Source organism: Schistocerca americana, chromosome 7 (assembly GCF_021461395.2).
Source record: "Schistocerca americana isolate TAMUIC-IGC-003095 chromosome 7, iqSchAmer2.1, whole genome shotgun sequence".
In the NCBI taxonomy this organism is placed as follows: domain Eukaryota; kingdom Metazoa; phylum Arthropoda; class Insecta; order Orthoptera; family Acrididae; genus Schistocerca; species Schistocerca americana.
This window is the reverse complement of record NC_060125.1, coordinates 341293086-341510762: the sequence shown is the minus strand read 5'-3', so window position 1 is coordinate 341510762 and position 217677 is coordinate 341293086. Positions and strand designations below refer to the sequence as shown.

The window sequence follows — 217677 nt, the reverse complement described above, 5'->3', positions numbered from 1 at the left end:
ACAGCTTAAGTTACAGTTGCAGGAAAAGACTGTAACTTACCTTCTTATTACACCCTGTGACAGAAATGTTATGTCTAGATTCTTCCTGTCACCGAACCCTGAAGGAATTGATTTTATTTTAATTAATTCTGAAATTTACTGTGGATTTAAAAGCAAAGTTGCTAACTGTGCTTTCTACTCAAAACTCTAAGATGCTAGCAAGCCAAACTGATTGTAATGTCATTTTCTGGCAGACATCTTTAAACTGTTTTACTTAACTATTATTGAAAATTATTAACTTCATTATGAAATTTCAGTTAGCAAAATTTATTTATGGAAATGGAGCGGCAAAGGTGACCAATACATGATTCTTAAATTGTGGATTAAATGATCTGCATTGTTAACACAGTGTTCTGAAATGCTATAATCTTTGAAAATATTTTTTGGATTCTAAATATCGTAATCCTCACACAAGTTATTGTCTGTAATAAATGACAAATGACTGATGTGCCCCACGACAACGCACGTCCCACACGCGTCCCCAGGTTCACGCAAAGTCTAATGGCCACGTTCAAGAAGTGGGATCAGCTTCAGCGTCCGACCTACAGCCCGGACATGTCGCCCTGATACTGACATGTATTTGGTCCGCTAACAGCCACATAAATTCTGGGAAGAGGGAATCCTTCGGCTCGTGATGTGGTAGGATAGCTGTGCTCGGGCTTCTGGTGATTGCTTTTGAATAAAGACTTCAGCTATACCCACACTGTTGTTTCGTACAACTTTGTCTGAACAGCCCTTATATTACACTACTGACCATTAAAATTGCTACACCACAAAGATGACGCGCTACAGACGCGAAATTTAACCTACAGGAAGAAGATGCTGTGACATGCAAATGATTAGCTTTTGAGAGCATTCACACAAGGTTGGCGCCGGTGGCGACACCTACAACGTGCTGACATGAGGAAAGTTTCCAACCGATTTCTCATACACCAACAGTAGTTGACCGGCGTTGCCTGGTGAAACGTTGTTGTGATGCCTCGTGTGAGGAGGAGAAATGCGTACCAACGGCCTAGTATGACTAGCAGTCGAGATGACAGGTATCTTATCTGCATGGCTGTAACGAATCGTGGAGCCAGATCTCTATCCCTGAGTCAACAGATGGGGACGTTTGCAAGACAATAACCATCTGCACGAACAGTTTGACGACGTTTACAGCAGCATGGACTGTCAGCTCGGAGACCATGGCGGCGGTTACCCTTGACGGTGCATCACAGGCAGGAGCGCCTGCGATGGTGTACTCAACGACGAACCTGGGTGCACGAATGGCAAAACGTCATTTTTCCGGATGAATCCAGGTTCTGTTTACAGCATCATGATGGTCGCATCCGTGTATGGCGACATCACGGTGAACGCACATTGGAAACGTGTATTCGTTATCACCATACTAGTATATCACCCGGCGTGATGGTATGGGGCGCCATTTGTTACACGTCTCGGTCACCTCTTGTTCGCATTGACGGGACTTTGAACAGTGGACATTACATTTCAGATATGTTACGACCAGTGGCTCTACCCATCATTCGATCCCTGCGAAACCCTACATTTCAGCAGGATAGTGCACGACCGCATGTTGAAGGTCCTGTACGGGCCTTTCTGGATACAGGAAACGTTCGACTGCTGCCCTGGCCACATTCTCCAGCTCTCTCACCAACTGAAAACGTCTGTTCATTGGTGCCGGGCAACTGGCTCGTCACAATACGCCAGTCACTGCTCTTGATGAACTGTGGTATCGTGTTGAAGCTTCATGGACAGCTGTACCTGTACAAGCCATCCAAGCTCTGTTTGACTCAATGCCCAGGCGTATCAAGGCCGTAATTACGGCCAGAGGTGGTTGTTCTGGATACTGATTTCTCAGGATCTATGCACCCAAACTGCGTGAAAATGTAATCACATGTGAGTTCTAGTATAATATATTTGTCCAATGACTACCCGTTTGTCATCTGCATTGTTTCTTGGTGTTGCAATGTTAATGGCCAGTAGTGTATTGACAATATTACGAAAAGAATAGTGTGCTACTCGCCATATAGTGCAGACGTTGAGTAGCAGACATACACAACAAACAGACTGCTAAACAAGTGAGCTTTCGGTGAAACCGTCTTCTTCTAAAGTATGCAACACACAGACGTTCGTGCAAGCACAAATCACACGCCTCGGCGGTCAGACACAGTGGTCATGTGCTTGTGTGAGTTGTACTCGCATGATCGTTTGTGTGTTGTCTGCTTTAGAAGAAGAGCTTTCGGCCGAAAGCTCGCTTGTTTAGCAGTCTTTTTGTTGTGCCTGTCTGCGACTGAACATCTCCACTATATGGCGAGAAGCAATCTACCCTTTCCGTAATATCTTCCTATTATTAATGATATTAAGTAATGTCAGTATTACATGAAATCTTACTTCTGCACATCTTCGGCGTGGTAATGAGGCCTATGTAAATAAGCCTTGTAAAATTATCTAACGAACTTCAGCGTGTATACATTTACACCTCTATGAGAAACTCAGCGTTAATTTTTAAACGAAAGTATGTTTCTGATTTTGACAAACGCAAAATCCCCAAGATTGGCAATGAAACTTGGTGTGAATTTTTAAACGAAAGTATGTTTCTGATTTTGACAAACGCAAAATCTCCTAGATTAGAGACCTTTTGCAGAAGCTCGAAATTCAGCGCGGACTTCAACGCGAGATGCTTATAACAGTTTCCACAACGAAACTTTGTCTCGAAACCTGGCAGAAAATCCAAAGAGATTCTAGTCGTACGTGAAGTATGTTAGCTGCAACAAATAATCAATGCGATCTCTGAGCGATAACAATGGAGATACTATCGAAGACAGTGCTGCCAAAGCAGAGTTACTAAACACAGCCTTCCGAAATGCCTTCACGAAAGAAGTCGAAGCAAATATTCCAGAATTCGAATCAAGAACATCTGCCAACGTGAGTAACGTAGAAGTAAATATCCTCGGAGTAGTGAAGCAACTTAAAATGACTTAATAAAAGCAAGTCTTCTGGTCCAGACTGTATACCAGTTAGGTTCCTTTCAGAGTATGCTGATGAATTAGCTCCATACTTGACAATCATATACAACCGTTCGCTCGACCTAAGAACCGTACCCCAAGACTGGAAAGTTGCACAGGTCACACCAATATTCAAGAAAGGTAGTAGGAGTAATCTGCTTAATTACAGACCCAAATCATTAACGTCGATAAGCAGCAGGATTCTGGAACATATATTGTGTTCGAACATTATGAATTACCTCGAAGAAAACGATCTATTGACACACAGTCAGGTTCAGAAAACATCGTTCTTGTGGAACACAACTAGCTCTTTATTCACATGAAGTGTTTAGTGCTATTGACAAGGGATTTCAGATCGATTGCGTATTTCAGGATTTCCAGGAGCAGAAGGCTTTTGACACTGTACCACACAAGCGGCTTATAGTGAAACTGCGTGCTTATGGGATATCGTCTCAGTTATGTGCCTGGATTTGTGACTTCCTGTCAGAATGGTCACTGTTCGTAGTAACTGACAGAAAGTCATCGAGTAAAACAGAAGTGATTTCTGGTGTTCCCCAAGGTAGTGTTACGGGCCCTTTCCTGGTCTTTATCTATATAAATGATTTGACAGACAATCTGAGCAGCTGTCTTAGGTTGTTTGCAGATCGCTCTGTCGTTTGTCGACTAATAAAGTCATCATAAGATCAAAACAAACTGCAAAACGTAGAAACGATATCTGAATGGTGCAAAAATTGGCAGTTGACCCTAAATCCGTTTACACGATAAATCAGTCAAAAATAAAAGCCGTAAATTCACCTAAGTACCTACGAATTACAATTACGAACAACTAAAATTGGAAGGAACACACAGAAAATGTTATGGGAAAGGCTAAGCAAAGACTGCGTTTCATTGGCAGGACACTTAGAAAATGTAGCAGATCTACTAAGGAGACCGCCTACATTACGCTTGTCCGTCCTCTTTTAGAGTACTGCTGCGTGGTGTAGGATCCTTACCAGATAGGACTGACGGAGTACATCTAAAAAGTTCAAAGAAGGGCGTCACGTTTTGTATTATCGCGAAATATGCAAGAGGGTGTCACTGAAATGATACTGGATTTGGGGTGGACATCATTAAAAGAAGGCGTTTTTTGTTGCGACGGAATCTTCTCACGAAATTCCAATCACCAACATTCTTCTCCGAATGTGAAAATATTTTGTTGACACCGACCTACATGGAGAAACGATCACCACGATAAAATAAGGGAAATCAGACTCGTACGGAAAGATATAGGTGTTCGTTCATTCAGCGCGCTATACGAGATTGGAATAATAGAGAATTGTGAAGGTGGTTCGATGAACCCTCTGCCAGGCACTTAAATGTTATTTGCAGAGTATCCATGTAAATGTAGATGTAGACTTGTTCTCCTTCCTTGAGGGCCATACCACTTAGGATCTGTGGAAGGACCGTTAGCCTACCTCGTTTTTGGATGTAAGTGCTTTTTTCGTCTAGATCCTTGTTGTTAACTACGTAAAGTAGCCTTCATTACTGAAACAAAACCTCCTCGAATTTTTTGTATGTTATGCAGTCACCATCCACTTAGCACCTCTCCTGATCTGGGAGGCTATTATGTACTCGTTCACGAACGACTGGTTCAGAAGAACAAAATACTGAATAGAGTTGTCACATTATAATTGTTTACCACTACGCAATACGCGTGGAGAAACAGCCAAGGCCAAACGCATGATGGCCATTTTTCCTGATGTGACGAGGTATCTGATTTCTGTCAAATGCGAACGTAGAAATGTAATCTGCTACTGTTCAGATTAGGTACTTTCAAACAAATGGCACTTACAGCGTCATGTCGTGATGGAGTTTAAAGATAATGTGCTACGACAGAAATATCTATGGAATGATGCGACTGCTTTTTCCTAATTGCGTTTATATCATCTTCGGAAATAAATCGTAGTTACAAGGTTTAATATGAGGCGAGTGTTATAGTTCTCAGCGATTCACATTACGTTCGTCACGTTCCGTTGTCCTCCGGGAATGATGGCAGTAATTTTCAGTGTCAGATGTCGTTACTTTTACCCAACAACTGACGCTATGTGGTGCGCCACGTTTGTGGGTAGTAAGTATCACGTACGGCTATCTCCTGTTGACCTGCTACAGAAAGATGGCCTTCCCTATCGCTCTGTTTACTTGGTGTAGTTATACAAGGACTACTTGCTTCTTGACAAGTTTCATAATTCTAGATCAACTGCAAGTACCCTATAGATTCTGACAAGTGAGTTTGCGAGTATCAAAATAAGTGGCACTGACTTTGAAGCTTAAATGTTTTACATCGCCAAGAGACTGTAGACTTTGGTATGTGACATAAATTCCGACTTGATACATCTAACTGATCCTGAGAAAAAGGGGTCTTAACGGCGGACGGACAGATAGACAGACGGACGACGAAGGGTTCCTTGTTGTACCGATTCTTGTACTCAGCTCTAAACGCGAATAATTTCATTCGTTATGGAATCGGCTGCTACGATAGGCCCATCCAGTCTTACAGCTTCCTTTTCTTTCTCATATTTGTGAGTACAACACATGGGTTTCAGTGGCTGATCAACACAGACAATGTACCATGCGCAACTCGTAAAACCACCTTCTTTTTTTTTTTTTGCACGAAACCATTTTTTCACTAATGACGGTAGCTTAGAGATTGTTTGTCAATTAGGTCTGTCACAGAGGAAAACCATATTGCATTCTTAGTTCCTTTAATGTGTTTCTGTGAGTTTGTCAATAATTAAGCCGTGTTAGTGAATAAGAAGTAGGTAAAGTAATTTCGTAATAGCAGTCTTAGTAATAGCAGTTCTATTCATTCTAGGATCACTTTTAGAAGGATACTGAACCTCTCGTCGCATTATAGTTTAAGAACAAAAACAATAATTCATGTATGAGTATTATGAGAAGAAAAATTGATACTCACCATGTAGCGGAGGTGCTGAATCGCAAATAGGCACAACAGAAAGACGTTCACAATTAAAGCTTTCAGTCTTCGTCAACAATAGACACATACACGCGCGCACACACATACACTCACGCGAACGAAACTCACACACACGACTGCAGTCTCAGGCAACTGAAACCAGTTGGTCTGTTGTGGTTTAAGTTTCTTGAGACTGCAGTCGTGTGTGTGAGCTGCGTTTGCGTGAGTGTGCATGTGTGCGCGAATGTTTGTCTATTGTTGACGAAGGCCCTCGGCCGAAAGCTTTAATTGTGAGAGTCTTTTTGTTGTGCCTATCTGCAACTCAGCAACTCCGCTATACGGTGAGTAGCAACTTTTCTTCTCATATGGTTTACGTCTGCGACTCCATTAGAATAACCGATAACCTTGGGAGAAAAAAAATGGTTCAAATGGCTCCCTGAGCGCTATGGGACTTAACTTCTCAGGTCATCAGTCCGCTAGAACTTAGAACTACTTAAACCTAACTAACCTAAGGACATCACACCCATCCGTGCCCGAGGCAGGATTAGAACCTGCGACCGTAGCAGTCCTACGGTTCCGGACTGCAGCGCCTAGAACAGCACAGCCACCGCGGCTGGCCCTTGGGAGAGCCAGCACTGACAAAACTCTACCATCTGATGAGCAAGATGTGTGAGACAGGTGAAATACCCTCAGACTTCAAGAAGAATATAATAATTCCAATGCCAAAGAAAGCAGCTGTTGACAAGTGTGAAAATTACCTAACTATCAGTTTAATAAGTCACGGCTGCAAAATACTAACACGAACTATCTACAGAAACTGACTTTGGGGAAGATCTGTTTGGATTCCGTAGAAATGTTGGAATACGTGAGGCAATACTGACCCTATGAATTATCTTGGAAGATAGATTAAGGAAAGGCAAACCTACGTTTCTAGCATTTGTAGACAATGTTGACTCTTTCAAATTCTGAAGGTGGCAGAGGTCAAATACAGGGAGTGAAAGGCTATTTACAATCTGTACAGAAACCAGATCACAGTCATAAAAGTCGAGGGGCATGAAAGAGAATCAGTGGTTGGGGAGGGAGTGAGACAGGGTTGTAGGCTATCCCCGATGTTATCGAGGATAATGGAATGTAGTCTAATTAATTGAGGTGATGCTGAGGGAATTAGATTAGGAAATGAGACACTTAAAGTAGTAAATGAGGTTTTGCTAATTGGTAAGAAAAATAACTGATGATGGGCGAAGTAGAGAGGATATAAAAAGTATACTGGCAATGGCAAGGATAGCGTTTCTGAATAAGAGAAATTTGTTAACATCGAGTATAGATGTGTCAGAAAGTCTTTTCTGAAAGTACTTGTATAGAGTGTAGTGAAATATCAACGATAAATAGTTTAGACAAGAAGAGAATAGAAGCTTTCGAAATGTGGTGCTACAGAAAATGCTGAAAATTAGATGGGTAGATCACATAACTAATGAGGAGGTACTGAACAGAACTGGCGAGAAGAGGAATTTGTGGCACAACTTGACTAGAAGAAGGGATCGGCTGGTAGAACATGTTCTGAAGCATCAAGGTTCAAATGGTTCAAATGGCTCTGAGCACTATGGGACTTAACTACTGAGGTCATCAGTCCCCGAGAACTTAGAACTACTTAAACCTAACTACCCTAAGGACATCACACACATCCATGCCCGAGGCAGGATTCGAACCTGCGACCGTAGCGGTCACGCGGTTCCAAACTGACGCGCTTAGAACCGCACGGCCACACCGGCCGGCTGAAGCATCAAGGGATCACCAATTAAGTATTGGAGGGCAGCGTGGAGGGTAAAGATCGTAGCGGGAGACGAAGAGATGAATATACTAAGCAGATTCAGAAGGATGTAGGTTGCAGTCGTTACTTGGAGATGAAGAAGTTCGCACAGGATAGCGTAGCAGGGAGAGCTTCATCAACTTTCCTTTTCATAAAATTGTTAAATTCCATCCTGGATTTTCCATTGTTTAATTCATGTATGAAGGGATTTACATAGTGACAGGCCTAGTTTGACAATGGTGAGACAGGTAATCGGTCCTACAGTGAAACCATCTCGGCCCCTGCCTGAAGTAATTTAGCGAAAACACGAAAAACTTTAATGAGGGTGGCTGGATGGTGATTAGAGCTTCCGTATCCCCGAATAAAAAGTTTCATTAAACAGTGCTACCTCATTCTATACATTCTTAGTGAATAATACTGTTTTGTTTAGACATTCACACCAAGAAGTTACATCGCAATATAAAAATATAATGTTATACTGTTCGTTTATTTCTCAATACTAGCCACTGTACCCACAATACAGAGTGGTCCACTGATCGTGACCGGGCCAAATATCTCACGAAATAAGCGTCAAACGAAAAACTACAAACAACGAAACTTGTCTAACTTGAAGGGGGAAACCAGATGGCGCTATGGTTGGCCCGCTAGAAGGCGCTGCCATAGGTCAAACGGATATCAACTGCGTTTTTTAAAATAGGAATCCCCATTTTTATTACATATTTGTGTAGCACGTAAAGAAATATGAATGTTTTAGATGGACCACTTTTTTCGCTTTGTGATAGATGACGCTGTAATAGTCACAAACATATGGCTCACAGTTTTAGAGAACAGTTGGTAACAGGTAGGTTTTTTAAATTAAAATACAGAACGTAGGTACGTCTGAACATTTTATTTCGGTTGTTCCATTGCGACACATGAACCTTTGTGAACTTATCATTTCTGAGAACGCAGGCTGTTACAGCGTGATTACCTGTAAATACCACATTAATGCAATAAATGCTCAAAATGATGTCCGTCAACCTCAATGCATTTTGCAATACGTGTAACGACATTTCTCTCAACAGCGAGTAGTTCGCCTTCCGTAATGTCCGCACATGCATTGACAATGCGCTGACGCATGTTGTCAGGCGTTGTCGGTGGATCACGATAGCAAATATCCTTCAACGTTCCCCACAGAAGGAAATCCGGGGACGTCAGATTCGGTGAATGTGCGGGCCATGGTAAGGTGTTTCGACTACCAAGTCACCTGTCATGAAATAATTCAATACCGCTTCAACCGCACGCGAGCTATGTGCCGGACATCCTTCATGTTGGAAGTACATCGCCATCCTGTAATGCAGTTAAACATCTTGTGGTAACATCGGTAGAATATTAAGTAGAAAATCAGCATACATTGCACCATTTAGATTGCCATCGATAAAATGGGGGCCAATTATCCTTCCTCCCATAATGCCACACCATATATTAACCCGCCAAGGTCGCTGATGTTCCACTTGTCGCAGCCATCGTGGATTTTCAGTTGCACAATAGTGCATATTATGCCGGTTTACGTTACCGCTGTCGGTGAATGATGCTTCGTCGCTAAATAGAACGCGTGCAAACAATCTGTCATCGTCCAGTAATTTCTCTTGTGCCCAGTGGCAGAACTGTACACGACGTTCAGAGTCGACGCCATGCAATTCCTGGTGCATAGAAATATGGTACGGGTGCAATCGATGTTGATGTAGCATTCTCAACACAGACGTTTTTGAGATTCCCGATTCTCGCGCAATTTGTCTGCTACTGATGTGCGGATTAGCCGTGACAGCAGCTAAAATACCTACTTGAGCATCATCATTTGTTGCAAGTAGTGGCTGACGTTTCACATGTGGCTGAACACTTCCTGTTTCCTTAAATAACGTAACTATTCGGCGAACGGTCCGGACACTTGGATGATGTCGTCCAGGATACCGAGCAGCATACATAGCACACGCCCGTTGGGCATTTTGATCACAATAGTCATACATCAACACGATATCGACCTTTTCGGCAATTGGTAAATGGTCCATTTTAACACGGGTAATGTATCAAGAAGCAAATACCGGCGGAATGTTACATGATACCACGTGCTTATACGTTTGTGACTATTACAGCGCCATCTATCACAAAGCGAAAAAAACTGGTCCAACCAAAACATTCATATTTCTTAACGTACTACACGAATATGTAGTAAAAATGGGGGTTCCTATTAAAAAAAACGCTGTTGATATCCGTTTCACCTATGGCAGCGCCATCTAGCTGGCCAACCATAGCGCCATCTGGTTTCCCCCTTCAAGCTAGACGAGTTTCGTTTCTTATAGTTTTTTCGTTTGACGCTTACTTCATGAGATATTTGGCCTGGTCACGATCAATGGACCACCCTGTATATACTTAATCGGCTGACTTCAATACCACGTCTGTGAGGTTTGATTTCCATTTTGTGTGTTATTTAATCGTTGCAGAAGCAATAACTGGTGGTAACAGTGTGTGTGTATTAAATTCGCATTTCAGCGGGAGATTGTGTGTCTCCAGTTCACAAGAGAATGCAGGAGATTTGTGGTGACGCACCAGTTCTGTACTGCACCGTTGTCAGGGCCACATGCATTTGAAGACATTTATAAAGCCGAGCTGTATGGAGTCCAGCAGGCATCAATACTGCGTCTCTATCAGTTGTTGGTTGGTTGTTGGTTGGCTGGTTGGGGAAGGAGACCAGACAGCGAGGTCATCGGTCTATTCGAATTAGGGAAGGACGGGGAAGGAAGTCGGCCGTGCCCTTTGAAAGGAACCATCCCGACATTTGCCTGGAGCGATTTAGGGAAATCACGGAAAACCTAAATCAGGATGGCCGGACGCGGGATTGAACCGTCGTCCTCCCGAATGCGAGTCCAGTGTCTTACCACTGCGCCACCTCGCTCGGTCTCTCTCTATCAGTTATAAAGACGCCTACCTTGTCTTTTATCCTGTTCCAGTGACTAACAGATAAGCAGAGACTATTTTACTGCTTGATCTGTTTTCAGCTTGTCGCAGTATCCTTCACTCCACATGTCCATCTTTCGCCATTGTACATACAACAGCAATTCACAAAAAGAGCCATATTCCTTCCACTTACGCTGTCTTTTGTGCTGTTTCTAAGACCAGAGTGTGACTAGTTGTCAGGGTTAAATCACTACCTCAATACGATTTTGTATTAGTTAATATGATGAACAGAAGATCTTAATTTCTAATTCTGGGAGTTGATATACACTCAAAACAGGAACACCTTGGCCGCACGCTATTGAACTGATACTCTACTCCAGGGGCGGCCACGGCGTGCCAAACTTCACGCATGCACGGGATGCACGCCGCAGGCGGACGCGGTGCAAGGCTCGGCCTGTTTCGTCTTTGTTCGTTCTATCCCGGAAGTGTGCGGAGCACTGAGCAGTGGTGCATTTCTTTTTAGTTTTGTGTGTGTGGGGGGGAGGGGGGGAGACGTTTTTCAGACGGCACTTCTCTCTTCAGTTGTATGTGAGTGTCTCGGAAGACTTCTTAAATAATAGGACCCAGTATGTTGTCATCGATCACGAGAGTTCATCAAACTAAAGGGTATCGTCAGGAGTGCCCCAGGGAAGAGTGGCAGGACCGCTGTTGTTCTCTGTATACATAAATTGTTTGGCGGTCAGGGCGGGCAGCAATCTGCGGTTATTTGCTGATGATGCCATAGTGTACAGTAAGGTGGCTGTAGGAAGATACAAGACGACTTAGACAAAATTTCTAGTTGGTGTGATGAGTGGCAGCTAGCTCTAAATGTGGAAAAATGTGACTTAATGCGGATGAGTAGGAAGATCAACCCTGTAATATTCGGGCACAGTATTACTAGTGTCCTGCTTGACACAGTCAAGTCGTTTAAATATCTGGGTGTAACGTTGCAAAGCGATATGAAGTGGACCGAGCATGTGAAAACTGTTTAGGGAAGGCAAATAGTCGACCGTACGGTGGCTTGCGGAGTGTCTATGTAGATGTAGATGTTCAGTTCGGCAGAATCGTGGAGTCAGTGCTATTTACCCTTGCTATTTACCTTTAACTATTTGTTCGTGACACGAACGACGTTCACAGGTCCACTGGCTGTTTGCACAAAAAGAGGCAGCGTAGTGATCTGTTGTCACAAGCCTCTAGAAATGAGGTGGAATGACTCAAGAGAGGGATGAGAATTCTCGATATATATTATGCAACCGCATAAGTCACAGGTACTCCATAATTTAAAGATTTAGTTGAGAGTGAAAGAACAAAAAATTACGACGCTTGACAGACGGGATTCATTGTTCCGTACAGAAAGAAGTACTTTGTGCTAAATTTGCAGGCGTGGAGCATGTTAAGATATTGGTGGTACGAGTAGTAAAATTCCTGAAGTCTCAGGCATTATTCCACAGTCAGTCGCAGCAGTTTTCGATGGAGCTGAAGGAAGAGTATTCAGCGGCTATGTGATACTGGAAAGTAAATTGGTTAAGTGAAGAGGAATGCATAGAACGATTTTTTGATTCAAAAGTAGGCATTGTTGATTTTATGTATGAAACTGGAGTGCAGCAACGAACATTAGAACATTCAGGATGGAGTGCAGGCCTTGCGTTTGAAGTGGACTTAATTACACATTAGCTAGGTGAGAAACAACTTTTTGCTGCTTTGCTGTGGATGGATTTAGGAACAAAATCACATTGCAGAAGGAACACATTCTGTCAAACGCTGGCCAGTTGCCTAAGCTGCCTGGTGAGGCCTGAAGAGTTCACTGTGGCCTTCAGAGAATTACAAGGATAATTTCATAAACATTTTGAGGACATTGCTAGTCTTAAATCTGTTTTAGAGACAGCTTGCCATTTAGTTGAAAGCGCCCCTGTGCATGTGCAAATGTAACTTACTGCTCTGTAAGTTAATTCCCGTTTTAAAGACAAATCCCTTTAATGTCAAAACTATGGAAACGTCTACAGTGCTTTACTCAGGTAGTTTTTACGTCTCCAAAATGATGATGCAAATGTGGTGTGTCACACATTTTTTTCGACAGTGAAACTAAATAAGTCACGATTACGTGACAATCTGAGAGTGAAATCTGAGAAAGTCTTTGCATCTGTGCATTTGCCGACGGTTTGTACCAGATAAAAATTATAAACATTACTGAATAATACTGAAAATTTCTTTTTTGTAACATGTATTGTTGAGAAATATGAAATATATAAACGAGTCATATGCATTGCCATTTAAATGTATTCATTTATGGAACAGAACCTACAACCAGCTTACAGACAGAAGTGACGACACTTTCTGCAGGAACTGACCATCATTTCGCATGACAATGCTCAAGCACGTACAGTGCAAGCTGTTACTGATTTGTTTGACTGATGGGGCTGATAAATGCTATACCATCTACTGCACTCCCCTGACTTTAGCCCTCGTAAGTTCAACTCGATTTCTAAAATGAAGGAAACAGTACACGGTATTTGCTTCAGAACTGCTACAAATTCGTCGGGGAATAGACCGCGCCGCTCGAACTGTCAACGCAACTGGCACTGCTAAGAGTATCCTACGACATCCACATCGCTGGTAACTGGTTATATATAATGCTGGTGACTACTTTGAAGACCAGTAAAACTTTGAAAAACGTATCTATTTTGTACGAGCTGTAAACAAGTAGTTGCCACTATTAAAGTTCCAACCCTCGTATACAGGGTGTTACAATAAGGTACGACCAAACTTTCAGGAAACATTCCTCACACACAGAGACAGAAAATATGTTATGTGGACATATGTCCGGAAACGCTTACTTTCCATGTTAGAGCTCATTTTATTACTTCTCTTCAAATCACATTAATCATGGAATGGAAACACACAGCAACAGAACGTACCAGCGTGACTTCAAACACTTTGTTACAGAAAATGTTCAAAATGTCCTCCGTTAGCGAGGATACATGCATCCACCCTCCGTCCCATTGAATCCCTGATGCGCTGATGCAGCCCTGGAGAATGGCGTATTGTATCACAGCCGTCCACAATACGAGCACGAAGAGTCTCTACATTTGGTACCGGGGTTGCGTAGACAAGAGCTTTCAAATGCCCCCATAAATGAAAGTCAAGAGGGTTGAGGTCAGGAGTGCGTGGAGGCCATGAAATTGGTCCGCCTCTACCAATAAATCGGTCACCGAATCTGTTGTTGAGAAGCGTACGAACACTTCGACTGAAATGTGTAGGAAATCCATCGTGCATGAACCACATGTTGTGTCGTACTTGTAAAGGCACATGTTCTAGCAGCACAGGTAGAGTATCCCGTATGAAATCATGATAACGTGCTCCATTGAGCGTAGGTGGAAGAACATGGGGCCCGATCAAGACATCACCAACAATGCCTGCCCAAACGTCCACAGAAAATCTGTGTTGATGACGTGTCAACATTACCTTCCTCCAATTGGGCCAACTGGCGGTGAGTCGATCAAGTACAGTACATACTGACGAAACTAAAATGAGCTCTAACATGGAAATTAAGTGTTTCCGGACACATGTCCACATAACATCTTTTCTTTATTTGTGGGTGAGGAATGTTTCCTGAAAGATTGGCCGTACCTTTTTGTAACACACTGTATAAGGACCGCTACGTTTGAGGGCGTTGCTACAGCCTACATACAACGTAGCGCGGCTATGATGCGGTTATATATGCACTGATATGTAGCCAAGGCAGTAGTGTGACATTCGTGTCTTTCCGTCCTATGTGCGGTAAATGTGGAAACGTGAACAATGCCGATATTATCACGAAATTCGTCCAAGCAGGACCAACGTGCTGTCACTAGTCCCTCGGGTACCAAAGTATAAACACCAGCAGACATGCCTCGGAGAATGAAGAATATGTATGGTGCAGCATGTTTGTCGCAAAACCAACGTTGTGGAATGGTGCCAAGGTCCGTGCTGGTTGCGATTCTACGCAAGACGCTGGTCGATCTGGGAGGCCAGTCTCATCAAATGGGAGACTCTTGAGCGCCGCCCCCCCCCCCCCACCCATTTATAATCCTGATCTCTCTCAATGCGATCACCACGCCTTCGGTACCTTACAAAATACAATGAAGGTGTGACGATTCCTGTCGGACGTGGATGTCCGACCTGAACCTTACCAGCTTTAGAGAAAACGGAATACGTTTTTCCACTTTAAGTTCTCATCAATATGTACGCCAAAACGTATAGAACACTCATCTTCCGTTACTAGGTTACGGAGATATGCCACAGTTTCAGATGTATTTTTTTGCAGATGGTCTGCCTAAAAATAGTCTGTCTGTAATCAGTATCCCTGATTGTAAAAAATCTCTTAACAACTTACTCTAATAATTCTTATAAAATTCTCTCTCTTCTCATTCTTTCATAATTTTTTATCACCAGCAGGAAAGGAACTTGCTGTACCTGTCGTTTCAGTTTGCATCGTTTTAAATAAATGGATACAAGCAAAAAAAAGGTGGTGGGGAAGTTACATAATCATATTCCTCGAAATGGATGTTGCACAATCTATTTACATACAGTCATGTGTCTTTCATTTTTCACATTGAATTGATTATCCCCCTTCGCATTAGTACACGCATCAAAAAAAGTTTTGCATCACTTCGGTTCCAAGAGTTCCGCCGTTTTTATTGCTCATGGAAACCACACGTTGCATGTTGTACCACCGTACAGCGAGACCTTCAGAGGTGGTGGTCCAGATTGCTGTACACACCGGTACCTCTTAATACCCAGTAGCATGTCCTCTTGCATTGATGCATGCCTGTATTCGTCGTGGCATACTATCCACAAGTTCATCAAGGCACTGTTGGTCCAATTTGTCCCACTCCTCAACGGCGATTCGGCGTAGATCCCTTAGTGTGTTTGGTGGGTCACGTCATCTATAATAGCCCTTTTCATTCCATCCCAGGCATGTTCGATAGGGTTTATGTCTAGAGAACATGGCCCTGTAGTCGAGAGATGTCGTCAGCCTGAAGGAAATCATTCACAAGATGTACACGATGGAGGCGCGAACTGCCGTCCATGAAGAATGGCTCGCCAATATTCTGCCAATACAGTTGCATCATCGGTCGGAGGATGGCATTCACGTATCGTACAGCCGTTACGGCGCCTTCCATGACCACCAGCGGCGTACGTCAGCCCCACATAATGTCACCCTAAAACACCAGGGAACCTCCACCTTGGTGCACTCGCTGGACAGTGTGTCTAAGGCGTTCAGTCTGACCGGGTTGCCTCCAGACATGTCTCCGTCGATTGTCTGGTTGAAGGTATATGCGACACTGATCGGTGAAGAGAACGTGAGCGGTCCATTCGGCATTTTGTTGGGCCCATCTGTACCGCGCTGCATTGTGTCGTGGTTGCAAAGATGGACTTCACTATGGACGTTGGGAGTGAAGTTGCGCATCATGCAGCCTATTGCGCGAAGTTTGAGTCGTAACACTCCTGTGGCTGCACAAAAAGCATTATTCAACATGGTAGCGTTGCTTCCAGGGTTCCTCCGAGCCTTAATCGGTAATTAGCTGTCATCCACTGCAGTAGTAGCCCTTGGGCGGCCTGAGAGAGGCATGTCATCGACTGTTCCTGTCTCTCTGCATCTCCTCCATGTCCGAACAACATCGCTTTGGTTCACTCTGAGACGTCTGGACACTTCCCTTGTTGAGAACCCTTCCTGGCACAAAGTAACAATGCGGACGCGATCGAACCGCGGTATTGGCCGTCTAGGCATGGTTGAACTACAGACAACACGAGCCGTGTACCTCCCTCCTGGTGAAATGACAGGAACTGATCGGCTGTCGGACCCCCTCCGTCTAATAGGCGCTGCTCATGCATGTTTACATCTTTGAGCGGGTTTACTGGCATCTCTGAACAGTCAAAGGGACTGTTCTGTGATGCAATATCCACAGTCGACGTCTATCTTCAGGAGTTGTGCGAAATGGGGTGACGCAAAACATTTTTTGATGTGTTTATGTTAGTGAGGCAGTAGATTAGAGGTGCTTATTTTGCTCTCTTATTTTGTGGCACATATTGAAGTTAGTAGTCTTGTTCGATTACTCTAGAACACGTATGAATTATCACTCGCATTTCCAAAGGATCGTAAGACGGTTTCAGTTGCCTGTGCTGATATCGAGGAAGTGTAGCTCAGTAAACATTGGCAAAAAAGATAGCTCGCGTCATTAAGGAGCTGTTTCTCATATCGTATTATTACACGCCGGTTTTTCGACATGTTGGGCGGAGTAACCGAACTTAGGTGCCAGTACATGGTACTAAATCTCTTTCGAGAACCTTGCCAATTTACCTGTTAGTTACAGTTGTGTCTACAAAGACAAGATACGGAGGTATGGAGTGTACCCTTACACTGTGATAGATTTGATCAAAATCGATGTGATCAATTGCAGTGGACGAGAAGGCTCGTATAAACTGTTTTGTACCGGGTCTCATACAGAAACAAGTACACTAACGCCCGTAAACAACTTTGCAGTAAACTGCTCCTCCTCGGTCAATCGGTTGTTCGATTTTGATGAAACGTGTCATAGCGTAACGACATAATTTAAGATTGAAAGTCAGTCGTGCGCTAATACATCAAGGCAACAAGTTCCTTAATAAAGCACAAAATCTCCTTTCTTTCTTTTGTAATGATTGGTGTATTCATTTGTACTGACCATAGCCAGGCTCACTCTTTTACAATGAAGAGCCAAAGAAACTTGTACATCGTCCTAATATCGTGTAGGGCCCGCGCGAGCACGCTGAAGTGCGGCAACACGAGTGGCGTGGACTCAACCGGTCTGAAATAGTGATGGAGGGAACTGACACCATGAATCCTGCAAAGCAGTCCATAAATCCGTAAGAGCACAAGGTGATGGTGATCTCTTCGGAACAGCATGTTGCAAAGTGCTTCAGATATGCACATTAATGTTCATGTCTGGGGCGTTTGGTGGCCAGCAGAAGTGTTTAAACTCAGAAGGGTGTTCCTGAAGCACCTCTGTAACAATTATGGACGTGTGGGGTGTCGCTCTGTGCTGCTGTAATTACCCAAGTCCGTCGGAATGCACAATGGACATGAGTGGATGCAGGTGATCAGACAGGATTCTTAATTACGTGTCACCTGTGAGAGTCGTGTCTAGACGTATAAGGGGTCCCATATCACTCCAACTGCACACGCCCCGCACCATTACAGAGCCTCCGCCAACTTGAACAGTCCCCTGCTGACATGCAGGATTCATGGATTCATGAGGTTGTCTCCATGCCCGTACTCGTCCATCCGCTCGATACAATCTGAAACGAGACTCGTCCGACCAGACAACATGTTTCCAGTCATCAACAGTCCAATGTCGGTGCTGACGCAACCAGGCTAGGCGTAAATCATTGTACTGTGCAGTCATCAAGGGTGCACGAGTGAACCTCCGGCTCCGAAAGCCCTTATCGATGATGTGTCGTTGAATGGTTCGCAAGCTGACATTTATTGATGACTCAGCATTGAAATCTGCAGCAATTTACGGAAGGGTTGCACTTCTTTCAAGCTGACCGATTCCCTTGAGTCGTCGTTGGTCCCGTTCTTGCAGGATCTTTTTCCGGCCGCAGCGATGTCGGAGAACTGATGTTTTACCTAATTACTGATATTCACGATACACTCTTGAAATGGTCGTACGGGAAAATCCCCACCTCATAGCCACCTCGCAGATGCTGTGTCCTATCACTTGTGCGGCCACTGTAACATCACCTTTAAACTCACTTAAATCTTGATAACCTGCCCTTGTAGCAGCAGTAACCGGTCTATCAACTTGTTGTCTTACAAAGGCGTTGCCGACCGCAGCTCCGTATTCTGCCCGTTTACATATCTATGTATTAGAATACGCATGCCTACACCAGTTTCTTTGGCGCTTCAGTGTAGTTCATGCAATGGATAAAACAATAGTGGTATATTAGGACATAAAGGTCATAAAGTAGGTACTACGAATGACAATCACTATAGGCTGGTATTAGGTGTTACAACTGCAAGCCGATCTACTGCAGCAGTCTATCTACGAGGCCTGTTCAGAAAGTAAGCTCCGATTGATTGCCAAATTGAAACCACAGTGAACATCAGAAATGTTTTACTTGTAACAATTAGCTACACCTTTCAGCTACTTCTCTACGTAGTCGCCGCTCTGACTTAGACTTTTGTCATAGCGTTGTACCAACTTTTCAATAGCCTCATCATAGAAGGCAGCCGCCAGTGCTTTCCGCCAATTCTCCACGCTGGCCTACACCTCGTTGTCTGTGACAAAATGTTGTCTTCAAAGACAGCGGTTCATGTGACCAGAGATGAAACTCAGGGGGAGACAATTGCGGACTGTATTGTGGGTAATCTCACATTTCCATTTGAAAACGATGCAGGAGCATCTTCATTGCCCCTGCAGAATGCGGCTGAGAATTGTCTTGAAGAAGAAACAGCACGACAGTTATGTAATGTTAGCTGCATAGCTTCAGGCGAAATTTCTCACCAGGCCCTCGTACTTGGCGGCAGACACTATTTTCTAGACATCTTTACGCACTCACTGCGAGCTCAGAAATGAGAAGAGCGACGTGATGCTAACTGGGGTTATACTAGAGACACTACCCAACACATCTGTGCAAAGCTTTATCGGATTTTCATAGTCGTTTCCATCTCGCGACCGATCGGAGCTTACTTTCTGAGCGCCCCTCGTATATACGTAAAATACAATGTCCTAACTGACTCATCAGCGCCCAGGACAAATCGCTAAGGACAGAAACCTGAAATTAGGAGTGGATGTTAATTTTATACTGTAGGCGTGGATTAAGAAAGATTTTTCGAAAATTTTATCCCTGAGAACGTAAAATAGGGAAGGATGGTTTTTTTAATATGTCGCTGTTAATGCAATTTTGAAGCTAAACCCACGAAAATTGGTATTTGATTTCTCCCTCAAAAATAAAGAAATACCTTGTTTCAACATTTTTGGAAATTTAATCGCTATGGCGGGTGAAATAGTGGATGAAAAGTTGTTTTGAAAATAAATCGTTATTAAAGAACTTTCAAGTATTTTTAAAGCTACACCTATGAAAACTGGTATTTGACTTCTCGGCTAGAAATAAAAAATACTTGTTTCAATGTTTTTGGAAATTCAACCCACTAAGGGAGTGAAATAGGAGATGAAAAGTCATATGAAATTTTTTCATTATGAAAGCATTTTCTTATGTCCGTTAAAAATAAAAAATAGGTGTTTCACTGTTTTTGGAAATTCGACCCCCGAGAGGGTGAAAAACGGGAAGCAAATTTTTAAGAAAGTATTTCATTACGTTAAAAAAATTGAAAACTAAATCTGAAAAAACTAGTATTTTACTTCTCTGTTTTAGGGGATCAACTTTTCTATGGGAATACCACCACAAGAACGCAAAATGCATGATTAACAAAAACATTGGTCTCCAGCTATCAGAACTGCTTTTTCGTGAGAAGTGCATTCGGAAAATATCATCCTACTATGGCCTTAATTAGCGTGAAAAGTTTAGAAGATGTCGAAGTAGGTGAACAACACAAAAATTTGATCTAAGGAAAAAAAACGTGTGCGGACTGTACAGTCTACGAGAGCGAAGTAGCAGACGCTAAGCTATTAATAAATAAGCTAATGGTGGAGTAATGGAGTGTAAGTATCAGCCACATGATGTTATTGTCTTCAAACTGGAGCACAGAGTAGTTAAGTCCGTACGATCGAAGAAGTAGGCTGGAAAAATCAAGTCAGTATTATGAATTGAAACATTACAATAGTTCGCTAATTCGTTGTAGTGAATGTTTCCACACAACAAGAATTAAAACGCTGCACTTACATCTTTGTCTCCGGGAGACACACAAAACACTCATTTTTCACAATATAGTATGTTTGAAAACAAGATGAAAAAAATCTGCTAAGGGCAAGGTCATATGGTAGCGAGCGCTTTGTGTTACTACTGATAACTGCAGATAAGCGACACGTGAGTTGGAGGATAAGGGTAACGCAATATTCAGCTCTGGTTTTCACACAGGTCTGCTCTGTGTACGTCATCCTATAGTAACACACGATTTTCATATGAAATTCATAACTCACAAGCAGCACTCAGTATGTTACGCTTTCCGGAAAGGTTTTGTCGTCGTTGATGCCATCAAGAAAGAATTGCATGATTCGCTTTCATCTGCAGTTCCAATGTGCGACACGAACTTTGAACAAATATTTTACCGATTGATATCGTATTTTGGTAGTAACTTCATATTTTTGTCACTCACGCTTAGGTATGATGTTTCTGAATGATCATATGAGCTCTGTCAATGGTATCACAGTTTCTGAAGGGAAACGATATCCGTATTAGCTCTCAAGTTCTTCGAGCAGTGTTTCAAACGTTCCTGCAAGAGCTTCACTGAAAGTAAATCAGAACACGCTAAGCCTTTCTTCAATATTCTCACATTGTTTTGATGAAAGAGTTTCACTTGGTCCAGCTACATTACTTTTACTACCGCCAACGCACGATAACCACTCACGGATGGAAGGTGGCAGCACTAGCAGTAAAGGCTATATAAGGCGTGACGGGAGAACGCGGACAACAGTGCAGTCGTTATCATAATGCGGAAACGGAGCGCTTTGTTCAAATAACTTAGGGGTTTGCCGGGTGACATCGTCGAACACCGCCGATATTTCGACAGGAGCACACCCTGCCATTCTCAAGGCACAAATGCAAGGAGGAAGAAATGTGCAAGGAAATTTCGACGGCGTCACCCGGCAGCAAACCCTTAAATTATTTGAACATTCAATTCGCCGCGAAAAGTTAAGGTCTCACGGAGCGTTTTGTCTGACTTACAAAAGGGGATCAAGAGTGGAAGTATTTCCGAAACGACTAAGTTTGTAAAGTTTTTCATGTCGCTGTGGTTAAAGTATACCGTGCTTCGCAAATCCTAAATCGGCACCGAGGCAACCGTGTTGCGCCACGGGCCATAGTAGGTGACAGTGGTAAATGACGATGACGGCAGCGAGTGTCTCTGCGTATGGTCCTCCGCCGACTGCTGTTCATCGGCGAAGAAGTCTGGAATTTGCTCGCCAGTAACGGAACTGAAAGTCCACTGAATGGCGACAGCTGGCCTTTCCTGAAGAGCCACGTTTAATGCTTAATGCTCCACGAGACAGATGGCCGTTCGCAGGCATTATGTGAAACGTCTGAAAGCAAAGGGTCCATTCAGGAGGAGGAATGTTCTCGTGGCATGCCCTTGGTGATCTCGTCATTCTTGTAGCCACAAAGGAGCAACACAACTATGAGTCTATCCTTAGGGATCATGTACACCCCTGCATGCAGTTTGTCTTTCCTCGGCTCGATGTCATCTACCTGCAGGACAATGCAACGTCTCACACAGCCCGCAGTGTATGTGGATGGTTCGAATAGCACCAGGATGCTCTGTATTCCTCTTGCCATCAGACTCATGGATTAGAACCCTGTGGAGAATCTGTGGGACCACCTCGATCGGACTGTTCGTACCGTGGATCCTCAGCCGAGAAACCTAGCGCCTAGCAGCCCTGGAGTCAGCTATGTGTTGAAAAGTATCCGGACACCTGGCTCAAAATGACTTACAAGTTCGCGGAGCCCTCCATCGGTGTGCTGAAATTCATTACGGTGTTGGCCCACCTTTAGTCTTGACGACAGCTTACACTCTCGCAGCCATATGTTCAATCAGATGCTGGAAGGTTTCTTGGGGAATGGCAGCCCATTCTTCACGGAGTGCTGCACTGAGGAGAGGTATGGATGTCGGTCGCAGAGGCCTGGTACGAGAAGTCGGCGTTTCCGAAACATTCCAAAGGTGTTCTATAGGATTCACGTCAGGACTCTGTGCAGGCCAGTCCATTACAGGGATGTTATTGTCGTGTAACCACACCGCCAGAGGCCGTGCATTATGAACAGGTGCTCGATCCTGTTGAAAGATGCAATCGCCATCCTCAAATTTCTCTTCAAAAGTGGGAAGCAAGAAGGCCCTTAAAACATCAATGTAGGCCTGTGCTGTGATAGTGCCACCTTAACACCACAACCTCCGAATTTTTCTGTTGGCACTAAACACGCTGGCAGATTACGTTCACCAGGCATTTAGGAGACACACACCCTGCCATCGGATGGCCACATTGTGTAGCGTGATTCCTCACTCCACACAACGTTTTTCCACTGTTCGATCGTCCAATGTTTGCTCTCGCCAAGCGAGGCCTCGTTTGCTATTTACCGGCGTGATGTGTGGCTTATGAGCAGCCGCTCGAGCATGAAATTCGCCTAACTGCCATAGTTGTTGCAGTGGATCCTGATGCAGTTTGGAATTCCTGTGTGATGGTCTGGATAGATGTCTGCCTATTACACATTACGAACCTCTTCAACTGTTGGCGGTCTCTGTCAGTCAACAGACGACGTCGGCCTGCACGCTTTTGTGCTGTACGTCTACTTTCACGTTACCACTTCACTATCACATCGGAAACATTGGACCTAGCGATGTTTAGGAGTGTTGACATCTCGCGTACAGACGGATGACACAAGTGACACCCAATCACCTGACCACGCTCGAAGTCCGTGAGTTCCGTGGAGCGCCCCATTCTGCTCTCTCACGATGTTTAATGACTTCTGAGGTCGCTGATATGGAGTACCTGCCAGTAGGTGGCACCAAAATACACCTAATATGAAAAACGTATGTTTTGGGGGGATATCCGGATACTTTTGATCACATAGTGTACCTTTCGATCCCTCCCGGAACTGACTGACTTCTCTTGCACGTCTCTCAGCGGTATTTACCCAGGCTTTTGACAGGTGGGCACAATGACGTGACTAGGCAGTGTATTGAAAGACCAAAACTGAAATACATCTATTTGTGATCCTGCAGGAATGGGTGATCCTATTTTATACCAACGCTTATTCTGATTCCTTGATCGTCCAGGAGTTTACCTTTTAAAATTACCAGGATTTAGTGTTATTTCACATGCTGTATTTAAATACAGTGGAAAAATCTATGCGTTTGGAGCTCAGTGCATGAGTGTATGTTGCCCTTGCTGCCGTTAACTATTCCGATGCAGAGGGTGTTCGACTGTTGCCTGGCCAGCATATTATCCAGATCTCTTACACACTGTAAACGTATGGTCATGATTTCGAGGGAAGAATGGCACGTCCGCCACTCGCAAGTTACTGTAATTCATGAACTCTGGCAAAGAACTGAAGAAAAATGAGATGACGTACCTGTATCTGCCATCAGTGGCGGCTCGTGGTAAAATTTTACAAATGTGCTACAATGTGGTAAGCTATAGTCTTTTTACATAACAAAGGGTAGTCATCGTAACTAAGCTGAATATTTTAATTTTATGCACATAAATTGAACTCTTTAAATATACTTAAATTTTTTAATTCATCGTTCATTATAGCGAGAAATAAAATAAAGTGTAAAAAAGAAAACAAAGTGGCATGCTGTCTGACACAGTCAAGTCGGTTAATTATCTAGGCACGTAAGGCGGTAGCAGGGAAGGTGAAGCTTTGGCTTCAGTTACCTGGGACAATTTTAGGTAAATCAAGTTGACCTACAAAAGGAGATCGCTTATAGCTCACTAGTTCGGCCTATTCTTGAGTACTTCTCGGGAGTCTGGGATGTACATCAGGTCGGATTAAAGGAAGACATCGAACAAAGTCGGAAGCGTGTTTAGATTTGTTACCGGTGGGTTTGATCGACACACAGGTATTACGGAGATGCTTCCTGAACTCAAATGGAAATCCCTGGAGGGTAGCCGACGTATAGAGTATGTCAGAAAATTAATAGATTGACAACACTGCCCTGTGTTAATCTACTAGTGTAGACCGGTGTGTTCATCCCTTCCAGGCGCTCAGTCCCAGTTTCAGCTCCGTACGGCTATCACGTGATTTTTGAGAGCGACATCAGTGATGAGTTTTTCTTGTGTGTTACGAAAACGGAACAGCGGAACTTAGGGCAACGTTATGCCGTCAAATTTTGTGTTAAACTTGCACAATCCCCGGGTGTGACCTTTGAAAAGTTGAAACAAGCCTATGGGGTAGATTCATTATCAAGAGCACAAGTTTTCACTGACTCAACTCATTTTTGGAAGGCCGAAAGACACTCTGAAGGTGACCCTCGCTCAGGGAGACCTCCAACTCCAAACACCGACGAAAACGCCGAACGTGTGTATGCTTTTGTGAAATCAGAACTGTTAATCGCATGAGACGGGACATTGCAGACAAGTGGATGCTGCATCACGACAACGCCCCATGTCGCACTACCACTTCCATCACGGAATTTTTGATTCAAAAGGAATTCCTGATGTTCCATAGCCGCTCTATTCACCTGATTTGAGTCATTGTGACTTTTTTCTTTTTCCGAAATACAAAAAGTTACTTAAAAGGACGTAATTTTGAGACTCTGGAGAGCAATCAAAAGAACGTGAGCGACATGTTAAAGGCCCTACCACTTGAAAACTTTCAGCGCTGCAGACTGGGAACAATGACTCCGCCGGCGTATAGTTGCCGAAGGGAACTACGTTGAAGCGGACAATATCGTTATTTGAAAAAATAAAAACGTAGGTAGTACCTCGTCTCCTACCTTCCAAACTTTACAGAAGCTCTCCTGCGAACATTGCAGAACTAGCACTCCTGAAAGAAAGGATATTCCGGAAACATGGCTTAGCCAAAGCCTGGAGGATGTTTCCAGAATGAGATTTTCACTCTGCAGCGGAGTGTGCACTGATATGAAACCTCGTGGCAGATTAGAACTGTGTGCCGGACCGAGACTGGAACTCGGGACCTTTGCCTTTCGCAGGCAAAGGCTCTACCGACTGAGCTACCCAAGCACGACTCACGCCCCGTCCTCTCAACTTTCCTTCTGCCTGTACTTCGTCTCCTTAATCTGCCATGAAGTTTCATATCAGCGCACACTCCGCTGCAGAGTGACAGAGTGAAAATCTCATTCCGGAAACATCCTCCAGGCTGTGGCTAAGCCATGTCTCCGCAGTATCCTTTCTTTCAGGCGTGATAGTTCTGCAAGGTTCGCAGGAGAGCTTCAGTAAACTTTGGAAGGTAGGAGACGAGGTACTGGCAGATGTAAAGCTGTGGGGACGGGGCGTGAGTCGTGCTTGGGTAGCTCAGTTGAACGCCGGCACGGTAGCTCAGCGTGTTCGGCCAGAGAGCTGCGTGCTCTCTGTAATAAAAAAACTGAGTCAAGGAACCAACGATCAATTTGAACGGATGTCTTTTGACGTCCGCCCCCCCCCCCCCAAAAAAAAAAGTTGGTAGACCACTTGCCCGCGAAAGGCAAAGGTCCCGAGTTCGAGTCTCGGTCCGGCACACATTTTTAATCTGTAAGGAAGTTTCATATCGGCGCATACTCCGCTGCAGAGTGAAAATCTCATTCTGGAAAAACGTAGGTACATAAAAAAACCAATCCCGTTAGTTGTCTCACACACCTTGTACTTTTCGTCAAACACTTCTGAGAAAGAGAACTATCATTTGGAGCTGGCTGCCCGAAAGAATCTACTGCCGCCAACGCACATTTCACAAAAGGACTGTAAGGACAAGATAAGAGAAATTGTCTCTCGTACAGAGACATACACGGAATCGCTTCCCTCGTTCTCTTTGCGAGTGGAACAGGAAAGAAAATGGCTGATAGTGGTGCATCTACATCCTACTCCGCAAGCCACCTAATGGTGTTTGGCGGAGGGTACTTTCGGTACCACTACCTGATCCCTCCAACCCTGTTCCACTCGCGAATAATGCGTGGAAAGAATGATTGTCGGTAAGCCTCTGTATTGGCTCTAATTTCTCGAATTTTCTCCTCGTGGTCAGCACGCGAGGTGTATGTGGGGGGAAGTAATGTGTCCCGGCTCGTCCTAAAAAGTGCTGTCCCGAAATTTCAATAGCAAATCTCCCCGTGATGCACAACGCCTTTCTTGTAGCGTCTGCCAGTGGAGTTTGGTTACCATTTCCGTGACGCTCTCACACCTGCTAAACGATCCCGTGACGAAACGCGCCGCTCTTCGTTGGATCTCCTCTATCTCCACTATCAGTCCTACGAGGGATCCCAGAGAAATGAACAATACTCAAGGATCGGGTGAACAAACGCCTTATAAGCCACTTCTTTCGTGGATGAGTTACATTTCCTTAAGATTCTTCCGATGAATCTGATTCTGAAGACTGCTTTTCCCACTATCTTTTTTATGTGGTCATTCCACATAAAGCTTTTCTGGATAGTTACCCCTAGATATTTTATGGCAGACGCTGTCTCCGCTGTTTGTCATCCATGGTGTAGCTGTACAGAAGCGGATTTCTTTTCCTAAGTATGCGCAATATGTAACATTTATTTACGTTCAGGGCCAACTGCCAGAGCCTGCTCCAGTCATCAATTCTCTACAGGTCATTCTGCAAATTCTTACTATCTTCTTGCGTTGCTACTTTGGTATAGACAACCGTAATAATGTGTCCTCGGCCACGCATCTTATGGTGGCTTGTGAATTATTTATGGAGTTGCAGATGAGGATGAAGATGTAGACCACGCACATTACGTTACTCAGCCGATCGCTAAGTTGATTTCATTTTGTTGTAGCTTATTAGTAACATCCAGTGTCTGTTGATACGTAATAATTATTCTTTTCTAACGAGCCACACTTATTCCACAAGTACTAAAGTCTTGAATATTCTGACTACAGAAATGTAAACTTAATGTTGCATTTCTCGTCATATAGGTAAAATATTTTACTTAATGTCATTTTTAAGATGTTTCTTTATTTTTTCTCTTTTTTTTGTTTAACGTTCATTTGTAGCACAACAAGTCACTCTTTTATTGCTGCAAAGAACTAAAAACGCAACAATGGCGCTGAAGAATGTAACTGCATGTATTGAAAATAAATTGATGATTCATCCGTCTATCTGCAATGTTGCTTAGCTTACTGCATGCGTATTGAAAAAAGAAGTTGATATTCTGTTTCAACACTGCATCAAATGTAATCTCCACTTCAAATATCGATATTCATGTGTCGAGTTTTTTATTTATTTTTAACTAAAGGGGAATATCAAAGTATGTACTTCATTTGTTTGACCAAATGTTGAAAGATTTTCTAACCATAAGCATTTGTTGCCCGTCAACAGATGTTCTCTCTTTTTTGAGAACCTCTGCACGTACAATAGCAGTAAGATGGTTGCACAACAGTTTTCGTGCATCTTCAAAGAATGAGATTTCTTAAAGGAAAAGATAGCGACGTTAGTCTCCTTTGAAGGTTTTAGTTACTTTTTATAACTCGTTTTACATAAGTCATTTCACTGATAATCTTCCAGGTATTTTAGTTCGTAAAAGTCCAGGTCCTGCAGTTAGTAGACTGAATTAATTCTCACTAGAGGCAAATGCCCCCAGTCACCCCCCTCCTCCTCCACCTATGGCTGCCTTTTCTCTGTGAGAAATAGCACCTGCCAGTTGGGAATAAACCTTACGCCTTGTACCAGCACCATTGTGTACTATTACAGACATAAGAAGGAGAGTTAATATGGAGGTAAAAGTCAAAAAATATTATTACTTATTTGAGGGAATGCTATACGTGTTACTCCAGTTACTAAAGGTACAAGTAAATTACCAAAGCTGCCAATTATAACAAGCATTAGAAATGTCTTAAAATTATATAAGCTGCAATTGGTACATTTTAAATCTGATCATCTGCAATTATACATCCAGGTTGCCCTAATTCATCCCAAATAAGTATTCTTCTTGATGTTTCTGCTATTGTACTTCATACTTAAAATAAGTATAAAGTACCAATTTTCTTATGCTTTGTTGAGAATAATAGTTTTTGCAGTAAGATGGCTGATTACTAGCTGGAACTCTGTAAATCTACCTACAAGAAATTTTCCCTCCTACCAAGACTTATGTGCTATATTCATATATGATTATAGACTGAAATTCTAGAGAGTAAACTTTTACTAAGTATAAATATTATTGGTTTATTTATAACATTGATGGTTTTCAGTTACTAACTTAAGTTTTTAGTACAAGGAAATTAAAGTTGACATTGAGATTAACCCTAGTGTTGGAATCAGAGCCATTATTGATAAGATAAAGTTTCACCTTTGAGATTTAATTCTTATTTATAATGTGTTTTCTGTATAAGATATAATAAGGGTTGAAAATACATATTGTGTACAATATTATAGTGTAATAACCGTTAATACTGATATAATTGTTATATTATAATATTTTTCTTTGTAAGTAATTGCATAACAGTTCGTTCTGGTAAAAATAACTGGAACAGTGTAGTCCACCAAATGATACTACCGTTAAAAATATTATAAAATTAATTTATGTTTATATTTCTTGCTAAAAAGAATTGATTAATTAAAAATAAATGTATTTGTTTGAATAACAGACTTATACTCAGTCTGAGGGCAGTGTAAAGGGTAAAAATAGTAGAGGGAGACAAAGAGATGAATACACTAAACAGATTCAGAAGGATGTAGGTTGCAGTAGGTACTGGGAGATGAAGAAGCTTGCACAGGATAGGGTAGCGTGGAGAACTGCATCAAACCAGTCTCTGGACTGAAGACCATAACAACAACAACAACTCAGTCTGAACAAGGTATAAGTAATGAAGTATAGTTCTTAAATGTTTTCTCTCTCTCTCTGATTATTCACACTAAATGTTATCATAATCACATTTGATTTATACCTCCTAAAGTGTCAGTATTAACCCATGAAATAATAATAATGAAAATGAATGTTCTTAACTGGATATACTATGAGAACACTGTTGTAGGTACAATTTTTTGTCATGTTATTAATGTTAAACAAATGATAACTACTGGGAATCAAAGTGCAATGGAGCAGCTCCAATTTTTACCTGAACCCCTGTAGGATCACTTTGTTATCCACCTGTCTGTATTTCTGACTCATAAGAACCTTCTTTCTTCGGTATGGATAGACATACCAAGTTGACATTTATGTCACATAGTAAGGTTTACAGCCCCTTCACTGTGACAAAGATTAAAGCTTGTAAGTCAATAGAATAAAAAGATAAGACTAATGGTGTCATATTTTGATACTCACAAACTCACTCATAAAAATCTCTAGGGTATTGTATGTATTGTATTGTATGTTAACCGGAGACCTAGAAATGACAGAGAGGCTCTGTCCCTGCCCCAGCCGCAGTGATCCAGAACCTCACAACAACTACCACAGTCCACTTCACCCCTCCGCCGCCCCACAACGAACCCAGGGTTATTGTGCGGTTCGGTCTCCAGTGGACCCCCAGGGTAAGTCTCATACCAGACGAGTGTAACCCCTATGTCTGCGTGGTAGAGTAATGGTGGTGTACGCGTACATGGACAACTTGTTTGCGCAGAAATTGCCGACATAGTGTAACTGAGGCGGAATAATGGGAATCTGCCCGCTTTCGCCGAGGCAGATGGAAAACCGCCTAAAAACCATCCACAGACTGGCCAGTTCACCAGACCTCGACACAAATCTGCCGGGTGGATTTGTGCTGGGGACCAGGCGCTCCTTCCCGCCTGGAAAGTGGTGCGTTAGAGCACACGGACAGCCGGGCAGGCAATCTCTAGGGTAATTCCGGTTGACTTAGATTCATGCTGTTTGGAAGGCAGCAAGTTTTCACGGTTCAAGTAAGGGAAAAAAATCCGAAAACTGTTAATTAGTAGTTGTTTCACATGAAAAAATATTTTATTTGGCATTTATTATCTGTCTGCCTGTATGTCCATCTATTAAGAACTCTTTTTCTCAGGAATTTGCTACAGCAAATACCAAATTACAGAAATAATTTTAACTTAAAATTTGAAATTAAAATATTCTCGGAAGTCTTGGAATTCCCTGGGCCAATATCTTGCAAGTATCGATATCGATGAAGATAACAGGCAAAAATTGTCGAAATTCCTGATTCCCAGAATGCAAGAGCCATCTATATAAACTATAAAGTTTGTAAGTAAATTCAGAGTGTGAGTCCTGTTCGCACTTGGTGAATTATTAACAATAATTTAGATCTAAGAACAGAAATAACTCCTTTTTTCACACAATTGGGTACATCACTTGAACCAATGAAATTGGAAATAAGTGTATTGTCAATTCTATTGCTTGAAGAATGAAATATTTGACTGATGATTCATTTATAATTATGTTGTTGTTGTTGTGGTCTTCAGTCCTGAGACAGGTTTGATGCAGCTGTCCATGCTACTCTATCCTGCTCAAGCTTCTTCATCTCCCAGTACCTACTGCAACCTACATCCTTCTGAATCTGCTTGGTATATTCATCTCTCGGTCTCCCTCTACGATTTTTACCCTCCACACTGCCCTCCAATACTAAATTGGTGATATCTTGATGCCTCAGAACATGTCCTACCAATTGATCGCTTGTTCTAGTCAAGTTGTGCCAAAAATTCCTCTTCTCCCCAATCCTATTCAGTACCTCCTCATTAGTTATGTGATCCACCCATCTAATCTTCAGCATTCCTCTGTAGCACCACATTTCGAAAGCTTCTATTCTCTTTTTGTCCAAACTATTTATCGTCCATGTTTCACTTCCATACATGGCTACACTCCATACAAATACTTTCAGAAACGACTTCCTGACACTTAAATCTAAACTCGATGTTAACAAATCTCTCTTCTTCAGAAACGCTTTCCTTGCCATTGCCAGTCTACATTTTATATCCTCTCTACTTCGACCACCATCAGTTATTTTGCTCCCCAAATAGCAAAACTCCTTTACTACTTTAAGTGTCTCATTTCCTAATCTAATTCCCTCAGCATGACCCGCCTTAATTCGACTACATTCCATTATCCTCATTTTGCTTTTGATGATGTTCATCTTATATCCTCCTTTCAAGACACTGTCCATTCCATTCAACTGCTCTTCCAAGTCCTTTGCTGTCTCTGACAGAATTACAATGTCATCGGCGAACCTCAAAGTTTTTATTTCTTCTCCCTGGATTTTAATACCTACTCCGAATTTTTCTTTTGTTTCCTTTACTGCTTGCTCAATATACAGATTGAATAACATCGGGGAGAGGCTACAACCCTGTCTGAATCCCTTCCCAACCACAGCTTCCCTTTCATGCCCCTCGACTCTTATAACTGCCATTTGGTTTCTATACAAATTGTGAATAGCTTTTCGCTCCCTGTACTTTACCCCTGTCACCTTTAAAATTTGAAAGAGAATATTCCAGTCAACATTGTCAAAAGCTTTCTCTAAGTCTACAAATGCTAGAAACGTAGGTTTGCCTTTCCTTAATCTTTCTTCTAAGATATGTCGTAAGGTCAGTATTGCCTCACGTGTTCCAACATTTCTACGGAATCCAAACTGATCTTCCCCAAGGTCGGCTTCTACCAGTTTTTCCATTCGTCTGAAAAGAATTCGCGTTAGTATTTTGCAGCTGTGACTTATTAAGCTGATAGTTCGGTAATTTTCACATTTGTCAACACCTGCTTTCTTTGGGATTGGTATTATATAATTATATTCCAATATTTTCTAATAGGTGGGATAAATGAAAGTGTGTTGATCTGTAGTTGCAGTCCAATTCGAATTCCAAATCAGGTGTCTGATGAGATGAAAAAAGTAATCCCATCATAAATTCTGATAGGAAGACAAGTTTTATAGGGTTGTTGGTATTTAAAAAGAAGAATTTTGAAGCCTCTGTAAAAGGGATATGAATTTATCAGTTAGCTTACATTTTAATAATATTACATTTAGATGTGTGATACATGGTAGTTTTTGATACTAAATGGGATAGTTTCATTCTGTCTTACATAATATTTAATGAAGGTAATTTGGCTTACTTTACTTAAATGTACAAAGTTATCCCCTTAATCAGGCATTTCATTATTTTATTCAGTTACTTAATATATAAATAAAATTTTTTAGTATTTGCTTATGTGTAGCTTTGTTTAAAATTATCTTCTTTTTGTACTTTTTCTGTTTTATATATTTAAAACATAATGTAAAATGTTTACATTTAATTGAATATAAAATTACGAGTTTTCTTTAATTAAACTTTTTAGGGGAAGATTAATTATGATGTAATTAAATTATTTATAACAGTAATTAAATTTTGTATTATATATATATATATATATATATATATATATATATATATATATATATATATATGCTGCAATCAATACAATTTTTCAATTAATGTACATATTATATACAAATAGTTAACTGTATTTATTATGATAATATAATTACAAATATATTTAAATAAATTTATTAATATAAAATATATCAGTATAATACATTTAATTATATATTATTACATAATATATTGAAGTACGAATTTTATTACTTTATAATATTTAATTTCTCTTCATTGTAATGACAAAAAAGGTGATGCATTAGACCTGTGCTATAATATGTTCCTTGGGATATTAGTAACACATTTACTTGTATTTGCTGTAATACCAGCATTCGCATTGGAATATGTTCCCATGATTACAGTTACCAGTCATGAACTTTTTTTGAGATACTATATTTTCGTTTTTGACTCTCAGTTTTTTTTATATCAACACTATTTCCGAGAGGAACATATTAAATCCCAAGCAGTTTGTAATGCTGATTACTCCTATGGGAAAAACAAACTTTGTGTGACATAATCCACATATTTTGCCTCCACCAATATTTCTGTAACATCTGTAAAAATTTCAGTGCACCAGAATGCTCCTGTATATACGTTCATAGTTTAACAACATTTGCTGGAATGGTGATCAGATGGAATATTTTCACTTAGTAACACTTTCAGAGAAGTAGGCTACAGTCAATCACTTTATTTCATCTTTGAGGTACTTTCATATCTATAACATCCACCTCAAAAGCACCAAAATTGCTCTGCAGATGCAAATATCATTCCCATATTATCCCAGAGTTACCGGCTGACAAGCTACACAAGCAAAGGGAGCCTCGAAGGAGGCTTACACCGATATTTCAAGATATCCGCCACCAGTAGTTGTCAGTTTAGTAGCAACAAATACGAGTGTAACGTATTTCACTGATCAGCCATTGCCTTTTTGGACACTGATTTCTAGAAAAGAAGTAATGTAGGAAGTCATATGAGCATTGTGCAACGAGAATGGTACATCGTCACAAGTGAGTACTTGCTTGAATTCAATGCTGACACAGTTCTGCTGTGGTATGGTTAACAGGTGCATCTCTGGTCGTCATCGTATCTGTATGCTGTTTCTTTTTTTTAAAGATTGTTAATATATTTATATGAGTTGCCCCAACTCACTACTGCAGTACATAGTCTACTGGACAACAACTAATAATGGCCACAAGACCAAAATTGCAATAGTTTAAATTAACGACTATTAGAGTCAAAGACGCGTAGCCGCGCGGGTAGCCGCGCAGGGTAGCCGCGCGGTGTAAGACGTCTTCGCGCGGCTTCCCCCGTCGGAGGTTCGAGTCCTCCCTCGGGCTTGGGTGTGTGTGTTGTCCTTAGTGTAAGTTAGTTTAAAGTTAGATTAAGTAGAGGGTAAGCTTAGGGACCGATGACCGCAGCAGTTTGGGCCAATAGAACTTACTATAAATTTCCAAAATTTCCAAAGGCGAGTATGTCTCGTCTTTTTCTGCGTCTATACTCAGCAAGTGAGTGTATGGTGTGTGGTGGAGGGGTCTGTATCGTTTGCCTCATTCCTATTGCACTTTAAAATGCTATTTAAACAGAAATACTGTTGATTCCTCTATGTACAATCCCGAATTTTACAATTTTTTGCATCCTGTTCATTAACGTCAGTTAGTTAGCTACATGTTCCATAGATCATTCGACGATTCTTTTAACGAAATGATTTGGAACGAATTAGTTTATGGGTTATATATACGTGATTAGTGTTAACATTAACGAACATAATTTTATTCCTACTCATGCAACTACACTTGAGATTTATATTGATGGAAGTAGTATATTTCTCGACCACTTTGGTAACATGGGCTCTTGGAAATATGTGTACCTCCTCCCGATGCACATCTTTTTTGTTCTAACACTACAATTTGTTGAGCATTTCTGTGATATTCTCAAACAGAGTAAGCGAACATTGACGAGTCGTTCAGCTCTTCTTTGATCTTATCGATTATCTTCCATTACTCTAACTCGATAATGGTCCCAGACTGATGAACAGTGCTGTGGAACTAACAAAATGGGAATTTTTTAAAGTGGTGTCTTTCGAGAGAGAATTACACTGCCTCAAGAACTACACTGATTCTGGGGTATGCCTACCTCCTGGCTACTTTCTCTCGCCTGGAATTATGTGGTCGCTCCATCTTAAATAGCTCTGCACAAATACTCTTAGATACTTGACGTTTGTGACTGATTCCAGCGAATGATTGACAATCGCGTAATCAGACAGTATCACGTTTTTTTCATGTGTTTAAGCACATTGCATTAGTTTTATTTGTCTGCTGCTAAACTTTGTAACAGTCTCTCAGGATTTATAACTCACTCGAATGTCCGAACAATTTACTAACGATATTATCTTAATTGTGCACAACCGCATGTCTTCTACCCAAACTCGTATCTGTTCGAATATTCTGTATGCTCCTGTTTCGTTTACTATTTCACGTTGCCAGAACTGTCCAAAGGTTTTCTGAATGTCAAGAAAATCGGAATTGACCTGTAATCCGCTATCTGCTGCCATCTGGATCTCATAAACGAACAGACCAAGGTTGATCTGACACGATAGGTGCTTGGAGGAACCATACGGTTTTCCCCTGTTAGTTATTTTAGCCAGTTACGTGTTCCTTAGACCATTTGAATTATTGTCTTATCGAAATGATAATGAATGAGTCAGTTTACAGAATATAATGTAGGATTAATGTTAACATTAATGAACAAATTTTTTGTTTTAGGCGTACTAAACAACAATTTTTTACAGGCTACCAGTTTTTAGACAGAAATTTGTCCATGAAATAGAAAGAGTTGCCTAGGAGAAATCCTTTTATGTTAGATTTAAAATTTGCTTTGCTACCTGTTTTACATTTTATGTTGGTGGACAAATGGTCGAACTTCTTCGTTACTACCGGTTGAGTCCTCTTCCGAGTCATTAATAGCTTTAATAATAGGTAATAAGGGTAGTTTTTGCCTCTAGTGTGATGTGAACCTTATTATTCTTCTCAAATGGATTATTTATGACTATTTCGTAGTGGAATATATGTATTGTGACAGCGCAGTTAAAATTCCTAGCTGTTTTTAACGGAGCTAAATGACTACTGTAGGCGAACGCCACATTTTCTTCTTACTACTCGTAGGTATTAAAATTCATGGAGAAGAAGTAAAAACTTTGAGGTTCGCTGATGACATTGTAATTCTGTCAGAGACAGCAAAGGACTTGGAAGAGCAGTTGAACGGAATGGACAGTGTCTTGAAAGGAGGATATAAGCTGAACATCAACAAAAGCAAAACGAGGATAATGGAATGTAGTCAAATTAAATCGGGTGATGCTGAGGGGATTAGATTAGGAAATAAGACAAAGAAGTAAAGGAGTTTTGCTATTTAGGGAGTAAAATAACTGATGATGGTCGAAGTAGAGAGGATATAAAATGTAGACTGGCAATGGCAAGGAAATCGTTTCTGAAGAAGAGAAATTGTTAACATCGAGTATAGGTTTAAGCGTCAGGAAGTCGTTTCTGAAAGTATTTGTATGGAGTGTAGCCATGTATGGAAGTGAAACATGGACGATAAATAGTTTGGACAAGAAGAGAATAGAAGCTTTCGGAATGTGGTGCTACAGAAGAATGCTGAAGATAAGGTGGGTAGATCACGTAACTAATGAGGAGGTATTGAATGGGATTGGGGAGAAGAGAAATTTGTGGCACAACTTGACTAGAAGAAGGGATCGGTTGGTAGGACATGTTTTGAGGCATCAAGGGATCACAAATTTAATATTGGAGGGCAGTGTGGAGGGTAAAAATCGTAGAGGGAGACCAAGAGATGAATACACTAAGCAGATTCAGAAGGATGTAGGTTGCGGTAGGTACTGGGAGATGAAGAAGCTTGCACAGGATAGAGTAGCATGGAGAGCTGCATCAAACCAGTCTCAGGACTGAAGACCACAACAACAACAACAACTCGTATTTTTACAATCAATACTTTCTTTCTTCAGTGGTGAGTTACTTCAGAAAATTATTCCGTAATACATGATTGGGCAGATATATGCAAAATATGTCAGGAGGTTAATTCGTTTGTTTTCAAGATTAACAATTAAACAAAGAGCAAAAGAAGCTGAACTTCACTTTTTGAGAGGCTCAGTAATATGCTTCTTCCGATTCAAAGTTTGATCAATACGTACACCCAAAAGTTTGGAGCATTCTACCCTGTTAACTGGATCTTGCTTATGCTATGTCAGTTGCTGGAATGACATTAGTTGTTTTACAAAACTGATTGTAATGTGTTCTTCCAGAATTTATGAAGAGTCTATTTTTTCAGAACCACTTAATAATTCTTTGGAAAAAGATGATTTATAATTTCTTCTGTTGCTTTCTCTGCAATGGAATTTCTTATAACGCTAGTATCATGTGCAAAAAGCACGAATTCACCTTTTGTAATATAAAGTGAAAGGTCTTTCACATATATACGGAATAGGAATGGACACAAAATTGAACCGTGGGAGTAGGCTGATTTTATATTCTGAATTGTTTCTTGTGTGTCCCATATGTGCATAAATACGAGAGAAAAAATATTTAAGTATTAAAGGACGCAGATTGTGTATTTTGCATCCGATGGATCTACAATGTATTGATTGCTGACTACCAAGACATGTTTCGTGTTTATGAAGTGTTACATCGTAGTAACGAACGTGTACGTAATCACATTATCGCCCGCACGAAGGCCTGTTTACGACGTCGTCACAACAGCGTTCCACAAGGCACTTACGTAACGGACTATGAAGTGTGTGAGAGGAGTGTTTGAAATGTACATGACTTATAGTGTATATTTATACATCCAGATCATTCGTCTGATCAAGTTGTCAACTATATCATAATTTTGCTTTTCATCAGACAATAGCCGCTCCAGATCATGTTGTAGAAAATAAGGTTGATGGTGACGGAAAATAGCGAAATCAAGTAGGACTAGGTTACTTGATTACAGAAAGTGATGTGTTAGGGAAAATGTGCAATCGTGAATATAATACTTTAAAAAAGTAAAAAAAAAACAGAATAGACTGGTACAACCTTAAATATTTATTTATACATACAACATGAAATAATGTATGAGATTCAGAACCAGCTACCTAGTAAACTAATTTGTAAACTGTCACGTACTTCTATTCCTTTCGAATGAAAAGTGGTATGACAGTTTCATTTCCCTCTTTTTTGTCGTTTTGTTTCGTTAAATCATCATTTCATTCTGTAATTTTTGTTCTTTCTTGGAGAGTCATTTATGTATTAAATACTTCCTTTCTTTCTCTGTTATTTCTTCGTTTCCATTGTTTGTTTCTACATCTTTTTTAACTTTGTAGAGCAACTTATACTTACCTTCTTTTCTCCTTAGTATCTGAAATCATGTACAGAAATGTCCAAAAAATGTTAATTTTTACTTTTTCAGAAGCAGGAAGGTCGGGGTTTAGTGCTGCGTAGATCACTAGAAAATTAGAAACGGAGAACCAGCTCGGATTGGGGGAAGCGTAGGGTAGGAAATCGACGTGTCCTTTCCAAAGCAATCACTGTGGCATTTTCCATAAGTTAGTAAGGAAAACTAAAGAAACTGGGTAAAGGATGGATAGACGGGGAGTTGAAGCGCCGTTCGCCAGAATTCGAGACCAGTGAACTAACTAATGCAACAGCCAGGTTTTTTCTTTTTTTAAGCAATAATAATACTGTATCAATCACAAATCGATAAATATGTGACGCATTGGATGAATTAACTTCTTATCATCAGAGGTAAGATACTTGTAGATTCATTAACATAAACTACGCATTCTCCCCATCTTGCTATAAATCGGCAGTTGTCTGCAGTTGACACAAATGGATTTCTACGACACTGGGTTGCATGTAGAATTTTTATGTAAGAGTGTTATAGTACCAACATAACGTTACTTGTTGAATGAGATTTTCACTCTGCAGCGGAGTGTGCGCTGATATTAAACTTCCTGGCAGATTAAAACTGTGTGCCCGACCGAGACTCGAACTCGGGACCTTTGCCTTTCGCGGGCACTGAGCTACCGAAGCACGACTCACGCCCGGTACTCACAGCTTTACTTCTGCCAGTACCTCGTCTCCTACCTTCCAAACTTTACAGAAGCTCTCCTGCGAACCTTGCGGAACAAGCACTCCTGAAAGAAAGGATATTGCGGAGACATGGCTTAGCCACAGCCTGGGGGATGTTTCCAGAATGAGATTTTCACTCTGCAGCGGAGTGTGCGCTGATATGAATCTTCCTGGCAGATTAAAACTGTGTGCCCGACCGAGACTCGAAGTCGGGACCTTTGCCTTTCGCGGGCACTGGCAGAAGTAAAGCTGTGAGTACCGGGCGTGAGTCGTGCTTCGGTAGCTCAGTGCCCGCAAAAGGCAAAGGTCCCGAGTTCGAGTCTCGGTCGGGCACACAGTTTTAATCTGCCAGGAAGTTTCATAACGTTACTTGTTGTTTACCCCGTTACCACTGCTTTTACTTTTTTCGCCAATGTGTGGAAATCAGGCTACAAATCACCTTTCTTCGTCATCCATTTGTGTTTTATTTCGTGGAATATAAATGTTTCCAGGTGGTAGTAAAGAATCCACGGCTTTCAGTTTCATGTGACACTAATTGATGTACCCATCATTTTCATTTTGACAGCGCTACTACATATTTCTATATCCATTGAAGCACGAATGTGGATGCGACCCGAATTCACCTCATCCGATGACAAAGTTATGGCTGTATGCTTCTGAGAACTGGCTTTGTTCTTTTAGTGTGTGTTAGTGTATGTGTGTGTGTGGGGGGGATAGGCTTTCGGATTCGTTGTCAACAGATGTTTCATGGGTATGATTGTTTCATGGGTGTGTTTTGTCCATTCAGATTTAAATCTAAATGCTTATGAGCCATGCGTGGCTCGTGTTCGTGCCATATCTCATTTCACATCCTGTTTTCACTGTACTACCACCTCGTTATGTTAATTCCAGTTACTGGTGTCACTGAGTTGCCGCCTTGCCTACCGGGTGAGCGGCAGCAGAGGCGCTTATCAATATAAGCCCTGCCGTTTTATCTATGCTGGACTGCTATCACTTCCCGGTCGTCCTGTGTTATGAGTTAGTTCGGACCTGGCAGTGTTTGAGTTGGCACGCGGCACAAGTTCAGTCGGGGCGTGGCAGCAGTGAGGTCCGGACTGCCAAGACTCGCCCGACGGTTGCCGACACACATGTTTGGAGTGGCGACGACTTTGGTTGGTCGTCTTGCCGGAAGACGTATATTTGGCCGGTGGTCCCTTGTGGGTTGGCTGTGTGTGCCGACTCGTGATTCGACCCTGTTATTGTACAGTCACTGCCGTTAGCATTGTCTGGTTCTTCGTGCAAGTGTTCGTGAAATTGTGTGTAGTTAGTGTGATTTTGATTGACGAGTTATTTTAAATGTTGTCGGCATACTGGCTCTGAGGAGTCTGTCGGGTGGTGTGGAGCAGCGAGGAATTCTCGGCGGGGCATAGTTGGACGGGGCCCGCTGGCGGTCTCTACGCGGTGTCGGATTGTGTGGCGCTGTTCCCACTGCTACGAGGTCCGTGGCTCACCGGTCCTGGACACGAAAGTTGAGTTTTGATTTAACCTACCAGCTAGTCAAGACTGTTCACATTGTGTCGTTTGGAGTTCGTTGTCGGCTGTAGGGATATTCCCGCGAGAAACAACGTGGTTTTCAAGTTGGAAAATTCTAGCCACCCTCCGGTGGAGTTTCACTGTATTTGGTTATTTGAATTGAAGTGCACCAGGGGAATCTTCTGCCATGTGGCCGTTAACGTTCCGGTTACCTGCCCTGACCGTTGACGTAAATTTCAGGCAACGTAGTTTCCCCATCGTGTTGTTGCTGTCCAGCATGGTGTGTAGTTTGACAGCTCCGTGTATGATTGGTTGTGGGCGCCAATATCTTCTACGTTATTCCGTTGAACTCCCTGTTGCGCCCTGATCGGGTGAAGTGGAAGTTATCTTGTCGGTAGGTCCGCTGACTGACTGTCGGTTGGGTTGTCGTCGGATCGTGAATGGTTGGCCCGACTGCCTGTCTCACCTAAGCGAGCATTAGTGTTTGAATCACAGGCCGACCCTCGAACATCTGGGCGCCCTAGTGTGTACTGCTCCATTTTTTAATTTGTTCTTGTTGTTAGTACTTGTATGGCTTCTAGCTGATTTTGGTTTTAGATTAGAGTTGTTTTCTTCTTAAGGCTTTCAGCCTAGTTTAAAGTACTGTTTCACGTAAACCCTTTGGGATTTTAAAAATTTTTAGGTTGTTGAATTTTTGAGTCTTCGGCCTTCAGCCGATTTTGAGTTTCAGCTGTTTGTTCTTAAAGCCTTTAGCCTAAATTAAAGAACTGTTTCACGTAAAGCCTTTGGTATTTTTTTTAAAAAAATTATTTTTTGGAGTTTCAAGTGTTAGGCCTCCAGCCGATTTGAATTTAACTTGTTTACTTCAGCCTAACTAAAGAACTGTTTTAAGATAAGGCTTGCCTTTTAAATTTCTGATTATGCTTGTATTTTAAGTTATTGGCCTTAAGGCGTTTTTAAATTAAAGTGCCTTTAAGCCGGTAATTAAGACCCAAAGATTAAAGCTCTGTGTTTAAAAAAATATATTTATTTTGCGGGGGGGGGGGCTCTTGTAATCTTTGATCAAATAATAAAGTTGTATTTTCGAGTGTAACTGGCAGCCCCTTATTTGGGCCCTTTTCCACAATTTATACTATCTGTCCTGTGCTGCGGGATTAGCAGGGCGCCTCAGCTTAGTTTCTTACCTCTATAGTTACCTGTTGTGTACATAGTTCCGCGTAGTCAGCGCGTACACGACTTTCCCACTAGAGCGCGCCCCACTAAGCACAACAGCGCAGGCGCAGCGCTCGTCCGTCTCCGCACTACGAGATGGCACTGTCTTAGAGACGGACCAAATTCTGCTTCCGCCGATCCGCGTATTAATATGTAACGCAGCCAATGAGATTGCTGCTAACGTAGAACTTTTTCTCCTCGCGGATCACACTCGCGCAGCTCGAGGTATTATAGCGAGTGTACAGACCTCCGATTAGTCATTCTGCATTAGTCTGCATTTGTCTGCACCAGTCTGCATTAGTCTGTATCAGTCTATAGTCAAGTTTCAGTCTGCACCTAATAAGATTACCATATTCCTGTACATAGCCATGAAGATAAATGAATAGACACTTTGTCAAGTATCAGAGATATGCGAGAATAAGATTAACGTACCAAGACCAAAGGAACTTCAGATTGTCAATTGTAAACAGCATCCAGAATCAAGTTACGTAATGTCTGTCCTTTTTATTATTTTAATAAATGTGTGTGAAAATTAATCAAGTTCTGTTTAAACTTGGTCACCGTCAATCTGCTACTCTAAGCGTGCAAGTGGCATTTCTATCGTCTGACCTAATGGCAGAAGATAAACACGCCACGATAAGACCACGAGACATATTGCTGACACTCGCCTACTTCGTTAGAACGACCAGTCAAATAATCTGATGGTGTGTGTATCGAAGGTCTTACAGTACGCACACCACATTACCCATCAACCGCACAACGTCGTTTTGAATATAAATAGATTTTGCAATTTACATAGCATTAGAGAAGTCTTTCCTTGATTAGAAACGTCACCTTTGTTTGCTGTATTTAAGAGACGCAAAGGTGAAACTGGTCTCACATTGTCGGGAACTTGATTAGCTTTTTTGTAGACTGTGTTAACGTGACCATAGTACTGTGATGACTAGTGTAATATCGGATAATAAAGATAATAATGCCAAAACGACTGGAACAATATCAAGAGTACGTTCCCTGATCATGCTATTGTAATAGGGAGAAACTTCTACTTGACATCTATAGAATGGGTCAGTCACGCAATGAAAACAGGTGCCTGAGAAAGGGATTTGTGTAAGACTGCTCTGAATGCCTTGCCTGAAAATTACTTCGAGCATAGACACTGCGCGACACAATGATAGGATCACTTCCCTGAAATCCTGTAATTACCAACGATTGCATCACGTGAACCTGAAATTTGGCTCAAAGGTGTGTGCAACCTCCCTCTGTATTGGTGGAAAAGCGTGGCACCCTGTGACGTTACCCTCGGCCTCGACGACGCTTCGAACAGCAAAGGTGCCGACACAAGCGAAGAAAAGGCCACTGCTCAGAAGTTCATTCGACCGGTAAAGGTGGTTAATGACGCCACATTGGTACCAAACTTCGCCACAATTCTGCCCAATGGTACCGTGAACGTATCACACGATGGGAAAGTCGCCTCAGCCCCTTTTACCCAAATTTAACTCCTTATGACGCCTATGCAATGGAGGTTAGGACGGCGACGCAGAGAGTTGAAATCATGCTGTTTTTTCATGAGTGGTCGCGGAAAATATTCCACACACCGCTGCTCAGAATCGCAACGAAAAGGCCTGAGTGGGTTGCATAAAGGACCTCAATGAAACCACCTCTTTCCTTGGGGCGTTGATTACCACACATTCCGCTATCGAAAACGACAGTTCGCAGAGCCTTGAGCAACGGGAAGACGTCTTCCAAAACTTTTGACGCAACCTTTGAAACTGCTGACGCCCTCCGACATTCCAATCCTTCTCTAAGGATAGTGTGAGGCTGTGAGTGCAGCGCGACTACAGTTTTTGCTCTCGTGTACAGTTTGAAACCACTAGCGACCGTTCAACATCATTCTCCGAAATTCGAACGTGATAAGAAGTAGCAAAGGGTGCTTATGCTTTTTCATCCCTCCTTTTTCGCGTCATCCTGTGGCTTGATTACTGGGGGTTTTGTCTTTAACTCACTCGTGAATGAAACGGCAGAGTATCCTGCTAAGACCCCTCAGTTCGGCAAAACTCTCGATGCCACGAACCCGCCTTTGTTGACCACCATAAAAACATACCTGTGCAGACAGCACCCACGACGAGAGTCCCAGGAGTCTGCAAGCAGGCTACTAGGCCTCTCTTCGGAAGCTATACTCTTGCAGCGGACGATACTGCTACCTGTATGAAGGTTTCATAGCCAAAACACAGTAGTGAAACGCAGGAAGATCTTTAGAGTATCTATTATTTGTGCAGGGACTGCCATTTGGCTCTCAAAGTGAATAAATGAAACTTATTGAGAATAGTAGGTGATGAGACTGTCAGACTGCAATATTGGCGACAAAACACTTTTTTTTGTTGATCTCATTTTGTTTTTGATATGACGGGCGTCCCATGACGCTTGTTCAAGTTTATCATCGTTCCATTAACTCAGCTTTTTGTTACAGAGGGCGGGTAACCATCTGACCGAACACGCTGAGCTATCGTGCCGGCAACAGTGGAAATAGTAATTACCGTAAAATATCTGCGAGTAATGATCGGGAGCTCCCTAAACTGGAATGACCACATAAAACGAATTGTAGGAGAAACAGTGCCAGACTGAAATTTAGTGGCAGAATGTAGAGGAAACGTAATTCATCCACGAAATAAACAGTTTATAGGACACTTTTTCCACAGATTCTTGGGCGATGGTTAATCAGCGAGGAACACTTACCATCTAGAATTAACAGGAGAGGGAGAGAAGTTTCAACACCAATACCTCTTTATTCTCACGAAGTAATGAGTGCTATGACAAGGGATCTCCTATTGATTTCATATTTCTAGATTTCCAGAAGGCTTTAGACACAGTTCCTCACGAACGACTTCTAATCAAGTTAAGTGCCAGCGGACTAGTGTCTCGGTTGAGAAACTGGAGTCTTGATTTCCTGTCGGAAAGATCACAGTTCGCTGTAACTGGCGGGAAGTAATCGAATAAAACAGAAGTGATATCTGACGTTCCCCAAGGAAGTGTTATAGGCACTCTTCTGTTTGTACTCTACATAAACGATTTAGGAGAGAATCTGGGCAGCCATTCCGGCCGGGGTGGCCGAGCGGTTCTAGGCGCTACAGTCTGGAACCGCGCGACCGCTACGGTCGCAGGTTCGAATCCTGCCTCGGGCATGGGTGTGTGTGATGTCCTTAGGTTAGTTAGGTTGAAGTAGTTCTAAGTTCTAGGGGACTGATGACCTCAGAAGTTAAGTCCCATAGTACTCAGAGCCATTTTTTTTTGAGCAGCCATCTTAGATTGCCTACAGATGACGCTGTCATTTATCGCCTTGTAAAGTCATTAAATTATCAAAACCAATAGCAAAATAGATTAGACAAGATACCTGTCTGGTACGAAAAGTGACGATTGACCATAAATAACGAATACTGTGCCGTCATCCACATGAGTAATAAATGGAATCCGTTAAAGTTAGGTTACGTAATACATCACACAAGTCTAAACCTGTCAATTCAACCAAATACCTAGGAATTACAATTGCGAACAACTGCAATTGACACGATGACATAGATAATGTTGTGAGGAAGGCAAATTAAAAACTTGGAAGATGCAACGGGTCTACTAAAGAAGTATGCTTGTCCTTCCTCTGCTAGAGTACTACTGTGCAGTACGGGCTCCTTACCCGATTGGACTGAGAGAGGACGTCGCCAAAGTTCAAAGAAGGGCAGCTCGTTTTGTCTTATCACAAAATAGGGGAGAGAATGTCGCGGACATGGTACGTGAATTCGGCTGCCAATCATTAAAACTAAGGTGTGTTTCGTTGTGGAGAGTTCTTTTCGGGTAATTTCAGTCTCCAAAGTTCTACTCCAAACATGGCACCCATCTACATATCGAGTGTGGAACGGCAAAGAAATAGTGCGAAAGTGGTTCGAAGAATCCTCCGCCAGGCACTTAAGTGGGAACCGTAGAGTTGTCATGTAGACGTAGAGGAGCGGCACGATTCGTCACGGGGTCGTTTAGTCAGCGCGATCGCGCTACGTGGAAGCTCAACACACTCCAGTGCCAGACGCTTCCAGAAATTCAAAGAGAAGAAGAGTCGGGATGCATATTACTTCGCCCCCTCCCCCCCCCCCCCTCCTGCACCCACACAAATATGTCTTGTGAAATTATCATGAGAAAATATTATTGCTGTCACCTACTTCCAGGTACTCCATATCAGCGATCTCAGTAGTCATTAGACATCGTGAGAGAGCAGAATGGGGCGCTCCGCGAAACTCGCGGACTTCGAACGTTGTCAGGTGGTCGGGTGTCACTTGTGTCACATGCCTGTACGCGAAATTTCCATTCTCCTGAACATCCCTAGGTCAACCGTTCCCGATTTCATAGTGAAGTGTTAACGTGAAGGGACACGTACAGCACAAAAACATACAGGCCGACTCCGTCTGTTGACTGACAGAGACCGCCGACAGTTGAAGAGGGTTGTAGTGTGTATCCAGACCATCACACAGAAATTCCAAACTGCATCAGGATGCACTGCAAGTACTATGACAGTTAGTCGGGAGGTGAGAAAACTTGGATTTCATGGTCGAGCAGCTGCTCATAAGCCAAACGACGCCTCACCTGGTGTAAGGAGCGTAAACACTGGACGATTGAAAAATGGAAAAACGTTGTGTGGAGTGACAAATCACTGTACACAATGTGGCGATCCGATGGCAGGGTATGGATATGGCGAATGCCCGGTGAAAGTCATCTGCCAGCGTGTGTAGTGCCAACAGTAAAACACGGAGGCGGTGGTGTTATGGTGTGGTCGTGTTTTTCATGGAGGGGGCTTGCACCGCTTGTTGTTTTGCGTGGCACTATCACAGCACAGGCCTACAATGATGTTTTTAGCACCTTCTTGCTTCTAACTTTTGAAGAGCAATTGGGGGTTGGCGATTGCATCTTTCAAGATCGAGCACCTGTTATAATGGACGGCCAGAGGCGCAGTGGTTACACAACAATAACATCCCTGTAATGGTCTGGCCTGCATAGTGTCCTGACCTGAATCCTATACGGCACGTTTAGGATGTTTTGGAACGCCGACTTCGTGCCAGGCCTCACCGCCTGACATTGATACCACTCCTCAGTGTACCACTTCGTGAAGTATGGGCTGCCATTCCCCAAGAAACCTTCCAGCACCTGATTGAACGTATGCCTGCGAGAGTGAAAGCTGTCATCAAGGCCAACACCACATTGAATTCCAGCATTACCGATGGAGGGCGCCACGAGCTTGTAAGTCAGTTTCAGCCTGGTGTCCGGATACTTTTGATCACATAGTGTATCGATTTCGTCTCGGTTAATTGCCGGCCGAGTACAATCCACCAATGACCGGACGACAAAGGACAGAAGCATACTCAGAAGATAGAGGAGCAGCTCTCGCCCACTTGGTTAAAGAACGTCGTCCAGGGCTGACTTAGACAGGGCACGTCGTTTAGTGAACTCTTTGATGTGAACAGACAGTTGTAAATTGCATTAGCTATGTAGTGTGAAGTTTACCTTTTTTGCGTTATATTACATGGAGTGCTGCAGACTTCCTTATTCTACAACTCACAAAGACAAGTAAACCTTTTTCACTCATTTGTGTGACTTTGCTACTAAATTGTTGGAGTGTTGTAGAACCTTCGTTCTCCTATCCTGTTACTTTTACCCTGGGGCATAGCTTCGTAATAGACGAGGGAGATATTGTCTCAGCGGTGTACTGCAACAGAAGCCGTTTCGCGAAATCACAACCTCGGCCTACCGTAACAACAGTGAAAACTCGGCCGCCACGGCAGTAGGGACGAGGCCTTTACAAAACTGGCCAGGAGGGTTTACAAAAGAAACTGGATGTCACACGGAGCGTTATCGACAGCCATCCTTGCCAAGCGCCGTTCATTAATAGAGGAGCAGCTTACGGACGCCCAACGTCGTGGTTATCTGCATTCGTAATTAGAAGATGAAAGTAAATAACACGAGTGGTACTAGAAGTAACCACCGCCACACACCGTACGGTGACTCGCGGAGTATAAATGTAGAGGTAGAGGAGAAATAATTGTTGAGCAGCAAATTCCAGCATGTACTCTGGTATTACAAAATTCGATCTCTAATATCAGAGAAGAAAAAAATTCTGGTAACGCCATATGCATACTGCCCAACGTCTAGAAAGTTTGGTAGGAGTGAAACAGATTCGTAAGTAGAGCACTTATAACTTACTAACCGAAATAGTTTGACCTTTAAGGGTGTAAGCAGTAAGAAAGTATTTTGTTGTAAGTCTCATTATAACGATGAAAATAAGATATATTTGTGATACATTACACAAACTCTTTTTGTGCTTTCTTTTTGCTTGTATAAATCGCAGAGTCCTTCAGACTTAGATACCCAAGAACGACAACCTTAAGAGGGACTTAGTAGCTGGTAGTTCATCACGTGTATTTTTTTTCTTTGACGAGGGCAGCATCACCAGTGCTGTAATTAAGTAGCTAAGTTATGAATTTGAGATTTAAAGTAGTCTTGTGACAAGAAATTTGTACAATAATCCGATCAAACATCACCGTTTTGTTTGCGAATTCGCAATTCTCGAACCATTCGGTTTGACTGACGACTGTATCAGACCTCCAATGTTTTCTAGAGAAGAAAATACTTCAGTTTCTTACCATTTCAAAAATTATTTTATACTCTGGGCATCCGCAGCTGTTGAAGGGCATGATGTTAAGAAGGATTCCGCGGACAGCTTATTGGTGCACAACCCGTTTTGCGGCCCAGAAACAAATCATCAGGTGCAACCTACGTGTTAAAGAACAATATACAATGTCTCAACTTTGTGGAGTATTAAAATTAATAAAGGTAATACATACAATGTTAAACGGTCATATGTACCCATCGCTCCTGGTCAAGATATATTATTCAGTGACTGTTATCTACATTAAATTGGCGAACGAAGGGTGGCAACCTTGTGATCAATTAATTTCGTTAAAATTGCTACTGGATGGATCATGTAGTTAAGGACCCTTGTTTTCCGATTTGACTGCATCTAAATGAAGAAAAAATATTTTATGCTAAGAAGACGCTAATGCAATTTTTAGAAAAGCTATAAATTAGCCATTAATAATGTGAGTTGTCAGGATACAATGTAAATTACCATGTAGAACGATATAAGGTGGTACTTTCTTACCTGTGTGACGGCAGGATAATTCTGTCTGTGCTGAGAATAGAAGAAGCGACTAAGACGGGCTAACAGACTGGCAGAACGGAAACTATCTTGTGAACGGTGTGACGTCATGTAGTCATGACTAGGAGCGCTCTCCCTTTACAAGTAAGTTTAATACAGAATTTTGCTACGTATTAACACTTATTATATAAACAACGACAATTAGCTGGAATTTTATATTTTTTTAATTCTGATTATTCAAAGTGAACTGTACATTATCTTTTTTACATCAAAAAATCTCTGTTTCCTGTAATATATTCACAATACGGCTTTTTTTTTCTTTTTGTGAAGTATTTTTAAGTTTTCTGAAGGGCTTGTGATGCTGTGCCCCCTATTTAAGCTGCGGTGTCCTTAAAATCTTGTGAAATGACCATCCGTTTGCCCTACAATTGCATACAATGGAGTATACACCCAGGTCATTACATTTATTTACCACATTTTTTCCTTACGTTTGAATTTTCTACCTAGGTCGGAGGAAGTAAAATACGCTGGAACGATGTTTGTTACGTCTCGTGCCTATTTTTTCGGATAGTGCACCTAAATATGGTACACTACTAAAATTAGTGTGTTCTTTTGTCTGATCGTCTGGTCTAAGGGTTAGAAGATCCGTCTCTGTGACTGTTGTGACCGTTAGGTACGAGATTTGGAACCCTGTTTCAACCGTTCGCATGTTTTGAAAAATTATTTTTTATACTCTTTTTACCGTCCTGTTTGTCCGGTCTTGTTGTTTTCTTCTGGAATAGTTTATTTTTATCATTATTGCTGTAAATTTCAACTTCTTGTATGATTAATATCTCCGCATTTTGCCTGGTATTTGATTTTACAGAGAAACTCAGCTGCTTGTCTCGACATACTACTTCAAACGATTGTCAGAAGTGTTTATTTCAATCACCAAAGAAGTTGTTCTTGCATCAAGCCGCTTTTTATTTGTAACAAATACTTTATTTCATTGGGAATTAGCTAATCTGAATCCGTTGATATTATCATGGAACACCACAAAAAATACGTTGCAAGCTTCCGTTTGTCAGTATGTCATGAACCACACAAGAGCATGAGATTATCAACGTGCAAAGGCGTTACATATTTCTGTCCAATGGCGTATCATCGTACATTCACAGACCCAGTGTTCTGTATCCAACACATGCATCTCTCTAATCTGGATACAGAACTTGGTATCTGCGAACGTACAACATTACATCATTTAATGAGACATTAATTCTAGCTTATCCTTTAAAAGCCTGCAACGACAACTGTACCTATAATAATTTTTTTCTTTATGAATTTAGATAAATTAATATAAGCAAGGTTTTAAAAATTTTTTTTTCGGTTAGTATCGTTATGTTAAAGAGACTGTGAGCAACTTTTGAAATGAATATTATTATTTATGTTAGATTTCAAATAATGTGGTAATCAAAGGAAAGTGTGTTTAATGTTAAAACTATTGTAAGATGTGAAAATTGTAATTTATACACTTGGTCCATACGTAGGTAATGCATTAGGATATGTGTAGTAGAAAACCTGTGGTGAATACCCTACCTGTAGGGGAGCGGGAAAAGGTGGAGGCAGGCGAGGCGGGAAAACGCACACTGGCGCGGTTCGGCACAACGGGCACAGTATTACAGTCGGAGGCGAGCAACAGTCGGAAGTACACGTACTGTACCGAGGAGGCTACCCAGGAAAAGTGGATTCCATCGAGCCTCGGATGAACCGATTCCGATGACTACTTGCCATGGCTATATTCTGAGGCACGAAATTGGAAAGATTACGACGCTAAGAAGATGGAAAGTGCCGATGTTGTGTGAGCCTTAGCCGTGCTTGTATGTGTGCCGTGCTGCCCGCTATCTCGCTGCCCGCCAACCGCCGCACCGACTTGCACAGGTCAAACATTTATTTCATCTTTAGAAGTGTATCTGTGTGGACCAGTGTCGAAAATGTTTCTGACTGTTCAATAATAACGTGACTTTTACCAGAATTGCATTAGCCATGACTTATCCTGATCACTGACCTAGACAGGATCCTTACCTCGTATTGTGCAACCCGAGTATCCTAAACTGAAAGTTTAATGTTAGTGTTAATGAAAATTATCAGCAGATTAATCTATGCCATAAAGGAGCCTAAAATTTCTATGTGTCATTGCAAATGTTGAGAAAGAACAAAGCTGTGACTAAATTGGAAGAGAGTTTTTGTTGGATTGAGTTAGCGATGTTATTTAATTAATTTGAGACAGAAATAATGACAGTTAAATTATTCAGAAGTAAGACAAAAGAGTAGTTATCCATAGATTGATAATTCTGAGTGTTAATTTGCCTTCAGTACTTAACAGTTTCAGTATAACGACTATAACAGTTTCAGGCCCCCCCCCCCCTTCTCTTGTCCATTCTTGCAAACCTTGAAATGTGTTGATCAGATTTGACCAGTAAAGCTAAATTATATATTAATCCTAAGTGTATTAGTGTTTGTCCATCCTTAATAGTGACGTAGTGTGTGTACTTTCGAGATTGCTAATGCTAGGGCAATCTATGCCCGATTTCAGTCTGACCAAAATACAAAATGTAGTTCGTAGTAATCATTGCTGTGTGGTGTTGTGTATTTATAGCTCGTTCAAATTAGTACTAAAAGAGAAAACTTTAGTTCAGTGGATTTTTCTGGTTCCAAATTTTGCCGTATAACGCAACTTTACTACGTGTAGTTATGCTTGTACATGCACCCACTTGTACAAGGAAAAACTCACTCATTGCCTAAGTAGGCTGGCGACCGAATTGTTAATTACAGGTAGCATCTACTGTGTGTACTTCTTGTCCATGCGAAAGAGTAATTATACTTTACATTTGCTTGATGCATCACTGTAGTTATTGACTGAGTATAAGTCCGATCTTGCTTCTATTAGGTACACGCGGTCAACTTATGTACTAAAATCCTTGTTTATAAGGTGAAGCCCGTGAACTTATTGCAGTACAGGCTTTATAGAGATAACGTACGTCCGAGCAGGGCGGAAGCGTTACAAGCCTCTTCGATACCGTGGCGTTTGTTCCATTAGATGTTAGCCCGTATTGGGGAAGTAACACTGCAAATTGTAAGCAATCAGAAAATATCTTCAACAGCACGACACGATATTCATGGAATCAAAAACTATAATCACAAATGACGATGCAGTACATGTCGAACTCTTAAGGTCAGTCACTCATAATGTTTCATGTCCATAAGTTTTCCATAAAATTAGATTGTAGACTTTGAATGCTGAGATTTTGTCCTAATCTTTGTTGCAATGGATCATGATTTTGATAGGATTTCCTTCCCCAGAAACAGCAGTTGAGAAGGCTTTCAAGGTGTCCTTCATGTTGAAGTTATGTGTAATCAGACCTTTGACATTTGTTTTCCCCGATGCGACAAGCTCTAAGGCCATGGGATATCTGCAAAAACACAAAAAAAAAATGTAAGTAATGGAAGAATTTAAGAACTGTATCGCAGAAATATATTTTTGCTCAGTCAACATTACATGTATTGATCTAGCGCGCACAAAAAATATTGTCGCCATTTCGCATTGATCTATAATAAATTCGTTGTTTACAAGCAGATTTATACTGAAGACTTGTTCTTCTTTTATTTCTAGTGATGAAGAAACTGTATGTTCTGTGCTTAAGTATAGTGAGCAAGAATTATTATTCTTTCTGTAATTACTCCGCGGAAACATGAAGAGTAGGCCGTTGCCACAGTGGGTAGGATAACAGAGATTGCAATTTTTAGAATGTTGCGTCGTTTTTTCCTCCCCTCACTGAGTCACTGTTTTCATCACTGTACGAACATGACCAAATTTTTCAAATCAAGTTCTGTTTCAGCTAAGAGGTATTTATAATTGCTGATTATAACATTAGTCTAAAAGACTTAACAAATGTGTCACTGTTAAGATACATTTGCTCGAAAATCATTTAGAAAAATGTGAAACAAATGAAGAAGGAATGTGAGCTTTGTTTTCCATGGTGTCCATTCCGTAAAAAATTGATATTATTCTTATGTAATTTTATACACCCATATAAGCACTACACATGTTTCACATAGTGTACTGAAAATATGCCTGAAATATTTAAGTATTTAATCCCACGAGAAGGCAGTTGAGTTACAGTATCACGCAAATGAATATTTCGAAGTTAGGTGACATATTTGTTGCAACATTAATCACAAAAATAGCCTATAACAGTTATGGAATATTTCGTCGGAACTTGGAGGAATACAGAGACATAAAAATCTGAAATAAACAGTATTTATTTCCCACGATAATACCTATTTTATAGTTCGTTATAAACTGCCACTCGTCTTTCAAGGCAGGCAGGACTAAACATAAAAAACGCACATGCATAATGATGTAAACAAAAAAAACCTATGAACAAATGAATTTCACATTATATTCGAAAATCAAAAGTATGAAAGTGTCCAGTCAAAAACAGTACACAAGTGAGCACTGGCGCAGACCAATACGTTAACTAGATAAAATACTGACTGAGTAATAGTTCGTTTATTATTTTCTCATTGTAAGGCAATATACTTGTTGCGAACATTGCAGCTGTTCCACGCCCACATTCCATTGACTCTTTCCTCTCCTCTGCCCTCTCTGCTTTCTGCCTATTCTTCACATACAACAACATTACTTTGTCCATGTAAGGTAGTAGTCTGCGCCAGTACTTGGTTGTGCACTAGTTTGGCCAGCACATTCTCATACTTTCAGTCTTGGAACGTTATGTACAGTTTATTTGTTCGTAATTTTTGTGTATTTCAACAGTCTTTTATGTTTTTTTACGGATATGTAATCATAAAAGTCACATGTCTTTGGAAAAGTGATCTATGCATTCTATTCCGCTGATGTTCTGTGGGCTATCTTGTTAGTGTTAAGTTGCCTGAGGATGGCCTAAATACGGTTCGCAATTAATTACAAAATAAATATTAGTGTGCATCATCAATACTGTGTGGATCAGATTTTCATAAATAACCAGTAATTTAAGTATTTTACACGTAACAGCGAACATAACATTAAAATTTTAAAACATTCGGAAAATATGAAAACAGTACCACTAAAGAAAATACAGAGGAAGTAAGATTCTTACGTATTAAAACTACTGTTCCGTGGATGAATGATAAGCAATGAACGATGTTTATTCGACCGGTAAATTTTATAATAGAGCTCCATCATCATTTGTTGATAAATACTAGGTTACGTTAACTGAAGTGAATCTTTCATTCTTAGAACTTCAGACTAAGGGAACTGTGCCTTTTTGGGGATCCCATTACTTAGTTCAAAAATTGTTCAAATGGCTCAGAGCACTATGGGACTTAACATCTACGGTCATCACGAGGCAGAGAAAATCCCTGACCCCGCCGGGAATCGAACCCGGAACCCGGGCGCGGGAAGCGAGAACGCTACCGCACGACCACGAGCTGCGGACCATTAGTTAATATATGGCATCTCTGTCAGTCAATACCATTCTAAAAATACGTATAATTGATCAAAACTGGTTAAACAATCTTATAAAATCCATATACGTCAGGGTGTAGTCTGTCGTCCGCACTTTTTTTAGTATATAATATAATGGCTCTGAGAACTATGGGACTTAACTACTGTGGTCATCAGTCCCCTAGAACTTAGAACTACTTAAACTTAACTAACGTAAGGACATCACACACATCCATGCCCGAGGCAGGATTCGAACCTGCGACCGTAGCGGTCGTGCGGTTTTTTTTTTTTTTTTTTTTTAGTATACGTATATATTAAATATTTGTTCGTTCAAATTCAAATGGCTCTGAGCGCTATGGGAGTTAACATCTGAGGTTATCAGTCCCCTAGAACTTAGAACTACTTACACCTAACTAACCTAAGGACATCACACACATCCATTCCCGAGGCAGGATTTAAACCTGCGACCGTAGCGGTCTCGTGGTTCCAGACTGAAACACCTAGAACCGCTCGGCCACAGAGGCCGGCATTGGTTCGTTCGCTGACGATCAGTTAACTGTATATAATAATGACAATAAACTGCAAACTGCTGTCCACAAGCTGAACTTACTATGATACATGAGGCTACAAGAAAATAGGAGACCTTACTGATAACAGATATTACAAGGGTATTCAAAATGCTCTTGGCACTTTCAAGTAATTGGAAAACATATTTCCATTGAAGCAAGGTATTATATGATTATATGCATGGAAACAACAACTCAAGGATTTTTTTTGTCACAGTGATCTCCAGCAACAGGGCTGCTAGACCAACGGAAAAGGCATTTTGCGTGATCAAATCGTGCAAGAGTGAGCCCGCAACCGCTTATCAATGCAATGTTTCTCGCCATGTGTAATGACTTGGAGCAGCTGAATCCGATATGGTTTCATTCGCAGGCTTTTTCTCAGCACTCTTCAAAACAGTCGACTTCAGAATACCTGGGTCGCGACTGCCACTGGATACTGACGTTTGAAGATTGCTATGGAATGTTTTCTTCATTCGTTCAGACAGTTCCATCATGTTGACTGCAGCCTCCTGGTCTTGTCTTTGCAAAGACTTCTGCTCTCTTAAAGTGCTATTCCCACTCGTATATGGACTGTCTGCCAGGTGGAGCCTTGTTAAATGGGTCCCAAAATTTACGACGCACTGCGGTGACAGACTTGTTCTTGCGGAACTCGCATCACGCAAAACCCCTTCATCACTGGTCTAGCAACGATACTGATGGAAGTCAGTGTAATAAAAAAATCTTCCTGAGTTGCGTAATGTGCTAAGCAACAGAGTAGTGGAGCAGTGTGCTGCAAGTTTATTGCTGATATCTGTTTAAAGTAAGCCGGCTGGGGTGGCCGAACGGTTCTAGGTGCTACAGTCTGGAACCGCGCGACCGCTGCGGTCGCAGGTTCAAATCCTGCATCGGGCATGGGTGTGTGTGATGTCCTTAGGTTAGTTAGGTTTAAGTAGTTCTACGTTCTAGGGGACTAATGACCTCAGAAGTTAAGTCCCATAGCGCTCAGAGCCATTTGTTTAAACTAAGCTTTGGAACACCAGTTATGAAGTCAGAAAACCAAGTATGTGAGTCAAGATTACAAATTCGATGAATTTCAGTCACTTCAGTGATTCTATAAGCTACCAAATCATCCAGCAGATTTACGGATTATATAAGTTAGTGTTTTTAAAAGTTATTAACTAACCCTCATGTGCTCATAAGTTTACTTGAAATGTGAATAGCAGAAGAACCATAATGAGAAAATAAGTGTATGGGAACATATGAAGGAATCCTGCATCGTCGTAGAGGTGATTGCCGTTGCATTCCTCCGACCTGTTAGGAAGTATTAAGTATGTACGTTTTTTTGATGTTGCTGAGAAACAGTCATACAATAATTGTTAAATTGACACACCGCCATTTGACTATATTACGACCCAGGTTTCGGCTTTTTATGCCATTTTCAAGGGATAAACTCAATTTCATGAAAATGGCATAAAAGGCCGAAACCTGGGTCGTAATTAAATAAAGAACAATATAGTCAAATGAAGGTGTCTTAATGTAAATAAAAGTGTGTATCTGTGTCGTGTGGATGACTGTGATGAGGGATAAATTCTAGTGTCAGATTCCACGCGTCGGCTTTGAGCAATGACGTCATACCTAAGGCAAAGACGCTACGTACAGGCAATCTATGAAAGCAACGGATCATACTCGTGAACAAACGAATGTAGAATTCGATAAAATTACCATCACATTTCACGCAGTTATTTACTTAGTCGTGAATTACATCGAAATGAATTAAAGATAACGGAAATAATTAAGAACAAGAATTAAAAACAAATTTTCATGTCTAGTAAGCAGTATTCTCGTAACTTATGAGAGCAGAAAAGCACAGAGAACCTTTAAATTGATTTACAGCAAAGCGCGTAGCAATTACAAGTGCATAAATCCTATTATCCTACATTTTAGTGCACACACCTGCTGAAAATAGCGTTAATTTTATTATTAGGTACTGAATCTAACGGTAGACGTGCAGGAAAGTTGCAGTTTTTGCGGGGAGAAACTAAAATGTAAGAGAAAACTGGAGGATGAAATGAATGACAACAAATACGAAACAGTAGCATGAAATGTGGAGAAACCGACACAATAAATTCTAAAAGAAAAGCCAGTACACAACTAACGAATATCTACAAAAAAATGACGAATGTTGGAATCGACAACTAGAATTAATTTACGTAGGTAAATTCAGTTACCAACCGCTCCATGATTCATACGTAACTAATTTTTCCAGGGGTAGTTTGCAATGAAACTAATAGCATTTCTACTTTTGTAATTGCTCTCTAAAACTACTGTATAACAAAAACTGGAATCCGTAACTAGAACTGGTCTTCTATATAGGTGAGTTCTAGTTACCGATTCCAGTATTAGTGACAAATAGTTCAGAGAGCAATTACAAGTGCAGAAATCCTATTAGCCTACCGTTTAGTTCACACACGTACTGAAAAAAATCTATCTAGATAATGAATATCGAATGGCTGGAATCGGTAACTAGAACTGGCCTATATAGGACGTCAAGTCTAATTATCGATTCAAACTATTCGATGGTTCATAATTTTGGACGGATTTCTGTATTTCTTACTGATCTCAGAACTGCTACGAGAATGTAACGAATGTTGTAGGTACAGCTTGCAAATTTTTATCTTTTTCGTAGCAGTGAAGAGAGTGATATCATATATAGAAATTCTGTAACACTTCAGCGCACACACTTGTTGTTAAAACAAATTAAATAACGAACCGAGGAAAGGTTGGAATCGATAACTAGAATTAACTTGTACAGGTCAATTGTAGTTACCGATTCCATTGTTTGTGAGACTCAATTTTTTGTGAATTTTCGATACTAGTGTACTAATCCCGTTAGATTTAATAATGTTGTTGTTGTTGTGGTCTTCAGTCCTGAGACTGGTTTGATGCAGCTCTCCACGCTACTCTATCCTGTGCAAGCTTCTTCATCTCCCAGTACCTACTGCAACCTACATCCTTCTGCATCTGCTTAGTGTATTCATCTCTTGGTCTCCCTCTACGATTTTTACCCTCCACGCTGCCCTCCAGTACTAAATTGGTGATCCCTTGATGCCTCAGAACATGTCCTACCAACCGATCCCTTCTTCTGGTCAAGTTGTGCCACAAACTTCTCCCCAATCCTATTCAATACTTCCTCATTAGTTATGTGATCTACCCATCTAATCTTCAGCATTCTTCTGTAGCACCACATTTCGAAAGTTTCTATTCTCTTCTTGTCCAAACTATTTATCGTCCATGTTTCACTTCCACACATGGCTACACTCCATACAAATACTTTCAGAAATGACTTCCTGACACTTAAATCTATACTCGATGTTAACAAATTTCTCTTCTTCAGAAACGCTTTCCTTGCCATTGCCAGTCTACATTTTATATGCTCTCTACTTCGACCATCATCAGTTATTTTGCTCCCCAAATAACAAAACTCCTTTACTACTTTAAGTGTCTCATTTCCTCATCTAATTCCCTCAGCATCACCCGACTTAATTCGAATACATTCCATTATCCTCATTTTGCTTTTGTTGATGTTCATCTTATATCCTCCTTTCAAGACACTGTCCATTCCATTCAACTGCTCTTCCAAGTCCTTTGCTGTCTCTGACAGTATTGCAATGTCATCGGCGAACCTCAAAGTTTTTATTTCTTCTCCATGGATTTTAATACCTACTCCGAATTTTTTTTTGTTTCCTTTACTGCTTGCTCAATATACAGATTGAACATCGGGAAGAGGCTACAACCCTGTCTTACTCCCTTCCCAACCACAGCTTCCCTTTCATGTCCCTCGACTCTTATAACTGCCATCTGGTTTCTGTACAAATTGTAAATAGCCTTTCGCTCCCTGTATTTTACACCCGCCACCTTTAGATTGTGAAAGAGAGTATTCCAGTCAACACTGTCAAAAGCTTTCTCTAAGTCTACAAATGCTAGAACCGTAGGTTTGCCTTTCCTTAATCTTTCTTCTAAGATAAGTCGTAAGGTCAATATTGCCTCACGTGTTCCAGTATTTCTTCGGAATCCAAACTGATCTTCCCCGAGGTCGGCTTCTACTAGTTTTTCCATTCGTCTGTAAAGAATTCGTGTTAGTATTTTGCAGCTGTGACTTATTAAACTGATAGTTCGGCAATTTTCACATCTGTCAACACCTGCTTTCTTTGGGATTGGAATTATTATATTCTTCTTGAATTCTGAGGGTACTTCGCCTGTCTCGTACATCTTGCTCACCAGATGGTAGAGTTTTGTCAGAACTGGCTCTCCCAAGGCCGTCAGTAGTTCTAATGGAATGTTGTCTACTCCCGGGGCCTTTTTTCGACTCAGGTCTTTCAGTGCTCTGTCAAACTCTTCACGCAGTATCGTATCTCCCATTTCATCTTCATCTACATCCTCTTCCATTTCCATAATATTGTCCTCAAGTACATCGCCCTTGTATAGACCCTCTATATACTCCTTCCACCTTTCTGCTTTCCCTTCTTTGCTTAGAACTGGGTTTCCATCTGAGCTCTTGATATTCATACAAGTCGGTCTCTTATCTCCAAAGGTCTCTTTAATTTTCCTGTAGGGAGTATCTATCTTACCCCTGGTGAGATAAGCCTCTACATCCTTACATTTGTCCTCTAGCCATCCCTGCTTAGCCATTTTGCACTTCCTGTCGATCTCATTTTTGAGACGTTTGTATTCCTTTTTGCCTCCTTCATTTACTGCATTTTTATATTTTCTCCTTTCATCAATAAAATACTGTATTTCTTCTGTTACCCAAGGATTTCTACTAGCCCTCGTCTTTTTACCTACTTGATCCTCTGCTGCCTTCACTACTTCATCCCTCAAAGCTACCCATTCTTCTTCTACTGTATTTCTTTCCCCCATTCCTGTCAATTGTTCCCTTATGCTCTCCCTGAAACTCTGTACAACCTCTGGTTCTTTCAGTTTATCCACGTCCCATTAATAATAATTAATAATCATTAAATAATTACATGTGTCGTATTACAAGTTAACAATATTTCACTGTGTTGTGACTTCATCAAGAGCCTATACTGTAATGGATTTAAAAGTTATCTGTGCTTTTTCTTACTGGTACAAATTACGATACTAATTTATTTCAGACATGTTAACTTTTCATGTTATTATTTATTTTTGTTACTTTTAATTCTTGGCAACATGTTTTGTGGCAAAGTAATTTTATCGTATGCTACATTCTTGTTTACGAAGATGATCAGTTGCTTTCAAAGATTGTCTCTATGTAGCCTCTCTGCCTTAGGTATAACGTCACTCGTCAAAGACGACGAGTGGAATCGGGCACTAGAGCTGACCCGTGATGAGTGCTTGTACAGTGTAGTGTTGGGTTTGTGTTGTTATGTACGTGGGCAAGAAAGAGGGCGATTCCCGATAACAGCGCATAGCCTACTACTCCTACACAAAGGGGGCCGCTGAGCTTAACGTCCCCATCCGACGGACGGCTTACCACCAACAGTGCCACATGCCCTCACTTTATGAGACACTGCGGAGAGGTTTAGAAAATAATCTGGGACATTGCCGGCCAAAGACTGGCGATCAGGAACATTACGTCACCACGTCTCCTCCTCTTGCCGGCCAAAGGCTGACACTGAAAGTTTTACACCAGTAGGATTTCATACGCCACCGCACAGGCGTGGGTTAGTGACCCCAGCTATGGAGGCGTTTAAGCTGCGCGTATATTTCTACCATTTTAGTTAAATTTAACAGTTGTTGTTTTCCACCTTCTATTTGCTTGGTCGCATGGAAAACCAATTAGAATACGAAAAGAGAGAGTGCCCTCATGGCTATCTGTGTATTCTATCTGTTAAATATCATGCGTCGATTTTTGTGTGAATTGCAGTAACATGCTATGACTGCATGTTAGCTACTGAATATTGTGACATAAATGTTACGTAGAAGTGTCGGAAAACAAACTGGTAGCGAAGATCTTCCTGTAACATGGGTATGTTGATGTATACTTGTGCTCGTTTCCATATTCCGAAAATGGTTTTGAATTGTTTGGAGAGAAAGAAAAATAGTTACCTGAATGGGCTGGAAACGACTTAGAAGTTTAACCCTCCGAAAGATTTGCAAGCGATTGTATAAAACACATATCCCAAGAGCAAGATCCATTAATCCGCTCTCGAAAGAGACCGTTGCAACTCCTTATTCTGAGAGACATCTGGTCCCTCAACTACCTTAGCTGTCTGAAACGTTGCCTGCTCCCCACCAGTAGGATGTGTAGTTTCGGTTTTCCCCTTCATTAATTGGCTATCCCTGGAGATGGCTGAGCCACCATTGCTAACGGCATAGAGATGTGAAATGCAACGGGAAACTACTACATTAAAGGTCCATCTGGATATCCCATGTGTAGCAGCCACGGCAGAATCTAATAATGTATGTATTCTTACTGATCGTGGGCTTTGGATCCCAAGATACGGCTGGAGGACAGCTGTGGCTTCTCAAGTCGTCTTTCAACGAAATCCTCACATAGAAGAAGAAGAAAAAGATAAATTTGACATTATCACATGGAATGTGCGAGCACTGTTAAATCCTGGTAAACTGGATGAAGTCAATAAGGTTGTGACGAAGTGTCAACGGCATATTTAGGTCTACATGAAACAAGATAGGATGGAAACGGTGACTCATTAGATGGTTTGAAAATATGTCGTACAGGAAACAAACATTAAGGAAGAATATAGTAACTATTAAATTAACAAAGAAATGCATGCGTAATGTAGTCAGCGCCTATCAGTAAGTGATAGGATATTAATGATAAACTTAAAAGCTAGCGCAGTTCACTTAACAGTAATCCAAGCACATTTACCAACAACAATAGTACCGATGAAGAAACAAAAAACGTTTATGACGCCATTGAACAATTAATGAAAATTATAAACAAAAGAAAATGCTATTCTCGTGGGAGATTGTAATGCATCGATAGACATACAAGAGAAACACAGTTTCACTAGTAAGTTCGCACTGGGAATAATTCAAGAGGTGAGAAATTATTAGAATTTCGTGAATAACATGAGATAGTTGTAAGAAATACATGTTATGAAACGTCAAAGAGAGGACACTGTATGTGGAAGACATCTGGTGACAACAGTAAATATATGACTGATTATATAATAGTAAAGCAGAGGTAAAGGAATCAAATGAAATGTAGTCACAGTTACCATATTGCTAATAGAGATTGTGATTATACACTTGTTTCAGCAAAGTGCAGTATCAGATTTAAGAAGCATCAGCTGAAATATCCAAATGAATGGGCAATGTATAAACTGAAGAATGTAGCGGTTGTGCAGGAACTGAAGCATGCAACGATGGATGTTATCAAGTCGAATATAACAAGTGCAGACGACAGACGTGTTAGGAATAAGGAAGTTAGAACCTAGAAGCCTTGAATGATCCAAGGAATATTGCAACTCAACTGGCAAAAGGAACAGCCTAAAAAAGAAAAGCCTTAATCAGTATAATGAAATAAAAATTAAGATAACATCAGTGTGCTATTTAAAAAAGAAAAGTGGCTATGAAAAATTAACAAAGAAATAGATGATTTTAAATGTGGAACACAGGACAAAGCTTGTTCAAAGATTAAATTATTGCAACGAAGACAGAGCACCAAGAATAACATAGTGAGAGATTAAAACGGGAAGCTGATATTTGACATAGAAGATGTAAGTGACAAATGGTAAGAGTATGTTGAAGATCTGTACAGTCTTTCTGAAAGTGGAAGTGTACATGAGTATACTGAAGATGAAAAACTAATTCATGAAAACAATAAGGGACCATAGATACGAAAGAAGACCTCTTCCTTGCACCAAACAGGTTAAAATCAAATTAAGCAATGCGTATAAATGACATCCCACCAGAGCTAAAAAAAATTCAAATGGCTCTGAGCACTATGGGACTCAACATCTGAGGTCATCAGTCCCCTAGAACTTAGAACTACTTAAACCTAACCAACCTAAGGACATCACAAACATCCATGCCCGAGGCAGGATTCGAACCTGCGACCGTAGCGGTCTTGCGGTTCCAGACTGCAGCGCCTTTAACCGCACGGCCACTTCGGCCAGCCCACCAGAGCTCTTACAGAATAGTTGTGACACCGTACAAAGTAAGTTATTTACTATGGTATCTAAATGTTATGAAGAGGTTATAACAACAGCCGACTTTAAAGAAAGAAGAGCTATTACCTAAGGACAAATGCAAAGGACTGCCCTTCTGTCACATGCATAAAAATATTGCTGTCAATAGTTAAAGAAAGGACGAAAAAGAAAATAGATTCCAACTTAGCCAATTATCAATGTGGCTTCAGACCAGGGAAAAGAACAGTAGAAGCAATATTAGCATTACGCCAGATTTTGTATGAAGATTAGAATTACAGAAATAAATGTATACAGGATTTTTGACCTAGAAGAAGTATCTGATATATATGGCTGGAAGTTGTTATTATTTAAAGCAATTCGCAAATTAAGGCTTGACTGGAAATACATGCCATTAATTTTGAGTACATACAAACGTTAACTGCATGTGAATGGTTGAAAGAAAGGAAACATAAATCAGAAGTTCAGTATGTTCATCGACGAGGCAACAGCGAAACAAAATTAGTGGTATTCACATGCACTGCATCAGATGTGACGATGATATTGCAGAAGTGATAAGAAAAAGAACTAAATAAATTGCTTAAGTTATTAAATCAGGAGACAACAGAAGTAAAACTAAAAATAAGTACCAAGAGACAAAAGTCATTGTTATAGACACGAAAGTAGGTGAATGTAAGTAGTGAGAAACTAGAGGAAATAACCGAATTTTGCTATTTCGGTAGTACTGTGAAGAAAAACAAAATGTGTCCTACGGAAATTAAGAGATGATTAGCACTGCCCAAGAGCGAATTCCAAAATAAGCTCTTTCACTGAACAAGCATACTAGCTTCCACACTGAGAAAAGATTTGTCAAGACTTTTGTGTGGAGCGTTCTGACAGAGAAGTCTGAAAGCTGGTCGTAAGCAAAGCAGGAAAAAGCTCACCTTGAAGGTGCGGAAATGTGGTTCTGGACTGAATGAGATCGTTCTACAAGAAACAGGAGAGAAAGAGGAACTGAAAATTATAGGCGAGCGTAAAGCAAAACTCACTGGCCACTTAATTTCACATGATATTTTCCTACAAAACATTTTCGAAGGCAAGAAAGAAAATGTGGGGGACGACGGAGAACACCCTTATCAGTGAGATGATGTGTTTCTCATGCGTTGAGATAATGACGACTGCCGAAAAGAGGCGGCTGTGTCTGCGAAGACAAAGCTCAGCTTTCATCACTTTCAGAGACCATACGTGACGTCTTTCCTTCTTTATGGCTCAATTTTATTCATGCCCTCTCTTCTTGTATTTTCTTTCGCCATGTGGAACACGTTTCATGGCGAGCAGCTGACATACCGCTCTAGCATTCTTTCCACACGGTCCTTCTATCTGTCTCTGTATTCGTCTATTATATATGTCATTGGTTCAAGTATTAACTCGTTTATAATTCTTGTATCTGTTATTATGTCTGATTTTGTACACCGTTTCCCATCTCGTAGTAAGCTCATTTCAGACGCTTGCATCTTACTTCTTTGTACTTTAGCAAGGATCAAGGTTCCACTGCTGCAGAGAAGTATAAGAACTGTCGTAGTTTTATACAATATAGTTTTTCTTACCTAATTTTTCAAAATTCTGTTTACAAAGTCAGATACATATTGAAATAATACAAGTCTTTTTACATACATTTTAATCGTCTAGATAATTTATTTGACTTGCAAGATAGTTAAAATGTGTTACATGTCCTGTTGTCTTGCCGTAAGAGTCAATTTTTCATCTTATATGTTCGACTACTCGCAAAACCATTCATTTTGCCTTACTGGTATTATTACGCTGTACGAAACACTGCAAGCAGCCACAACCTTTCTTGAAATAATTTTATTGTATCGTTTCGGGCGTGAGTCCATCGTCAGACGCTTGCATTGACCTCTTTGCAAGTTTTATATTTGTGTCCTAAAATATAACAAGGTTATTGTGATTGCAAATTTTTACACTTACATATGCACTATAAAAGCTCTCTTTTAAATATTATATGACAGAGATTTTATTTTATTTTACGATCCACGCTGATCAATGAACTGAACTAAATACGAGATGGCGGATACATTTGTCCACATCGGTTGCTGATTCGGTGGTCTAAAGAATGTGATATGTATACAGATATGGCACACTTCTGGAGTTACTGCAAAAGATGCTTCTTCGTAGTACAGATAATTTTATACGGTGTTATATTTAATTAATTAGGTTTGAAAGATGCTGGTAATGGTCAATAAAGAATTGTCTCTCTGTCAAGCAATTATTATTTCTGTCATTTCAAATTATAGGAGTTTTATGAACTTTCGCTGGTACAGTTGGTTCTTTAATTCTAGTTGATCATTTAATTCTAATATTTCTAATTCCTCAACAAATTCATTTGAAGTCCTTTTTCGGAAAAATGTAATACCTCTAAGTTTTCTTCGTTGCTTATCTCTGTGTTTCCGTGATGGACCAGTCAGAGAGCGAAAGTTGACTTACCTAAGTCATTGACCTTGAGAGCGCCCATGTGTTAACGGTATCGCACTTAAACTCGTACCAGTTCGGCCACTGTAAAATTTGTGGCACACAGAACAATTTCGTTTATAAGTGCCAGACCTGTGGTGTACCTAATTTTCCGAATTTAAGTGGTGAACCACTTTGGCTTCATTTCGTTGTCTGTGGAAAAACTAATTTTGATATTTTTGGCACAGAATAGTTTTCAGTCTGATCTGACACTTCAGTAATGAATAGTATGCAGGCATGTAAAACTTGCAAAGAAGTCAGTGCTACCGTCTGATGATGGGCTCAGGCCCGAAATTAGGAACGGTACAATAAAATCGTTTCGAGAAAACTTATGGCTCATCGCAGCATTTCCTACAGTGAAATTTACGAAAACAGCTGCGGTGTTCTATAACTATAATGAATCAAATAATCTTCATATTAGGTTCTTTGGACAGTGAGCTCAGCTTGAGGATAGTGGTACGCAGTTTGTTTTCATCAGCACATACAGTTAACTGATGAACTAAAGGTTTCCACTTTCTCAAGGAGTCATCAGTAAACTAATATGTGGAAAACCTCTGGAGAATGAATAAAGAACTTAAAAAGAAGCAATGGAGTTCATATATTCATACGGTAACTTTTATTTATTGCTTTTTTGTAGTTACAGGCACTTTTATGATTTTACATGTTTCCTTCGTTTCTGTCTTTTTGTAGCAAATTTCCAGCTTGGTTCTACAGGTACTTTTTCTTTTCAAATGTTGTCTTCTGATTACTAAATGAAAGGCTCAAAATGTCTACCATTAGCTCTAACGCAAGCTCATAAACGCTGCGTCATGGATTGTCTTACTCGCTCCAATATTTCAGGTGTCTGCTGTATCTGCTGAAATCCTTCTTGAACACATTGCCGAGGAATACCAACATTCACAGTAATTCCTGAATACACTATGTCCCTTAAATTCCCCCAAAAATAAAAAATCCAGAGGACTGAAATCAAGAGATCGAGCAGACCAAGAAGTTGCTGCCCTATGACCTATCCGTTTAGAATCTGGAAAACACTGATCTAAAATTGATTTTACTTGCAGAGTAAAATGAGGGGATACCCGATTGTGTGTGAACCCATGTTCTGACGCAACTTTAGTGTATGATGTTAGGAAGAACGCCGCTAACAGTTGGTAACAATATTTTTCATTAAAACACAACTAGTTTCGTGGCTTAAAGCCGCATCATCAGGTGCAACAACGTTAAAACGTCATCGCTCCTAGTCAAAATATATGCTATTCAGAGCCGGCTGCGGTGGCCGAGCGGTTCTAGGTGCGTCAGTCCGGAACCGCGCTGCTGCTACGTACGTAGGTTCGAATCCTACCTCGGGCATGGATGTGTGTGATGTCCTTAGGTTAGTTAGGTTTAAGTAGTTCTAAGTCTAGGGGACTGATGACCTCAGATGTTAAGTCCCATAGTGCTCAGGGCCATTTGAACCATTTTTTTTACTATTCAGACAATAGTACTGACGATTTTCCCTAAATAATAAATTTTTACTAAGAGCGGTGGGTATGCTTATGACCTTTTAACGTTGTTGCACATGATGATGCAGCTTTAAGCCGCGACACCGACTGTATTTTAATAAACAACAATTTTACCAGCTGTCAGCGTAGTTCTTCCAAACATCATGAGTTTTGACAGCTGCGGTTGTCCGGAATATAAAATAGTTTGTGGTAAGTTTAGTTGAACGTCTTCCAGTAAAACATTTAAATGTTCCGGTAAAAATTTACTGTATGATGCTCCAGCCAGTATTCCACGGCAAATGAAAAGTCTGATGAATCTTTCTCCAGTCATACCAGCCGATACATTAACGCCAAACTGTTGATGATGTCTTGTTTCCAAAGCAGGAAAACAAAAAAAGCACATCTAAGAAAATATTATATATATATATATATATATATATATATATATATATATGAATTTTTTTTTGTTTCTTTTTAAGTCTTCTGTGCATTGCCCAAAGGTTTCAAACATATTAGTTAACATCTTGTGTAGAAAAAGTACGGGAGACGTATTACACCCTTGTCCAACTTCCAATTTACTTGGATTTGATCAAATAATTTTCACGCCGTTTTGATCACCTGCACTTATCTGTAGAATGGGGCTCCCGATGTACTGGGTGAATCACCTAAAACTTACATGATATCTCGCAAACGACCTGCACTAGAATCCTACAACAAACACCACTGACATTCTAATTTACCCTACTTTTAGTTTGTTAATGTCAGTGGGCATTTAAAATAGTTTGTTTGCACAAAGCCCCTGATTACCAATCCATTCTGTGAAAACCGCTCTTCAGTAGCACTTTCGATTTCTGCAATATTTGCGGTGCACATTTTAAGTGATTCACTCCGTACATATAATGTCCTAATTAACAGGATGCCTAAACGGTGCAACTGATAGTGTAAAAATTTATAAAAATGAAAATTTCAAAGTCAGTTAACTCAAAAAATTATAATGATGCAACTTTATTACAAAATTGTACCCACGTTTCGTAAGTCGAATAAATTTCTTTGGTTGCTGCTTTTATAGTCCAAGGTGCAGTAATTTTCACAAACAATCTCCCGGTAGTGAACATGTTAAATGTTGCGTTGTCGGGTGTTTAGTTTCAATTATCGCCCCTGCTTTAGAACAAAGTAGACATTCCTAAAATGCTAATCTTAGAGTGTGATACCGCGTCGGGGTGACGAAAGTGCATACGTACTCGTTGCAGTAGCGGAAGATGCCACGTAAGTCTATCTCGTAGAAGAGAGGCCTGAGTGGTATGCGGGCGTGCGTCTCCGCCAACCCCACGACCACCACTACGCCATTTTGTCGCGTCGCCTGTCAACAGAGAAACACGCCACCGTTAGCAAACTCGTTTCCTTAAGTGCGACAAAAGAACTAGCTATATGTCAGCCGTACCTGCAGTCCAAGTACCACAGTGGACTCCATGCCGCAGCAATCAATGCTGACGTCAGGAGCCACTCCCAAAATAGCTCGTATTTCGTTGGCCACCTGCTTCTCGTCTACACCCTTAGACACCCGCAATGTGTAGTCAGCACCAAACTTCTTAGATACTTCCAGGCGATGAGAATTTATATCTGAAAAATGAACACATAAGATTCGTAGGCATATTTATCGTATCCAGACCTTTCTCTCCCCACTGCAATGATGTCTGTCTCTAGAGGAAAGTTATCACATCTACGAGGGAACAGAAACTCCCTTTCGAAGCAAGAAAATTCGCAAAGACGTTTTCACTGTCGTTACTGTCCGACCCCGTTAGCTGAGTGGTCAACGCGGCGGAATGCCATGCCAAGGGGCGCGGGTTCAATTCCCGGCTGCGGCAGATTTTCTCCGCTCAGGGACTGGGTGTTGTGTTGTCCTAATCATCATTTCAACCCCATCTCCGATGCGCAAGTCGCCCAATGTGGCGTCGAATGCAATAAGGACTTGCCCTCAGCGGCCGAACTTCGCCGAATGGGGGACTCCCGGCCCACAGTGCCATACGCTTATTTCCACTGTCGTTACTGTTATATGAAACCCATTACCAAGTACTTAAGACAAGACTGCCTATATTCGACGTTTTTACTGTCGTTACTGTTACATAAATCCCATCACCAAGTACGTAAGGCAAAACTGCCTATATTTGTGCTACATTTCTACACTGAAGAGCCGAAGAAACTAGTACACCTACCTAAAATCGCTTAGGGCCCCCGCCAGCACGCAGAAGTGCCGCAACACGACGTGGCATGGACTCGACTAATGCCTGAAGTAGTGCTGGTTCAAATGGCTCTGAGCACTATGGGACTTAACATCGGAGGTCATCAGTCCCCTAGAACTTAGAACTACTTAAACCTAACTAACCTAAGGACATCACACATATCCATGCCCGAGGCAGGATTCGAACCTACGACCGTAGCAGTCGCGCGGTTCTGGACTGAAGTGCCTAGGGCCACTCGGTCACCGCGGCCGGATGAAGTAGTGCCGACTGTCCATAAATCAGTACGAGTACGAAGGGGTGGATATCTCTTCTGAACAGCACGTTGCAAGGAATCTCAGATATGCTCAATAATGCTCTAGTCTGGGGAGTTTGGTGGCCAGCGGAAGGGTTTTAACTCAGAAGAGTGTTCCTGGAGCCACTCTGTAACAGTCCTGGACGTGGACGGTGTCGCATTGTCCTGCTGGAATTGCCCAAGCCCGTCGGAATGCACAATGGACATGAACGGATACAGGTGATCAGACAGGATACTTACATACGTGTCACTGTCAGAGTCGTATCTAGACGTATCAGAGGTCCCATATCACTCCAACTGCACACGCCTCACGCCTTATAGGTCATCCGACAGCTTGAACAGTCCCCTGCTCATATGTAGGGGCCGTGGATTCGTGGATTGCTGCATTGGATTTCTGATCATAGCATGGAGAGCTACTACAAGTCACTCTCACTACATTCTACTACCTAAACTGAATGAGCTCCATAATCAGTCCCTGTGGACAGCCAGATGCCAATCGGCCGCAGTGTCAGCCTCTGCCAATGGCGTCTTTTAGGCACTATATGGAGCGGATGCCAGGTTGCAGAACCTAGGAGCCGCTACTTGTCAGTCCAATCTTGTACTTCTGCAGATGACTTCGCGGGGCTCAGTGCACCACCTCCAAAAAGGAAAATTCCCTGGCAGTACTGGCCATCCATAACGAGTTTATTGCAAAGCAATGAGACACACTGACCGCTCAGCTATGGAGTAGGACCTTCAATAAATGTTGCTAAATTATCTACCCCAATAACTAACTAACAGTTTAAACTAATTACACAACCACCTATACAACAACAATATTTGAATTCCAAATGTATTTCTTTCTTTATTTCTTTGTTTCAGTTTCTTGGCTGGTGTAATAACAGATTTAACACCACTTGGAACATCGCTTCGCAATTCTCAGTTGCTCTCACTGAAAGTGGAAGGGAGTGACAACAGTTATGCTGGAGTGCGTGTTCCGTAACCTGAAGTTTTTCATTGGTTAAATTCCAGCTATCACCACTCTGTGTTTAGATTAATACTTCAAGGGGCGATCAAAGAGCTTCCGTCCGAAGATCTCACAGTCCACAATCGATATGATAATCAGGCAAAATCGCCATGAGGGTTGAGACAGTGATCCCAGTGACGCACCACGTTGAAGATACCCGTTTGATAATACACGTGGTATGGAATCTAGAAAATCTGAAAATGGAAATTCTAAGCCTTAATCTAGATATAGTGAGCGTCAGTGAAGGGCTAAGGAAATGTGACAGGAATTCCTAGGCAGATGAGTATAGCATAATATCAACAGCAGCAGAAAATGACATGACGTTAGTAGGATTCTTTATGAAATGGAAAGTAGGTCAGAGAGAGAGTTATTATAAACAGTCCAGACAGGGTTGTTCTCATTAGAATCAACAGCAAACCAACTTCGAGAACACTAGTTCAGTTATACATGTCGACGCCGCAAGCATAAGATGAAGAGACAGAGGAAGTACATTAGGACACTGAACGGGTAATTCAGTAAGTAAAGGGAGAGGAAAATCTAACAGTCATGAGGGACTGGAACGATGTAGGGGAAGGAGTAGAGTAGGAGGAGAGTGTGGGAAGAGTAGTAGGAACGAGAGAGGACAAAGACTAACTAAGTTCTGAACTAAATGTAGAATATAATAGTGAATGCTTTATTCAACAATCACAAGAGGATAAGATATACTTGGAAAAGGCCAGGAGATACTGGAAGATTTCAATTAGATTACATCATGGTCAAAAAAATGGTTCAAATGACTCTGAGTACTATGGGACTTAACATCTCAGGTCATCAGTCCCCTAGAACTTAGAACTACTTAAACCTAACTAACCTAAGGACATCACAAACATCCATGCCCGAGGCAGGATTCGAACCTGCGACCGTAGCGGTCGCGCGGTTCCAGACTGAAGCGCCTAGAACCGCTCGGCCACCAGCGGCCGGCCATCACGGTCAGGCAGAGATTCCGAAATCAAATATTAGATTGTAAGGGGCAGATATAAAGTCAGATCACAATTTATTAGTGATGAAGAGGAGATTGAAGTTTAAGAGACTAGTCAGGAAGAATCAATACGCAAAGAAGTGGGATTCGGAAATACTAAGGAATGATGAGGTACGCTTGATGTTCTCTGAGACTATAGGTACTCCGATAATGAATAGCTCAGTAGGCAGTTCACTTGTAGAGGAATGGACATCACTAAAAAGGGCACGTTACCGAAGTTGGAGAGGAACCGTAGGTACAAGGAAGGTTAAATGCGAAGAAATCATGGGTAACAGAAGAAATTCTTCAAGAAGGAAGCACATAAATATCCATGGAGATTCAGAAATGAGGGTCTCTGTAATGGAGAGGACTTACCTGATGTAACAGAAGAAGAAACAACACTCGATAGGGAAGAGATAGGGGATCCACTATTAGAATCAGAATTTAGAAGAGCTTTGGAAGACTTAAAATCAAATAAGGCAGAAAGGATAGATAATCATCCACCAAAATTTCTAAGACCATTGGAGGAAGTGGCAAGAAGACGATTATTCCCTTTTATGTGTAGAATGTATAAGACTGGCGACAAATACGAGGGTTGGAACTTAAATAGTGGCAACTATTTATTCACAACCGATACAAAAGAGTTACATGTTTGCACCTGTTACTTACCTTCAAAGTAGTCACCACCGTTGTGTAGAACCCGTTGCTAGAGATGTAGAAGGCGTAGTATATCGTTAGCAGAGCCTGTTCTGTTGATGGTGCGAACGGAGCGGTCTACTTGCCTGTCCAATCTCTGGAACAATTCTCAGGAGAATGCCATGAAGTGGTTCCTTCATCTTCGGAATCAAATCAAAGTCACAAGGACTTAAGTCCGGGGAGTATGGTGGATGGTACAGTACTTCCCAGTCCCATCGACCGAACAGAGCAGCCACAGCTTGCGCTGTGTGCGCCCGCGCATTGTCGTGCAAAATGATGGGTGGGTTGCGCAAAAAGTGTAGCCGCTTCTTTCGCAAAGCTGGTCGCAGGTGATGTTCCGAAAACGAACAGCAATACTGTGCACTGACGGTGGCATTCGATTCAGAACTGTTTCAGAGATTCGACAGGCAGTAGACCGCTCCATTCGCACAATCAACAGAACAGGCTCTGTTAATTGTATAGTACGCCTTCCACATGACTGGCAACTGGTTCTACATAACGCAGGTAACTACTTTGAAGGACAGTAAAAGGTGTAAATATGTAACTCTTTTGTATCGGTTATGAATAAATAGTTGCCATTATTTAAGTTCCAACCCTCGTAATCGGACTATCGGAAAAATATATCATCCATACAGTTGCCAAGATTGCAAGAGGTGACAAATGCGAAAATCACCACACACTCAGCTTAACAGTTCATGCATCCAAGTTGCTGGCAAGAATAGTATACAGAAGAATGGAAAAGAAAACTGAGAATGTGTTAGATGGCAATCAGTTCGGCTTTAGGAAACGCAAAGGCAGCAGAGAGGCAGTTCTGACATTGCGGTGGGTAATGAAAGTGAGACTGAAGAAAAGTCAAGACTTGTCCATGGGATTTGTCGACTTGGAAAAGCGGTCGACAGTGTAAAATGGTGCAAGATGTTCAAAATTCTGAGAAAAGTAGGAATAAGCTGTAGTGGAAGACCGGTAATGTAGAGTGTGTATAACAACATTGAGAAGAGGGAGACATAAGGATAGCATACCAAGAACGAAGTGCTAGAATTAAAAAGGATGTAAGAGTGGGATATAATCGTTCTACTGTCCAACATACATGTCGAAGAAGCAGTGACCAAAATAAAATAAAGGTTGATTAACATTCAAGATGAAACAATATCAATAATAAGATTCGCTAATGACATTGCTATCCTCAGTGAAAGTAAGTGCCGAATGGAATGAGCAATCTGAGTACAGAATATTGGTTAAGAGTAAATCGAAGAAAGACGAAAGTATCATACGTAGCAGAAATGAGAAGAGTGGATTGGTGATCACAAAGTAGAGGAAGTTACGGAATCCTGCTACCTAGGCAGTAAAATAACCCATGACGAGCGGAGCAAGAAGGACATAAAAAGCAGACTAGCACTGGAAAAATGGGCATTTCTGGACGGGAGAAGTCTACTAATATCTAACATAAGTCTTAATTTGAGAAGAAATTTATGAGAATGTACGCTTGGAGCACAGCATTGTATGGCAATGAAACATGGACTGTGGGAAAACAGGAAAAGAAGAAAAGAAAAGGATATGAGAAATATGAAAATTAGGTGGACTGATATGGAAAGGAAAGGAATATATGGAAAAAACTGACAAGAAGAAGGGACAGGATGATAGTACATCTGTTAAGACTTAAGTGCTACTCTGAGATGGAAAGGTTGGCACAGGAGAGGAATTCGTGAAGTGGCCGAATCAAACCACTGGAAGACTAACGATTCAAAGAATAAATAAATAAAAAAAAAATCCGCCACCGTATTCTGCTGCGTGAAAAAGTCCGTAACTGCCTGCTGCACATCCTCGTTTGACAAAAATTTTCACCCCTTAAAGCCGTTTATACCTTTTACAACGGACCGAAGGCGTAAAGTGGCATGGGGAGAGATAAGGATTACGAAGCGGGTGCTGGAGTATCTCCCACTTGAGTTGGCCTAACTTTTGCTTTGCGATATGGTATCGACTGGCGTTCTGTGTCGAATCACGACCAGCACCAAACTTGGCGCATCATTCCACGACAGTGGTTTATGACAGACATGCTGCACCATAAACATTCTTCATTCTCCAATGGATATCTATCGACGTTGGTCCTTTGGCATCCAAGAAAAGAGCAACAGCAAGATGGTCCTGATTGGATGCATTTGACAATAACGTAGCCATAGTTGACGTTTCCGCGTTTACTGTACACAGGTCGGAAAGACATGAATGCCACACTAATTCCTTGCCTACCTTTTGGCGCTTATATACCTGCAGAGGAGTCGCGCTACGTTGCATATACACTACAGCAACGTCCTCAAACATAAAATTTTTGATCGTTCAGTATATTTATGATTGATGTCACGTTTAAGAGGAATCAACACTAAATGTAGCTCCTCGACATGGCACAGAAGAACTAGTTTTTCAAACTCTTTTCTTTATGACCATATGATGTCCGCCCCGATAGCTGAGTGGTCAGCGTGACGGATTGCCGTCCTGTGGGCGCGGGGTTGTTGAGGTTGTTGTGGAGGAGGAGACCAGACTGCGAGGTCATCGGTCTAATCGGGTCAGGGAAGAACGGGGAAGGAAGTCGGTCGTGCCCTTTCAAAGGAACCATCCCGGCATTTGCCTGGAGCGATTTAGGGAAATCACGGAAAACCTAAATCAGGATCGCCGGACGCAGGATTGAACCGTCGTCCTCCCGAATCTGTTTCCGGCTGGGTCGGGGATTTTCTTTGCTCAGGGACGGGGTGTTGTGCTTTCTTCATCATCATTTCATCCCCATCCGGCGCGCAGGTCGCCCAATGTGGCGTCGAATGTAATAAGAGCTGCACCAAGGCGACCAGACCTGCCCCGCAAAGGGCCTCCCGGCCAACGACGCCAAACGCTCATTTCATTTCCATCAGCATATGATGCAATATGATCGGTGGTATAATTATCTTAGAAGAACAAAGACCAGGAGGCAAATATTTCCTTTCTTTTGAATCTAAAACAGTCATCCGAACAACTAGACAACTAGACGATGCAACTTGGTTGGCCGCGCGGTTTGAGGCGCCTTGTCATAGATTGCGCGGCCCCTCCCGCCGGAAGTTTGAGTCCTCCTTCGGACATGGGTGTGTGTGTTGTTCTTATCATAAGTTAGTTTAAGTAGTGTGTAAGTCTAGGGACCGATGATCTCTGTAGTTTGGTTCCTTAGGAATTCACACACATTTGAACATTTTTTGCAACTTGGTTAAATATCAGTTACATCGCGGGGACGGAGCGGCCGGTGCCATAGCAGCAGATTCTGGTGCTGGCTTTTGTGCTGACATATGCGCAAACGCCGCTCCGCCGATGTCCGGATCAGCAGGAGCACTGAGTATTCTTCGGCGGAAGAAAAGTCAATGTCAAACTTGTCTGTGTATCTCTGCACAAGTACGCGTGCTCCATCCCTCTCTCCCAAACCATATATCTCAGCCAGCCTGGGGATTTACACCTCCTGTGGCTAGGGAATCTTAACAGCATGTTAAAATGATTTACTTGGAGCGGTTTTTTAGTTCGCGGCAGCCCTCGTTTGTACACGACGCTCGTTTTGCGGACTCTGTGCGGAGGTAGTGTTGTAGGGCGTATTTTGGGAGATGGTAGTCAGTGATCACTCACGTGGTTTTCTCCGAGTGAAAAGTTTTGAAAGACTTCACCAGTGTGTTATATTAGACTAGCGTGGTACTACCTTACCTGTCTGCCCGTTTTCAAGACTGGTTGCACTGACTAGTGTGTGTACACGGACCAAGGAAAAGGATTCATAGCACAGCGTGGAGCCTCCTGAACACTTTTATCCACATTTTTGAATTTAAATATACTTCTTTCTTTGTCGCTGTTACAGTTTTCACATAGGTGAACATAGTTTCGTTAGCACTTTTCTGATTGTGGGACCGACGAGACGGTCATTTTCGCCAGCGGGCACACCTATAATCGTTGTAAGATCGATAGTTTCTCTACTCTAATCAACCAGTTGGAAAACCAGCAGCTGCCGGCACCTTGACAAGTCTACCTCGTTCTTACCTGTTATGAGTACCTTCGCCGCTCCCATTGCCTTGGCTGCTATGAGAGTGACGAGTCCAATGGGCCCCGCTCCCAGGATGAGGACCGTGGAGCCGAGTGTTATTCCAGCCCTGCGACAAGCGTGCACTCCCACCGACAGCGGCTCCAGCAGGGCGCCTTCCTCCAGAGACACGTGGTCTGGAAGCCTTCATAAAATACGCTCCATGACATACACTTGCTAAAAAAAAACACATGTGGTACGTGGGGTTAGTTGGCACATATACAGGAGTCTCAGAAATAATAGATTCTTCAAATGGGGCACTGTCAACTCCTGTCTTGTGAAAAATAATTTAATGATTAATAACAACTGTCTTAAACAAATCATCTGGAGAGAGTTACGTTGAATTTCAAAAAATGGTTCAAATGGCTCTAAGCACTATGGACTGAGGTCATCAGTCCCCTAGACTTTGTAAGGTAGCAGTATTTTGCACCTTACTGTAATATAATAATTGCTGCAAAGACGAGTTAGATATCGGTTATTATGTTATTTGTCAGGCAATCAGCCTATTGAAATTAATATAGGGATTATTAGGCGGCATAAGACGCGTATTAACTTTAAGAAATTCGCATGTTGCATGAAGTCGGGGTTCAGGTGATATTTCGACGGAGTTTGGCTGGAGCGGACGAGCGGCACTGCTCAATGGCAGTGCCGAGGGGTGTGGAAGTTTACAACCGACCATTACGAGTCGGTACGCGAAAGCGTCCCACTGGGGGAGACGCTCCGCCGGAGCAGGTAGGCACCCATTGCCCGGACAACACAGGCAGGCCTTCGAGGGACGGCGCCTCGTTGGCGCTGGGCGTTACGCCGACGCCACTATGTCGAGATGAGCTGGTGCCTAAGGGAGCCTTCGTTTTCTGGGGCTTTCTAAGAAACGCGGTTAAGCTAGTGCAATGACCTTTTCGAGCGCGAGGGCGAACAGAGAGACACGATTGGGGGGTTCAGTTTTGAACGGAGTTTCAGTATGTTCCAGAACATTCTAGGTGCAGTAAGGCGCGGAATGTTTTGATTGGCTGGAAGAAGGCAGGAAATAATAGTAGGAGCGAACTGTGCTGGTCTAGAGCCACGGGATTGGCCAGCTCGAAAAATAGCGTGGGGTTGCTGATTTTTTGCAGAGGGAAGCTTCTTGAGCTGTTATCGAGGAGAAGCGTTTTAGCTCTGTAGCGAGCGGACGTCGTGCTTTCGGCTCTCCTGTAGGAGAGTAAATTCTTTTCAGTGTGCTGTGCAGAAATTTGAATAAGTCTGCCAGCTGCAACTGAAACTAGTATTCAGTTAGGGCTACTGTCATGTTTTACTGTTAGAGACAGGCTGATTCCGCTAATTACGGTTGGGAAAACTGTCTCACAGGAAGCAGACAGGAGCAGAGCAATTTCCTTGAGCCACACTTTATTAAAGACGTTACTGGATTCCGCCTTTGGGCTGGTGAGTCCCATCGTAACGAGTGCGAGACGATTGGAAAGAAAGCAGAATTAGCTTTTGAATAGGAGTTTACGAACAGGAAGCCTGTTCGCGAAAATAAATTCATTTTGTTGCAATTGAGGCTCCTCGACGACGCAGACGCCATCGGCAGCTTGCTGACCTGTCCATGATGCTGCATTCGGTAACGTGATGCTCAGTTTCGGTATTTAATCCGATATTACGCACGCCTGTGATTACCAGAGCTCAGTTTTCCAGCCACGCTCTTATTGAGAATTTGTTAATTGCAGTAGGTTTGTCTGACGTATTTTATGCCGTCTGACAAGGGGAGAGAGTTGAAAACAACAAGTACAGATGCGTTATCCGACCTTAAGAGTTAGTTTTGAAATTTAATGGCCATTGCCATTACTAGCTTAATTTTATCACTTATAAATGTACGTCATTGTTCAGTTTGATGTTAGGAAGATTCGTACGCCGGCCGCGGTGGTCTAGCGGTTCTGGCGCTGCAGTCCGGAACCGCCGGACTGCTACGGTCGCAGGTTCGAATCTTCCCTCGGGCATGGGTGTGTGTGATGTCCTTAGGTTAGTTAGGTTTAAGTAGTTCTAAGTTCTAGGGGACTTATGACCTAAGATGTTGAGTCCCATAGCGCTCAGAGCCATTTGAACCATTTTTTTTTTTTTTTTTTTTTTTTTTTGAAGATTCGTAATCATAGGAAGATTGTTGTTCAATAAATGTGTTCAATGCTATCCTTGTTTGTTTAGTAGTGATGGTTCAAAATGGTTCAAATGGCTCTGAGCACTATGGGACTCAACTTCTGAGGTCATCAGTCCCCTAGAACTTAGAACTACTTAAACCTAACTAACCTAAGGACACCACACACATCCATGCCCGAGGCAGGATTCGAACCTGCGACCGTAACGGTCTCGCGGTTCCAGACTGTAGCGCCTAGAACCGCACGGCCACTCCGGCCGGCGTTTAGTAGTGATCAGTTAGTTATTAAATATTAATCAAAATTAGTGAAGGGGCAGTTTTAATTAACAGGTTGGGTCTCATAACATTCCTTCAGCCAGAGCCAACGGCCATAACATTCCTTCAGCCAGAGCCAACGGCCCGATCCAGTAGGCAAAGTGAACAAGTAAAAGCATTCTTGTTAACCCCCCACCCCCCTCCCCGACGTTTGGCTGACCCGCCTAGGGTCCCTAATCTTCATTTTATTGAAAGAAACCCCTTCCAACTTAGAACTACTTAAACTTAACTAACCTGAGGACATCACACACATCCACGCCCGAGGCAGGATTCGAACCTGTGACCGTAGCAGCAGCGCGGTTCCGGACTGAAGCGCCTAGAACGGCTCGGCTACAGCAGACGGCTTACGTTGAATTTGCTCAGGGGAACTACAGTGCCTAATGCAAAAAGAAAAACACCCAGATGACATGGTCGGACATCGATGCAACTTCTCTAACGTCGACACCATATGCGAGTTAGTAAGTGATAAGAGCTACAATTCTCCGTGACGGAGCGGCCACCAGAGTGCACTAGTATCTTTCGTGACCACGGCTGGTAGGGCGCCACGTTGTGGGTCTCCATTTGGCCAGCTGGTCGAAACGTGCAATATCTAGATTCGTGAGGCATTTGGATGTAACAGCGGCCCAACGTTGAACTGCGTGGGAACATGAGGGCAGGCATAATCATTGTCAAGGTTCCAGTCGAGCACGCCCGACCACCAGAAGGAAGGATCACCATATAGTGCACCAGCGGAACAAACACTGGTAGCAGTTACTTCTGTAAAATATCTGGGAGTATGCGTGCGGAGCGATTTGAAGTGGAATGATCATACAAAATTAATTGTTGGTAAGGCGGGTACCAGGTTGAGATTCATTGGGAGAGTCCTTAGAAAATGTAGTCCATCAACAAAGGAGGTGGCTTACAAAACACTCGTTCGACCTATACTTGAGTATTGCTCATCAGTGTGGGATTCGCACCAGATCGGGTTGACGGAGGAGATAGAGAAGATCCAAAGAAGAGCGGCGCGTTTCGTCACAGGGTTATTTGGTAACCGTGCTAGCGTTACGGAGATGTTTAATAAACTCAAGTGGCAGACTCTGCAAGAGAGGCGCTCTGCATCGCGGTGTAGCTTGCTCGCCAGGTTTCGAGAGGGTGCGTTTCTGGATGAGGTATCGAATATATTGCTTCCCCCTACTTATACCTCCCGAGGAGATCACGAATGTAAAATTAGAGAGATTAGAGCGCGCACGGAGGCTTTCAGACAGTCGTTCTTCCCGCGAACCATACGCGACTGGAACAGGAAAGGGAGGTAATGACAGTGGCACGTAAAGTGCCCTCCGCCACACACCGTTGGGTGGCTTGCGGAGTATAAATGTAGATGTAGATGTAGGCATATCCTATCACCTCACAGCTGTCCATGCTATCGGATAACAAATAATGGACCCACTACAACATTTCGTGTCATTCCGTACAATTAGAGTTGAGCAAGGCAGAACAAGGGAACGGAAGTCCAATGCGAGGTGTGATCGAAAAGTAATGGGAATTTTTTTAATTTCGCTGGCTTTATACATCCGATTTTCAAATCTTTTTTCTTGTTGGTACGCATTAATGTTCCTGATGTATGTTAGCATTTCCAACTGTTTTGAATAGTTAATTTATTCCTGACAGTCGAAAAGGGTATGCGTGTTTTCGAACGCTAGGCGACTTTTTGCTTTCGGAAAAGATGGGCCGAGAATTTGCATTAAATTTTACTTGAAAATTGGAATAAAGTGCAGCATCGCATTCGAAATGTTGACTGTGGCGTTTGGCGATTCTACTATGAGAAAGGCAAGAGTTTCCGAGTTTTATAAACGTTTCAAAAAGGATCGAGAAAAGATTGAAGACGACGACCACCCTGAACGTCCTAGCACATAAATTGTTGGAAGAAGTAAAGAAAATCATTCGTGTACATCGCGGAATCGCCATCAGTGAGGTTGTTGGTGTCAGCATATCCTCTAGTCATGGTAGGCAATTTCTTCGGATATTTTGAGCATGAAAAGTGTAGCAGCAAAGTTTGTTCCGAAATTGCTGAATTTTGAACAAAAACGACGTTGCGAAAACATCATTCGGAAGTTGCTGACTGAAGTCAACAATGATCCAGAACTTCTAAACGAGTTCATAACAGGTGACAGAACATGGGTATGAGGGTATGACGTAGAAACCAAGGTCCAATCGTACAAATGGCCTGAAGAGCCAAACAGAAAAAAATTTTAGACGTTCGATTACATGTGAATGTCCTTCTCATTGTTTTCTTCGGTTGCAATGGGATAATGCATCACGATTTCCTGCGTTATGGTCACACGGTCAGCAACGAATACTAGCTAGAATTTCCGCACCGTTTGCGTGGAGCAATCCGATGAGAACGATCAGAGCTGTCGCAAAACCGCACATGGAAAATGCATCACAATAGTGCTCCCGCTCACACCTCAATGCTTGTTCGCGGTTATTTGGCAAAAAAAAAAAAAAAAAAAAGACCTTTATGTTGCCGCGGCCACCGTATTTGCCGAACGTGGCTCCCTGCGACTGCTTTCTATTCCAGTGGCTTAAGAGAACTAAGGTCTTCGTTATGCCACCGTTGATGAGATAAAAATAGAACTGCTGAAGTAGCTCAACACTTTAACGAAATGTGAGTTCTAGAAGTGTTTCCAAGATTGGAAAAACGCTGGTCAAAGTGCATTGTATCTCAAGGGAATTACGTTGAAGAGGACAAAGCCAATGTTGATGAAATAATCTTTAATAAAAACAAAAATTCCGGTATTTTTGATGACACCTCGCATGTAGGCTGCCTTTAACACCACAATCGAACGGCTGCTTTGAAATGGCGCCGCGATGGGAAAGCAAGGCCTGCTGATGATTGGCTTCGCATTGTGTCCACTGGTGAATCGACTTTCTGCGATACACGAAATGGCTATTGACGGCAAGTGTGGCAGCGACCTGGCGAGAGGTGCCACTCAACCTGACGCCGCCGTTTTCGCAGTACGTTCGATGTTGCACATCTTGAGTTTTGATCGTTCACTGTTTCTATTTTGCTTCTTTTTTTTTGCAGTGCGGTACACATTCTTCCTGTTTTCATGCTTGATCTATGTTCAGTTTTTGATGGGCTTCTCACTGGCCTATTTTATGGCTGTATCTGAGGGGTGCGATTGGGAGCTTCTCTTGTAAGCGGTTCATTCTTGAACCTTCTGAGTTCCCCTGATGACGAAATTAGTCTTTATTTTATTGTTATCTTGTTCAGTTACGTTCACAAAAAATGTTCAAATGTGTGTGAAATGCTATGGGACTTAACTGCTAAGGTCATCAGTCCCTAAGCTTACACACTACTTAACCTATATTATCCTAAGGACAAAAACACACAGCCGTGCCCGAGGGAGGACTCGAACCTCCGCTGGGACCAGCCTGTTCAGTTACGTGGTCCACGGATTGCACTCATGATAAATTTTATGATGTGGAACAATGAAGACGAATAAAAGCTACGTATTCTTCTAGAAAAAATGTATTTAAATAGCTACAAGATTGACATTTAGGAGTTTGTAATTGACTACTTATTTCTGTCAAAGAAATTTTTGTGTTGTAGAAGCAATTGTTAATGAGGAAACATTTTACTCTGCATTTCGAAATACTTCCGTAGTCTGTCACACATTTTTCAGTTGGTAAATTGCTACCGTTTGCTAATGTGTATGAGTATTTCACTCACTTATGGGCCAAAATTACAGTCAATAGAGTAGGGCTCTCACTCAGAAAAACGCGCGCGCGCCAAGCGAAGTGCAGATGGTGTGCTTGCACGGTGAATCGGTTTAACTCGGCTTAATTCGCCTCGACTCGGCTTGCATGGTGCAGCCGCCGTGGTGTGCTGCGTCGATAGACGGCTTATTCGACACTGAAATAAATAAGCGCAAGACGGTTACTGGAATAATGGAATAAACTGCTCCGAAAAAAGATTTCCGAAAGTCTGTTTAAACTGGAATGAGAACTTTACTATTTTTTGTTAATTGTGACGATAAATCCAAGTGTCTAACCTAGACACAGTGGGTACGTGTGTACGAAAGTCGCCTGTTAAAAGACACTACAGCAATCTGCATTCAGAAAAGTATAGGGGACGCTAGAGACAAAGACTTAAGGAGGTTGCCAACTCTTGCAGAAGAGAATTTTGCAACCATATATGAGGTTTGTACTAGTACTTTAGCTTGTTTATTTTGCTTAAAGGCATAGCGTAACGAACTGAAGTTTGTTTACATTCCTCTCATGTGTATTCGCTTTTGTTTTCGCTTTTATTATTCTCAACACAATCTTTTTACTCTAATTTAGGCCGAAGCAGACGAAGGGTGCTGCGAAAGGACTCTTAGAGCTAGTCATAAAGTTGTTCTACGTTTAGCAAGAGATGGGAAGCCGTTTATGGAAGGGTCAGTAATACAGAATGTTTTGTTGGACATAGCAGAGGCAATGAATCGCACATTAGCTTCCACATACAGCGGACTACCACTTTCCAGTATGACAATATCTTGTCGAATCAGCGATATTGCCGGGAATTTGCACGAACAGGTGGCAGCCAACACTGAAAACCTCCTAGCGTACTCCATGGCACGTGATGAGTCCACGGATATTAGCGACACGCTCAGTTAGCCATTTGCTTGTGTGACGTAGAAGGCGACCTACATGTAACGGAAGTGCTCCTGGATATGATTTAGATGAAGGACACCGCTACGGGGACGGATATTTTACAAGTGATCGAAATGGCTGCTGAAGGAATAGGACTCACTTAGGAAAAGCTGTTATCTCTAACCACAGACCGCCGCCAGCAGTATGTGGCAAAGTAAAAGGATTTATTGCCGCACGGCAAAAGCATGCCTACTTTACCTTCCGTTCATTGTTTTGCACTCTTTGTGCAAACGTTATCGGTCTTCAAGACGCAATGAATGTGATGGTGCGTATCGTGAACTACATTCTTTCTCACGGGCTCATTCATAGTCAACTCAAAGACTTTTTTAGTTCATTCGAGGAGAAGTATCCAGATATCCCCTACCATGTTGAGGTACGCGGGCTGAGCGAAGGAAAAGAGATTTCCCGAGTTTTCGGACAATTTTGGAGGGCAAAGGATGTCCGGAGGCACTTTCGCATGACCCTGAATGAACAGCTGATTTAGGATTTTTATCAGATATTATAGCCCTCCTAAATGATTTAAGTCCGAAACCCCAAAAAGAAAATAGTCTCATCAAAGCTATGGTCGGAAAAATAAACGCTTTACAAAGTAAACTTCAGCTCCTTAAAAACAACCTTTCAGAGAAAAGTCCGCTACACTTTTGTGTTAGGTAAGCGGTATATAATTTTTACCTTTAATAATCCATCCGTACTTTTGAAAGCGCTTTATTCATAAAGGTATTATGGTTTTGTTTGACAGCTTCTGTACGGGAAGGCACGCTGTGAGAAATCGTTGAAAATGAGCTTAACGACCTATTCCAGATAATGTACCGGTATATCATCAACAGCAAAATAAAGTCGAATTTGTTAAATGTACAAGTGTTACATTACATTAAAAACAATAGCCCATTGTACCTGATTCTTAAAACGTAACACCTTTTAGTACTTCAAAGCAACTTTATACTTTACTTTCAATTATTACCCGGCCGGAGTGGCCGAGCGGTTTTCGGCGCTACAGTCTGCAACCGCGCGACCGCTACGGTCGAAGGTTCGATTCCTGCCTCGGGCATGGATGTGTGTGATGTTCTTGGGTTAGTTCGGTTTAACTGGTTCTAAGTTCTAGGGGACTAATGACCTCAGAAGTTGAGTCCCATAGTGGTCAGAGCCTTTTGAGCCAGTTTTTTTTTCAATTATTAACATTTGATTCTCTTTTTGTTACAGGAAATTACTACCTTGCAGCCAACACCTGAAGCGTTTGTAAAATCTTGTCGATAGCAATTGAAAGTGCGCCTCCCGATTTATATTTCGAACTAATCGATTTGCAAACCGATGATCATCGGAAGGACTTATTTAACAGTACCAAAGGTCCGCTCGAATACTACCAGAATTTCTGGAAGGAAGAATTTCCTAAGCTGCACAGAGAAGCAGCGAAGATTATTTCTGTGTTTGATACCACATGCGTATGTGAAAGTTTTTCTTCTGTTTTGTCTTGTACTGAAACCAGATTGAGTGCAAGTATTTCTGATTGTGATTTAAGAAGTGCTCAATAAATTGCTGACAGCCGATCCCTTGTTCCAGATCTTAGCAGCATATTTGCGCATAAAAGAATGAGAAAATAGAATAGATAATTTTCTGTTGAAACCAAATTGAAAATTATTATTTAAATCTGCTTTGTCCCACTAATATTGTACCACCAAACTAAGCTCTCCGCCTACCGCACATAAACATTTGGCAATGACGAAGGAAACAGAGGTGAAGTTCTAGAAAAGGTCGAGATAGGCGGAACGAGCGAGACAAGCGTAAATGAAAGAGAGAGCAGCGCTATTGAGCCAGGTCGAGTAAAGGGGATTTGCATCGTCGTCAAAATAGTGAAGAGGCGTTCTGCACATTGCACTATGCGGTGCGCTGGTACAAACACCCTGAGGCCCAACAATAGAGAGTAGTGAAAACAATTTTTCCTACTAGTGTCTTCATCATCATCATCATCTCAGCGTTTCCCCACGTCATGTGGAGTCGGCGTTGCTTTGCTCGATCCTTCTCTTCCACAAATGCCAATCCAGTGCTTCTTCTCTGAGCCGTCCTTTCTCCCGTAGCTCCCCTGCTACTTTGTCCTTCCATCTCAGTTTCGGTCTTCCTCTTCTCCTTGCTCCTTTGAATTCTAGGATTTCAATTCTTCTCCCCACGTAGTACTCCACTCGTCTATGCTCATGTCCATACCATCTTAGCCTACTTTCTTGGATCTTCTTCCTTATAGGCCCCACTCTCCTAATAGTGTAATGTTAGTGAAAGCTCCTGTTACTCGCAGATTCCAATAGATTGTTAACTGCGAATTTCATCAGTGCGTAAATGTATGGAGATCTGCTTTTTTATGCTGTCTAAGTGAGCAGTTCGCTCAAAATGCTATCGTGCGGATCATCACTAATAGTGGAATTACGCAATTATTCTTACAATATACGTGTAGGCTGGCAAGTGGCCATGTTAGTTTTCTTCAGCCTAATTTCATTCAAAATTTAGAGAGATTTACAGGTTGTTACAAAAAGGTACGGCCAAACTTTCTGGAACATTCCTCACACACAAATTAAGAAAAAATGTTATGTGGACATGTGTCCGGAAACGCTTAATTTCCATGTTAGAGCTCATTTTAGTTTCGTCAGTATGTACTGTACTTCCTCGATTCACCGCCGGTTGGCCCAATTGAAGAAAGGTAATGTTGACTTCGGTGCTTGTGTTGACATGCGACTCATTGCTCTACAGTACTAGCATCAAGCACATCAGTACGTAGCATCAACAGGTTAGTGTTCATCACGAACGTGGTTTTGCAGTCAGTGCAATGTTTACAAAAGCGGAATTGGCAGATGCCCATTTGATGTATGGATTAGCACGGGGCAATAGCCGTGGCGCGGTACGTCTGTATCGAGGCAGATTTCCAGAACGAAGGTGTCCCGACCGGAAGACGTTCGAAGCAATTGATCGGCGTCTTAGAGAGCACGGAACATTCCAGCCTATGACTCGCGACTGGGGAAGACCTAGAACGACGAGGACACCAGCAATGGACGAGGCAATTCTTCGTGCAGTTGACGATAACCCTAATGTCAGCGTCAGAGAAGTTGCTGCTGTACAAGGTAACGTTGAGCACGTCACTGTATGGAGAGTGCTACGGGAGAACCAGTTGTTTCCGTACCATGTACAGCGTATGCAGGCACTATCAGCAACTGATTGGCCTCCACGGGTACACTTCTGTGAATGGTTCATCCAACAATGTGTCAATCCTCATTTCAGTCCAAATGTTCTCTTTACGCATGAGGCTTCATTCCAACGTGATCAAATTGTTAATTTTCACAATCAACATGTGTGGGCTCACGAGAATCCGCACGCAATTGTGCAATCACGTCATCAACACTACGTACTGTACGTTTGGGCAGGCATTGTTGGTGATGTCTTGATTGGGCCCCATGTTCTTCCACCTACGCTCAATGGAACACGTTATCATTATTTCATACGGGATACTCTACCTGTGCTGCTAGAACATGTGCCTTTACAAGTACGACACAACATGTGGTTCATGCACGATGGCGCTCCTTCACATTTCAGTCGAAGTGTTCGTACGCTTCTCAACAACAGATTCGGTGACCGATGAATTGGTAGAGGCGGACTAATTCCATGGCCTCCACTCTCTCCTGACCTCAACCCTCTTGACTTTCATTTATGGGGACATTTGAAAGCTCTTGTCTACGCAACCCCGGTACCAAATGTAGAGACTCTTCGTGCTCGTATTGTGGACAGCTGTGATACAATACGCCATTCTCCAGGGCTGCATCAGCGCATCAGGGATTCCATGCGACGGAGGGTGGATGCATGTATCCTCGATAACGGAGGACATTTTGAACATTTCCTGTAACAAAGTGTTTGAAGTCACGCTGGTACGTTCTGTTGCTGTGTGTTTCCATTGCATGATTAATGTGATTTGAAGAGAAGTAATAAAATGAGCTCTAACATGGAAAGTAAGCGTTCCGGTCACATGTCCACATAACATATTTTCTTTCTTTGTGTCTGAGGAATGTTTCCTGAAAGTTTGGCCGTACCTTTTTGTAACACCCTGTACACAGTTTAAACCAATAAAATAATACGTGATAAGACACAACCAAGTATGATTTACCTTAGCGTAATTTTTAAACAAAAAATAGATCAGTGTAATGGACTGCATGTGATGATGCTGCTTCTGGTGAGTAGATGACGGACATTGTTGGGCATGATGATCAGCTAATCGTAAATGTGATAGAGGTGCGAGTGCAGGATGAGTGTATATGAACAAATGCGAGGGAAAGCGAGTCTCCTGCAGGTGAATGGAAGGTGCAGGATGGAGTATGGATTATGGTTGATCGTGACAAGAAGTGTAGTGTGTCAGTGAGGAAGTATTACCTCAGAATCAAATGTCTGAAAATGCATAGGTTCGCAGTCCGGACAGGCCGTGGAACACCATACGTGTTTACTTGTGTAATTTAGAGCTCCTTCTTATAAAAAGATAGTAATTTCATAAATTCACGAGACAGAAGAGTTAATAGCAGCAGATTTCAGAATATACTAACTTCTGAGAAAATTTCAATTCCAGAAAGACTGATCCGAATAAACTCAAACGTGGAGATTGTGTAAAGCACTGTACCAGCTATAACTGATTTGACTGCAGGCGAATGTCACACGTGTTGCCTCGCATGTGGATGGAAAGGTCAGTATAATGCTAAGCTCAGTGAATGAAGAGCTATCAAATAAAGTGGAAACATGGAAACTACTGTCAGCACAGCTCCCCAGCAAGAGTGGGCCCGGTGTCAACGAGTGAGTGAGTTTGAATGAGGCAGCACGAGTGGCTTTCCAGGAAATGGGTTTGCCTACACATGACGTTTACATGCAACACTACCAATAGCAGACAAATATAAAACTATCGGAAATTGATTTTGCTGCAATCTTCATAAATTATTCTCGTATCGATTTTGCTAGGACGACAAAATATCGGTTTTCCGTACATCGGTTGCTTAAAGTGGTGTCTGCGAATCATGTGTTCCGATATAGCCAGCACGTAGTGTGGTTATGGGTAATATGTTTAATGAAGGAAGGGTACCGTTTCGTAAAGGATATCAACGAATTCTTGAGGAAGAGAAAGTGGAGATTTTTGAAGAAAGATTTCTTTATAAATCTTATCCAAGCCAATAAATCTGTGCAAAATTGTTTCATTACGCCTGTTGTGGAGTAGTGATATTTAATCACTCACGAAGAGGCAGTATTGATGGCCTTTCAAAACGCCGAGCAGAGATGTTGCTAGATACAGCTAGTTTCCACGCTGTGAGTGCACCATGGTTGTTGTTTGCGAGTATGTATCAAGTCGCTAAATCGTACTCCAACATGTTTATTTTATCTTAGAATGTCGGATAGTAATGGAGTTGATAAATTTAATTTGATTGCTGAGGCATACAAATTTACATAAAACTCGAAACATGCAGTTATGGATTAAGAGTAACTTTTTGATACACTAATACGACATGGATTATTTACCATTGAAGTCATCTAGCTAAAGACTTTATTGTAAAATAGTCATAAAGCAGCTTTTAACAACAAAAGTACGTGTTTCACCATCGTAAATACAAGGAGCGGTCAAAATGTTTTGCCGGCCGTAGTGGCTGAGCGGTTCCAGGCGCTTCAGTCCGGAACCGCGTTGCTCCTACGGTCGCAGGTTCGAATCCTGCCTCGGACATGGATGTGTGTGATGTCCTTAGGTTAGTTGGGCTTAAGTAATTCTAAGTCAAGGGGACTGATGACCTCAGATGTTAAGTCCCATAGTGCTTAGAGCCATTTGAACCAAAATGTTGTCATTCGAAGGCTGTAGAGTCTGGAATCGGTATGCCAATCAGACAACATCGCACTGAGCATGAAGGGAAACACCATACCGAAGCACGACGTTGAAGATGGCCATTTGGTAAACATTGTGTCCTGTTGCGTCAAGAAGTCCCTAACTGTCTGCTGCAGATTCTCGTCCATCAGGAATCGTCAACTCTTCAAGGTTCTTTTCAGGGACCGAAGCCATGATAATCGCACAGGGGTGGGGGGGGGGGGGGGGGGGGAGCAGGACTATAGGACGGTGCTCGAGAGTCTCATACTTTAGTTGGCGTGACTTCTGCGTTACGACATTTACGGTACGGGATCGAACGTCGTCTTGTGTCGAATTGCGACCAGCGCGAAACTTAGCGCACCATTCCACAACGTTGGTTTTCGACACACAAAGCGGCCCAAACACGTTCTTCAGTCACCGATAGATTTGAGGTATTTTGGTATGAATGCATAATACAATTTAGCGGACTTTTCTGATTTAGATAGTGAGCCAGTACCTGATGTTTAGAATAAATTTTCGGCTGATTAACGGTCAAAAGAATGTTGCCTCGGGTCATATCCAATGCAGTTAACTTTTTACAGTTTTTCTTGACTGAGAATGAGTTACATCGTTTGTCGCAGGATTGAGGAGCATACGAGGTAAGTGAGCAAGAGAAAAAATTGCACGGAGAAAAGGAAGCGTAGATTATGTGAGAAAACGTACAATCTGATCATTCCTGGAACGTTATTGCACATAAACGTTTTGGAGAATGCGGAATGCTACAAAACTTCCTAACAACTGCAGACAGATTCCTACTCCTGCGGTAAGAATTACCGAATAATTTGTCACCAGTCATTGACTATGTATGAGAGTCATGTCACTAAAGGCGAGAGTAGGAACAGCAATTCACAACAATTAGTCTACTAAGCAATGTAGAGAATTATTGTCAACCTGTTAAATTTTCCTAATTTCGTAATAACACCAACATTTATGTATCATCTCAAAAATATACATAAAATATGCCACTCGTCAGTTAAATAAAAGAAATGAATATCTTTTTGGTCTGTCGTTTACTCTGAATGGCGCCTACTCCTGAATCTGCAATATGCAATATTCATTGTTTTTGTCGCTTGTTTATCGAAAAGTGTGGGTGCTATGCATCTTTGCAAGTGTCAGTGTGTGGCGGTCTCTTTTAAGACAGTAATAATAAGGTATTTGAACGCTAGCCCGCCAGTCAGGATGCGAGGCTGTAGTTTATGCTGCTTCTGGACATGCGGCTCTTAGTTTACATGGCAAGCACTCCATTGCTGTTCCTACTTCTGACTGATTTTTCGTTTGGCTGGGCAGCTGCGCTGACTTGGAACACGTCATATTCAAGCAATTATTTTGACCTTAAGTCTAGCGCAAAAGATGGAACCTTCTGAGCTGCCCACTCTTATATAACATGGTGAGAATGCATAATTTAGCCTTGTTTTCTAAGCTTGTCATTACTTTACACCGTACTGCAGTGTCCCAGCTGTCACTTTCGCTTCTTACAACTTGGTGCTCTCTTCCATGCCGTTCTTGTGTACGGTTTACCTGCTGTTACGGCACCTTCCATTTCTGTCAGAATGACGTTATGATGCGGTTATTCTGCTGTGGTCACACTCTGTGGCACTGCCTCAGTTGTGTTCGTCGTTAGTGCTGCGTTGGCTTCACTTCCTGGTTACATTCTAATTGTCATACTATGCTGGGTGAAGAAACTTCTAAAATTTTACATTGACGCAGAATTTCTTTCTGTATTGCAACAGTACTTACATAGAAGAGTTCGCTAATACACTGCTGCCTCCTACATATCTCTTGCGAAAAGGCTATGAAAGTAATATTAGAGAGATTCGAGCTCGGAGAGACGCTTGCTAACAACTGTTTTTTCCTGTGAACCACTCGCTACTGGAACAGGAGAGGGGGCAAGTACCCACCACTACATACCATAATGTGGTTTGCAGAGTATATATGTAGATGTAGATTCCTTATATTTGTAGACTGCAGCACTCGCACGAGTTTGCCTTGCATCAACATAACAAGTTTCAGCAACGTACCATGCGCAAGACTTGATATACAGAAGCAATTCCCAGAGGTTGGTGATCAGCCAATATATTCTAGAGTGAACGGTGTGCCCAGGATTCAGGGTGTTATCATAATGAGCTGAGCCGAAGTAAACTGCTCAATCTTACCCTTCGTCTTGCTGTGCGTGAACAAGCAAGGTCGGCCAGGGCGAGCAGAGAATCTTAATTTCCAAATGTTCGACATAACTGGGGGAAAAGGAAAATCGGAGAAGTCAGCGACCAGTGTGAATTACCGCCTACAATTTCTCACAATCCGGAACTGTAGTACTTTCTGAATAACAAGGAAACACTGCCTGATTCCAATAGCAACCGGTATAAAGACAACGAAAGGCAGAGTAAAGATCGCTGAAGAATGGCTTCAGAAGAAATATTTTTCTGTCTATTAGACAGATCGCTCCCTTCACATAAATATGTGTAACCTACGTCGTGTCCGGACTAGGTGTATACACCAACAAATTCTTATAATGAAAGAACTCGACATTTTACGTTGTTGGGTCAATGTGCAATCTATAGAGACACGCTGCAAGATGAGATCCTCACCATTTCATGAACAGCGCTGAGTCGCAAGGCGCATGCGCGCCAGTGACGGGGAACGTCTATCTCGACATGTTGGTGAACTATGCAGTTCCACAGACGCCTCCCGACGTTACTTTCCAGCAGGATGGTGCCCCACCCCACTGTCATTGGAATGTTACCACACTCCTCCATGAGATGTTCTCTGAGCTTTGATTTGGAAAGGGGGGGGGGGAGGGAGGAGAGATTTCATTGCCCTGCCCCTTCGGTCTACCGAACTGACTCTGCTAAACCTCAGTGCATGGGTGTTTATCAAGGACATTGTGTACAGAACAAGAGTTCGAGGCCTGGTAGATTTGGGACAACGGATCTACGCCGCAGTAGAGGCCTTAACACCGTTGATGCTTACGAACATGTGGCGAGATGTGGGACACTGTTCCGATATCTGTCTAACAAGAAACGGTGCCCACATTGAATTGTACCAACACTCATAAAACTGATGGAGCTCCTGTGAGTAACACTGGACCAGTAAAGTTATAATCCTTAAGAGGCAGTGTCCGCCCCCGGTAGGTGAGTGGTTGCTGGCACGGTAGCTCAGCGAGTTCGGTCAGAGAGCTGGTTGGCCTTTGTAATAAAAAACTGAGTGGAAGGATCAACAAAACGAATTTTAACGGGTGTTATGTGACGTCCTAAAGCGCCCAAACACAACGATCAACAAAAAAAAAATAATGGTCAGAGCGACGGAATGTCAATCCTAAGGGCCCGAGTTCGATTCCCGGATGGGTCGGTGATTTCCTCCGCTCAGGGACTGGGTGTTGTGTTGTCCTATTCATCATCATTTCATCCCCGTCGACGCGCAAGTCACCGGTGGCGTCAAATCGAAAGATTTGCACCCAGCGAACGGTCTACCCGACGGGACGCCCTAGTCGCACGACATTTACATTTTTTAATAAGCAGTGAAATATAAATATTTTTGTATGCCTCCGGCCCGGAAAGCCTGTGTACAGAACAGCAGTGTATTAGAGACGTTTTACGTCGTTGGTGTGTACACTTACGTTGCAATCAGAGTGTAGTATCCTGCTAACATTTAGAACATAATTCCACCTGAATCCTGTTTTCGATTATGGGATCCCCGAATCCCTTGAAATATGTAAGACTCAGTTCAGAGGTTCAGTAACTTTGACCGTGCCATGAAGTTTCGTTTCAAGGCCGTGGTGAAGATATAGAGACACAGGAAATGTTCATCATGGTCAGTGGAAGGACGATAAAGACTCACCACTATACATTGACATGACAATTGTCTTTCACTGGACGAGGAAATCCAGGTATGTCTACAAGACAATTATCTGCAGAGCTCTTCTCAGAGAAAGTTAATATACCTGCGCGTTCTTAGTGGAACTAACCAGCAACATAAAAGCAAAAAAGGGAAGGTTAACATTTAATACGTTGATGACTACGTCATTAGAGACGCTGCTCGGGGTTGGGGAGCAACAGGGGAGGAAAGCGGTTGTGTCCTTTTCAGGGGAGAAGCTTTGGAATTTCAGAACCAGAAGAAACCTAAATCAGAATGTCCTACTTAATTTAAGTAATTTAGGGAAACTATAGGAAACTTAAATCAGGATGTCTTACTTTTTGTAGACAGTGCTCAATTGCTCCCAAATGATTCACAGATGACCTCTTCATTTGACTGATATAGTAGCTTATACTGACATTCCTAACGCAGGCTAACCGAGAGTCGAGTCCAGTGTTTTACCACGTCTACAGCTACACGACTCATCTGCAGTTCGCACTTAAGTATTTGGCCGAGGGTACGTAGGACAAGTTTCAGATTATCTGTCTTCTGTTACACTTCCTGACAGCTCGCGCGAAAAGTGAACACCTAAATATTCCCTTGTTAGCTCTGATTTATCTTTTTATTATTACGATAATGATTCCTCCTTACGTAGGTGGCAGTCAACAACATATTTTCACATTCGGAGAAGAAAATTAGTGACTGAATTTTTGTTAAGATTTCACCGCAATGAAATACGCCGTTGTTCTAATGACACTGACACCAATTCGCTTACACGTCCGTGACCCTCTCTCCATGTACAGAGGGGTCCAAAAAATGTATCCACTCTTTAAAAGTCTGTAACTTGCCAACTAATTGACGGAGTTGTCTCATTTTTGGTGATAGTGTAAATTAAAGTCCAACTTAAAGGTATCACTGTAGGTGTTCGAAATGGTCATCATTAATATCCACACACAAGCGATGCCGCCGAACTGCAACACGAACTACTGACTGCAACGTGTTCAGTTGGATATTTGCACATGAATGCACGATGGATTCTCGAAGTTCATCCAATGTGCGTGGCTTTTGTCGATAAACGACGTCCTTTAGTGTTCCCCACAGGTAAAAGTCCGGAGGAGTTAGGTCTGAGGAACGTGGTGGATACTCCACAGCACCTCTACAGCCTATTCATCTTCCTGGTAGATTTTCGTCGAGATACGCCCTAACACGATTTTGTTAGTGGGGTGGGGCATTTGAGTTTGAACTGTGCCTCATCAGACCACACAATCATCTCTGCAAACTCTTCATCGTTACGCACCATGTTGGTAAACCACTCGCAGTACTCCATTCTACGATCTGGGTCGTCCTCGTTCATTGCGTGTAGCAAACCTGGGATGTAGCACTTCCACTTTGTTGTCTTCAAAATTCGCCGAACACTTGAGCGCCTCGCTCCAGTTTCACGGGCACACTGTCTCACAGACTTCTGTGGTGATCGAGTGAATTGTAGTAATACGCGGCGGGAGTTAGCTGGACTTGTTACTGTTACAGGTCGTCCAGATCGTTGTTTGTGTACATCTTTAACACAGCCTTCGGCTTCAAATTTGTCTCGAATGCGGCGAATCGTTAAACGTTTCGGTGGCCCTGTTTGATACTCATTTCGTCATTGCCGTTGAACCCATTAATGTTTTCGTACTTAAAATACCACTTCAAATCTGACTTCCTTTCATCGAATGTAAGCCTTGCGCCAGCCATGTTTACTCGAGTAGCTAGGTGCAACTAAGAACAAAACACTGACTATCTGGCGACTGTCATCTGACAAAACAAAACAACGTAATACAACGCCTGTGTGGCGATTGCCGGAAATACGAACTATTACACTACCAAAGATGAGACAACTCCGTCAATTAGTTTGCCAGTTATGGACTTTTAAACAGTGGATACATTTTTGGACCCCTCTGTATTTCGTGTTAATACAAAATGAGCTTCACTCCTTTGAACTTTTTCGATGTCCTCCGACAATACTACATAGTAAGGATTCCATATCGCGCAGCAGTACTTCAAAAGAGGACAGACAAGCTTAGAGTAGGCAATGTCGGTAGTACACTGAGGTGACAAAAGTCATGGGATAGCGATAGGTAAAAATGGCGGTACACAAGGTATAAAAGGACAGTGCATTGGCAGAGCTGTCATTTGTACTCAGGTGATTCATGTGAAAAGGTTTCCGACGTGATTATGGCCGCACGACGGGAAATAACAGACTTTGAACGCAGAAGGGTAGCTGGAGCTAGGCGCATGGGACATTACATTTCGAAAATCGTTACGTAATTCAGTATTCCGAGATCCGCAGTGTCAAGAGTGTGCCGAGAATACCAAATTTCATCCAACGATCGAGAGCAGCGGCATTCACAAAATGGTTCAAATGGCTCTGAGCACTATGGGACTTAACATCTGAGGTCATCAGTCCCCTAGAACTTAGAACTACTTAAACCTAACTAACCTAGGGACATCACACACATCCATGCCCGAGGCAGGATTCGAACCTGCGACCGTAGCAGCCGCGCGGTTCCGGACTGACGCGCCTAGAACCGACACCCCCGGGATAACAAGGCCGCCCAGCAGTGTTAGTGACGTCACACTAAGCGGCCCATAGCCGACGCAGCAGCCCACGGACACCTCCGTATAGACGCGCCTGGTGCTAACCATCTTCTGTCCGTCATACAGAAAGGAGCGAACTATAATTCGAACGAAAGACCAAATTATATATATATATTCTTGTAAACAGTATAAAGGTTCATAACGAAATACCGATTACATATACGGGCAGGAATAGGTTCTCGAACTCCTCTGAAAAGCGTTTATCTTCAGTACCAGAATGAACATCAAATTGTCAGGTTTTCTAAATAGAAAAGCACTTTGTTAGTAACAGACAGCAATAATGAGACTTGCAGTTGGTGATTTCTACGTGGAAAAGGAAATAAGCTGTAGAGAGATTGAATATGGTAAGTAAAGAGAGCCTCAGCCACTTGTAAAAATTCTTGAAAAGAGCTGTCACCATGAACATATGAGTAAATTCACAATAGTCAGGTGTTTTATGAGATAAAGCGAACTCTTGTTAACTTATTGTAAACGAAAGTTGTGAGGGTTTTGCTATGTATGACAGTGTTTAAGATAATTTACTTTCAGTGTAATAGCTTGAAAATGTTGAGTCCTGCTGTCAGTTGGCATTTGTCACCACCTGTATGCGAGTTTTAAAGCTAAATAGTGTTCTGACAATTATAAAATAGTGGCAAAGTTCCTCAATCGATTAAACTTATTCCTGCCCGTATATGTAATCGGTATTTCGTTATGAACCTTTATACTGTTTACAAGAATATATATATATAATTTGGTCTTTCGTTCGAATTATAGTTCGCTCCTTTCTGTATGACGGACGGAAGATGGTTAGCACCAGGCGCGTCTATACGGAGGTGTCCGTGGACTGCTGCGTCGGCTATGGGCCGCTTAGTGTGACGTCACTAACACTGCTGGGCGGCCTTGTTATCCCGGGGGTGTCGCTAGAACCGCTTGGCCACCACGACCGGCACGCGGCATTTACATAGAGTTGTCAGTGTAAAGAGATAAGCGACACTGAGTGAGATAACTGCAGAAATCATTGTCTGACGTACGACGAAGTTATCTGTTAGGGCAGTGCGGTGAAGTTTGGCGTTAACTGGCTATGCCAGCAGATGACCGACGCAAATGACTTTGCTAACAGCACGACATCGCCTGCAGCTCCTCTCCTCTGCTCGTGACCATGTCGGTTGGTCCCTAGACGGTTGGGAAACCGTGTCCTGGACAGATGAGTTTCGATTTCATTTGGTAAGAGTTGGTGGTAGCGTTCGATTGTCGCGCAAACCCACCAAGCCATGGGCCCAAATTGTCAATGAGGGCCCTCTGCCAACTTTGGGGGACTCCATAATGGTGTGGGCTGTGTTATCATGGAACGGACTGAATCCTCTGGTCCAACTGAACCGATCACTACCTGGAAATTGTTACGTTCGGCTACTTGGAGACCACCTGCAGCCATTCATGGATTTCATGTCCCCAAACATCGATGTCATGTCACCTGGCCACAGTTGTTCGCGATTGGTTTGCTCGGACAATCCGAGCAAATTATTTGGCCACCCAGATTGCCCGGCGTGAGTCGTATCGAACATTTATGGGATATAGCCGAGAGGTCAGTTCGTGCACAAAATACTGCACCGGCAAGACTTTCACAATTACGGACGGCTAAGGAGGCAGGATTCCATGCCACGACGTCGAGTTGCTGCGCTACGCCGGGAAAAAGACGGTTGGACATGATATGGTGAGGTATCCCATGACTTTTTTTAGCTCAGTGTAGATTTCTTGCAGCTACTGCTAATAAAAACCATTTTCTCTGTGATGGTACCAGTTTCAGTTGTTCCTAGTCATTTAGTTGACTCGATAATATTTATATCACGAACTGAATTTTAACGGAATTTTTTTTAGTGCTCAGGTGGAGTACATTGTAATTTTTTTTGTCCTTAAGCATCAGTTGTCTCTTTTCGCACCATCCGGATAAGTTGTCTAAATAATTTTGTAATTGATTTTAATCTTCTGATAACATTACTGGGCGGTAAACGATTGTATCATCTGCTAAAAGCTCGTCTGTGTAGATTTAACGTAATAGTTGGCCCACAACACGTCCTTAGGGAACCACAGATAGAATTTCGGTTTCACTAGATGACTTCCGGCGATTTACTGCTAACTGTGACTGCTCTGACAGGAAATCACGAATATAGTCGCACAACACAGACAGTACTCCATAGTCACGCGCTTTGATTGGAAGTCCCTTGCAGCTTGCGATCCGCTGTCGACAGCATCCATTAGTTCGTGCGAACTAAGAGCCAGTTGTACTTCATAAGTGCGATACTTTCTGAATCCGTACTGATTAAAAGACCATGGATCGCTTTCTTCGGGGTAATTCAAACAGCGTATGTTTCAAAATTCTGATTCAAACTGATGTCTGTGATACGTGTTTACAATTCGGCGGATCGTTTCTGTTTGCTTTGTTGTGTGTTAGTGTGAGATGTGTATCAATGCATCACCTCGCTCCGTACTAGCGGGGTGTCTGAATCAAAATTCTACAAATTATTGATTCCTTATGACATTTTGTGAGGGGTACAAACAAAAATGGTTCAGTAACGGGATTAACCTACTTTAAAAAGTAATTTTTGGTATCACTATTTCGTTATGATTTAATATTTATTGGGTTAGTAATCAATGAACACGTAAAATTTCCAAACACAGTTTCCATTTTTTGCACTTTAAATGCCAATGCCTGACTAATGAACTGCTATCCCACCGTACAGTAGACCTATTGTAGTTCCTAATTCTTAGCTTGCTTTGTGCTTTCCACACGATGCTATACCGATTTCATTGGTGTTTTCTATGAATTGCGGTTGAAACGCTACAAATACTGCATCTTACAGCAGATTATTCTCTGTGAATATGGTCATCGTTTGATAATATCATACATTCTCCCATCGCGGATTTCTGCATCTTGGATGCAGACAGAATAGCAAAACTAAACAAACGAACTGAATCTGAAACTGCATCTGTTCGCGTGACCGGTCACTACATAGGCGTACTGAGAACAATGAGCGTAGTGACCAATCGTACAACTGACTTCTTAGTTAAGGGACATTCCACAGTAACTGGACCAATTTTAGGAACCAGCTCCACCTGACCACACAAATGCGAACGAATTTTTTGGCATAAGTTCCCAATAACAGAATAAAGCTTTGTACACTGTGCAAAATTTGAACTCAAGATACCAAAGATTCAAAATTTTAAGAAGCATTCAGTGCAGTGTTGCAGAATGGTTTTCGCCCTCTACAACAGTTTTTTCCAAATTAAAACTGGCTTAGAATTGAAAATTGCTGCCAAATAAGCGAGATATTTCTATCAGATGCACAACTTTCTGGGCTTTTCTCACTGTTAAAGTCTCAAGGCTAAGTCGTTCAACGTTTTAAGCACTACGTCAAGTCAAAGATAGCGAAAAATTAATCACAACAATTATTCAACCGTTTTGTGACTCCAACGATTTTTGTACCAACATATCGATTGCCCTTTACTGGTTCCGCAGTCAAATTGCTTGTTGTCACTTCTACCGTACTACAGCAGTTATCTGTATTTTAGAAGTTATTAATGTGTAAACATGCCATCAAAAAGTTTTGCTTCATATTTGTTCATTCTTCGATGTCGTATGGCCGAATATGACCACCTACTTTGTTTATTTTCGTTACATTAGAAAGAGAATTGTTTTTGTATTAGAAAAGGTTTTTTTTATACTATCTGGGTAAACCAGAATGAGATTTTCACTCTGCAGCGGAGTGTGCGCTGATATGAAACTTCCTGGCAGATTAAAACTGTGTGCCCGACCGAGACTCGAACTCGGGACCTTTGCCTTTCGCGGGCAAGTGCTCTACCAACTGAGCTACCGAAGCACGACTCACGTCCGGTACTCACAGCTTTACTTCTGCCAGTACCTCGTCTCCTACCTTCCAAACTTTACAGAAGCTCTCCTGCGAACCTTGCAGAACTAGCGCTCCTGAAAGAAAGGATATTGCGGAGACATGGCTTAGCCACAGCCTGGGGGATGTTTCCAGAATGAGATTTTCACTCTGCAGCGGAGTGTGCGCTGATATGAAACTTCCTGGCAGATTAAAACTGTGTGCCCGACCGAGACTCGAACTCGGGACCTTTGCCTTTCGCGGGCAAGTGCTCTACCAACTGAGCTACCGAAGCACGACTCACGTCCGGTACTCACAGCTTTACTTCTGCCAGTACCTCGTCTCCTACCTTCCGAACTTTACAGAAGCTCTCCTGCGAACCTTGCAGAACTAGCACTCCTGAAAGAAAGGATATTGCGGAGACATGGCTTAGCCACAGCCTGGGGGATGTTTCCAGAATGAGATTTTCACTCTGCAGCGGAGTGTGCGCTGATATGAAACTTCCTGGCAGATTAAAACTGTGTGCCCGACCGAGACTCGAACTCGGGACCTTTGCCTTTCGCGGGCAAGTGCTCTACCAACTGAGCTACCGAAGCACGACTCACAGCTTTACTTCTGCCAGTACCTCGTCTCCTACCTTCCAAACTTTACAGAAGCTCTCCTGCGAACCTTGCAGAACTAGCGCTCCTGAAAGAAAGGATATTGCGGAGACATGGCTTAGCCACAGCCTGGGGGATGTTTCCAGAATGAGATTTTCACTCTGCAGCGGAGTGTGCGCTGATATGAAACTTCCTGGCAGATTAAAACTGTGTGCCCGACCGAGACTCGAACTCGGGACCTTTGCCTTTCGCGGGCAAGTGCTCTACCAACTGAGCTACCGAAGCACAACTCACGTCCGGTACTCACAGCTTTACTTCTGCCAGTACCTCGTCTCCTACCTTCCAAACTTTACAGAAGCTCTCCTGCGAACCTTGCAGAACTAGCGCTCCTGAAAGAAAGGATTTGCGGAGACATGGCTTAGCCACAGCCTGGGGGATGTTTCCAGAATGAGATTTTCACTCTGAGGCGGAGTGTGCGCTGATATGAAACTTCCTGGCAGATTAAAACTGTGTGCCCGACCGAGACTCGAACTCGGGACCTTTGCCTTTCGCGGGCAAGTGCTCTACCAACTGAGCTACCGAAGCACGACTCACGTCCGGTACTCACAGCTTTACTTCTGCCAGTACCTCGTCTCCTACCTTCCAAACTTTACAGAAGCTCTCCTGCGAACCTTGCAGAACTAGCGCTCCTGAAAGAAAGGATATTGCGGAGACATGGCTTAGCCACAGCCTGGGGGATGTTTCCAGAATGAGATTTTCACTCTGCAGCGGAGTGTGCGCTGATATGTAACTTCCTGGCAGATTAAAACTGTGTGCCCGACCGAGACTCGAACTCGGGACCTTTGCCTTTCGCGGGCAAGTGCTCTACCAACTGAGCTACCGAAGCACGACTCACGTCCGGTACTCACAGCTTTACTTCTGCCAGTACCTAGTCTCCTACCTTCCAAACTTTACAGAAGCTCTCCTGCGAACCTTGCACGTCTGTGTTGCGATGTAGGTGTTAGTGGCAGCCTGGTCGTTAGTGTGATATTGTTTGGTGGCCATGCGGTTCTAGGCGCTCCCGTCTGGAACCGCGAGACCGCTACGGTCGCAGGTTCGAATCCTGCCTCGGGCATGATGTGTGTGACGTCCTTAGGTTGGTTAGGTTTAAGTAGTTCTAAGTTCTAGGGGACTGATGACCTCAGAAGTTAAGTCCCATGGTGCTCAGAGTCATTTGAAACGTTTTTGTTTGGTGGCTGCCATCAGCAACTCAAACGCAGTGCTCGTTAACCAGTGTACGTCTGTAAACGACTGCGTATATGTGTGTGTGGGGGGGGGGGGGGGAGGGGGGGGACGTGCTTTTGTACAAATCATTTATGGGTGAGTGGTAGTCTGTTCTGCTTTTTTGAATTATAACCAAGAATTAATAATTTTTCAGTCCAAGGGCACACTGCTCAATGTGACAGCAACTTAGCTGTCAAGCTCACAATATCAATAGATTTGTTTTGTTTGTTGAGCAGCTTCAATATTTTGTATCACTAGGATGTCTACTTAAAACTGGCCTTGAATTACTACCTTACAAAATTGGCTGTAATGAAAATTAAGAGTTTCATCTGGCATCTTTTAGTAACTGTAAAAAAAGACTCGAGTCACTCGAACAGCGAAGACTGCTAAAGCCTCTGGTTATGACCTTGAAATATATTCAGTTATCTACTTATATCAGGAAGTCTTGCTTCTACGCTGTTTGAGCTCTCGCAAAAGCATTTTTACAAACCTATTGCAAAAACAGGTATCGTTAAACAGCATGAGTACCTGAATTAAGAACGCTCACAAATACTGTGCTCAATATTCCAAAATGAGGTTCGCAAGAAACCTACTGATCTGTTATTCTCCTCAGAGTTTTCAGGTTCCAGTAGTGACGAACAAATGGAAACTGCAAAAAGAGTCAACTCTTCCAAACAGTCATAAAGTCTCGAAATAAGATTCATATGGCTACATAAAACGCTAGAATTCTCAATTATGAAGTGAAATTTGGGGCATATTTCAGTTTCTGGTTGATTTGAACCAGATACATTTGTATAACACAGTTCTAACGACCAGCAATGGTGATGTATTTATTATGATGGCCTACTGAATGAGTTGAAACAAAAAACTGAGGTTCTTAAAATGCTCATGTAAAATGAAAATGTTAACACTCACTCCAAAAAGTCGTCGATAATACACGTGGCTTATTAAATTAGTTTCAACCAAAATTAGCAAAAAATGCTAGAAAACTTGAAGAGCAAGTGGTTACATTGGCTGTGCCTGATAGCAAAAAGGGTGAAGTTCTTTCTCGTAACATACAAAATAGACTTTTAACTTACTTGGAGTACAACGAATTTAACCGGAATGAAAATGCATTAAATTGACTTTTGTACTTAAAAACTTTGAAACGATTTACGGAAGCTGTACTGAATATTTAGATCAAAGAATGTCTCTATCATATAGTTATTTTTATGTCTTGTATATAAACGCGATTGCTAAAATTATGATCAAAATATCCACGGGTGTACTGCCGGTCTACAGTGTCCAACTGGCACAATATTTCGGCGATCATACATGTCGCCATCATCAGGTGAACTGACGGACTGAGCTCCTGTGAACGTGCCGGTACGGAGATCCGTACGCTATGGCTGCTCAGGGGGAACTGGGTTCGCTCGCGGCGGCCGATTTAAATACCCTCCGCCCGCGGCGCAGTCCCTCCGCCGTCAGCGCCCCGCGCCACCGTCACGCGGTGGAACAGATTGCGACGGCGTCTGAGATGACGTCGGTGTGATGGCTCTGTCCGCCGTGGTCGTCACGACTATACATTTGCTCGATTTACTCTTGACTAACCCAATCGCTGGTTCCCAAGCCTTGCTAAGATTATAGCTGTGGTGTCACGGCCAGACACCACACTTGCTAGGTGGTAGCTTTTAAATCGGCCGCGGTCCGGTAGTATACGTCGGACCCGCGTGTCGCCACTGTCAGTGATCGCAGACCGAGCGCCACCACACGGCAGGTCTAGAGAGACGTCCTAGCACTCGCCCCAGTTGTACAGACGACTTTGCCAGAAGGGGATCTCTGACAAATACGCTCTCAATTGCCGAGACGATAGTTAGCTTAGCCTTCAGCTACATTTGCTACGACCTAGAAAGGCGCCGTATTCAATTGTTAATTAATATTATGAAGCATGTATCATCAAGAGCGATGTTCTACAATTATGGATTAAAGTTAAGTATTCCAGAAGCTACGTACTTTTCTTTACAGCATTCATTACGTATCCTGTTTCAGAACTCACGCCAGCCTGCGTGAGTTTAACCGCGTGCCTTTCGGCTTCCTCTCATTGTGTCTAGGCTGTCTTGTCTAGACACAACATTTTTGGCGACGAGGATACAAACGGTCTCCTTTATATATAACTAATGTACTTGTGTCATGGCTTCGCCACAATCTCCAGATGTACAGTCCGAATTTTATCGCTTGCAGAATCAGCAGACACAGGCGTTATTGGATGCCCTTGGACAGCTCGTCCAGGGTCAACGCGCAATGCAAACCGATGCATCAGCCGCCGCTCCACCGCTACCGCAGCCACAACACGCAGTTGCACCACCTTTTCGTCAATTTGATGCGGCAATGGAGAGCTGGACGGAGTGGTCACGCCAATTTGGATTCCATCTCGCCGCCTACAGAATTCAAGGTAACGAGCGGCAGCCTCACTTATTGGCGTGTGTAGGGGTGCAGACGTACCGTGTGATAGTGAAATTATTTCCCTGCCGCGACGTAGCAACTCTGTCCTACGAAGAAATGTTGTCTGCATTAGATGCATATTTCAAGGAATCAGTCAATGTAGTTGCAAAACGGTATACGTTCTTTCATACAAAACGTACGGCCGGTCAAACTAATCGGGAGTGGGTTGCAACTTTGCAAGGCCTTACTAGGGATTGTGCTTTTGAGTGTGAATGTGGACTCCCTTATTCAGATACTATGGTGCGTGATGCAATTGCACAGAACGTTTCTGATGTTCGTATACGGGAGCAAATTTTGAAACTAGTCAATCCCTCCCTTCAACAAGTGATAGACATAATGGATAGGCAAGACACACTTGACTTTGCTCAGGAAACATTTGCAACATGTGTCACGTTAACCGGCCCGCCGGGCGAGCTGCACGGAACAGTAAACAGCCCTCGCGCTCGTCCGCGCAGCTGCCGCCGAGCTCTCCGCTACGTTTGCCGCGCAAGCACGCAAATGCTGTGATAAAATCACGCCCACGGTGTGCTACTAGACATTCGAGTGAGAATTGCCCGTCACACCAAGCTATTTCCTTTTTCTGTAATAAAAAAGGACATTTTCAGAGTGTTTGCCAGAAAAAGCTCGGATTGGACACTAACAACCATTCCAGGCCCTTTGCTTCACGCCGGAATCGAACCAAGAATACTCAGGCTCGTGAACCTTCGCCCATGGAAATTCATGTAGTTAATTCCACTCTGCCCAGTGCTAATCTCTCTAACAGTGACTGTGTTCGTCCCACAAAAAGTGTGCATCGACGTCGCCGGAAATCACGTCAATTAGCAAGTGATTCTGTACCAGTGTCTGTTCACGTTGCACGAGACAGTCGCTCTTGTCGTCAGCAGGACAATAAACTTTTTGTAGACTTGGACATTCTTGGCAACGTGATCCCATTCCAGCTCGATACCGGAGCTGCAGTTTCATTGATCAATAAAGACACGTACAAACAACTGGGCACACCTCCCTTGCCTGCCGCAAATGTTAAGCTAACTAGTTATTCAGGACAGCATATCCCAGTGTTAGGACAGTGCAGCCTTCTTGCAACATACAAGGGACAAACAAAACTTGTGTCTTTTTACGTCCTTCGTTCTTCTTCTGCTGTGAACTTGTTTGGTTTAGATTTATTTCAGTTGTATAACTTGTCTATAGTAAATCAGGTCCTCTCAGTGAACCAGACTGTGCCTTCAGCCAGTGTTTCTCGTCTATGTGAAGAGTTTGCAGACATTTTTGCACCGGGCCTTGGTTGCGCTAAGAACTATGAAGCACATTTGGAACTAAACGTAAATGCGCAACCGAAATTTTTCCGAGCGCGCAATGTTCCCCACGCATTGCGTGATGAGGTCGCAAGAACATTAAATGATTTGGAATCACAAGGTGTGATTAAATGTGTGCAGGCTTCTCTCTGGGCATCACCCTTAGTAATTTTGCCAAAACCTTCCGGAAAATTGAGACTTTGTCTGGACTTCAAGGCAACGGTGAATCCACAACTAGTGATTGCAACTTATCCTTTACTCCGCGCGGAAGATCTTTTTGACAAACTGTGCCCGGGTAAATATTTTTCGAAGTTGGACCTGGCAGATGCGTACTTGCAAATACCAGTGGACGAAGAATCCCAGCGCGTCATAGTGGTTAACACGCATCTGGGTTTGTACCGATTCAAAAGACTGCCATTCAGGTGTGCGTCTGCCCCTGCATTGTTTCAGCAATATCTGCAAACTATTTGTGCATCGGTCCCTACTGCAGCAAACTATCTGTACGATATTGTGATCTCCAGAAACACAGAAGAAGAACATTTAGCCAATCTTAGGACATTATTTCAGGTCTTGCGCCAAAATGGTCTTCGCTTGCGGAAGGACAAATGTGTGTTTTTTGCTCGTGATTTACCATATCTGGGACATGTAATCAATGCCCGAGGCATACATCCCAGTCCCGAGCACCTCCGTGCCATACAAGACTTGCCTTCACCGCAACCGAGCGGGGTGGCGCAGTGGTTAGACACTGGACTCGCATTCGGGAGGACGACGGTTCAATCCCGCGTCCGGCCATCCTGATTTAGGTTTTCCGTGATTTCCCTAAATCACTCCAGGCAAATGCCGGGATGGTTCCTCTGAAAGGGCACGGCCGACTTCCTTCCCAATCCTTCCCTAATCCGATGAGACCGATGACCACGCTGTCTGGTCTCCTTCCCCAAACCAACCAACCTTCACCGCAGAATTTGAAGCAGCTACAGAGTGTGCTGGGGAAACTTAATTATTATAATAAATTTGTTCCACATGCCTCTTCCATTTCAGCTCCGCTTCATCGCTTACGCCGTAAAGGTGTTCCGTTCGTCTGCACGACGGAATGCGAACGCGCCTTTCGCCAGTTGAAATCGGCGTTGCTTTCAAATACTTGCCTTACGCCATTGGATCCCCAGAAAACCCTTCTGTTGATGATAGATGCATCGGATTTCGGGATCGGTGCTGTACTTGCGCACAAAGATGGATCCCATGATCGCCCTATTGCCTTTGCGTCGAAATTGCTCTCGTCTGAGCAAAGAAATTATTCACAGATTGAGAAAGAAGCTTTGGCTCTCGTATTTGGTGTTACAAAGTTTCATGATTTCTTGTATGGTCGTCACTTTACCATCATCACAGACCACAAACCTTTGACATCGCTTTTTCATCCGAACAAGCCTGTACCTCCACGTACAGTGCAGAAATTCATTCGCTGGTCTCTTTTCCTCTCGCAGTACCGCTACGATATCTTGTATCGGTCCACTGCTAAGCACGGAAACGCCGATGCGTTGTCCCGTTTGCCTGTTGCTGAGGATAGAGCATTCGATTCTTCTGAACGTGCTTACATGTTCATTGATGCGGAAACCGATTACGTGGTCGAATCGTTTCCGATTGATTTTCGTCGTGTAGCTACAGCCACAGCTGCTGACCCTGTCCTTGCTACAGTTTTGCGTTTTGTTGCTACGCAATGGCCCTTGTCAAAGTCACGGATCGAGGATCCGATGGTTCGCCGATTTTTTGCTCACAAGGAGAGACTTTTTGTACGTCGTGGTGTTTTGCTGTTGCGTTCTGATAATGATCAGTCCAGCGTCGTGGTCCTACGTTCGTTACAGTCCTCTGTTTTACGGCTTCTCCACCAAGGACATTGGGGTATAGTGCGAACGAAACAACTTGCTCGTCAGCACTGTACTTGGTTCGGAATCGATGCTGCGATTACGAATATGTGCTCTTCTTGCATGGCGTGTGCCGAACAACAATCCGCACCACCGCGAAAATTCTTTGTTGGCCGAAAGCCACTTCCCCTTGGCAATGCTTACACATAGATTTTGCTGGTCCATTCTGGAATGCTCGATGGTTGGTTGTTGTCGATTCCTTCAGTAATTTTCCTTTTGTTGTCAGGATGTCTTCCACGACGTCATCTGCCACCATCCAAGCGTTATCCGCTATTTTTCGCATTGAAGGTCTTCCACAGACTATTGTTTCCGACAATGGCCCACAATTCATGTCCGCAGAATTTCAGTCATTCTGCAACGCCAATGGTATTCAACATCTGACATCCGCGCCGTTTTCGCCTCAGTCAAACGGTGCCGCTGAACGATTGGTCCGGACTTTCAAGTCACAGATGTTGAAGTTGAAAGAGTCGCATTCTCGGGAGGACGCGTTATTGCTCTTCTTGTCCTCGTATCGCTCTCAGCCCCGAGATGGTCGCTCGCCGGCTGAGTTGCTCCACGGTCGTCCTCATCGAACCTTGGTGTCCTTGCTGCATCCGCCGCATCAGGTTCCTGTGCAGCGGCATACGTCTGCTTTTGCTCCTGGCGACGTTGTATACTATCGCAACTATCGAGGTTCACGGCGTTGGCTCGCAGGACGCATTCTTCGCTGCCTCGGCCGCGCTATGTATTTGGTTTTGGGGGCCTCTGGTGAGGTGCGTCGGCATCTCAATCAGCTGCGCCTCTGTCGTCGCACGGGTTCTGCCGCTCCCCGTCTGCTTTCAGCGATGGTGCCGTCCGGTCAGCGCCCTGGGGACCCATCTACTGGCTCGCCTCATCCCCAGGTGTTACCGACGCTGCCTTCCATTTTGCCACATGGCGACGCGCCGCCGCCGCCGCCGCCTGTTCTCCTGCCGGCGCCGCCCACAGTGGACGCTTAGCTGCAGCCGCCTAGCGCGTCCCTGGGTCGCGCGCCGCCGATCGCTTCCCGTGACCAGCTGTCCTCAGACATGGACCTCTTGCCCGCTCCGGACCAGATGTCGTCTTCGCCCGTCGGGTACCCCGACCAGATGGAGGTCGAATCTTCGGCCCCTCCTGTCTCTCTACGGGCGCATACACCGCATGTTGGCGTGCACCCTGGACTAGGTTTTCAGGCGTTTCCTAGCTCCCCTCGGACCGAATGGCCGGGTGCGGGTGGCACAGCCTCGCATGTTGTTAGGCTCCCTGTCTCGTCGCATACGTCAACATGGGGTCCTCCCCACGGCGGGCGGAAGCCTTATAACACAACCGTTCGCTGATTTGCGGGGGAGGAATGTGGTGTCACCGCCAGACACCACACTTGCTAGGTGGTAGCTTTTAAATCGGCCGCGGTCCGGTAGTATACGTCGGACCCGCGTGTCGCCACTGTCAGTGATCGCAGACCGAGCGCCACCACACGGCAGGTCTAGAGAGACGTCCTAGCACTCGCCCCAGTTACACAGACGACTTTGCCAGAAGGGGATCACTGACAAATACGCTCTCAATTGTAAGTAGGCTGTTTAGGTTTTTTTATTGGTAACGCCACCTCTGTATAAAAATCACTGGCTGTGCTGTGTGCAGTCTGTGTCTAGTTTGCATTGTTGTCTGCCATTGTAGTGTTGGGCAGCGGCAGCTGGAAGTGAACAGCGCGTAGCGTTGCGCAGTAGGAGGTGAGCCGCCAGCAGTGATGGATGTGGGGAGAGAGATGGCGGAGTTTTGAAATTTGTAAGACTGTCATGATCTGCTATATATATTATGACTATTAAGGTAATTACATTGTTTGTTCTCTATTAAAATCTTTCATTTGCTAACTATGCCTATCAGTAGTTAGTGCCTTCCGTAGTTTAAATCTTTTATTTAGCTGGCAGTAGTGGCGCCTGCTGTATTGCAGTAGTTCGAGTAACCAAGATTGTTGTGAGGTAAGCGATTTGTGAAACGCATAGGTTAATGTTAGTCAGGGCCATTCTTTTGTAGGGATTATTGGAAGTCAGATTGCGTTGCGCTAAAAATATTGTGTGTCAGGTTAAGCACAGTCTTGTATAATTTTTCATAGGGGACGTTTCACAATTGCCGAGACGATAGTTAGCCTAGCCTTCAGCTACATTTGCTACGACCTAGCAAGGCGCCGTATTCAATTGCTAATTAATATTATGAAGCATGTATCATCAAGAGCGATGTTCTACAATTATGGATTAAAGTTAAGTATTCCAGAAGCTACGTACTTTTCTTTATAGCATTCATTACGTATCCTGTTTCAGACCTCACGCCAGCATGCGTGAGTTTAAGCGCGTGCCTTTCGGCTTCCTCTCATTGTGTCTAGGCTGTCTTGTCTAGACACAACAATAGCCACAGTCACGGTTTATGAGGTCGTCATTGGTGCGAATTTCGATGGCCTCTCTAACAACGCTGTCCCAGTATCTCGACGTCTGTACGAGAATCCTAGTGCGTTCATACTCCATAGTGTGATTTTCCGACAAACAATGTTCAGCGACCGCCGACTTGCTCGGATACATCAGTCGAGTGTGCCTCTGGTGTTCACGGCATCGATCCTCGACGGTACGCAAGAATCACGTTAAAATTCTGGTTTGCAAATGTTATTTAACGTATCCAATGGGTCTTAACAAACAAACCCTTTTGTAGTATAAAATAACATGCCCCTTCAAGTGAAGCAAAAATAAGGTAAATGTAAGGTGATAATATTTAACATTGCACCGTAAGAGTACGCAAACATTTTTGATGCCATATTTACATCCTTACAACTATTGTAGCTCGGTGCAACTGACAAATTACTTCCCTGTTTAACTAGTAAAGGGTGAACAACACACTTGGTTTTCCAAACGGTCATAATTAATTTATTTCCAATTTTGACCTCACGACGAATGACACAAACTTGTGCATCTAATCCAAATATCGCCTCTGCATTACGTGTCGTTTCAATTTTAATTCATCTTAAATTTGACCAAAACTGTCTTTGACTCATACATTTCGCAGCCTCCTACTGAAAGCCTTGCAAAACAACGACTTTTTTGTATTTTGAGCTCTAATTTTGCACACCTTAGTTTTATTCTATAAGAATCGTTTGTGCAAAATTTTATTCAGACTGGAGTTTTTCAGGCGGGGATTATTGATCCACTTGTTGTGGAATGGCCCTTAAGCAGTCTGCTAGCCAGTGAGTTTCGTACTTTTCGAAATTTCTTCACGTACATAAAAGAGATGGGCACACTTTCTTGTTTTATGTGTTTTAGGTTTGCACTGTTTTTCTGGCGGTCTATCCGTTGTCTCTTATATACCGTACTTCGAGTTTATTATTGTTATTGGTTGGTTGGTTGGTTGGTTGATTTGGGGGTTTAAAGGGACCAGACTGCGACGGTCATCGGACTATTATTATTATTATTATTGTGTTTTTTTCATGACAGTGTAGCAACAGTATCTTACATTTCTAAATTACGTATCTTTCTTAACAATAGGTCAAGTTTCGAAATATTTTTGCTGAAGTTATAGTGCTAGCGCTTCTACCTCTGTTGGATTAACAGTTGATGTGTAAACAGTAAGTTTTCAAACGGAGGTAAATCACTAGAAAGATAAGCTAATTCACAAATACCTCTCTTTCCGGGAATGAACATGAGATAAGAAGAGGGCCCTCCGGTGACAGCAGATGAGCTTTTTGGCTTGTAAGTACCAAATACAACTTCCAATTAGTTTGAAATTCCCACGTAGGCATGTATGAGCGTTGTGGACAAATGAGTTAGAAAGCAGACATGAGAAATTATTCAAAGTACCTGGAGGCTTAGCGTCACTTAATCTGAGGTACAACAAAAGAGCACGGTACTCACCTGGAAAGCACAAGAAGTGATGAGACAGCTCTTGCCAGTAGGGCATGCTGGTGTCGGCAGAACATCCGTTATAGACATTTGTTCGCTGGCAACTTCTTAGTGAAACCTCACAGAGGTGGGAACACTTGCCATACTCACAAGATTACTAGACCACAGTCCTAGTAACAAAATCGTGTCTGCTGCCGTGAAAGCTGTCGGCATTTTGGACCCTATTTCGAAGAATGTTCGAGCGTTGTTTGCAGTTACTGAACAGTCATGGACCGGTGTGGCTCGACAATTTTCAGTGTTATTTAGCGTTTTACCAGGTCGAATCGATTCATCGTCAGGGTGAAAGTGCTAAGTTTTCCAGAATGAACCTTTCACTTTGCAAAGCAGTGTGTGTTGTTATGCAGTTTCCTGGCAGATTAATACTGTGTGCTGGGCAGGAACCCAAAACCTTGGATTTTGCGGACAATGCTCTTAATAAATGAGCTATCCAGGCACGATACGAGACCCGCTCTCACAGCATTACTGTTAAGAGCATTGGCCGTTTAATGCAAGGTTTGAAGTTCGAGACCCTGTCCAGCACATATTGTGTCACTTGGGAAATTTCAGTGCTAAACTTGTTAGTCATGTATCCCTAAATTTACTGTTCATCAGAATACCTCTACCACGTCAAGGGTGAGAATTCTAAAGGCCAGATTGTGACCGGTTGTTCAAGAAAATACGACCTTGGCGCAGTGATAACATCGATTCCCATCAGATCAACGATGTCAAGCGCTGTTTGAATTGCCTAGTACTTGGATGGCTAACTGTCCGGGTCTGCTGAGTACCTTTGGCAAGCGGGGACAACCCAGCCCTTCTGAAACCAGTTGACTTTTTTGTCATTGTTGTGGTCTTCAGTCTGAAACTGGTTTGCTGCAGTTCTTCACGCTACTCTATCCTGTGCAATTCTCTTCACCCCCGCAGCCTGCATCCTTGTGAACCTGTTTACTGTATTCATATCTTGGTCTCCCTCTACAATTAATACCGCCTATACTTCCTTCCATCAGCAAACTGACGATTCCTTGATGCCTCAGGATCAACGATGTCAAGCGCTGTTTGAATTGGCTAGTACTTGGATGGCTAACTGTCCGGGTCTGCTGAGTACTGTTGGCAAGTGGGGACAACCCAGCCCTTCTGAGACCAGTTGACTTTTTTGTCGTCGTTGTGGTCTTCAGTCTGAAACTGGTTTGATGCAGTTCTCCACGCTATTCTATCCTGTGCAATTCTCTTCACCCCTGCAGCCTGCATCCTTGTGAACCTGTTTACTGTATTCATATCTTGGTCTCCCTCTACAATTAATACCGCCTATACTTCCTTCCATCAGCAAACTGACGATTCCTTGATGCCTCAGGATCAACGATGTCAAGCGCTGTTTGAATTCGCTAGTACTTGGATGGCTAACTGTCCGGGTCTGCTGAGTACTGTTGGCAAGTGGGGACAACCCAGCCCTTCTGAGACCAGTTGACTTTTTTGTCGTCGTTGTGGTCTTCAGTCTGAAACTGGTTTGATGCAGTTCTCCACGCTACTCTATCCTGTGCAATTCTCTTCACCCCTGCAGCCTGCATCCTTGTGAACCTGTTTACTATATTCATATCTTGGTCTCCCTCTACAACTAATACCGCCTATACTTCCTTCCATCAGCAAACTGACGATTCCTTGATGCCTCAGGATAGGTCTTATCAAGCGACCCCTTATTTTAGTCAAGCTGTGTCATAAATTTCCCTTTTCTCCATTTCGATTCAACATAGCTTTTCACTCTGCGTTTTAATCTACACTTCACCTTCCAACGATGTGAGGAGTCGCCAGAAAAGACAAGTGTTTCAGATTCAACTTTAAACTGCAGGTCTACTTTCGGGGATGGTTAACTTGCGTAGATTAGGGATATTTAAGTCGCCGAAATGGCATCCAGTTGAAAGATTGAAAGACTTCCACCAGGCCACTGTATCACACAAAATTATTATTATCGGTCCGTGCATGGCAGTGCACAGTACCAATACATTCCAAAAAGCCGCGCGCGAAAAAATAATTTTTCAGGGGTCCTGTCTCGTGCACTATTGACCACAGAGATAAGGTTGACTCTGAGCACTATGGGACTTAACATCTATGGTCATCAGTCCCCTAGAACTTAGAACTACTTAAACCTAACTAACCTAAGGACATCACACAACACCCAGTCATCACGAGGAAGAGAAAATCCCTGACCCCGCCTGGAATCGAACCCGGGAACCCGGGCGCGGGAAACGAGACCGCTTCCGCACGACCACGAGCTGCAGGCACAGAGATAAGGTGTCAAGCGTTTTGGATAGCCCTTAGTCTAGCGATCACTTTTAGACATACCAGCTATCCTATGCTACGGAGTCAAAATTTAACCATTACACATTTCCTCCGGTCTAGGCAAGCCACTTCCATACTTTCCATTCGTGGCAAATTGTCGAAATTTTTACCATTTGTTCTTAAGATGGCGTTCTCAGGAAAATTAGAAACTTTTTTCGTTATCGTTATCATTAGCAACATCCAGATCTTCATAGTTATAGTACGTATGCGCGTAAAAGATGCACGTAATTTCCGGTATGAAGCGTAAATGTAGTTTTAACTGACGTGCTGAACACATGCAAAGGGTTCTGGGGCCACCCACAAAGCTTCTAATGTCACCAAACTGTGTTTTTAGTCGCCATTTTGTCGCCAACAAAACTTTATGACGCGCTGCATCCCAATAATGGGCACTTCACTCCTATGCAGACCGTTTTGACCTGGAAATTAATCGATGGCGTCACCTGGCAGCATAAGGATGTTACAAAAATGTATTTCTTCATACGAAATCCTTTTTTGTTACAAATCAAACACAACATGTTTTGGTATGCTGTAGGTGCAGCCTAAAAGTGTTGTGCATGTTTATGCAAAGTAATATAAAGTGGACTTACGTCGGAAGAGAGACGATATTGTTTTGATCTTATATTAAGCGTACTTATTTGTTGTTCATATGTGTCATAGTATAGTAATATGACGAAGCGCATACATAAACTGCAAAAACTTTTCTGACTTACAGAATTCGTTTTATATAAGGAGTGCAACCTGGTGTAACAGGGAAAAGAAGGGAACCAGGTGAAAAATGCCCCTGTCAGAGCTCCTCTTAAAAGACTCTAATGAGAGGAGAACCAGCTGTGTCAATCCTCGTTTCGTCTTGCATCCGGACGTATTCACTCTTTTTCGTGCTGAAAGAGAGTAGCAGAAAGACGACGACGATGGAAGAGAATGGAGGCAGCGTCAGTGGGAGAGAAAGAGAGAGAAAACAGTGATGGAGAGAGAGAAAGTGACAGTGGAAGAGAGAAAGAGATGGATGAACACAACCGCAGTTGGAGCCAAGGCAAAGTTGAGATCATGCATAGGCTTGGTGGGAGGGGTGGGGGTGACCTCACACTCCCCCTCTCTCTCCTACCCCCAGACCTGCGAAAATTAACACAAAAAATTTGGTCGGTTTCCCACACCCTCTATACTCACGTGTTGTAGTTTCCTCGTCTAGGGGCGAAAACCCCAAATTAACCATCCCCAAAGACATATGCGGGGAGGAAATGGTTCAAATGGCTCTGAGCACTATGGGACTCAACTGCTGGGGTCATAAGTCCCCTAGAACTTAGAACTACTTAAACCTAACTAACCTAAGGACAACACACACATCCATGCCCGAGGCAGGATTCGAACCTGCGACCGTAGCGGTCGCGCGGTTCCAGACTGTAGCGCCAGAACCGCTCGGCCACCAGCGGCCGGCAATGCGGGGAGGAGACAATGGTGGTTGGAAGACTGCAGACTAAGCGAGTAAGAAAGAGACAGTGATCATGGAAGTGAAAAAAAATGGGACAAAGACAATGCAGTGGGAAAGATAGACAGTGAAACTGCCAGAGAAGGAGACAGGCAAGATGAGAGAAAGTGATGGGAGAGACAGATGGGAGAAAGTGCCAATGAGTGAAAAAGGAGACAGTGGGAGAGAGACATTAGTAGACAGTGGCAGCAGAACATTTCAGATGAGACTGCTGCAATTCTAGCAATCCAGCTTCCATCCATCTTCTGCAACTTACTTACGAGGGCCCAAAAACACCAAGTGATGAACAGTGATCACTTTCAACATCTGCTATAGTCAGGTTAGTACTGTATTACCTCTCCTCTGCTGTGTTTCTTTGTGCTCTGGAACATTGTTCTCCGGGTCACTTTTATTTGCCCCACCCTGTATAAAAAGGCAGTGCGCTGGTGAAGCTGTCATTTGTACTCAGATGATTCATGTGAAAAGTTTTCCAACGTGATAGTGACCGCACGACGGGAGTTATCAGACTTTGAAAGCGGAATGATAGTTGGAGCTAGAAGCACGGGCCATTCCATTTCGGAAATCGTTAGGGAGTTCTGTATTCCGAGACCGACAGCATCAGGAGTGTGCCGAGAACACCAAATTTCAGGTACCATCTCTCACCACCGACAACCTTCAGTTAACGACCAAGAGCAGCGGCGTTTGCTTAGAGTTGTCAGTGCTAACAGACAAGATGTACTGCGTAAGATAACAGCAGGAAATAAACGTAGGACGAATGTATCCGTTAGGACTGTGGGGCGAAATGTGGCGTTAATGGACTGTACCATCAGACGACCTATGCAGCGCTTTTGCTGACAGCACGACACCGCCTGCAGCGCCTCCCCTGGGCTCATGACCACATCAATTGGGTCCTGGAGGATTAGAAACCCGTGGCCTTGTCAGAAGAGTTCAGATCTCAGTTAGTAGAGTTGGTAGGGTTCGAGTGTGCCGCAGACCCAACGAAGCCATGGACGCATGTTGTCAACACGGAACTGTGCAACGTGGTGGTGCCTCCATAATGGTGTGGCCTACATTCACATGGAATGGATTAGGTCCCCTGGTGCAGCTGACCTGATCATTGACTAAAATGGTTATGTTTGCCAGCTTGGGGACCATATGCAGCCACTCAACCATGAAATTTTTGTGAATGACAATGCGCCATGTCACCAGGCCACAACTGTTCGCGTTTGGTTTGAAGAACATTCTGGACATTTCGAGCGAATGATTTGGCCACCCAGCTCGCTCGACATGAATCCCATCGAACATTTATGGAGCATAATCGAGAGGTTAATTTGTGCACAACATCCTGCACCGGCAACACTTTCACGATTATGGACGGCTAAAGAGGTAGCATGGCTCATTATTTCTACGGCGGATTTCCAACGACTTGTTGAATCCGTGCCACGTCGAGATGCTGCACAAAGCTGGGCAAAAGGAGTGAGAGCCGATTTTAGGAAGTATCCAATGACTTCTATCACCTCAGTGAATATTCCTTGCTAGCAAATTTCTGTTTTTCTTCCTATTGCCAGTTTACATTTCATGTTCTCTACACTTCGGCCACCGTTAGTTATTTTGATTCATCACCTCCTTTTAGTGTGTCATTTCCTTATTCAAGCGTAAGCGTAAGCGTCACTGGTTTAATTCGACTACATTGCATTACCCTTATTTTACTTTTGTTGATATTCTTCTTATAATCTCCTTTGACGACATTATTATTTCCAGTATTTTGCCTTCCCAGACAGAAGTACGTCGTCATCGGAAAATGTCATAGTTTTTACTTCTTGTGACACAAAAATGTAGCTGATATTTCCGGGGTGGAAGCTGCTCTTAGGAATCATGATTTAAGATAAACATTAAAGACGTAGTGACAATATTGTAAGAAACGTGGAAGTATTCTGGGAGCATGAGTCTAGTAAATAAAATGAATACGACAGCTTACAATTCTTTTTACTGTTGATGGGAAGAAAATTGTTGATTGGTAATGAAGTAGGACAATGTTTTCTTTTTTATGTTAAGTTTAACACGACACCTAACACATGGTGTGGATAGGTGTCTCGAGTGTAAGAATGATCATGAAAAGTGAGGTTTGTGGAACGATTCCAGCGTTCAGTTAAGAAAAGACGAAAAATCGCGTTAGATTTGTCAGGGTTCAGTGAACACCGTCATCTTTCCATTTTTGACTTTTGAAAACTGAAGATGCAGGGAAAATTTACTAGCAGGTATTAAAAATAAGGTGGATAAGATGGACTGTAGGAAGGACCACTTAGAGTCTTAGACGATTATACTTTAAAGAACCTGTTTCGTTATCACTGAATGTTTCAAAATGAGACAGGCAATTCTTGCATAATGAATAGTTGATATTTCATGAAGAGCTCTTTCCAAGAATAGTAAAATTGAATGGATTTTTATGAACGATGTTGCGAAACAATATTCTGTACTTCAAGAGTGGTAAAACGGATGTCAGAAACGCTACAGCCCAAGTTACACGTTATTTTTAAAACAGAAACACAATTCTATTATTATAAGTCTTACTTGTAACAGAAATCAGCTGCGTGTTTGTAGTACTGAGAGAGATTTCCGTTATGAGGCGGCGTACCACAGAAGAAGATGTCTGGACACAGGTGGTAGGTGCCTTGTTTACAGAAGTCGCATTTGCGGCATGGAACACCGGGCTCTATGGCGACTCGGTCACCTGGAAGTGTACATTCGAGTATTTATGCTACGCACAGACCAGATAAAGTTAACACTACATAATCATGTGAAAGCTCTACAGGCTTAAATACCATATTTACAGATTTCCTCCGTGTCCTGTTTATTAGCAGAAATCACTGAGAAAACATTCTGTTTAGGGTATGCCGACGATCCTTTTGTTCTTTGTTGTTGTTTAGAAATCATTAATACCGACGTCACAAAGCCACTTACGTCAAGAAAAAATAATATAACTGTTGAACTAAAAGTGCAAAATATTGACACTTAAAGATCTTCCACATGCCTGATAATAGACCTACCTTGGTTCATCTATATATAAAAACATCAACATTCATTCCCAGTCAAAACGGTGATTTTTATTTGAACCAGATATTTGAAATTGATATACTATTTAAGATATGTACGGGGAACGTTTCATAAGGTGTTCTACATACATAGCGAGCATACCTTCAGTCTGCTGAGGTTCAGATTACAGTTAAAAGGAGACAAAGTTTATGAATAATACAATGACCTTTTATTTGGAAGTCAGTTTTAATGCTAGTGACGTCCGTAATATAAATAAAATGATTTCAATAAACATGTTTTGAAATGAGTTTAGAGAAAAATTAAAAGACCAGTCAACTTTTCTATATGACATGTACAATCTGAAAAACGATTACGACATTAATTTCTCTCCCCCCAGAAACATTGGATCGAAATTGATAGAATTTTAATAGTAGTCCGTTAGAAGAGTAATTTGCAAGTATATTTGAGTACAGGCAGCACTGTAGCATTGTCAGTGAGCTATGATGATAGCTGCGTGGCTGCAGCAATGTTAGCTGAAAACAAGCTGTGTGGCTTGTAGGAGAACATAAACTTTTCCATGAGAAATTAGCTTCGGTTAAAAATTAACAACGTAGGCCTACTGCTTGACAAAAAATATGTACATGTTTTAATGTTTCAACGTGATTTCATCACACTGGGTGAGGAATTTATGACTAAATTTAGGCAAATAACTTCGGCGGAACACAAATAATATGAGAATGATGTTAATTTTCGGGACCAGTCTCCCCCTACAGGATACCTGGATATCAAAATTAATAATTTTTTTACGACAAATTTCTGAGTCTGTCGAGTATCTTTTCTACGATACACCTGATTGGAAGCGAAAGATATTCGGAGAGTAAGATGCACTACTCCGGTAATTTCGAGAAATTCGCAAGAGAAGCTTTACTCGTCTATTACACTACTGGCCATTAAAATTGCTACACACAGAGGAAATGCAGATGATAAGCGGGTATTCATTGGACAAATACGTTATACTAGAACTGACATGTGATAACATTTTCACGCAATTTGGATGCATAGATACTGAAACTTCAGTATTCAGAACAACCACCTCTGGCCGTAATAACGGCCTTGATACGCCTGGGCATTGAGTCAAACAGAGCTTGGATGGCGTGTAGAGGTACAGCTGCCATTGCAGGTTCAACACGATACCACAGTTCATCACGAGTAGTAACTGGTGATTTGTGACGAGCCAGTTGCTCGGCCACCATTGACCAGACGTTTTCAGTTGGTGAGAGATCTGGAGAATGTGTTGGCCAGGGCAGCAGTCGAACATTTTCTGTATCCAGAAAGGCTCATACAGGACCTGCAACATGCGGTCGTGCATTATCCTGCTGAAATGTAGGGTTTCGCAGCGATCGAATGAAGGGTAGAGCCACGGGTGGTATCATATCTAAAATGTAACGTCCACTATTCGAAGTGCCGTCAATGCGAACAAGAGGTGACCGAGACGTGTAACCAATGGCACCCCATACCATAACGCCGGGTGATACGCCAGTATGGCGATGACGCATACACTCTTGCAATGTGCGTTCACCGCAATGTCGCCAAACACGGATGCGACCATCATGATGCTGTAAACAGAACCTGGATTTATCCGAAAAAATGACGTTTTGTCATTCGTGCAACCAGGTTCGTCGTTGAGTACACCATGGCAGGCGCTCATGTCTGTGATGCAGCGTCAAGGGTAACCCCAGCCATGGTCTCCAAGCTGATAGTCGATGCTGCTGCAAACGTCGTCGAACTGTTCGTGCAGATGGTTGTTGTCTTGCAAACGTCCCCATTTGTTGACTCAGGGATCGAGACGTGGCGGCACGATCCGTTACAGCCATGCGGATAAGATGCCTGTCATCTCGACTGCTACTGATGCGAGGCCGTTGGGATCCAGCACGGCGTTCCGTATTACCGTCCTGAACCCACCGATTCCATATTCTGCTATCACTCATTGGATCTCGAACAACGTGAGCAGCAATGTCGCGATACGATAAACCGCAATCGCGATAGGCTACAATCCGACCTTTATCAAAGTCGGAAACGTGATGGTACGCTTTTCTCCCTCTTACACGAGGCATCACAACAACGTTTCACCAGGCAACGCCGGTCAACTGCTGTTTGTAAATGAGAAATCGGTTGGAAACTTTCCTCATGTCAGCACTTTGCAGGTGTCGTCACCGGCGCCAACCTTGTGTGAATGCTCTGAAAAGCTAATCATTTGCACATCACAGCATCTTCTTCCAGTCGGTAAAATTTCGCGTCTGTAGCACGTCATCTTCTTGGTGTAGCAACTTTAATGGCCAGTAGTGTATGTAACATGTATCTGAGCGTAGGGGCTGGACGTTGACTTCATGCTGGTGAAGCGGTTAGCGTTCGAGCTTTGTAAGATGGACGTGTATGAAGCGACGGTTTGCCTCTGCTCAAACTTAATTTTTAATCAGATTTCTTCATCACTTGTCATATTATTTAATTTATATGAGGGTATTATAATTTAAAAACGATGTGCACTTGCAAGAAGTTTTAGTGAAATTCATGTTATTTGACGGATTAGTATTTTTAATCAAGTTTCATTATTAGACCAAACATATTGATAACTATCGACAATTAAATGAAGAAACGCATAGAGTCTTCCTGAAAATGTATGCCTGTCGTGATTTGCTAAACCCCTTATACACTCCTGGAAATGGAAAAAAGAACACATTGACACCGGTGTGTCAGACCCACCATACTTGCTCCGGACACTGCGAGAGGGCTGTACAAGCAATGATCACACGCACGGCACAGCGGACACACCAGGAACCGTGGTGTTGGCCGTCGAATGGCGCTAGCTGCGCAGCATTTGTGCACTGCCGCCGTCAGTGTCAGCCAGTTTGCCGTGGCATACGGAGCTCCATCGCAGTCTTTAACACTGGTAGCATGCCGCGACAGCGTGGACGTGAACCGTATGTGCAGTTGACGGACTTTGAGCGAGGGCGTATAGTGGGCATGCGGGAGGCCGGGTGGACGTACCGCCGAATTGCTCAACACGTGGGGCGTGAGGTCTCCACAGTACATCGATGTTGTCGCCAGTGGTCGGCGGAAGGTGCACGTGCCCGTCGACCTGGGACCGGACCGCAGCGACGCACGGATGCACGCCAAGACCGTAGGATCCTACGCAGTGCCGTAGGGGACCGCACCGCCACTTCTCAGCAAATTAGGGACACTGTTGCTCCTGGGGTATCGGCGAGGACCATTCGCAACCGTCTCCATGAAGCTGGGCTACGGTCCCGCACACCGTTAGGCCATCTTCCGCTCACGCCCCAACATCGTGCAGCCCGCCTCCAGTGGTGTCGCGACAGGCGTGAATGGAGGGACGAATGGAGACGTGTCGTCTTCAGCGATGAGAGTCGCTTCTGCCTTGGTGCCAATGATGGTCGTATGCGTGTTTGGCGCCGTGCAGGTGAGCGCCACAATCAGGACTGCATACGACCGAGGCACACAGGGCCAACACCCGGCATCATGGTGTGGGGAGCGATCTCCTACACTGGCCGTACACCACTAGTGATCGTCGAGGGGACACTGAATAGTGCACGGTACATCCAAACCGTCATCAAACCCATCGATCTACCATTCCTAGACCGGCAAGGGAACTTGCTGTTCCAACAGGACAATGCACGTCCGCGTGTATCCCGTGCCACCCAACGTGCTCTAGAAGGTGTAAGTCAACTACCCTGGCCAGCAAGATCTCCGGATCTGTCCCCCATTGAGCATGTTTGGGACTGGATGAAGCGTCGTCTCACACGGTCTGCACGTCCAGCACGAACGCTGGTCCAACTGAGGCGCCAGGTGGAAATGGCATGGCAAGCCGTTCCACAGGACTACATCCAGCATCTCTACGATCGTCTCCATGGGAGAATAGCAGCCTGCATTGCTGCGAAAGGTGGATATACACTGTACTAGTGCCGACATTGTGCATGCTCTGTTGCCTGTGTCTATGTGCCTGTGGTTCTGTCAGTGTGATCATGTGATGTATCTGACCCCAGGAATGTGTCAATAAAGTTTCCCCTTCCTGGGACAATGAATTCACGGTGTTCTTATTTCAATTTCCAGGAGTGTATATGCAGTCTGGTAAGGTACTCGGAACTACTTTGTACCTCGAAACTTTGAGCTGCAGACATAGAGGCAGGCCCTACTTCCCAGTTAATCTGCGTACCGGTGAGACGTTGTTAATGTAGCGAGAACCAATTGTGTAGGTACACTTTTTTTGAGTATCACAAAATTTACGGTTTGAGCAGGAGTCGAACCGTCGCCTCATACACGTTCGTCTTTCGGGGCGGACGTCCCATGACACCCGTTCAAGTTCATAGTTGATACATCCATTCACTCAGTTTTCTTTATTACAGAGGGCACCTAAACCTCTAACTCCACATGCTGAGCTACCGTGCGGCATCACTTGACCACCAAGATCTCTAACATGCGGCCTCTACGCACAGATACATCAGTTACATAAGTGTAAAACTTCTCTTGCGATTTTCTCGGTTCAAAAATGGTTCAAATGGCTCTGAGCACTATGGGACTCAACTGCTGAGGTCATTAGTCCCCTAGAACCTAGAACTAGTTAAACCTAACTAACCTAAGGACATCACAAACATCCATGCCCGAGGCAGGATTCGAACCTGCGACCGTAGCGGTCTTGCGGTTCCAGACTGCAGCGCCTTTAACCACACGGCCACTTCGGACGGCCCGATTTTCTCGGAATTGCCAGAGTAGTGCACCTTACTACTCATACATTATATTGTTTTAATGGCCTACTGAAGGTGTACAAAGTGTGAAGAAAATCCGTGATACCTTTGTTGTGGCCTCCCATAGTAAGGCAACCAGGTTTATCATTCAGACGACAGATACTGGTACTTTATTAAATCTTTATTAAATTTGTAATTTAAAGTTTCTGTCGCATGTGTCATGGCAAAATAAAAATTCCCAAACGTGTGGCACTGACCCACTTTGAGATGCTTTACTCCGGGCCCCACTTTGGCGACGACCCCTGAAGCTTCGTGGCCGATCGTCATGGGCACCTCGACCGCGTTGTCGCCGATCTTGCCGTGTGTCAGGTAGTGGACGTCGGAGCCGCAGATGCCGACGCAAGCCATACGCAGCAGTACCTCTGCAAGCAGAAAAAGACGTCCGTGCAAGACTTGTCAGTTCTGGCTACCGCGTGCGAATGTTGCAAGCAGCTGTCGATCACGGACACGTGCTACGGAGAAAAAAGAAGAAGATGAACTTTTCCCATGCAAGATCGGTGAACGTAAGAAATACAGGTATCCCAGACAGCCCAAAATGAATGATATCCAAGGTTCTGAACATGGCTGCGCTTCAGCAACTATGCGTGCAAGAGCTTCAATGGCTTGGAAATAACAGCCAACCAGTTGGAAAATACAGGTTTCTTAAACCTTTACTATGGTTTCAACAGCTTCAAAACTGTCTTCTGCAGAACGTATTACATGATTAACAAATATTACGACATTTTATGTAGAAGAGATATGGTATCGTTGCAATAAACAAAATTACAGGAAACGTTTACAAAAAATTTTAGTGAAGCATGCTCACGTAGAATCAAATTATCTATATCCAACATGGAAGTCGTTGACTCTGTCTGGTACATGTGAGTTGCCTCCACTTAATCACCATTTAAAATATATGATTCAAAAGTAGTGGCGCTCTACTGTATAGCTTTGTCTTAAATCTTTTTAAAATATCACATTTGACGCTGGATCCAACAACAGGTAGTGTGCCACTTGACAGGTCTGTGTGCGTGTGACATTAAATATGAAACGTGGCATCGGATCCTAAGGAGCCTAAGTATGCCACATATAGAACAAGTGACATGCGCCGACTAGCTGAAGAGTAGAGGCACTAGTTTTAGGTCGCTTCTGGTAGGTGACGCTCATGCGCATCGTACATGCACGTAGCTGCAACGAGCAGCGTATGCTGTATCACAAGTACATATTTAACATTGGAGTAAACATATTAATTAAAAAGTTTAAAAAGGGGGGGGGGGGAATTACAAGGCGTGCCATTGAAGTCTTTTGGCAAATAAAGAGCCTACAGTCTCAGGTAAACATAGCAAACTATTTACACTACCTGTTCTACATACAATGTCGTAATATTTGTTAATAGGTACAATGTCATCTGAAGAAAACAGTTTTAAAACTGCCGAAACCATGTCCAAAGTTTAATAAACCTGTATTTTGCAAATGGTTGGCTATTATTTCTAATCCACTGAGTGTTATTTGGTTTTCTTTTCGGATAAATGGTTCAAATGGCTCTGAGCACTAAGGGACTTAACTTCTAAGGTCATCAGTCCCCTAGAACTTAGAACTAATTAAACCTAAACAGCCTAAGGACATCGCACACATCCATGCCCGAGGCAGGACTCGAACCTGCGACCGTTTGGATAAATACCCTTTCAGTGTGTATGTTGAAATATCTTGTTTTGCGTAGAGTTTGATGACTTTTTGCATCTGAATCTGCATCTACATCTACATCTACATCTACATCTACATTTATATTTTGTAATCTACTGTGAAGTGCATGGCAGAGGGTACTTCCTGATGTACTAGAAATTAGGGCGCTTTCCTGTGCGGAGCGCAAAAAGAATGACGCGTAAACACCTTTGTGCGCACTGTAATTACTCTAATCTTGTTTTTGTGATTCCTATGGGAAAGATGTGAGCTGTAGTATATTCCTACATTCCTTCCCTATAATCCGTTATCGAAACTTTGCAAGTAGGCTTTCTCGGGATAATTTAAGTCTGCTTTCAACTGTCTGCCAGATCAATTTCTTCAGCATCTCTGTAACACTCTCCTATGGGTCAAACATACTTGTCATCATTCGTGCTTCCATTCTTTGTGTGTGTTCAATGTCCGTTGTCAGACATATCTGATAAGGATTCGACACACTTGAGCAATATTCTAAGACGGGCGCACGAGTGTTTTGCAAACAGGCTGCAGTGTAGCCTGACTGCATTTTCCTACTATTCTACCAATGAACCGAAGTCTGCCACCTGCTTCGTCTACGGTTGTGCCTGTGTGATGGTTCCACTTCATGTCCCCGAAAATTGTTACATCCTCATGTTGTTGTTGTTGTTGTTGTGGTCTTCAGTCCTGAGACTGGTTTGATGCAGCTCTCCATGCTACTCTATCCTGTGCAAGCTTTTTCATCTCCCAGTACCTACTGCAACCTACATCCTTCTGAATCTGCTTAGTGTATTCATCTCTTGGTCTCCCTCTACGATTTTTACCCTCCACGCTGCCCTCCAATACTAAATTGGTGATCCCTTGATGCCTCAGAACATGTCCTACCAACCGATCCCTTCTTCTGGTCAAGTTGTGCCACAAACTTCTCTTCTCCCCAATCCTATTCAATACTTCCTCATTAGTTATGTGATCTACCCATCTAATCTTCAGCATTCTTCTGTAGCACCACATTTCGAAAGCTTCTATTCTCTTCTTGTCCAAACTATTTATCGTCCATGTTTCACTTCCATACATGGCTACACTCCATACGAATACTTTCAGAAATGACTTCCTGACACTTAAATCTATACTGGATGTTAACAAATTTCTCTTCTTCAGAAACGCTTTCCTTGCCATTGCCAGCCTACATTTTATATCCTCTCTACTTCGACCATCATCAGTTATTTTGCTCCCCAAATAGCAAAACTCCTTTACTACTTTAAGTGCCTCATTTCCTAATCTAATGCCCTCAGCATCACCCGACTTAATTAGACTACATTCCATTATCCTTGTTTTGCTTTTGTTGATGTTCATCTTATATCCTTATTTCAAGACACTGTCCATTCCGTTCAACTGCTCTTCCAGGTCCCTTGCTGTCTCTGGAGGAACTACAATGTCATCAGCGAACCTCAAAGTTTTTTATTTCTTCTCCATGGATTTTAATACCTACTCCGAATTTTTCTTTTGTTTCCTTTACTGCTTGCTCAATATACAGATTGAACAACATCGGGGAGAGGCTACAACCCTGTCTTACTCCCTTCCCAACCACTGCTTCCCTTTCATGTCCCTCAACTCTTATAACTGCCATCTGGTTTCTGTACAAATTGTAAATAGCCTTTCGCTCCCTGTATTTTACCCCTGCCACCTTTAGAATTTGAAAGAGAGTATTCCAATCAACATTGTCAAAAGCTTTCTCTAAGTCTACAAATGCTAGAAACGTAGGTTTGCCTTTCCTTAATCTTTCTTCTAAGATAAGTCGTAAGGTCAGTATTGCCTCACGTGTTCCATCCTCATACTTATATGAATTGACTGATTAATGTTTCGTCCTACTTATATCGTAGTCATAGGATATTAGTTTTTTTCTTTTTGTGAAATACAACATTTTATATTTCTGAATCTTTAAAGCAAGTGACTTCTCTTTGCACCAGCTAGAATTCTTCTCCAGGTCTGACTAAATATTTGTACAGCTTGCGTCAGACATATTTACGTTGATGGTAACGGAGAGCCGTTCGTAATTAGGCCGAAATAAATTCGCTGAATGCGCTTAAGTAGGCGTCAGCTGCATTAGGTACAAATGTTCTACCTCAAAGGTGTAGGGATGTAGACACAGGGGGTTTGGATCGCCCCGGGGAGTGCACGGGTAGCCTGATGATAAAGAGACCACGCGTGATAACCTGAAAATCCTGGTTCGAATCCCCGTCCGGCACAAATTTTCATATTTCACCACAAGTATAACAACTGTATCTAATACAGCTGACCCCAAGACATTCACATTCAGCGAATTTATTTCGATCTGCTTTCAGACAGGATATCATTACAGGTAACTGCGAAAAGTCTGAGGTTATTATTGACAGCAAGGTCGTTAATATGCAAAAAGTGAACTTCGTCCGAAGAGACATCTCAGGATGGATAAAATCGCAGAAAACATGGGACATGAAAAAACGAGCACAGTTTTATATACATATATACTATACATATATATATATATACTATAAACAAGTCCGTCGGCACCAATCGACCGCCGCGCCATCCTCAGTCGACAGGCGTCACTGGATGTGGAAATGGTGGGGCATGTGGTCAGAACACCGCTCTCGCTTCCGTGTTGTCAGTTTTAGTGACCAGAGCTGCAATTTTTCAATCTAGTAGCTTCTCAATCGGCCTCAAAAGGGCTGAGGGCACCCCTCTTGCCAACGGCGTATGGCAGACCCATCCAAGCGCTAGTCAAACCCTACAGCTATAAACTTCGGTGATCTGACAGAAACCGGTGATCCACTGCAACGAAGCCATTGGGCACTAATACGTAATTTGGTCGCAAAATACTTCGCTGGGGTGCACCCGAAGTTATCTTTTCACATGGCGAAAACTCTCCATCTAAGATAATGTGATGCGTCTTATCTCAATCAAGTCACATTCTTCTCTTGATGTTCCATACAACCACACTTTTGATAATAATCAATCAAGAAACACTGCGTTAATCTTACTGAGTTGTTCCATAGGTTTGATGATGGCATGTGAGAAAAGTGCGAGTTGAATGTCATATGATCGATGTTTTCGGAATCCATGCTGTGTGGCATGGAAGAGGTCGTCCTGTTCAGGTCACTTCATTACATTTCAGCTCAAAATATGTTCTAAGATTCTACAACGAATGGATATCAAGAATATTGGACAGTAATTCAGTGGATCGCTTCTGCTGCCGTTCTTATGGACGACTGTGATCTGTGCGTCCTTCTGACCTTCGGACATATGTATCATGTCAGGATGGATAAAATCGAAGAAAACATGGGACATGAAAAAACTAGCACAGGTACAGCTATAAACAAGTGCCTTTGGTTAAAGGACTTTGGACGAGTTATCCACTTTTGTTTCCCGTATCCACAGTTCGTGGTCTAGCGGTTATCGTCGCTGCCTGAAGATCCCGCGGTCCTGGATTCGATTTTCGGCTGTGTCGAAGATTTTCTTCTCTCGGGCTCTAGGTTTCAATGTTTTCCTAACAATTTCATTTCATCTTCATAGATTAAGTCACTGAAGTCGCGTCACATAAAAAAAGACTTCCACCAGGTGGCCCAAGAACCCCAAATGCGGCCTCTCGGCCAATAATGCCTCATAATCATTTCATTTTCGTTTCTTATTACATATACTGCGTGGCGAGAAACAGTGTGAGAAGCTTGTAAGGTCGTTGCAGGGTAGGCTGTGCTCAGAGACAATTGTTAAGAAAAAATTCGATACATTCCGCCGTTCTCGATTTAATTAACATTGAAGTTAGCCGATCAGGCCGTTGTGCGTGCAAATTCAAGTGCTTCGCCAGAGATGACGTCGCCAAACAGGGCAATAGCGTGATACAAAAATTGGGCATGGAATGGTAGCAAGACTCGAATCCCAGCCAAAGACTAAGCAGTCTCGTGTGCTATCGTCTATGCTACGTGAACAACTGACACTTATTGTATCCGGTGGGCCGCTAGAATTTCCACGCACAGGGGCATGATTGGTTAACTTCAATGCTAATTAACTCATAAAAAGCGCAACGTATCGAAGTTTTTTCTTCACAGTTATTTTTCAGCACAACCTACCCGGCAACACTCTCACAAGTTTTCAGACTGTTTCTGACCACTCTATATAGTGAGAAACGAATACGTTCATCGATCTGTACGTCGCGGAAATATTTATCGAAGAATGTAGTCATAAAAAACTGTATGGAGTGTCTCACACCGTGCCATTTTGGCATTAGTTCAAGTTATAGTGTGAGGTTATTGGTTCAAATGGCTCTGAGCACTATGGGACTTAACATCTGAGGTCATCAGTCCCCTAGAACTTAGAACTACTTAAACCTAACTAACCTAAGGACATCACACACATCCATGCCCGAGGCAGGATTCGAACCTGCGACCGTAGCAGTCGCGCAGTTCCGGATTGAAGCGCCTAGAACCGCTCGGCCACCACGGCCGGCTCGTGTGAGGTTGATGCTTTATTACAGTTTGGGATATCTTCGCCTGTTGCATAGAAGTCAATAGCTCAGGATACAAAGAACAATAGACCTATCTCACGGACATCAATATGCCATTGATTTATTGAACATAACTTCCAGTTGCGTGTGATGGCAGGTTTAATGCTCCTGTACAGACGACTAACTCACAAAACGCTTACTTGCGTAACGTCGGAGCAGGTATGTGATTCGATTTAATACTTTCTAGCTGACAGGGGAAACTTCCCATCAGAAACCCTTAGATATAGTGGTAAGAGGGCCGAGTGGACAGCCCGAAAAAAACTGGAACACAGATCAAGCAAGAAAACAGGAAGAAGGTGTACTGGACTGTGCAACAAAAAAAAAAAATAAAAAATAAATAAACAGTGAACTGTCCAAGACCAGGAAATGCAGCATATAGCAGAAGCGAATTGACACGACGTACTGGTTCAGTGGTTACGGTGTTGGACTGTGACGCGGCCGCACTGTGTTCAAACTTCACTCGTGCCAATTTTTTTTTTCTCACTGTTCGCTTAGCTGATTCTGCACAACTACTCTATAAGCAGCCGAAAGGAAGTGGCTTTCGAATGGAATCCGCAAACATTTGGTGACAAGGCGACAAGTCAACCGAATCCTCCACCGAAAAACACGTCTGGTGTGTCATACACGGCATTAGTGACAGTATGTGTGTTATCTGATAGGAATCTCTTATCGTAGCACCTTATTTGTAGGACAGGTAAGTGAGTGAGAAATGCCTCCTTGCCCGAGATAGGGGTTCGTCTGAAAGTGAAAGTGACCACTTCCAAGAAAATGATGAACGCATAATATTTTGTGACAAGCTGCAACAAATAAACGCAACAGTTTCACATTCACACAATTTCTCTGTGCTCTGTCAAAACATATGCTTTTAACGTTTTTGAAGTTGCGTTCCGTTTTAGAAGTTTTGACTTGAATTCCTTTGTTGTGACATAGTTCACTAGACGTTTATTTATTGTTTTCATTTCTGTAAGACGTCTTTGTAGTATCTCGCCTGCCCTCGCTATTCATCACATTTACTTGCGACGGTAACGTATTGTTACCACATGACTCACATTCTATAACCAATGTATAGTATGACAACTGCCGAGATTACAGAAAGAGAAAAAACATTTCAATTACCGGACGGATAGTTCATAATGTTGTGGGAAAAAGAAAATTAATAAGTCAAGGGAGTGTTGAACACGGCATGCCCGCGTGGCAGGCCAAGGCTATGAGCACTTAGCAGTTTAAGGTTGGTTCTCATTGCACTTCTTCCCTTTGGACCATTCACTGTTGCTGTTTAGCTTTTCTTTTTCACTGTTCAGTACACCTTCTTCCTGTTTTCATGCTTGTTTTCATGTTCAGCTTTTGACGGGGTATCCTCTGCGCCATCTTACCATACCACGTAATCTGAGAGGGGTGCGATGGGGAGTTTTCCTTGTGAGATTTTCTACGACGTCCTTCTTAATGAGAAGCCATTATGAGAAATGATAGCTCGTTCCGGCGTAATCTAGGAAGAGGATAAGGTCGTTATTTATTCGCTGTATACAGGGTGCTTATAAGTAACCTTTCGGTACTTCAGCCAGTGTACACGGAAAACTATTTACCGTATGGGTACCTAACTTTATGGGAATGACGTGCAGACTGTGTGCTGCAGGATTTGCGATGTTCGTAATGTTAGTGTCAAGACTTGTCTTTAGGCGCCGGTACTGGTATAGCAACGTTGAGCTGAAACACAAGCATCTGTGTGCGTTACAGTTTCAGATAGCCAATGTGGATCTGCACGAGGAGAGCATAGCTTTATTCGTAAAGAGGATTTATCAAAACAACAGCAGTAGTGCTGCTGTTCTCCGCAAGTATCGATACAGTAAAGAAATTCGGAGAGATCCTGTTTCGGCACGATTGCGAAGTTCGAATTAAACGGCAATTTTGGAATTGCGTCACAAAGTGCTGAGTAATTGACTGTTTCCATGACTGAGAATGATGGACGCAGTGTGCGATCTTCAAACAGTGCTCGAGCTGTGTTATGACAGTTGAACGTTCCATGGTCCACCGTTCGGTATGTGTTGCTAACAGTCATGAAATGCTATCTCTAGTGCGGTTCCAGGCCGTCGTGCATGGTGACGGCCGTCACATTCAGCAACGGTTATAACCTGTGTGAACATGGCACGCTGTTAACAAACGTTTCTCTCTAAGTTGGAAATTAAAATGTGTTTCTTTCAATGATTTATTTATGATTTTTACAATCACTAGTTTTTCACGGGGACCATCTCAAGTAGCGGAAGGTTAATTATGACCAACATGTACGTAAACGACCAGGCAGACAACGTTTTTAGGTCCCTAACACTTTGCGTAGACGTCGCAGATGTGTAGATTGAAGACAGGCGGTTAAAAAAAGGATTGCCAAATGTGGGAAGGCTTGCAGTTCATTAGCTTCTGAGGCAAAGCTGTCCGTTAGTGTGCATACTTGAAAACAGACACTCAAAATTAGCTGTGGGAAGGCAGACGCCAGAAAGATTTGTTGGACTAATCCAAAAGTAGGATAATTCACCGATGAAGGATGTCACTTATGAAAGGCTCGTTGGACCAAATCTTCACCCTTGGTGTCGGATCTAGAAGCCTTACGGAATGAGCAGGAGGAATAGCGATAATTAGAAGAATAAATAATATTTACTAGGGCGGGAGGTTTACAAAAATGGGCACAAACCACAAAACTGCACTTTCATCACATAGAATCTTACTATCATGATTCTTGGTGTTCTTGTTCCAGAAAGAGAGGAGAGACATATTATTCCCTCCAACTCATATCACTCAAAATGAGCAACACTATATAAAACAACTGAAAATAAAGTTGGAGATATGGTTGATGAAAATGGGTTTGGATTTAGGAAAGGCATTCCGACGTTGTCCTTGGCAATGGAAGCAAGACTTAAGAAAAATTAGAGTAGTTCATAGTATTTGTCGACCTAGACAATTCAAAACGATACAATTGCTCGGATGAGAAATAGGTGAAATCTTTCGCCGCTGCTGTTCAGTCCACGCAAGTACTTCGAAATAACAGTGGCTCCAGTGGAAGAAAGGTTCAGGAGTGGGAAAATAAATTCAGGGTGAAACCATACGAATGATAAGATTCACCGAAGAAAAACGAAGGTAATGAGGAGTAGCCGATATGAGCTGAACGATAAGCTTAACATCAGAATTTGGGACCTCGAAGAAGACGAAGTGAAGGAATTTTGCTACTTTGGAAGCAAAATAGCATATGGCGAATGACGCAAGGAAGACATAAAAAGCAGATTAGCACAGCCAAAGAGCACATTCCTGGCGAAAGTAGGACTACAAAATAAAAAAATAAAAAAAACAAAAAGAAAAATTGGCATCAATTTGACGAAGACATTTCTGAGAATACATGTTTGGAGCACAGCACTGAATAAAAATGAATCTTAGATTGTGGGAAAACCGTAACAGAAGAGAATCGAAACGTTTGAGCTCTGGTGCTACAGAAGTATGTTATAAGTTACGTGGAATTACAAGATAGTGAATGAGGAATCCTAGAGGAAACGAATATAAGGAAAGCATAAAAAGGGGCAGAATGATAGGACATGTGTTACGACATCAGGGAACGAATTTCCATAGTACCTGAGGGAGCTGAAGAGGGTAAAAACTCTAAGGAAAGACAGAGATCGGGGTGCCAAAAGTCATGGGATACCTCCTAATATCGTGTCGGACCTCCTTTTGCCCGGCTTAGTGAAGCAACTCGATATGGTGTGGACTTAACAAGCAGTTAGCCCACCCAGTTAGCCGTGTGGTCTAACGCATTGCTTTCCGGGAGGGAAGGCGTGCCGGTCCCCGGAACGAATCCGCTCGGCGGATAGTGTCGAGGTCCGGTGTGTCGATCAGTCTGTGGATGGTTTTAAGGCGGTTTTCGATCTGCCTCGCCGAATGCTGGCTGGTTTTCCTTATTCTGCCTCAGTTACACTATGTCGGCGATTGCTGCGCAAACACTTTCTCCACGTACGCGTACACCATAATTAATCATGCAAACATTGGAGTTACACTCGTCTGGTGTAAGATGTTCCCGGGGGTCCACTGGGGGCCGAATCGCACAATAACTCTGGATTCGGTGTGGGGCGGCGGTGGGGTGAGTGGACTGCTGTAGCCTGTTGTGGGTCTGTGTGCTACGGCGAGGACGAAGCCTCTCCGTCGTTTCTAGGTCCCCAGCTCCATACAATACAACACACTAACTAGTAGTTATAAGACCCCTGCGGCCTCTACGGCCATCTATTATTTCGAAAAAGTTACTGATGCAGAGTTTTGCGCAAGAACTGACATCTCTATTATCTCCCATAAATATTCGATGGGATTCAAATCAGGCGATCTGGGTAACCAAATCGTCTCCTCGAGTTGTCCAGAATGTTCTTCAAACCAGTTGCGAACAGTGGTGGCTTGGCGACATGGTGCATCGTTGCTCGGGAACATAAAGTTCATGAATGGCTGCATATGGTCTCCAACAGCCGAAAATAACCATTTCCAGTCAATGATCGGTTCAGTTTCACCAGAGGATTCAGTCCATTCCATGTAAACGCGGCCTACACCATTGTGGAGTCATCAGCACCTTTCACAGTGCCTTGTTGATAGCCTGGGTCCATGGCTTCGTGGGGTCTGCGGTACAATCGAACCCTACCATTAGCGCTTACCTTCTGACCAGGCCACAATTTTCCAGTAGTCTAGGGTCAAACAGATATGGTCATGTGCCCAGGGGAATCCCTGCAGGCGATGTAGTGCTGTTATGAACAGCACTCGTGTCAGTCGTCTGCTGCCTTTGCCCATTAACGCCAAATTTCACCGCACTGCCTAAAGGATGCGTTCGTCGTGCGTCCCACATTGATTTCTGCGGTTATTTCAAGTAGTGTTGCTTTTCTGTCAGCTCTGACAACTCTATGCTGCTGCTCAGGGTGTTTAAGTGAACCCCGTCTGCCACTGGATTCTTCGTGGTGAGAAGTGATGCCCGCAATTTGGCATTCTCGGCAGACTCTTGACACTGTGAATCTCAGAATACTGAAGTCCTTAACGATTTCCAAAATTGAAAGTCCCATGTATCTAGCTCCAACTAATATTCCGCGTTCAAAGGCTGTTAATTCCAGTCGTGCGTTCTTAACCAGGTCGATGACCTTTTCACATGAATCACCTGAGTGCAAATGACAGCTCCGCCAACGCACTGTCCTTTTATACCTTGTGTACGCTCTAGGGTGAGTCACCTAACGTTACCGCTGGATATATTTCGTAAACCACATCAAATACTGACGAACCGATTCCACAGACCGAACGTGAGGAGAGGGGCTAGTGTAATTGTTTAATGCAAACCATACAAAAATGCACGGAAGTATGTTTTTTAACACAAACCTACGTTTTTTTAAATGGAACCACGTTAGTTTTGTTAGCACATCTGAACATATAAACAAATACGTAATCAGTGCCGTTTGTTGCATTGTAAAATGTTAATTACACCCAGAGACATTCTAATTTAATGGCCGAGCGGTTCTAGGCTCTACAGTCTGGAACCGCGCGATCGCTACGGTCGCAGGTTCGAATCCTGCCTCGGGCATGGATGTGTGTGCTGTCCTTAGGTTAGTTAGGTTTAAGTAATGTCTAGGGGACTGATGACCTCAGATGTTAAGTCCCATAGTGCTCAGAGCCATTTGAACCATTTTGTAATCTAAAGTTGACGCTTGAAACCTCCGACGTTCAGTTGCGTGTTGTAAGAAACACGGGCCACGGTCGGCGAGCAGCATCTGCAGGGACATGTTTACGATGACAACCGTGTTTACGAGTGTGGCTGTAGTGCACTGTTGTGGTTTGGTCTAGCTGTCGCAGTGTCCGCATGTAGCGCTTGCTGCTATTGTTATTCTGCATTCGTCTCCGCACGCAGTACACCCTGTACACCCTGTTACCAGACGTCTGTGATAGTGTAGTGTTGTAGGAACTGTGACCATGGTAAATTCGAACTCTGAAAAGGCGGAGATTATACTCACCTATGGCGAGTGTCGACGAAATGCAGCTGAAGCCTGTAGGGTGTATGCAGAATGGTACTGCAGAACGGTACCCGGACAGAGAGCATCCAACGTGCCGCACATTGCAAACATCTACCGCCAACTGTATGCAACAGGTATGGTCGTAGCACGCAAACGGGTCCGTAACAGGCCCGTCACAGGAGAAGCGGGTGCAGTTGGTGTGTTAGCTGCTGTTGCCATGAACCCACACATGAGTACACGGGACACTGCGAGAGCCGGTGGACTGAGTCAAAGTAGTGTCATGCGCATACTGCATCGTCACCGCTTTCACCCGTTTCATGTGTCACTGCATCTGCAATTACATGGTGATGACTGTAATCATCGAGTGCAATTCTGTCAGTGGGCATTAACAGAGAATGCGTTGCAGTTCTACCTGTTTACCGATGAAGCGGGTTTCACACCACGGGGCAGTGAATCTACGGAACATGCATTACTGGTCTGTGGACAATCCTCGCTGGCTCAGACAGGTAGAGCGACAGCGACCGTGGACTGTAAATGCATGGTGCGGAATCATTGGCGACCACCTCATTGGTCCTCACTTCATTGCAGGGGCCCAAACAGCTGCAACATACATCGCGTTTCTACAGAATGATCTGCCAACATTGCTCGAAAATGTCCCACTGGAAACGCGTCGACGTATGTGGTATCAGCATGATGGTGCACCTGCACATTCCGCAATTAACACTAGGCTGACCCTTGACAGGATGTTCGACGGGCGTTTCATAGGACGTGGAGGACGCATAAATTGGCCAGCCCGTTCTCCTGATCTTACACCTCTGGACTTCTTTCTGTGGGGTACGTTAAAGGAGAATGTGTACCGTGATGTGCCTACAACCCCAGAGGATATGAAATAACGTATTGCGGCGACATTACATCAGATCTACTGCGGCGTGTACGACATTCATTACGCCAGAGATTGCAATTGTGTGCAGCAAATGATGGCCACCACATTGAACATCTATTGGCCTGACATGTCGGGACACACTCTATTCCAGTCCGTAATTGAAAACGGAAACCACGTGTGTACGTGTACCTCACCCCTCATGGTAATGTACATGTGCGTCAGTGAAAAAGACCAATAAAAAGGTGTTAGCATGTGGACGTAATGTGCTGTTCCAGTCTCTTCTGTACCTAAGGTCCATCACCGTTCCCTTTGGATCCCTACGTAATTCGGTGCTCTCCGATACACACGATCGAACAAATGGCTCTGAGCACTGTGGGACTTAACATCTGTGGTCATCAGTCCACTAGAATTAGAACTACTTAAACCTAACTAACCTAAGGACATCGCACACATCCATGTCCGAGGCAGGATTCGAAGCTGCGACATTAGCAGTAGCGCGGTTCCGGACTGGAGCGCCTAGAACAGTTCAGCCACAGCGGCCGGCTATTTATATGTAAAAGTCTGTAATTATGTATATTTGATGTTTGGAGGTTAACATATGTAAGAGTTGCTCAAGCTGGAATGAAGCGCGAAGACATAGCGGAATGGAACAGTATACACAGTGGACATGCGACAACATTTTCAGTGTATACGCTTTGCAGTACTTCAGTGCCAAACGCCACACTTATTACCCAGATCTTTGCGAAGAGGTTATGGGAAAGATAACACCCATTCGTTAGTGTGGCGCCAGCGCTATTATTTGGTGCTACGGAGTAAAACAGCACCGCTGTCAATGCTGTTGCAAAAGGGCCATGGAAGCAAGCGAGCGCAGAGCTGACCCAAACACTATTACGACAGATGCAGCAATACCACCACCATGTTTCCACATACGGGTTCTACGGACCAGGGACCAGCGTCGGCAATACCGACTACACAGCAAAAAGGCAGGGTGACCACAGCAGTGGCTGGCCAGTTGCTTCACATTCTGGCCGCCGCCTTGATATGGCGTGCTTGGTTGGAAGAGATACAGCGGCAAACAAAGTAGGCATTGAACCTGTATAATCATTTTTAGCATATGGCATCTGCCTGGCAGCACATCTACAGGGACACGCCACGCGGAGTAGCCGTGCGGGGTATGACGTTTTGTCACGGTTCGCGCGGCTGCCACCGACGGAGTTTCGAGTCCTCCCTCGGGTATGTGTGTGTGTGTTGTCCTTACTGTAAGTTAGTTTAAGTTAGATTATGTAGTGTGTAAGCTTAGGGACCGATGACCTCAGCAGTTTGGTCCCACAGAACTTACCACAAATTTCAAAAAAAAATTTCCACTGCTGTTTGTAAGTCCACTCTCATTGACTTAGCGCCTTCCAGAAGGTGGGACACCTTGGTGCTCACTTTAGCTGCAGCCAGCCTTCCGCCAGCCTTCTGCTCTGCAGGCGAGTCGTTCGTGATCGGAACGGTGCAGTCATTCCATCTCCTGCACTAATGCAGGCAAACTGATGCTATATGTCTCGCAATGGCGGACGCCACTCCTGTGGGCTGCTTTCCGCTACAAGAATCGCCGGGAATATCCACATGTGATGGCGCGCTCAGCGCTGAAGAGGAGAACACGGCAAGTGCCATCACCCGATTTCCCAGAAACTTTGCTCCGAGGCAGAGGGGTCAAAATAATCGAATACTTGCCTCGGTTTATCAGTAGACACTCGACCGTTTCTGAAAGAGCGACGCCCAAAGTTTTCGATATGTTTTCCAGGTACTTAATGTGCCTTTTATCGTGCCATATCCTCAGGCGAAATGGTAGCGCATTGGTTAGCCACACAGCCTCTTTATTTTGTGCCCCATCTTCGAAACCTGATTATTACTTTCATTTGTGTTTTTCAGTCATATACCCGTGTCTATAAAAGATTACCACAGAAACGTTTTTCAGTGAATATTGGTATAACATTGCGCTTATTTGTTCGCTAATTCTATGTCAGATGAAAGATTTAGAAAAAAAAGAATGTAAAATTATTTTAAATTGTTTTCGGTGACATGCCTGTAGTGTACCTTGATTCTTAATCAACTTCAAGCGCCAGCTTTTGGAAAAGTGTTTCGATATGCATGGTTCGTCACGAAATTATTTGTGAACATGCGAAATCTTCACCATTTTTAACGACGTTTCTTTCCCGAGTGAGATTCACACGAAGAATCGTCTCTGTGGCAAATCTGGATTCGTGCGATGCTCGTGGTGTTCGGAATATCTGTTCAAAAATGGTTCAAATGGCTCTGAGCACTATGGTACTTAACTTCTGAGGTAATCAGTCCCCTAGAACTTAGAACTACTTAAACCTAACTAACGTAAGGACATCACATATATCCATGCCCGAGGCAGGATTCGAACCTGCGACCGTAGCGGTCGCGCGGTTTCAGACTGTAGCGCCTAGAACCGCTTGGCCACCCCGGCCGGCGGAATATCTGTGTTTCGAATGTTTGTACGATCGGTATGACCCAAGAGAAAGCACCAAATCTTCCTGAAGAATAAATACACGAATAAAATACAAGAATTAATGTAAGAATTGATATGAGAATGAAATATTAGAATACGAGAATTTAAAAAGATTGTAATCCCTCAAAATACCACACAGGCATATGTTATAAATGTGTGACACTTATTGTGAAATCCAGTTGTAATTTTACAATTAATATAACGCCCTTATTTTCCCTAATACGATACGAAACACTTGTATGAACATGGGTAGATAAATGAAAAAAAAAAGAATAAAATAAAATAAGTAAAAAAGAGTAATCTGATTTCGAACATTTGGCGCAGAATTATGAAGTTGCGACGCTAACCACAGAGCGATCATTTCGTCTAAGGCTATTCCGCGGTAAGAGGCACATAAACTATCTTGAACATGCAGTGAAAACTTTGATCGTTTTTTCAGGAACGGTCGGATACCCACAGAGAAGCCGAGACACGTGTTCGCTTATTTTGCTGCTCTTTCATTGAACGAAGTTCATGATAAATCGGGTGGTGGCACTTGCCGTGTTCTCCTCGTGATTTGCGGAGTCGGAAGAAGACGTTGCAGCCGGCCGTTATGACCGAGCGATTCTAGGCGCTTCAGTCCGGAACCGCGTGACCGCTACGATCACAGGTTCGAATCCTGCCTCAGGCATGGATGTGTGTGATGACCTTAGGTTGGTTAGGTTTAAGTAGTTCTAAGTTCTAGCGGACTGATGACCTCAGATGTTAAGTTAATACTTCATCGTCTTACAAGAGGAGTACCTCAACTCCTTCAGTGATTACTGTAATCTACTTGAGCAGCTCGCAAGGTTTCAACTTTCGTTTCAGGTGATAGAATTTTCTCATATCGAGAAATCTGAAGAAATCTGTTTTACTTCGTAAAAAGCTTTAAAAAGCCAAGTTTTCTTTATCATCAACAACCAGTTTCAGCAGACTTTGATGTCTTCGAAATATTTGTTACAAAACGCGCAGAATTAAGAAGTTGCGACGCTAACTAGTACATCCGTTTACTTTAGCTTGACAGGTTCCATTCACTAATGATCAACTTTAGATGGCGTATACAGGGTGGCACACTTAAAAGTCTCTGAGCAAACGTCTCTGGATCAACAAAACATGGTGAAGAACGACTTTCACGGGGGTGAGTGTAAGGCAGGGGTCCACGGATGTAAATTCTACGAGATATTCTAAAAAGTAAGCAAACAGTCGGTTCATGCGAACTTATGTTTTTTAAATGGACACCCCTTGTTGTTTCTTATGCAATCAATAACATTAAAAATCACAAAAGGGATGGCGTTGGTTGTATCGCAATACTTCAATAACATCCAGAGAAATTGCAAAGAGAAGTTGACACTTGAAATAAACAAAAATTACCGCTACAGCAAATCCTGAGATGCAAGCGTGATCTCCACGGTGCGCGTAAACCCTATGTGATTGAAGTACCTATTCTTACTTTCAGTGTCATTACGATGCCCAAAGTAATGATACCGTTTCCTGCCACAAACATTGACGTGTATTTATGGTTTTCCTCTTGCATGTTTTATTTATCTATTTACGCACTACGGAAGAGTACCGGTCTGTACACGCCCACCCATTACACTACACAGTTGTGTACTGGAACGGACCGCAATCGGTGCTGTGTGTGGGACAGCTCACTTGGAAGTAGGTAGATTCATGTACTGATAAATGGCGCTGATGCACTGTAAATTGTAATTGGTGTCAATGTTGTAAATTTGATGTTAATTTACCTACACGTCCGTTTTAGGCATTGGAAATGGTTTTGTGATTACTTTACGGAGTTCTACACCAAAATGGCACACGAGCGGCATAACTGTGTGGCCAGCCTTACACTAATAGACATCATCCGAACCGCCCTACCTTCACAAATATTGCCCGCATCTCGTGGTCGTGCGGTAGCGTTCTCGCTTCCCACGCCCGGGTTCCCGGGTTCGATTCCCGGCGGGGTCAGGGATTTTCTCTGCCTTGTGATGGCTGGGTGTTGTGTGCTGTCCTTAGGTTAGTTAGGTTTAAGTAGTTCTAAGTTCTAGGGGACTTATGACCACAGCAGTTGAGTCCCATAGTGCTCAGAGCCATTTGAACCATTTTTTTTCACAAATATTGTTAGAAAGCTTCTCGCAACAAGTGTCTCCATGGACGCGTATTCGTAGCAAAAGGGTAACACCTGAAGCAGCAGAAGTAGCGATTCTGGCGGCCGCTGCAGTAAATCCTCATGCCAGTTCTTGTGAAATGAAGAGACTGGTGAGAATTCCTCGAACAAGCGTGCTACTTATTCTTCACAGCTATAAATACCAACCATATCTCGTGTCGCTACAAGATAATAACTTTCAATTCGTCTGGAGTACTGACAGTTGGTTCTGCGGCAACGATAGACTTCATGCTTAGGGTGCTGTTTCCCGATGAAGTTACGTTTAGAGACCGTGGGAACGTCAACTCACACGATATGCACTAGTGGTCGCCGGAAAACCCACATTGGCTTTGTCAGGCAGAACTTCAGCGTCAGTGATGTGTCAGTATATGAAGTGGTATTGCAGGTCAACACATCACTGGCCCGTATTTCATTGATAGCTCTCTTAACGGGCGACAACATGGGCGGTTCTTGAGATGTACCTTACCTGGACTGATGGAAGACCTGTCGCTTCATCTGCGTCAAATAATGTGGTATCAGCATGATATCCTGCGCATAATACCATGGTATAGAGAAATGCACTGAGCAAACAATTCCCAAATCGATGGATAGGACGGCGCAGTCCTATTAAAAGATTTCTAGTGCGGTCGCCGACCTAACCCCCATGGGCTTTTTGGTGTGGGAACATGTGAAAAATGTGGTGTATCAGTATGTTCCAACAACAATGGACAACATGAAAGCCCACACTGCAGCTGCATGTGGTGTAGTAACACCAGAAACACTGACAGCAGCGAGTCGATCGGTGTTAGACGGTGCGCCTCGTGTTGCCATTTAACAGTGTTGCCCGGCAGCCTCGCCAGCGGCAAAGTCCGCTTCAAAGTCACCCGCCTAGCGCGCAACCAAGAGCGGCACGGCAACCAAAACAAAAAGTCGATACATTTTTTTTAACGAGAAAGGGAAGGAGATAAGGAATAGAGATAAGGAAAGGACAGAACAAACTTTATTGTCTATAATACAGCATACAATCACCGTTGATCTTTATTTTACAATTGCCATTACCGACTTTTGCCCATATGAAGAGGTACTCATCGGCATTTAATTTCTTTTTCCTTCTCGTACTCTAAACAAATGGCATACTTGGAACAAGAGTACCATAAGGCTGTTTAGCCAAGAGCCCTGTAGTCTCAGCTATACTCCATGTCTTCCAAGCCAAAATCTGGAAATGCTTCAAGGCCACCATAATCTGCATGATTGCCCCATACAACAGCAAGTGTCAACCAGGTACTACCTCCAAACACTGCTTGCATATCACAGGTGAAGTTCAAATGGAGTCCACGAAAAACATTTGGACCTCGGTGATCTCTTCGAACTTACATTGTAGCGTTTCTGCTGTGAGAAATGTGACCGCTCAAAAATGGTTTAAATGCCTCTGAGCACTATGGGACTTAACATGTGTGGTCATCAGTCCCTTAGAACTTAGCTCTACTTAAACCTAAATAACCGAATGGCATCACACACATCCATGCCCGAGGCAGGATTCGAACCTGCGACCGTAGCGGTCACGCGGTTCCAGACTGAAGCGCCTAGAACCGCTCATCCACTGCGGCCGGCTAATGTGACTGCATACCGGAGTGCATTTTCTGTGTTTCTGAGAAGACGTGTTTTGTTTTCTAGGTACTACTGTACGTTTATGTAATCTTTTCACCATGAACAAATCGTTTCCTTATTTTTCATTGTGTGTGGCTGGACATCTGTATTGTTTCCAGTCCTCTTAGTAACAGTGTAAATAGCAATAATTACAGCGTTTGTCACATCGTAGTATGTAAATAACATTGCGATTACAAGCAACATGAGGATCTCTCTGGCATCTCGGGAAGTACAATAGCGGCACGTTTCTTTTGTTTCAAGTGTCAACTTCGCCTTGCAATGTTTCGGGATGTAATTGACATACTGCGATGCAACCAACGCTATTCTTTTTGTTACTTTTCATGTTACTGATTACTTAAAAAATACACTCAAGCTCCAAAGAAACTAATATAGACATGCTTATTAAAATACAGAGATATGTAAACAGGGAGAACACGGCGCTGCGGTCGGCAACGCCTATATAAGACAATAAGTGTCTTGCGCAGTTGTTAGTGTGGTGTCACCGCCAGACACCACACTTGCTAGGTGGTAGCTTAAATCGGCCGCGGTCCATTTAGTACATGTCGGACCCGCGTGTCGCCACTGTGTGATCGCAGACCGAGCACCACCACAAGTCAGGTCTCGAGATACGGACGAGCACTCGACCCAGTTGTACGACGACTTTGCTAGCGACTACACTGACGAAGCCTTTCTCTCATTTGCCGAGAGATAGTTAGAATAGCCTTCAGCTAAGTTCATGACTACGACCTAGCAAGGCGCCATTAACCATTTTAAGATAGAGTCTCACTTGTATCATCAAGGAATGCTGTATTCACATGAAGGATTAAAAGTTAAGTATTAAAGCAGCTACGTACTTTTCTTGCTACCATTCATTACGTATCCTGTTTCAGACCTCTATCTAGCCTACGTGAGATTACGCGTGCCTTTCGGCTACTTCAGTGTGGCGTAGCTGTCTTGTTACGCCACAAAAGTTAGATCTGTTACTGGTGTTACAATGGCAGGTTATCAAGATGTAAGTGAGTTTGAACGTGGTGTTATACTCGGCACAGGAGTGATGGGACAAAGCATCTCCAAGGTAGCGATGAAGCGAGGACTTTCCCGTATGACCATTTCACGAGTGTACCCTGAATATCAGGAATCTTCAATCATTAGGGAAAATCAAATTTCCGGCATCGCTGCTAACGGGAAAAGATCCTGCAAGAACGGGACCGACAACGACTGAAGAGAATTGTTCAACGTAAGAGAAGAGCAATCCTTCCGCAAATTGCAGCAGATTTCAATGCTGGACTATCAAGAAGTGTCGGCCTGCGAACTATTCAACGAAACATCATCGATATGGGCTGTCGGAGCCGAAGGCCCACTCATGTACCCTTGATGACTGCACTACACAAAGCTTTACGCCTCACTTGGGCCCGTAAACGCAGACATTGGACTGTTGATGACTTGAAACACGTAGTCTGGTCGGACGAATCTCGTTTCAAACTGTGTCGAGCGGATGGCCTTGTACGGGTATGGAGACAACCTCATGAATCCATGGACCTTGCAAGTCGGCGAGGGACTGTTCAAGCTGGTGGAGGCTCTGTAATGGTATGGGGCGTGTGCAGGTGCACTGATATGGGACCCCTGATACGTCTAGACACGACTATGACAGGTGACATGTACGTGAGCATCCTGTCTGAGGCCTAAATGGCTCAAATGGCTCTGAGCACTATGGGACTTAACATCCGAGGTCGTCAGTCCACTAGAACTTAGAATTACTTAAACCTCAATAACCCAAGGACATCACACACATCCATGCCCGAGGCAGAATTCGAACTTGCGACCGTAGCGGTTGCGCGGTTCCAGCCTGAAGCGCCTAGAGCCGCTCGGCCACACCGGCTGTCTGTCTGAGACCTGCATCCATTAAATGTATAATGCATTCCGACGGACTTGGGCTACCCCAAACGTCCAGAATTGCTACAGGGTATCTCCAGGAACACTCTGAGTTTATACACTTCCGCTGGCCACCAAACTTCCCAGACATGAACATTATTGAGCGTATCTGGGATGCCTTGCAACGTGCTTTCGGAACAGATCTCCCCCCCCCCCCCCTTGTATTCTTACGGATTTATGGACAGCCCTGCAGGATTCATGGTGTCAGTTCCCTCCAGCACTACTTCAAACATCAGTCGAGTACATGCCGCGTCGTGTTGCGGCACTTATGCTCGCGGAGGCCCTACATGCTATTAGACAGGGGTATCAGTTTCTTTGGCTCTTCTGTGTAATATGGGGTGCACACTTAAACAAAACATAAATATGTGTAGAAACTAATATTAGATTATGTTTTATAATGGCTTATAGTATTTACTTTCGTGAGCCGCTCCCTTCATTCATAACTCTGAAGGTCGTTTTTCAGTATCTATTGTTGACCCAGAGATGTTTGCGCTTAAACGTTTAAGTGGCAACCATGTATAGTACAACTAGTCGCACCATATACGGCGTAGAAGGTGGATCACTGGTGAAAGGAACGTGTAAAGCTAACGTAAATAGATGTGTTAATGTGCTTTTTATTGTGTATTGTGATGTTTATGACGTAAGAATCGTCTGTGAGCACTACATATACAAACATCACCATGTGCACACGGTGCTTTTTGATTATAAATGTTTTATTTCTGAGAAACCTTTGTATAAAGTGCTACATTTTAACCACTAACATGACAACTTGATATGAGGTTCCAACTCACAATGGACATGTTTTGTACGAAAAATTTCTAAAACCTGAAGATGACAGCAAAGTCTTTTGAAACTGGTTGTAGAAAATAAAGAAATATTTATGCGATCTTGGCTTTAGAAAATTTCTCTCTTTCCGTTTCGTAAGCAGTGACAGCACGCTTATTGAGCACTGTGTTTTATGATAACTATAAGAACAGAGAGTGCCGCTTCTGTGATTTTCCACACCAAACTATCGACATTCCAAATTGTACACTTAAAATAACAAGCAAGCAGATAAAATTGAACAACGGACAAAAATTGCTTGCACATGTGGTACAATAGCCCTTTTCTCTACTCGAGAAAAGAGATGAAAAGTCCTTTTTACTGAAGTTCCAGTTAGAAATATAAATTTTATTTCTAGCTGAACATTCAACATTGAAATCAAATATAGATGCAGGTCATATCCAAAAGAGTCTTACCGTTTTCTCCGGGTTCTGGGATCGGCCTCTGCTCCTGAAAAGGAGACGAGACAACGTTAAATTACGCATTTTTTGCTTAATAGTACAGTAATGACGTATGTCAGTTACAGTGCTCAGAGATAACAAAAGGAATTATTAGATCACTCATCTGTTGCCACCAACTCACAGTCTTTGTGGCTGAGATTACTGCTAGTGTAATTCGCTTGTGGATGACATTGTAGCTTCTTTTCCACCTTTGTAACTTGTAGAAATATGTCAGCCTCTCAAAGAGCTGAGCTCGTTAATTAAGTTGTTTTCGTAGCTGATGCATCTGTCGACCGTGCTGCCTACAATCTACAGTATACTTTGCAAGATACGATACATTGGGGGGGCGGGGGGGAGGGGGGGAGAACTACGAGCTGGATCAGTGCTATCAACAACTTCGATTCAAAATAAAGAACAATTCTTATGTTTATGGCTAGGTTCTGCTTAGTTACGTCAGCATTGGGGAAATTTCAGATCAAGGAGGAGTTATTGTAAAAGATAAAATAGTAGTAGGGTGGGGTGTGTTCTGAGTCAGGCCATCTAAAATCAGCTGAAAATTTCTCGGCCAAGTGTGACGTGACATGTGAAACTTTGTCAAGTCCCTTAATTACCAGTTTTTCTACAAACTGGACAATTGGACTATCTGATCAAAAATGTCCAGACCCCCGTTTGTGGACATTGATATAGCGTTTGTCCACCCTTCGGTTTTGACATCTTGAATTCTGCAGGGTACATTTTCAGTGACATGTCCGAATGTCTGTGGGAGGATGGCAGCTCGTACTTCTTGAAGAGCTGAAACGAGATAAGGTACTGATGTACACTCAGGTCTCGAACGAAGCCGACTTTCTGACTCATCCCAAAGGTGTTTCATTGGGTTCAGGTCGGGAATTCGGGCAGGCTCGTCCGTTTCAGAAATGTTACTGTCCACAAACCATTGCCTCACAGATGCTGGTTTATTGACAGGATGCGTTGACACGCTGATACAGTCATCGTCCGCGAAAAGTTCCTCTGCTGCACACAGTGCACAAAGCTGTACATCTACATTTGCATCTACGTGATTACTCTGCTACTCACAATAAAGCGCGAGGCAGAGGGTTCAATGAACCACCTTCAAGCTGTCTCTCTACCGTTCCACTGTCGATCGGCGAGCGGGAAAGACGAGCACTTAAATTTTTCTGTGCGAGCCCTGATTTCTCTTATTTTATCGTGATGATCATTTCTGTCTATGTAGGTGGGTGCCAACAGAATGTTTTCGCAATCGGAGGAGAAAAATGGTGATTGAGATTTCATGAGAAGATACCGTCGCAACGAAAAACACCTTTGTTTTAATTATTGCCACTCCAATTCACGTATCATGTCTGTGGCACTAACTCCCCTATTTCGCAATAATACAAAACGAGCTGCTCTTCCTTGAACTTTTTCGATGTCTGTAAAGCGTGGTCATATCACTCCGCATTTAGAATTTTCGTAATTGCGATAAGGGGACCACGTCTTTAACAACGGAAAACATCCCCAACCCGTAACATTACTTCCTCCATACTTCATTGTCGGCACTACACATGATGGCGAGAAACGTTCTCTAGGCACTCCCAAACGCAAAGCATTCCATCGGATTGTCATAGGTTATAGCAAGATTCACCATTCCAAATCCCTCGTTTCTAGTCGTCCATTGTCCAGTGGCGTTACTCTTCGTTCCACCTCAAGCGTCACCGACTACACAATTGTGTGGCTTGCACGGAGCTGCTCGACCATTGTACACAATTATTTTTAACTCCTTACCCGTAATCATTGTGCTAGCTGGACTACTGGTAGAACCTTGATACTTAGGAGTGATTCCTTCCACTGAGTTCAAGGGATTTTTTATAAACGCCCTCCGCAGTGTCCGGCAACCCTTGTCCGACAGTACATAAGGTGTACCGGTTGTTGGTCTAGCACTGTTGTTCCTTAGCGTCAGTCATATCACCAACGGTCGACTTGGGCAGCTTCAGAGTGGCTGATATGTCCTTGATGTAACTTTCACAAGCTGCGACATCGTCGCTAAAAAAAACCAGTGACCCGTATATGTAATAAGTTTCCTTTAATTTACGTCTATAGTCAGAATCTTTTCTGTTTAACAGATTACCGGTTTCGGTCTTTAATGACCATCATCAGATCTGTCTCATAAAATTTGATTTTATGAGACAGATCTGATGATGGTCATTAAAGACCGAAACCGGTAGTCTGTTAAACAGGAAAGATTGTGACCATAGACGTAAATTAAAGGAAACTTGATGTAACTGTTGCTCTGTTAACACCTACTGAGTCATCCTGACGGACAATTTCTGCTGTTACTGCTTCACTACAGACAACACAGTACTCTGCGCCTCCAATTACGCTGCCGGGTCCGCCTCTCGTGACATCTAGTGGTCGATTCTGGTTATATATTAGTGTCTGGATACTTTTGTTTTGATAGTGTAGTAATGTAGTGGTGTGTACAAGTATTCACCTGAAGCCTGCTCGTCTTCCCATATAGAGCAAACAGGGAGGAGCATCCTAAAACAAACGGCAAAACGCGTAAATGCCTTAAAACTCGAACATTTGAGTAAATCATCTGTATCATCTTTAGCTGCGGGATAAAGCCCGTTTCTAGAGTTTTCCCTAGAACCACGTTGCTTCTACGTGTTCTTCAGCGCCATCTCCATACCTTCAAGTAGATCGTCGTTTCGGTCTGTTCCCACACCGAATAGTCTCCTTGCGCCACCTACCACCCTCTCGACTGGTGATATGCGCCGCCAATCTCCAATTCATTTTTGTTATCGTCATAAACACGTCTTCCGAACCATTTTGTTCCCTGCACATTTTTTTTGTTTTCCAGTGTCTCCTAGCATTGCGTGATATGTACTTCTGCATTAATCGCTTGCCAACTCCAGTTTTTGAATGGTTTTCACATTAAAAGTCAACATCTCATTGCCGTAATTCCAAACTGAAAACACATGCATTTTATATCTTACCATTTCAGACGTATCTAAAGCTTAATTTTTAAAACCGTCAATAGTTCAGCAAAAGAATTTCAGACTCTCGTTATACTTGTTCATTTGTTTGGCTGTCCATCCCTGTCCGCAGCTCGTGGTCCCGCGGTCGCGTTCTCGCTTCCCTAGTACGGAGTCCCGGGTCCGATTCCCGGCGGCGTCAGGGATTTTCACCTGCCTCGAGACAACTGGCTGTTTGTGTTTTCATCAACATTCATGAACGTGGCGAGATTGGACTGAGCAAAGGTTGGGAATTTGTACGGGCGCTGATAACCGCGCAGTTGAGAGCGCCAAAAATGAATCATCATCGTCATCTTGTCAATCTCTTCAATTTCTGCAACTACCCTAAACACAAAATCATGAAATGTATTCGGAAACCGCGAATACAGATCCACCAGCCGGCCGGTGTGGCCGAGTGGTTCTAGACGCTTCGGTCTGGAACCGCGCGGCCGCTACGGTCGCAGGTTCGAATCCTGCCTCGGGCATGGATGCGTGTGATGTCCTTAGGTTAGTTAGGTTTAAGTAGTTCTAAGTTCTAGGAGACTGATGACCTCAGATGTTAAGTCCCATAGTGCTCAGAGCCATTTGAACCAGTTCCACCACGGCTACACAATTTGCTGGAGACTAATGAAAATTTGTGTCAGATTTGAGACTAGAACCCACGTTTCCCAGTTAAGCCGAATGGTCGCATTAACTGCTTCGGCTGTCTGAACACTCTTTGTGGACATACCCAGGCTTCTAATCTCTCAGAGTCTGGTAGTCATACAGTTCGCACGGTTATGTGATTCCCACGAAGGCGACACAAAAAACGTTGTTCAGCAGTGGCTGTCCTTACTGGCGGCAGCTTTCTTTGAAGAGAGCATAGAGAAGCTGGTTTCCTGCTTTGATAAATGCCTGAACAATTGTGGCAACTAAGTAGAAAAATAGTTTAAGAAATGCTCTTTCTTGTAAAAATAAATTTTAGTTAAAAAAATTATTTTTATGAGTTTTGTTCCAAAACGGTATTCACTTTCCGGACATGCTACGGGCCGTCCAATTGGGAAAAATGGCCACTCTACTCATCTGGAAAAATGGCGAAGGTGGCCAGTTCACTTTTGATCTGGTTCCCCTAATAAGATGGTGATGATGATGATGATGATGTTTGGTTTGTGGGGCACTCAAATGTTCGGTTATCAGCGCCCGTAAAAATTCCCAACCTTTGCTCAGTCCAGTCTTGCCACTTTTCAGGAATGATGATGAAATGTCATCTCGAGGCAGGTGAAAATCCCTGACCCCGCCGGGAATCGAACCCGGGATCCCGTGCTCAGGAAGTGAGAACGCGACCGCGAGACCACGAGCTGCAGACTCCCTTAGTAAGAGTTGGTTATTTCCACATATTAGACGTAGTACTACATACTGACTTCTAAATCTCTTTGTGTACAAAGCTGTCATCTGTCATTTTGAATTAATTAACTAGTTAACGTCGTTCAAAACCGTCTCAGTTCTATTATATTAGACCTATTGACACTGGATGATGATGATAATTGGGTTGAGGGGCGCTCAACTGCATGGTTATCAGCGTCCGTACAAATGCTATCCAAAACCGCCGGTGAGGCAGCTGTGGTGCAAAACGGGCCTTAGAAGACAGGGGTGAACGACGACTGCGCAGACGCGTGCGGGCGAACAGACGAGCAGCTGACCGCCTAGATGAACCAGTGGGCTACCAACACTGTCTCTTGAACGACCGTTCAGCGGTCGTTGCTGCTCATGAGCTTCTGCAGCAGGAGCCTGTTTCGTGCACCCATACTGACTGCTGTTCTTCGGCGACGAAAGCTAAAATTTCCACGCCAATATCGCAGCTGTACGTCCACTGAGAGTCGACACTTGGCCTTTTCAGATGAATCACGTATTATACTCCACCGGACAGATGGCCGTTGGCTTGTATGGCGTGAAACGTCTGAAAGCAAACACCTTGCAACAACTGTCAGAAGAGTCCAGGCAGCAGGAGGTAGGGTTGTGGTATAGGGAATGTTTTCGTAGCATTTCGTCTGTGATCTCGTCATTCTGGAAGCCACAACGGATCAACACAAATATGCATCTATCCTTGGGGAACATGTCCACCCCTACGTGCAGCTTGTTCTTTTTTAATGCGATGGCATCTGCCAGCAGGGCAATGCAACGAGTGGCACAGATAACAGTGTATGTGCGTGGTTGGAAGAGCACCAGGATGAGTTAACCACACTTCACTGGTGAACATCCCGGATTTACACCCAACTGAGAATCTGTGGGACCACCTCGTTCAGGCTTTTCACGCCGTGGATTCTTAACCGAGAAACGTTGCTCAGTTGGACATAACACTGGACTATGATGATATTTGGTCTGTGGGCCGCTCGACTTCATAGTTATCAACGCCTGTATAAATGCCCAATCTTCCTACTGTCCAGTCTCGTCACTTTCCCGAATTATTATGAAATGATGATGGCAACACAATTACCCAGTCCCAGGGCGGAGAAAATCCCTGACTCGACTGGGAATCGAACCCGGGACCCCTTGATCCAGAGGCTGCAGCGCTAGCCACTAGGCCACGAGCTGCGGACACGACACATCGGCGAGGCTCCACATATCTGTCGGTACCTTGCAGAATATCACTGACTCTCTTCCTGCTCATCTCACAGCGGTCCTCGCTGCAAAATGTGATTATTGAGGCGTTTGGTAGGTGGTCACATTAACGTATCTGTATCGCACTGACGTGACTGGACAGCGTTTTGCCGCATTAGCCACTTAACTCCATTAGGTTGGGGATAGGGCTCTCTGTGTAGAGTCTCAGAATAATGCATGTTGGTCTATATTGTATTACTTGTATATATTTAATGTGTTACCTTATAATACACTACTGGCCACTAAAATTGCTACACCACGAAGATGACGTACTGTTGTTGATGTTGTGGTCTTCAGTCCCTGAGACTGGTTTGATGCAGTTCTCCATGGTACTCTATCCTGTGCAAGCTTCTTCATCTCCCAGTACTTACTGCAACCTACATCCTTCTGAATCTGTATTCGTCTCTTGGTCTCCCTCACGATTTTTACCCTCCACGCTGCCCTCCAATGCTAAATTTGCGATCCCTTGATGCCTCAGAACATGTCCTACCAACCGGTCCCTTCTTCTTGTCTAGTTGTGCCACAAACTCCTCTTCTCCCCAATTCTATTCAATACCTCCTCATTAGTTATGTGATCTACTCATCTAATCTTCAGCATTCTTCTGTAACACCACATTTCGAAAGCTTCTATTCTCTTCTTGTCCAAACTATTTATCGTCCATGTTTCACTTCCATACATGGCTACACTCCATACAAATACTGTCAGAAACGACTTCCTGACACTTAAATCTATACTCGATGTTAACAAATTTCTCTTCTTCAGAAACGCTTTCCTTGCCATTGCCAGTCTACATTTTATTTTGCTCCCCAAATAGCAAAACTCCTTTACTACTTTAAGTGTCTCACTTCCTAATCTAATTCCCTCAGCATCACCCGACTTAATTCGACTACATTCCTTTATCCTCGTTTTTCTTTAGTTGATGTTCATCTTATATCCTCCTTTCAAAACACTATCCATTCCGTTCAACTGCTCTTCCAAGTCCTTTGCTGTCGCTGACAGAATTACAGTGTCGTCGGCGAACCTCAAAGTTTTTATTTCTTCTCCATGGATTTTAATACCTCCTCCGAACTTTTCTTTTGTTTCCTTTACTGCTTGCTCAATATACAGATTGAATAGCATCGGGGAGAGGCTACAACCCTGTCTCACTCCCTTCCCAACCACTGCTTCCCTTTCATGTCCCTCGACTCTTATAAACACCATCTGGTTTCTGTACAAATTGTAAATAGCCTTTCGCTCCCTGTATTTTACCCCTGACGTACTACAGACGCGAAATTTAACCGACAGGAAGAAGATGCTGTGATATGCAAATGATGAGCTTTTCAGTGGATCCACACAAGGTTGGCGCCGATGGCGACACCTACAACGTGCTGACATGAGGAAAGTTTCCAACCGATTTCTCATACACAAACAGCAGTTGACCGGCGTTGCCTGGTGAAACGTTGCTGTGATGCCTCGTGTAAGGAGAAGAAATGTGTACCATCACGTTTACGACTTTGATAAAGGTCGGATTGTAGACTATCGCGATTGCGGTTTATCGTATCGCGACTTTGCTCCTCGCGATGGTCGAGATCCAATGACTGTTAGCATAATATGGAATCGGTGGGTTCAGGACGGTAATACAGAACGCCTTGCTGGATCCCAACGGCCTCGTATCACTAGCAGTCGAGATGACAGGCATCTTATCCGCATGGCTGTAACGGATCGTGCAGCAACGTCTCGATCCATGAGTCAACAGATGGGGACGTTTGCAAGACAACAACCATCTGCACGAACAGTTCGAAGACGTTTGCAGCAGCATGGAATATCAGTTCGGAGACCATGGCTGCGGTTACCCTTGACGCTGTATCACAGACAGGAGCGCCTGTGATGATGTACTCGACGACGAACCTGGGTGCACGAATGACAATACGTCATTTTTTGGGATGAATCCAGGTTCTGTTTACAGCATCATGATGGTCGCATCCGTGTTTGGCGACATCGCGGTGAACGCACATTGGAAGCGTGTATTCGTCATCGCCACACTGGCGTATCACCTGGCGTGATGGTATGGGGTGCCATTGGTTACACGTCTCGATCACCTCTTGTTCGCATTGACGGCACTTTGAACAGTGGACGTTACGTTTCAGATGTGTTACGATCAGTGGCTCTTCCCTTCATTCGATCCCTGCGAAACCCTACATTTCAGCAGGATAATACACCACCGCATGTTGTAGGTCCTGTACGGGCCTTTCTGGATACAGAAAATGTTCGACTGTTGCCCTGGCCAACACATTCTCCAGATCTGTCACCAATTGAAAACGTCTGGTCAATGGTGGCCGAGCAACTGGGTCGTGAAAATACGCCAGTCACTACTCTTGATTAACTGTGGTATCGTGTTGAAGCTGCATGGGCAGCTGTACCTGTACACGCCATCCAAGGCTCTGTCTGAGTCAATGCCCAGGCATAGCAAGGTCGTTATTACGGCCAGAGGTGGTTGTTGTGGGTACTGATTTCACAGGACCTATGCACCTAAATTGCGTGCAAATGTAATCACACGCCTGTTCTAGTATAATATACACTCCTGGAAATGGAAAAAAGAACACATTGACACCGGTGTGTCAGACCCACCATACTTGCTCCGGACACTGCGAGAGGGCTGTACAAGCAATGATCACACGCACGGCACAGCGGACACACCAGGAACCGCGGTGTTGGCCGTCGAATGGCGCTAGCTGCGCAGCATTTGTGCACCGCCGCCGTCAGTGTCAGCCAGTTTGCCGTGGCATACGGAGCTCCATCGCAGTCTTTAACACTGGTAGCATGCCGCGACAGCGTGGACGTGAACCGTATGTGCAGTTGACGGACTTTGAGCGAGGGCTTATAGTGGGCATGCGGGAGGCCGGGTGGACGTACCGCCGAATTGCTCAACACGTGGGGCGTGAGGTCTCCACAGTACATCGATGTTGTCGTCAGTGGTCGGCGGAAGGTGCACGTGCCCGTCGACCTGGGACCGGACCGCAGCGATGCACGGATGCACGCCAAGACCGTAGGATCCTACGCAGTGCCGTAGTGGACCGCACCGCCACTTCCCAGCAAATTAGGGACACTGTTGCTCCTGGGGTATCGGCGAGGACCATTCGCAGCCGTCTCCATGAAGCTGGGCTACGGTCCCGCACACCGTTAGGCCGTCTTCCGCTCACGCCCCAACATCGTGCAGCCCGCCTCCAGTGGTGTCGCGACAGGCGTGAATGGAGGGACGAATGGAGACGTGTCGTCTTCAGCGATGAGAGTCGCTTCTGTCTTGGTGCCAATGATGGTCGTATGCGTGTTTGGCGCCGTGCAGGTGAGCGCCACAATCAGGACTGCATACGACCGAGGCACACAGGGCCAACACCCGGCATCATGGTGTGGGGAGCGATCTCCTACACTGGCCGTACACCACTGGTGATCGTCGAGGGGACACTGAATAGTGCACGGTACATCTAAACCGTCATCGAACCCATCGTTCTACCATTCCTAGACCGGCAAGGGAACTTGCTGTTCCAACAGGACAATGCACGTCCGCATGTATCCCGTGCCACCCAACGTGCTCTAGAAGGTGTAAGTCAACTACCCTGGCCAGCAAGATCTCCGGATCTGTCCCCCATTGAGCATGTTTGGGACTGGATGAAGCGTCGTCTCACGCAGTCTGCACGTTCAGCACGAACGCTGGTCCAACTGAGGCGCCAGGTGGAAATGGCATGGCAAGCCGTTCCACAGGACTACATCCAGCATCTCTACGATCGTCTCCATGGGAGAATAGTAGCCTGCATTGCTGCGAAAGGTGGATATACACTGTAGTAGTGCCGACATTGTGCATGCTCTGTTGCCTGTGTCTATGTGCCTGTGGTTCTGTCAGTGTGATCATGTGATGTATCTGACCCCAGGAATGTGTCAAAGTTTCCCCTTCCTGGGACAATGAATTCATGGTGTTCTTATTTCAATTTCCAGGAGTGTATTTGTCCAATGAATACCCGTTTATCATCTGCATTTCCTCTTGGTGTAGCAATTTTAATGGCCAGTAGTGTATGAAGTTTCAAAATATGTAAGCGGTAAGCTTCCCTTATAGTGACCATTTTAACCGCTCCCGTACATATTCAGCAATCCATCATGTTGTATACAACGAAGACTACTTCGTAACAATGTTAGCTAGTTTCTGTCCTTTCGATTTGTGTATGGAGCTATGGAAAAATTACTCAAATCTCTCTTACAACAAGCGTCATGTACTATCATGGTCGGGTACAATCAACGACAAGTTTTTTTTTCGGACTTTGACCGCCTTATAAACCTGTTGTTATTGAGTTGCACATTTATTTCCAAATCACCTTTGCGGCTACTCTCTGTACTGACATAGTTTCCTAATTCGCACTCAGAAGTGATTATTTAAGAGATTTTCTGACGTAGGTACCAAAGTTGCCATCATATTGGGAATGACGTTTTCAGTGTTATTACTTTCGTCATCTTTTTTATCTGTAATAGTAAAATATAGTCGTCGTGCCCATGAAGATGGTCAGAGTTACAGTGAAGTCATTTCTTTGTTGACTGAAGAGCCCAACAAAGTCTTGTTAACTCAGTACAATAAACATAAATGGTTTCTTAAAAGCTCGGCTTTATTCCGTAAAAGTGTTACGGGAAGTATTTTTAATACGTCAGACAGCAAACGTAGATAGCCTGTTTGTCACAAATTAGCCATGAATTCTACCAATACGAATAGATAACAGTTTTGATTTAAGCAGTGGACCTTTTGCGTTAATTGCGTATTATTTGCCTTACAATGTGAAATTCGCTTCAGCATTCTGCTAGTATTTTTGCGTTTCAGCATCTCTGACGATATATTCAAAGATGTCACCTTCTGTCTACAGAAGGTCTCAGGTTATTTTTGGTTATCGGGATGCTCCTTCGTGTCTTTGCCCCCACGTTGTTTTCGTGTCACGGCCTTAAGTTAAACTTTTTTCTTGTTGTTCCTCTCCCGATATCCATTTGCGTGCTACTGTTTTATCATGACCTGACTGTTTGACAGTGTATGTGCTTGCTATTAGCTTATTAATTTTTATCTCCAATATTACGACCCATCTCGCTGAAAATTTTCCTCTACTAGTAAACTGCTGTTTTCTTCTTGACTTAAGACTTGCTGTGTTCATATACTAACTTTGATAATCACTTTCACTGTTTATTGACGAAACCCGCTGGTTGCATGCTGTGATTTGATGTGTGTGAACCTGACTTAACTGGGTGACGTAATTCTTCTTGAAAACCTAATTTCCGGCTTGCCGTTATGTCAGTCCACTTGCTGTAGATGTTGTTGTTGTTGTTGTGGTCTTCAGTCCTGAGACTGGTTTGATGCAGCTCTCCATGCTAGTCTACCCTCTGCAAGCTTCTTCATCTCCCAGTACCTACTGCAACCTACATCCTTCTGAATCTGCTTGGTGTATTCATCTCTTGGTCTCCCTCTACGATTTTTACCCTCCACGCTGCCCTCCAATACTAAATTGGTGATCCCTTGACGCCTCAGAACATCTCCTACTAACCGATCCCTTCTTCTAGTCAAGTTTTGCCACAAATTTCTCTTTTCCCCAATCCTTTTCAACACCTCCTCATTAGTTATGTGATCTACCCATCTAATCTTCAGCATTCTTCTGTACTGAAGAATGATGAAGATTAGATGGATAGATCACATAACTAATGAGGAGGTATTGAATAGAATTGGGGAGAAGAGGAGTTTGTGCACAACTTGACTAGAAGAAGGGATCGGTTGGTAGGACATGTTCTGAGGTATCAAGGGGTCACCAATTTAGTATTGGAGGGCAGCGTGGAGGGTAAAAATCGTAGAGGGAGGTCAAGAGATGAATACACTAAGCAGATTCAGATGGACGTAGGTTGCAGTAGGTACTGGGAGATGAAGAAACTTGCACAGGATAGAGTAGCATGGAGAGCTGCATCAAATCAGTCTCAGGAGTGAAGACCACAACAACAACATTGTTCACGATTCCAACGGCCCTGCCGCAGTGGTAATACCAGTTCCCGACATATCACCGAGGTTAAGTGCTGTCGGGCTTGACTAGCACTTGGACGGGTCTGCGGAGTGCTGTTGACAAGCGGGCTGCACCCAGCCTTTGTAACGCTAATTGACGATCTACTTGACTGAGTAGTAGCGGCACCGGTCACTAAAACTGACAATGGCCGGGAGAGCTGTGTGCTGACCACATACCCTCCATATGCGCATTCAGTGACGCCTAAGGGCTGAGGCTGACACGGCGACCGATCGGTATCGTTGGGCCTTCAAGGCATGTTCGGACAGCATTTCTTTCTTTGTGTGTGTTTTTTTTTTTTTTCACGATAGTCGACATTGTCCTGACGTCAAGACGTTGTTATCCTCCAAAGCTGACACAGGCGCGACTGGTTCTTTTCTTTTTTTCTTTTTTCGAATCGAAGTATTCATGGCACATTCTCGACGTGAAAATCTCAGTGGTTACACTACATGGGAGGAGCGTACCGTACGTCAGGGGCCCAGATTTGACAGCCATCAAATCTAAATACCGTTTCTGTATTTACAGCCCGGCCGGAGTGGCCGAGCGGTTCTAGGCGCTACAGTCTGGAACCGCGCAACCGCTACGGTCGCAGGTTCGAATCCTGCCTCGGGAATGGATGTGTGTGACCTACTTTGGTTAGTTAGGTTTAAGTAGTTCCTGGGGACTGATGACCTCAGAAGTTAAGTCCCATAGTGCTCAGAGCCATTTGAACCATTTTTGAATTTGTATTTACAGTCACCGAATACCCAGAGACAAATGCAACAGAGGAAGGAGAATGTGCACTGACCTCCCCTACTTTGTCTTGGTGCGTGGCCAAATACTATGATTCCGACAATAGCCACGTAAATAATGACGCGCTGATACTGGTATGACACGCGCAATTGTGTCAGCTGCAATATGACGCCGCAGATAAGAAAGCGATGATGCTGATTTCAGGATTTCCGGAATGACATCAAGGTCGGGGTCAAGACTGGTTCTTGTGCCCAGTGCTACACCGCTCATTAATCCCGACAGACTGACAAAAATACTGTTCACTTATTTTGGTAAACCACAAATGAGTAACACATGATGCAAAAGAACTGTAAGGGACGTAAATGGACTCCGAATTTCCCCACAGGATATCGAGGAAAGACTGCCATTCAGAAAGAATCTGGAAGATTTCAAAGGTTTCCATGAAAGACTCTAGAAACAGATGAAGCTCTTGAACTGAAGAAAGAACAGAGAATGGGAAATGATGAGAGAAATATGGAAGGAAAGAAAGCAGGAAGAAAGGAAATAAACTTAGTAATACGACACATTTATTATTACCGAGAGCAAGATTTTATTCAGGATTCCAATACACCATATTATTTCCCACTCTTTTAGCTACAAGATCATATTGTTCTACACAATCTCCGTTGAATGCAACGGACTTACGCCACCTTGCTGGTATGACATGCGCAATTGTCTCAGCTGCAATACGAATAATCGACTTTGGAACCAACGTGTTGCTGCATCAATAACCTCCCCATCATCCACGTACTGCTTCTCATGGAGTGCATCCTTCATTGGGACAAACAGATGGAAGACGGAAGGTGCGGCATCCGGGCTGTGTGGTGGCTGAGGAAGACCAGTCCAGTGAAGTTTTGTGATTTCCACTCTGGTGCGCAGACTTGTGTAAAGCATTGCGTTGTTACGGAGAAGGAGAAGTTCGTTTGCATTTTTCCGACGACGAAAACCATACAGGAGTCACAGCTGTGTGCGACAGACCGGAGATCGGACAGGTTTGCGCGACCTCGCTGCAATGATGACAGATGCCTCGCCTAAAGCCGTCGGCACACGGACCGTGCATCCGAACGTTGAGCGTTGAGCGTGCCGAGTTTCTGACGTCATGGCGTGGAATAGCACGCTCGGGAGTCTTTCCGAACGTGCAGAGCAACATCTGGCATGTCAGGTATTCTGAGCGTGCGTCTGAGCGTTGACCAATGAGATGGCACAACGCCACCTACGTCACAAGCACGCCGTCTCCCTTCAGTACAGAGTTGTGAGGCGCCATATTGGCATTCATTTCAAGCCTATATGTATATATGACGTTTCTGAGCACCAGCAAATTGAGAATCACTGGAAAACCCGTTGTTAACTGTTTGATTCGTTTCAATAAAATTGAGAAACATCATATTCGTGAAAAAAGAATTATTGTAAATTGCGTATTATGAGAGTAGGCTATTTGAAGGCAGCGACACACTGAAGATCCACCCAAAACGTATTGTTCTTGGTGCAATTTGTTATAATTAAATTTCAATTAGTAACATATCTACGATTAAGGTTTTCAGCAAGGACTAACATAATATGATTAGATTCCCATGGTGTGATGGTGGTTTAGCGTAATGAGTAGCGTCACTGTCTTTTATAGAGATGTTGGTGAAGGCAGTGGTTCCCGTATTGGCACTACCAGGGTTTTTTCCTAACATTAGCGTTTTTATTAGGTTCTGATACTTTATTATTAGTTTAATATAAATATGTACTATAATATTTGATGTTATGTAAATATAAGTTCACCTTTTTTTTTTTGAGGGGTGACTTTGTTCGATTGGCTTAATCTACAGGACAGCGTTCGCGACTCGTATAAAGATATTTTGCTCCGTTTTCTTTTCAGTTCGACTTAATGCCCAACTGGATTAGAGTCGTCGTTGCTTCCAGACGTGGTAGTTATGGGTATTAAATGTCGTACGCCGTACAACGCAAATCAGCTACAGATTTGATCAAGTGTTCTTCCTGCTATCGGCGTGCATGCGACGGCATGTGTACATAATATGTCCCACAACGCCTCGCATAAAAACAGAATTTTCCGGCGCTCATATCTCGGGTTCTATTGGTGCTAAAACAGGTGGTATGGATAGCCCTTCGGCTAGGCACCATTTGTATACCCAACAGAAGGACTATCTTAGCTTCAAAGGTCAAACTGTGAATATTACACACTTCCTCCCGCTTAGACAAATGGAGCAAAGAAGCTGATTCTTCTTGCATTTGATGTGATATAGTGTGGATCTGACGGGACTTACGAAGCACCATTATTCATGAGCGGTCCCTCGGAAAACGCCACAAACGTGTGTTTTCTCTATATTCTCCGTCACCGCCGGGCCAAAACTCAGCTGAGGATTCTATCAAGGGTACGCACAGCAAATGGCTGAAATCTTTTAAAAAAATCCTTATCTCTTATCGATAAACACCACAAATGGTTGTTGTTTGGGTACCTAAACCCAGCCGGGCATGCACAGCACAGAAGTTTTACGATGTGTTACTAAGATCCTGGTCTCGAACATCCTTGAAAATTTTCTCATATCTTTACCCGTTTCCCAGATACAGTTGTTCAAAGTTACTGTTCACGTGCACGTAGAAAACGCACGTAAAATCCGGTGTGAGGCGAAAACGTAGTTTATAAAGTGACGCAGCGCGGAAAAATATGCTGTAAAGTGTCTTCGTAATCGTCTGGGAGCTCTATGCTCTAGTACTAAAGCATATGCAAAATTATTTTGCGACCGAGCGAGGTGGCGCAGTGGTTAGACACTGGACTCGCATTCGGGAGGACGACGGTTCAATCCCACTTCCGGCCATTCTGATTTAGGTTTTCCGTGATTTCCCTAAATCACTAGAGGCAAATGCTGGGATGGTTCCTTTGAAAGGGCACGGCCGACTTCCTTCCCCATCCTTCCCTAATCCGATGAGACCGATGACCTCGCTGTCTGGTCTCCTCCCCCAAAAACAACCCAACCTCCCTGTAGTACCATGGAAGTTACGGTGGAAAATTATTTTGCACGTAAAATCCGGTCTGAGGTGTAGAATTAGTTTTATTCCAGTTTCACATAAGTAAACCATCTAAATTCTTCTGGCCAATAAATTTCTTTTCATATGAGTTACATGCCCTGCAGTAGCAAGGGAAAGGAGGGAACTAGCGGAAGAGTGCCCCTATGGAGCGCTAAAAATGAGAATATGATATTATTTATCTAAAGGACTGTGAGTAGAAAGTGGGGTATCAGCTGCCTCGTTTCATGTTCCTTAGTACCATTAAAAATTTTCCCAAAAATTTTGCCATGTAAACATATTCACCCTTTTTTATGCTGAGAGAAAAGAAGACAGTGGTAGCGGCAAAGAGATGGAAAAGTAATAAATACTGGAAGACAGTAGACAGTACGAAGGAGGCAATGGCAGTGTGAGAGGAAGAGAAGGACACAGTGGTATTGAAACATAGTTGGCTGGGGGGGGGGGGGGGGGGGGGAGGCAGGGGAGAATAAAAAGAGAGAAGTGGAAGTGGATGAGTGCCAGTGATAATGAGAGACAGAGTATATTACAGTGACAACGAGGAAGAGAGAGATAGTGACAGTGACAAGAGATACAAGCACCAGGAAGGAAGGAATGAGGTATTAGCAGTAAGAGAGAGCAAGAAGGAGACAGTGACAGTGAGTAGACATAGTAGCAGGACAGGACGAAGGGGACTGTGGCTATGACATAGGAGACAGTACCAGCTAGACTCGAAGAGACAGTAACAGTCAGTGGGGCTGAATGACTGAGTGAGAAAGGGCAACTGGGAGTGGATTGATGTGAGCGACTTACAGCGGTGGGCTAGTCAGGAGTGAGTGAATTACAGTTATGGGAGCTTTTGAGAGTTGAAGTGAGTTGCATGTTAAAAACAGCGCGAATATGTTCACACGCCAAAATTTGGGGGGAAATTTTTAAATGCGCTGAGGAAGGTAGAATGAGGCAGCTGGTATCCCACATTACAGTCAGAGTCTTTACATACACAATAACATATTCGTATTTTTTGCGCTCCAATATAAGCATTTTGCCACCGATACTGTATAAGCACAGTAAGTAAAGTTTCCTTCTTGATGTTGCAATCTTAATGGTCCACAGTGTCGTAATAACAATAATAATAATAATAATAATAGTGACAGTAAAGAGCTCAAAAGTAATAATGAGTAAGTGTACAAAACGTAATGACTTACCAATTTCTGAGAAGGGGGATTTCAGGTCATCTGCCTCGTATTTGGAATGTGTGAAACATCTAATATCCATGAGCTCTAATGGAGTAAAGTGTGCCTCCAAATACTTGGACAGAAACCGTTGTTTTTATGAGAGATTTTTAATCTCTGCTATTATTCATTTATCTGCTATTGTGATGTAGGTCATGTTCCTGCTACCGAGCAGCATTTAGAGAAGTCGGCGATATGACGGAATCAGACAAATGGGCTTTGCTCGAACGGGCTATTCAGGTAATGGTGTTACGACCGAGGAGATATAATCGTGCATAAGTTGATCAGACGGTAAAGTTAACAGAGTGCGAAGATCACTGCGCTTGTCTTCAGGTAGTCAGCATAAGGAAAACAGATGGTGAAAGGTGATGACGACAGTCACAAATATATAGTACACCAATATGGCTACACTGCAAACTGCACTTAAGTGGCTGGCAGAGGGTTCATCGAACCACCTTCGCAATAATTCTGTTATTCCAGTCTCGAACAGTGTACGGAAAAAAACGAACACCTGTATCTTTCCGTGCGAATTCTCGTTTGCTTACAGTATTATTATGATCGTTTCTCCCCATGTAGGTCGTCGTCATCAAAATATTTTCGCGTTCGGAGGAGGAAGTTGGTGATTAAATTTCGTGAGAAGTTGCCGTCGCAGTGAAAACCGCCATTCTTTTAATGACGTCCTCCCAAATCCTTTATCATGTCAGTGAGACTCTCTCCCCTATTTATCGAAAACACAAAACGTGCTGCCGTTCTAGGAACTTGCTCGATGTACTCAATTAATCCTCTCTGGTAAGGATCCCACACCGCGCGACAGTACTCCAAAATGGGACGGACAGGGGTAGTGTAGGCAGTCCTTTAGAAGATCTGTTACATTTTCTAAATCTCCTGCCAATAAAACGCGGTCTTTGGTTTGCCTCCCCCATAACATTTTCTGTGTGTTCTTTCCAATGTACATTGTTCATCATTGTAAGTCCTAGCTATTTAGCTGAATTTACGGTCTATGGATTTAATTCATTTATCGTGTAACCGAAGTTTAACGAATTCCTTTTAGCGCTTGTGTGGATGACCTCACACTTTCCTTTATTTATGGTCATTTGCCAATTTTCACCACACAGATATCTATTGTTTTGATCTTCTGATGACTTTACTAGTCCGTAAGCGACAGCATCATCTGCAAACACCCTAAGATGGCCTCTCTGATCGTCTCTCAAATCGTTTATACAGATAAGGAACAACAGAAGGCCTATAACACTACCTTGGGGAACGCTAGAAATCACTTCTGTTTTACTCAATGGCATTCCGTCAGTTACTATGAACTGTGACCTTTCTGACAGGAAATCAGGAATCCACCGGCATAAATAAGACAATCTTCTATAAGCACGCAGTTTTAATACAAGCCGCCTATGAGGTACTGTGTCAAATCCTTCTGGAAATCTAGAAACACTGAATCAATTTGAATTCCCATGTCGATAGCACTCAGCAATTCATTTGAGTAAAGAGCTACTCGTGTTTCACAAAAACGATGTTTCCCAAATCCCAGTTGACTATGTGTCATTGACTATGTGTCAGTAGACCGTTCTCCTCGAGGTAATTCATACTTTTCGAACACAATATATCTTCCGAAAACCTGCTGCATATCGACGTTAATGATATGGTCTGTAAATGTAGTGGATTACTCCTATTGCCTTGCTTGAATATTAGTGTGACTCGTACAACTTTCGAGTCTTTGGATATGGATCTTCGTCGAGTGAACGATTGTGTATGATTATTAAGTACGAAGCTATTGCATCAACACATTCTGAAACGGACCAACTATAGTACAGTCTGCACCGGAAGACTTCTTTTTATAAGTGATTTAAGTTTCCTCACTACTCCGAGAATATTTACTTCTAAGTTACTCATGTTGGTAGCTGTTGATTCGAATTCTGGAATAGTTACTTCGTCTTCTTTGGCGAAGGAATTTCGAAAGGCTGTGTTTAATAACTCAGCTTTTGCAGCACTGTCATCGATGGTATATCCATTGCTATCGGCCAGAGAATGCACAGATTGTGTCTTGCCACTAGCACACTTTACATACGACCAGAACTCCTGTGCATTTTCTGCCAGGTTTCAAGGCAAAGATCCGTTTTGGAAACAAGTGTAAAGCATCTCGCACTGAAGTCCGCGCAAAATTTCGAGCATCTGTAAAACAATATTGCATGTTTTTCTTTTATTTAAATTTGTCATGCTTTTTTCGTTGTTTCTGCAACAATGTTCTGTGTTATTTTGTGTACCATGGGGGATCTGCTCCGTCGTTTGTTAATTTATTTGGTATAAATCTCTCAAGTGCTGTCGATTCTATGTCTCTGAATTCAAACCATTTATGGTCTACATTTGCATTGTTAATTTGGAAGAAGTGGAGATTATCTCTCAGGAAGCCCTCAAGCGAAATTTTATCTAGTTTTTGAGTAGACATACTTTTCGTTTATTTTTGGTGGATTTTAGAGTTACAGTACTCAGTCTCTGTACGACAGCCATGTGTCCACTTGTAAGCTGGCGTTCGTCACCAGCTTCAAGTTCGGTGAGCTGTCCTTAGGAAGATGTTGCAGCATGACGTTACTGTAATGAGCAATTTTTAGATTTTTCTGGGACATGAAGACATGCTGTGCAGGTTGTAGCTGTTTTCAGCCCAGATAGGGTTTTTACACTCTTCATCGACAGAGAGGAGTTCGTGTTAGTCTCCCTTGGGAGCCCGAAATTTACGATTGATGAGCCTAGAATGACCAACGACACCCTCTTGGTTACATAAATTTTTCCAGGAGTATTAGCCGTGCAAGTCGTGCCTGGACAGTTTAACCATTGCCCACGAAAAGCAAGGCCGCGGGTTCGAATCTACTGTAACGCCCACAGTAAGGAGGTTTGTGTATACTGGGAATCACAATTCTCTCGAATAGGATCAGGGGGTGTCTTAGCTAGACACTCGCAAGACGGATCACCAGAAAGAGTGGGTGTCACATATGTGAGAGGACAACTTAGGGATTTAATCCAGCATCCTAGCGCAAACCCTTCTCATCAGGAACTCCTCTTTTCCTACCAAACACTGGAAGTATAAATTTCTTCCACCGTTAGGATTAGAACCGACTACCCCTAGTAGCTTTCCCCAATGAACCATGGACCTTGCCGTTGGTGGGGAGGTTTGCGTGCCTCAGCGATACAGATAGCCGTACCATAGGTGCAACCACAACGGAGGGGTATCTGTTGAGAGGCCAGACAAACGTGTGGTTCCTGAAGAGGGGCAGCAGCCTTTTCAGTAGTTGCAGGGGCAACAGTCTGGATGATTGGCTGATCTGGCCTTGTAACACTAACCAAAACAGCCTTGCTGTGCTGGTACTGCGAACGGTTGAAAGAAAGGGGAAACTACAGCCGTAATTTTTCCCGAGGGCATGCAGCTTTACTGTATGGTTAATGATGATGGCGTCCTCTTGGGTAAAATATTCCGGAGGTAAAATAGTTCCCCATTCGGATCTCCGGGCGGGCACTACTCAAGAGGACGTCGTTATCAGGAGAAAGAAAACTGGCGTTCTACGGATCGGAGCGTGGAATGTCAGATCCCTTAATCGGGCAGGTAGGTTAGAAAATTTAAAAAGGGAAATGGATAGATTAAAGTTAGATATAGTGGGAATTAGTGAAGTTCGGTGGCAGGAGGAACAAGACTTTTGGATAGGCGAATACAGGGTTATAAATACAAAGTCAAATAGGAATAAAAAAAATAGGAATGCTGGTAAGCTACTACAAACAGCATAGTGAACGCATTATTGTGGCCAAGATAGACACGAAGCCCACGCCTACTACAGTAGTACAAGTTTATACGCCAACTAGCTCTGCAGATGATGAAGAAATTGAAGAAATGTATGACGAAATAAAAGAAATTATTCAGATCGTGAAGGGGGACGAAAATTTAATAGTCATGGGTGACTGGAATTCGGTAATAGGAAAAGGGAGAGAAGGAAATGTAGTAGGTGAATATGGATTGGGGGTAAGAAATGAAAGAGGAAGCCGCCTGGTAGAATTTTGCACAGAGCACAACTTAATCATAGCTAACACTTGGTTCAAGAATCATAAAAGAAGGTTGTACACATGGAAGAAGCCTGGAGATACTAACAGGTTTCAGATAGATTATATAATGGTAAGACAGAGATTTAGGAACCAGGTTTTAAATTGTAAGACATTCCCAGGGGCAGATGTGGACTCTGACCACAATCTATTGGTTATAAATTGTAGTTTTAAACTGAAGAAACTGCAAAAAGGTGAGAATTTAAGGAGATGGGATCTGGATAAACTGACTAAACCAGAGGTTGTACAGAGTTTCAGGGAGAGCGTAAGGGAACAAATGGCTGGAATGGGGGAAAGAAATACAGTAGAAGAAGAATGGGGTAGCTTTGAGGGATGAAGTAGTGAAGACAGCAGGGGATCAAGAAGGTAAAAAGACGAGGGCTAGTAGAAATCCTTGGGTAACAGAAGAAATATTGAATTTAATTGATGAAAGGAGAAAATACAAAAACGCAGTAAACGAAGCAGGCAAAAAGGAATACAAACGTCTCAAAAATGAGATCGACAGGAAGTGCAAAATGGCTAAGCAGGCATGGCTAGAGGACAAATGTAAGGATATAGAGGCTTATCTCACTAGAGGTAAGATAGATACTGCCTACAGGAAAATTAGAGAGACCTTTGGAGAAAAGAGAACCACTTGCATGAATATCAAGAGCTCAGACGGAAACCCAGTTTTAAGCAAAGAAGGGAAAGCAGAAAGGTGGAAGGAGTATATAGATGGTCTATACAAGGGCGATGTACTTGAGGACAATATTATGGAAATGGAAGAGGATGTAGATGAAGATGAAATGGGAGATAAGATACTGCGTGAAGAGTTTGACAGAGCACTGAAAGACCTGAGTCGCAATAAAGCTCCAGGAGTAGACAACATTCCATTAGAACTACTGACAGCCTTGGGAGAGCTAGACCTGACAACCCTCTACCATCTGGTGAGCAAGATGTATGAGACAGGCGAAATACCCTCAGACTTCAAGACGAATATAATAATTCCAATCCCAAAGAAAGCAGGTGTTGACAGATATGAAAACTACCGAACTATCAGTATAATAAGTCACGGCTGCAAAATACTGACGCGAATTCTTTACAGACGAATGGAAAAACTGGTAGAAGCCGACCTAGGGGAAGATCAGTTTGGATTCCGCAGAAATGTTGGAACACGTGAGGCAATACTGACCCTACGACTTATCTTAGAAGCTAGATTAAGGAAAGGCAAACCTACGTTTCTAGCATTTGTAGACTTAGAGAAAGCTTTTGACAATGTTGACTGGAATACTCTCTTTCAAATTCTGAAGGTGGCAGGGGTAAAATATAGGGAGCGAAAGGTTGTTTACAATTTGTACAGAAACCAGATGGCAGTTATAAGAGTCGAGGGACATGAAAGGGAAGCTGTGGTTGGAAAGGGAGTAAGGGAGTGAGACAGAATTGTAGCCTCTCCCCGATGCTATTCAATCTCTATATTGAGCAAGCAGTGAATGAAACAAAAGAATTATTCGGAGTAAGTATTAAAATCCATGGAGAAGAAATAAAAACTTTGAGGTTCGCCGATGACATTGTAATTCTGTCAGAGACAGCAAAGGACTTGGAAGAGCAGTTGAATGGAATGGATAGTGTCTTGAAAAGAGGATATAACATGAACATCAACAAAAGAAAAACGAGGATAATGGAATGTAGTCGAATTAAGTCAGGTGATGCTGAGGGTATTGGATTAGGAAATGAGACACTTAAAGTAGTAAAGGAGTTTTGCTACTTGGGGAGCAAAATAACTGATGATGGTCGAAGTAGAGAGGATATAAAATGTAGACTGGCAATGTGCAAGGAAAGCGTTTCTGAAGAAGAGAAATTTGTTAACATCGAGTATAGATTTAAGTGTCAGGAAGTCGTTTCTGAAAGTATTTGTATGGAGTGTAGCCATGTATGGAAGTGAAACATGGACGATAAATAGTTTGGACAAGAAGAGAATAGAAGCTTGTCAACAGTACTCCGCAGACCCGCCCAAGTGCTAGTCAAGCCCGACAGCACTTAACCTCGGTGATATGTCGGGAACTGGTATTACCACTGCGGCAGGGCCGTTGGCATCGTGAACAATGTTGTTGTTGTGGTCTTCACTCCTGAGACTGGTTTGATGCAGCTCTCCATGCTACTCTGTCCTGTGCAAGTTTCTTCATCTCCCAGTACCTACTGCAACCTACGTCCATCTGAATCTGCTTAGTGTATTCATCTCTTGACCTCCCTCTACGATTTTTACCCTCTACGCTGCCCTCCAATACTAAATTGGTGACCCCTTGATACCTCAGAACATGTCCTACCAACCGATCCCTTCTTCTAGTCAAGTTGTGCACAAACTCCTCTTCTCCCCAATTCTATTCAATACCTCCTCATTAGTTATGTGATCTATCCATCTAATCTTCAGCATTCTTCTGTAGCACCACATTTCGAAAGCTTCTATTCTCTTCTTGTCCAAACTATTTGTCGTCCATGTTTCACTTCCATACATGGCTATACTCCATATAAATACTTTCAGAAACGACTTCCTGACACTTAAATCTATACTCGATGTTAACAAATTTCTCTTCTTCAGAAACACTTTCCCTGCCATTGCCAGTCTACATTTTATATCTTCTCTACTTCGACAATCATCAGTTATTTTGCTCCCCAAATAGCAAAACTCCTTTACTACTGTAAGTGTCTCATTTCCTAACCTAATTCCCTCTGCATCACCCGACTTCATTCGGCTGCATTCCATTACCCTCGTTTTGCTTTTGTTGATGTTCATCTTATATCCTTATTTCAAGACACTGTCCATTCCGTTCAACTGCTCTTCCAAGTCCCTTGCTGTCTCTGGAGGAACTACAATGTCATCAGCGAACCTCAAAGTTTTTATTTCTTCTCCATGGTATTTAATACCTACTCCGAATTTTTCTTTTATTTCCTTTACTGCTAGTTCAATACGCAGATCGTGAACAATAGCAGATAGAAAAATCATAGTGCAGCAGATCACTCACCAAGACAATGGTGGACGACAAGTACGAATCAGAAGCCCTGCTGTCAAAACAAACTATCTGCCTATCAGCCTCGGTAGGCGCGAGGTCAGCACAGCAGATTGCCTACCGAAAGGGTCCGAGTTCGAGTTCTGACCGGGTTGGCATTTTTCTCCGCTCGGGATCTGCATGTTGTGTTGTCCTTTGCTTTGTATCGCCGTAACTGACAAGAACATAGTCGCCAATCGTATCATCTTTCCATTACTGCGATGGGTGAATGGGCACGAACAGAAAGCCAATAAATTGAAATAAAAAGAAAACTCCCAGCAAAAGGGTACAGAAATCGCCATTCACACGTTTGGTCACCACGCGTCTCAGTGGACACAGGAATAAGCATGGTCGGAGGAACAGCGTCACTGGTGGTTCGAAGCATGAAAATAAAATTACAGAATGGTGGCATACACTGTCAACTATTAAGATGATGTATCCTGCTTACTAATATGGTTCCGTTCAGGCATGAGTTATTCTCGAGGAAGGTGTGTGTTTGAAGGGAGGGGAGTGGAGGGGGACAGAGGTAGAGGTACGGGAAGAAGGGGGGAGAAGATAGATGGGGGCATTTACATGGGCGAATTGAGGTCCCTGCCACAGTATCTTGCTGGAGTTTCATGCAGAGATCTGCTGTCTGTTGCTTTGCCTAGAGTAAGAAAGTAGAACACCCATACCTTCAACTAGTTTGGACAGAAAGGTTTGAGGTACAGTCTGCACACAGATCATCTTATCTCAGCCGTACTGATCACACTTGGGATGCTGCAGAGCAAGATGTCTCCGCCTTGAATACGGCTCCAACCAGTGATCGTGACGTGAGGGTGCTAACCGAACAATCATAGAGCAATTTGGCTCCCCACCATTTTTGGTGTCTTGTAGAGTCTGTGCCACAGTACGTCGCCATCGTCATCTGGGAGAAAGAGGGTGTTTCAGACTGTTAAGTAAAATTCAATCCATACAGGCCTTGAAGGCCCAATGTTACCAACCGACCACCGTGTCGTCCTCAGCTATTAAGCGTCACAGGATACGGATATGGAGGGGCATGTGGTCAGCACTCCGCTCTCCCGGCCGTTAACAGTTGACGAGACCAGAGCTGCTACCTCTCAATTAAGTAGTTTCTAAATTTGCCCCACAAGGGTTGAGTGCGTGCCACTTAACAAAAACGCTCGGCAGACCAGACCGTCGCACATCCAAGCACTATTAAATAGGCTTTTCTAATTAAAACTCTCTTGAACGAGCATGTCGTTCTCAAGCAGTACATTGCTTCCGAGAGACAATGACCCTGCTCAGCACGACATTCTGAAATGGGGAGATTCATTTCCATACATACTGTCATGGCCAAGTCCAAGCTTCATTCTGATGTAGCCAATATATTTTACGGGCTGCTTCTATGTGATGAGGATATAGAATATTCTAATGGACGCTGTTCGATGAGCATTTTACGGTCGATCACAGTCGTGATAGGTTGTATTCCGCGCTATAGTACGACAGGTCATCAACTTCGTATGATGACTGACATGTCGTTTGCCTACATCATTCTGTTGGTACCCTCTGTTATAGGTAAGTGGCGGCATAAGTAGTGAAGACGCCCATGTCCATGGTAGCGATCCTGTAAGCGAAGTCGCTTACCTCATTTAATTGACGATGATCTCATATGAGCCCAGCTTATCTTGAATGAAGAGTTTACATAAAGTTTCTTATGCTGGACAGCGTGGAAGACTCTTGCCACCTAGAATCGTTGGTACTGGAGGCTGACTCGAGACTGTCGAAGTACCGAGTAACCTCCTTGACGATACGAAGTAGATTATGCGTCGTCATGTGCCCTGCATAACGTTCTAATCTGAGATGGAAAACAACGCAAGAGGAGCAAAGCAGATGTTGAAAGAGAACCAGCTGTGTCAAGGCTGCCATCAGGGCAGTGTTTTCTTGGAACTCTGCCTCAATGGACAACTCATACCTACTAAATAACCTTTGTTCCTGTCTGGCTACGGATACTTCTTTGCAATACACTCTTTTAAATGTTCGTTTTCCTGATTCAGACTCTGAGATGAATCAAATCTCGGATTGTAGAGCATTGACAGGCTTACAGAACTCTACAAAGACTTTAAATTGAACTGAGAACTTCCTGTAGGTCCTCTGAATCTAGCTAAAGATCTTAGACAGTAACCCAGTTGTAACACTCGCTCTACTGATCAGCAAGTGATTCGATTATCTGCTACATCTCATTACAACGCGAATGTATTATATTACCTATAGTACATAAATTTCTTAGACCGGATGCTATTACATAAAAATGAAGAATACATAAGAGAGCAGGATTCATTGGACGGTGATACTTTGGATAAGTGCTTCTGGACTTGTTACAGCACAATGGTTTCAAGTGCTCCAACGTTTCAATCATGATTCAAATGGTTCAAATGGCTCTAAGCACTATGGGACTTAACATCTGAGGTCACCAGTCCCCTAGACTTAGAACTACTTAAACCTAACTAATCTAAGGACAAATCACAAACATTCATGCCCGAGGCAGGATTCGAACCTGCGACCGTAGCAGCAGCGCGGTTCCGGACTGAAGCACCTAGAATCGCTCGGCCACAGTGGCCGGCTCCATCATAATTATAGGTGCCCTTCTTTTGAGAGACGATACGAACATCGTTGGGATGACAATACTGCCATCGTCATACAAATTAAGGCTCATTGAAATAGCAACTAAACCGATTAAGTTTTTGTGGTGGTACGGTCACAAACGCGAGATACTTTAATCCTAAATGACAATATGTTCTTCTGCGCTGGGCCACGAAACTGGAATTACACAAATACTTTGATATGTTATGGCCGTATGACGGAAAGATAACTCAATCGTTTCGTTAATTGATACTCACAAGGCGAAGATCATTCTTGCCGTGGAGAATAGCGCTCAGATTGTGCGACGCCATACTCTTGTTTCCGACGCTGCTACACTGGGCCCGTATCGTCGGCAGAGTCACGCACACAGAATTACGCTGCCCCGAGAATACATATATATGGCAGTGGTTTATCGCTTCTGACAGTCGGGCGCCTTTCGTAACAACTTGCAGCACTCTTGTTGAATATCTTGACTTGAGGGAGAAACTTGACAGTTTCCAAGGTAATGGTGTTTGTCACGGGGACAAGGTGAGAGAGCTGCAGCGGTTTGCTGATCGGGCTAAGAAACTGTGGCTGATATCGTTACCAGATTTCGCTTAACAGCTTTCAACACTAGCTGGACAGGAAGACTACGATATGAGAAACTGATAAAGTAGACAAAAAGGAAGTCCGTGGACATACGAGTATTTAGCTGAAGGGAAAAAATCACAGGTCAGTCCTGTTTTTCTAGAAGGGTCCACGATGTGATTTACACAATTGTTGCCCTATATCCCTGAACTTGTTCTATACTCTCGCATTGTGACATGAGCTTTTGCAGAAGAGATTTTCGTTCTCAAGAAACATATATTCCCTAAACAGATATCGTGTGAAAAACAGGTCGCTCTGTTCATCCATGAAATCTGGAGTTCCGTAGACAAATGCGACCAGGCTCATTCTGTGTTCCTTGACTTCAAGAAGGCATTCGATACAGTTCTCCAATGACGTGTAGTGAACAAAATACGAAATTACCTAGTACCGGACCAGATTTACGACTTAATTCAAGGCTTCCTTGTAGGTACAACTCAGTACATTATTTTTAAGGGAATGAAATCGACAGACGAAAAAGGTAATTTCGGGAGTACATCAAGCGAATGTTGTAGGACTGTTTACAATGTTTGTATACGATCTAGCAGTTGACATTGGAAGCTCTATGATAATTCTTGCAGAAGATGCTGTTGTCTGTAGATAGATTGTAATGCGACAACTCTATAGTGTAGTGAACTGCAGAAAGACGCGCAAAGGATCAAGAATTGGTACAGGAACCGGCAGTTGGCCCTGAATGTAAATAAATATAACACATTGAGCGTAAATAAACAAAGTTATCCATTACTATTGGATTATAGTTCTAGTGAAAAACACTTGCAGCCTTAAAGTACAGTTGAGTCCCATAGTGCTCAGAGCCGTTTGAACCATTTGAACCTTAAAGTACCTAAGAGCAGAGTGTGCACAGAATAACGTGGCCTGCGCTCACGGAAGGGCAAGCGTGGGGAGAGCGGTAGTTGGGGGTTATGAACGGTTACCAACGCGCTGTTTGAGAAGTGCCAAGCTCTGGAGATAAGTGCTGTTCTGAACTGAAGCCTACGCTCGCATTTTTTGTAAATATTAAGTTGAGCCTCTCCACGTCCACACTTTCGTGGCGACCATCCAAAAATATCTACTGTCACTTCTCCTTTGGACAGTATTTAAAGCGAATTCCGCTGAAAATGCAATTTTTATGAGTGGCGGATTTTGAGTAAAACCTACATTTCACTTGTTCCACGTTAAAATTCACTTCTTTTACCAACAGGCAACGGAGTATACACAATGTCACGTCACTAACATATTTTGCAGACGCAACTGCGAGAGAATTCTGAAACAGTGGTTTATTAAGTTTACTAAGTGAGGTGCTGACGAAAAGTAAGGTCAATAACTTACGAAAAGGCACGTCCTCAGTGCAAAAAGTAGCGTGTAATCTCTTCACTTGTGTTGTTCCAAAACCCACAGCACTTCTCCTTTAGCGAGCTACTGAAGGCCCTTAAAAATTACATTCTTTCATTGAAAAAGTCTGTTAGTGGAATAACAAAGTAGATAATGTATTTTCACATAACAACGATATGGCAAAATACTCTCCTCCTCTCATTTACCAAAATATCGTTTCGACATCTAAAACCATTTATGAGATCTGAGGAATGTTATACACATTTCATTCCGGCTTTATTGATGGCGCAAACGACCCTACATGAGTGCGCTACATAAAATCAGTTTCCTCGACGTTGGTGACAGATTGAGATTTCCGCCCAAGTGCAGGGGAAAAATTCAGTATGTTAGCTAAATTTCACATGCAGCAGCATATTATGTATGCACCAAACGCAAAGTCATAACGACCCCTATTTTTCATTGCAAACTTTTTCGAATTTCGCGCACTGTCTTACTTAAATGCAAATATCACAATATCTATAACCATTAACGAAATAATGGGCATGTCCTCATGCAGCTGACATACAAAGCTATACGTAACGGAAAAATGAAATTTTTTACCGAATTGTTTCTGTAAAACCATTTGAGAAAGATTACACGGCGTGTGCCTTAATTCTGCCATCGCAGCATATCACCCACCGGCCGAAAGCGGGCAGTGTTGGCCTCCCCTTCCGAACAAACGATTGAACTCGCCCAGCACATAGGAATAAAATTGGACACTAAGAATCCAGCCACCACATCCTCCGTGGATCCTAACCATCTGGAGTGAACTAAAGTGTAATGACCCCTTAAAGCTAATTATAGGAAAACAAAATGCTGGACTGAGATTCAGTGGAAGAATCCCAGGTAAATTTGATTTATCTACGAAAGAATTGGTTTACTAAAAACTTGTTGGACTGGGTATCGATAATTAGCTTGAGGCTCTTACGATCTAGAACTAATAGATGAGGTAGAGAAGATGCAACGAAGAGTGGCACGATTCATCACACCATTGTGTAGCCGGTGTGAGAACGCTAGTGAGATGAACAAATTCCGGTGGCAGTCGCAACAAAAGATATGTTATGCATCACGGAGCCATTTAGTGTCGAAATTCTGGGAGTGTACTTTCGAAGAAAAGTCGGACATCTCATTACTCTCTCCCACATATGTCTTGCAAAATGACCACGACCAGAAAATCGTAGAAAGTAGAGCTCTTACAGAAGTTCATAAACAGTTATTTTTGACTTGTACCATTCGTGAATGGAACAAGAAAGGGTGAAAGTTGTGGTATCAGAAACTCTCTCCGCTACGCACCATAACATGACTATTGAGTATGCATGCAGTATGAAGCAATGGAAGATCAGAATATGCAAAAATGTCCGAGGTTAATTATCCAACTGATAAAAGGGGCAGCAGAACAAAAGTTTGCGAAGGATAAACAGCAGTGAAATTGATATTATAAATTATGGAGAAAGTGAAATGCAGTAAGTTACCCGACTTTAAGAGAATTCTGCTGGATAAAAGAACTGGTGAACAGCATCAAAGTGGGCGAAAGACAGATAATACACGTTGTTTTCAACATAAGATTTTGATACAAAGATGTTTGGTGAATATGAGGAATGTGGTGTAATTTTTATTTCTTTTACGATTCAGTCCTCTTCTCGTGTATTTTTATCCATCTGGTCTGGAAGAATAGCGTAGTACACGTTAAAAGGAGCCTGTTTCAGTCTCCTTTCACATAACTGTTACTTGTAGTATGTAGCTTCTCTGAGTTATACCAGCTTCTGCTATTTTTTTAAAATGATGTTCTATACTGGGAAAAGGATTGCCTGGGGACTCATTTTTACTGATTATTATATATTTTTTTTTTATAAAGGCATCCTGTTTTATCCTTTTTCATAATCCCACGATAAATAAGCTCTGAAACGTGTGAATGTGCGGGTACTTGGGTGTGCACACCTACGAGGAGTGTTAGAGTAGTTTTTGTTACATCTCTTTCTAGAGTCTTGGAAAGTTTCCACGGAATCTGATTCAATATGACAGAACAATGGCTCCCGCTTTTTTTTTTAAGAATCCTCCCGATTGGACAAACGCAATTTACCCGCCATCCCTCCACTCTGCAAAGATGATCCGGACAGCGGCGGCTAATGTGGGAATCTGGAGGGTTTTGAGAGAGACTGTTCCTAGTGACGGCGTGGTGAATGGATCGTGATTCCCAGAGCGGGCACGCTTAGCATAAGTTTCAGTTCTCGTCGGTATTCTTTAAACACTTCGCTTGTAGGAAGTTCTCACATTTACTTGTCTTATGCATTTGGTATCGATTGAATATTTACTTATTGTTCCATTTTTTTAGAACCATGAGTGCGAGCTCTGCATCAAATTATCATCCTAATAAATTCTTTTGGAATATTGTTCCAGGAAACAGCGATATGATAAAATTATTATTTATTTAGCAATCATAGTCGTAGTCACAAATAAGCTTATACTTTTCATTTGTGGATGACTGGTTTAGATCTACTATAGAGATTCCAATCCCGTATCGTTACTGGTGACGAGGAATGGTGACCTTATGCTAACGTAAGGAAGATAAATTCCAAACAAAGCAGCAACTCCTCGCACAAATACACTCCTGGAAATTGAAATAAGAACACCGTGAATTCATTGTCCCAGGAAGGGGAAACTTTATTGACACATTCCTGGGGTTAGATACATCACATGATCACACTGACAGAACCACAGGCACATAGACACAGGCAACAGAGCATGCACAATGTCGGCACTAGTACAGTGTATATCCACCTTTCGCAGCAATGCAGGCTGCTATTCTCCCATGGAGACGATCGTAGAGATGCTGGATGTAGTCCTGTGGAACGGCTTGCCATGCCATTTCCACCTGGTGCCTCAGTTGGACCAGCGTTCGTGCTGGACGTGCAGACCGCGTGATACGACGCTTCATCCAGTCCCAAACATGCTCAATGGGGGACAGATCCGGAGATCTTGCTGGCCAGGGTAGTTGACTTACACCTTCTAGAGCACGTTGGGTGGCACGGGATACATGCGGACGTGCATTGTCCTGTTGGAACAGCAAGTTCCCTTGCCGGTCTAGGAATGGTAGAACGATGGGTTCGATGACGGTTTGGATGTACCGTGCACTATTCAGTGTCCCCTCGACGATCACCAGTGGTGTACGGCCAGTGTAGGAGATCGCTCCCCACACCATGATGCCGGGTGTTGGCCCTGTGTGCCTCGGTCGTATGCAGTCCTGATTGTGGCGCTCACCTGCACGGCGCCAAACACGCATACGACCATCATTGGCACCAAGGCAGAAGCGACTCTCATCGCTGAAGACGACACGTCTCCATTCGTCCCTCCATTCACGCCTGTCGCGACACCACTGGAGGCGGGCTGCACGACGTTGGGGCGTGAGCGGAAGACGGCCTAACGGTGTGCGGGACCGTAGCCCAGCTTCATGGAGACGGTTGCGAATGGTCCTCGCCGATACCCCAGGTGCAACAGTGTCCCTAATTTGCTGGGAAGTGGCGGTGCCGTCCCCTACGGCACTGCGTAGGATCCTACGGTCTTGGCGTGCATCCGTGCGTCGCTGCGGTCATGTCCCAGGTCGACGGGCACGTGCACCTTCCGCCGACCACTGGCGACAACATCGATGTACTGTGGAGACCTCACGCCCCACGTGTTGAGCAATTCGGCGGTACGTCCACCTGGCCTCCCGCATGCCCACTATACGCCCTCGCTCAAAGTCCGTCAACTGCACATACGGTTCACGTCCACGCTGTCGCGGCATGCTACCAGTGTTAAAGACTGCGATGGAGCTCCGTATGCCACGGCAAACTGGCTGACACTGACGGCGGCGGTGCACAAATGCTGCGCAGCTAGCGCCATTCGACGGCCAACACCGCGGTTCCTGGTGTGTCCACTGTGCCGTGCGTGTGATCATTGCTTGTACAGCCCTCTCGCAGTGTCCGGAGCAAGTATGGTGGGTCTGACGCACCGGTGTCAATGTGTTCTTTTTTCCATTTCCAGGAGTGTACGTGTGCAAATCCACAAGAGATAATGTTATGCATCAGGTGGAACAGCCGCTGTGTGATGTACTAACGATCGCTTGCCCGAGATGTAATCATCACTGCTGACATTTGTCTTCATCTGAGACGTCTCAAAGACGTAGTCCAACAACGATGACAAGAAGATTTCGAGAAGTGATGCTATTCCACGATATTGCACGTCCGCATTCTGCTAGACGACAAAAAACACTATACAAGGGAAGTCATTCCACACCCACCTTATTGAGGTAATCTTGCGCCCTCAGATTTTCACCTTTTCCTCTCTCTCTATTAACAGCCCTCAAGGAACTTCCTTTCCGGATAAAAATGCGCTCCGAAAATGCCTCAAAACCACGTGATTTCTACAGTCGCAGAATCGAAAAGTTACCCCAGCGTTGGCAGACTGTTGTAAACAGTGAAGAAGAATATGTTCTTGATGACTAAAGTCTTTATTATGCGTGTCTGTTGTATTTATTAAACTTATGGAAAAACGCTACGAACTAATGCGCAACCTGATATAAAGGAATCCAAACATTTCTGAGAAATTAATTTTAATTTATGCTTTTGGTCGACATTCAAGAAATACGGCATTAATCTTGCACAGAGGACTCTCACAGTTAACCTTTTATCCAAAATTTAGGATACGTTTTCTTCTGATGTGGCTGTGGCGATATTTACTTCGTACACGAAGCCTATCGTGGAGAATAATGTTCTCGATGTTTCCATCTGTGCTTGTAAGCTTTCGGGCGCCATTCATACAGATTATCATGAAGACAAGTACGTCGTCGTAGAATTCGACTACATTTTTGTTAAGTGGGACAGATGGAGGAGTAAACGCTTTATAAACCACAAGAAATTGTGTTGAATCACCGTTAAACACACATAACACCACCAGTTGTTTCTACGTGATGTTCAAAAAGTCTCTCCGCAGTGCCGTGTGATTGTTAGCCGAGCGTGCCGTATGATTGTTCACCTGCCTGGGTTACTTCCCTTGAAGAGGACTCTCCCAACATTCCACTGTTTCGTTTATCTCAGCCAGCGTCAGCCGTATCGGTGCGTGTCGTTTCGTGTTGACGCGAACGTTTAGTTCCTTTGTTCGATTGTTTCGTTTTTGCCACTGTTAAAATGCTGACCATTGAAGAACGTGTGTTTTTAGTCGAACAAGTGTTCGAAGCTGTCGGTAAATACACAGTTTCAGTTCGTCAGACATTTAATTCAGTTTTCCCGGAGACAACACTCCCACATCGCGATACTGTGCGAGATTTGATTAAGAAATTTCGAAGTACGGGTTCAGTGACAGAAACACCGAGAAGTGGTCGTCCTAGCGTTTTGTCTGAGGATAAACTACTCGATATTTCCGATAAAATGTCTATGAGTTCGAACAACTCAGTAAGAAAACTCGCCCAGGAAATTGTTCTTAGTGTCGGAACGTCCCACACAGCTGTAAGGAAAAAATTAGAACTTTTCCCATACAAAGTGACAGTCGTGCAAGAACTGGACAATAGCGATCATGGCAAGAGATTGCGTTATTGTCAATGGTTCAAAAATTTCGTTCAACAAAATGGAAGGGATATTCTTAATGAATCGTTTTTCACTGATGAGGCGTGGTTTCATTTATGCGGGTACATAAACTCGCAAAATTCTCTTATGTGGAGTACTGCAAATCCATTGTGTATTCATAAGGAACCACTTTATTCTGTGAAAATAGGAGTTTGGAATGCAATTTCTAAACGTCGGATTCTGGGTCCTATATTTTTCAACGAAACAATAAATGCACAACGATACTGCAGCGATATTCTGTACCTATTCATAGGAGAACTTGTATTAAGTGAAATACTGAACGGCGATTTTCAACAAGATGGTGCAACCACTCACACAGCTCGCTTTACAATGTTACTGGTTGCTAATGTTTTTGGTGATGGCATAATTTCACAGGGACTTTGGCCTCCGCGATCACCTGACCTACCACCACCTGACTTTTTCTTCTGGGGTGCAGCGAAAGCAACTGTCTAGAAAAACCGTCAAAAATCCATTGATGAATTGAAAACTGCAATATCCACGTTCACTGATTCTGTTACAGAAGAAATGTTACAGATTGTGTTTGGAAACATGAGTAGACGAATTGAATTGTGTATTCAACTACAGGGAGGACACTTTCAACATTTAATGTGAAAATTTGTAAGTAAAAATGAATATTCAATAAATTAATAACTTGTATTTCACTGAGTTTTATTTCGGTATATTCACTCCGGCATACGGCACGCGTGGCTAACAATCATACAGCACTGCGGAGAGACTTTTTGAACACCTCGCATTAGTGTTCGGAACGAACCAAATACGTCACAATATGTGGCGTATTGTGATGTACTTGGTCAGTTCCGATACATTTATAGTTGCATATTGAAATACACTAGCGTTCAAAATTTAAGAACGAAAGTAACATTCGCCTCGTGTGTCACTGCCAAGTAACATAGCTCGATCTAACTTGGACCATACATAGAAAGAACGGCTACAGTATAATACAGAAGGTAGCTGAAAGAAATAAGCAATGAGATAAAAATAAATAATAATTTTATTCAAAGGCTATAATTACACTGAAGTAACCACTATTTGAGTGGTCCCTTGGCCACTAAAAAAAGCAAGACATGGTGTGCGACCACCACGGAAGTCGTTTCATACGCTGGAACCTGGCCACAAGGTTGGTGGTTCTTGTGGTAGAGCGTCGCATTCCTCCACCAGCGCTGTTGCGAACTGCTGGATGGTCGTTGGTTCGTGTGGACGTGACGCAATACGTCTTCCAAACGCACCCCACACTTACTCAGTGGGATTTAAGTCGCATAAACGGGCAAGCCAGTCCGTCCATAGAATTTCCTCTCATTCCACGAGCTCCTCCACTTGCGCCGTCTGTTCCTCTTGTGGTATCAACGTTCGATACCACACTTGTTAGGGGTTGCAGTTATCGACCGCGGTCCGTATTAGTATCGTTGGACCCGCGAGTCGCAACCAGCGCCGCTAGCGCCGCTCCACGGCTTGTATCGAGTTTCTAGCGAGCTCTCTTCCACTCTCGCTCGGGGCGTCAAGTAGTAAAGTAGGATAGCGTTCAGCTGATATGAAGCAACCTGTAACAAGGCGCTTAGTAACGTATGGCCTAAGTGAGGCATCAATAGCTATCTGTTTATAATTATATGTATGCAGCCAAGAAGAATCCTGTACAACCAGTTAAGTACAATATATATTATTTATTACCAATGATTTCTAATTATTTTAGTCGTCGTAGATCCAGACCATGCAGCCAGCACCTTATAGACGTTACTGACAAACCTACTGTGATTTATATGTTTCTATTTAGCACCTCTCACGCGTTGTACCGATAAAAATGAAGTTAGGGCCGAATGAAACCTGAGAAGACACACATGGGGACGGCGTACAGTGTCACAATAACGTTGATCAGTAAGTGTACCGCTTGCAGGGATTTGGAGGCAACGTTAAGCACACACCATAGCACCAGGACCATCAAAAAGATCATGTACGACAATGCTGGACGTATCCTCATACTGCGAGAAGTGGGAACAAGGAATGCATCCAGGAACACGATCAGATATGATGATTTGTATTAGGAAATTTTAAATGTCTAAGTGTGAACGGGAGATATAATTCAACTGATGATAATGAGGAATAACTAAAAAGTTGGGCAGAAAGGGATCGAATGAAGCTTATTCTCGACCCTAAACAAGCCCGCTATCACCTGGACGTGAAATGATTAAAATTTTCGGAAACATTTTTTTGTCATCATGTGAAAGACAGTATTATCCCGTTTCAAAAAATGTATTTTTTATCTACTTTTCAGTTGTTGATTTGGTCTTAAACGCTCTTTGAACAAATGTCTGCAAACCAGCCACGCTCATGCGACAGGCAAGGAATATCACCACAAACATTTCTTGCCTGCCGCAGTCATGGAAACAATAAAGTCAATATACAGCGACCTTGCAGATACAAAATTTCTTAGCAAATGTCTACATGGCCGTACATAAAACCCTAATGAGAGTTTCAACAGGTGCGTGTTTGCAACGAGTACCAAAAACACTGTTTGTTGAATGGACAGCACTCAAAATGGGTGTGATGGATGCTGTCATTGTTTCAGTGATGGTGTAATCAGCAGGACAAAAGTAATGGACAAATTAGGCATCTAGCCAAGAAATAATGTGATAGCTGCTCTGACTGCCATAGATCGTCAGCGACTAGTTGAAGCTGAAAGGGCTGTGGAAGACATCACTAAAGAATCCAGAGTAAGTTAAGGGCTCCTGAAGAAGTCTACAGAGGATGAAGAAGGAGCTGGCCAGCAAGATTATGCTGCTGGAATGTTCTGAAAGAGGCATACGGTGAGTCAAAAACACTGTGAACACTCTTTTCTCATTTTCTCGAAACTACATTTTCAGAACATTAGGTACATATAACTTCAGAATGGTTTTCACCATGTTCTCCAAATTTCTCTCAAGTGAAGAATGGGATAGTGTCTTTGTATTATGCCTAAAACATCGCAGAAATGATCTATGTTTGTCATCCTGTATACAATTTAGGGCTTTTTTTCGACAAAATAGTAATGTGGTATAATTAGGGTTTTTCCATAGCCTCAGATATACTCAGAACTACAAAACGAGAGGCATAATGTGTTCCTATGAATGTTGACAGCAGCCTGCCACAGTTTGAATGCTATTAGACTGATGATGGACCAGAAAATGGTACCAGAACGCGACCGTGTACTATAAAAACGTCTATTAGGCAAAAGACTGTAATTCTTAAACTATAACAGATATTTGAATAAATTTCCTTATACAGCTCGAATTAATGTCATTCATTGTTGGTAAAAAAGTACAACTTCCTCCGCATTGTAGATCAAGAGTAATGTGCACTGAGATGCAGCCCGTTCACGTCCAGGTCCCCTTAATAGCGGCACATTGCACAGGGATTGTAATCCTCACAATACCCTCAGTACTGAGAACATTGTTCATCGTGTTACGAAGGCAGCATAAGAACTCATCCCCAGGACGCAATATTGCCCCATAATTTGATAGTTTCTGGAATTGTCCAAGTTGAAATATTACTCTTCAAACGCCATTTTAACTTCAAGAAAGCGAAATAGAAGACTTTCAGAGAAGAACTGAATCTCGAAGTTAAAAGCGTAGAGGCGGACCCAAAAACTGAAATAATTTATCGAACCTGTGAATAAAATATCAAGGAAGCCTATTCCACATGGCTGTAGGACACGATATATGCACTGAGGCCACGTAAGTCACGGGATAGCGATATGCACATATACAGATGACGGTGGTATCGCGAACAAAAGGTGTGAAAGGGCAGTACATTCGAGGAGATGTCATTTGTATTCAGGTGATTAGCGTGAAGAGTTTTCCGACGTTACGATGGCACTTAATAGACTTTGAACGGAGAATGGTAGCTGGAGCTAGACGCAAGGGGGTATTCCATTTCTGAAATCATTGGGGAATTCAATAGTCCGAGATCCACAACGTCAAGAGTGTGCCGACAATACCAAATTTCATACGTTTCCTCTCACCACCGGCAAGGCAGTGGCCGATGGTCTTCACTTAACGACTGAGAACAGTGCTAACAGACAGGCAACACTGCATGAAATAACCGCAGTAATCAGTGTAGGACGTATGATGAACATACCCGTTAGGACAGCGCGGCGAAATTTGGCAATAATGGGCTGTGGCAGCAGACGGCCGACGGGAGTGCCTTTGCTAACAGAACGACATCACCTGCAGCGTCTCTCCTGGTCTCCCTCGAAGCCATGGACACAAGTTGTCAGCAATGCACTGTGCAAGCTGGTGGTGGCTTCACAATGGTATGGGCTGCGTTTGCAGGGAATGAACTGGATCCTCTGGTCCGATCATCGAGGAAGTGATTATGGTCTGCTACTTGGACACCATTTGCAACCATTCATGGGCTTCACGTTCACAAACAACGATGAAACGTTTATGGGTGTCAATGTACCATGCCATCGTGACACAAGTCGTTTGAAAAACATACTGGACAATTAGAGCAAATGGTTTGACCACCCATATCGCAAGACATGAATCCCATCGAACATTTATGTGTAATAATCGAGAAGTTCGAGCACGAACTCCTGCACTGGGAACACTTTTGCTATTATGGACAGCTGCAGAAGCAGCATGGCTCAGTGTTTCTGGAGGAGACTTCCAACGATTTGCTGAGTCCATGCCAATTCGGGTTTCTGCACAACACTTGGCGAAAGGTGGATCGACACGATATTGGGATGTGTCCTGTGACTTTTTCGCCTTACTGTATGTGGCCATAGCCTAAGTTCATAAAACCCTTGAACGACTATCGTAGCAAGTAGAGCACAGATCCTTTCACTGCAGATACTACTGAATGGGGGAAAACTACTCGATAGCTGAACAAAGAAGAGAAAGATTGGCTTAAGTACTATCCGATCTCGATATGAAACAGAACAGCCTAAGAGCTTGGAAACTGATAAAAAAATCTTAGCAATTATCCGCTGTTGAGGATAAAAGTTACCCCGAACCAGACCGCCCACCAACTTCTACTGAACGGGAGAACAAGACAAAGGCGACTAGATTGAATTTCAAGCGAAACAGGGGTTCAAATAGTTCAAATGGCTCTGAGCACTATGGGACATAACTTCTGAGGTCATCAGTCCCCTAGAACTTAGAACTACTTAAACCTAACTAACCTAAGGACATCACACACATCCATGCCCGAGACACGATTCGAACCTGCGACCGTAGCGGTCGCGCGGTTCCAGACTGTAGCGCCTAGAACCGCTCGGTCACCCTGGCCGGCCGAAACAGGGAGAGAGTAGGGAAAGAATGTAAGCGGAAGAAGACGAATGGGCAGTCATTATAGCGAAGATACAAGCCGTAAATGAGGAAATCCACATATATAAGCGATTTTGACGAAGGGCACATTGTTGTGCACTGCGGCTGGAAACAAGAATTTCTGAAACGCCGAAACTGGTCACCTGTTGGTATACTACTGTCGTGAGCACCTATAGAAAGTGAGTGGGGTGTTGCGAAATAATAACTAGACCGTATGGTATTGGACGACCACGTACCATCACAAAACGTAGAAGTCGGAGGATCCGGACCGTGTAACCCAGAATAGGCAGCGATCTGTGGCAGATCTGAAGACAGAGTCCAATGCTGGTAAAGGCACAAGTGTTTCGGAGCACACCGTTCAAAGGGAAGAACCACATCACACGACGCCTACGTACTCCTGTGTTGACCCAACGACATCGTCAGTTATGATTGCAGTGGGCACATCATCACTCAGTTTTCTCCGTGGATTAATAGAAACGTGTCGCCTGTCAATGAATTGCATTTCTTGTTACACCGGGTCGATCGTTGGGTATTTACACACAGTTATTCAGGCGAATGGCTGCACGAAACATGCACTGCGCCACAGATGCAGGGCGGTGAGGACAGAATTACGATATGGGGTACATTGCGTTGGGCTTCCATGGAATTTGTGGTGGTAATGGAAGGTATCATGACAGCAGTGGAGTACGTGAACATTACTGTGAATCGTCTGTATCGCTTCATGCTTGAAGTCTCCCCATACGGCGGTGACACCTTCGCACAGGATAACTGTCCGTGCTGCGAGGTCAGAATCATGCTAAGTGGTTTGAAGGATATTGCAGTGAACTCACATTGATGTCTTGACCATCAAATGTGCCTGATCTGAACCCAGTGGAACACATATCGGGGTCAGCTGTGTGCCCGTAAACCACCATCCAGTAATTAACGGGAATTGCTTGACCTGCGCGTAGACATTTGGTGCCCCATGTTTATGGAATAGTGTCAAGGACTTGCAGAATCAATGTCATGCAGAATGTCTGCTGTACTGTGTGTGAAAGTGGAACAACACGCTATTAAACAGGTGGTCATAATGTTTTGGCTCAACAGTGTAAATAGGGAGAAACATACGAGACAGAACTTCTGTTCAATTTCCCAAAAGTGGAATTTCCTTGCACTGCGGAAGATCTCTTTTTATGCAATGACAAGGCTCTTGCCCCCGGACATGCAAAGTAAACTAACCAGCTTGGTCCCTATCCCTCCAGTTGTCACATGACTTGAGCGTTCATGGCATCCTTTGCGTTAGTTGAATAGCTGGACGCGTTGGAGAAAAAGATAAAATTGTTGTTGCTGAAAGGGATTGATTTTAATTTCCAATGGGTCTTTTTTTGAGTCATCAGTGTTCTGACTAGTTTGATGCGGTCCGCCACGAACTCCTCTCTTCTGCCAACCTCTTCATCTCAGAGTACCACTTGCAACCTACGTCCTCAATTATTTGCTGGATGTATTCCAATCTCTGTCTTCCTCTACAGCTTTTACCCTCTACAGCTCCCTCTACTACCATGGAAGTCATTCACTGATGTATTAATAGATGTCCTGTCATTCGGTCCTTTCTCCTTGTCAGTGTTTTCCACATATTCCTTTCCTCTCCGGTTCTACGCAGAGCCTCTACATTCCTTACCTCACCAGTCCACCTAATTTTCAACATTCGTTTGCAGCACCACATCTCAGATGCTTCGATTTTCTTCTATTCTAGTTTTCCCACAGTCCATGTTTTTCTGCCATACAATGATGTGCTCTAAACGTACATTCTCAGAAATTTCTGCCTCAAGTTAAGACCTATGTTTGATACTTGTAGACTTCTCTTGGCCAGGAAAGCCCTTTTTGCCCAGTGCTAGTCTGCTTTGATGTCCTCCTAGCTCCGTCCGTCATTGGTTATTTTCCTGCCTAGGTAGCAAAATTCCTTAACTTCATCTACCTCGCGATCACGAATCCCGCTGTTCAGTTTCTCGCTATTCTCATTCCTGCTACTTTTCATTACTTTTGTCTTTCTTCGCTTTATTCTCAATCCATATTCTGTACTGTTTAGACTGTTCATTCCATGCAGCCGATCCCGTAACTCTTTTTCAGTTTCACTCACGACAGCAATTTCATCAGTGAATCGTATCATTGTTATCTTTTCACCTTGAATTTTAATTCCACTCCATCATTGCTTCTTCCATGTACAGATTGAACAGAAGGGGTGAAAGACTACATCCCTTTCTTACATCCATTTTAATTCAAGCACTTCGTTCACGGTCGTCCACTCCTATTATTCCCTCTTGGCTCTTGTACCTGTTGTATATTACCCGCCTCTCCCTATAGCTTTCTCCTCTTTTTCTCAGAATTTCGAACATCTTGCACCATTTTACTTCAACAAATCCTGTGAAAGCTGCCACCATGAACTAGTGTTGCATTCGCGTTTCCCATTAGCACTTGGAAACTGTCAGTGCTTCTTGTTCCTCCAAGTGTGGTGTTTACGATGCCGTTGTTGACAATCAGTGGCAACCAGCAAGTCGAGATCTTGTAATTGTTGTCGCGGTTCATGTCGTTCCAACTGCAATGAAATGAACCTTTTGGTTGATTACTACACCGCCAGACGTGTGATAATGAGGTAGCATTATATATATATATATATATATATATATATATATATATATATATATATATATATATATATATGCAAATAAGTGAATTTGGATATGAATGCGGATTTGTATTCAATTTCATATGAATTGATCAAGTTTAATACAGTCAATAATGTGCGTGAGGGAGATAACAGATGAATTACCCAAAAGTTTATCACTAATCTCGTTTCTGTTAGTCCTCATTACTTTCGTCTATCTTCTTTTATTCCCAATCCACATTCTGTGCCCATTACACTACTCGTTTCATTCAAGAGGTCCTATAATTCGTTTCACTTTCACGGAGCATAGTAACGCCGTCAGCGAATCTTATCATTGATATCATTTTACCATGAATTTTAATTCTACTCCTGAAACTTACTTTTATCCCGTCACTGCATCTTCGCTGTAGAGATTGAACAGTATTGGAGCTAGAGTGCTTCCCTGTCTTACACCCAATCTGATCCGAGCACTTCGTTCTTGATCTTGCGTTTTTATTTTTCCCTATTGACTCTTTTACATGCCGTATATTATCAGTCCTTCCATACAGCTTACACTTAAGTTTCTGAGTATTTCAAACATCTTATACCATTTTATACTGTCGAACGCTTTCTCCATGCCGACAAATCCCATGAAATTGTCTTGAAATTTCGTATGTCCTGCCTCTACTATCAAGCGTGACGTCAAAACTGCCCCTCTGGTGTCTTACGGTTTCTTAGAGCCAAACTGCTCGTCTTCTAACAGATCATCACTTTTCTTTTCCGTTCTTCTGTATATTCGGGTCAGCAATTAGGGTGCGTGATGAGCTTCTAAGCTGGTTTTTCGATAGTTCTAGCACTTAGCTGCCCTTGTTATATTCACGATTTTCCAAAATGATACGTCTACAATCTCATAAATTCTACATGCTAACTTGAATAGTCATGTAGCTACCACTTCATCCAGTAATTTTAGAAATTCTTAATGAATGGTACCTAAGCGCCCAGTCTTATTTATCGTAAGTCATAAAATTCTGTCAGACTCTGGGTCTAATACTGGATTCCCTGCCTTCCAAACCAATTCCCATTTCTTCAACAGTGGAATTCCATTTGCACATCCTTGTTTTTAACTTCGCCGAGGATTTTGTTTACTTTTCTGTGTGCTGAATGTGCCCTCCCGATGATCATTTATTTTTCGATTTTTTCACGTTTTTCCTGCGGCCAGGTCACTTTAACTTCTCCGCACTCACTATTTACTTAATATCTATGTGACTTAGATCGCTAGAAATTAAATAATTTTGTGCGGCTTATTGGCCTGATGAAAATCTTTCAATTGCACGCCTCTTCGACAACTTTCGTGTCACTAACCTACCCAGTTATCCAAATGGGTATTTTTATAACTTTTCCTGAACGTTTTTGTGGTTCCTTCTTTAGTCAGTCTGTTGAAATATATCTTCTTTTACACAAGGTTGCTTGGCAGACACATATTTGTCTGTCCTACTTTTGTGATTTCCTTTTATTAGACATGACTTTCCACATAGCCAATGTTGAATTTGGAAATAACTTCTACTTACCGGTTGATTGTAGTTACGCAGAAACTCACACATATTAAACGTCGCTTGCATAGTTCAAAGTCTACATTACCCGGAAAAAGAGAAGCGTGCAATAACAAACAGCCGCAAAGATATTTTACATGTTATTAACAATTATATGATCTACAGATCTCCATAGAGTATGTGTGCTTTTTCATTAGTACAGTTCTTCTATCAGATCCATTTTATTACCTTTATTTAGTTAGCAAGTTAAGTTACATATTTAATGGAGCCTTTAAACGATTCTATTATCGAAATGATGTGGAACGAATCAGTGTTAACATTAAAGAACACATTATTTTTTAGTTCTACTGATGCTACTACATTTAAAATCAAGGATAATTTTTTTACAGACTAGAAGTTTTTAAACAGAAATTCATTCATGGAATGGAAGGAACTGTCTAGAAGAAATGATTTTTGGGTTAGATCTAAAAATTGCTTTGCTGCCTGTCAGACAATTTGTGTTATTGAGCAAATGATAAAAAATATTGTTACTGTATATTCAACTCCTTTATGAGAGATTGGTACCCTTTTTAATGAGTAATGTTATGAGAGATTGGTACCCTTCTTAATGAGTAATGAAGGTCATTTTTTCCTCTAGTGTTGTAGGCATGGACGTCACTGTTCTTCTCAAATTGTGAGGGGTTATTTATGACGATTTTCAATAGCGACTTTCATATATATACGTTTCGACGATTCAGTTAAAATACCCCTCCTTGAAAACATATCTACATGACACAGTAGGTGAACATCACATATTACTCTTACTCCTCGCTTTTGTGCAATCAGTATCTTCTTTTTAAGAGGTGAGGTACTCCAGGAAAAATATTCCATAAGACATTATTGAGGTGATGTATGCAAAATATGTCATGAGGTTAATTCGTTTTTTTTTTTAAAGACTGGAGTTGTACAAAGAAGAAAAGTAGTACATCAATTTTTCGAACACTTTGGGACAATATCTGAGCAAGGGAATTGGACAATAATTATTTAAATCTTTCTTCTCAAATTTCTAGCAAAAAAGTCTAATAGAAGTTTAATAATTGCATGTTTTGATTTGTCTCGAAAAATTCTCTGTGTCAGTGACACATTACATATATCTCTTTACTTATTAAGTCTGAACAAATTTCCAGAGTTTTATTGGTAATTCCTACATGATATTAACTTTTGTTTTTGAGAGTTTTATAATTTTATTAGTTTCAGTTAGGGCTGTTGGTGTTACTTCTAGTTACTTAAAGTTTCGTGGAATGGTATCTTTAATATTCTCTTAATTCTTCAACTGAAACATTTAATCGTATTTTTATCGCTAATTTAGAAAGTGATATAATCGATGGAGTACTTTGGCATTTTGCCCTACGTCGTGTTGTGTATGTGTGTGGCTATTGCCAATGTTATATGGCTGTTGTGTTTGTGTGTGTGTGTGTGTGTGTGTGTGTGTGTGTGTGTGTGTGTGTGTGTGTGTGCGTGATTGGGGGAGGGGCACTCCAAAGTGCATATTAACTTTATACAAAGATCCATCATCAATTACAAAATTGCACGTGTTTGTATATTACGATAAAGACACCAGCATGCAACAGTTCGCACATCGGAAACAACATGCAAAAATGCCATAATACAGGAAAAATTCCCTTGCTGATGGGGTTTATTTCCCGAAGCACGTCGTGCAGGAAATAAATAAAAGAAAAGCGTGACTCGCAGCGGAAAATGTTATTTTGTAAAGAACAAAACCATAATTTTTATAGTTGCACTCTTTCACCAGCCATTTCTAATAGATAAAAAATACTCCAGTGAGTGTTTTGTAAGCGATCTCTTCTGTAGGTAATCTACAGTTTCAAAGAAACCTGTCAAGGAATCAAAGCCTTCCATCTGTTTTACCTAGAATTATGTTTATGCAATCATGCTACACCATATCTCTATACAATATTCCAACCGAATATTTTAGTGAACAAGACCGACTTTAATAGTTAGTCATTTATCGTGTAGCCAAAACCTTTTAAATTTCTGCAATTCGTGGAATACAATACACTTTTTATGTTAATAGCTATGTTGATTGTTTGCACAAGGCTCATATTTTCTCAAGACCTAACTGGACACTATTCTTGTCAGAACAGACAATTTCATTATCGACAAAAGTCTGTAACTGCAGCTGATACTGCCCGATAAGTGAATGCGCAGCAAGGACAATACATTTTCGCGGGACACTTCTTTGTAGACGATTGTCCAATGAATTACTGTGTCCTGTCTATTAAGGATTCTGCAGTCTAGTCGGAAATCTGATGAGGCGATACTTTCTTTAGCAGCGATTGATGTGAATCAAAGCCCTTTCGAATGCTGGAGAAGCGCAGAATAGGATACCTCTTTCATGGCGATATGGATATCTTGTGGGAAGAACGTTATATACGGTATTTTAAAGGAGAATCTTAGATTCTTACAAGAGATGTTACTGGGCAAATCTACAAAAAAAGGAGGTGCCGTAAACCATCCTACGGAAACCAATATTTGTTGAGATGTTGGCCATTCTGCCCAATGATATCTATGTATCTGTTGACACTGCAGAATGTGCTCAATGCCGATACTATTCATTCTTGCATACATGTTCTCAAAGGATCACGTACTAGTGCGGACACACTTGTTTGTCCTCGGGTTTGATCACATGCATGTCACACACTCCTGAAACGTGGGCACGTTGTCAATGGGTGTGAAATCCGTCCAGATGTCCAGATTTAGTTTCTCCCACCGGGATGGTTCCTTTTAAAGATGTACGGCCAATTTTCTTCCCAATGCTTCCCTACTCCGAGCTTGTGCTCCGCCTCTAATGATCTGGGTGCCGACAGGATATTAAACTCTAATCTTCCTACTTCCTTTCGATGGGTGTGAAATACACAAGAACTTTCTAATGTTCCCTTTAGAGTTGCCCTCTACCAAAACTACGGTTCGGTCGTTTTGACACGACACACAAATGACGCAGAAAATGGTAGGTTTACCGGTAGCAGGCCTGTTGGTAGCAGTGGTAGCGAAGAAAAATAAAGAAATTTGTAAGAGAGAAACTGGGAGCGGACGACTTCCCTTTGTTTTTTATTTGTTTGTATTTTACGTAATTAGAACTTCATATCGTTCAGTGTTGGTGAATTGTGCGTTCTAGATCCTTACAAAATATACATTATATTTTATATAATAAAATTTAGTTGTTAGCGTAACTTACGCGCTTTTGTGTAACTAAAGCGTAAGCCACGTCCGTTGCCTTGATGTAAGTGGTTTGCAGGCACAAACGTAAAAAAATCTATATTATTATTGCTGTTTTTTGCACTCAATAAAAAGTTATTCATCATGGTCAAAGATAAGAGTTACTGATTTTTTTCTGTCCGCTCTTTTCCTTTTATATTACCTTCCTTTTTGAAGAAATTGCGGTTACTAGCGCTGTATGAGAAATCACTATTTTTTTTTTAGTTTGTATTACGACATATCATCGATTTTCGAATAAAACCAGAATTAAATATTGTTTCAATTTTGCTGTAAATGCTATTTATTTTTAAGTAACAAACGGATGGAAAAATACTTAGAACGAAAATTTTCTGTAGGTTACACAGCCCTTCATATGTTTTCATTCAGTTTCTAGTTTCCGGTTTCTAGGGGAGTCTACTAAATAATTGATCACATTCGCAAACAAATCGATCGAAATGATATAACGTTCGATGGGTATGCAATTCACCTAACGTATAAGTAACGCGGTTACGATCTTAAGTGACTAAAGCTACTAGGAAAACGACTATATTCTATGCTTACTTATGATAATCTACGATAGCCTACGATAGTTTTAGAACTCTAGTCCTTATATACAGAAATCTGCGTGATTAAGGTCAAGTGAACGGGGAGGCCACGCCTCTGGACCTTCTCAACCAATCCATGGCACATGAAACATTTCTTAGATACTGAAACTTCTTAATAAATTTGTACCTAAGGTGAAATAACCGAGACGGTGAAACTTCTACATCATTTAATTCTGAAATTTCTGAGTGAAATTGAAGGCAAGTGAACCTGCTTAAACTGCTGAGTGAAACTGAATGTACTGTCTCTTTGATTGACTTTATCGTTTCAACACTGAACCACAATATTCTAGCCCAACGCAATCTGACTGCTTAAAAAATGATAACCTGACTTCAAATAATTAATACAAAAAATGACCCTGAATTAGAGGAAATCCTAACAATAACCTATATATTTCATAAGTCACTTACCTCACAAAAATCTTCATTACCCGAACTACAGCAATGCCGCAAGCACCAATACTGCCAATTACATAAAAGATTCTAACTAGTGAAGGCTCTAACTACTAATAAGTATGTGGTTAGCAAAGGAAAGATTTTGTTTCTATTGGAGATGAATGTCCAGCGGTGGTGGAAGTTGGGAGTGAGTAGTCAGCAGTGACGGAGGTTAGAGGTTAATAATTAGCAGTGTTGGAGGTTTGCAGTATTAGCGCCAGCGGACGGTCTGAATGTATATCCGTCATTGAGATTTATTACTGATAATTATATAATTTCTGAACTGGTTACCACATTCTTAAGGCAAATACAAAGTCCGACCAGCCACAGAGAGTCTCTTACAGAGTGCGCACAGCGCAGTTAGAGATTTAATACAGAGCGCTACCAACATACAAACACATACACAGCCTACTTACAATACTGACATACTAGGCGTAGAAAATTGGGTGGTGCCCCGTCGTGCATAAGCCACATCCGTAGCCTCAATGAAAGGATAACGTTCTCTAACAACACAAGTAACTTGTCGCAAAGAAATTGTTGATAAAGAGAATCTGTTAGTTTGTTCTGTACGAGGTGCATTGAAGTTACAGCACCTCCGATTTTTCTTTAACTAATCACGGAAAACTGTACAACTTGTGTCATGTCTCAAAGTAATCTCCCGGCAACCGTGCGCATGTTTTACAATGTCGACCCCTTGACACCATGACTCCTACGAACGCTTCTTTAAGAGTTCCGTTTGAGCTTTTGTGAATGTGCGAACACGGAGAGTCTCTCTCACCGTTGGTAAAAGTAAAGTCGCTAGGGGCCAGGTCAGGTGAGTAGGAACGCGAGAAATCACTTCAGAGCTGCTGTCGTGAAGAAACTGCAGCGTCACGTTCACCGATGCACTGCTGCGTTGTCTTGCTGAAAGAGCACACATGCAGCCTTTTTCGGCAGTTTTTCAGGCGATGCTGGAAGGAGATTGTCCTTCAGAACATCCTGGTACGGTGTACCTGTCACTGTACGGCTCTTTGCACCGTAGTACATACGAATTAGGTCATCCCTGTTCCAGAAAATCGTCATCATTTTCTCAGCACTGGTGCTAACCCTTCATTTTTTTGGTGGCCGTGTGTGTGTGTGTGTGTGTGTGTGTGTGTGTGCGTGCGTGTGTGCGTGCTTCCATTGAGCTGACTGGCGCTTCGTTTCGGGATGGGGAAATGGTGTCCATGCCTCATGCATTGTCACAATCGATGAAAAGAAAGGCCCGCTCATCATGCACCAACATTGCCTGGCATCATACCAAGCGTGTAAACGTGTGATCGTCCGTCGGCATTCGTGATACGCACCTGGAGGACACTTTTCTCATTTTTAGGTCTTCGTACTGGATTGTGTGCACAGATCCGACGTAAGTGCTAACTTTGGAGGCAAGGTGTTCCACACTCATTCGGCGATCCTCCAATACAACTTTCTCCATACTCTCGATCATGCCGTCTTGTCTTAGTCTGTTGTCACACGAAGTTCTGCCTTCTTTGAACTCACGCACCGAGGAAACCACAGCAGACACATCCACGACACAATCACCACATGTTTCATTCGGCTGGCAATGAATTTTCATCGTTGCCTCTCCATGCAGTTGGAGAAAACGAATGATTATAAGTTGTTCTTGTAATAAAAACGTCGCCATTTTAAATATTAAAAACAGACCTCACACTCGCCGTTGCTGCTAGAGTTCTGTATGCCGTTCAGTGTTTCCATCTCTGTCATGAATTCACAAAGAGTTCTCGCGTATATTAAAACAAACCGCTTATTTCTATATGTTTCCTGACCTGAGAAAAAATCTGAGTTGTCGTAACTTGAAAGCATTTTGTAAAGTGTACTGCCCTACGTGTCTGTCGCCCACAATTCCTTCCTACACAATGATTCTAAAGCGACCTGATGCTTTGCTCCCATGATCGTCCGGGGATTTGCATCTGTTCAGATGTGATCATTATGGTTATTTATTGTTCCACTCTACGTGAATCCCACCTCATCAGCAGATAAAACACAAACTGCGAATTGCAAGACTTCAGCGCTCCGCGTTGGAATCAGTTGTCAGACGTAGGAGACAGCTGTAAGTGCTATGTATCACAACAGCATCACAGTCAGAGAACCAAGTACGGATGCAGTCACAGTCAGTAAGAAATGAGCAATGAAAACAAACAGCAATATTGCATACAACGCTGAGTACGGAGCGTTCTCGCCACAAGCAAAATGAATTATACCTTGTGAAGACCTTGCCATTAGTGTTAGGTAATTTTTTTCTCTTTTTCTGTCGTTTCTTTAGTTTTCTTAGACTAGGTATTCATATCTTTGATATCCTTAGTTAGGTGGTGGTAATGTTAAAGCATAACTGTAATTTATTTCTTTTTCTCTAATCGATAAATACGTTTTCTTAATATTACTTGAATATGAAACGACTTTAAATTCTTTCGTTTATTTTATCTGTATTTGAACTATTAATTGTGATGTGAAGTACTACTAAGTAAATCGTAGACACGAAAGCACGGTGAACGACATCGAAAGTAACAGTTAAGCAGCGGTATACAGTGTGGATGTGTCAGTCATTGAGTGCGTGTGTGGGGCATATTGGGGGGGGGGGGGGGGATCTGAGATGCAAAAACTTGCAGAGACAGTGAATTATGGAACCTTACGACTGACATTTGAGGTTACCGTCGCAGTGCGTAATGGAATCTGAAGTGATCATTACGAGCAGAAAGAAGGTACGGTTTGAGTATTACTAAATGGAAGCTGCCAATGCTTTCGCAATTAGTCATCATATTTGTTGCTATAGTGTGAGTGAAGCTGTTGTTAAATTTAACCGTATCGCGAGAGCCAAGGTTCCATAAACTGTGGTATGTATTTGTCTTCTTAATGAACAGCAGAGTGTCTGAAGCCATAACTTCCGCGGTGAACTAATTACTATTGTGGGTCAGGTGGAAGAATGGTTTTTTATTGATCGTGAATTTGCGATTGCGGTAGTCATGTGCAAACGTGACAAACAGCTATGTCGCGATAGGAAATTACCACGAACAGTGTATCAAGTACTGAAACGGGAACTAAGTCTGTGTAACGACGCGCACGCGCTAAACCTGTGGATTATCACCAACAATTAATTACCTATATTCAGCCAGTGGCTTGTTAAATACCATTGCGGATGACTTAGCAAAGTAACCAAGAAGAGACTTCACCAGCACGCTTTACCGTCGAAATACGACAGAGTTACTGTAATAACTGCATCTAAAACATCACAAGCTGCCGCCGTCATCTCAACTCGCCGCCACGCCTCTCCAACGACGAACAGATAAACTGCATACCTGAGCGCTCTCACCTGTTAAAGACTAAGAGAATTATATGGTAAGGCATTGGTTTCATTATAAAACTATTCTCCTCCCTTTCTTAACTTTTGCCGACCACGGTGGCCGAGCGATTCTAGGCGATCAGTCGGGAACCGCGCGACCGCTACCGTCGTAGGTTCGAATCCTGCCTCGGGCGTGGATGTGTGTGATGTCCTTAGGTTAGTTAGGTTTAATTAGTTCCAAGTTCTAGGCGACTGATGACCTCAGAAGTTAAGTCGCATAGTGCTCAGAGCCATTTGAACCATCTTAACTTTTGGTACGTAAATAAAATTACTTGAAGTGAATTATTAACTTCCACTTTGCTTCGTCGATCCAACATGAGTTATAAGTACTTTTCTTTTCTTACATTATCTCATTCTTTTAAATTTAAGCTGGTGCAGTTGCACATTTTTTTGTATGCTTTTTCAGGGAATGTGTTACAAGCGTGTATTTTAATTTTATTTTCAAAGTGTGTTAGCATAGAGTAATTTGGTACAGTCGCGCGGATAAATTGCGGCGTCCGACATATATTTCTGGCTCCAGACCAATAGAATTGAGACTGCTTGTTCGCTATTAGTCTAAGCTTCGCGGCGAGGTTAAATTTAATTTACAACTGTCAAAACACGCAGACTACGTTTATATCGTACTTAGAGTCATGTGACCACATTTTCCCGAGCAATGACTTGGTTGTTGATAATTACAAGGATAAGTGAACAGATAAGTCACTTAAGCAATGACTAGGTTAAATCATATTCTCCGCATCTACACAATTCGGAAGTAAAACGAGTTCTTCTGGGGTGAAATAATCAGATATCAACTCAGTTAGGTTATTTTCAACTAAACTTCGAATAAATACACAGTCTAAAATCGCGCGAAGTATACCCCTGAGAACTGTTTTCTCCGCAACCTCAGCAAGTATTTTTATGGGACTTTTTTTCTAGTTTTTACCAGTACTATCTCTTTTAAGTATGAGAAATACTTAATTAAACATCTTGGTCAGCTCTACGTGGACCGAAGCAAAAATTTTCTATGTATGGGTACTAATTGTAAGTTCTGCTGAGCAACATATGCCGGCCGGGGTGGCCGAGCGGTTCTAGGTGCTACAGTCTGGTACCGCGCGACCGCTACGGTAGCAGGTTCGAATCCTGCCTCGGGCATGGATGTGTGTGATGTCCTTAGGTTAGTCAGGTTTAAGTAGTTCTAAGTTGTAGGAGAATGATGACTTCCGAAGTTGAGTCCCATAGTGCTCAGAGCCATTTGAACCATTTTTGAGCAACATATTAAACACATGTCTGTAAGTTACTGTAGCGAATAATGCTCCCTCTCTGTCAAGAGTCGCGAACTGAAAACACTGACAAACTTTGCCGTGGACACATCACAAGCGACTGTGTATCGGTTTTCAAGGTAGCGCCAGAAACGTCGATACAGCAGGCACTAGTTTGTCATGATACGTAAGCAGTTTACAAACACAGGCATACTGCTTAGGAAGAGTAATATTAATGTCATCTTCTGTTCACCAGCAAAGAGCAGGGCCTTAGTCGGATCCGTTAAAGAGATCTGCAATTGCGGAAGGCGGGTGTTTATTCAATTCCCTGTGAGTGTGGCGCTTGTGGCTCTGCATATATAGGTCAGACGACACGAACGGTCCAGGAACGCTGTGTAGAATACGAAAGACCCGTCTGCAGCAACCTTGTAATCAGAAGATGCAAAACATTGCATTTCCATGGGACATTCACTGGAATACAATAATACCAAAATTGTAGCACCGGCTTCCAGCTTCTGGGACTCTGTAATTAAAGAATACATGGAAATACGTCTTGCTGATAACTTAATAAATCGTGATAACGGCTTTCAGTTGGATAAAAATTGGAATCCAATTATTAAAATTATGCGGTCACAACGGAATCGACATGCTCAGTCGGTACTCAGCGATAAGGTTGTTTTTACTTCACCACTGAAGGCAGCACACACCGTTTGGCTGCCTCGCACATGTCACCTCCTAACGCATGCGCCATAAACCGCCAGTACTATTGCATGCGCGGAATTCGCTATAAATACCATGACTGCATCATGTCTTTTCAGTATTTCGTCTACTTACCTGAGGATGGGCGGACGTCTCTGGGCCCAAAAATATCGTGGCAGAATGTTGGTGGGATCCTTCAGCAGACGCGAACATTACTGGAAGAACCATCCAGCCGTTGTTAACAGCGCTGGTTGGAGGAATGGAACGCCCTACCACAAGAACCCCTGCCCGCATCTCGTGGTCGTGCGGTAGCGTTCTCGCTTCCCACGCCCGGGTTCCCGGGTTCGATTCCCGGCGGGGTCAGGGATTTTCTCTGCCTCGTGATGGCTGGGTGTTGTGTGCTGTCCTTAGGTTAGTTAGGTTTAAGTAGTTCTAAGTTCTAGGGGACTTATGACCACAGCAGTTGAGTCCCATAGTGCTCAGAGCCATTTGAACCACAAGAACCCCTCACCAACCTTGTGGCAAGCATGGGAATTCACTGCAGAGCTTGCATTGCCGTTTGTGGCGATCACACGCCCTATTAAGAACCAAGTCCAGCTTTTTGTAATGACCAGGGGACGATTATGAATCGCGGTGACTTCACTGTAAAACTATGAAGTGATCGTGTGGCATTGATGGCCAGGAGGCTCCATCCGCGGAAGTTCGGCCCCCGCGTTGCAAATCTTATTTCGGGTGACGCCACATTGTGCTACATGCGTGTCGGTGAACGAAATGATGGTGAGGACAACACAACACCTAGACCACGAGCAGAGAAAATCTTCAGCCCAACAAGGACTCGGACCTGGGCTCGCTGCATGGTAGGCAAACACTTTACCACTCAGCCACGCAAGCGACGACTTTGCTGTTGTCATAGTCTTTAAATAAAAGAGTCATTTCTCTTCGTCTCTTCGCATATTTCATTTACCGTCTGCACTACATTGTAGCAGTTATGTATGATCCAAATTCGACCGACATGCAAAAGTTACTTTGTCTTTAAGTTTTGCACACCAGTGTAATTTGTTGTTGTTGTGGTCTTCAGTCCTGAGACTGGTTTGCTGCTACTCTATCCTGTGCAATCTTCTTCATTTCCCAGTACCTAATGCAAACTACATCCTTCTGAATCTGCTTGGTGTATTCATCTCTTGGTCTCCCTCTACGATTTTTACCCTCAATGCTGCCCTCCAATACTAAATTGGTGATCCCTTGATGCCTCAGAACATGTCCTACCAATCGATTCCTTCTTCTAGTCAAGTTGTGCCACAAACTTCTCTTCTCCCCAATCCTATTCAGTACCTCCTCATTACTTATGTGATCTACCCATCTAATCTTCAGCGTTCTTCTGTAGCACCACATTTCGAAAGCTTCTATTCTCTTCTTGTCTAAACTATTTATCGTCCATGTTTCACTTCCATACATGGCTACAGTCCATACAAATACCTTCAGAAACGACTTCCTGACAATTAAATCTATACTCAATGTTAACAAATTTCTCTTCTTCAGAAACGCTTTCCTTGCCATTGCCAGTCTACATTTTATATCCTCTCTACTTCGACCATCATCAGTTATTTTGCTCCCCAAATAGCAAAACTCCTTTACTACTGTAAGTGTCTCATTTCCTAATCTAATACCCTCAGCATCACCCGACTTAATTCGACTACATTCCATTATCCTGGTTTTGCTTATGTTGATGTTCATCTTATATCCTCCTTTCAAGACACTATCTATTCCATTCAACTGCTCTTCCAAGTCCTTTGCTGTCTCTGACAGAATTAAAATGTCATCGGCGAACCTCAAAGTTTTTATTTCTTCTCCATGGATTTTAATACCTATACAAATTGTAAATAGCCTTTCGCTCCCTGTACTTTACCCCTGCCACCTTCAGAATCTGAAAGAGAGTATTCCAGTCAACATTGTCAAAAGCTTTCTCTAGGTCTACAAATGCTAGAAACGTAGGTTTGCCTTTCCTTAATCTAGCTTATAAAATAAGTCTTAGTAAGTTAATTGTCAGTATAACTTTTGATCCTAAACCTTTATTTACTAGGTACAGCCAATCTCGATTCAGCGCGAGGTATTTTGGTGAATAGGTCTGCATCATGAACATTCACCATTGAACCATGCGCAGTGTCAGGAGATCTAGATATCCCTTGCAGTTTTCGTCCACATCGCTGCCGCAGAAACAGCGGATGTTGTTGTTTCGATTGTTATTTGCGAGGATGTTGGAGTGGGGCTCACCAGTGGAGTGGTAAGTAACCGCCGCAGCGGAACCAGGCCAAACCAGAGCGAAGTGAAGTGAAGGGCAAGTGTAGACTCCTGCCGCTGGGCCCACTTGGTGGCCATAGAGAGCTGGCCTCTTTGACAGCGACCTGCTATGTAGATTGAGACTAAGTGGGCCTGCGATGACCCAGCATTTCGATTCGAGACCGACAAACGGTAGTGACGCAACGCTTCACGTGTCTCCAGTTGGGAAGGAGGCTTCCCGAAGTGACCGTAGCTGGAGTGAACCTCAGGATAAATTAAGCGGGTATGCTCTCGTCTGCTCCAGTTTCTTATAAATTACACGTTCATCTGTAATGTAACCAATTTTTGGCTACTAATGAACAATTTGCCAATTTAATGGAATCACAACAAAATATCTGGTTTCTGAATAGAATGTAGGCATATTTTGTGCTTTAATAATGAACGACATGCACAATCAAATAACTCTTGTGGAGTTCTTGACCTTTCCATGAAATCTACTGAATACACTGCAGCTGACTCTCGGTGGAACTCAGAAATGAGGTAAGACATGTCGTCAGATGGGGAATAGAAAGCGTATGAGAACTTCTTCCTGTAATGCGACTAATCTCTAGATCTGGCGGATGTGTGTTGACTAGAGTTTGATTACAAATCAGAACTTTTTATAGTAATTTTCGAAATCCTCTTACAGCACCACATTTCAAACGCTTCGATCCTCTTCTTTTCTCGTTTTCCCAGAACCCATGATTCGCTAACATACAGTGTTGTGTTCCGAACGTACATTCTCAACAACTTCTTCCTTAGATTCAGGGCCTATGTTTGATGCTAGTAAACTTCCTTTAGCCCGGAATGCCCTCTTTGTCTGTGCGTGTCTATTTTTTGTGTCCTCCTTACCTCGTTCGTCAAACGTTATTTTGCTTCCAAGGTAGCAGTTTTGATGTAACGTTTGTCACTAATCTCGTTTCTTCTACTCTCCATTGCTTCCATCTTACCCTCAATCCATATTCTATAATCATTAGACTGTTCATTCCATTCAATTCCAGTAATTCTTCTTCACTTTCACTAAAGACAGCAATGTCGTCAGAGAATTATTTCATTGATATCCTTCCACAGTAAATTTTAAACCCACTCTTGAACCTTTCTTTTATTTCCATGAGCGTTTCTTCGACGTTTAGATTGAATGGTATGGGCGGAACACAGCGTTCATGTCTTACACAACTTTTAATCCGAGCACTTCGTTCTTGGTTTTCCATTCTTTTTTTTTCCTTATGGTTCTCGTACGTACAGTGCTTTACATGTTTTTCCCTATGCCTTACAGCTATTTTTTTGAGAATAGTGAACATCTTACGCCATATTATACTAGCGAACCCTTCTTTTGGGCCAATGTGTGATGACAATGCTGATATTGGTTTGTGGAGCGCTCAACATCGTGGTCATCAGCGCCCGTGCATGTTCCAATCTTTCCATTTGCAGTCCCGGCACTTCCAGAACGATGATGAGATGATGAGAACAACGCAAACACCCAGCCCCCGGGCGGAGAAAATCATCGACCCGGACGGGAATCGAACGCGGGACTCCGTGATTCAGACGCAGCAACATTAGCCACTAGACCACGAGCTGCGGACTTTTCTAGGTCGACAAACCTTGTGAATGTGTCTTGATTTTTCTTAACTGTTGCTTCCATTGTCAAAGACAACGTCAGACCTGCCTCTCTGGTAACTTTAGTGGCTCTTTCTCTACTGACTAGAAACGTAAATGAGCAGGGTCAGTGGACGCTGTCATGAATATGCAAGTGACATCAACATTCATAACACATTCGACAGAGACTAGCCATGTTAGTACGCAGAGCACACGTCAATACACTTCTAACATCGCTTACCGAAGTCCTATAGAGTACGGAAAAACAGGCAGCTATGCAGGAAGATGCTTGAAAAATTTGTTCAAGACAAAAAAAGTACAAGAAAGCTCACGTGTAGGTAATCTTTTGAGAATGCGGGCAAAGGACGGAGGACATTAGTTTTATTTCTGAGAAGCGTCATTTCCCGTACATGAAGCGGTTTAAGAAAGTAGTCTGCAGTTATTTACAGATGATCTGTTTCTGACGGAAAAAATACAGTTACACGACACTGACGAATGAATAAATACAAAAATGTCAATTAGGGAACTGGAATATTTTTTGTGCATGCTGTTACAGACCCCCCAGATCTTTTCAAACATCGAACCAGGCATGATAATTAAAATTAAAATTAAAATTCTAATAATAATAATACTAAGAAGAAGAAGAATAAACAACTATGCCAAGCACACAATAAGATCTTGAAATCCACAGCCTTTAAAACCCTACTTAGAACACAGAAAACATGGATCTCATGAACTCAAACCTAGGTGAATTCCAGCTCGATCACGTATTAACCAAATGGAAGTTCCATAATGAAATACAAAATGTCAAAGGCCTCAGAGAAGGCAGCCTAGATTCTGAGCAATACCGTTCTAAAACAAGACTCAAAAAATCCCCAAAAGGTACTATCGAAACAACGAACCCAAAAGCAGGAAATATCATCCACGAAAGATAAACTCAAAAGTTTCCCCTCGCAACTGAAGATGAGTAAAACAAAAACTGGGATTAAGTGAAAGAAAGTGTAGTAACTAAATGCAAAAACTAACTCCCATAACCAAAGCCAAAAATCCTTGTGGACGTAAGAACGTGATACACTCCTTGAACTATGTAATAAAGCGTGGCAAAATCGCCAAACACAGAAAAACGATCATAAAAGACAAATCTTCTTAAGTGTACGAAAATTATTGGGGAAAAAACCTCAAAAGAATGGTAAAAACCCATGAAGACCAGCACCTATGTTAGATCAACCAAGACTTTGTCAAAAACAATAAAATTAAAGTTTTTAATAAGACTTCCAAACGAAAAATGTCCATATACAATCCATCGGCACTAAAACTCCAGGAAAACACGGAATTATTGCCCAGAATAACAGGTATTTGCAAAATATTGACAGATATTTCTGAAATTTCCTGAACTGTAAAGAACATACAAGAAAAGGGAATTTAGCACCTCAACAACAACCAACCCAACCTCGGCACCGCCTACTATCGACAAACTACAAAAAATCATATCGAATCTCAAAAACTATAGGGCCTTAGGAGAAAGCCAAATCACAGTCGAACTTCAGAAAAATGTCAACAAAAAGCCACACAGTTTCTCCAAAACATCTTTGTAGAAATCTGAATAAGTGAAAGTATCGCAAATGAATAGAGGACGGCTCTCATCCACCTACTCCTTAAGAAATGATCCAAAAGAGACGCCAGCATCTATGGAGCGATCCCACTTTTAGACGTAACATACAAGATCTTTTCTGAAGTCTTACTAAGCAGAGCCGAACCCATCCAGACTATAGGCTTGGAGAATACCAAGTGAGTTTCAGGAAAAAGTGATCCTCCCCAGAAGAAATCCTAAACCTCAAAAACCTCATGTCCCATCAAAAATCAAGAATAAAATCATGATATAACTTACATTGACTTCCTACAAACTTACGACTCAATAGGCCGGGAATCCCTCACACCTACATTAAAAGAACTGAAAGCATATAACAATAGCACAAACCTAATCTAGAAGCCCTTAGCAACACATACTCCAAAATTAAATTCATGGGAGAACTCTCCGACCATTTTGAGTTAAAAAATGGTTATGGTGAGGGGATGGGCTCTTCCACCGCTATTTAACTGTACCCGAAAAATGGTAATCAGAGAGTGGAACACGAAAACCCAAAGTGGAATCCGCCTACGAACAAAAAACAAAGGCATCCATGTCAGTTGCGTAGCATTTTCAGTTGATAATGTCTTGCTAGTTGAGACCTAGGACTAAGGCTAAGAACAGACGCTCGAACTACAAAAATAGAAAAATATGGGACTCAAAATCTCCTTAGAAAAGACCAAAATAATGACAGACATAAAAATCACGCCGAAACAATAAACAGTGAGAGAACAAAAAATAGAAACAGTCAAACAATTCAAATATCTTAGGCAATGGATCAGCTAGAATACCCTTGAGAATAAGGCAACATAATCTAAAACAAATAAAACTGAACTAGCATTCGAGCTCACCAAAAACTACGTATAACATGAAAGCCTTCCCATGGAATGCAAAGATAAGACACTATACTGGAAGCCCTATACATAATCTAAACGCTCTCCATCACCAGCCATGGATAAACTGTAAGGCTGAAGGTCAAAGAAAGAAAGATAAAAAGACCGTAGGCTCCAGAATCCTTAACAACAAATTAATCCAGTTCAGGAACGAAACCCTTTACCAAATAACCAAAAAGTTCTCAGACGCAGTGTGGTAAAGAAGAATTGATTCTTATGGACATAATCTCAGAATGAACCCAAGTAGCCTAACCAAAAATTTTTTTGATTACTTTTGAAACAGAAAAACCAAACCATATTGCTTTAAGAAACGGAGATGGACTTAAAAGAGCTTCAAATCATAGAAAATATGTCCACAGACAAAACTCCAAAAAAAATAACCAAAGACAAGAAATAGAGATTCCATGTCAAAATGAAAACGAAACGAACTATCCAAATCTGTGAAGAAGAAATGAAAGCAAGACCAGAAAGCCTGAAACAATCCTGGGTTTAAATAAAGCACAGAACATTAAAAGGTGATTGGTGTAACGTACTGCAAAGTCGAGTGAAACTAAAGAATATAAACAGTAATAATATTGAACAACGTCAGTCCCAATAAGATCGTGTGAAGCACAAGTCAAATGGGAGTAATATTATACAATTAGAAAGACACGGCAGCACCGAGAAGATCAAATTTTGTAGGAAGAAGGAAGTTTGCAGTTTATCGTTCCGTCGATGCCAAGATGATTAGAAACAGAGCACAAGCAAACAATTGACAAGGATGGAAAAGGATATCGGCCGTATCCTTTTGAAAGAAACCATCCCAAAGGAAAGAAAGATTACATCATTAGAAACAGAGCACAATCTCGAACTGAGGAAGGAAATCAACTGTGCTCTTTCGGAAGAACCTCTCTGTCCATCACCTTAAGCGATTTAGAAAAATCACAGAAACTTAAATACAAATGATCGAACGAGGATTTGAACCAGTAAGTCCACTTTGCATATTGGAATCAGCCCGGCATTTGCCTTTAGGAAAACCACGGAAACTTAAATTTGCCTAAACGGATGTTTACGTGATCCCTCCCTCTTCCCTAATTCGAATCTAAGCACGGTGCCACATCAGAGAAGAAAGGAAAAAAACAAAGAAGCTGAAGTGTAAGGGGCAGTCAAATGAAAACGAGACAGATGGATAAAAAGTAAATAAACTGTTAACTGCTACAAAAGTAATCGCTATAGCCGTTAATACATTTATCCCACGGTGATACAAGACGGTCGATGCCTCCATGGAAAAATGTCTACAGTTGCCTAAGGTATCACGATTATGCCCAGGCGTGCACCTCTTCATCCAAAGCGGGCACACGTTTCTCCAGGGTGGTTTCGGCTACGCTGGAGAAATTTCGCTGGGAAGCCCTCACACATTTTCCATACAGTGCCGATCTCTCGCCTTTTCATATTTTTGGAGCTCTAAAGATACACGTTCGTCGCCACCGATTTCTTTTGGACAAACAGATGCGCACCTAGTACAATCACGGAACCGTAGCCAACCACAAATATTTTTCCATAGAGGCACTGAAGCAGGACATCAATGCATCTTAAAAGCCAGAACCGATTATAACCAGTATATTGTCTCAAGATCAGTGGTAAGGACTTTGGGTGTCACCCCTCCCCCCCCCCCCCCTCTACCTCATCTGCTCTCCCTTTGAGAAACAACCAGGTATTGATCTAGGTCACCCAGGGGAACCCTCACGCCTCCCCTAATAACCCCACCTATCCTCTCTCATCCCTCTGCCCCCCAAGACCAGTGAGATCGAAGCACTGCTCCCATATATTCATCTTTTATAACTGGGACACTTGCATGGGTGGCGTTCATTCTGAAGCTGTACATCATAGGGAGGGATTCAGACTGTGTCTGTGGGTTAATAAGAAATTATGTTGAGCCACGTCACTCAAGGTTTATTTGTTGATAACAATTTAATATTTCATCATTCGAGGCACCAAGAAAGACCGCATACTGACATGGGTATAACTACTGCAATTCTGGGGCAATTTTACGTATTTATCAATATTTGCCACTTTTTTCGTATTTTTCCCCGTTTTAAGTATTTTTCCCCACTTTCGTATTTTTCCCGAATTTTCCACAATTTTACATATGTTTCAACATTTCTTCATATTTTATCCAATTACAGAAGTTCCAGCTCACCTTTGCCAAAGTCACAGCGATATCATGATCCTCTTAGCCAATTACAACGCATCATGTGCCTGAATTACTTATTACTGCTGTTAAAGCACCCCCTCTCCATCTTCGTCTTTTATAGGTAGGGTATTTGAATGGCTGGGATTCTCGCTGGAGCTGGGCAACATGGGGAGAGGATCAGGTTCTGTCCATTTGTTACTAACAAGTTACGATAAGACATTCCTTCAATGTCTATTTGTTAGTAACAATTTAGTATTACGTCATTCATGGCACCAGCTGAGACCACACCCTCGCAGATAGGTAAGTACTCTCATTTTTCCACAATTTTACGAATGTTTCACACCATTTCAAATTATATAGGTATTACCGATTTCCAACCAAAGGTACAATATGTGTAGGAAATACCACACCGCAATAGATAAAATCCTGCAAAGTCACCGCTACATTGCTAGACTACGCGAAATCAGAGCAAAATTGTGATGCTTCCAACCAATAAGAAATAGCACAGCGCTGCTACAAAATAGGCACCTTGATATAGAGGTGACTAGTATCTACAACCCCCTCCCACTCCCAATGAAAAATATGTCGCTTGTTGGAGTAGGCCCTCTCCTCTAATACTGATGTGTAGTGTATAGCTGCGTACACTGCTCCGACCAAGCAATGGCCGAGAAAGTTGCTAGCACAAAAGGCACTTGCCCCCATATTATTCATGGGCAAGGGACGTCCCTCCCACGGTACTGGCGGCAAAGAGGTCCCAACACGTCAGTGGAAATATCAAAGACTGCTACAAATACACACCTAGATTATGAGGAAGTCCCTCTGCCCCATTATTCGCCCGATAATGCAAGTCAAATTAATCAAGTGAGATGCCGATGGGATGTGGAACTCCTCAAGTGGCTGCGACCGCTACTGAATCCCTGGCCGAAAACAAGAGAGCTCCACATTCTGCGCAAACCGCACGAGACCATTTCCCCAGAAAGGTTAGAAAAAGTTGCATTATTTAAACAACATGTATAGTGATTCTTCAGTTTCTCCCGGAGTATTTGTTCTCGAACAGTTCACGGGTATACTGCCGGTTCATAGTGTCCAACGGGCACAATATTTCGGCGATCAGACATGTCGCCATCGTCAGGTGCGCTGACGAAGTGAGCTCCTGAGGGCGGGCGGCCGATTTAATTCCCCTCCCCCCGCGGGCCACTCTCTTTGCCGTCCGCGCCCGCACGCGTTGCTGTGATTGTAGCCGCTATCTCGGTTGATAAGATCTTCCCTGGTGCGAATTTCGGTAGCCTCCCTTATAACGCTGTCCCAATATTTAGAGATCTGAGCCAGGATCATGGTACGCTCATAACCCATCTCGTGTTTCTCGGATAAAAAGCGCTCTGCTATCGCCGACTTATGTGGATATTTCAGTCGAGCAAGGCTTGGGACCCGGCATTGAATGTAATTAAGAAGACTCTCAGCAAGAAGTACGAACTGGCGACCAGGGCGGACGTAGCAAGCACATCGACGCTACGACAGATTCCGACGCCCACGTCTTCGCTTCCGCCGGCGCGCGGACGCGGACGGCGAAGAGAGCGGCCCGCGGGGGCAGTCGTCAGTACCGTGGGATGGACGTCCCTTGTCCAGGAATAATATGGGGGCAGTGCCTTTTGTGCTAGCAACTTTCTCAGCCATTGCTTGGTCGGCCGCCCGCCCTCAGGAGCTCAGTTCGTCAGCGCACCTGACGATGGCGACATGTCTGATCGCCGAAATACTGTGCCCGTTGGACACTATGAACCGGCAGTATACCCGAGAACTGTTCGAGCAACATATATAGTGCCTGGTGCAAAGGTTACTGCTAACTAAATCCGGCATTCAGAGAGGGAGCGTCCCGCCATAGCAAATCAATCGTAACTCGCTGACGCTTGTATGTTCACCAGCGGAAAACAGTGGACGACATTGCAGAAAAGAGTTGCTAACAGTTTAATCAGCAAGTACTGCCTCCCCTCTTCCCTTCCCCTCTGGACCAATCAGACTGAATCTATCAAAACTAGTGATTACGTATGGCTGATGTCGGTCTCCGTTAGCCAGAGCTTCCAGGTGGAATGAAACCGTGTAACACGATATAAACTACAGCACAAATCTTACAGAGTGTGTGACATTGCTAGAAGACAAGTAAAAATTCGAGCTGGACAGTCAACAATCCTTTGACCATTTCATTGGTAAAGTAAGTCTGAATTTTCCTTCAAACGTCGGCAGGATTTGTGCAAATGCTATTTTCCGCACCCTTGCACGTGAATCATACTGGTCATATCGGTGCAAACTGAGTGACAAAATGCAGCCCTGCAAGCACACTGGCAGTGGTCGAAGGATGTGATAGAGCTGTAAGTCTCGCAATATTAGTTTATGATATCACTGTAAGACACACTTATTTTTCTACTACCTGTGACCGTTGCGCAGTCTTATTTGGTTGGTGGGGATATATATATATATATATATATATATATATATATATATATATATATATATATATATATATATATATCGACTCAAAAAGGTCACGACACCTCTACCAGTACACGATAAAATGTAGTTGTAGAGAGCTACAATGTTCATGTGTCGTCTGTCAACTGATGTAAGTGACTCAAACATTTATCGAGATTTTTGCAAAAAAAAAACCATTGCTCCTTTATAAATGTATATGATGTCCAAATGTTTATTAGAGTAATATAAATTTGAGTTAAATCGCTCAAGAACTTTTCTTTTATATACAGGGTGCTACAAAAAGGTACTGCCAAACTTTCAGGAAACATTCCTCAGACACAAAGAAAGAAAATATGTTATGTGGACATGTGTCCGAAAACGCTTACTTTCCATGTTAGAGCTCATTTTATTACTTGTCTTCAAATCTCATTAATCATGGAATGGAAACACACAGCAACAGAACGTACCAGCGTGACTTCAAACACTTTGTTACAGGAAATGTTCAAAATGTCCTCCGTTAGCGAGGATACATGCATCCACCCTCCGTCGCATGGAATCCCTGATGCGCTGATGCAGCCCTGGAGAATGGCGTATTGTATCACAGCCGTCCACAATACAAGCACGAAGAGTCTCTACATTTGGTACCGTGGTTGCGTAGACAAGAGCTTTCAAATGCCCCCATAAATGAAAGTCAAGAGGGTTGAGGTCAGGAGAGCGTGGAGGCCATGGAATTGGTCCGCCTCTACCAATCCAGCGGTCACCGAATCTGTTGTTGAGAAGCGTACGAACACTTCGATTGTAATGTGCAGGAGCTCCATCGTGCATGAACCACATGTTGTGTCGTACTTGTAAAGGCACATGTTCTAGCAGCACAGGTAGAGTATCCCGTATGAAATCATGATAACGTGCTCCACTGAGCGTAGGTGGAAGAACATGGGGCCCAATCAAGACATCACCAACAATGCCTGCCCAAACGTTCACAGAAGATCTGTGTTGATGACGTGATTGCACAATTGCGTGCGGATTCTCGTCAGCCCACAGATATTGATTGTGAAAATTTACAATTTGATCACGCTGGAATGAAGCCTCATCCGTAAAGAGAACATTTGGACTGAAATGAGGATTGACACATTGTTGGATGAACCATTCGCGGAAGTGTACCCGTGGAGGCCAATCAGCTGCTGATAGTGCCTGCACACGCTATACATAGTACGGAAACAACTGGTTCTCCCGTAGCACTCTCCATACAGTGACGTGGTCAACCTTACCTTGTACAGCAGCAACTTCTCTGACGCTGACATTAGGGTTATCGTCAACTGCACGAAGAATTGCTTCGTCCATTGCAGGTGTCCTCATCGTTCTAGGTCTTCCCCAGTCGCGAGTCATAGGCTGGAATGTTCCGTACTCCCTAAGACGCCGATCAATTGCTTCGAACGTCTTCCTGTCGGGACACCTTCGTTCTGGAAATCTGTCTCGATACAAACGTACCGCGCCACGGCTATTGCCCCGTGCTAATCCATACATCAAATGGGCACCTGCCAACTCCGCATTTGTAAACATTGCACTGACTGCAAAACCACGTTCGAGATGAACACTAACCTGTTGATGCTACGTACTGATGTTCTTGATGTTAGTACTGTAGAGCAATGAGTCGCATGTCAACACAAGCACCGAAGTCAACATTACCTTCCTTCAATTGGGCCAACTGGCGGTGAATCGAGGAAGTACAGTACATACCGACGAAACTAAAATGAGCTCTAACATGGAAATTAAGCGTTTCCGGACACATGTCCACATAACATCTTTTCTTTATTTGTGTGTGAGGAATGTTTCCCGAAAGTTTGGCCGTACCTTTTTGTAACACCCTGTATATTAAAAAATCTGGAGCTTATGTAAGACACAAATTTTATTAGAGTACTGCGTAAAATTTTGAAGCAAAACGGTCAAGAACTTTTTTCGAGATTCCTGTAACAATGTTAATCAATGGCTTGTGTTCATACAGTAGTACAGATTATAGGTCCTGATTGTATCGAGGTATAGTATTTCATGGTGCCATTAACAAATAACCCATGAAAGCTACAGTCTTGCACAACAATTACACACCAAGCTAAAAATGTAACACTTATGTATTCTAATTTTGGGAGCCATAACCAGAAAAGATGTCTTGATCGCGTGATCAACTACATATAAGCTAGTGTTAAAGCCCAATAGAAAAGATGCAGAACTATCCTAGGACTACATATACCAAAACTTTAATACGTAGTGATCTAAATCCGCTCGACACACACTGCCGCCTTTGCATATCAGGAAGGTATGATTTATTCTAGATGTATGCCAGGAAGATCATTAGACCCAAGTCTAGCAGTTTTTTGCATTCTCAGACTTACTGACACAAGAATTTTCCACATTCTTAACACTATCAACAAAAGCTCTGAGACGGTAGTGTATCTCATATTTTGCGTCCGAGAAATATACTCTCATGCACCCAGATTCAGTTCACAATACAACTGTCAGCATTGCTGCTTGGTAGTCATGTAATTGATCTCCATGCCAATTAACTGAAACTATAGATGTACATAACTTATTTTTATTACCAGTTATCAGTCCTGATGATTGAGTGGACGACCAAGAACGAAGTGCTCGTATTAAAAAGGGTGTAAGACAAGATGTAGTCTTTTGCCCCTACTTTTCAATCTGTAGGTCGAGGAAGCAAAGAAAGGTCCAGGAGTGGAATTAAAATTCAAGGTCAAAGGATATTAATGATACGATTCGCTGACGGCATTGCTATCCTGAGTGAAAGTGAAGAAGAATTACATGATCTGCTGAACGGAATGAACAATCTAATGAGTACAGAATATGGATTGAGAATAATTCGAAGAAATGCGAGGGTAATGAGAAGTAGTAAAAATGTCAACAGCGAAAAACTTAACATTAGGATCGATGATCACGAAGTAGATGAAGTTAAGGAACTCTGCTACCTAAGCAGTAAAATAATGAGTGACGGACATCAGAAGCAGACTAGCACTGGCAAAAACAGCATTCCTTGCCAAGAGAAGTTTACTAATATCAAATTTCGGCCTTAATTTGAGAAAGAAATTTCTGAGAGTACAGCATTGTACAGTAGTGAAACATGGACTCTGGGGAAACCGGAACAGAGGAGAATCGTAGCATTTGAGATGTGCTGCTACAGACGAAAGTTGAAAATTGGGTGGACTGATAAGGTAAGGAATGAGGAGGTTCAGTGCAGAATCGGAGAGGAAAGGAATACGAGGAAAACACTGATAAGGAGAAGGGACAGGATGATAGGACATCTGTTAAGACATGAGGGAATGACTTCCATGGTACTAGAGGGAACTGTAGATGGTAAAAACTGTAGAAGAAGACAGAGATTGGAATACATCTAGCAAGTAAGAGAGGACGTAGGTTGCAAATGCTACTCTGAGATGAAGATGTTAGCACAGGATAGGAATTCGTGGCGGGTCGCATCAAACCAGTCAGAAAAATGATGACACAAAAAAAAAGAAAGAAAGAAAGTCAATCCCAACTACCCGGAATGTATGTACATCCACACAAGTATTCAGTATTTACTTTGATTCTCCAGAAGATGTGGTTTTAAATGCCACGTCAGTCTGTATAACAGTAATCGTAAATGCAGAGAACAAACACTGGAATGCGCCTTAGCATAGAAATATGACCACCAACGGAAGCTACTTTTGTTTTACAGATGACGATTATTCAGTCTAGTAGAAACCACTTTGGGTAAAGGTGATCATGACAACAGACCGGTCATGTGATTTTCTGGTCGTACCTTCTTCATGTGATTAGTGTGTGTGTGTGTGTGTGTGTGTGTGTGTGTGTGTGTGTGTTGCGACGTGTGTCTCCCGGGTCAAGGCATGGAGCTTGCGTCCAGCTACGACAAGTAACAAGCACTCAAGATGACAGCACTTTCGGTCATCCCCTCCAAGCGTGGATGTAATGGATACCCCAAGTCGAGGGGCAGGGTGGATGTGATTTTTTTCTGTATGTATGGTGTCACCCAAAACACATAACAATGTAGGAAATTCACTTTACTACCTTACAGCGAAACGTTAATGACTTTTTTGAGTAGTAATAACTATATATGTCTGTAAAATGTTTAACGAAGGATGATGACAGAAGTTCGCAGGCTTGCGCATGGATCTATTGGACAACCCTGGACGATTCAGCTGCGTGAAAGACGTATCCTAACGCAGTGTGATCGGTGATGAGATCTGAAACAGTTTCTACGCTAACGCTCTCTCCAACATGCGTTCACTCTCCTCCAAAACACTCAGTTGTATATGTGTAGAAAAGAGTAATTTCCCACAACTGACACTTCCAGAGAGAATAAACGAAGAAATGGTTAATTGTAGGATAAAACGTTTTAAAAACGGACAATAAAATTACGTGCTAATCTAAGTCATGCTAATAAAAATACATGCTATCCATGTTGTGCACAGATCCTCTTTTATCCCCCACCAGCAGACTTCTCGTGATTTCATCTATAGTAACGTTTTAATATGTGATCCATACACATAGCTTTAATTAAATCTAAATATTTTTACAAATTCAGATATAAATGATTTGCAACTGGCATGTATTGGAGGAGAACAGACAGCATTCAGAATATAATAACATCACCGTTTCCTCATGTACACAGAATTTGTGAGAATGTGACGACTATGTCTTGTGTCGCCATGTCTATCTCTCTCTCTCTCTCTCTCTCTCTCTCTCTTTCTTTCTCTGTGTGTGTGTGTGTGTGTGTGTGTGTGTGTGTGTGTCCAGTGCACTGTTCTCCTCTATTAAGGCACATGTGATCCCGTATCTTCTCTTATATCTACTCCTTATGCCTCTCTCTGCTGATCACAGCTTTTGTATAATGATTATTTTTGTTTCTAAGTGTATGTATGATGCCTTGTCTCTCCCTCCCTATGTGTAAATAACGAACTCCATATTTATTACGAAGGGTCTGCGAGCTCTCTCTCAATCTTTATCACAGATCTATTATCCATTTCAGGAGCAGATGCTGCTGTGATACTAATAGTTCTCTCTACCTTGTAGCTTTCTAAGAAAGTTTACAGCAGATACACAAGAGTGCATGTTGCTTGTCGTTGCTGAACCCATGCCCCATGCCATGGCCCAGGAGTATCCACACCGCAACGAAAATAGTCTAATTGGATTGCAAGTCCAGTCACATTTAGAAGGTAGACCAGAGGATCACATGAGAATAGATGTCATCGTGACCTTTACCCGAAAGTTTTTGCTACTGGAGTGGATGATCATCATTAGTAAAAAATATTTACTGTGGTGGTCATTCTAATCATATTGTCATAGTAAGACGCATTGCAATGTTTGCCATGCACATTTACGGACACTAAGGTAGACTGACATAGGTCCAAACCAGCATCTTCCGGAGAATTAAAGTAAATACTGTTGAGCTTGTGTAGCTTCGCAGAGCCGATAATTTTTATAAAACTATTCTCAATTGAATTATTTAATCTGGAATCGATTACGCAGTCACGTGCTGTTGTTGTGTTCGTATAAAATAACGTATTCTGAGGCATTTACAGCTACCACAGAGGGTACATCAGCGCTGGATTGACGGTCTCCAAGTCTGGATTACGTATTATTTTCTCAATATACTCGTCTTAGTTCTGCTTAAAACATCAATGTCATCTGTACCTTAATATAATCCTCTATCCCAGGGTAGCAATATCATGTTTATCAATATGGTTGTTGGGACTGGGAGCAGCACCTCGCATTTTTATAGACATTATTGGTGATACTTTAACAAATATATACGGCTCTGTATGAGCTTACCCACACACACAATATGGGGCAATCACATTTAGAAGGTTTGATCAGAAGATCACGTGCCTCATAGTGTTGTCATCATGACCTTTACCTGACGGTTTTTGCTGCTAGAGTGAATAATCATCATCAGTAAAAAAAAAGCATCTGCTGTTGGTAATGACTTTGCCAGACTAAGATGAAGTGCAGTGTTTGTCCTATTCATTTATGATTACTAAGACAAACTGACATTAGATCTAAACCAGCATGGTCCAGAGAATCGAAGTAAATACTGTCGACTTGGGAGGATGTACAGATATTCCACGTAAAGAGGACTAAGTTTTTGTTTATGTAGTTCGAAGGTCGTTCTGCAGTTTTATGTCCTGGGATTTAATACTAGCTTATATGTTGTTGATCACGTGGTCATGAGTTTTTTTCTGGTTATGACTCCTAAAATTAAAATATATAAATGCTGTTTTTCAGCAAGGTATGTACAAGTTGTTTTAATGGATTTTTCAGAGACTGTAGGATGCAGTAACATCCCTCAGTACTCTACTTACAAAAAGACAATCAGTTCCTGTAATGATTTATAAGACTGTGCACTGTGTACCTATAGTTTTAACGTGGAAATTGATTACACAAAACAGCAATATTGGCCGCAGTTTTGTAGACTATCTAATAGTGGAATTCAAAGTTACTCTGCTAGATGACTGAAATCATTTCGTCTGCCCCATTACTTCCTATAGAACCAAGACTGGGAAACATGCTTTATTACGCGCTTGTAACTACGGCTGGCAGGAACACCACATCCCCAGATGTGTTACGGTTCTAGCATGGAGCACTAACATCAGTATGATGTCGTAAATAAATACCTACAATTACCCATTGATTTATGGTTATTTACCGCATGCATAACATTTTTACGATTTTCGTGGTGCGTTACGAAAAAATACGGGATTTGCTCGTCAGTCAGAGACAATTAGCAGGTAGGACTACTAGATTTGGGCTATAATCATCCCGGGAACTACATCGTACACTATTTTACTGTCAGTCCAGTGTTTACATACGCGATTTCCAAACAAATATTAGACATAGGATTTCGTACCAGTTAATAGTGTTTTTATAATGCTTATCTGAACTCTGTATTATTTATTGTTTATAAGAGAATCACGCAATCATTACGTCTGCCCCTTGTGCGACTCACAAAAACGGATTTAGAGAGGGAACGTCTACCTGCGCGGGTACTAATTTCTCTTATGCTGACTGCGAATATCGGTTCCCAATAGTGTTTTTCACGAAAAGAGTATACTGATTGAATTTGCCGGTCACAAGACCAGTATTTAGTTATTGATTTTGGGAGAAGTCTTCTACTTGGTAAGGGATGAATTGTCACATATCCCAAGTAACAAAAGAGTCACTATTACAAAGTGTGGTCAACAACCCAATAAAACACATGAGCTGATCATAACTCTTTTTTTTCGATCACTGCTTTTTCTACTGCGTAGGAAGAAGTGTGTAGGACTATCTTGTGATACACCGAACGTAATTTACCACTGCATACATATCCAAAACGCATATTACATGATCCCATCACAGTAAATATAAGACAAGTTACTGCATATATTTGTCTCAGAACGTTTTTTTTCCTTGGTACAATCGACTTAATAAATTCTCACTGTGCAGGTAAACTCGACTACCGTTAGTAATATGTCATTACTGGGTTCATCCTGAATATTTAGAGGGATGTGTAATAAGTAGAGTTTTTAAAACGTTTTCTATTCATACAGCCTTCTCTGGCTGCTTCACATTTTTGATAGGTGACAAGCACTGCTTGTCTTACCGAACGCCAGCTTCCCCTGATGCCGGCAGTGCGTGGGCTTCTACTTCACTTACTGGTCGCCGAATGGTCCCTCTGTTCTTCGTATAGCTATCGTTGGCGGAGTGAAGAAATTTCTTGACCGTTAACGCTAGCGGCTCACGGACACGGCGGACATTCATTGCCACGTAGGATACTTTCCTGTGGTTACCTGAAGCCAATGTGATGGCGGCATTCCTCTAGCCTAGCGTCCACATATACAGAGAGGTGTTGGACGGACGCGGTCACACAGTATTTTCAGGGCTGGCTGTCCCGAAGGCAGTGCCCGTGGCACTCAAGGGCCACTGCTGCGGC

General features: G+C 42.9%; 1 protein-coding gene across 1 annotated transcript; it reads right to left on the bottom strand.

Annotated features, from left to right (window-relative positions):
- Positions 1 to 52104: 52104 nt before the first annotated feature.
- LOC124622109 (sorbitol dehydrogenase-like) lies at positions 52105 to 172299 on the bottom strand. The gene is made up of 8 exons (XM_047147717.1): positions 172201 to 172299; positions 145481 to 145514; positions 123077 to 123241; positions 117601 to 117760; positions 76379 to 76563; positions 68557 to 68735; positions 68357 to 68475; positions 52105 to 52401 (listed from the first exon to the last, which is right to left on the bottom strand). Exons 1-8 carry the CDS (start codon positions 172252 to 172254, stop codon positions 52242 to 52244), a joined length of 1056 nt encoding a protein of 351 aa, XP_047003673.1. The 5' UTR covers positions 172255 to 172299; the 3' UTR covers positions 52105 to 52241.
- Between the last annotated feature and the right edge of the window lie 45378 nt (positions 172300 to 217677).

Bases quoted from the DNA above. Each gene is read 5' to 3' on its own strand.
- LOC124622109 (XM_047147717.1), bottom strand. From the start codon at position 172,254: ATGGCGTCGCACAATCTGAGCGCTATTCTCCACGGCAAGAATGATCTT. The intron at 145,515-172,200 runs GTGAGTATCAAT...TCTCCTTTTCAG, and splicing joins GCAAGAATGATCTTCGCCTT to GAGCAGAGGCCGATCCCAGA. The intron at 68,736-76,378 runs GTAAGAACGAGG...TTCATTTTTCAG, and splicing joins GGCGAAGGTACTCATAACAG to ATATAAATTCTCATCGCCTG.